The 246,268-nt window shown below is 38.4% G+C and overlaps 26 protein-coding genes, 2 long non-coding RNA genes and 2 pseudogenes across 36 annotated transcripts; 15 read left to right on the top strand and 15 right to left on the bottom strand.

The window, feature by feature from the left end:
* Positions 1 to 5,251: 5,251 nt before the first annotated feature.
* On the bottom strand, positions 5,252 to 8,489 carry LOC147855041 (receptor-like protein kinase THESEUS 1 pseudogene; annotated as a pseudogene).
* Positions 8,490 to 13,352: 4,863 nt separating this feature from the next.
* On the bottom strand, positions 13,353 to 15,602 carry LOC147855040 (uncharacterized). The gene is made up of 4 exons (XM_087331038.1): positions 15,521 to 15,602; positions 14,047 to 14,162; positions 13,864 to 13,951; positions 13,353 to 13,765 (listed from the first exon to the last, which is right to left on the bottom strand). The coding sequence occupies exons 2-4, from the start codon at positions 14,158 to 14,160 to the stop codon at positions 13,635 to 13,637; spliced, it is 333 nt and encodes a 110-aa protein (XP_087187164.1). The 5' UTR covers positions 14,161 to 14,162; positions 15,521 to 15,602; the 3' UTR covers positions 13,353 to 13,634.
* Positions 15,603 to 17,258: 1,656 nt separating this feature from the next.
* LOC147855039 (ATP phosphoribosyltransferase 2, chloroplastic-like) lies at positions 17,259 to 22,827 on the top strand. The gene is made up of 12 exons (XM_087331442.1): positions 17,259 to 17,507; positions 18,284 to 18,402; positions 19,305 to 19,364; positions 19,468 to 19,581; positions 19,692 to 19,757; positions 19,851 to 19,958; positions 20,082 to 20,165; positions 20,632 to 20,733; positions 20,865 to 20,978; positions 21,487 to 21,567; positions 21,858 to 21,977; positions 22,487 to 22,827. The coding sequence occupies exons 1-12, from the start codon at positions 17,291 to 17,293 to the stop codon at positions 22,580 to 22,582; spliced, it is 1,281 nt and encodes a 426-aa protein (XP_087187568.1). The 5' UTR covers positions 17,259 to 17,290; the 3' UTR covers positions 22,583 to 22,827.
* Positions 22,828 to 26,777: 3,950 nt separating this feature from the next.
* On the bottom strand, positions 26,778 to 30,125 carry LOC147855038 (pentatricopeptide repeat-containing protein At3g16610-like). Its single transcript, XM_087331760.1, has one exon. The coding sequence runs from the start codon at positions 29,830 to 29,832 to the stop codon at positions 27,244 to 27,246; it is 2,589 nt and encodes an 862-aa protein (XP_087187886.1). The 5' UTR covers positions 29,833 to 30,125; the 3' UTR covers positions 26,778 to 27,243.
* A 2,325-nt stretch (positions 30,126 to 32,450) lies between these two features.
* On the bottom strand, positions 32,451 to 34,469 carry LOC147855037 (pentatricopeptide repeat-containing protein At3g09040, mitochondrial-like). Its single transcript, XM_087331005.1, has one exon. The coding sequence runs from the start codon at positions 34,467 to 34,469 to the stop codon at positions 32,451 to 32,453; it is 2,019 nt and encodes a 672-aa protein (XP_087187131.1).
* Positions 34,470 to 35,889: 1,420 nt separating this feature from the next.
* On the top strand, positions 35,890 to 40,301 carry LOC147855036 (pentatricopeptide repeat-containing protein At5g27110-like). The gene has a single exon (XM_087331021.1). It carries the CDS (start codon positions 36,005 to 36,007, stop codon positions 39,536 to 39,538), a length of 3,534 nt encoding a protein of 1,177 aa, XP_087187147.1. The 5' UTR covers positions 35,890 to 36,004; the 3' UTR covers positions 39,539 to 40,301.
* Positions 40,302 to 40,941: 640 nt separating this feature from the next.
* LOC147855035 (uncharacterized) lies at positions 40,942 to 44,764 on the bottom strand. Its single transcript, XM_087331023.1, has 5 exons — positions 44,496 to 44,764; positions 43,870 to 43,920; positions 43,608 to 43,718; positions 41,505 to 41,579; positions 40,942 to 41,395 (listed from the first exon to the last, which is right to left on the bottom strand). The coding sequence occupies exons 1-5, from the start codon at positions 44,727 to 44,729 to the stop codon at positions 41,327 to 41,329; spliced, it is 540 nt and encodes a 179-aa protein (XP_087187149.1). The 5' UTR covers positions 44,730 to 44,764; the 3' UTR covers positions 40,942 to 41,326.
* A 2,735-nt stretch (positions 44,765 to 47,499) lies between these two features.
* LOC147855034 (coiled-coil domain-containing protein 39-like) lies at positions 47,500 to 59,143 on the bottom strand. Of its 3 annotated transcripts, XM_087331017.1 has the most exons (16): positions 58,940 to 59,143; positions 56,911 to 57,078; positions 56,692 to 56,817; positions 56,338 to 56,558; positions 55,494 to 55,680; positions 55,329 to 55,408; positions 54,904 to 55,006; positions 54,548 to 54,782; positions 54,113 to 54,378; positions 53,786 to 53,917; positions 53,216 to 53,309; positions 52,009 to 52,181; positions 51,764 to 51,910; positions 49,684 to 49,875; positions 48,220 to 48,407; positions 47,500 to 48,119 (listed from the first exon to the last, which is right to left on the bottom strand). In XM_087331017.1, exons 1-16 carry the CDS (start codon positions 59,087 to 59,089, stop codon positions 47,792 to 47,794), a joined length of 2,790 nt encoding a protein of 929 aa, XP_087187143.1. In that variant the 5' UTR covers positions 59,090 to 59,143; the 3' UTR covers positions 47,500 to 47,791. The 3 variants fall into 3 exon arrangements, with proteins under 3 accessions (XP_087187143.1, XP_087187144.1, XP_087187145.1); XM_087331018.1 differs by lacking the exons at positions 56,911 to 57,078; positions 58,940 to 59,143 and having other exon boundaries at positions 56,338 to 56,563; positions 56,692 to 56,820; XM_087331019.1 differs by lacking the exons at positions 47,500 to 48,119; positions 48,220 to 48,407; positions 49,684 to 49,875 and adding an exon at positions 50,841 to 51,685.
* Positions 59,144 to 60,503: 1,360 nt separating this feature from the next.
* On the bottom strand, positions 60,504 to 64,739 carry LOC147855033 (pentatricopeptide repeat-containing protein At5g27110-like). The gene has a single exon (XM_087331228.1). It carries the CDS (start codon positions 64,496 to 64,498, stop codon positions 61,049 to 61,051), a length of 3,450 nt encoding a protein of 1,149 aa, XP_087187354.1. The 5' UTR covers positions 64,499 to 64,739; the 3' UTR covers positions 60,504 to 61,048.
* A 5,771-nt stretch (positions 64,740 to 70,510) lies between these two features.
* LOC147855032 (phospholipase D beta 2-like) lies at positions 70,511 to 80,954 on the top strand. Its single transcript, XM_087330947.1, has 11 exons — positions 70,511 to 71,957; positions 72,649 to 72,765; positions 72,909 to 73,103; positions 73,223 to 73,471; positions 73,975 to 74,043; positions 77,854 to 77,922; positions 78,008 to 78,155; positions 78,365 to 78,513; positions 78,624 to 78,791; positions 79,459 to 79,656; positions 80,304 to 80,954. The coding sequence occupies exons 1-11, from the start codon at positions 71,079 to 71,081 to the stop codon at positions 80,598 to 80,600; spliced, it is 2,538 nt and encodes an 845-aa protein (XP_087187073.1). The 5' UTR covers positions 70,511 to 71,078; the 3' UTR covers positions 80,601 to 80,954.
* A 2,203-nt stretch (positions 80,955 to 83,157) lies between these two features.
* Positions 83,158 to 85,100, top strand: LOC147855031 (uncharacterized). Its single transcript, XM_087331547.1, has one exon. It carries the CDS (start codon positions 83,178 to 83,180, stop codon positions 83,958 to 83,960), a length of 783 nt encoding a protein of 260 aa, XP_087187673.1. The 5' UTR covers positions 83,158 to 83,177; the 3' UTR covers positions 83,961 to 85,100.
* Positions 85,101 to 89,364: 4,264 nt separating this feature from the next.
* LOC147855030 (uncharacterized) lies at positions 89,365 to 93,005 on the top strand. The gene is made up of 2 exons (XM_087331681.1): positions 89,365 to 89,524; positions 92,140 to 93,005. The coding sequence occupies exons 1-2, from the start codon at positions 89,449 to 89,451 to the stop codon at positions 92,754 to 92,756; spliced, it is 693 nt and encodes a 230-aa protein (XP_087187807.1). The 5' UTR covers positions 89,365 to 89,448; the 3' UTR covers positions 92,757 to 93,005.
* Positions 93,006 to 100,864: 7,859 nt separating this feature from the next.
* KAI2 (alpha/beta-Hydrolases superfamily protein) lies at positions 100,865 to 103,977 on the top strand. Its single transcript, XM_087331136.1, has 2 exons — positions 100,865 to 101,782; positions 103,268 to 103,977. The coding sequence occupies exons 1-2, from the start codon at positions 101,418 to 101,420 to the stop codon at positions 103,704 to 103,706; spliced, it is 804 nt and encodes a 267-aa protein (XP_087187262.1). The 5' UTR covers positions 100,865 to 101,417; the 3' UTR covers positions 103,707 to 103,977.
* A 1,194-nt stretch (positions 103,978 to 105,171) lies between these two features.
* Positions 105,172 to 105,397, top strand: LOC147855028 (uncharacterized). The gene is made up of 2 exons (XR_015531068.1): positions 105,172 to 105,267; positions 105,302 to 105,397. It is a non-coding gene; the product is annotated as an uncharacterized LOC147855028 (long non-coding RNA).
* Positions 105,236 to 109,025, bottom strand: LOC147855027 (uncharacterized). The gene is made up of 10 exons (XM_087331645.1): positions 108,593 to 109,025; positions 108,154 to 108,256; positions 107,872 to 108,023; positions 107,276 to 107,371; positions 107,109 to 107,171; positions 106,954 to 107,022; positions 106,735 to 106,837; positions 106,098 to 106,169; positions 105,925 to 106,013; positions 105,236 to 105,744 (listed from the first exon to the last, which is right to left on the bottom strand). Exons 1-10 carry the CDS (start codon positions 108,824 to 108,826, stop codon positions 105,574 to 105,576), a joined length of 1,152 nt encoding a protein of 383 aa, XP_087187771.1. The 5' UTR covers positions 108,827 to 109,025; the 3' UTR covers positions 105,236 to 105,573.
* A 4,836-nt stretch (positions 109,026 to 113,861) lies between these two features.
* Positions 113,862 to 123,905, bottom strand: LOC147855025 (uncharacterized). The gene is made up of 18 exons (XM_087330939.1): positions 123,585 to 123,905; positions 122,803 to 122,968; positions 122,037 to 122,197; positions 121,782 to 121,941; positions 121,550 to 121,659; positions 121,240 to 121,312; positions 121,043 to 121,089; positions 120,772 to 120,907; positions 119,459 to 119,504; positions 119,023 to 119,120; positions 118,783 to 118,854; positions 118,196 to 118,543; positions 117,892 to 118,080; positions 117,467 to 117,754; positions 117,110 to 117,358; positions 116,331 to 116,464; positions 115,834 to 115,993; positions 113,862 to 114,136 (listed from the first exon to the last, which is right to left on the bottom strand). The coding sequence occupies exons 1-18, from the start codon at positions 123,857 to 123,859 to the stop codon at positions 113,906 to 113,908; spliced, it is 2,943 nt and encodes a 980-aa protein (XP_087187065.1). The 5' UTR covers positions 123,860 to 123,905; the 3' UTR covers positions 113,862 to 113,905.
* Positions 114,065 to 115,741, top strand: LOC147855026 (uncharacterized). The gene is made up of 3 exons (XR_015531004.1): positions 114,065 to 114,209; positions 114,731 to 114,968; positions 115,257 to 115,741. It is a non-coding gene; the product is annotated as an uncharacterized LOC147855026 (long non-coding RNA).
* A 2,123-nt stretch (positions 123,906 to 126,028) lies between the features above and the next one.
* Positions 126,029 to 130,305, top strand: LOC147855024 (serine/arginine-rich splicing factor RS2Z32-like). 2 transcript variants are annotated; one of them, XM_087330941.1, is made up of 7 exons: positions 126,029 to 126,077; positions 127,561 to 127,674; positions 128,186 to 128,225; positions 128,383 to 128,478; positions 128,662 to 128,867; positions 128,993 to 129,073; positions 129,791 to 130,305. In XM_087330941.1, the coding sequence occupies exons 2-7, from the start codon at positions 127,568 to 127,570 to the stop codon at positions 130,071 to 130,073; spliced, it is 813 nt and encodes a 270-aa protein (XP_087187067.1). In that variant the 5' UTR covers positions 126,029 to 126,077; positions 127,561 to 127,567; the 3' UTR covers positions 130,074 to 130,305. The 2 variants fall into 2 exon arrangements, with proteins under 2 accessions (XP_087187067.1, XP_087187066.1); XM_087330940.1 differs by lacking the exon at positions 126,029 to 126,077 and having other exon boundaries at positions 127,558 to 127,674; positions 127,922 to 128,225.
* A 1,313-nt stretch (positions 130,306 to 131,618) lies between these two features.
* On the top strand, positions 131,619 to 134,325 carry LOC147855023 (Tetratricopeptide repeat (TPR)-like superfamily protein). Its single transcript, XM_087331735.1, has 7 exons — positions 131,619 to 131,949; positions 132,526 to 132,621; positions 133,063 to 133,135; positions 133,246 to 133,307; positions 133,392 to 133,473; positions 133,567 to 133,627; positions 134,088 to 134,325. Exons 1-7 carry the CDS (start codon positions 131,698 to 131,700, stop codon positions 134,137 to 134,139), a joined length of 678 nt encoding a protein of 225 aa, XP_087187861.1. The 5' UTR covers positions 131,619 to 131,697; the 3' UTR covers positions 134,140 to 134,325.
* Positions 134,326 to 135,797: 1,472 nt separating this feature from the next.
* Positions 135,798 to 138,653, bottom strand: LOC147855022 (ribosome biogenesis protein). 2 transcript variants are annotated; one of them, XM_087331762.1, is made up of 7 exons: positions 138,521 to 138,653; positions 138,368 to 138,430; positions 137,952 to 137,971; positions 137,107 to 137,195; positions 136,980 to 137,029; positions 136,392 to 136,534; positions 135,798 to 136,302 (listed from the first exon to the last, which is right to left on the bottom strand). In XM_087331762.1, exons 1-7 carry the CDS (start codon positions 138,521 to 138,523, stop codon positions 136,107 to 136,109), a joined length of 564 nt encoding a protein of 187 aa, XP_087187888.1. In that variant the 5' UTR covers positions 138,524 to 138,653; the 3' UTR covers positions 135,798 to 136,106. The 2 variants fall into 2 exon arrangements, with proteins under 2 accessions (XP_087187888.1, XP_087187887.1); XM_087331761.1 differs by lacking the exon at positions 137,952 to 137,971 and having other exon boundaries at positions 138,348 to 138,430.
* A 2,123-nt stretch (positions 138,654 to 140,776) lies between these two features.
* LOC147855021 (uncharacterized) lies at positions 140,777 to 145,333 on the bottom strand. 2 transcript variants are annotated; one of them, XM_087331240.1, is made up of 3 exons: positions 144,426 to 145,333; positions 141,968 to 144,311; positions 140,777 to 141,109 (listed from the first exon to the last, which is right to left on the bottom strand). In XM_087331240.1, exons 1-3 carry the CDS (start codon positions 145,192 to 145,194, stop codon positions 140,926 to 140,928), a joined length of 3,297 nt encoding a protein of 1,098 aa, XP_087187366.1. In that variant the 5' UTR covers positions 145,195 to 145,333; the 3' UTR covers positions 140,777 to 140,925. The 2 variants fall into 2 exon arrangements, with proteins under 2 accessions (XP_087187366.1, XP_087187365.1); XM_087331239.1 differs by having other exon boundaries at positions 141,968 to 145,333.
* A 5,188-nt stretch (positions 145,334 to 150,521) lies between these two features.
* On the top strand, positions 150,522 to 163,025 carry SS3 (starch synthase 3). Its single transcript, XM_087330936.1, has 16 exons — positions 150,522 to 150,688; positions 151,741 to 151,789; positions 154,819 to 156,156; positions 157,271 to 157,485; positions 157,621 to 157,891; positions 158,017 to 158,198; positions 158,550 to 158,657; positions 158,749 to 158,858; positions 159,545 to 159,650; positions 159,766 to 159,936; positions 160,006 to 160,134; positions 160,243 to 160,425; positions 161,536 to 161,667; positions 161,857 to 161,968; positions 162,384 to 162,507; positions 162,806 to 163,025. Exons 1-16 carry the CDS (start codon positions 150,626 to 150,628, stop codon positions 162,933 to 162,935), a joined length of 3,423 nt encoding a protein of 1,140 aa, XP_087187062.1. The 5' UTR covers positions 150,522 to 150,625; the 3' UTR covers positions 162,936 to 163,025.
* A 1,337-nt stretch (positions 163,026 to 164,362) lies between these two features.
* On the bottom strand, positions 164,363 to 168,057 carry LOC147855019 (pentatricopeptide repeat-containing protein At2g33680-like; annotated as a pseudogene).
* A 5,328-nt stretch (positions 168,058 to 173,385) lies between these two features.
* Positions 173,386 to 184,023, top strand: LOC147855018 (RNA polymerase II C-terminal domain phosphatase-like 1). Of its 2 annotated transcripts, XM_087330970.1 has the most exons (17): positions 173,386 to 174,848; positions 176,958 to 177,437; positions 177,523 to 177,733; positions 177,826 to 177,983; positions 178,083 to 178,153; positions 180,326 to 180,431; positions 180,508 to 180,600; positions 180,676 to 181,173; positions 181,324 to 181,452; positions 181,529 to 181,582; positions 181,763 to 181,862; positions 181,940 to 182,187; positions 182,388 to 182,477; positions 182,563 to 182,628; positions 182,967 to 183,043; positions 183,313 to 183,402; positions 183,648 to 184,023. In XM_087330970.1, exons 1-17 carry the CDS (start codon positions 174,573 to 174,575, stop codon positions 183,661 to 183,663), a joined length of 2,763 nt encoding a protein of 920 aa, XP_087187096.1. In that variant the 5' UTR covers positions 173,386 to 174,572; the 3' UTR covers positions 183,664 to 184,023. The 2 variants fall into 2 exon arrangements, with proteins under 2 accessions (XP_087187096.1, XP_087187097.1); XM_087330971.1 differs by lacking the exon at positions 173,386 to 174,848 and having other exon boundaries at positions 177,134 to 177,437; positions 177,513 to 177,733.
* Positions 184,024 to 185,145: 1,122 nt separating this feature from the next.
* LOC147855017 (putative indole-3-pyruvate monooxygenase YUCCA11) lies at positions 185,146 to 187,340 on the top strand. The gene has a single exon (XM_087331335.1). It carries the CDS (start codon positions 185,216 to 185,218, stop codon positions 187,043 to 187,045), a length of 1,830 nt encoding a protein of 609 aa, XP_087187461.1. The 5' UTR covers positions 185,146 to 185,215; the 3' UTR covers positions 187,046 to 187,340.
* A 9,653-nt stretch (positions 187,341 to 196,993) lies between these two features.
* On the top strand, positions 196,994 to 199,104 carry LOC147855016 (indole-3-pyruvate monooxygenase YUCCA1-like). The gene has a single exon (XM_087331642.1). The coding sequence runs from the start codon at positions 197,026 to 197,028 to the stop codon at positions 198,856 to 198,858; it is 1,833 nt and encodes a 610-aa protein (XP_087187768.1). The 5' UTR covers positions 196,994 to 197,025; the 3' UTR covers positions 198,859 to 199,104.
* Positions 199,105 to 203,692: 4,588 nt separating this feature from the next.
* LOC147855015 (DExH-box ATP-dependent RNA helicase DExH15 chloroplastic-like) lies at positions 203,693 to 214,365 on the top strand. Of its 2 annotated transcripts, XM_087330854.1 has the most exons (18): positions 203,693 to 204,099; positions 205,329 to 205,631; positions 206,341 to 206,516; positions 206,593 to 206,706; positions 206,905 to 207,013; positions 207,094 to 207,180; positions 207,285 to 207,403; positions 207,895 to 208,102; positions 208,914 to 209,513; positions 210,776 to 211,018; positions 211,102 to 211,314; positions 211,572 to 211,946; positions 212,057 to 212,284; positions 212,606 to 212,826; positions 213,165 to 213,264; positions 213,363 to 213,509; positions 213,989 to 214,165; positions 214,250 to 214,365. In XM_087330854.1, the coding sequence occupies exons 1-17, from the start codon at positions 203,791 to 203,793 to the stop codon at positions 214,085 to 214,087; spliced, it is 3,651 nt and encodes a 1,216-aa protein (XP_087186980.1). In that variant the 5' UTR covers positions 203,693 to 203,790; the 3' UTR covers positions 214,088 to 214,165; positions 214,250 to 214,365. The 2 variants fall into 2 exon arrangements, with proteins under 2 accessions (XP_087186980.1, XP_087186981.1); XM_087330855.1 differs by lacking the exons at positions 203,693 to 204,099; positions 206,341 to 206,516; positions 206,593 to 206,706 and having other exon boundaries at positions 205,465 to 205,631.
* Positions 214,366 to 220,259: 5,894 nt separating this feature from the next.
* Positions 220,260 to 223,159, bottom strand: LOC147855014 (indole-3-pyruvate monooxygenase YUCCA1-like). Its single transcript, XM_087331124.1, has 2 exons — positions 222,905 to 223,159; positions 220,260 to 222,749 (listed from the first exon to the last, which is right to left on the bottom strand). The coding sequence occupies exon 2, from the start codon at positions 222,376 to 222,378 to the stop codon at positions 220,555 to 220,557; it is 1,824 nt and encodes a 607-aa protein (XP_087187250.1). The 5' UTR covers positions 222,379 to 222,749; positions 222,905 to 223,159; the 3' UTR covers positions 220,260 to 220,554.
* A 175-nt stretch (positions 223,160 to 223,334) lies between these two features.
* Positions 223,335 to 227,176, bottom strand: LOC147855013 (RNA polymerase II C-terminal domain phosphatase-like 1). Of its 2 annotated transcripts, XR_015531018.1 has the most exons (5): positions 226,529 to 227,176; positions 226,265 to 226,436; positions 226,109 to 226,179; positions 223,844 to 223,949; positions 223,335 to 223,766 (listed from the first exon to the last, which is right to left on the bottom strand). XR_015531018.1 is itself a non-coding variant. In XM_087331125.1 (4 exons), the coding sequence occupies exons 2-4, from the start codon at positions 226,165 to 226,167 to the stop codon at positions 223,701 to 223,703; spliced, it is 231 nt and encodes a 76-aa protein (XP_087187251.1). In that variant the 5' UTR covers positions 226,168 to 226,179; positions 226,265 to 226,436; the 3' UTR covers positions 223,335 to 223,700. The 2 variants fall into 2 exon arrangements, 1 of the variants encoding a protein (XP_087187251.1); XM_087331125.1 differs by lacking the exon at positions 226,529 to 227,176.
* A 2,079-nt stretch (positions 227,177 to 229,255) lies between these two features.
* Positions 229,256 to 231,460, bottom strand: LOC147855012 (indole-3-pyruvate monooxygenase YUCCA1-like). Its single transcript, XM_087331726.1, has one exon. The coding sequence runs from the start codon at positions 231,453 to 231,455 to the stop codon at positions 229,575 to 229,577; it is 1,881 nt and encodes a 626-aa protein (XP_087187852.1). The 5' UTR covers positions 231,456 to 231,460; the 3' UTR covers positions 229,256 to 229,574.
* Between the last annotated feature and the right edge of the window lie 14,808 nt (positions 231,461 to 246,268).

Below are 246,268 nucleotides of genomic sequence, written 5' to 3'. Positions count from 1 at the left end.
TGAAGGACAACGTTAGTTTATTAAAATGTCTCAATGTTGTTTCTAATAGATACATCATACTAGCATTGTGTCTGTTTATTCTCTTGTGAAATCATGAGTAGGACTATCTAGACATACAACGTTCACATAAGGGATGATTCAAATTTGATTGATACGCCATAGTTTGTCTAAGGTCATTCTTAATTGTATCATGCAAGCACTTGAGGAGGCCATGCTATGAGGAAAAACTTGTGAGCAAAACAAGAGAATAGTGAAGTGTATAATGTATAATTGGTTATATGACATGATTTTATTGGTGATAAATTAAACGCAAGTAATAAAAGAAAACATTTATCCTTTCCTACTCCTTTTTTCTCGGAAGGCTCTTGATAGATCATTTAAGTCATTAAAGAAATTATATGCTCATTCAAAATTTGAGCCTTTGTGTCTTGTGGTACTAGTTGAGGCATCTAGCTAGTTGCAAAGCGTGTTAGAATTAAGTAGTTAATTCGTAATCCCATGTATGTATACAAGTGTAAGTTTATCAACCATTCTTCCCATTGTCTTTAAATATATTTTCTTTTTCTTTGGTTCTCCATTGACATTAGTTTTGTATGTGGATGCATGCGTACATTGTATCATTTTCTAATGGCTTAAAAACTTTGTTGATGATGAGATGGTGACAGGAACCCACTTTTCTACACATGCATATCTTGTTCATGTTTTTAGCTTTTTTTTCTTTTCTTTTTCCCAAGAAAGATACTACATTAGTATTAAGAAAAATTCCTTAATAGTTTGCACACATTTAGGTAACGACCCTCGTGCTAAGTTCTAATTGTCAACTTAAATAAATACTTTGTTGTAGAGTAGAACCACTCCACCTTATCAGAAATCCGTGTATAAAGAATCCTTTGTCTCATATGACATGGAACTCCGATCTTTGTTATTCTACTCATTGTGTATTACCTTTTATGTTGTCCAAAGATACTACATTAGTATTAAGAAAAATTCCCTAATAGTTTGCACACATTTAGGTAACGGCCCTCGTGCTAAGTTCTAATTGTCAACTTAAATAAATACTTTGTTGTAGAGTAGAACCACTCCACCTTATCAGAAATCCGTGTATAAAGAATCCTTTGTCTCATATGACGTGGAACTCCGATCTTTGTAATTCTGCTCATTGTCCAAAGAACCTTTGAGGTTATGTACTATCTCTGTCCAAATCCTTGAAATTATTTGGGCATGTCTTTCTTATCAAAAAGAGGTAAAGTGTAGCAAACAATAGTTCAATTTGATCTCATTGTGGAACTTCATCAAATTCACTAATTATTGCAAAAGAAGTGTTTCTTGATTGAAGTCGGCTCAACTTTCGTTTTTTCGATATAATTACGAGTACTGAGGAACGGGTGGGGAAAATTGACTAATCCATTGTAATGCCCGACCAAGGGTAGCGAGCTATAAATTTTGCATAACTTGCCCTAAATTGTTATGAGCTTTCCGAAATCAATATTAGCTATCTTGCATTGGGTCGTTATTTATCAAGCTCGTTTCTTGATTGAAATGTGAATAAATTCTAATAAAATTGATTGTGTGAATAATTGGTTTTCTATGGACGAAGTGTTACATGTGTACAAACTCCAATGGAATAGTTATGGTAGAATATAAAGTTGACGATGGTAGTGAGGTGTGATGCGACAAAATCTAGTTTATGGACAAGGATGGGTTGTGTTCGACTTTGAATAAGTATTTGTTATCACTTGTTAGAAGGTTGTATAACGTATAAATACTTGTGGCAACCGTACTTTATGTCTCTAGTTCCAATTTGATATATGGTGCATACATAGGCTAGGCTATATTTTTGTAGAGCTTATCTTGTCTAACACACAGTAATCGGTGAAATTATATTAAATACACAAGGGAAACAACTTAACTCAAACAAAATATATAGTTGCCTTTGCTCCATGCATCTTATTCTTATAATTCTCTCAAGGATCGACAACTTCTATGGTCGGTCCATAGCGTTAATGATATATTTGTCACAAATTTCATGTTTTCTCTCTTTGTACATTATGCAATGTGTATGGGAGTGATATTTACAAGGACATTTCAAGATGAGTATTAGGATGATTATCATAAGTGTGGCTAAGGATATCATGGTTTTCTCTTTGGGCACCATGTGTATATGTACCTTGTATATAATGAAATTGCACACTTATTTTCAGTTGCTTCTAAATGTGTATGTGTGGGACACGTTCCATCTTTGTGCATTATGACAGATGAATCAATGAATCAAAGGAGATTACTCAATGGCTAGAAGAATTGTTTCTCATACTTGTATGAAGATTCTTGGAACCAATTGACGAGAAGAAACATAGACAACAAAAAATGAAATGTCATTGTGATTCTTTGCCAACAAATATTAGTCTTATTCATGATGAAACACAATCATCCTATGTAAACGTAAATGCTCTCTTTGTGCAAAAGTATGTGTAAAAGCTAGTTAAAATGAACATTTGGAATGAAACAAACACAAGTTAAAGGTAGTATAAATGACTCATTGCATCTAAAAGATAAACACAAAGAAGTAACAAGAAAAATCGAAGATAAACATAACCTAATTATTTCATTTTCTCTTCAAAAGAAAACAGGAAAGTAAAATGATATAATTGAAGCGAAAATATTACACTCAGAAAAAGACTTTTGGTAAAGAGTTATACTAAGACTCCCTAAAGGCAGAACTATTGAACTGCTATAAAAAATGTTATTAGTTAAGACGTTGATGCTAACTCCATTATCATCCAAACGTTATTACTTTCGCACACATTTTATTATAAAAAGGTCTGACGCCAACTTAGGAGAGCTTTTCCCATATTTGCCATAAGCTACCTTCAATCAAACTCCATTTAGGCTTAATGCTAAACCAAGCATAGGTTGCTCACAAGAAGCCAAAATATGACCACAGTTTAGTCAAGATGAAATAAATGAAACACTTATTAAGCATTGTGCGAGCATTTTTAACCTTAGGAATTAGAAAATGGTATTAGAACAAACCGAAATAAATCCATTATTGGTTGTAATGTTTCAATCATGCATTGTTCATTCTTTCCAATTTGATTGTTTCTCAGTAAGATATGACTATTTATACAAATTCCACAACTCATAATTCGAAATGAGTGTGTTGCCGTCCTTAGCGAGTACTAATTCAAAGACTCATATTAATGTCAGTTTGTAGGTTATTAATATAGAGATTGTGTGCTCAACCCTAACACTCCCCAATGCCATCTAGAAAATAAGGCAACTAGTATGTTTTGAACCCATGAGCAACGGTTTATGGTTTACTAATTATGATGTATTATCATTCCTTAAGGAATCCAATTATATGGCCCACAGATCCCAAAAAAACATTATAAGAAAGGCTCAAAGAAGAGGCTAGAGTGAATGTGGTTCTTAAATTCTTCTTAAGACTTGTCATGTACTTAAGTAGTTCAAATGCTGCAATTGCTACAATTTGAAAACTTTATTGACAAATATTGGATAAGCCATGTGGCCACCAGCTTAGTTACAATGTAATCAATAATTTTTAGGTGAGTAGTGTGGTTGGAATACAAGCTGGCATAGCTTTAAAATGTGTTCATTGGATTTATATGTTGTCCACTCTCCTAACCAACTGGCATCCCACTTTATCTTTGATCAATTGGTCATGGCAACCTCATAAGCAAGCCACTTTCCTTTGACATCTCACTTTATTTACTTTACATACAAGTAATCAATCTCTACCACCACACACCAACACCTAGATTAATGAAATTTAGCATTGACGAAGAAGCTTGAGATTTGCACATCCAAAAATTCCTAGACTATACATTTGCAACTCCGTCGTAGTTTATTAATTGCAACTTATTCATATAAAAATTGCTAGCCTTACAAATTAAGTGCATGTATGTGAGCAAATGAGTAATATATAGTAGGCACACTCGAAAAAAGACATTTTGCAAACAAAAACATCATTAGGACCAGTACCAAAGCACGAGATATTATATAAACAAGGTCCAATGAGCTTTTTTATGATTGACTACATCTTTTGTAGATAAAGGGGGATTATTAAACGTATTGATAATTATAATCTTTACCGAAACCTTTTATAAAATGAAAATAAAATAATAAATCCAAATGGTAAGAACGTCTTGAACTACTAAAGATTCTTAACCGGCAAAATTAGACCCATTTCCTTATCAAGTACTAAGTATACATGAATCCGAAGATGAATATAGAGTAAATTTTGTTACCTACGTGTCAATATCATTGGAACATTCACACAAATAATCATAGAAAATGAAGGTTTGATACATTAACAAGGTTTCTGGTGTCACCCACATTCAAAATGCATGTGTGACCTCCAACTCCTTAATGAGCCGTTAAGGCACAAGGCCAAAATAACAAACTAACCCCCAAGGAAAGAAATCTATATGTTGAATTGGACCATATGATTTATCAAAGGAAAAGCAACTAGCAAATAGTTCCTTACTAGCAATGAGCAAAGAAGAAATGGCCCAACTTGCAAATAGTTGGGAAAATGTATTCTTTTCAGAAACACATCTAGCTCAGGTTCCCTAGAGAGGGGCATACACAGAGAGAGAGAGAGAGAGAGAGAGAGAGAGAGTGTGTGTGTGTGTGTGTGTGAGAGAGAGAGAGAGAACCTTATTGAATTAAAATCCTACCGCTCTACCAGGCTTCATCGACAAGTTGGGTTCTTAGCAGAATTTAAATTTCAAGCTTACCTTATCTGAAAATGGCCAATTACACATAATAATTCAAATTCTGAGGGTTTTTAATGTACATATATGGAAGACCAACACAAAGTATTTAGACATGGAAAAGGGAATCAATAACCAGCTTTAATTATGTGAATGTTATAAGATTTGGGGACATTCATGTCTAGATTTTACCAAAACAGATATCTCTAAAGCATGCATGGTTAATATACAATATCCCATTAGAACTTCGAAGTTAAAGAGTGACATTGGCACCTTTGGTGGTGAGGTTCCCTTTATGCATCATCCTTTTCAAAGATTGTTTACACAAAATGAGCTATTCACTTATCCTTCAGCTTACTCTTCACAAGAAAATGAACCAAGTCTCATGAGTTTATAAATACTTTATATATTAACCATCTAATATAATCTCAACAAGGAGAAATGTTAGATCGGAAGAACTAGACTACTTTCCACGTACCATCAAGGATCCGAAGAACCCCAACTATCGACACTAGATGGATCAAAACAAAACAAACTTTGATGATAGAAAAATATGCCATCGCTAAGTACTCGGTCGAGAGAGGTCCATCTCAACATGTCTATAAAGATTTACAAGAAGACTTCTGAGGTTATGGAGACATATACAAGAAGGATTACTTACATTTAGTACTTCTATCTTGTGTAGCATGTAGCAATTATTGATCCAATGGCATGGATGGGTAAAAATGGTTCTCTCCCTCTTTAAAAATGTGTCCTACCTTTCTCGTTGCAAATAAGAGTTTCCTCCTTGGGAGGGTCGCGAAGTCCCATGGCTCATGTGTCTAGCCTTTCATTCGTAGGTCAACGGCCCTGCGGCTTCACTATCTGTGAGAATAGCGCGCTATCACTATCGATCACATCCGCGGACATGTCTTGGCTACGAGACATACTAATGGAACTAAACCGGGCTCTTTCCGGTAAAACCAGCATGCTTGTATCGTCCCACACCTCTTGCTCGGGAAGCCGGCCCGGAATGTCGACGATATTGTTCCGCCTAGGAACTTCTTCGGCCACGGGCACCTCATTGGCCATCATGGCCGTCTCTTGGAGTTGCAACGCGTACTCTAGGTTCCATAGGACATCGCCCATCGTGGGGCGGTCCACACCTTGCTCAGCCAAGCACTTGTGTGCCGTGTCCCCGTACTTCTTCAAAGAGTTAGGGCTGATGGTGTTGGCGAGGAGCGGGTCGATGATCTCCCGGAGGAGGCCCATCTTGTGCCAATGCATGGCCCACTCAGCGATATTGACTTGTTCCCGCGGGAGGGCGGGGTTAATGGCGGGCCTGGCACAAAGCACTTCCATGAGCACGACCCCGAACGAGTACACGTCCGACTTCTCGGTGAGCTGGCGTCTCCGGAAGTATTCCGGGTCGAGGTAGCCGAAGCTGCCCTTCACAGCGGTGCTGACGTGGGTCTGGTCGAGGGTGGGGCCGGCCTTGGACAGCCCGAAGTCGGACACCTTGGCCACGAGGCTCTCGTCCAGGAGAATGTTGGTCGTCTTCACGTCCCGGTGGATGATGCCTTGGGCGGTGCCCGTGTGGAGGTAGTGGAGCCCACGGGCGGCACCAATGCAGATCTCTAGCCTCTGTCTCCAAGACAGTGGCGGGAGGTCGGTCCCGTAGAGGTGGATCCGGAGGGGCCCATTGGCCATGTACTCGTAGACAAGGATCATCTCGCAATTCTCATCGCAATACCCGATCAGGGACACGAGGTGCCGGTGGCGGAGCTTGGACAGCATTTCAATCTCCGTCCGGAACTCGGACATGCCTTGCTCCGATCTAGGGTTTCCTCTCTTCACGGCCACGAGCTTCGCCTCGTCTTCATCTTCGAGGACCACGTTCCCTCGGTATACCTTGCCGAACCCTCCCACCCCGAGCACTAGGGTTTCGTCGAAGTTCTGCGTGGCCTGCTGGATCTCGAGGAAGGTGAATTTCCGGCCGAGACGGTTCGAACTTCCCGCCATGGATGAGACATGGCTGTGGCCGGAGCCGGAGCTCTTGTAGGAAGCTGTGGATTCTACCCTAGAATTCGCCATGCTTGCAGACAGGCCATGGCGATGGGGTAGAGACACCCAGTTCACCACAGGGGATTGCTTGTACACCTTCGATTTCTTCCTGGCGAAGAAGCAGAAGAAGCAGACGAAGATGCCGAGCATCAGGATTCCTGCAGAGATGATGCAGCCTAGTATGATGGGGGACTCGATCCTGTTGGCTGGGCCTCTCTGCCTGTGGAAAGGGGGGCGTGCCCTAAACCAGAGCCCATCCAATCTTCCTGCGGTGTTGTTGAGCTTCCATATCTCGATCCCATTCAGAATGGCGTTGTTGTCAGGGGACCTGTTAGGAGTGGGTCCAATCTGGATCCAAATCGATGTGATTCCACTGCCTGAATCCGGCTCTGATGAATCCGCCTGCAGAGATGGAGATGAAGATGGAGATGGAGATGGAGATGGAGATGGAGATGTATCCACAGTGAAATCTCGATAATATGCATTAGCCGCACCTTTGAGGGCCACCAGATCGACCTCCCGATATGCAGTCTCGTTCTGCAAGAACACATCGAAGACACGAGCGCCTACACTGCTCTCCACAATCTCGCAGAAATGGAGGCGCACCATGTAGGAGAATCCGGCTTCCACAGGGATCTCCCAGGAGATGTTGAACGAGGCATCAGAGCTCGAATGGAGGGAGCTCGGGTCGTGCTGGATGCCTGTGCTATATACAGCCTGAGGAGCAATGTAAGACTGCAATGGCGGCGGGTAGAGTATAGAAGCTCTGGTCGTGGAGACAGTTTCCATTCCTGTGGCTACTGCGAGGAAGCTTTCGTTGGCTAGCCATGTTCGGTACAGGCCGAGGGAGTCGTTGGAAGGAGCTATGGCAGGACCTCCCACATTCACCCTGTGCACGCACTCAAAAGCTGTGGAGGACGAGTCCATGTTGGCGATGGCGATGGCGAGGTTCGGTGATGCAGGGAGCTCGGCCTGTATGATGTCGTCTGGCATAGACACCACTTCTATGGCATTCACGAATGCGAACGACCCTGGGCTTGGCTCGAAAGCTATGGTTAAACCTCCTGCGTGAGACACATTGATGGAAAACTCCTTGAACAGGTATTGAGGGGGACTGCTAGGGTTTTGGCCATGGCGATTGTCGTGATACGACAGTAGGGTGAAGCCATTGGAAGAGACGGTGAAGAGAGAAGATCGGAGATCGTATGGAGAAGATGAGGTAGCGGGGAAGGGGAAGAAGTAGAGGCGGAGCCAGTAGCGAGCGTAGGGTTGAAGCTCAGAAAACGTGTATGTTGAGGCGTCAGGGAAAACTCGAGCAGTGAGTAGAATCGGAGATATGGAGGGAGAAGAAGCAGAAGAGTCAGAATTAGAAGGGGAATCAGCTGTGGAAATAGGTATGGTCCTCGTCGATGAAGAGATAAGGGAGGAGAATAATGTGGGAGAGGTATCAGAGATCCACGCTCTTCCATCAATGGTAGTGTTGGAAGAAGAAGAGGAGCCGCAATCTAGGAGAATGGATATGGCAGGAGAGAAAGCTATGGCGGAACTGAAGAAGCAGAAGAAGAAAGAGAAGAAGAAGAAGGTATGATTAGTTTTATTCATGGTGTTTAGGGTTTAGGGGTTTAGGGTTTGCTTCTTCTTTTGTCTGTAAATGCACCGCAGGCTATGGTGGGTTATATCATTATAGCTTTGACAGTAGATCTCTGCACAGTTAATGAGAAGGGCATGGCGATCACGGTAGAAAATGGAAGAGAAAGGAGAAGAAGGAAAAAGGAGTCCTCTGCGGCAACAGAGCATGAGCTGTTCTCTCTCTGCTCTCTGCTTCGTTTTCCTGTCTCTGAGACACAGACAAAAAAAAACTGAAAAAGGAAGAAGACGACACAGGGGCGTCCGCCCACGTGGCCGTGTCCCACCACTCGGTGCTCCCGCCACGTCACGCCCAAACCAAAGGGCCTAAGAGCTTACGTGGACGCCCCGGCGACAGCTAGCCCTCCACGTCGGCACGCTGGTAGAAGCGCTATAACGTCAGAGTGGTGAGCCGCGTGGAGGCACAGCATGATGACCTGACGATGCCAGCGTGGAACCTGCCACGTCAAGGCACCTGGAGGGAGGGGGTGGAATGCCACATCAGCCGTGGCGGGTTGGTCAGAATGCCACGTCAGCCGGGACACGTGCCCTGCTGGAAGTCTCGAGCACTTTTCCACTTTTTGGTCGGGTGATAGTATGACAACGGAGCCACGTGGCCGGGGCAGCTTTATGACGTCATGGAGATTTATTATTACATATCCTAAAAAAAACAAATTCCCTTCATATCTATAGACTATAGTCTATTATGTTGGTATTAATGTGATTGATCTATCTCAATTTTTATTTCATTTCTAACCACTTTTACACTTACACCCTCTCTACACTACACTATATACTATATAGACTACACACTAAAGTGCTTTCACGACACGTTACTCGGAAGCCTCTTTGATCTAGGGTCTGTCTGGTGTTGCTTTCGTTGTCTGCTTGGTACCTTTCACTTGCCATTGCGGGGTTCTATTTTTCTTGTACAGGGGAACGGCGCATTATCCGACCGCAAACCCAAAGCATTCGATGCGTCAATAGAGCACCTTCTGAGGATCAATTGAAACAGTGTTATCCGAACCCCGCTACATATGTGGGCCATCGATGTATATGCTTGCGTTCATTTAAGCATTGCATGTTTGAACTCAATTGCTTGTCCTATTTGTTTGCATATATTGCCTTGAAACTGTCTTGCACATTTCAACTTAATATTCCTTCATTCCCCTCACACCACAAAAGAAAAAGGTTCATGGAGATGGGACTGTGTCCTTTCTAGTTGTCTCCTAAGGGATTCTAATGTGAGTTGTTTTGTCATCTCCTCGAAGAGAGCTATCCACTCGCCTCTATATTTTTATAGTGTCTCTACCTAGTTTGGTCGAAATAAATGGTGCTTGCATGAAGGGATCGTGACAAGTGGTCACGTATGAGCCACTTGACTTTGTCAATTACACCCATCCCTCTACGTACTAAGTTACTAACATATAAGAAGATTACCTTATGCAAATCAAAACATTTCATAAAATTTCCCATACTTGCTTATGTGAACACCTACAATATACCATTGATGCATGCACACCTAAAAGTGTCTAGGGGTTGAGGCTCCCCTTGCATAAAGTTGGCCAAGTGTTCAAAGCTGATTTTTTGCAATTCAAGGAAGAATGATCTGTAGGAGTAATATCATGAGCACAATATATCTATGTGTCTAAGGATGAACAAATAGTGCTAGAACATGGGGCATTACTTGTATAAGGCAAGTTGCGAATGTACTTAGCTCAAAACAAGTGGCCTCGAGTTCAACAAATGAAGAATCTTTTGTAAGAGAGTGTTGTGTGTGGAAATACAGATGTCAAAAGCAACAAATTCTAGGTGCACCCATTGAAGCATGCCTCATTAAGGGCTCCAAGTATATTAATTATATTATATATATATATGTGACAATTGTGTGCCCAAGGGAAAAGAGATGGAATGCATGTTTTATCGTCCATGAGGAGGCCAATTTTGACATACGGGACCAAATCAATGTATAATCTTGCATGTGATTCCCCCCTAAGAAGGGGGGATAATACTCTGTGTGTGAAAATAATGCATGCACATATGTGCTCACCCATCTCGGTGGACATTAATATGACACTTACATTATCATGTCAGTCTAACAAGTCATCCATTTGTTGCAAATTACCTTATACATTAAGCATGTGATGAGTATTTGACATTCATACTCTACTAAGTTTTCATTGTATATATGTATTTCATATCTTCTTATTTGGTGATGATCACATGATGCTACCTCAACACTTAACTCGTGTGAGAGAGTTGGAAGAAATGATAAAGCTCTCCACAAGCCAAGGCTCGTGAGAGTAGTGAGATGTGATTGGATACGTTTAAGCATTTTTACCTTGTATCAAATGGATGAGGAAAGATGAAATACGATCTCAATCTCAACTCTCATTATGGGTTACCTGGAGGGTGGCAACCAAATCACATGCATTTACTAGCACGTTCCCCTTAGTGATGAACTATTCTCTATAGTTTCTCCTAACTACAAAAGCAAGTTTTTTTAAGTAATAGGATATATCTAGGGAAGTTGAGCATACCAAAGGAATCGTATCCCATGGATTGTTATTTCATAGTGATGGGAGGCCATCATATGGAAAAGTATATAGAGACTAGCAATGCAAGAGATAGAGGGTTATATGGTGAATTAGGGTGCATTGCAGATACAACGGAACAAGGGAGAATTTTAATTGAAGCATACAACATGGTGTAAGTGCAGAGCTTTCCACTGTGTATAATATAAATGTATTCACCACTATGTAAACTTAATATAGGTATTACACCTAATGTTTGTAGTACATGAAGAGAGAGAGGTATACACTATATATTATTAACCTTGAGACGAAACCAAATACGAATTTATCAAACTTGGGTTCTCTAAAAAATGATGGCATCAACACTATGTAAGAAACCACACCAAAACCCTTCTTCAGACTAGCAACCTATTATTGCAAGTTCCATCACTTTACTAAAAAACCAGACAATGCTAACGAATTAAAGATAATCGAGTAAAGTAGTAGATTAAAGATCTTGGAATGTTAACATGCATATAGTCATTACACAAATTAAAGATGTTTGAATTCTTTAGTAGACCATGTTTCAAATTACTTGTGTGTTTTAATCGAATTGATCAGTGAATGGGATAAAATGAGATTAGGCACAATAGACATAAAGGTGAGTTTTTGTGGTTGGTACATTTTCCCTTGAGCACCTCGATACTATCTCAATGCCTAAATATAAATCATCATCTAAACATTGGATAATTCGTAGAGTTCATTTTGATGGATCATGGCCCCTCGTGCTTCCACGTACAAAACTAAAACATTCCTAGTTTGTATTGTGTTTACCACCATAATATGCCTAACTTTTTAGATGTTTACCATAAAACCTCCCTAAGTTTTAGAAATTTGCCATAAAACCTTAATATCGAACATTACACAATGGTACTCTTGGTGGGTTTTCAAAACATTGGGGTTCATAACTTTTCAAAAGTTAGGTTTTTTGGGTGTTTCATCCAATCTAAAATGACAAGTTGGAGGGAGGATTTTCCTATGAAACTCATGCAATAGGACAACATGTCGTCAAACATCATTGTTACAAATTATTTATAGAATATTTCTATTCAAGTGCGATAATTGATGAAACTATCTGATAATGTAAGATTGAATACGATCACGAGTCTAAAATACAAGCACAAGATCCATAATATCTATTGTAAGTACGCCACAAAATCATAACATCCTCCAAAAACTTAGTTAATCAGAGAAAGACAATGTTTTGCCTTACACGACTATTTTTGGTGTGCACGCAAGTCCACGGGCCAAACTAAATAATGTTTGAAATACTAAATTTGAGTCTATAAGGAAATGATTTTTCATTTTAATAATCTTTATGATCGTATTCATTCACTTACATAGACAAAAGTTTTAATAACCATGGTACATGAAAAGGTAGACAATCGTAAGCACAATGAATAGGCACCCGACACATTCTTAAATGATAAAACAAAAAAAATCTATCTAGCTTGTTCAATTTATGAATTTCTTCTAAATTAATGTACAATAGAATTTCTTTTGGTGAAGAAAAGGTTTAGTTAAAAAAAAAAAGCATGTAATTGGCAAGTACGAGTGGGCCTTGCATGAGCACATTCTTCGCGGAATATAGATGTCCCGGATTAGTAGTAAAGACCCACACCACATTAGGTTCATAATTGCAATCGAATGCATTCGAGAAACGATAACCTTCGAAAGCTTAGATTCTAATGGAGACTACCCTCCTTTCTTTAATACAAGCAACAAGCAAAGTCAAGTTACAAGAAACCAAATGAGCTCCAACAAGACCAATTTTTGGTATAATCATGATTTAACCATAATATTTAAGCACACCATTGATGTTTGTTTTATCAAAGTTGGCGACGATTAGATGTTGCAACACTTTTTTGGTTCATTCTTGTGATCAACGCGGAATATATAAGAAAAATCTTTGTAGAATGTAGGAAATTGAAACTGACATAAAGGTATGCTCTTGCGCAATCACCATTTCATGCATTTAAGAACTTCCTTTGTTGGTTGCAGCCATTAATGATCACCAAATTTAATAATCTTGCCATTCCTTTGTAATCTTGTTATTCTACCAGTGTTAAAGATCATTATGACATCGGTTGCGTGGTGATGTATAGGTTGCATGATGGTATCCATGATTGATGGTATTAAATATCATATACATTGATATTGCATACGAAAGTAGCGTGATTTTTGTGTGTGTAGCCATCTTTTTTGCAATCATGTGTCAATAATATTTGGCATATTGAAAGATCTCCTTTGAATCCAACTTATAAATTGATCCCTAGCAAATATCCTAAAGACTTGAAAGCAATATGCAATTTTTGCTCTTCAACAAGGCTTTATTATACAAATGTAATTACGTAATTTCTTTTTATGATCTTATAAATCCTATCACACAATCTAATGGAAAATCTAATCATAAGACATGCTTCTCAATTCGAACAAATCATATGAATTGAAGACCAAAAGGTATAAGTATGCACAAGTTTGTTTTATGTCCATTGTCTATGGGTTGTGCTTGTGAAACGACATCACATGTCTATGCAAGAATTGATGTGGTTGGATGAAATATCCCTATAAAGTCTAGCTTATTATATATCCAACACAAGCAACCACGGAAGCTGCACTTTCTAGTTGAAGAAATAGCAAGAAATATACCCATTAAGTTTTAACCCTCTCGCCATTGGAATTGACAATTATGATTGCAACATTTATAAAATGTGGACATTGGCTCGTCAGCTGATCTTATTTGAATTTGCATGAAATATGCTTTGCGGCAAGTACATTTCGGGCAAACAGCTTCAGCACCAGAAGAACCACACACTCATTAACTCAAAGTCATAGAAATTTGATTAGAAAACAAGATAGTAAGAAATGGCAACATATTAGTGCCTTACCTTCTGTACGATCAACATTCTTCCATGCTTCCTCTCCACCAAGAACATCATCAACCTCTTTTTTCGAGAGTTGAAGTTTGTTTGTTATCTGTTTTGTTCATTGACAAAAGCAAATTCAATTTTTTAGTAAATCACATTCGTAAATGTACTTCCAAGTTCCATTCATTTCAGACCAAAATGCACCTTTCTTTCAATAGGAAAAACATATGGACATGTTGGACAAAAGAAACGAAGGCTTCTTCCAAGTGCTGCATGTTCCACGAGTAACAAATTACCACAGGATGGGCAAAAGTCCATAACTGCATGTATTACAATTCACACACATTGTTAGAAAAGCAACACTTATGTCAAACTTTACCTTCTACACAGTAAGGTGATTGGTACAAGAGAAAAAACCCAACCAAGTTGAAAGAAAATTTTGAAGAGCACAAAATTAATACCCACAAAAGGAGAACCAAATTTTTTATTGTAGCTGGCACAAAATTTTAAGGAAAAAACAAGTTCATCATCATGAAACCAATGACATTCTTACATGCCAAAAGCATCATAACACGGTCATGTAATGCACAAACAATAATCAAACCTTGTACTTTGACGACAACATAACTCAAACATTGACCTTGAGAAATTTGAGCTTTAAAATTTTACAATACAAGGATTAATGAAATGCTATTCACCTACACCTGTAGGATATTGTACATATATGCATGTACATTTTTTAAGCAATATTATATCTTTACGGCTTTGGCCAAGGCGCAATCAACCCATTAGATGCACTACATAGAGGAGCCCTAGGTCACGTGTCCAAACCATAACTTTTTAGTTGATCATTTGCAATACTTGTGGTATTAAATTGATCCCAAGTGCATAACTAATGCATATTGATGCATGTTACACATACATTCCAAAACGTAGTTGTCCATGGATACTACAAGTGGCCAAATTAGACCACTCCATTCGGCAATTTTAGTCTATTTTAGCCAAAACTCAACTCTTAAAGTGTACTTAGTGCATAGTTATGTGCATATATTCAAAGCCTTAATTCCTTAAAACCATCCTCGGATGCATGTCACCCAATGTATAACTATGTGCATCTCATCTCTAGGCTTAACATGACTTGCAATGCATAACTAAAGCTTGATATTAAGGGACAAGTCAGATGCTTGTAGCACTGCATACTGATCCTTTTCAAACTTACAACCTCGTCAATATCTCCATTCCATATCTTGATTTATAACTCAACTCGACTCGACATAGAAGGGCACTAAGAGAGTTTCTCGTAGTTATATCACCGATTTTTGTTTCATTCATTTGAACTACCTACAACATCTCATATCTACTACTTGCTCTGCACAACTAGGTTTCCTCTTCCCTTCTCTTGTTTTTTGTGATTTTGCCTTTCTTTTGATGCCTCTGATATATGCATACATACATATATTAATTTTAATCTCTCAAACACAACTTAATAAAATCTAATCAATTCGTGATTAATTACACACCACGTTTTGAGGATACATAAATAAATATAACATCATTTTCTATTATTAACTAGTTTATTAATATAATCCCATCTTCCCAAAACGATCATGAAATAAGGGCGTGCGGAAATCAATAAACAAATAAATGTGAAAAACAATATAGATGGTGTTTCTTTTACCTGATGAGAGATGGAGGCGAGGAAAAGCTAACACCAACAATTCACACAAAGAAGAAGAAGAGTCTCACATGAAGTCACAAAGACATCTAGGTTCTTATTATTAGAACTGTGTGTGTGTTATATTATCATGGTGTGTGTTCAATTTAGCCATGTCGGGTTCACACTTGGTTCCTTGTGCCGAGGTCCGATAGAAAACAAGCAAAGGCGAAAAAACCTCTTGCTTTGCCCATCTGGCCAATTACCCTCCTTTTTTTGTCTCTACTTTCAATCTCATCTTCTGAATTGATCCTTATAACCCCAACTCCCTTATAAGATATTGCCACTAGAGGCGTAATTATTTGCCGACTCCTCAACAAATATTGCCATCCATGAGTGTAGTCGGGTTGTGTATATGATGTTCCACTTTTTATCTCATCGTCTAAATTTGGATCTTCTAACCCCATAATTTGTCAACAACATGCAACGTAATTATATCCCTCTCATGGATTTACTTTTAAAATATTTATGTACTACTTTCAAGGTGCTTTGCCTTTCTCTCGCATAGAAGTGTTTGCTTCCTTCTCCAATGACTATTGTCGTTGAGCAATATTGTTGCCTTTCTCTCCTTGAGCTCTCTTGAACTAATTTTTTATGGGATTTCTATGGGGCATATGGTTGATTAGGACTTAATCGAGACAAGGATACATGTGCAATTGCTAAGGTACTCAATAATACAAGAAGAGGTCTTTAGGTGCCCATATAGTTGTAGAGCATTTGGTAAAGTTGCATAGTGAAGAACACGTGGTCAAACCTTGCACTTTGCAATGGCATACAAAAAAGTAGTGCACATAATAAGATTTGAACTTGGATGACATATAATAAGGGAAGAAGATTTCTATTGAAGGGGCAATGGCGCAAGGAGCTTCCAAAATGAAGATAGGTGACAATGGAAAGGTGAGACCATGAAGCAACCCTAGCGGCATGCAAAGGTGGCTCATGCGCTAATGTCCTTGAAGACAACTCACGGGGTTGTGGCGAGTTTTAAAACTCACACTTACGTCAACACACTTACCTTACCACCAAAAGTATACACCCATCTTTATTCTAGTAGTTATGAGGTAAGAATCGATCCCACTTATCGATGGGTTCAAACCAAAATGAATAGACGAAAATGCAGTGCAAAAATATCACTGGCCACATAATAAGGTGCGATGGAAAGCTTCTTGTTTTGACATGTCAAGGGTTGAGACAAAGTTATCGACAAACAAGCAAGAAAGTGGGAAGAAGTAGGACCCAAAACCCACCTTCTTGCTCACAACCTATATTAGTTAGGGCGGACAAACAAAGTGTTCACAAAATTAGATAAGGAAGGCAAAGTGTATGAAACTAGGGCAAGAACCTAGCTTCTCATGTGTCCTGGCACATACAATGTAACATGTTTAAGGCTCTCGTCAAGGACTTATGGAGCACGTGAGCAAATGGGAAGTGCAGTGAGCGAGATCCCAATAGAGCCTCGGGCCGATGAAGACCAAAACATAGACAGAAAGAACTCTTTTTCCAGAGCGAAAGCAAGTCAAGAAATCGACGGGATACAAGTTATGGCGAGAGATTCGTTCCTTAGGCCGGCTAGTGAGACGAGGAGTCTCGATCTCTGGGCTCCGCCCAACGAGCGGCCCAACCGAAATCCCTAACCCTCAGGAATTGGAGCTTTTTTTTGTTTGTTGTTGTGAGGGCCACATACATACATAGACACAAACAGATATCCTTTTGACACACACCCAAAAAAAAGAAATGGCTCTGCTACGCCCTCACGTGATCCCCTTGCCCCACGTGGCCCTGCCTGACGTCAGGCCACGTGACGTGACGTCATCCCACCCCCGGTCACCCCGACTAGGACTAGGACGGCATCCCCCCCGGATCTTTGTCATGTGCTCATCGTCATCGTCGTCTTCTTCTTCTTCATCGCCATCGACATTCAGAATATCCCAATCTCTCTCGCACATCGGAGGTAGGTGTGTTCAATCATTTCTTTCCTTTGTGTGTGTGTGTGTCTCATTCTTGGGTATGAGTGCAGAATTAGATGTTAGATGATGTTTTCCTTCTTCTTAGGAGCTTTGTTGCGATAGTTGCAATGATATGAAATCGCACAATACGGTGCATCATGTAATTTGATATATTCTGAAGATGTCTCCTGGATATGATAAGACATCCCCATGATAGAATCATGCATACTGGAATTCAATGTAGTGAAATGCAGTAGGGTTATGATAAGGAAAGCGAAACACATTATGGAATCAAATGTGATGAAATGCGTTATTGGATTAAATATAGTGAAACGAAGGAAGATAGGAGATTATGGATATGATAGAGAAGTTGCTGCTATAGAATGGTGTATCATGGAATTAAATATACTGGGAAATGTATTATGAAATTAAATATGATGCAAAATGACCATTTTAGAATGGTGCAATTTGGAATGAATATCGTATAATGCATTATGGAATTAAATATGGTGAAGTGAAGGAACATTAGAAAATCTCCACTTCTGAATGGTGCCCTATGGAATAAAGTATAGTGAAATTGCATTTATGGACTCAAATATGGGTAAAATGTATCATTGAATGAGTTATGAGTGAACTGGAGGAGGATCAGAAATACATCGAATTTGATGGAGAATCATAATAATAGTAAAGAATGAGATCACGCTTATTCTTAACGATCACGAGTGGTTGAAAATTGAGAGTGGTCACACTCATGGAGATCATCATGGATCACCTTAAGCAGGTCAATTGTTGGAGAATAAGTTGTCTCCCGAGAAGGAGATTTGGATGGGTCGATCAGCCATCCGACTTGCTCTTCCTAGCAAAGGAAGAATGGCAGAAGATACCCTCCAATTGCTCAAGGTATCCCTGCATGCTTGTTATCCCTCTTTACTTGTGTTTGGAAGTCATAAAAAATCCTCAAGTTAGAATGGCATTCTATCCATGCACATCATGCATGTATGTGTTGTTAGACATGATATATAATGTACCACATAAAAGGAAGTGTGTTTTAGACATGATAAGCAATCCATGTGGATCACGATAAATGATACATTATGGGCAACTAGAACTCTTTTGCTCTATTTTTTCTATGATCAAGGACAGGAAAATATTTAGTGACTCCTTGAGTCATTTGAGCTCTATGTGTGCCATGGGCATAGCCCATAGACACACACACACACACACACACACACTTAATTAGTCCTACATCATGGGATCCCATTACATATTTTTTTCTTGGATATTACAATGATCCAACTTCAATAGCTGGATGACATTCATTTACATATTTCCAACTTTATTTCAATGATTATGTAGTGTAATGTGCTTGGAATTTGCATAATTTCTAGACCCTCTTGATATGCCATTAACATATTATTAGGATCTTGTATTAAATTTAAGCAATTAAGGAATGCTTTACCACCAAATATAGCCTTTTGTTTTCCATGGAAGTCAGTCAATCAATGGATCCAAGTTACGAGAGCTTTGCATTAGTCACAGAGTTTCAACAGCATCCTTTCAATGCCATGTTGAAGGGGTTAGTAAGTCCCCTTTATATAGTTAACTCCTTAGGCTCCCAATCGCCTCGTGTTTTCACATGTCCCAGGGCCTTATTAATATAGGTTTGTCCGACATCCTAGAATGACTGGTTTCCCACTTATCCTTTTCTTAGAACTATAAGAATTAGCTTTTAGAATTGGTTTACATACAACTAAGTGTATTCTATGTGGTGAATGCTTATCCCACGGATGTTAATGTTTCAGGATTGTGAGCTCTTTGTCCATAAGCCTAACCCCCGCCAATACATTGCAGACATCCCAGCTGTAAGTTCTTTGTGCCCCCCCCCCCCCCCCCCCCCCTTTATTTGACTATTCTTTTTGGGTGTGCACAACCATATAATTGTGTTTTTGTGCTGAAAATGTACAGCTTCCAGGTTTGGAGGTTTGGTTCCAGCGTGCCTCTGATGTAGTCAGGAAAATTAGGGCAGGTGATGTAGATCTGGGAATTGTTGGCTATGATATGGTGTGTGAGTATGGCCAGGTATGTTGTTAAAAAAATAAATCTACTTTCTATGCAAATTATTTTACATTCGTTTTTTTCTTCTTTTACATTTACTAAAACATTTAATTCCTTTATCCCCAATTGATCAGGGAGATGATGATCTAATTGTCGTACATGATGCCCTTGAATTCGGAAGATGCCATCTGGCTATCGCTGTTAAGTATTGACTTTTGAGTTCCAATAGAAAAGAAATTCATCAAAAACATTGAAGAAAGGTCATTTTTATGTTCTCGTGAGAAAACATGCAGGTTCCAACATATGGAATATTTGAAAACATTTCATCTATGGAGGAACTTGGCGCAATGCCACAATGGTCTGCTGATAGGCCATTGAGAATTGTCACAGGCTACAATCATGTTAGTTTTGTTTTAATAAAATGTTTTCGCTTTTCATTTTTATTATGTTTTCTCTCACAGAAATATGGATTTTGGTTATTGAATGGGTAAGAAAATGTTTGAATAATGTCTTTGCATACACAGCTAGGACAAAAATTTCTTGAAAATTCTGGTCTCAAACATTGGAAATTGCTGACAGCTGATGGAGCTCTGGAAGCTTCACCTGCGGTGAGGATTTCTTGCTTTGATTTCTACTTGTTTTGTTTGTGGTATATAATTCTTCCATTGTTGCATGTGTATTTCTTTCTAATTTTTGATACTTGTATTGTGTATTGGGATGGTATGGCCTAAGCTCCCCATATCCCTTTCACTTTAAATTTAAGAGGAGAAGAATCCTGTACACCATTAGCATTAATTATGTCATTTTTTAATCGCTATCTAAAATGTGAATATATTGGCGTCTGGTTTTGTGGTCATATATTTTTCTCTTAATTCATTGTGTAAGATGAAAGCTATTTGCACAGGTTTGTTTTATATTGGTGATGTATTCTATCGTCTTCTTTGGTACTATCGAATAATCTATATGTCTAGCCCATGCAAATTCTCACACCAAATTATAATCTAATTGAAATATGTAGGAATATGAGCATTTATGGAGTTTTATCATTGATGGTAATAGCTTAACAAATTGTAGATGGGCACAGCTGATGCGATTCTGGACCTTGTGAGTAGTGGCACAACATTGCGTGAAAATAATTTGAAGCAAATAGAGGGAGGTTTAGTTTTAAAATCTCAGGTATTTTTTTTCTTCTCATTGCACACCTATAAAGGATTATCATTTCTTAGTATTTGATAGTCATATAGTATCATGATGATGTGATTTTGTTTTTTGAAAAGAGTTTTTATATATATGAAGGATTTTTACAGGGTGTTCTAGTTGCCAGCAAGTGTGCATTGCTTAATAGGCCAACTGCATTAGAGACCACTCGCGAGATATTGGAGAGACTGGAAGCTCACCTTCGTGCAAATAGTCAATTTACAGTAAAATGCCGAATGTTTTCATACCACACACAGACATACACACAGACACACACAACACATGTCATTGAGACATACACACATGCATACACACATATACACATACACACATACACACATACATAGATACATACACACACACACGCACACACACACGTACACATACAGACACATACACATACACACACAGCACACAGCACACACACATCTATATATATACACATATATACACACACATATCTATATATACACATTTGCATATATACATAGATAGATATACACTTTGTGTTGAGAATATCATTTTATATCTTTTATGTGGAAATTGAGTGTATTGTAGGAGATAGCTACTACACTCCATTTACGAAAGAGAGATAAAATGATATTTAGTACACATAATATAATGCTAACACACAGATATATACATTTTGTTTTAAAGATAATTATGTGTACAAAATATTGCATGTAAAAAAAAATCATTTTTACATCTTATGTAAAAATTGAGTGTGTGTAGGTGATAGCTAATATGCGTGGTAAGTCGAGCAAAGAGGTGGCAAACTTCCTTCTGAATAACACAGATTTTCATGGATTACAGGTCCTTATCTCATGTCTTTTTTCTTGTTGCCTTTTCTTTGGTCTAAAATGCATTAGCCAACGCTTAATTAAATGACATTCCAAAAAATACTTCTAAGTATTAAAAGATTAACAGCAATATCCCTATGTAATAGTAAATGTTTCTTGCTGGATATTCTGGTGATTGTTTGAGGAGTTGTTGTGAGATATTTTGGCACCCCACTAGGTAGAGATTGTTTTTGTGTGTTTGTCTTTGTATTACCATAAAAGATCCTCCATTTTGTGTTTTTGGTTTTGTGTGTGTGATTACAGGGACCGACAGTCAGTCCAGTTTACAGTAAAAAAAATGGGGTCGTGGAAGAGGATTATTATGCTATCACTGTTTGCGTGCCAAAGACAAGTCTTTATGATGCTGTAAAACAGTTGCGAAAGGTTAGCATAATTATATACAAGAGTCAATTCTCTTGTTTGTGTATTATAATTAAAATTTTGATGATAGATCAATCTTCCTTCATGTGCTGCTTTGTATTTTCTTTAACCATTTACAACTCAAGTAATGTTCTTCCGTAGCCTCTATATTCTCTGTCACTTATAGTTTAGCATTTTAATACTCATGTCAAACTTTAGTCTTGGGAGTTTTGTAAACGAGTGGCATTTTGGGAATTATGGTAAATTTAGAGGGGCATTATATTTAATTATTTTACTTCTCTCTCTATCTCTCTCTCACATACACATGCACACACAGACAACACACTTATTTTTGTAAGCCAGGACTATTTTTGTCTTATAAATATGTGATTTACACCAATAAACATCTGATCGCTCTTTTCTGGATGGTACATTTGAAGATGTTTTATTTTGGAAGTATGAATTTCTTAATAATTTTAAAATATTTTGGTAAATTTCCTTTAAATCTATATGGATGTTTGGCTTAAACACAGGTTGGAGGAAGTGGAGTTCTTGTATTGCCATTAACTTACATTTTCGACGAAGAACCTCCTCGGTGGCTTGAATTACTCAAGAAACTCAACAACTGAATGTTGTGTAGTAATGGATTCGCGCTCTGTTGTCTCTTCTTTTGGTTAATGTATAATATCTGAATTTGTTATGGGTAATGCTCAAGAAAAAAACCACTAGAAGACTAACCAACATTATGTGGTAGTGTTATAACTTCTCTAGATAATGGTGGCATAACATATTAAACTAAGACAATTGTATACCAAAAAAGAATCTTGTTAAGAAAATGATTCCAATAATGATCAAATCAAGTATCTTTAGGCCATTTGCAATATGCCTTACCATTGTTAGGTCCACTAATCCACGGGCTGTTGAATCATGATTCTCTCTTCTCTCTCTAATTCATTTGGTGTGGGAATATAATGAATGAATATAATTGGGGTTTCTTTTTCATGCTGTAATATCTTCTTATTGGAGGAACCGTTCTTGCTTGCTGATAAGAGGCTTCTTCTTCCCCCAATTCCATGTCTAGATCATGTGGGTTAATGACCTGTAAATCAACATTATTATCAACAATGTTTGGTTGCTCATTTTCAACCACATTGGGCTGTTGCAAGAGATCAATTTGGGCATTGCTTGGCTACTCTACATCTCTGTTTGGAGCACGTTGTTGCTGATGCAAAACCTGCACATTACATCCATGAGGTTGGGTTAGTCGATCACCTTCAAACACAACATTTTGGAGCAATGGTAACAAAGTATCAAATGCATCTAGTTGATCTAGAACTGGTTCTTTGGAGCAATCCACAAGTGGTTGAGTTGCATTTTCAGCAAATATCACATCTCGACTGATGATGTTCTTACTAGTAGTGGGCTGAAACAACCAATAACCTTTGCTTTCTATAGCCAACAAAGATGCATTTTGTTGCTTTGTCTTGAAGCTTATGGTGCTGTTGTGGTGGCACAAATGCATAAGCCAACAACATTTGGCTTGTGACCAATCCAAGCCTCATTGTGGGGCATCTATTTAAAACATAGTTTGCACACATTACAACTTCCAACCAAAACTTATGAGGTAGCTTCTTACTGTTGAGCATGCATCTTGCCATCTCCATGAGAGATATATTCTTTCTCTTAGCCAAACCATTTTGTTGTGGTGAGTATGGAGTGGTGCATTGATGGATAATACCTCTGTCCTTCAAGAAAGCATTGAACTCTTGAGACATGTACTGACCCCCTCTATCAGTGCGAAGAGTAATGAATTTGTGACCACTAAGATTTTTAGCAAGGTGTAATAATTCTTTGAAGCATGAAAATACATTGGATTTCTCCTTCAAAGGATATACCCAAGTGTGTTGGGTAGCATCATCAATGAAAGTAAGAAAATAAAGATAACCTCCAATTGATGTTCTCATTGAGCTGCGTACATCACTATGTACAAGTTGAAGCTTGTGTGTTGACAAAACATTTGCATCTTTTGGAAATGGAAACATGTGCATCTTTCCTAGAATACAACCCTCACAAACATGATTAGATGGTACATGAATGAAAGGAAGATTGCATACCATATCATGCTTGCTAAGCCGTGCAAGGCTGCTGAAATTTAAATGACCGAACCGGTGATGTCATAGTTTAGAATTGCTGTCTTTGGGCATCCATTGCTAATGCATTTTGGTCATCAAATTTTTGATATATGTCAAGCTTGTAAAGGTTTTTGAACAAACTACCTGTTATGACAATGATATCACACTTTGTACGATCATGTATTGTGCATTTGTTATAGAGAAAATGGACAGGGTATCCATGCATAGCAATGGCAGAAACAGAAAGAAGGTTTTCCTTTATGCTAGGGACATAGAGAACATTATTCAAGGTGACCAATGCCTTTTAGGATGTAAGAAGCATTATTGGCACTGGTAACGATGCTTGCCTTATGACAAGCATCTTCAAGTGTGGCAAAGAGTTTTTGCAAGAAGTTATGTGTTTAGAAGCGCCGCTATCAAATACCAAGCATCTGTAGACTCACTGATAAACATACATCATCCTTTGAGGGAGCATACATTGATTGTATCGAGAATGCCCACTAATGTTGAGCAATGTGTGCTTCTACCTTTGCACTAGTAGAGGTGGTAACATTAAGACCAGATTGTTTTTTCTTCTCTTCACTAGCTTTCCTTTTTCGACATTTGCTAATGTCGTGGTCTGGTTTACAACAATAATTGCACCTTTTCTTCTTCTTCTCATAATGGAAAGTCGAGGCATCATTGCATTTTGAAGGAAGGTTATTTTGTTTTCGTCCTTGTTGGCCTTTGAACTTGGAAGAGGTAACAAAAGCTTGATCACCACTATTAAGAACATCTCGGTTTGTTCGAGATTGAGATTCTTGTAAGAGAAGGGAGATTAGCTCATCAAAGTTGAAGCGCTCTTTGCCTCTTGTAAGAAGCCTTATGGTTGTGGCAAAGCCTTGATATGAATCCGGAAGCATGGCAAGAACTTTAGAAACTAACTGCTTACCTGAAATCACTTCATCAATGTTGAGTAGTTCCTTGGAAGTCCTTGATTTTTGTTAAGAATGCGTCCATGGATTCACCTTCTTGCATCCTTGTCTCTTCAAGTTGCTAGTTAAGCATAACAACTCTTGCTTCATTCCTTTGAGCATATAGGTTCTTTAACACATCCCAAACACTTTTTGAGGATGTGCAAGATCGGATATGTGGAACAATGTGTCCTTTGACCGATAATGCAATGAGAGCATAGGATTGAGCATCCTTACCATTCCACTTAAGTTGTGAAGAAGTGGACTGTTGAGTGGAGCTTGAAGCATTGTTTGCGTCAATTGTTCCTGAAGGGGAGGGAGAGTTTGGAGAAGAACTTGAAGCTGGACATTCATTGGATTTGATTACAATGTCCCATAGTTGCTTTGCTACCAGTATATGTCTCATCATGTACGCCCACATATGATAGTACCATCCAACTTGTCTTCAACATTAAGCATACAAAAAATATTAGTTTGCTCAACCATTGCAAAAGTAAGAAATATGGATGAGATATTGCAGTACTTCGTAGTTATATTCACCAAAATGTACTAAAACAATATAATATTGAAGAAATAGATGAGAAATAAGAGTTACTCTACTGTGTTAAAAAGTTATTTTGTTGTGGTAAAAACGAGTTGTTGTAGTTGTTGTGGAGTCATGGTTTGAGACTGCTACAAAACTTGTTTTGACTGTACCTCCAAAACTAAAAATCCATTTGGGTGTGCAAGTAGTCAAAAGAATCAACTTGTAATCTACTTTTTGAAAATGTGAAAATACGGAGAGATCACCTTTGCTGCAATTTTTTGTTCGAACTTTCGTTGCTGTAGATGGAGAGGTTTGATATCTTCTTAGATGGGAATAGATAAATAAGAAGCTCTTTGTATGCTTATTTGGATGAATAGGATAGAGAAAGTAACCTAAACTTGCTCTGATACCATTTGTAGAAAATGCAGTGATCTTAGACTAACTCTCACACAACGAGATCACTTAGAAGACTTAAGGAAATATCAGTAGATTATGAAAAACGAGCACTAATTACAAAGATGTAGAATGGTTTATATAACCAGTATCTACAGGTAGATGAAAACCTAAGAGTCACTTAATTGGGTTCACACTATTCTAACTATATTCACACCTAACAATTACTTAACTAGGTTCATACTATTCTAAGTATGTTCACACCCAACAGCTACTTAACTAGGTTCACACTATTATAACTATGTTCACACCAAAGTTTTCATAGGAAACACATGAAGTGTAACAATCTTCCAATGAAGTGAAAAGTTCCCATGATTGGCATGTAGGGGTATGACAAATTGGCAACAAGCTCTAGAATGGAAGAATGGTTAAACGTAGAAGTTATTCAAATAACCGGGAAAAAATGGCAACAAGCTATGGAATGGAAGAATGGTTCAACGTAGAAGTTATTCAAATAACTATCTAGTTAGATAGAAACAATTTTTTTGAATTAGGATCAAGAAAAAAAATGTAAAAAAATGGCTGACAATGATTTGGCATCCATGAATGGACAAGTGTTGTGCATATGGTAATGGCAGGATGAGAAGTTGGTTGCATTCAGGCAGGATGAGATTTCATTTTGGGATATGGAACATTCTAACTCAGCAGAATATTATCCTTTGCAATTGAAGTGCATCACCAGATTGTAATAAGTTTTAGACGTATTATAAGTGACTTTGTCTCATCAGAATGTTTATAACTTTTGATTGTTTCATTCACAACCCTTTTCCCATAATTTTGTGCACCTTCATTGTTGAATCTTCTTGCCCTATCTTTTAGTGACTTGTGTTTTAAGTAATGGGTTGTAATCTCTCGCTAGGTATTTGATTTCACTTATGTGCTCACACCACAAGAAACTTCATAGAGGCAGGAATTAAGAATCACCACAATCTCAGTCCACTTCCTAGAGTAGCTGCTGACAGGCAATGTGCCCCAACTGCAGAGAAATTTACAAGAAGCAATACACACACTAACATGTAAGTGGGAGTATTCTCTGCCACTTATAGAGTTTGCTTGCTTTGAAGAAGTTTAGTGCACTCATGTTGACATATGGAGATTGACCATTCTGTTCGTCACATGGAGAACTATACTATCATCAACAAAACCTCAAAAATCATATCCATTGCATCACATTGTTGCTATGACAATAATTACAAACTCAAGAGCACAAACCTTGTTGTGAGTTCTCAACCTACACACAAAATCCTCAGGCATTCAACTTTCCTTGCCTCCTCCCACATGTGAGCATGGGCATATATGTTAAACATGGAGATGTATGGCACGTGATGTCTAGGGTCTAGTGCGGTTGCACATTGAAAAGCAATAGTGCCAAGCTCCATAAAACTACCCTTTTGGCAAGTACCAAGTATAGTGTTCCATGTGACCACATTGGGTTGGAAAGGCATCTTCTCCAGTATATTCATGGCTTCCTCTACTTGTCCCGCACGAGTCAACATATCAATTAGGCAATTGTGGAGTTCGATAGTTTGAACAGACCCAAATAGCTCATTCACAGCCATAAGGACCCGAGTGCCATACTCCACAAAACCTGCGTGACTAAATACAGTGGCAATATTCAATAAGGTTATGACATCTGGCTTTATACCACGCTTCATCATTCTCTCAAATATCCACAACACAGTTTCAGTAATTCCTTGGCAGGCATATCCTGTCATTAGTGTGGTCCATAAAACTACATTCTGGAGTGCATTCTCATCAAGCAATTCCCAAGCGTCTTCAAGTGAACCACATTTAGAATACATATCGACCAAACTGCTTGTGATAGAAACATCTACATCCATACCTCTTTTCGCAATGTTAACATGCATCTCTTGCCCCTTGCATAATGCTCCAACATTTCCACATGCTTTTAAGACCCTAACTACAGATACAGAATCCATAATGAGGCTTTTTGGTATTTTTTCGAAGGAATCAAGTACATTTTCATCGAGACCTACGTCCATATACCCATTCATTAGCGCAGTCCATGGAGCTAAGTTCTCCAGTGATGCGCCATTGAACACTACCAATCCCTCTTCAAATAAACCGCATTTCATATACATGTGTATAAGTGTGGTATCAATTGTGTAGTCTTTCTCATACCCTTGTTTCACAATATTCGAATGCATGTTGTACCCCATCCCTTTTGCACCCAAACTACTACAAGCTTTCAAGCCACAAGTGAATGACACAACATCCAGTGTCATGCCATCAAATTCCATTGCTTCCAAACAGTTCAATGCTTCCCTACAAAGCCCGTTTTCAATATACCCGGAAATAAGTGCAGTCCATGTGATGCTGTTTCGCTCTGACAGTTTTTCAAATATTACCCACGATTCAGGAAAAAGGGCACATTTAGCATACATATCAACCAATAGATTTCCGATGAAAGAATCATTATCAAATCCTCTTTTGACAACGTGTGAATGTACTCTCCGACCATCTTCTATGAATCTTCCAGTGCCACATGCTTTTAAGCTGTATACACATGTAATAGAATCTACACTTATGCCCTCTATATGCATCTTTTCAATACAATGGAGTGCATCCTCTACAAACCCCAGCTCTATGTAGGATGAAATTAAAGAGTTCCAAGCAACAATATCTTGCATAGCCATTTCATCGAATACTTCTTGTGCTTCCATGACTGATGCACATTTGCTGTATGCATCAACCAACATGCTGCCAACATAAGGATCATTTTCAAATTCTTCCTTCACAATCTCACCATGGATTTCTCGAACTTTATCTATAACTCTATTACAGGAACATGCTTTCAATCCACAACCATATGTGATGGCATTCGGCATTTGCCCATCTCGTCGCATCTGATCCAAACAGCTCAAAGCTTCCTCCCCGAGGCCAATTTCGGAATAACCTGAAATTAATGCAGTCCAGGCAATTGGATCTCGAAAAGGAAGCTGATGAAATACTTTCTCTGCCTCTGATAGAGACTGACATTTACTATACATACAAACCAATGCACTATCTGTATAACAATCTCTTTCAAAACCTTGCTTAACAACATCATTGTGTGCTTTGTGACCCCTTTCAAGGTCTTCTATACTACCACATCCCTTCAATATGGAAAGAAAAGTGATGGCATTGGGAGAGACACCCTCGATTCGCATCTTTTCTATACAGTCAAATGCATCATCTAGAAGTCTATACTGAACATATGCTGTGATAACAGCAGTCCAAACAACAACATCTCTACCTTCCAACTTGCCAAGCAATTCCTTCACCACGAAGAATGAACCACTTGTTGCATACATGTCTATTAACACACTGCCAACAAAAGGGTCTTTCTCTACTCCCATGCTCACAATCTCTTGATACAATTCTTGACCTCTTACCACATCTTTCAATATCACACATGCTTTTAATAGGCTTTGAAGCATATACTTACTAGGGCATACTACATTGTCTTCTTGCATTTTCTTATATAGTTCAAAGGCATTTTCAGGATCATCAATCTCAATGAATTTGTACATAAGAGAAGCCCATGATTGCTCATTCCGATAACCAAGTTTTAGAAAGACTCTTTGAGCATCGAGTAAACAACCACAATGTACCAACATTGAAACAAGATAGTTACCAAGGATTTCATGGCACTCTAGACCATGTATGCATAACAAAGTATGTACATGTTTTGCAAAGGATAGATGTCCTTCTTTTCGGGTTACTTGCAAAGTGGAAATCAAACTCTCTACAGAAGGAAACAAGGAATGTGCTCCGTTCAATCTTGACAAAATGAAACCCTTTTCTCTTTTCATTCAATGCTGTTCAAGACATGGTCTAATTCTAAAAAAGGAATGGTACCTCATGGCGATGATTCCGGTCAGAAAATTAACCTCGTGTTGGATGGAAGATAGTCATAATCTATATATGTACAGTCTTGGTAGCTTTCCATTTTTGTTGTCATGGGAATAGTTAGTTATAGTTGTATGCGAGGAGACTAGGGTTTTACTCTGTTTCCATTCCATCCAACATATTTGTACCAAAAAGAGCTGGTCTCATTTCCGTACATTTGGTATCACTGAAGAATAAATGGGAAATTTACCAAAATACCCTCAAGCTTTCATAGAAAAAAATATAAGGTTGTCTTTCTTGAGATAACCCTTACCTGAGTTTTCTATTAAGCATTCTGTAGTGCCCTTTTGTATTTGCTTCAATTCCCAGTTGTAGGTATTGGACAGACACAAATTACGATGATTGCCCAAAAGATATTGAAGATTTTAAGAATATGGAGGGAGAGCAAATAAATCTTCTTCAGTCATCGGAACCCGAAGGATATATAGTAGTCTTTATGGTGTTACTCGAAAAAACTAATGTTTCTATTAACAAGGATGCATTCCAACTTGCATAACTAATGTTTGTGCACGCATGGAAGCATTTTGACTTGCATATGTTCTACCTAATGAAGTTTAAAGTGTGTGCCCACAATGAGGAAAGATGGTCGCAAGGAAAGTGTTCGGAAAAAATTTCATGTCATGAGTGTACACATGACTATATTTATTAGAATCTAATCTTGCATATTCATATATATATATATGAATATGAAGCTTTAGACATAACCCCCCTACTTTTCCTAGTGTTCCCTTATATTTTCCTACTCTCTAAAATAATATTGGAAATAAATCCTTAATACTTGTTCTTATCAAAGAGAGTGAGGTGATGATATATTGATGTCTACTAGGAGGCAACATGACTCATGGTACCAAAATCCTGTACAAAACAATCGATACTAAATTGAAAATTGAAATGAAAAACTAAGCTTGTTTGAGGAACAGAAAGTATTAACTTCTTCTAAGACCAAATTTGGCCCATGAGACAATTGGCTACAACAAAATGGGATGTGTACTCAATCATCAAAAAATACAAATAAATGCTAGTAGTTTAGTTGGTGAGGTTGAATAGTGGAATTAGAAGGTTGTAGATTAAACCGCTATGTATATTCAAAAGTGGTATATAGTTAAATAGTGCATACGTGAGATTTGAAACTGAATGCATGGGTTAGTAACATACTAACTTCCAACTAAAGTATAACCCTAAGATGAAGAAATGATGGAGAGAGATGTGTGTGTATCTTAAGACGGAAGTATGATGGGAGGAATCATCACCATAACCATAAGGTATAAAGTTTAATAAAAACCTAAAATGAATGGGTACAGAATATCATAATTTATTCCAATAAGTTCTCATGTGGTAACTCGTGAAATAGTTGATTCCACAAGTAGTTATGTGTAGGCACTCAAGTTGATTACATCAGACAGCTAAAATTAACTACGGAAATCCTAGTCACAGTTAAATTCTAATGGGATCAATTTAGCACATAAAATAGTGGTTCCACCATATTTAGCATGCTTAATTAGGAACCGAATTTCACAATAAATTTATGTGTATCATATCATCATCAGCATCATTGTTGTGAAAGTGTCTTCGCACATTCAAGATTCAACAGCAGAGCCTTCACTAAAGGCAAGCCTAGGCAACACAAGCAACCTCACTGCATTGTTTTATGATGTTATGAGTAAATCTTGATAGCTTGCTTACCATGCAATCAAATGGTCACTCATCCATGGCTAGAGATGAAGGCCCATGTGGCTCACGTGCATATTGGAGACACATTGGACACATTTCGGGTATGGGACAAAATGCCGATTCTGTGTCTTCTGTTTCTTTGTGGGGGTTTATGGTTGCTCTTTGTAAACAGTAGGCAAGGGGTCATAGTTGAAATCCAGACCTGTTGTTTACAGTTCTAGCCCAATTGATGTGGTCATACCTCAATGGTACTACACCATATCGTCTCAGAACTCCAATGTTAATGGCCATCCCATGTTGAGTTTAAAGTGATCTCAACTGGGAAGGAAAATTTATGCAACTCACCGACAATATTAGCCCAACATGATTATCCAGCATCATCCTCTTCAAAACATGTTAACCAATATGCACCCAGAATTCCTTCACGATACTTAATTATGAGAACTTTCCATATTAATAATGACACTCAACAAAATGCATTATGCAACATATTTGACCTCAACCTTCCTCATTTCCGTGCTTTTCCACATTCAATATGAGCAATATCTCAACGTTTCAATTACTATGGACACATTGTGTTTATGGTAATATATACTGGTGTGCCATAGTATTTGCCAAAGTAAGTATAGTGGTCCTCATCTTCAAATTCATCATCTGCCATGACAATGTACAAATATTCGGTGGTTATTGTACTATTCTTGAAATAGGTTATTCCACATGTCGTCCCACTTATTGTTAATACATTGACTTTGGGACAGTTATTACTGATTGGTATAAATAAATATTTCTTACTGCTTACATTGATCCAGAATCAATATCCAGGTGCCTTGAGAGTTATTTGCTTCATTTTCTACTTTCCAAGCTTTAGACCAGCAGCTGCATATATGTTTGCCATACATAGATATGCTGCTGGACACTTCCTGTCCAACTCTGATGACTGCTCAAAGACCCATAGCCCAAATTCCACATTTGCCCATTTGCAACAAGCACCCAAGAGAGCCAACCAAAGTGGAAGACGATCTAAATATGGCAACTTCTCGACAACAATTAGAGCTTTGTCAAAGTGTCCGGCTCGACCTAAAAGATCCACCATGCAAATGTGATGTTCTAATGTTGGCATGGATTTATGGATAGCGTCCATTTTCTCAAAAACCATTTGTCCTTGCTCTACAAGGCCAGAGTGGCTACAAGCATTGAGAACAACAAGTATGGAAACCACATCTGGAATAACATTTTGATCCATCATTTTGTTAAGTAAACTCAATACTTTTTCGGCCTCACCCATCTGGGCATGGCCTGCCATCAATGCAGTCCATGATGTGGCATTTTGTATTGGAAGTTCATTAAACACCTCTTGGGCTTTTTTAAGGTTACCACATTTTCCATACATATCCACCAACGCCGTTCCGAGCACAATATCTTTTTCCAATAAAGATTGCTTCCTCACCTCCTCATGTATCTCATCTCCCAGCTTAAGAGATCCTATGCTTCCACAAGCTTTCAAAATACATATAAATGTGATGACATCCGGACAGAAACCTTCATTCTGCATTTGATTAAAGCAAAAAATAGCTTTCTCAGACAACCCATGCTGATTATACCCAGCCATCAACGCAGTCCAAATCTCAACACTTTTTATTGGAAGTTCATCGAATACTTTTTGTGCTTTTTCGAGTGCGCCACATTTAGCATACATATCCACCAATGCTATTTGAAGCACATCATCTTTTTTCAACAAGCCTTCCTTCTTGGCTTGCAAATATATATTTTCTCCTAACTCCAAAGTTCCTATATTTCCACAAGCTTTTAAAATGGAAATTAAGGCAACTACACTTGGTGAGATGCCCTCTTTTAACATCTTTTGGAAGCAGAGTACAGCTTTATGACCAAAGCCATGTTGAGAATATCCTGAAATCAATGCAGTCCAAGATTCCGCATTCCGTATTGGGAGCTTGTCACATATCTCTTGTGCCTCTTCAAGCATGCCACATTTTGCATACATGTCTACGAGTGTAGTGCCAAGAACGATGTTTTTCTCCACTAACCCCTGCCTATCAGCCTCTTCATGTATCTTTTTCCCAATCTTGAGACACCCAATATTTCCACATGCTCTCAAAATACAAATAAACGTGATGGCATCTGGTGAGAGACCCTCAAGTTGCATCCTCCTAAAGCAATCTATAGCCTCATCGCCAAGTCCATATTTGATATATCCAGAGATCAGTGTATTCCAAGATGCAACGTTTCTTACTGGGAGATTATCAAATACCTCCCGAGCAGTTTCCAACGAGCCACACTTAGCATACATGTCAACCAAAGCATTTCCAAGCTCGATATTTTGTCCCAGAAAAACTCTCTCAATTTGAGCATGTATTTCTTCTCCCATATTCACACATTCTATACCATTTCTACGACTAATGCCATGATCATTATTACTACCACCACCACAAGCCTTTAGGAGGCACATATAGGTTATTGCATTTGGGGACACACCTTCATTTTGCATCCTTCTAAAGCATACAATAGCTTTATCAATAAGTTTATGTTCAGTATATCCTGAAATGAGACAATTCCAAGATACAACATTCCGTAGAGGAATCCCATCAAATATTTTGAGTGCTTCACTAAGATCACCACACTTGGCATACAAACTAAGAAGGGCATTATTGATACATATGTCCTCTGAGAGGCAGGAATTTTGAAGTATATCATTATGCAATATTCTAGCTTTGTGAAGATCCTTCTCTTTGGAACAAGACTTTATGGAGTCGAGAAGGGTATGCCGATCTTCGAGTCGCTGTTTGAGATGTATTTCTTCATGAATCTTGCCTCCTCCAAAGGTAGATGGAGACAATAAAGATCCATCCATAACACTATCGACCCAATTGTCTCTGAAAAACAATGAAAAGGCATCTTCCAAGAACAGAATTAGGGTTTCTGCTTATCACTCTGTTTCTCCTCTGTTCCCATCAGAGTAGCTCTTGTTTATTAATCTGCTTTTGCTCCTCTATTTCAGCAATCTACACTATTTCAACGTATGTACATTATTGAGGGTTCATATGAATGAATGATGATAGTAATATTCTATATTCATGTAGACCATGGATACCCCAAGTGTGTGCAAACAATGTGCTGATGTGGCACAATCTCATTGGTGATGCAAAATACGCGCCTGATCGTGTGCCTATTATTGGCGCCAGAATTATAATCAAGTCATTAGATGCTAAAGCATGTTATGCCTTTTTTTTATACATTGCTCAAGCACATTGCGCCTTTTATACATCGGTCACACACCATGCAACATGGATCAATTGCGAGTTAAAAAGTTTTGTTTCTTGTTGGAGTTTGGAGACACATTTGCTTATGAAGATTCAAAAAGAGTAAACCAAATTTATGATGGATCCATAGGCTATCTATCAACGATATCGACTATTGGTAAGCTTGACTTAGTTTTAAGTGATGTTGTTCTCAAACGTGCTCCTTCTTCTCAAACCAAATTTGCGATTGTGTAGGAAATTATCGATCTAGCATGAGATATTGTTACTTTCACTACTACCACTATGTTATAACTATGATGAATTTGATACAAGTCTTGTTACCTCCCCCCCCCCCCCCCCCCCCCCCCACTTTAGGACATCAAATGATAGACACAAAGGGTTGTTCTACATTTGTCATGATTTAACCTTATGACTCCTCTCAGGATCCACAATTGTGAAAAACGTTCCTCCTACTTATATATTTTGCATATATTGGGTGCTTCTTATTGGCACTATATCGGGAGGCAACCAAACTAATGAACCATCTATATAATTCATGTAAAGTTTGAGCATTCTCGTGAACACGATAACTTGGGAACTTTGTGCAGTTGTTACAAGCACTAGTAGGGTTATTGGCAAAAGTTTGTATTGTCATGAATATAAATAACGAAACATTTGTACATATTGTCCACATCCTTTTACTACAATCATAGTACGTAAAATTCGTGTTCGTCTAGCATAACATTCGTTTTCCTACGTTGGAAAACGAACGAGAATGTTATTCAAACATTCTTGTGTTGTTTTTTTTGTTTTTTTCTAATTTTTAGGCTTATTTACCTCATAATAAATAGTTAATCCAAAAGTATGGTATTTATCATTCTTTGAGGGTGTTTTTCTTACGTGAATGTTTTAAACATTCGCGAATGCGAATGAACGTATGCTTCATACCATGACTATAATTAACTCTAGGAAATCTTCATGGAGACATTGGGAGCTCTTTGCGTATTTTTCTCTCAAGTCTCTAGGTGACCTCTGCTTTTCTCATCTTCCTTTTGCTCTCCATCTCCACGGAAGCCAAGAAAGAAAAAAAGATCGCTTATTACATGTTTTGGGCTCCGCAGAAAGTGATGAAATTTAGAGCTAGAAGATGCAGTCTTCTGTGTCTCCTCTTCCTCCTCTCAATACTGAAGAGCTTCCCTTTCCACGGAAAAGTCTCGAGAATCCTAAGGCTATGGTAGAGTTGATGAAATCTTGTGGGAGAAGTAAGGACTTGACCAAAGCCAGAAAAATTCACACTTATATTCATGAAAAGAAATTGCATAACAATGATATCCATGTTAATAATGCCCTTATTACTATGTATGCCAAATGCGGTGCCATTCGAGAAGCCAAAAAAGCATTTGATGAAGTTTTGAACCGAAATGTTGTATCATGGAATGCATTGATTTCAGGATATGCCCAAAATGGTATGGTTGCGGAAGCTTTAAATTTTCTTAAAACTATGCAAAATGAGAATATATCCCCGAATTCAGTTACCTTCATTTGCATTTTGAGGTGTTGTAAGTCTCTTCCAATCGGAGAATTTATACATTTTGAGGCGAGAAAACATGGTTTGTTGGATAACGACATCATACTTTGCACAACTTTAGTGGATATGTATGCGAAATTTGGTCTGATGAGGAAAGCACAATATGTATTTGATGGGATTCAAGTGGCAGATGTGGTGGCTTGGAATACACTAATAAATGGATATGCTCAAAATGGCCTGGGCCATGAAGCTTTGAATTGCTTTAGGAAAATGGAAAGCAAGAGTATCTCCCCGAACATAGTTACCTTCATTTGCACTTTGAAAGCTTGTTCAGTCATAGGATCTCTCGACATTGGGGAAGAGATATGTGCCAAAGTTTGTAATCTAGGGCTTCTGGGAAAAGACATTATACTTGATACCACATTGGTAGATATGTATGCTAAATGTGGGGAATTAGCAAGAGCTCAGGAAGTATTTGATGAGCTTCCGAAAAGGAATGTTGTGACCTGGAATGCTTTGATATCTGGATTTATACACCATGGACTTGGTGATAAAGCTCTGAAATGCTACAAGTTAATGCAAGATGAGGGGTGTTCCCCAAATGCGGTCACTTTTATTTGCATTTTGAAAGCTATCAGTAGGATGGGATTACTCGAGATGGGAGAGGAGATACATGCTCATGTTAGTGAGAGGGGTTTATTGCAAAAAGACATTGGGCTCGGCACGACGTTGGTGGACATGTATGTTAAGTGTGGCCTTCTTGGTAAAGCACAAAATGTGTTTAATGAGCTTCCAAAAAGGAATATAGTAACTTGGACTGCCCTGATAACTGGATATGTCCAGCATGGGCTTGTGAATGATGCTCTGGACTGCTTCAGGAAAATGCTTCTTGAAGGCATATTCCCAGATTCAATTACTTTTACTTGCATTTTGAAGGCTTGCAGCACCATTGGATCTCTCCAGATGGGAGAAGAGATACATGCAGAGATTAGCAAGCACGACTCATTGGGAAAAGACATTTTGATTGGCACAGCTTTGGTTGACATGTATTGTAGGTGTTGTGCTATTGAAAAGGCAGAAGAAGTTTTTGATAAACTTTTGGGACGGAATATTGTGACTTGGAACACTCTTATTGGTGGCTATGCTCAGCAAGGACCCGCTGAGAAAGCTCTTCACTGCTTCAGGAAGATGCTTGAGGGGGGCATTTCACCTGATGTGATTACTTTTGTCTGCGTTTTGAAAGCTTGTGGGAACATTGGGTCTATTCAGGTAGGCCAAGAGATACATTCCAAACTCAGCAGGATGGGGTTAATAGAAAAAGATGTTGTGCTTGGAACATCGTTGGTGGACATGTATGCCAAATGCGGTGTCCTAAAAAGTGCACTGGAAGTCTTTGAAGATCTTCAAGTACGGAATGTTGTAACTTGGAATGCATTGATTGCTGGATACACTCAATATGGGGCTGGTGAAGAAGCTCTTAAGTGTTTCAATAAGATGCAAGATGAGGGTATATCCCCAGATGTGGGTACTTTCCTTTGCACCTTAAAAGCTTGTCAAATCATAGGAAAAATTGAGGTGGGAGAAGAGATATATGGTCAGATTCGAAAACATGGATTACTAGAAAAAGATATTGCAGTTGGCACGGCATTGGTGGATATGTATGCTAAACTTGGTGCGTTGGAAAAAGCACAAGAAGTATTCCATGAGCTTCCACTTAGGGATGTTTCATCGTGGACTGCTCTAATCTCTGGGTATGTAGAGCATGGTTTTGATGATTTAGCCCTCAGTTGTTTCAAGCTTATGCGAAATGAAGGCTTATCTCCAGATGCAGTAACCTTTACCTGTGTTTTAAAAGCGTGTGGCAACAAAGGATCCCTTGAGATTGGAGAAGAGATATATGCTGAAGTCCAGAAGCAAGGCTTATTAGCAAAGAACATGGTTCTCAGCAATGCATTACTAGATATGTATGTCAAGTGTGGCTCATTAGCAAGAGCACAAGAAACATTTGAAGCACTACCAGTAAAGAATGTTATTTCTTGGACTGTGTTGATAATGGGTTATGCTCAACAAGGGTTTGGTGACAAGGCCATGACGTTTTTCCAACAGATGGTAAATGATGGTCTTTCCCCAGATGGAGTCACATTTATTTGCATTTTGAAAGCCTGTGGAAGTCACGGATTGGTAGATATGGGGAGAGAGATACATGCATCTGCCAATAGACTGGGTTTATTAGAGAAGGATGTTGTTCTAAGCACCGCATTGTTGGACATGTATGCCAAATGTGGTAGATTCGAGGAAGCACAAGACATACTCAACAAGCTTCTGATACGAAACACCACAACATGGAATACATTGATTGCAGGATATGCTCAACATGGGCTTGATGATGAAGTTGTGAAATTATTCCATGTAATGTGTGGAGAGGGGTTCTCTCCTGATGCAATTACCTTTATTTTAGTTTTAAAATCTTGTGCCAACATGGGGCTTCTAGATATTGGTGAAGAAATCCATAAGGAGGTGTGCCGAAGGGGGGGTTTAGTACAAGAAAAGGATATAGATATTGCACTTGGCACTGCATTGGTGGATATGTATGCCAAGTGTGGACTGCTTAGGAAAGCACAAGGAGTGTTTAATGAGATTCCTCTGCCAAATCTTGCTTGTTGGACTGCACTTATGGCCGGTTATGCACAGTTCGGTGAGGCCCAGATGGTTTCAGTCTTGTTCAGACAACTAACTGTCCAAGGTGTCTTACCAGATTCAGTAACTTTCCTCGTCCTTTTGAGTGCATGTAGTCATAGAGGCCTCCTAGACGAGGGCCAAATGATCTTCAATGACATGTGTTCAATATACTCTATCACTCCAACTTATGAACACTACAATTGTATGGTCGATCTCTTTGGGCGTGCTGGATGCTTTGTCGAAGCCGTGCTTATGATTGAATCAGTACCTTGTTCTGATCAGCTACCTTTGTGGTCAACTCTTTTGGGCGCCTGTTGCAAGTGGGTAAACGTGGATCTTGGGAGATGGGCATTCAACCGATCAATACAATTGGACGAGAAGTGTGCTGCCACGTATGTGTGTCTCAGAAATATCCTTGCATTTGCTGCTTTTCAAGTGGAAGTGGAAACTAGAGGAAAATTACTAAGAGAGTGAGGTGCAAATGCCAGTAGAGATTAACAAACAGAGGTGTTAATAGAGAAGACCATACTTCTTGGAAATGCACTCGTGGCTTTGTATGAAGTGTAGGGTGTTTGGTAAAGTACAAGAGATACTGGATAAAATTCCTGTTCATGATGTTATATCATGGAGTGCACAGATTGCTGTGCGTATGGCTTGGTTATGAGGCCATAAAATGTATTCAGCTAATGTATTTCACCAAACACAAAGTATCTCTCTTTCTGATTTAAAAACTTGTTGGGCCATATAAATATGAGAGAAGAGGGTCATGCTTGAGTCAGCAAAAAGAAACTTTGAAATGTTTCACATAATTGGGAAATGAGGGATGCAGTTCTCTTTGTTTGCATCTTGGAATATTGTGGAAGCATAAGTTCCCTCGACCTTGGAAAGTGAACCATGCCAGAGTTCTGCATGAATGCGAATGGGTTCTTGAAAAAAGAGCTTGTTCCAGATTTGTTAGACATGTATACAAAATGTGGTATGATGGAAAAAGAATAATGACTAGTTGATAAGCTTCCATTATGGAGTGTTGTATCCTGGAATGCATTGATTACAAGTTATTCACAGCATGTGCTGCAGTAGTTTGACATTGAGCTGTTTCAAAAAAATGAGGGATCAGGGGATGTGCTCTGGATCCAGTGAATACATTGAATATGCTTGTGGTAGTGTAAAATAGCTTGATCAGATGATGCACATGCCGAGTTTAAATGGTAAAACTTGGGAACATGTGTTTGGACAATCAATACAATTGGATGAATGTGCATTTGTCGTTTCTTTTCAATGTGAAGGGCAATTTTCAAAGTAAGATATACAAAGTAAGATATTTGTCGAAAATTAGCACAAGGAGCATATATATCCCCTAGATATTGATAAGAAACAGAGGGATTATAGCTATCACAATCTGATTTGTTTTACAACTCCACTGCCATTTGTGCAACAGACATGAATCAACGTGCTTTCAAAAGTTATCATCAATAAATAACTACTCATGTTCTCATTCACCTTTGTAGGTTTCTAGCTTTTGGTTACTTAGCATGCACAAAGACAATTCTTATAGTTGATCATGTGATTTCATGTTCACAGAAAGATGGTTTCGTTTATTTATATTAAATTTATGAAGTAAAGACAAGAAGCTTCAATTTATGATACACTATAGATGGGCATCGCTTAATACAATACCCTTGGAAGAGGTGTTACTTGAAAGAGAATATCCATATGGATGTTCAAAACAATACCCTCTAGGGGCTAGTAACACAAATCAAATGGTAGTCAAGTGTAACGAATTCTTGGGGTTATAACAGAGAAAAGTTTGAGAATTGTAAATTGTGAAGGATAAATGCACATGAAAGATCAATAGTTATTATGCTCGAGCACATATAGAATATAAAGGTAAGGACAAGAGAATTACATTATTTCTAGATTAAAATGTGCAATGGCCCTATGCCACTTCAAATACACATGTGGAGGTGATCTATAAATAGAAACCTCTTTGTCATACACAGATAATTATGTAAATTATCATATTTGATTGATGATCATTATTTTGTAGCTTATTGGTATAAAATAAATAATACTTTATAAGTTGGAGGTACATCGTTCAAATCACATTTTGTACATCATATCAGTTTTATGATTTTGTGTCAACATTCATTTTAAATCATGATTTAGCGAAGGAACAAAGGCTAGAGAATCAACCTAGTACTAGTTAGAAATGTATGGTGATTAAAAATGTATGATGTACACCATTCCATTCATTCCCATGTCCTACACAGCTGATAGATCCGTTTTATCAACCTTCCTAAAGATTGCACACAGTCTGGAAGGGTTGAAAATCTGCACCCATGGGAAAGCCAAGCAATTACTTCCAAAGAATCAATGATTACCACTTGATAACAGCCCGCAAATAATGTATAGAAACCAATTGTTATAACAATAAACTTACTTTAGCTCGAAACATAAAATTTGGAGGCACATTTACAATGGCATAATCTGGGTTGCCGAAGTACTTTTCGAATTCCTGACATGTAAGAATACAAATATATACACACTAAATATTTGAAACAATCATGTGTATTGAATTCAAATGCCACAAAGTAGAAATAAAAGTCTGTACATTTTCAAATTTGATGACATGAAAATAATAGAATTAATTAAACTACACATTCCATGTAAAACTTCTTTCTAATAAGTAAAGTGTGCAAGGCACCAACCATGACATACAGTCTCTTATTTGCCTACTTATTGATGAATCAAGAATTGAAAGATAGGACAGAATTAAACTGGATAGTCTATTAATTTCAATTGGAGTTAAGGCATCTCCATTGGACTCATTCTACCAGCAGGTTTAATTGCACTTCCTGCAACTTTGGCAGCTTTGATGGTAAAATAGAGTTTTGAAGGAAGGAATTATCCATAAAAAGAAAAAGGACTTAATAACTGTGCACTCCACCTATTTCTAGAAAAGGTCAAGTGACAAATCTCAGAAACAAGCATTACTTCTAGACTACGCAAACTCCCTGTCTTCATATAGTTGATTTTGGGTGATCAAAATACGAAATGAGGTTCAATCAATGCCTTGAGATAATTATCAGCGTACAATACTTGTAAACATTTTCTGTTGAAGGCAAGATGGTGAATTACATAAGCACTCTATCAATCTTCTTTATTTCAGATGATAAGAAGCAATATTGTTTTAAGCTTCATCATCAATACTTATCATCTTGAGGACTGGGTTTTCAACAGGGTTGGATCCTGACTGATGGGGAAGCCTTCTGGTGTCAGTACTCCAATGAATACTCTATTACTATATTATGTTTGCAATTGAAATACTAAAACACGTTAGTACTATTGTGAAAATGTATTAATTCGTTACTACCACATTAGTATCGGTACTCTATTAGTATTATGCTGGTAGAATTGTCTATTTAAAATAATAGAGAGGCAGTGCTAATTCAAAGGAGAGACAAAGACTTAATTATCTTAGAATGCGTTTGCAATTCCCTGAACACAACTGGCATCTGAACATAGTGATACAGCACTTTCATGTGTCAAGTGAGAGCATGAAACACCAGGTTTTGGGCCATGGCAATGGAACTTTGATTCTCACAATAGAACATGTCATGATTCATAACAGCCAAATATCTTAACAAGAAACATAACAAATATCCATGAGCCTTAGCACAAAGAAACTAAGCATAGTGATGATAAAACACAAAACCAGAAATGCCTATGTGCAAGGCGAGGCTTGGGCCACAGAAGACATCCATCCAGTGACATAATGGTATACCCTGGGGCCTGACAGATATGTGGAGACATTCCCAACGTTGTTACATCAAGAAGGAAGAAATATGACATCACTCTAGAACATGCTGTATATTTACTACCTCAAAAAAACGTACTTGGATAATGTTTCAAAAATATTCCCGTACTCAAACTACCTCTGCAAGGTTCATATACGCAGTGTTAGTCAGGGCCTAGGATCAGGCCAAAAGGCATAGATCAAAGATGGGTTAATAGTCCTGTACTCGTGATAAATAGAGAGTCTCTTGTTACATAGAAATAAAATGGAAAGATCTACTTCTAGTTTCAATTTCAAAAAAGTAAACACTTCGAGAAAGGTTTGTCACTCATTTCTCCATAAGATTCTTGTATTCCTTGTGAGAGAAATTGGAGCATTTGGACCATGTTTCAGATGAAAAAGAAATAAGATGATAAGTTTAAACATGCCAGAAACAAAACATCTTAATATGGCAGTTCTAAAACGTAGAATACATGTTGAACACTTCAGTATATTATAAACACGAAATGCGCATGATCCACAGCCCTCTCCTCAAATTTAGATCATATCAGATGAACGTTTGGAACTTCAATGTTAAAGGTGACATTGTCCTTTAGAAGACATTATATTACATTTCATTCAGTGGCATTGTATTCCAAGGCTGTATATGATTCAGGGCATAAGCAAAAAAACATAAATTTCTTCATAACACAGCTTGTCACTGACATAAGAAGAAGTATAGTGTTGGAAAACAGCAATTAAATCTACCTGAGGCATGCCATGTGGGGTAGTAACACTCCAAGGAACAGGTTGGAAGAGCTCTCCCGTGAATTCATATCCTGTGGAATCCTCTGTTTTTTGAGCAAATTGCTCTCCTACCTGAATAGAAGAATTCTAGAAGTTTAGGTAAAAGCTGAGAAAAATGCCAATATATTCCAAACGGAGGCAAGAAAAAGTTTCCATACATTAGGCAAAAAAGTTGGAAAAAAACTTCAATATTACAAACAGAGACAAAAAGAAGCATCCAAACCTGGGCACAAAATGTGGATGAATTGAGTAGGCTATGGAGCTGATCTCGACACTGCAAATACAAAAGAGAAATTGGGTAATTGTTTTAAAATCGCCATTAGAAAGAAGCCATGTGAGAAAGAGAATGAAACCTTTAACATTAACCAAAGGCAAAGTGAGCAGAAAAGAAAAGGGATGGGATAATTAAGACCAGAGGTGATGTGAGAACCCAAATGGAAAGGCATCTAATATTAGCATCAGAAGCTATGAGAGAATATGGTAATAAGATCAGAAGCAATGTGAGAAAAAGAAAGAGAAATTATATAGTTTGAAAATGAAGTGATATTAACACCAGCAGGGATCTGAAATGAAATTAGATGCAATGGGATGAAATGAGATAAGATGCAAAGGAACAAAATGGCATGCAATGCAATGCATTGAAATCAGATGACCAAAATGGCCAAATGAATGAGATATTATGGTCTGTACAGAAATGAATAACGACATGAAACTTGAATGTAGCAAGAGAGAGTGAAATCAAATGACAAAAATGGGCAAATGAATGAGATGTTATGGTCTGTAAAGAAATGCATAACGACATGAAACTTGAATGTAGCAAGAGAGAGAGAGAGAGAGAGAGAGACTTACCTCAGGCTTGAGCTCGAAGGAAGAGTCATAAGTATGGACGATTTTGAGGCCCATCCGTGTAGGTGAAGGGGCAGAGCATCTCTTCTGAAGACGAAGTGGAGAGAAAGACATAGGAAACAGGGCATTCTGAGAGGAAGAAACAGATGAAATGGAAGAAGAAGAGGAGGGGATTGTGGTGAGTCCTGCACCCAAGACTACATGAGGGGCCATCATCATGCTCATGCTCATGCTCATCTCCTATTGCTATTGCTATGTATACAGTATTATTACTGATGAATCATGACACTACTCAAATATAGCAAGCAAACTTGTGTTATAAGTTATAACTAATATACATATAACACTCTTTTCCACACAAGACAACAAAGATATATCTAGTAAAATTATGAGATATCTATGGTAGTAAAGTAAGAGATATCGATGGAGTTAATCGAGAGGTCAGAAATTTGGGTTTCGAACCCAAGACATAGTGCTAGTAGACAATAAGGATGACTCTAGGAGAATTCAATCCGAGGACATCAAGCGAGAGCTTAAGCGCTTGCATATATGCGTGTTCATTCATGGCCACATGCATGTGTATGAGGTGTGTCTGTAAATTTGCACATTACGCTTTGTGTTGTGTGTGCACGCTACTCCAAAAACCCAACATGCTTGTTATTCTAGCTAGGAACAAGTTCTTTCCCACACCCAATTGTCAAGTGGAAAAGGGGCCAATAACATTGCTAGTGCAAGTATGTGCTATTGGAAAAAGCATAAAATTGTAGCAAATTTCGTAGAATATTTGCTAGGAACCTCCACTATTGTGTGCCACTCTTGCAGAATTTTATGGCTGGATTTGAGTATGTAATGCTCCTAATCCCTGTGGAAGTTACATTTTTAATTCCATTCATCAAGCCCAACTTTGAGTTTCCCACCTACAACATTGTGACTTCACCTATGCATCAATTCAACCCAACATTGAGCATCACACAAATATGTAAGCTATTGCCAATCACTTTATCCTCCTATGAGTTGAGCTAACAAATTATGACCAGTGCCCTAGTCTCAAGGTCATTCAAAATTTCCCCCCTAAGAAATGTTTAAGGCTAAAGACATTAAACTTCATTGCAATCCTTGACAACCATCTATACACATACTCCTTTTTGAAGCACTCCAAATATAGAAGTATTTTAAGCACATGTTATACAATACTTGGTACTCCAATTTCCAATCATAATTGCAAGTGTTATACATCGTTGTCCTTTGCATGCTTGATCTTAACTTAAATGTGATCAAGAACCAATCATTTGAAAAAGAGATTCAAGTATTTTTTCTTATTTGTTTATACTACTTTAGTATTTTTTTATCTTTGGCTCGCCCGAAGGCTACAACTCACACGAAGTCATGTTTTATTAGCAGTACATAGTCCATCATGGGGTGTACCGAATGGTACGAGTGAGATACATGCACAGGATGACCTCTAGGATATGATGAGACTCACACCACATTCCATCATGCAACTTGTAGACAGGCTACATTTTTACCTTCTTCATCGTCGAAACCGTCACTATCTTCGTTGTCGTCACTTACGAGCACAAACCGCCCTTCACTGTCACCATTTTTGCATCGTCACCACTATCTTCGTCGTCGTCACTTACGGGCACAAACCGCCCTTCACTGTCACCATTTGCATCGTTGCCACTATCTTCGTCGTCGTCACTTACGAGCACGAACCGCCCTTCACTGTCACCATTTTTGCGTCGTCACCACTATCTTCGTCGTCGTCACTTACGGGCACAAACCGCCCTTCACTGTCACCATTTGCATCGTTGCCACTATCTTCGTCGTCGTCACTTACGAGCACAAACCGCCCTTCACTGTCACCATTTGCATCGTTGCCACTATCTTCGTCGTCATCACTTACGAGCACAAACCGCCCTTTTTAGGTACCACATGTATGTTGGTGCAGGGAGACTCGAACCTCCAACCTAGCAGTTGGAGTGTCCCCCCGTTACCATTACACCAACACATCACGGGTAAAAGAGATTCAAGTATTGACATGTGAGAAAACAAGTCCTATGCTAAAACCTCCTTTTAAAATGCCCTCTTACCACAATTTTGGAAACATTGATGATATCAATCAAGCAAGGTTTATAAATAAGGCCTTCATTGGCAAGTCATGAGTCATTTTATTAAATTATTAATATAAGCATATGCGTGCTATGATCAATCAATACTAATTAAATATAAGGCTCAATGATATTGATTGAGATTTTGATGATATTCATCAAGCAAGATTCATAAATAATGCATTCATTGCAAGTCTTTGGAAAGTTCTCTTGATTTCTGGTAAAATATAAGTATATATGCATGCAATGATCAATCAATGCTAGTTCAATATACGGCTTAACGATATTTTCAATTCTTAAAATCTTGAAATTGGATTGCCGATGTCTTCGGTGGGGCTCCAAATCCTACTATGACACATAAATCAAGGTTTGAGACTTGTCCAATGCTAGCATTCCAATTAGATCATATATGAATGAGAAGTCATGGACTTCTTTGCAGCAATCAGCCCTTAAATCAATCAAGCAAGGTTTATAAATAAGGCCTTCATTGGCAAGTCATGAGTCATTTTATTAAATTATTAATATAAGCATATGCGTGCTATGATCAATCAATACTAATTAAATATAAGGCTCAATGATATTGATTGAGATTTTGATGATATTCATCAAGCAAGATTCATAAATAATGCATTCATTGCAAGTCTTTGGAAAGTTCTCTTGATTTCTGGTAAAATATAAGTATATATGCATGCAATGATCAATCAATGCTAGTTCAATATACGGCTTAACGATATTTTCAATTCTTAAAATCTTGAAATTGGATTGCCGATGTCTTCGGTGGGGCTCCAAATCCTACTATGACACATAAATCAAGGTTTGAGACTTGTCCAATGCTAGCATTCCAATTAGATCATATATGAATGAGAAGTCATGGACTTCTTTGCAGCAATCAGCCCTTAAATCAACCCTCCTTTTTGTCACAAAACTTGGTGAGTGGTAAATTACAAAGATTTTTCTTAAAAAACCAACAATTCTATTTTATTTTGTGACTTAACACGCATGACTCTTCCATAGAAATTCTCCTCCATCAAATAATGACAAAAAATCTCAATCTTTTGCTTGGGTCAAAGATTTTAAACTCTCACCATCAACATGGACGTAAACTACTCAAGTAATGTCTCCAATCACCATCAGCATAATCATTAACTGATTTGAAAGAGCAAAATAGTACATTTACTTTGTGATGACTCACGAATTATCTTCGCCGAGTTCCAGGTTAATGACAGCCCCACTTTTCGAGCTTCTTGTTGAGGCCGCAATGGATGATGATGACCGCCTTGAAGAGAAGCTTCTTGGTGAAGCCCGACTAGACATGCTTGTTACACTAGAACGACTAGATCGAACACTTGAGGCAGCATGGGGTATTGAGAATCCAGCCTCAATGATCTTGTATTCTATCATCTTCCCGTAATCTGGATAATCATTAGTAAGTGCTTTCAGCTTATACAAAGCTTCATTTGTTGTCAAACTTAGCTCAACCAGATGCATTTCCTTGTTAAATTTGTCCGCTTCATCTCTGTTTTAAAAAATCTAGGCACAACACATTAGATACATAAAAATGAAAACAAAACACTTGAAAGGAGCTGTAAAATTCAAAACAAATTTAAATTACATACCCGTGAGTGGTTTTCATCTCTTTTTCGAGCTTAGTTAGTTGGGCCTTCGCTCGTTTGTATTTCTCATTTTGCTCTTCCACTTCCTTACATGTTACTTCTACTTCTTGTTCCAGGGATTTCAAGTAATCTAGCATGGTAGCATGCTCACTTTGCAAGTTCTGCAGGGTCTCTTCTAGTTTTGTTACATCCTTCATAAACCATAGAATTAATCAATATGTTAGGCCAGCAATCTTCATGAATAAAATTAATTATCTGTAAAGGTAGTATATCATCTTGGTCATAATTTGAATACTTGCCACTCTATGCAATGCTGGAAATAGTCAAGTGCATAACATTTTCCCTCAATTCTGCTATGGTGAAACTTGACAGCAGTATTAGCATGTGTACTTGGACCATTCAGTTTCTACAAACATGTCAATGACATCATGAAAGGATACTCATAAAACTTTAGCATACAAGTGATGCACTTGTATCCTCTACCAAGATGATGCTAATATGAAAGATGAAACATACTATTAGAATGAATGTCTTTTCTCATTGTCATGTGCCAATTAGTATGCCTTCTGGATTTCAAACATTTCACCATCCATTGGCTAGAGGGCCTAGAACATATACTATTATGATTGGGCGGTTCTCACATTCTCATGTCCAGATTCCTGATTCACATTATAAGGAGAAACATTGTGTATATATATGCTTCAATGATTGTCCCTTCAACTAAACCCAAGGCTAAAGACAAGGCTCTGGTTAAGCATTGATATATCTACTATAAATGCAAAGCCCTTATGAAAGCTGCTATTCTTTGTCATTGGAATGGAAAGCAAACAACACTTTTGTTACAAATACCCAAATCATATGTCAACAATATTTCTTGTACTGGTAATGCAAGAACCTCAGCAAGTTTATTGGCCCACACCATGGGCATCAATGTAGTGTTGTATGTGAAGAATGATGCTAGATATCCAAAGCTATAAAATACGGCATAGGAGAATAGCACCAGATTGATGTTGCAGCTGGAGTACCCATTCTTTCATACCCAAGAGGTTTGTGAGAGATGTATTTGATAATCAAATCAGGCTAAATAAACTTCTTCAATTTTTCCTAAAGAGTGATGAATCCAAGTATGTTCTCCTTCTATGAGAGCTTCCGGATCTTTGGATGCTTTACCAACATGTCTGGCTGCCTTTATACTTTCCATAATGAGCACTCTAGGGTCCAACATATCCATAATCTACATTTAATCAAGCCTTCATCAACACATTTCCTTCATGCCAATCTTCGACAATCTGTTTAATGACTGTCAGAATTTGGAGGTTCTGACTGGCAATCAAATAAAGTTTTTTCCTTCATGCATTATTTTGTTTTGATGGCTTCATGAAGGCAATCAAATCATGGTATGCCAAAATGCATGTATAGACATCATGATTCTTCATGGATTCCAAATGAAATAGAACTATCTCATACATTGACTAGGTTATTCTCAAGCTTTTCTCTTTCTTGCAGTGCTTCTTGGGCCTGTTCCAATTCTTCTTTCAGTTTAATTTCTTCATTTGCTAATTTCATCATTTTTGGTGTCCGGTGGCTGTGACGCAAAACCTCATTTGCTTCTTTAACATCTTCCATAGCTGCTTCCAAAATTTGGATCTCCTGTTCTACCTGAAAGAAGAACGTGCCATAACAATATACATTTGATAGATGGAATGAGCAGATATTCATAGAAAGGACATAAATTTAAAGAAAACCGTTTAGATATTCTATAAATATTATTAAACATATTTGATGAGACAACAGCCCCTTGAAATCTGTGAAATCAAACAAGAATTCTGTATGCTGTAGCAATACAGATTCAGCACGTGAGCCAGACCTTATGGTTTGTCTTTGAAATAAGTTCATGACCTCATGAAAAACTCCTTTCCAGAAGACAGGATTGCTACAATTTTGAAATTCTTAATTTGCTTCTGAAATTAAGAGAGCGAAACTTATCTTCAAATTCATGCCATCAAGAATTTCATGAATGAACTTATTTTAGAGGCAGGCCATCTATGTTTAGCCATCTTAATTTCCTCCTTTATATCTTTGTTGCAATGAGGCTCCATCAAAAGAGATCTTGCCAATAACATGTTTCGACAAAAAAAACAAGAATAATTAAAGCATAGTTTCTCTCTTTTTTTAGCAAACATATATTGCTGGTGGGAAACCTCATGTGATGTTCAAACCCACAAAAAATCTACAAATCTTCAGTGGTCAAAAACACTCAAATATAAAATTGAAATATACATGGCAGAATTTCTACAACTTAGAGTCAATATAAAAAGATTATTGCAAAAAAGGACTTGAAGGAACAAAACTCAGAAATAGCCAGCTGGAAAAAAAAACATGATTCTGGATCATCCAAATGCTCCAAAATGCCCAAAAGCTGATCCAATGGAAAGAAAGGCATTGCCCTGTAACTGATTAGGAAAGGAGCCAAACAACCAAAAGGATTTTCTAATATATATCTTCAGAAAACTGAGTCAAAGATTGCCTTTGAGTTTATACATAAAAGTTCCTTGTTGATGAATAAACCCAGCGCAGGTGAATCGTTGTTTCTGGTCCTCTATAACATCTCACATAGACAGAGAAAGAAAAAAGGAAGATATATTCATGTCTTTCCAGAGATTACATCTTAAGATGGTCTCATCTTTGAAGCAACAACCAAAAAAGGGTAACTATGTGAAAAATTAATAGAAAGGATAAGACGTGACTAAAGAATCTTGTCATCTATATAAGATTCTCAAGTCAGATATTTGTTATTTTTGCCTTCAGAAGATCTCTAGCATAGGACAATCTAGAATGGAGAGATCTCCAAAACAATGACAGAAGATTATCGCCTTTATATGTTGATGATAAGGGTCGTGAGATCTTGGTCCATGCAGCTGGGGTCTACATGCATGACAAATTGCTATTGCCCTTTGCAAAATCCTGGTTGGGAAACCATTTGTGTAACCCTTGATTGACTTGTAGCCTGAGCGTGTGTGGCTATATTGTTCTTTGTTGATGAGCTTGTGTGGCTATATTGTTGTCCAACAACTTGTCCCTGTGTCTCTTGAGCTCTAGCAAGAAAAGCCCCCATGCACTGTTGGTCCTCCAAAGCCTTGCTTAAAGAGGCAATGGTATCTCCCTCTTATTTCATAAAAAAATAGTACAATGACAAACATAGCAATATTGTTGTCCAACAACTTCTCCCTGTGTCTCTTAGCTCTAGCAAGAAAAGCCCCATGCACTGTTGGTACTCCAAAGCCTTCCTTAAAGAGGCAATAGTATCTCCCTCTTATTACATAAAAAAACTTTACAATGACAAACATATCGTTCTTCAGATTCCATTCCCTGATGACACAATTGGCAAATTCCTTCTTCTATAGATATTCATGCATATCCTTCAACTAATGGGAAGAAGTTTGCTGGATGCATGTCCATATAAGAGGGCCTGATGATGAATCCAGGTTTCAAAATTCATTTGCTCTAATCTTAAGCTCTGTATTTAAGCTCTGTATAGAATGTATACCTGATTAACTTGCTGCTCAAGTTTATACCCTTGTTCTTGCATAAGATTTCTTTCTTTCTCTGCTTTTTCTAAAAAATGCTGAGGTGAACGTATCTGACCATCTTCAAATTTTGTTCTCTTGAGTACAGCTTCATACTTTGCTTGCAACTGTATTTATTTAATGTTAAATGAAGAACTTTGGGTTTAGGCAGGCCACTACCAGTAATATATTCTTAATTAATATGGAAAATGAAGAACAAATCCACCTTCTCACAATAAATGTAAAGTTTTCTTTTTTGAAGCCCAAGGCAATGAATTTGTTGCTGAAGCATCTTCAATTCTTTACACTGATTTTTCAATCGGGATTCTACTTCCTGTTTTTTCTCTTCCATTCCCATCTTAAGCCTTTTTCTCATATCCTCCATTCCATAAACAGTATCTGCATTATCATGTAAAAACAGTAGGATGTAAAAATGATTTGATAAAAAGATGCCCTACAGTAATTGTAGACGGGTAGGGTTATTGGAATTTTTCATGCAGAAATGGATCAACATATTATCACAAATAGAAGATGTGGCAGTATAACTTTTGAAAGAGGAAAACATAATTTTTACAATTGGATTGCAGATGTTGATCGTCTTCAAACCAGCATTTGGAAGAGCTAAATGTTAAAACCTCATCACAGACATAAAAAAAAGACAAAAACAGTAAGAAGATGTCACTCCCATGGAGTGTCACTTCGGATAAGTTGTAAAGCTCATTCCTACAGAGTGTCACATTAGCGCCCTTGATTATAGGACATGTGAGATTTCCTGACAATGTTATAGTGTAATGCATCCCGAAACCCAGATGGAAGATGGCTATTAAGTAAAGATATGCCCCTATCTCTAAATTTTTGGCTACATTTAGGACTGTTACGGGTTACGGGCATGACTATATAATATCCCGTGGTGAGAATTTACCGTAGTATTCTATACACATGGATAAGTGTGAGGGTTAAATGAGAGTGTAAAGAAGGGGAGGATTACTTTTAATCCTCGGGATTGAGACAACTCATTAGGCCAAGCGTGAACTTGCCTGGGGGCCTTGGGTATCGTTATAAATAAGAGGCCTAGCTACCCTCATTTGATGATCTTGTTGACTACGTCGAGACTCTGCCTTGTGGTGGGTCAACTCTTGTAGCTAGCGCACTAGCATCAGGTACGACTCGACACCACGGCGGTGGTATGGGACGCCGATCGAGGCTCGAGTCCGTCTTGATCCCTTCGCTCGGGGGTGGTCGGGTGGATCGGCACCCTTCTTTCTCTCTCTCCTTTCTATCTATTTATCTATTTTCTATCCTTATCTCATGCTTACATTAGTCTATGTCTCTAACAAGGACTATAGTATTTCAAAAGCAAATATATATTTAATCTGGGAAATAGTATGCATACGATTTATTAACTTACAAAAATTGAGTTGATGATTTGAAACCTGTTTTTATATTCAAGATGCCATGCAATCTATTGACTTCCATTTGCAGCAAATCACGAGCCAGCATTTTCTCTTCTTTTTCTTTCACCATTGACTGTGATAAGGTGTGGAATAAAATTTTAATGAATTCAGAAAGGCTAACCACACAACTAATAGTCTGTTCCATTTAGGTAACACTAGATCTCATGTATAAGATCTTAGATTGTCAGCAATACTTTTACTGTAGTACTGGGCACAATCAATGTGCTGATAACATGAATCATGACATGCATTGCACAGAATATATGTGCCAGGCACTGAAATGAATATTGTCTTGGGTGGAATACAATTATCATTGTGCCATTAGAAATTGAATATTACGCATTCATATTACTTTAATCTTATAGAAGTTAATTTGAGAAATCATAAGAATAAGTGTCCAAAAGACAACCATCCAGAAATTGGTGTGATTCAAACATCTTACCACAGGCATCACCTCTCCTAGTGGCTACTAGTGGCAAAATCAGTTTACAGAAGCCTAAGCAATTCTTTTCTTAGAAAAAATTAAATTCTAGATATATGGAAGAGTACCTTTACTGCAAGGAGACCAGTCTCTGATGCAAGTGTTAGCTCAGAAGTTTTATCTTCAAAATCAGACAACTTCTTCAGTAAGTCTTCGTTTTTCCTCTTTGCTGCCCTGCCATCATCTTCTGCTTTCTTAATCTACAACACCGAGCAGATCATACAACGTTGAAATCATATTTTGAATTTGCTATGAACAAATCTTATCCTTGTTCTTAGTTCTGGTTTCTCATCTAGGATTACAATATGAAATATTTTAAACACTGAAAGACTTATGAGAGTTAGCAAAATCACACTGGAAAAATAAGCAAAGAAGAGAAAGAAAGTATAATAAACCTGTGAAATCACCAAAGTTTCCTCTGATTTTCTATCCGCATGTTCCTTTTCAAGGTCAATCATTTTCTCTTTCAATTCTTTTGACTCTAAATTGCTTCTCTCTCCACTAGCTCTTGCAACCTTTCTTTCAAGACATTGAATCTCAAAATCCGCTGAATAGAGCATTTCATCAAGTTTTAGCACATTTTCTTCCATATGATGTATTTTATGAGTCAAAGCTGTTGACTGAGTGTTTGATCCTTTGATTTCGTAGATGGTATCTTTTTCTGCAGATGACATTGACACATCAATCATTTGTGAAACTGAATATTTAATCAGTAGAAGTCATAAGAAAATTTATTGGAAAGAAGTTTGTAAAGTGATCAACTTAACTAAATATTTTATTGTCATTAAAAAATTCCCATGAATTACATGTAAACATTATTGAAATCAGACCTTTTTCACACAGAATACCCAGCTTCGCAGAAGCCTCATAGTGCTTTTCTTTCACCAAATGCACCTCTTTTTTTGCTGAACTGAGATTAGCTTCTTCTTCAGTTAAAATTCTCTCAAGTTCTTGCCTTTTCTTGTCCAATGTGTCTAGCAGTGCATATTCATCTTCAACTTTGTGTCTTGTTTGTTGCAGCTTTTTGGACAACTCATCAAGCTTTGCTTTCTTCTTCTCAAGTTCCTGCAGAGACAAATATAAACACAGAGTCATTTCATACAGAGGTGATTGCCCAAGTATACGCTTACATCCTTTTAAAGATAGGTTTGCATCCTCAATGAAAGTCAAAACAGGTTATTTGCACCTCATCAGCTTGCCGTTTCTGAGACTTAGATGTAGATAACTGTGCAGTTGCAAGTTCTAGATTTTTTTTCATCAAAAGCAGCTCGTGCTCAGCTTCCTTCATACTGTCACATAGCACAAAACCCAACATGATGTCATTTGTATGCATTATCAGGTTTAGTACATAGATGCTTCTTAACATGTGATGTGAGACAAGTTTTCCTGTCTTCCTCACAGGCATAGAAATGCCAATTCATCCTTTCCATGACATTGGACAAACTAGAAAATTGCATAAGTAGTGTTTGCATGAAAGTAAACCCTAAACCCTATAAACAGAATGTCAAAAATTTATGTTTGCTTGTTAGAAAGAAAATTCAAGCTTATTGAACTTGTAATTAATTCCAAAGTCATGTTTTTTCTCAACTTGAAGACATAGAGCATGATTACCTTGCTGACTCCTTTTGAAAATATTCCTGAGCTTTGACCGATTCTTCTTCTTTGCTAATCAGCTGCTTTTCAAGTTCATTCTGCAAACATACAAACAATTTCGAAAATGTTGGATGTCAAATTCTGCTGCAAATCACTATCTGCCTCAAGAGAAGACTCACATACATTCATGAGGATCTCTTTAGCAAGCTTTTCAGCTAACTCATCCAACTGATGCTTCTCTTGTCTAAGTTGAGATTTCTTTCTTGCAAAATCTTCGGCAGTTTTATGGATGGCCTCATCTCTCTTATGTATTGTGTCAACAGCATCCTCCCACAGCTGTATCAGATCTTTCCTTTCATTGTGCAATGTTCTACAAGGTAGATCATTTTAAGATTATCAAACAATACATTAGTTAGCTGAATTTTTCATTTTCATGTGCATCTTTAACGTTCACGAAGGCAACTCTAGATATTTACATTTTGTTGTGCATGTTTCAAGAATAGAAGTACGATGTTCAATAACAACCACAGTTTACCACAGCATTAAATTTATGAGTAAATAATCCAGATACATGAGGTATAATAAGATGTCTTTCCAGGAAATCGTATCAAACTATCATGGAATCTAGATATGTGCCATAATACAAAATTTGTATTATGTTAGAGCACAAAGCCCACACATGGGAGTGTGATAACTTAATGTCAAATTGTAATAGTGATTGAAGCGTATATAATGTCAACATAACAGAAAATCACTAAAAATGGGGTATTAGCATCATAGGACCAACTTAAGACACTGTAATCAGATTGGGTACCTACATAGTCATGTCTCCTTAGACAGAATTCTGAATATGAATATCAACGTGAGCCAAGAATGCACATTTGGATTACCTCCAGGGTAAGAATATAAAAACCTCTAATTGCATACAAGTTTCAACAATATTTAAACATATTTTTACAACATTCTGGTGTATTTCTCATTCATTTAATACATTAAAAAAGATATCAATGAAAAAATTGAAGACTACTTGAATACTTCAGCAGTTTTGTCAAGCTCTATCTGTGCACTTTGAGTGGATGTAACCTCCGTATCCAATATTTGTTGCAGTGTGCACACATCTGTCGAAGCCTTCTCAGCTTCAAGATATAATTCTTTAAGTTTTGCATTATCAGTTTTGGTATACATTTGAATAGCAAAATTGTCTTCATCTTTTTGTTCTGCCGCTTTGCTCCACTGATCTAACTCTTCCTGCTCTGTCACAAACCAGTGAATGAGAAAATGGTTTCTTGGAATCAAGAGCAAAACAAATAGCTCCGGACGGGTAATATATCTTCATCACGAACCATATGATCATAGCTCATTCATGAATAACGTATCTAACCTTGTTCCATTGCATGAGATACTGAAATTGCTCCATTTTCTCATTGGCCTTGAACATGGAAGCAGTGAGAGCATGTACAGAGCTTATAGTTTCCTCATTTTCTTTCTGTATTCGAAGAATATCACGCTGTTGCAGACAACATCATTCTTCTCACAATAAGAAACTCTCCATTTGCATTAAATAATATCCCACTCTGTTTACTTTCCAGTTCCTATTTACCTGAACCCTTGCAACTTCCATTTCAGAGAGCTTTTTCAAATGTTCTTCGGTTGCAATCTCCCTCCTCTTAGCATCAGAACAGCATTGTGTTCGACATATTTCTTGTTCTAATCTCCACATGTGTTGTTCCATGGCGGTGGTCCTATCATCTTGTTCTTGAATAGATTCCTGATAGATGTGCAGAAACTCACTCTCTCTTGTTTTCATTTTTCTTGTAAAACAATGTGTTGTAATAATATACAGAACTAACAGCAACACAAACACTAACAGAACATCAACATAAAACATCAGGCGGCATAGGGGTTTATGTCATAGGTGATATGTATGTGACAAATTTGTTTCACAAAGTGACAAAGAGCTACACCTTCTGCTGCTCAAATCCACTAAGAGTGCAATGGGGGGAGACCTGCCCTAATAAGAGGTCCCTCAATCAGCAGTCATGAAAAAATACCATGTTGAGCATCAAAAAGAGAAACATTTAGGGAAAAGTTGTTGAAGGACAATAGTACAGTCACATAAGCTCATCCACAAAGAACAATCACAACTTTCTTTAGCCCCATCACTCCTACTAATGCTACAAGTCAATCACGGGATACACAAATAGGCTCCCAACCAGGACATAACAAGGGGTTACAATAGATCACTCAATAGGCCTTGGCCCCACTGACAACGACCTCTGCACCCTTGTCATCGACAGATAAAGACCATTATCTCCTATCACTGCAAGTGCTTCCCTCACTTCGTAGACCTCTCCATTCTGGATCAACCTATGCTAGAGATCTTTCGAAGAAAAAAGTTATAATATATTTAACTTGAGAATCTCACATGTGCTGAAAACCAGATTCTTTAGTCTCTTTTTATCTTATTTATTTTTATATTTACTTAGTAATATTTATTTTATTTTGATTTCTTGTTCTCAAAGACGAGACAACACTAAAGATGTAATCTCCATTTTGGTCTTATCGGCCATTTTGGCCTCTTAAAAGATGTTAATCACATCAGCGAGAAGTATGCACAACACTCTTCGCAGAGATCACCACAGTGTGAAAGATGATGGAGAAGGCTGATCCAGGGGCTCTGCACAAGGCTGTTGGAGCTTCAATGGCATAGGGAATCAACCTTATCTCAGCACAAGATGAAGCAGCTATCGCATATCACTGATTTCTGTTGCAGTATGGATACCTTGAATTCGCCAATATCCGTAATAATTATTTGTCTCATAAGTCAAATCTGCCTCTTAACAGATGGTTAATTTCCCATAGACTGATTCTTATAGACGGGTATCTCTCTCCCTCTCATGAAAACACACAATTATACTAATATTTATTTTATTTTGATTTCTTGTTCTCAAAGACGAGACAACACTAAAGATGTAATCTCCATTTTGGTCTTATCGGCCATTTTGGCCTCTTAAAATATGTTAATCACATCAGCGAGAAGTATGCACAACACTCTTCGCAGAGATCACCACAGTGTGAAAGATGATGGAGAAGGCTGATCCAGGGGCTCTGCACAAGGCTGTTGGAGCTTCAATGGCATAGGGAATCAACCTTATCTCAGCACAAGATGAAGCAGCTATCGCATATCACTGATTTCTGTTGCAGTATGGATACCTTGAATTCGCCAATATCCGTAATAATTATTTGTCTCATAAGTCAAATCTGCCTCTTAACAGATGGTTAATTTCCCATAGACTGATTCTTATAGACGGGTATCTCTCTCCCTCTCATGAAAACACACAATTATACTAATTGCATGTGAAAAACACAAACATTGATACTACACCCAATTTAGTGTTGCGCCTCAATGGATAGAGAGGGCATGCTGAATTTCGAATAAATCAGAAGAACACCCCTCCAAGGGAAGAGAATCTCTCTCTCTCTCTCTCTCTCTCTCTCTCTCTCTCTCTCTCTCTCTCTCTCTCTCTCAAAGAGGAGACAACATTCTAAGACGTAATTTCCCGTCTCATAGAACAATTTTGGCCTCTAGTAGACGTTTTAAGGTTTCTCATCTGTTTCTCTGCACTCACCTCGACATGGAGAAGGGCCTTTTGGGATTGGATGACGAGGTCGTTGAGCGCTCGGACCTCTTCATCTGCGAAATGAGGGAGGTAGACAGGGACATCTCCATCGCTGTCTCCGTCGCCATCGCCATCGCCATCGCCATGGGCCATGACCATCGCCCGCTCGCGTGGGCGGTGTGATCCAAGGAGACAGAGCACAACAGACAGCGAGAAGGCAAACAAAACAGAACAAAACAAAAAGAAAACACCAAATTTCTTCATATACATATGTTGTACATATAATGTAGAGAAATAGCTAATTCCCAGAATACCCCTCATGTTTTCGAGAAATCCATGCCATACCCCTACTACCCCTACCCTCTCTATGTCCAAATATGTAGTTAAAACATTAATTTGCCATCTCCACAATAGCTCGATTCTCCCTTCCTTCCTTTAACTCTGAACGTTAAGGTTTTAGATTTCAAAACTTTACTTCCGCACTTCCATTGCGTTATTCATTTCTCCATATTTTATTGCGAGGAGAAGGCGACAATGAGTTCTCAAAACGAAAATATAGGTTGGGTTATTGGTGACGTGGTAAAATCATTAGTCGCAAATAGAAGAATGAGTTATTGAAAGAATCTCTGTGAACGAGGCACCATAACATCTTCGATTGCAAAGATGATGAGATCTCACATAATAAAAAATATTCTCATGTCCATGTTAACAAGGCACCATGTTTATGTTTATGTTTATTTGGTGACCAAGTCCTTCAACGAAAATCAATGTTTATGTTGCACAAAAGAACAGGCTCACCAAAGTTGATGAAGCTCCTAAACTAAGATCCATGTTGCTTAAGTTGAGTAAGCAAAATCATCAATTCAAAAAACGAGTTCCCTGGCAATAGGCCATATCAATGTGATAGGCCATATAAATTGTGATGCAACCTCCACACTGCTCCAAAAGAGCTTCCTGGAGCTTGAAGCGGCCAAAATCCCGCCTCATCTCTGCAACCCCATGCATATTGCATGAAATGTTTCCCCTTTTGGTTCCACATGAAATATCTAGCCTTCATGGATGATAATAAAATCTAGGGAAAAGTACAGGATACCCCTGGAAGTTCCTCTATTTACCAGAATGGCCCTGGAAGTTCCAAATTTACCAAACTACCCCAATGTCCAAAAAATTACACTTTATAAAGCCCTATTTAACAAAGATGGAAGAAATGGACCTAAACTAGCCCTATTTACCAAAGATTTGAGTGTATAATTACTTTATAAAGTGTAATTTTTTGGACATAGGGGTAGTTTGGTAAAATTGGAACTTCCAGGCGCATTCTGGTAAATAGACGAACTTCCAAGGGTATCCTGGTACTTTTCCCTAAAATCTATGGGGATCTTAAAAAATGGGGATTATTTGAGGAAGTTCAACACGTATCGCCTTGTTCAAACACACTGCACAATGAGCAAATCACTCATCTAAATACTCATAAAGCTATGATGTGTGGACCAATATAGGCTTTAGCATTGACCAAAGAGAGGAGGTGCCAGCTATTGATCAATATCATCATCATCACAACATGTTTAAAATATGTTTCATAGCATTTTCTTGTTTTAGTGGTGTTTTCTTTTCTCATTTAAATCTTCCAAGAATCCATATGTTCCTCTTCCAAATAATTTCCTTTGATTTGGACGGTAAGACTCCAAAAAAGGCCATAGTATGGATATTTGATTCATTGCTTCTAAAAAAATACAACATGTGCAATGTGCACATGCTATGTTGGCATACTCGATTACCTTATTGAAGTTTTTAATACAGTATACCAAGGGATTGCAAATTCCTACTTAGTATTTTTTACAATTGAGGTTGGTGCACAAATACCAAGATCGCCATGCTCAGTCACAAAATCATAGTTGCATCTTTCTATCACTGCAATTCCAAATCATTCCATTTGCCAACCATGTTCTCTCTGATAGATCAATCTGATAGAGCAACAGTCAGTTCTACGATGTCTATCTTAATGCTAAGGTAACTTGGTCACATGACATTAGTTATTCATTGGAACATTTCTTGAACAACATCATGGGCCAAGTTTGCACATTTCATGCATAAAAACTGCAATTCTCAGCTCAACTTTTACAACCAGCTCCTGTCGTATTCTGTGTCATCTGTGTATATGTTGTACATTAAATAAAATGCATCAGAGTCTTGACTAATTGATTTTGATGCAAGTTCAAAAACCCTTTGGCCGAGTTCCCTATTGCTCCATTTTTGGCAAGCACCTAAAATGCTACTCCATGTCACACAATTAGGCTGAAAAGGCATCACAGACAACCAACACATAGCTTTACCAAGCTGCCCTGCTCGGCCTAGAAGATCAATCATACAGTTGTGATGTTCAATATCTAGACTGATACAATACTCTTCAATCATAACCCCAAAAATTCGTTGCCCTATATCCACAAAGCCTCCATGATTACATGCACTAAGAATGCTCAATAATATTACTCCATCTGGATCTACTCCATCCACCTTCATTTGCTCAAAAAGCTGAAAAACCACTCTGGTCTCACCTTGGCGGGCATAACCCGTGATTATCGCACTCCACACAATTAAATCTCGGCTGTCCAATCTCAGAAACAAGTAATGTGCATCTATGAGAGAGGCACATTTGGCATACATGTCTATCAACACCTTAAACACATAAGGATTATCTTCAAATCCCTCTTTCACAGCCAAAAGGTGCACTTCCCTACCCCTATTGATGCTGCCGGTAAGGCCACATGTTTTCACTACTGAAATAAAAGTAGTAGCATCCGGAGGGGTACCCTCAGCTTGCATAAGATCATAAGAAGAGAGTGCTTCATTAACAAACCCATTATCTGCATACCCAGAAATAAGGGGATTCCAAGCTGTATCCCTATATAGAAGTCTATCAAACACGTTTTTTGCTTCCATGAGCATACCACATTTAGCATACATTTCAATCAAGGCACCACCAAGGAGATCATCCACTTCACATCCATGACGTACAATCTTGGTATATAGAATGTGGCCTTCATCCAAAGATGGTATGCTTCCACAACATTTCAAACCATAGACAAAGGTCCCAACATTTGGTGTCACTTTATCTTCCTCCATCTCCTGCAGACAGTATAGGCCTTTCTCATAATGCTTGCGCTCAACAAATTCTGACAACAAAATATTCCAGGAGACAACATCTCGGGAAGGTGTCTTGTTGAAAAGTTCATTTACTTCAGCACAGTATCCACACTTTGCATACATATCAACCAACGTATTCCAAACAAAGGGATACTTTTCCAATCCAAGCTTAGTGATAACCATGTGAGTTTCTCGACCAATTTCTATGGCTCCAAGTGAGCCACAAGCTTTCAAGCAGCAAAGAACTGTGATATCATTAGGATAAATCCCTTCAAATTGCATTTCTTCTAACAATTTCAAGGCTTCATTATTCAGCTCCTGTTCAGCCAAGCATGTGATTAAAGTATTCCATGATACCACATCCTTAACTGCCATATCATCAAAAACTTTCCACACTTCTGCGATCAAAGCACATTTAGCATATAAAGCAAGCAAAGCATTTGCAACAAAGGGGTCCCTTTCAAATCCTCTCTTGACAATATCTATGTGTACTTTACAGCCTTCATCAATGAATCCAAAGTTCCCATAAGCTTGTAAACTACAAGCAAGTGTGACATCACTCGGCAATATGCCCTCTTGTTGCATCTCTTCCAAGCTTTCCCGCACTTTATCAGGTAGCTCATACTCAACATAACCTGTAATCAATGTGGTCCATGAGATAACATCACGTTCGGGAAGTTCATGAAAGATTTCTAGAGCTTCCAAAAGCAACCCATTCTTAGCATACATGTCCATCAGTGTACTGCCAACAAATGAATTAAGTTCAAATCCTTCTTTCACAACTTCAGCATGGATTTTTTGACCCCTTCTAATTGCTCCCACACTTCCACAAGCTTTTAAACTATGAACGAACATGATTGCATCCATAGAAACCCCCTCTGCTTGCACCTTCTCTAAACACTTCAACACCTCCTCATCAAGTCCTTGTTCGGCATATCCTGCAATCAATGTGGTCCACAAGACAACATCTCGAACCGGTAACTCTTCAAATACTGCTTGTGCTTCAGCAAGTGAGCCCCATTTAACATACATGTCAACCAAAGCACTACCTATAACAGGATCCTTCTCAAACTCCTCTTTCACAGCCTCCAGATGTACTTCTTGGCCTCTTGCTATTGTCGTTATGTTTGTGCATCCTCTCAAAATACATAGAAATGTTACAGAATTTGGGAACACACCTTCAGTTTTCATCTTTTCAAGACAATGCAAAGCTGAAGTTATATGTCCATTGTCTGCATAGCCAGCAATCAATGCAGTCCATGAGATCACATCTCTGGACAAAATCCCATCAAAAACATGGTGTGCTTCTGCAAGGAGGCCACATTTGGCATACATATCTAGTAAAGCACTTCCAATGAAAGTGTTGGATTCAAGGCCCCATTTAGATATCTGAATATGTAATTCTCTGCCCTTACCCACAGATCTGGTCTTCTTACATGCTTTTAAGCTACATAATAGCATGCCAACATTAGGGACTACATCCTCCATTCGTATTTGTTCTAAGAAATATGATGCATCTCGGTCGAATCCATGATCAGCATACGCTGAACTCAATATTGTCAATGTGACCACATCTCGAATGGGTATTTCATCAAATACATCTCGAGCTTCAGAAAGTGCACCACAATTTGCATACATCTCAACAATGCTGCTACCTATTAAACCATCTTCTTCCATACCTTCGCTAACAATATGAGCATGTATGGATCGACCTTGTCGTATATATCGGCGTTTAGCACAAGATTTTAGCAAGGATTGAATCGCATTCGTGTCCATAAGGACATAATCATGTTCCATTTCAGGAACTAGCTCAAAGGCAAGATCATATTCTCCAAGAGTAAGACAGACTTCCAGAAGGGAGCACCAAAAACTAGAGTTTCCTTCCATGTGTCTGTAAAAGACTCTCTCTGCATCTTTAGTCCTTCCACATTCCACAAATGTTAACATTATCATGCCTCTTAGAGCTTTGTGACAATCCAGCCCATGGAAACACAAGTGAAAGTAAATAAGTTGGGCATATGTAGAATTCCTCTTCACTCTACATTTGCATAAGATGCCTACGAATGTCTCTATTGATAGAAGCTTCGAAAAATATATCACATCGTTTTCGTGCATATAGAATCCTGGAGTTTTGGAAGGAGAATCAAAGCTCAAAGCTTCAGCATTGCGTTTTACATCACTTTGAGCATTTCTTTCTACGGTCTTTGGGGCATTGCGTTTTACATCTTTCCGGCCATTGCTTTTCACATCGCTCAGGGAATTACTTTTTACATCATTGATTTTTACATAAATTTGAGCATTGTTTTCTACATCATATTGAACAGGGCTTTTTCTTCCATTTTGGAAAGGGGTGGTACTTGTCCAAACTGACGATGGATGTGTAACAGTCACTTCCATTATTGCAAGTTTAGTTGGCACTTCCATGAAACTGAGGAAAACCCAAAGGTGATCCTGCAGAGATCATAGGGAGCCTGTGGCAGCAACATATCCATGTGAGGACGCATGAATCTATCCATCCCATCAGGATGTGTATGAAACAGAGGATGAACCATCATCATCTCTATCTAGCAAAAGTTGCAAGTTTTAGTTAACACTTCCATGAAACAGATGATCCTGCAGAGATCATAAACAGCCTGTGGCAGCAACATAGCCATGTGAGGATGAACCATTCATCATCAGTTCTATCTTTCTTTCTAGCAAAAGATACCTCTTTAAGTTAAGAGGTTAAAGCTAAATATATATGTCAATTGTAATGTTTTCTAGGATCACCCAAAAACATAATGCAGAAAATAGTGTTATATGGGGCTAATGTATTCCAGATATTTTGTGTGTGATTTTGGGCACTAGTTTCCGATACAACTAGACATACAAATCGTTACTTGGTGTGGTACAAAGACGAAAGAAGGAATTGTCATATGGGCATCATGGGATTTGCCTTCTATCACAAACCACGAGATTACGTGTTTGATGGGAAAAGTGGTTATAGACTTTCGCAGTTGCAAATGGCTTCTAGTATTGACAGGATTTTCCGTACGTCAAAACTTGAAATATGATAAGAAGAGAGATAAATGCAAAAGGGAACAAGAACGGATTAAATCAGCGAGTCTGTGTAGTGAGTCTACGATCAATGTTTTTGTGCCTTCGTTGTTGTGGACCTCTTCGCGTGCCATCGTGAAGTACTTCTCCTTTTATTATTCTTTGGATCAATCGAGAAATCGGTGTGGGCAGTCTACAATCGATGGTTCGATGCCTTAGTTGTTATAAGCCTCTCACGTGTATTTGCGAGTACTTCCCATGTGATTTTTCTTTAGTGTCAAAGCATGGGCTTACAATCTCCAAATAATGTTGAATCTCACAATTAGCATTCACAAAGTCACTATATATTTATAATCCTTTAAGTGCATGATATTTTATCTCAAAATTTCTTAAATAATGACTTTCAATAGAAACGAAAAAAACACGAATAGAACTTACAACAAAGTATAGAACCCTTCTATGGATCTAAATACAATGACTTCGACCACGAACTTAATCCCACCTTAAACACCATTTCAAATGGCAAATATGATGATATGTGACCTTTGCTCTCTCTCTCTTGTAATTAGCTTACCCTAGTGGTAAGTTGTTAAGACTACAAGCACTGCGTCTTGGGTTGAAAACCCAATTTTCCCCCTTCTCTATATTATATACTTCATATATATCTCTGAATTCACTAGATGCCATTATGGAATGTAGGGGTTGAACCCATGACCACCTAGTCTCCATTGGGCAACCTTACCACCTGAGCTACATCCATTGTGATTTTTCTTTGGTGTCAAAGCATGGGCATCCAATCTCCAAATAATGTTGAATCTCACAATTAGCGTTCACAAACTCACTATATATTTATAATCCTTTAAGCGCATGATATTTTATCTCAAAATTTCTTAAATAATGACTTTCAATAGAAAATAAAAAACACCAACATAACTAGCTTACACAAAGTATAGAACCCTTCTATGGATCTAAATACGATGACTTCCAAATAATGTTGAATCCCACAATTAGCGTTCACAAACTCACTATATATTTATAATCCTTTAAGTGCATGATATTTTATCTCAAAAATTCTTAAATAATGACTTTCAATAGAAAAGAAAAAAACACCAACATAACTAGCTTACACAAAGTATAGAACCCTTCTATGGATCTAAATACGATGACTTCGACCACGAACTTAATCCCACCTTAAACACCAATTCAAATGGCAAATATGATGATATGTGACCTTGGAGAGTTCTCTCTCTTCATAGTTGATATGTGACCTTTGCTCTCTCTCTTTCTCTCTTGTAATTAGCTTACCCTAATGGTAAGTTGTTAACACTACAAGCACTGTGTCTTGGGTTCAAAACCCAATTTTCTCACTTCTTTCTATTATATACTTCATATATATATATATATCTTAATTCACTAGATGCCACTGTGGAATGTAGGGGTTGAACCCATGACCACCTAGTCTCCATTGGGCAACCTTACCAATTGAGTTACATCCATATCTCTCTCTTTCTTTCTCTTGTGAAAACACACAATTCTATTAATAACTATGTGTAAAAAACACTACTTACAATGGGTGTGACAATGGAGTATGGTTACCCACTATCTACAATACATGGGTAGTGGAACATGTTGAATTGCCAATAGGCAATACAAACACTACACTGAGGAAAGAATTTACACTTGCTCTAATAAAGAAAATTGTCACATTATTACTCCCTTCAACTTTCGTAGATATGCTTTCCCTTCGTGTCTACCATCAAATACAAAAGCATTGCGCATGTTCCAATTATGATGCAATCTCCAATATCTCAGAAATAGAAAAATGATCTCCATCACTCATTTTGGGTCAACCTGTGTAAATTGTGCAAACACCCACTGTCGAGGTGTCAAATAACACCATGATAAAGCTTGTCAAATTTGAGAAATGTAACTCCAAATCAGACAAACAATCGGACATTGTATAAATTGATGAGTATTATCTTCCATTTGAACAGTGCAAAAAAAGCAATTACCCGTTGCTAGTCCACGACGCTTTAGAGCTAATCCCAAAGGCAATCCTCCAACCAAAACTCTCCAAATGAAGACCTCTGCTACAAGTGGCAATTTAGAATGCCAACTACATTGTAAGATCTGTCACGACCCATAATCATATTTGTGTATTTTCCATTCTTCTTCAACCTTAGATGATAGCCATCCAAGAGACTAAACAAAGCAATGATACAAAAGATTAGTTGGCACTTGTAACAATGACGTTTGACCCCGTAAACACCAATCAATCCACAATTGTTCTCCTATTTGTAGAGGTAAGGTACCTTGCATCAATGCAATATTTTGTAGTTGTTGCCAAATAAACCCATAATTATGCGGGATGTGTAATAATTGTTGCTCTTCAACAAACTCCAAAATTCTTTGAGATGGAGCCTAAACTATATCTCCCACCTCTTTGACCCCTAAATGAAACAAACAATTAAATTGAGAGTGCAATCTCTCATTTCCTGGCCAACATAATAATCGAGAAGACACAAGTAACTCTTTTTGTAAAGAATTACAATGCTCTCTACTAGATGATGGTTTCCATACACATAACAAGAGCGCTTCTTGCCATGAGGTAACCAAGTGTTGAACACATGAAGAGCCCAGAAATCATAAGTGAAATACATCCATTCAGTAATTGCCACCATGAAGCCTTAATTGTTGTCCTCTCGTGTGTTAAACCCCTGTTCTCAATGAAATATTAAACAATAGATATCCATGGTTGTGAGTTTGAGCACATGTCTTGTAATAATGAAAATCTACGAGCCATCATATGCATAGATAAGTTCAATATTCCAGCTCCCCCCAAGCGCTTAGGGATTGCTAGATGATTCCACGCAACCCAAGTGATTCCCATCTTATCCCTCTTTTTCCACAACAAATATCGAAGAGGTTGCAAAACATAATGCAAAGCCTTGTTTGTCCATGGCAAAAATGGCAAGTAATGTAATATCATGGGTTCCATAATACATTGTACAACCTTCAACGGTACATGAAATGTCCAAGATTGTGACTTCCAATACATGAACTTATCCCTCAACTTACTAGACATCCATTTAATCAATTGACCATTTGTAACATTCATTCCTAATGGATAGCCCAAGTGTTGAAAAATAGAGCCTCTCTCTCTCTCTCTCCCGTCCCTCCCTCTCTCTCTAAAACTAACTCTCTTTATCTCCCAAGTACCTTTTTACAAAGCCAAATGCTTCAAACATATCGAGTATGTTGCATTAACTTTTTCTAAGGTATTTTCCCTCATTGCTTTCTAGAAAAGTTAGAACGTCAAAGTGAAAAGCATTGCGAAAATATGATGATGTCTGTGTTCGAAATGTGCAATGTGCATGAACTTGGAGTAAATTTGTAAAGTAATTTATGATATACATAATATCTATGCTTAAATACGAGAAATTCATTGAAGACAACAAATGATGCGACATAACTCATAAAAGAGAGGGATTCTGAGTGAAACAATTATCGACGAGAATATCAATGGGAAATAGGTTATGTTCAAATTTGTGTGAAAATGAGTGGCAAACATATAATTTTACATAACAAAATTGTAATATTTTTCATGTTAAAAATTTATTTGCATAAAGCTACCTCAACCTTTGGAAAATGAGCACCCTTTTTACTGGATCATCATCATCGTTAATTTCAATAACTAAAGACCACAAAAAAGTCATCATTAGGATGTAATGTCAACCTAGGAAGTGTCTTCAAATTAGATATTGTTATACAATATTTGTCTCCTTCCATCGACCATTATTTGGTTGCACTAAAGGTCTTTATGGAAGAAAGTTGACTTCAAGGGAGATTAAGAAAGTATTTGACACTGTACACGAAATATGCATTGAAAAAGAAAGGTAGAGATCGAAATGTTATTAGAGTATTGAGTAGGTGCAAGCTGGACTATGTCAGCAATTTTGGTGCTAATTGAAAACACACATGGTTTCTTGAGCAACATGGGGGGTCAAGGGAGGGTGTCCACCCTCTCCCACAGTCCCACACTCTTTGGTCCTTGCATTGACAAAGTAGAAGAAATAGTAAACAAGGTTGCAATAGGAGGATTAGATGGCCCACGACACATGCAAGAAATAACTTATTTTTATCATCCTACATGTCGATCAATGATGTATTACTCTCAGATACTTTGAATGGTATACAACACTTAGTCGTTGTGTTTGGAAACATTGTATATAATCAATGGGCCAACTATTAACACGGAGAAAAAAAAAAGAACAATGATGGCAATACAACCAAAGCACTAGTCCCTTTTTGACATGCAAGGGAGAACCAATCCATACAAGTGGTACAAGTGTGGTGTCCTCAATCTGTAGCAACTATTATAGTGTCTCAAAATTGATAGGGACTCATCGGAGAGCCGAATCCCAATCCCAAAGGGGCGCCACTACAGGTTATCCCAACCCAGAGTCCCAACAGGCTACCCAACAACTAGTCACTGACGACCATATTTGGCTTTATATAAGGAAAGGGCATGGATGATCATACTCATTCTTTGATTCACTCATTTGCACAGGGGGGTGTGTGGTGCTCTCTCTCTCTCTCCCTCCCTCTTGGATAATTTTAGATTTGTTCCGAATCGTCCCAACTCATGCATTGGTTTTGATTGTTTTGTAACCTTCTTAAATTATATATCATATAAAAGCATTTTGCCCCCCGAGTTTTGGTCTCCATCGTGTGCTCTTGTGTGTAACAAGGCTAACCATAAATTTGGCACATAACTCTAAAATAAAAAAATAAAAAAAAAATAAAAAAAATAAAGGTTCATAAACTCTCCCCTTTTTTATTTCACACTAGTGATAAAGGGGAATTAAATACTAATCATATTTTTTATAATCTATTAATGAGTTATAATCTATTAATGAATGATTGTTCTTTTTTTAGTGAATTAAATTGATTTATTTTTAAAATAAATAAATAAATAAATAAATAAATAATTGTTTGTATATTTATTTTGCAAAACGAATGGTTTTATAATATTCGCAGGGCCATTTCTTATGCTCGAATATTGCGAATATCAGGCATGGAGAATGTCACGAATGTCACGCATTTGTTAATCTATGACTCTAATCATATTCTTGGGACATAACAAAAAGGGGTGGAAGACCAGGAAAAAAAGCAAATGCTACCTTTTCCAGCTTCCTCTACTTCTTGGTGGATAGAAAGTCAAGCTTGACTTGGTCTCTGCCTGCACAGAAATTTATGGAGCTTCGTCTTCTTCTCTCCAGGTATGCATTCTCCTCCATTGACCATACATTCATGCTCAAATTGTGTTTCCCCCCCCCCTTTCTGTTTTAAGGCACAGCTTGCAATTCTTCGCCATTGCTTGACATCTGTATCCACCTTCCTTCCACTGTTTTCTTTTGCTTAGCTAGTTTAGTAGCATCATGAATTTACTCATTTAATGGAGATATCTCATCAATGGGACATTCCTACACGTGTATTCTAGGGTTTCCCCTTTTCTGCATATACAAGTGTTAGTTCCTCCACAGAGACTTAAGCAACTTGTTCATCTCCATACTTTGGATATTGCAAGTGACAGATTAGTAGCCTTCCTCCTACATTCCATCGAGATTCTATTCACTGTGTTAGAGACTGTGAATCAGTATGTTTTCATGCCAAGTTGCAATGTGGCCTTGTTACTTCTATCCACTGAGATTCACCTCATAAATCCTTCCAACATGACTATCGGTATTGCAAGTGGCACACTACACTTGGTTGATTTAAGATTGATATAAGATTTGGCTGGTTGCCAGATGAGATTGTAGATTCAACTTTTAATGCTTCTGGCATTGCAAGTGCTAGAGGAGTGTTGCATCTTTGATCGACTGCCATTCAGTTGGCTGGTGTGGAAGACTGTTTTGCACAACTTTATTGCATAAAGGATCCTCCCTCATCCATTGCCAATTCTGAAATGGGTGAAGAAGTGTCGGTCTTGCTTCATGGGACGCTGCTTGTGTGCATCCATTCCGCAACTAATCTCCCAAACATGGATAGGTTTTCTGAGACCATAAGACAATGTCTAACAGTGTTTGCTCCATGCAAGAAAGTTGTTCAAGGCTCCAACTGCATCAATCATAAAATCACCAGTGACCCTTATGTTTGTATGTCGCTAGGAGATGTGAAGGTAGCAAGAACTAATGTCATTTCAAATGAAACAAACCCCTGCTGGGAGCAACATTTTGAAATTCCGGTAGCTCATTCAGTTCGAGAGATAGAATTTCAAGTCAAAGACAATGATGTGATTGGAGCAGATTTTATTGCATCCGTGAAAATTGAAGCTTCATGTTTGTCTTCTAAAATTGAGAAGCGCTCTTATGCTTTGACGGATAAAGATGGAAAACCTATTAGAGGTGGTGCTAGACTGGAAATTTCTTTGGAATACCTTCCGGTTGAACATGATCCTCAATATAAATCTTGTGTTAGTGAAAACCCTAAATACGCTGGCATACCAAACACTTATTTTCCCCTTAGAAAAAGTGGATTATTGACACTTTATCAAGATGCTGATGTACCTGACGGATGTCTACCAGAAATTGATCTGGATGAAGGTATAAAGTTTGAGCATTCCAAATGCTGGGCAGATATCTCCAAGGCTATCATAGATGCCAATCATTTGGTCTATATTGCAGGATGGTCTATATATACACCAGTAAAACTGGTGCGAAATAATGATCCCTCGGCACCTTCTAAAACCTTGGGAAATCTGTTGAAGGAAAAGGCTGCTCAAGATGGTGTGCAAGTCTTATTGTTTGTCTGGGATGATTATACATCACATCCTATTTTTCAAAATGTAAGGAACTCTCTTGTTTTTCAAAATGCCAAACTGCCTCGTTGAATACATTCCAGGAGTGTTAGACCCTTGGAAACTTAATGAATATTGGCCTCCTAGGCTGATCTAACTCCAAATATAATCAGTTTGCTAAATTATCAAGTTTGGCCAAATCAACCTACCTCCTAGAAACTAACTTCTTTAATAATTCATTCAAGTCCCGAGAAACTGCTCCTCCGTTTCAATCCATTTGGGTTCTCATTATTGTGGTCTTACTAACTTGTATGCTTTTGGGCATAGCTCCCAATCAGGGACAACGAGACTTATTAAAGATGAAGGCACTAGATTTAGGATATATAAATATTTTTCCAATGGGTAGAATGCGTTACAATGATCATGCTATGGTCTAGATTGCTATAGACCATATGTTATGCATGTGTAGGACACATCCCCCAAAAGCCAAACTTGTTAAAACCATAGAATATGATGGAGCTGGGAAGATAAAAAGTAATGCATCACATAATACTGAATTAAATGCATGTATTTAAATAACGTGAAGATAAGTAACACGTACCAGTGCTTTATGTAAAAGCTCTAAACCGTCATTTATTATTTTCTTGATTGTGCATTATTATATTTCTTACCAATGAAAAGAAGGCCATGTTACAGATACTCTCTGCAGAATCTAAGGTTATTATCATGTTTTTTGCAGGATGGTGTCATGAATACATATGATGAGCAAACTAGAAGATTTTTTGATAAGTCAAAAGTTACATGCTTACTTGCTCGCCGCCGTGGTCACAATAAGATCAGTTGGTTTAAGAAAAAGGTTAGCTAAGCGGCATATATCTTTAATATGGGTTTACACTTAAGTAGACACTCTACTATCAAAGTGTACACGAAATCTACAGTGAAGGCTTACATGGTATCAAAAACGATTTACCCATGCCAATCATTTTGTAAATGCCGCAGGTTGTTGAAACTCTTTATTCTCATCATAAAAAATTAGTACTCGTGGATGTAAAAGGCGACGGAGATACTAGACACATAGTAGCTTTCTTAGGTGGCCTAGATCTTTGTAAGGGACGCTATGATACTCCTCAACATTCCTTGTTCACTAATTTGGATACTACGTTTAATGGAGATTTCTACAACCGCACATTTCATGTAAGTATTTTATGGTTGAATCATACCATTTTTTTTTTAAAGTGATCACAAATTTAACAATGCTATAGGAAAACTTGCACATATTAACACACGATGATAATTGACTGAAAATTGATCAGGTATCTGAAAGTGAAGGCCCAAGGCAACCGTGGCATGACTTGCATTGCAAGATTGAAGGGCCTGCTGCATATGATGTTTTGAAAAGTTTTGAGCAATGCTGGCAGAAAACGTTGAAGAGACAGAAAATCTTATCCAAGTTGAAAAGGACCATTCGTGGTTATAGAAATTTCCACTTTAATGTTGAAGATAAGGATTGGCATAGTGTTTCTTATCATGATGAGAACTGTCCGAAAAATTGGCATATTCAGGTGGGTTTTGTTTATTTCATTTCTGTTTTGACTCATAACAGGAAACTTTTATTCAAATTTCAGTATTGATTTCCCCTATTCTTTAGCAATGATTAATCATGTTGTATGATTGAAAATTAGTGGATAATGTGAAGATTTGAATTAGTCCATACCAGAAATGGTTAGCAAATCAACAGAAAATCTAGTATTGGACTTATCAAATCCCTAGTTAATGCTAATTGAAAGGCTAATTCAATCAATTATACTAATAAAACCCTAATTCCATTAAATTTATTAATCAAAATTTTACATTAACATCTTCACAAGGCCAAAGGGACCTATGAGGCCAAAAATTACATCCATGTAAATATTATAGAAGTTTCATAAACTGAAGCAAAAATAAAGTAAAATGAAAAGAGAAAGCTCTACTACGAATCAGATGTCTGTTATTAAAAAAATGAAAGAAGGAGAGCGTGTGAAAAAGAGAGAGAAATAAAGACCAAAAAGAGCTTTGCCATTGTCAGGTCCTCAGATCCATTGATTCTGGCTCCGTCCATGGATTTCCAAACTTTACCAAAGCAAAAGATGGCAAGGTAAGCGACTGCATGCAATCCTCCAATATATAATTGGGTTCTAGACAGAGAAATGAAATATTATATTGACGACTTCAAAATGCCAAACAGACATATAAAATCAAAAGTTAACATTCAGATGATCGTCAACATTGTCTGGTAAGAGTAAGCAAAAAATAAATTATGCCTAACTGTGTAGCTTCCCTGTGTGAGTAGGCCGTGATCAAAGTATAATGATATAGGAGCCATGGGTACAAGTCTTCAAAAGGTCAAACTTTATGATTCTTATAGAAGTCTTATGAAAGGAAACAAAGATAAATTGTACCCAAACTATGTTGCTTCCCATTATAAGTAGGCTGTGATGAAAGTATAATGATATAGGAGCCATGCATACAAGTAATGCTGAAAGTACAACTTTACCAAATAAATATAAGCGTATCTAGGAGATGAGAATCTTAGCAGATTAGCTCATGAATACGCATCAGATGATGCCATATGACATCAATATCATCCTGTGTGATGCCATATTACATCAATCTCGGAAATGATAATGTGTATTCTCGGATGCAAGCTGTAGCTTCTAAGTGATGATCTGCAGATCCTGGGATGGCTAGAGCACGACATAATAACTGCTCATTCAAGCAATATCCCAATACGAGGTGCTGGTTTTGCTTTCTCCAAAGTCTCATGGCATGACCATCTTATGTGCCCATCATCTGCCTTTGTATAGGCTCTGCTTGCCAGCTACTCTTCATAATTTCTCGAAATATACAGATCTCTAATAGAAACTTAGGTCACGTATTCTCTGTATCTGCTCAACAATTTCTATTTTCAATGTGTGTGAGTGTCAGCACATAAATGTGATGCCATACTCTGCTCTCTTGGGCATGAGTGTAAGCTTTGGGCCTCAGCCATTTGCCTTCATACTTTTCCTAATATTGAATATGATAAAACTCAAACTTAGATTTATGTCGGGCCCTTCTCCATTTCTTATCGAGGGCTTCCAATGTGGATGAGTAATGTTGAGGAAATAAATCATACAAGACTTTGATTGGTGAAATTTGGAAGTTAGGCAATGGTTATGCACCTCTATTGACAGTTGCTTAAGTTAAGCAATCCTTATTTTAAAAACAAAAAATTGGGGCTTATTTCCTTCACAATCGTCCACTTGAAGACTGATTTAAATCTGTCTTCAGGCCTCGATCTACCCAACAGATCTTTCTGGTCTTGCTACTCTTGCAAGCCAATTGAAGTTGAACAAAACTTCAGTTTGTCAATAGCCACTGCCTTTATCAACTTATCCGCTGGATTCTTGCTTCCTTGGATTTTCTCCTGTGTTAACACCTCATCTTCAGATAAAGATACGATGAAGTGGTAACGGAGTTCAATATGCTTTGGTTCTAGATTGAAATGCTGAATCTTTTGCCAAATTTATTGCACTCTGAGTATCACTATGCAGAACATTCTTCTCTTGTTTGAATCCTAACTCAATTAACAAACCTTGAAGCCATATCATCCCTGTTACGGGCATGGCCATAATTTATCCTGTGGAAGTTTGTGCTGTAGTATTCTACACATGAGGATAAAGTGTGAGGGTTAACTGAGAGAACAGAAGGGAGGATTACTTTTTATATTAGGAATTGAGACAACCCATAAGGGCCAAGTGTGAAGTTGCTTGGGGGCCTTAGGTCTGGTTATAAATATGAGGCCTAGCTACTCTCATTGGACACATTATTCCCAGGTACGACGCGATGTCATGGCAGTGGTATGGGACGCCGATCAAAGCTTGAGCCCATCTTGATCCCTTCACTCGGGGGTGGTTGGGTGGGTCAGAACCCTTCTTTCTCTCTCTTTCTCTTATTTATCTATCATTTATTTCCTCATTTCATGCTTACATTAGGAATAATCGCAAGAATAATCTCTAACATATGGTATTAGAGTGATTCTCGAAGTATAAGACAAATTTTTTTTTTACTACAGAGAATATTATATTAAGAACAAATGCTTAGCCTGCAACTATAATGAGAAACCCCTCTTTCATAGGGTAGAAACAAGTGTGGATTAAAAAGAAAGTGAAAACAATCTAGGAGGAAGGTCTTCGAGTTTCAGTGGCCTAGAATCATGAACGATGGTCGTCTTGATTTCGTCGTCATGGCTTTTCACTCCCTCATTTTGATCCTCCTATCCTACTTTGAGTATACCTCTTTTCTCTTCCTCTTGCACCTTTCTCTTGAGTAAGAAGAACCCCTAAATATCCTCTCTCACCACCCAAAAGAATAAACCCTCGAAACCCTAAAACACAACCCTCACTATAGAAGAAGTTGGAGAGGTATGGCCCAAAATCCATACTCCCACTCAACACCAAGAAAGCTTAAATAACCCTCCAAATGATGAAAGAGAAGAAAACCCAAGAGAAAGTAACGAAAAATACCCAAACCTCCTAAATCCCAAGAAGATAAAGAAGAAGTTTCTCTCTAAAACTAGAAAAATTAGAGACTCCCAAAACTGATGAACCCCAAAATAAGCCCTCACATCCCCTCTTTTATATCGAGAGAAGAGAATCACCCACCTAAATGTATATACATGGGAGGGTTCGAACTTTTCACCTTTCCCCACAAAATCAATAGCCTACAATTAGACCATCAGCTTTTTCTTATTTGATGTTTCTTTTCATGTTTACATATTTATTTTGGTTTCTGTGGCTGTCCCCTTTCACCTTTTTCTCCCCTTTCTACCCTCAGATCTGCCACATCACAACACCATGGTCTTTTCCAAGGGATAGCGTCAATTGGATAACTCCAAGGGCATATTTGTGAATAAGAGTGTTCGGTCTTCATCTTTCATACCCTTTTGGCTTCTTTTCTGAGAGAGGTTGATAAATCTTTTTTTATATAGATAATCTTTGATTTGCATCTTCCCGTTCTCGCGTTTCACCTTTCCTACGTCTCCAGCCATAGCTCCCACTTGAATCCTGACTTCCTCCCTCTTATTCTAGTTGTTTGAGAAAATTAGGCAATTTTTTTTACAAACCAGATTTGTGAGAACACAAAATAGTAAGGGAATACACACACGCACGCACACAACTTTGATAATGGAGTTCGGCCAATTGTGCCCACATCTCCATACCTGCTGCAGATCCTTTTACTAAAGGGGGAAAATGTACACTGTATACAACACTTACAACTCACAACTCACAACTCACAACCCTCACAAGATTTTATCTCAAACTCTCTCTAAATCTGGAATTTTCGGGGATCCTACAAATGAGAACTAAAGTGTATACATAGGCTTCAAAGTTGCATGGGCTGATGAAATCGAGGCAAGAATTAGGCAATGGTTATGCACCTCCATTGATAATTGCCTAAGTTATGAACCCCTTATTTTTAATAAAAGATGGTTGGTGAAATTAAGGCTAGAAATTAAGCAATGGTTATGCACCTCCACTGACAATTGGCTAAGTCAGGCACTCCTTATTTATAAATGAAAATGTTTGGGGCTCATTTCCTCGACAAAATATGTGATCCAAAGTACAAAATCTCCTGTTGAATTATGCCTGTCCCTTGCCAACGAGACAGTTGTAGCTTAGCTGGTAAGGTTGTCCGGCGGAGACGACAAAGGTCGCATTTTCAACCACCAGATTCGGCCATGGCTTCTGGTGAAGTAATGCATGTAATCAGGTTTAAGGTGCATGGGTTTGTAAAAACCTGGCTTGCCATTAGGGTACAGCAACAATTCCAAAACACAGAGAGAGAGAGAGAGAGAGAGAGAGAGAGAGAGAGAGAGAGAGAGAGAGAGAGAGAGAGAGAGAGAGAGAGATTTTGCAATTGCCAGGTTTTAAACTCTATAAATTCTTTCTCCGTTGAGTGTTCTCAAATGTTTCCCAAAGGCATAAATCACAAGGTGAGTGCATGCAATCCAACAATTTGTTATTGAATTCTACAGTTTCAGATTAGCCCTTCAATTTAACAAGACGCTTAATATTTAGTGCCTTACTGCGGGTAAGAACATTGCCATAGACATGGGCATTCATACAGCTTACATCAAGGCTATTCGATCAGCTCAACATTTCATATACATAGAGAATCAATATTTCATTGGGTCTTCCTTCAGTTGGCCATCATACAAAACGGCAGGTATTTCCAACTCAAAAATATACACCCTGCTTTCTACAGAAACATAAATATTCATTAAGGTGGGAAATAGTGTATGCACAGGTGCTAGAGTCTTCATGTAGCACCTAGGTACTTCTTTTCTCTCCAAAAAAGAAGCTTCCTATTAGTTAAGCTAAAGCACATAACTCATTGCAATCCATTTTTCAAGCTCTTTCTTAATTCTTTTAAAGGTTCAAATCATTTGGTTCCAATTGAGATTGCCTTAAAGATTGCCAAGAAGATAAAATCTCGGCAGCCATTTGCTGTTTATATTGTGATACCAATGTGGCCGGAGGGTACTCCTAACAATAACGCGATTCAAAAAATGCTTTTCTTCCAGGTGACTTATCTCATACAATAACCTTTCATGCTTTCCAACTTCAATTCATTGAAGGTGATTACGGTGTACAATTTAATGCTTGTAATGTTTCTTTGTTGTCTATTTATCAGAGCCAAACAATGGAGATGATGTATACTATCATTACAAATGCATTGAATGAGATGAACCTTGATAAACAATACAAATCAACTGATTTTTTGAACTTCTTTTGCTTGGGGAATCGAGAACTGAAAAAACCAGAGACATTGAGGGAAAGCCAATCTTCAGGACGTATTCAGGTATACCTTAAGTATGAAAAATGCATGTATCTTAATTCTACTTACGTTTATAGGGAACCTTAGTTAGGTATAGAGGGTGCGCAGTACATCGAGTGAGATTATATATTAAACTATTCCGCATCATAGGACTTTTAAAAAAGTATTACAGTGGCAGAGCACAGTCAAGCGGCATTTTCGACAGAAAATAGATATTTGGACTAGCCAATGTTTATTACCTCCTTTTGAGTAGTCAAACCACTTCCGAAAAGAATGTTGTGACTTCCTTTCAATTGCATATAATTTGTTGTTCTTGATCCTCAGCATTGATCTAGGTTCATACCCAAAATTCCTACTCTGTTACAATGTTAGAAACCACTGATATTGGACTAGAATTGGTCATGATCCTTATTCTTGTTTGTCAAATATATTTCCCCAACTCAAGGTTGAGGTGGATGCATATAAGATGGGAGAACTGGCTGTAAAGAGATGGAACACCCTTTTAGCATATGATTGTAGTGTTGTAATTGTTCACATACTCTTTTGTACATATTCACAGCTCTTTGTAGAAATCCTAAAGATGGGCACCCTCTGTTGCTTTTGTGTGCATGTCTTTTTCACTAATTATGGAGATAGAGATATTGTTCTTCCAAAGAGAGTATTCAGAAATAACATGTTTTTATAATTTCAGCTGTCTGCCCAAAAAACTCGACGATTCATGATATATGTTCATTCGAAGGGAATGATTGTCGATGATGAGTATTTGGTTATGGGATCAGCTAACATAAACCAGCGATCTATGGATGGTTGTCGAGATACAGAGATAGCCATTGGTGCTTATCAGCCTTGTTACTCGTGGGAGAAAAAAGAGGAGCCTCCCAAGGGTCAGGTAAGTAACAACTGATGCCACTGGATAAAAAGCAATTTTAATCGTTCAAAATTTCCATATGGTTATGTTTTACAATTTTCGGGACTCAGGGTTTTAGGTTTCTAACTAAGGGTCAATGGAAACACACCAATATTGGACAGGTACCCTGAGGAAAAGGTGAAAATGGGGGTTTGAAAAGAGAATAAAAAATATTTCAATGAGGAAACACAAAACGGATTTCACTGTGACAAACTTTGCCACAAAGTAAATAGAGTAGGGTTTTAGGGTTTTGGCATCCTTAAACAGAGGTCCTCTTAAGGGTCAGGTTAGTGGGAAATTATGTGTATGGAACACAATTTTTCTTCAATTGGACAACTTTCCGGCAAACTAATGTTTAGGGTCTAGGTATCTTTGAGGCAATTATGTGTTCATAGAGTCACAACAACAAAACAAACATCTCAGTGGGACACAATTCCATCAAACTAGAGTTCAAGGTTTTGGTATATTTGAACCACATAACTATGTTTATACATTTTAAGACAACCTTTTGCTACACTCTTGGATACATGGGTATGTTTAAACCACATCACATTGTTTACATACTTAGCCACCCTAAAAAGTTAAACTGCATTAACACATTTTCTGACCACCTGTTTCTATACTCTTAGATACATGGGTATCGAAGATCTCTTTGGGCGGAACATTTGGGAGTTGATGAAGATTGTTTTCAACAACCATGGACATTGGAATGTGTGCATAGAGTCCAAGAACTTGCAAACGAGAATTGGAAGAAATACATTGCTGAAGAGGCAAGTGATATGAAGGGTCATCTTATGCCTTATCCCATAAAGGTGGATCCACTTGGAAAAATAGTACCGCTTCCAGGTCATGAAACTTTCCCAGATGTTGGGGGGCAAATTGTGGGTACAAATAGAGTAAAGGTACCCGACACGGCCATTGCATAGTCCAACTTGGTGATGATTATGTGCATGTTCATTATTAGAAATGGCAAGAATGGACTCTTATATGTTGCTTGCGAGAACTAGGGATGATTATCTGCATACAAATGCACATGCAATCATGTACCTCATGGCATGGATGGTGCACATTGGATGATATATATCCCATGGCTTACATCACATGTCAATGTATGCATTATGGTCTCATTGGCTCCACCTTTTCTTAGCCATACATGAACCTCAACTTTGTGACATATACTAATTCTTTGTTTGGGCAACAAAAATATTGTGAAGGGCTTGGAAAACAAGCACTATTGCCAACACTTGTATGCCAATGAAGATTCTTGGGTGGATTGAAAACTCCATTGTAAACTGCATAGTACTATTCATTCGTTCATTCATTTGATTGTTTGATGACAAATGGAATCTTAACCAATTGTTCCAATAATGGTATATCTCAAGATTAAGATTATTAATTATACAAATTTGTTGTTTAGGTACCAAAAACTTAGTAAAGGCTTTGGAAAACAAGCATATGATGATGTCGTATTGAAGTTTAGTCTTGAGCAGATAGGAAAGAGTGTTGGCCTAGCAACCTATATATACGTATTTGTTGGTAAGATATCATAGTTTTTGTAGAGATCTTTGTCAATGAGCTTATGATCATAGCATATTTATGGCTGCCTAAGTACGAGAACTGGTTTGTATCACTCGCCTCATTTTCCCAACCAGATTGTTGTTCAATAGATGTAACAAAAATAGTTGTTCATTAGATGTGACAAACAAATATATTTGTTTATGATGTATGTAGCTTAGTGAGTTCCTTCTCTTTCCCCTTCAAAAAGTTCACAAATATAAGCCTATATATGTCCCATATGCTTCCAATAGTAGGGGAGACGTTATGTTATATTTCCTCCTAACCAAATAACTTACCTAGTAAACATCATGAATAATACAAATTCATGCACAAAGCTAGAATTTAACTTATGTTAACCATTTCCATATATTGAGACATTGTATATTACTTGGTAGTCAAATAATTCTTTGAGTAGCAAGAATTCATGTACAGATCTAGAAATTAACTTATGTCAACCATTTTCGTACACTTGGACGTTGTATATCACCTCCTAATCAAATAATTCACTGAGCAACACAATTTCATGTACAAGTCTAGAAATTAACTTATGGTCGATTGTAAACTTGTTAAGCATCCTTTTAATACCATTGACCATACTCATTTCGCTACATTTTTGTCTCTTTCCTTAGTCATAGATACTACGTGATGAACTAAGTTTGACTCATTCATGTGGATTTGATATTGAACATAGAATTTGTGCAATTTGTTCATTAGTATGGTTAGGGATGGATTGACACCCACTCCTATTTGTCTCACCAACAATAGAGAATTGTGTGATGTTGTTAAAATAGGATGTGTAAAAATTGCAAAAAGTAAGGGACTCACATTTCCTTAATTATCCTAGGCAAGGAAATGTTGTCTTTTTGTCAATTGCTCATGAGGTGGCCCGGTGGTTTACACCATAGCATTCAAGTCACAACTTTTGAGAGAACCCAAGTTCGATCCTTGCCATGGGCTCACAGATTCATGGACATTTGTAAATTTGTCTTTTGTGGACGACTATATGTAGAAGACATTTATCCTTTTCCATCTCCCTCACGAGCTGTCTTCTATGGATGACTGTATGTAGAAGACATTTATCCTTTTCCATCTCCCTCATGAGTTGTCTTCTATGGACGACTGTATATAGAAGACATTTATCCTTTCTCCCTCACATGCTGACGATGAACACAATTCCATCAGAAGACCAAGATCAAGAACAATCGGGGGGTCACAAAAGTGGATATAGGTTTGTTGGATATCTTACCAAGGCCATGACCATGACCGTGAACATGACCAAGATCAGGGGGATCATGAAAGTGGATAGGTTTGTTGGATATCTTATCAAGGCCATGGCCATGACCATGACCATGATCAAGACCAAGAACAGTGGGGGTGTCACAAAAGCAGATAGGTCCGTTGGATATCTTACTAAGGCCATGACCAAGACCAAGACCAAGACCAAGAATGGGTCACGAAAGCAAATAGGTCTGCTGGAGATCTACCAAGGCGAAGACCAAGACCAAGGATGGACGGGGTGTCACGAAAGCAAATAGTCCGCTAGAGATCTACCAAGGCGAAGACCAAGACCAAGGATGGACGGGGTGTCACGAAAGCAAATAGTCCGCTGGATATCTTACCGAGGCGAAGACCAAGACCAAGAATGGACGGGGTGTCACGAAAGCAAATAGGTCCGATGGATATCTTACCGAGGCGAAGACCAAGACCAAGACCAAGACCAAGAATGAAACGGGTGTCACGAAAGTGAATAGGTCTGATGGATATCTTACCAAGACCATGACCAAGACCAAGACCAAGGCCAAGGCCAATACCAAGTAACAATCGGCAACGGTTCGGTTCGGTTCGGTTCGAACCGAACCATGGACGGACACACAGGGAACCCCCTAAAACCCTAAAAACCATTTTCGTCGCCACAGAATCTCTGTGCTCCTGCCGCGTTCCCAGCTATGGCTTTCGCCATTCGCCGCCTCTGCAGCAGCCGCCGCCCCCTCACCCCCCTTCTGCAGCCGAAGAAGAACCAGACCGACCTCCTCCTCCTCCAGCCTAGCTTCCTCTCCACTCAGAAAGCTCAGTTCGCTCGCGCCTCCGAAGATGATGGCGTCAAGAAGAAGAAGAAGAAGAAAGAAGAGAAGAAGAAGAAGAAGAAAGGTGGGCCCGATTCTTCGGCTCCCACCGACAAAGACCGAGTTCGTTTCGATGATCTGATTGTCAAAGCCCTGGAAGCTCCATCGCCCGTTCGTTACGTCAAGGAGAAAGAAAGGCTGAGAGAACAGGAAATGGAGAAATATGGTCTTATGACAAAAGCTCGTCAGATCGAGATAGAGCAAGAGAAAGCAAAAGAGAAATCGTTGAAGAAGAATAAGAAAGTTCCATCAGACGAGAAACAAGAAGGAGATAAAGAAGAAATTAGAGCAGGCCCTGCTGTTGAAGAAGAGATGACGAAAACGGAGCCAGTCCCTCTGACTAAAGAGGAAGGAATGAGGCTAGCCAAAGCATATAGCAGATTGTTGATGCATGAAGACAGAAAATTTCAAGCGGGAGCAACGATCAGGCTTAGATTGAAGAGAGAAGCCATAGCTGCATTGCCTCTTGGTTTGCAAGAAGCTGCTAGAGTTCCGGATATGGCACCATTTCCTGGTCTGTCTCCTGCTACTCTCACCCCTCCTATTCCTGGTTTTGCTTATGAATATGACAGAAGAGGCGATAAACGAGCTACGGAGCAGGCATGACCCTCTTATTTCTTTCTTATTTATTTTTTAATATGCTTTGAAGTTAGCTATCATTAGGCATGCTTGTCTTCTTCCTCCTCCTCCTCTTCTTCTTCTAGATGATTTCAAATTAACTTTCTTGTAATTCATGGTTGATGGTCTGATCTTCTTCCATAGTGCTAGAATCTTGCTTACTTTTGCTAATACTTTGATCAGGTACAAACTTTTTCCCAGAATATTTGTATCTGAATGGTTTGAAGTTAACTCACTTGTATTTTGTCTTGTGCGAGTGTTTCCTTTTGGATGATTTTAAGTTCACTTTCTTGTCCCTCATTAGGCATTCCCATCAATAACTTCATCCAAAATGCTAGATTTTGATGAGCCAACTTTTATATTGTTAGCATTTAGGTGGCTTAAAGTTAACTTCTGTATACTTTAGCATTCATGATGTTTTCCTTTTCTTGTATGCTAAACCTTTCAGATGTTTTGAAATGAACTTTTTTATATTTGATCAGGCATGATCTTCTTCTTCCATAATATTGACTATTTTGAAGTTGACCTACTCGGACAATCTTGCTGAAAAGTCCATTACCTTACACATCAAGCCCAAGCATAGAAGAATAGAATATGAGTAAGTGACACCCTCTTTGAGAAGCAATTTCTGTCTTTTGAATGAAAAAACTTCTTCAAATGTTTAGGATGCAAGCCTCTTGTGAAAGTACCATGATGTCAGAAGTTGAGATCATTGGTCATAGAGGATTAATGATGAACAACAGCCACTCTTTCGTTGGAAACCCAGTGAAGGATGAGTTAATGTAGGCAACAATGTAATGGGAAGCTTGTGCGTTTGGGAGAATGTTTGAAATAATAATTGGAGGAGTTAATCATCCTTTTTTGAGAAACGATTTTCTTCCAATTGGCTTACGTGATAGCAGGAAAGTATTTGACCTTATAAGAAAATCCAGTTTATATAGTGGACTCAACATTATCCATTATGTGTTTCAATCAGGTTAATAAAGATGCAAATATTTGTGACCTTTTAAGAAAAGGTTTTATAGTTGGGAGGATTATTGATCAATATGGGTGCCATTGTATCATGCTATGTAAAGCTGTTATGATTTGATGCATGTCATATGATGAAAGTCACTAGCCATTATGTTTCGTTGCATATTTTATGCTGAAGGTCACTAGCCATTATGTTCTGTTGCATATCATATGCTGAAGGTCCTATGTAAAGCTGTTATGATTTGATGCATGCCATATGATGAAAGTCACTAGCCATTATGTTTTGTTGCATATTTTATGCTGAAGGTCACGAGCCATTGTGTTTTGTTGCATATCATATGCTGAAGGTCACTAGCAGGTAGAGGGATTCTGTGTCATCTTGTTGATATTACCATGCTGACACACATTGATTGTGAATAGTGAGACCTTGAGTTTGCTTATTATGTTTTGTCTTATTTTCCATGACATAATGTAGAAGTTAATGCAAACTCTTGATGGCTTGACCATCTTCTCAAAAGGATTTGGAGGAGTCACTGATAGTTTCAGCTTTCAAGTGATTGTCTGACTACACGATATAGCTACAATACATGCATTTCATGTTGAACTGTTTTGGCTATTTTAAATGAGTTCCTTAACTGATTGGTTATTTAGTGGCAATGTGCTATCCATAAAAGCTCCTTTGGCAGGCTGCCTGAACAATCCACATTAACATATGTGGAATTAAGGGTATTTGCACCATTATTTTCCATGTTCTCTTCATCAGCCTTTCTCTTACAGTTCTTGCTTAGATCTGGATCAGTTGGAGTGTTAACCTTTGGGTGGACGAATTTGCAGCATATTTTATACTAATGCAGAGGAAAGGGTCTCTAGGATTTAGCTCATGGTGCAAATTTCGAATACGATGTTCTTTTATGGTTGTAAAGATGCATTCTGCAACTTGTTTTTGTATAGAGACTTTGGGGAGGAGGATTTTATGCTAATGCAGGAGGAAAGGATCTCCTGGATTTAGTTCACGATGCAAAGTGCTCATATGATGTTTCTTTATCTTTGTAAAGATGCATCCTGCAATTTATTTTTGTATAGAGACCTTATCAATGCACATAATCTTGCATTATAATAGCAAGAAGTTTAAACTAATACTCTGTTTGGCCTTGGCTTTAAACATGATTGAATGGTTTTCAACTCATAGGCAAGATGCACTTTTTAGCCTTCTAGGTCTTATAAACGTGCTAGATACTGTTGGTTGTAAAGATTTGCTTCGTGGTGGAAGCCAAATCCTTAAGAACATACATAAATTATTACTGGTGTCATGAAGCTCACTCTATATGAAAACAATAACCAAAAGAACCTTCTCTTGAACATGATTTGCCACATTGTCTCTACTGTTTCAGTAGATCTTTGGTTCTATGTTTGTTATTTGCCAATGATTGGGCATAGTGCTATAAAAACACTAGTAGTTGGTTATGATGCTTCAGTTTTGAGTTTTCCTTTTGGCTGTTTGCCAGACTCCGCATACTGTAATAGAAGCTTTTTTAGCTGGTTGAAATCGTGTTTTTCAGGGTGTGAGGTTATAATCAACTTCTACTCTGAACTTGATCTCTAGGCTTGGGAGTTTTTGGTTGTTTCATTTCTCCTTTAACAATGATTGCATTAAATGGGTGAACCTTCAACACAGTTCTCTGTTTGTTGGTCATCAATGATTGAGCATTCTGCAGTAGAAACACTAGTTGGTTACGATGCTTCAGTTGTTGGTTCTCCTCTTGGTGGTTTGCCAAAGATCAAGCATATTCTAATAGAAGTACTACTAGCTGGTTACCATTGTGTTTTTCAAGGTGCGAGGTTATCAATTCCTATTTTGCACTTTTAACTTGATCTATAGTCTCAGGACTTTTGGGTTGTTTCGTTTATCCTTTCAAGCAATGTGCACATTGTATGTGTGCAACCTTTTGAACATGGTTCTCTGTTCACCAATGATTGGGGGCATCCTGCAATAGAAACATTAATTGTTGGGTACTTTGCTTCAGTTTTTGGTTCTCCTTTCAGTGGTTAGCCAAAGATGCTGGGCATACTGCAATAGAACACTTGTATCTGGTTTACCTTGTGTTTTTCAGGATGTGCGGTTATAATCAACTTCTACTTTGCTGCTGTTTTAATTTGATCTAGAGTCTTGGGAGTTCTGGTTGTTTGTGTCACCTTTCAACCAATTTGTGCATTGAATGTATGAACCTTCAACACAGTTCTCTGTTTGTTGGTCATCAACTATTGGGCATACTGTGATAGTGACACTAGTTGTTGGTAACTGTGCTTCAGTTTCTGGTTCTTCTTTCAGTGGTTGGTGAAAGACTCTGGGCATCTTGCAATAGAAACATTTTCCTTGTTTGCTAACAAATAGAGGGATGGATCTTTTCAACTGGTTACAATTTAACGTCTCATAAAATACAGGCATTGTGTGGAAATGTAACTGAATTCTGAAGCCATATTATATTTCCACCATCTGCCAGTAAAGATATGTGGTGCAGTTTATAACTATATAATGTCTCATTTTGTGGAATGACTAGTCACCTGGAATTTGATTTGGTCTTCCTGATTTTCTAACCCCTTGCAAGATATGTTCACAACAGTTATATTGCATGATGTGTAGTAGGATTATGTAAAATGCTGCACCATGCTTTTATGTTGGCTCCAGTTATCATTTCAGGCATTGCATATTTGCTTATTGTGACTTCAAAATACAAAGACAATTCCAAGGAAAATTTCTGTTGAGTGATAGTGATGAAGCTAACAAGAGACTTTTTGGGGAATTTGTTGAGATAGTACATGCTATTTTTTGCAATTGATAACTTTTGTGCCATCTATGTGACACCTTATGTAATGTCTAGTGTTTGATAGTGTGGATTACATGTGAAATGAGACTTTGGGTAGTAGGACACAGAAGTTTGTAGAATCAAAAGAAAGAAAGTTGCAAATATTGCACCAAGCATAATATTCAAAGCAAGTTTTCTAGCTCAAGAATGGTATTAGAGAAAATGAGGTGGAGGTCCTTTGAAAGGAAAGGGTGTGGTATCATTTTTTTTCCAAACTTTTGTCAAGTATTCACCAAGATAAATATTGATGATGAAGTAGTTGATTGTGGATTTTAGAGGAGTGTAATCTTGGTAGCTGTTGTATATTGTCTTGTTGCAAGAATGAAGTGTTTTGTCATGAATTAATTTAGAGATCCTTGAATCAATGTTTTAAATTGCTTAAATGTCAGAATACCATATAATGTGCATGAATGTATTGGATTGGAATCAGGTTCAAAAACCTCTTATTATTTGCACTATATGTAGCTATAACAATTATAGATCCATACATATCCCAAAGTATTTGCAAAAAGCACCACGTTGTTTGCATACAACAGAAGTGTGATGTTTGCATTCTCATTGACAACTCCTTCAATGCCTTCTTCCTTTACAAATTTACACTAGACGTACACAACACCTACTTTCTTGTAGATTTAGGAAATGCGAGTGTATATTATGTGGCACCCCCATTACATCCATTTGTGTCTTAATTTTATATTGATTAAGTACAATGCATTTCCAACGTATATCATGCCATTATGATCTTATTTTGTTAGGCTTGTTTTTGCTGTAGTAAATCAATTGTTTGCTACAATGCTCAACCCAAAGTGTTTGGGATTTGAAATGGAACCTCGTTATAATGGCCGTGTTAGTAGATAGGCCACCATATTGACATGTAGTTACATTCATTGCTTTGCATTAATCTTTCAAGCATCCAATGTATAGCCCAGTTTCATGATTTGTGACTACATATGCACAAGAAGGCACTCCATTCACATGTAGCACTTCATGACTAATACATTGACCCACACACATGGGCAAACAACAGCAAGTTGTAGGTCTAGAGGAATGAAGTGAGAGGTGTTTGGGCATAAAGGTGGCCATCAAACTCATCATCCCATGTAGTTACATTCACTGCTTTGTGTTAATCTTTCAAGCATCCAATGTATAGCCTAGTTTCATGCTTTGTGACACTACATATGCACAAGAAGGCACTCCATTCACATGTAGCACTTCATGACTAATACATTGACCCACACACATGGGCAAACAGTAGCAAGCCGTAGGTCTCGAGGAATGAAGTGAGAGGCATTTGGGCATAAAGGTGGTCATCAAACTCATCATCCATTGTGCTCTTGTCTTTTCTCTTCTCTTCTCTTCTGTTCCTTCCTCAATGGGATGGATATGCTTCCCCATTTGGAGGAGAACTTGGGAGAGTTTCATGAGCCCCTCATTCAAGGAGAGCAAGGGCATCCCAGGAAATTAAGGAAACCGTTTGGGCCCATCTTCAGGAAATAATGGAAAACTCCGGAGAAAGAAGAAGTGAAGAAGAAGAAGAAGAAGAAGAAGAAGAAGAAGGAAAGCTTCCTTCAGCTTTTTGATTTCCTCTGTCTGAACAGAGCAGAACAGAGCATACATAGGTGAGCAGAGCAGAGCAGAGAATGTTGACGGCCCTCACAAAGAAGACACGGGCGCTCTTCTTCTGCCTCGTAGCGTTCCTTCTCCTCGCCACTGCAGGTAAAAGGACTCTGCCCTTCTTCGACCCTCGCTTATATATATCTATGAATCCTAACGTTCGCAGCTACATCTTCGTGAGATCTGATACATTTTTTCTCATGTTGGGGAGATTGGTCTGTTCGACTGAAAATTATGATTGCAAATATGGGTGAATGTATGTTACCCTGAAACAGAAATAAATGCTCCAGGTCTCCTGGAGATCGAATCTAATGATCCATGGGACTACACCTAGAGAGAGAAAAAGAGAGTGGTGAACTTTGAAGTACCACCACAATGGCCTAGGAGACCCAAAATTTGCATTCTAATGCGATCTCATACCATGTTATATTAAGAGAGATGAAACGAAATGAAACGTCAGAGAGAGAGAGAGAGAGAAACTGACAGAATCAGAAACAGAGATGAAGCTATACAATACTTTATATTACTATCATTGAAATGCCAGAATTATTGTAATTAGATCTGATACCGTTTTGTGTTGACGAGTTCAAATGGAGTGATACCATCTCTTCGAAAGGCTGACGTGAATTTGGAGAACAAAGGAATTGCATGCCTCTGAGATCCAATTTTATGATATATTAACATCTTGACATGTGGTTTCAGAGCAAGGGCTGGAACCACATGGTCAACTTTGTTGAGGATTTTCACGGGTGACAGCATTTTATGGCTGGAGGTCCTTATCTTTTTTATTCATGGCATTGCGAAAGAGGACAGACATTCACGAATCATTTTGGAACTGATCTGTGGACTTGGTATAAAGCAGGGCCTTACCCAGCTTTATCACTGTGACAACATTCTTGTTCTTGTTCACATGATGATGATGATTGTTGTGTAAATAAGGTTCTGCAATGGGAGAACCTAATTGGTCGGAGTAGATAATGTCAAGAATGATCTGAATCGTGGCTTTACCACAAAAAATATCACTGTTGAAATGCCCCCTGTTTCATCCTGGAAAATTTCAGTCCTTTGAGGGGTTGACATGAAATGGTCGACTTGAAATTTGCATATTATAAACATAGACAAGCATGCATTTGGACACAAGCAAGGGGAGGAGAATTAAGAAGGCTAAGGAACTCTAGTGGAAGGATGCAGGATTCTTGGAGAAACAAATAGAGATGTAGCAATTGGTGCAAGCAGATCACGTGGGAAGAAGAGGCTTTTGAGATTGAAAGACATATATCACTTCCATGTCCGTGTCAGGCAAGTCACATATTCAAGCAGCTGGTCACACACTCATATGATCTAATTTTTTTAGTTCAACAATTAAATTGGTTTATCCCTATAACCAAAGTCTGGAATAAAATCTGCTAGATAAATCTCCATCTATTTCAGTCATAAGCTGTGGGAGCATTGGAAAAGTAGCCAGTAATGAATTAGAAATGAACTGAGGTGTTTATATATTTACTATACTTTATATATCCTGTAGTTCTAAATTAACATATGATATACCATGTATTGTGTTTTGGGGTGTTCAAAGCTCATCTATTCACTTTCTCTTTATTAGCAGAAAACACAAAACCTTCCCATCAAACAGCTTGACAGTGTTCTTGCTAATCTGTTGCACTGAGTAGATGTTTCAGAGTGAGAATACTAGAACCTAGAAACTGGTAGTAAATGACCTTCAGCAGGCACCAAATATCGACTCTTATGGTCAGTAAGCAAATATAACGTTAAAATAACTGTTCTAAACACTCGGTGTTATTTTGGAAATTGAAGTGTGATTATGCACTCTCTACACTATTTTGACTCTTCTCTCTCTCTCTCTCTCTCTCTCTCTCTCTCTCTCTCTCTCTCTCTCTCTCTCTCTCTCTGGGAATATTTGTTAGATATAATCAATGATCAGCCCCAAGTTGTAAATCTATCCCCATATGTGCTCTTAGAGTGCACATTTTGTGATAGCGCCCCAAATGAGGAGCGGCTAGTGTGCAACTCGACCATATGGGTCGATAAGGTGTTAATCTAGGAAACCGTAGATGCGTAGGACACAATATATTTAGGAAAGAGAGAAATAGATAAAAGGATTGTCTAATCAAGTCAGCTAGAATATTTTGTGGGCAAGTTACGATGTACTTAGTCTTGAAGTATGCGTCATTGACTTCAAGATAAGTATTATCTAGCACTAGCCTGTACCTAGGGAGTTGGGTCATATTAAATGACAAGTCAGTTGACAGAAAAGGAATATCTCCACTACTGTCAACTGACTTGCACATTTATACTAAGACCAAACATAGATTATAAGTCACTTTTCTCACACAGTGGTCAGATGGATCATTAGTCCCCACTAATTTTGTAGTGAGCCGGTCCATATCCTATCTAAGCTCTAAGGTGTGAGCGCATGGGAAAACTACCATTTTGAACTACTCTCATATGTAATAGAAATTCTGTTTTCATATATCCATCTCTGCAGTTGTAACTCTATATACCTATCTACTCGATTCTCAATATTTCTAATAATATTGCTGTCGGGATCTTATTGTGTTCGCTACCATTGTGAAAATGACTTATTCACTTATTTTATTAATTAGTATCTGAAATTGATGTCCCTTTGCTTTGTGTTGAAATACGCAAGCAAAGTTGAAAGCTTCCTTACGATACTAAACAAATGTCTGTTTCGCCAGCTGAAAAGGCAAGGCAATTTGTCGGTGAAGATGAGTCATCTCAAAGTGGTAAATTTACATGGATCGACTGCTTCGACATGGGCTATGGCTCAATGGCATGTCTTGCCAAGGAAGGGACAAAGTCATTTGTGTACAACATTAGAGGAGGTCATATTGCAAGGGTGAGGCAAAGATCATATGAGATAGCATATGCAAATGCATTGGCCCAAGGAAGAACACTGCAAGATGCATCAAAAGAAGCTAACATTGCTGGAGGAAAAGCCGAAAAGTTAGCATCGAGGCACACTCAACGGATATTAGGGCCCCTTTCATCAGCAGCATGGGATACATTTGAAGGTCTGTACTATGGTGGTACCTTGGTGGAGGCTATTACGAGAGGTATAGGAACCATTGGTGGTGCTTATTGGGGAGGTTTCCAAGGAGAAGAGAACCTTGGGCGCATAGGCTACTTTGTTGGTAGTCATGTTGGAAGTTGGATAGGAGGAAGGGTTGGACTAATGGTTTATGATATATCAAATGCAGCACACTTCCTTATAAACGGATACCTCAATGAAGAAAATTATGTGGATGGAGATATTGGGTCTACTGCTGAAGAAGTCATCAACAATGAGTTCTAGGTTCTAGCTTGTATAGATGTCTAAATTGTTGCCTATAAACAACAAATGTCATAAAAGGAAAGATAAATTTTAAATTATGGAAGTCATCTTTCTTGGTGTATATCTGCACCCTTAAGCCAAAGATCTTACTTCTTGTCTTGTCATTACCCAATTTAGCCCATCAAATTGTGGATGCCAATTTGTATATTCTTGACATGGTTATAACTTATACCTTGTAATCATTCCAAATGTACCATAGACTTCTTTTCAGATTCTTGCTTTGGGTTGACAATAAGGATCTCTCCGAACATGAATGACTATATTAATCAGGTGGAAAGAAAAAAGAAGAGGCGCATGGCTCATGAAAAATCTGTTTGAATGCTTGTCGGTCAAGACTTTTTCATGGTTTGGTGTGAATGGGTGTACATTTCCATGGATATGTATAGTTACATAAAATTTTATAGGATAAGATAAGGGTGCAGATGTTGGGAGATTTCATATGGCAGTATACTTGAAGAGAGAGGGTCATGAAGAAATCAGGAACTTGGAGGTAAAAAAATGACATTTATGATCAAGATCAATAGAGCTACTCATGCTATTGTCAAGTTATCTCCCCAAACTAACAAGCATTAGTAAACCAACTAATCTAGACTAGCCTTTGCACATCTTGAGTTCTGAAAACATATTTCAAATCGCCTATCATCTTCTACATTTTTCTCGTCGATTGTTCTTGGTACTAGGATTGCACTTCTTTCCTCTAAATGGTTGTCAAAAAGCCATTGCCCCTTAAGTCATCTTTACTTGGTTAAATTTTTTGTGTTCTCCAACATAAGATCATGTATGCATAGGTAATTTCTTTCTCAATCCCATTACCAATTATAGACTCTTTAGACAATTAATATCTCTCTTCGCTTAATACAATTTAAAACACATTAATATATCTTCCTTTCTTATCATTGTTCACACCCATAAGAGGTCAATATTAATGTTTCTCTTCCTCGTCCTAATGTTTTTTGAGGAAACGTGAATGCTTGTCAACACTTAGGTATATAGCTCTTAGTGCTTTTAAAGCACATTCATGAAAGGGATTAATAGAAAACTACCATTACTATTAATGTAAGCCTTTTTTCTTTAAAAAACGGGCTTGCTTAAAGTGCCATATCTGAAACAAATAAAACTTTGAACATATCATAAAGGGATTAATAGAAAACTACCATTACTATTAATGTACGCCTTTTTTCTTTAAAAAACGGGCTTGCTTAAAGTGCCATATCTGAAAAAACAAAGCTTTGAACATATGAGAAAGGCTTATGGACGAGTTATAGAAAATGTTACTTTATGTCTCGAGATTTAGCCATTCATCATTAGAGAAGGTTTAACGGGTGCGAGATAAAAACTTGTTGATTAAGAAACCATGAAAACCTACAACCAACTACAAATAAAATGAATGACACGTAAAACCATTGGTCCATTTGTTAAGATTGAAATCCTTATGGTAGTGTAACAGTGTGACTTGCTCATTCATAGGTTAAGATGTTGAGTCATGCTTCTGCACTCACTTTGAATTCATTCGCACTAAACTAAAAGTGAATACACTTCTCCCTCGGGAAGAGATCAACACATCAATAAAAGGTAACAATCAACAACGGTTCGGTTCGGTTTGAGAGTGTCAAAACCGAACTGTTTAAAAATTTTGAAATTTAAGCCAAACTAAACCAAACCGTTTAAACATTTTCATACCGTAAAACGCTGGTTTCGTGGTTCGGTTTCGGTTTCAGTCAAATTTCAAATTTTAAAATATTTCATTGTTTTAAATTTTAATTTTTCAAAATTTTAAAGATTTTCCTAAAATGTGAGAATAAGGCTTGAAAATGAAAAGATTGTTTTTTTTTTAATTGTGATTTTGATTTCCAAATTTTTTAATTTTTTTAATTTAAAAAAAAAACCACTAAACCGTTTAAACTGTTGAAACCCATTGCCGACTGTTAATCAAAGGTATGAAGTTGGGCTTGAAAGGAAGAAATCCACGATTCCATGTTCCCAAGCATAGTATTACTATGAACTATACGTACCGTATGTGCATTCACATTTGAGTATAGTAACACCCTTGAAGTATGGTAAATACCATACTTTTGTATTCATTATTTATTATAAGGTAAAACTTATTTTTAAGGTAAGAAAGTCAAGGTACAAAAACGTAAAAAAACATAAGAATGTTTTGATAACATATGCATTCATTTGAAAACGTATGAAAAAGAACGTTTGCAAATGCATCCGAGTATGTTACGTTTTATGTTACATTCTATCTCCATGTGGCAATTGACAAAATCATTGATACATATTCTTGTCTTCACATTTGGGATGCATGGACTAACATATAAATGCCCAAGTGGGAGATCCTTAATCAATTATCCTCCTTTGACGTGGTTTGTTATAAAGCAAATTTGTTATTTTCAAGCATTAGAATGTGGAAATTTACTTGTAAACACTTTTAAATTACATGATCCTAAACTAACACAAACAAATATTGAATGTCACATTAGAGCCATCACTTTAGACTTCGCTCCACAACATTAAAGTGATATAAAACATTGACTTTGCCACTACATAATGTTTGTATATATAATTTGCATTATCCTTATCATCTATACATTTACTTTTTATGCACATTATAGGCCCACATTTCATTCACCAAATCGTTAAATGTTGGATAAACTTCATTTGTGTTTGTAAGAGTGGTTGGGCATTATTTCATATGAGCCTCCACATGTTTGATGCCAATAATTACTATCATCAATATTATTAATAGTTTTCTTTTCTTTTAATGGGCACGTTTTAGAAATCAACAATAAAATACCGTGTTAATGAGCAAGTATTGTGATATCATATTTGTGGTACAACATGCGTTCAAGTATTTGAAAAGACAATGTGACTGAAAGACCTGCCCAAATCAATTCTAGGATTTGGACAAAGATTGTGCAAAATCTTAGAGGTTCTTTGGATACCATTAAAGGTAATACACCATGGGCAAAGTTACAACGATGGATGTTTCATGCAATATGTGATAAGGGAATATTTTATAGGTGGATTTCTAATAAGATGGAGTAGTTCTACTCCACATAGAAGTATTTATTTAAGCCGACAATTAGAACTTAGCATGGGAGTCATTACCCAAATGTATAGCCTTAGGGCATTTTCTCAGTACTAATGTAGTGATGAGGGAATATTTTATAGGTGGATTTCTAATAAGATGGAGTAGTTCTACTCCACATAGAAGTATTTATTTAAGCCGACAATTAGAACTTAGCATGGGAGTCATTACCCAAATGTATAGCCTTAGGGCATTTTCTCAGTACTAATGTAGTGATGAGGGAATATTTTATAGGTGGATTTCTAATAAGATGGAGTAGTTCTACTCCACATAGAAGTATTTATTTAAGCCAACAATTAGAACTTAGCATGGGAGTCATTACCCAAATGTATAGCCTTAGGGCATTTTCTTAGTACTAACGTAGTATCTTTCTTGAAAAAGAAGAAGAAAAAGAGGCCATGTTACGGGAATGGGGTATAGTTAAAAAGAAATAGCATATACCAATGTATTGCCTCGAGGAAGAGCATTACCCTATGCATAAAGAGACATTAATAATGTTGTAGGAAAAAGCGGAAATGTTAGGTTCTTGGCACATTCTCATTGGTACCTTGGAATACATTTGAAGCTCTTTACTATGGTGCTTAATTATAGATGTCATTAAATAAATATGCTTCAACTACTAATGAAAGTTTTTTTTCGTTAAAATTTGAACTTACTCATGTGATCATATCCCAAACAAATTAAACTTCGGGGACATGAAAAGGGCTTATGGAAGGTTCATGAAAAAGATTGTGTGTTGAGATTTAATCATACGTCATTAAAGAAGGTTACATGGGTGTCTAATAAGATTATAATGAGGTACAAAACAAAGAGATATTGTGACAATATATCAATTAAAACAAGTCCCCTATAAAGTCATTTGTTGAGATGGAAATTTTGGTCGAATAGTATGGTCCAGAGTCCAAAATCATGAAGACAACTTTTGCACAAAGACATCAAATTCGTAAAATCCCATATACAAAGAATAGGTGTGGTCCCAAATAATGATTTAATACCAATGTTTTCATCCCATACTCCCAACTTTTTTGAAGTATTGCAATCTCTACACAAAATGGTTGAAAGTTTCAACTTGAAACCTTAAAGACTCTGGATGATTAAAAACAAGTACTTTCCACAAGTGTTCTCTAGGTGAGATAAGTCCCGCACGAGTGCCTAAAGCTAGACTTGTTTATTTTTATTTTTATTTTTTATAAAAAGATTTTCCTCGATAGTATTAAGAAAAAAATTCTCAAAGGCTACAACTGGAACCTATCTGCCCAGAAGATTACAACTTTTTATGTACAATGCTGTAAAATAATCCTAAGACCAAATATCGAACTTTGTAGAAGGTGTTGGAATTTGTTGATATTCAAGAAAGAGTCCATGGAAGTTGATAGTGCCATTGAGGCTCTTGAGTTGACATTGAAAACAGGGGCAACCTTTTCCATAAGTGAAGAAGCTTTTTCCTTCTCTTGTTCACGGTCCTTGAGGAGCCATGCATATTATCATACTGGCCACGGACTACTGTCAACAAGTTCTCCCATATCTCAAGCAACACATCTGAGAGATCAATGTCCCGCATCATAAAGTTGGTTACATCAACATTTCCATAATGCCCATAACGTTAATGTGGTCACTGTTTTCCAAATCTAGACAGATCGCACTTGCTTTCGAGGTTGCTGAAAGGGGCTAACTAATATCAATCTTCTATTATATATTGGCATTGCCTCATGAACATCGTTTGCCTCATACAACATCAAGCTGGAATGTAACACTTCCCACATCGTTGATTCCCATGAGAATAGGCAACCGACATTGATTGTTAGGAATAAAGACAGGATTTTATTCCATACTTGTTGAGCGAAGGGACAAGACCATAGGACATGCTTGGTAGTCTCCTGAGCTTCATGGCAAAAGCCACATTGCCGCAAATTAAGTGCTACATTCCCTTTCAATGAATGACCAACTGGTAGTGCCATATGCACTAATAGCCATCGAAAGAGAAACAATTTAGTTGGCCCTGTAAATGACCAGATCCATCTCAAGTAGGTTCTCAAATGCAAAGTTCAGACACCCCAGTTGGACCAATGTTTCTGAGCTACTGGTATTGTTACATTCCGCGAGAGTAGTAATGATCTTCCAAGTTTTACTGAGTACTGAAAGAAGGGAACCTTTACGATCTTTTCCCCCAAGGAGTGTGACCAAAGCCAACCCCCCCAGATCCCTTGTTAAACTTGCAACAAGGTCTTTTGCCTATAACCATAGTATATCACACATATGAGCAATTGAAGGATAAGGATCAAGCATCCATTTCTTTCCAATTTTAGAAACCACTCTAACCGGTGCACTTCGCAAGTCCTATAGATAATTGTAATTAAATGTATAAGATTGCAGTCTATTGTTGTCTTAAGACCTCAAAATAACGAGTGTTCATGAATTATATTATAATCGGTACACAAAATTGTTGAAACATTAGAGCTTTTGGGATTATTAAAAAAGTAGTTTCCATACATGTTCTCTAGGGAAGATTACTCTTGGTCTAGACAATCAATACTTTCTTTATCAACACAAGGAATCAATCACATTTCCATGCCCCTATGCCCCCTCTAACTATTGGTTACTAAATCATCATCGATGTTGTTATGAACCCCCCCGTAACAAATAGACCACCATTGAGGCTAAATATAATGGTAATCTAATTGAGGCCTACGGCAATGACAATATTAGGCTGAAGGTGGTGGTAGTGTAGTATAAATTTCGGCTTCATTCATTTCCCAAGCTGGCAATTTCCAAGTTATTATCTCATTATCCATTGGGGTTCAAGTACTTATTATTACCGTTGCACGCATGCAAGACAATGGCATATTAATTAAAAGTACATAAGTGGGCAGATAAGCAACAACCACACATGGAGATGCACACGCCAGACCTAATGATACTAAGGCGTGCCAACAAGCTTCTTATGGTATTAGAAATGTAGACATAATGTCTTTCTTTCAAACCGAACTTTAATACATCTTCCTTTGCCTCTCTATAAATGTGGACACGCTAATCTTGATGTTGGACTTAAGGATAAACATGGAGGTGGGGTATCCATATTTTCCCCCTTGTCATTTTGCTTCAATTTTCTTTATTAAATCTCATGTTTCTACCTAAGAAGGAGACAAATCAATGTCCTTTTCCCTACCTCCTCTCATTCTACTTAAAAGTGGACATCACCGATAGTTTATTTTTGGTTTCTTTAACATGAAGTTCGAAGAATTCGATGTATGACACCTTTATCTAATTTTAAAAAATCAAAGATTCCATTGTGATGGCAATTTTGCAAGGGGGACTTATTAGAAACCTAGTGGCAAGTTGCAGATGCAAGCACAACACAAAACCAATTGAAGGCCCACACAACTTTACTTTGGGGAATGCTACCATACCATATGTACCACAACTTGGTTACAATTATCACACTCTCTGTTGCAAGGGCATGGGTCATCTAAAACTATTGTTTCTCTTGCAAACGTCAAACCGTTCTCGTTATCACTATTGCTTGATGTGCAAGTGTTTGGATTATTTGCACGAAAAGCACAAATTCTCTTTCATGAAGGTTGTACAGTCACATGGCACCAAAGTTTGGAGACAAGTGCCAAAATGGACATTCCTATTGTATGATGAGTAATAGTTTTAAACAAGGGTATGGCAAAAGGTGAGAGTATAAGGGATAGATAGTTGAACAATGTGACCTTTGCTTAAAGCACGATGCACGGGACCATGGTCATAAAGTTGAACAACATCAATTTGCATAAAGTGTCACTTTTTTGTAAAATTTCTTTAAGAAGGGATAGTGGCAATAATGTAGCTCATATAATCAAAGTTTGAAGTTGTTCGATATAGTTTTTTGGATATTACTGGGATAAATAAAGATAAGGTAATGGAACAAAGTATCTAGTTTTTTAAGTGATTCGGTTATGGTAATAAAGAAAGAGGTATCAGGTATCTAGTTTTTTAGGTAATTCAAGTGACCCTACAATAAGGAAATAGGAAAGAACATGGTTGTCCACATTGTGTGAGTGCCCAATTGAACAGTTGAAAACATTTTGGCTATCGGTTGGGCCTCTATACATTCAATCCTCCCCAACGAAGTCTATCGAGAGGAAATTTGATAGATCATAGAGGGACTTATTGACTACATTTTTCATGCAAGCTATGAAAACAAACCACGTCATTATGTATCTCTATCCCCGAGCATTCCCAACAAGAAGTTGTTCGCCCCACTTTTCTTGCTACTAGTAGGAATCGGGCATAGCATCATGGATTTCCCTTGAGGCCGTCCCGAACAAGCAACTACTGTTCAGCCCACTTTTCTTGCGGCTAGGTGGGAAATGACGAGAGAAACATGGATTTAGCCTTAAGCGTGTTCGATGCAAGCAAGTATCTACCCCGAACTTTCTCTTGCGAACCGATACTCCATATCAGCACGTGTTTCAACCCAAGTTCTTTTGGAACAAGAATGTCTATCCCAAACGTATGATACAACCTAAATGGGGACATGCCACATCGGAAATGTAGTCCCGGTCTGGAAATTCTTGACCAAGAAGTTGATTTCCTGGCCTGGCCTCATTGTTTTCGTTCCGACCACGAATAAGAGCCTACCAAGTAGTGAGTGATCACAACAGATGGCCGATAATAATGCATCGGCTTTTCATCATCATTATACTTCACGATCGTCAATGGATGTCGGGCCTCGGATCGACGAATGAGAACATGACACAACATCATCATGAATGATTCTAGGGCAAGCATGTGCGGAGGAAGGGTCCTTCTTCCCTAAGAAATGAGTTGGGCCAAATGGTCTTCTTTGATAGTGATGGGCTTCTCATCTTATAAGACAGGAGAGATGTATGTATGTATGTATGTATGTATGTATGTATGTATGTATGTATGTATGTATGTATGTATGTGTTTAGGGCTTATAATAGACCCAAAAAAACAGAGCTTCCACTCTCTCTCTCTCTCTCTCTCTCTCGCTCTCTCTCTTTGTGATTTGTGTTTGATTTCCTGCCTTTCTCCTAGGCATCGGATCAATTGATGCGGTGGCTTCGAGTCCACTAATTCATGTCACGGATTTGAACTTATCCTGACACAGACAGACAGACAGACAGACAGACAGAATTGAGGACAGTTGGGGGGTGGGGGGGGTATCAAATCCAGTAATTCAGCAATTCAAACTACTGATCTAAACTTCGGTTTGATGTTATGTTGAGTGAAGGAAAGAGATAATGATGATGTGTTAAGAGAGGTTAGGACCAGCACAACACAGTGAGAGGTGGGAGAGAAAGAGAGAAGTCATAGCAAAAAGAGTATGTGTATGAGAGAGAGAGAGATATAGAAAACCCTAGTGTTTTGAAGAGATAAGCATCGAAACACAAAGACAGAATTACAGAGAGCCCCATTGTTTGTGTGACTGAGAAATAGAGAGAGCGTGTGTGTGAGTGGGTGAACATATTCTGACCTCAAGTTCTCAGATCATTCATATATACATATATATAAATTTTATAACCATGTCATTGTTGGATGCACACAATGTTCGGGTGATAGGATCGGGAGTAGAGGTTGTGGTATTAGGTCATGGGTTCGGAACTGATCAATCATTATGGAAGCAAGTCGTTCCTCACCTCTTCGATGATTATCGGCTCATCCTCTTTGACAGCATGGGCGCAGGATCAACAAATCCAGATTATTTTAGCTTCGATCGATACTCTAGTCTTCATGGCTATGCATATGACCTTTTGGCAATTCTCGAGGAGCTTCAAGTCTCGTCATGTATGTACATAGGTCATTCAGTTATGGGTATGGTCGGTTGCTTGGCTTCCATTGAACGGCCCGATCTATTTTCCAAACTCATCTTGGTGTCTGCTTCTCCCAGGTAATAATAGTGTTTCTAAGCAATTATTGTGGTTTTACCTTTGACATGAAATGTTTTGAAATTCTTACGAAATATGCAGTTGTATGTTTTCAATAACTTTTGGTAGCCATAAAAGAGCTTATTTGTATGTGGTTATATTGTTGAGAACAAATACATTTATAGCTAAAAGAGTAATCATATGTTTTTATATGTCAGGAACAATACATCTGATGAAGACTTTTTTTTATGTGGTTATCTGTTAGGATCTTTACATTTGATAGCTAAAAGAGTGTATTCATTTGTGGCTAGTTGTTGGCATCAGTACAACTTGAATGAAAACAGAAGTATATTCATATGTACCTACCAATACATCTGATGTATGGCGATATGTAGAGATTCATACATTTTATCAGAAAAATAGCATATATGTGTGTGTGGGTATTTGTTAGGATCAATGTAGATTATTAACCAATGAAAGTTAAGAGAGCAAGTGCTTTGCATCTGGTAGACAAAAAGTATCTCCGTGTGTGGTTATAAGCCAATGTCTATTCATCGAACCATATACTTAAACTTCCGAGTGCATGTGTAAGTTCTTTTGCTTATCAAAAAAAGAGTATTCATATGTGTTTATATGTTAGGGTCAGTACATCTACTCATATAACAAAAATTCGGAGTATTCATGTCTGATTGAAATAAGACTGACTTCATGTGGTTATACGTTAATGACTGATTTATGTTATTATATAATTGAACTTAAAGAGCATGAGTGCTTTGCGTTCAGTTAGAAAAAAAGAGTGTATTCATTTATGCTTACCATCTAATGATCAGATAGATAATTAAACTAAAAAGTGTCATTCTAGGATCAAATTCGTCTGATTAATTAATTAACTTGATTAACAAATGATCAAGAAAATATTAGAAAAGTAGAGACTAGAGGTTAGTTCTTGACTTGATTGACTATCTGCATCAGAAGGCATGGGGTCCTCCCATATTGCTATGCCTGATATGCAAAAAGGCTTAAGACATCTTTCCCTTAGAATTGTGGAAGAGAGGAGCATACCTTACTAGTCGGTATAAGAAATGTGCACGCGATAGGCTATAATTCTATGTCTAGACTATATCAGTCATTCAATATATGGGGATACATACAATCTCTGGTCTAATTGACTCAATTAATGGAAGGGTAATTGTATGCTTGTAACATTATAGAAACCTTTTGGTTTTAGACTGCCAATATTTTTCGAAAGATAATAATGCCATGGTAATTTTGATTGCCATTTTGTCAAACTGCTTGTTCTTGTAAGCCTTTGGACGTGCAGTGCAATATTACCCTCATTTGACAATTGTGGGCTTTCAATTATCGAGATGAATATGTTTTTTCGTGGAAAACATGGCTCCTTATTTCTTTCGATTTTGAAAGTTTCCCCTAAAATAAACTGAGGGTTTACTTTGCTATCGACTTATATCTTCCTTCAAATCAAACTTATATCTTCTCTCTTTTTACAGGTATTTGAATGATGTGGATTACTTTGGAGGGTTTGAACAAGAGGATCTTGATCAACTCTTTGAGGCAATGCAGTCTAACTTCAAGGCATGGGTTTCTGGTTTTGCACCACTTGCGGTGGGTGATGACATGGACTCTTTTGCAGTACAAGAGTTCAGCCGGACCCTTTTCAATGTAAGACCCGACATAGCATATACAGTTGCTAAAGTCATTTTTGAGAGTGATTTCAGGGGCATTTTATCATATGTAACAGTACCATGCCATATTCTACAAAGCACAAAGGACCTTGCAGTGCCAGTGGTGGTTTCAGACTACTTGCATCAACACCTTGGGTCTAAGAGCATCGTAGAGATTCTTCAAACTGATGGACACTTGCCTCAACTTAGTTCTCCCAATATTGTTATCCCAGCATTGAAGCGACACTTGTCGCTTCATTTATGAAGATTTCGCAGAAGAGACGAATTACCAAGAAGTGTTGTCTTGGATCTTTTCTCTTAAAGGTTGCCTTCTTAGCTTCTTTCATGGATATGTTACAACAGGATGATGAGTGGAGTGATGACATGTCTCAACAGTTCTGTAGGTTCTTCATGAAGCATGTAAATATTAATAAACTAGCCATCCTTACAGAGGACATATCTTTGTTTTATTGCAGATTTTATTTGAGAATGAAAAGCATATTTTCTTTTTTTAAATGGGGATAATATTTTTTCAATTGCCCCCCTAAACTTATGACGATATTTAAAGGCACTAATCGAGTATCCTTGAATTCGACAAAGAGGGAAGGAAACTTGTAGGAAATAAAGGCATGTAAAAACATTGTTACTGCATTGCAAGACATTGTAAATGTATTAAAGCTTCACCAACTCTATGATTCGAGTTTCCTGTGTAAAGAAGACAAATGAATGTGTTAAAGAGCAGGATTCCAAATAGGGTGAAGGAACTTAGTTTATGAACATACATTTGTCAGAGAAAGTGTATGCACACATGTCTGCAATATGCACAGGAATTGTTCCCACACTTTTCATTGTTGGTCATATCAATAGAACAGGGTATTTGCATGGTACAGAAGGTATACGTTATGGGGGGAGCAGCTCCATCCGTAACTTCAACATATGGGGTGCCTTCTGACAAGGAGATTCTCAGTGATCTGGTCTAGACAACTGCTTATTGAAAACACAGGTCTTTGATATGGGTGTTTTTTTATTACTTTCCATGACTATTAGATCAGATATTCTAATACTGATTTCAGGGTGCCTCTGTCCACATAGTATACACCATTCCAGCAACCTTGAGAGGTGGACAAGCCATGCTCATAGTGGCACCATTTCTAAAACCGAACTTCTCTAAGGATCTTCAATGGAGCCTTGAAATGTTGCATAAACTATAGGTGCCAACTCCAAGAGCTTTCCCTTTTTATTCAGGACTAAAACAAGTGTGCCTATTATTTTCAACTTCCACATACATTACGCCAAGATCCATGTCCGCCTACATTGCTGTGGGTATGGCATTGCAGGACACCTAAATGAGTGAAAAGATGATGTGTTTTTTCTCCATATATTATTCATGTTTCTCCTTTTCATACTAGTGGTAATATCTAGTTCTATCACAATTGCTTGTAGACAAGCAACATTTGACACTCCATGTGGTGCAACCAAATGTAGAAGAGACTTAAACTCTTAGTTGTTTCTTAGAATTTATGAAAATTTTCACTGAGGTATTTTGAGAAGTTTTGATTCAAAATTGCACGTGTAAAAATCCAGTTTTATTAGGATTATAGGTCTCAGAAGTCTGCATTTGCTTAGGTCGGCACAAAGGTCTACATTTGGGTCTGAACAAAACTATAGAGCCTTAATTTCATAGTTGTTCCTTAGAATGTCTGAAAATGTTCGCTGAGATATTTTGAAACTTTTGCTTAGAAATTACACCAATTTTTTTTATTTAATCGGGTTTTGTGCAGTTGGCATTACGGGTTGTCATCTAAACTTTCCTTACAGAATGTTCAGTTTTACGGTTTGGCATTTCGATTTGTCAATTAGATTACAGAATGTTCAGTTTTACAATGCCAAACGAATGTACATTTACTCAAGAATCTTACATATGTACATGGCATGGCCATAAGCAAACACCCAGAAGTTAGGGAAAAATCACCCACAACCAAAACATTTCTGAGGTGCTCAGTTCCTTGAACACAAGAAGACTCCTGCATTCCATAAGAGTGTACCAAATCATTGTAACTCCTCATGTTTCCATCGGCAACATCACTGCACCAGCTAGGTCTATATATCATTGTTTATACAGCTACATTATTCTACTTTTCCATGTTTGACCTGAATTCTGACACCACCATTTCCTTTTGCCAGAACTTCTTTGTCCGTAGCCTCAACTTGTCCCTTTGCTCATGGATTCTTCTTAAGCCATTGCCCACAATCACAGTAGAATAGATTATGTGAGTGACTATTGGTGCCAGAATATTGCCAGTCTGTACATGGAAGCAGCATATGGATTATAACTAATCAAGTCCATTTAAGGATTGATATATACACATATTTGCAACATCAGAGCATTTAAACATCCCATGTAAATCGATGTAGTTGTGAAAAAGCATGATTGTCCAAAACTTCGATATTAATCTCTGAATTCTAGATTTAATCACAATTACCTGTAACCATTCAAATCCAAGATACAGAGCCAGCAGCGAATCAAGAAGCGGAGAGTATATTCTTCTCAACTGCCGTCGTTCATACCAAGCTGTTCACAGAATGCCCCCAATGAAGGTGCATGCAATAAATGTTGTGTAAAACAAGGGATGTTAATGATGTCTCAAAGTCATACCTGAAAAACTTCTCTTCAACTCGAGGCTGGAAGAGCAGTTCCTTTGAACCCTTGTGATAACATAGGCTGGATCTGCGCAAAGAAATTTTAGAGCCTTAGATGACTATCTTGAACCAAACACCACTTCATCCTTGAACATTTCCTGACTCATAGTAAGATGAGTATGGCTTGATATGCCAAACATGAGATATTTGGATATGCCAAACAAGCGATACTCAGTATGTAAACATGACATAATCGATGCTCAATAAATCATGGTTGTACATCATGCTCAATATTTGGACATAAGTGCATACATCAAAGACAACGAATGAAGAGATAAAAGAACATGCAAAACATGCCATATTTGATATTCGATGTCACATGGTTGTAATAAGTACCTATGTCAGAGTAGATAATCAATCAATCAAATCCATTTTCTGCTTGGAGTACTAGTATCGATTGATATGCCATTGTTACATGTTTGTGATTAACAGAAAGACTATGTTTGTGATAGGTGCATAGATCAGGATAGCCGAATGATGCGAAAAAATTGCATTTTCTACTTAATATATGAAAATCCATTTATAACCAAACATTACATATATTTGTGACCAGTTTAGGGTTTGTGCTTGAATGAAGTGATAAAAATGCATACCTTGAGGAAATGAAGTGATGAAAAGAATAGAGCCTGTCAAGGCAGCAGTCAGTACAGCTGCAACAGCATGAGCAAATGGAGCAATGAAGGGGAAAACACCTGTCTGCAATTCCAATGAAAACAGATAAAAATATGTGTTTTCACGGCCATACAAAATAGTTTTTACTGTTTAAGGGCAATCAAATTTGGTATCATTTATAGAAAGGAAATGAGAATTACCAGGGCTGCCACACCAGGGCAAGGTCCACTGATTGTATCATCGCTGAGAAAAACATGTGCCAAACCCCCCTGTAAAAGCATCAAGCAGCCTTTTAGATTGATATATCCAAATATAAAATCATACTTTCCAGGACTGAAAGGGGAGAAATGCTTACTTGGATTGCAATCCTAAAGAACAGCTCTTCTGCTACAGCATCCATTATCAGCATAAACATAAGCTAATAGTAAAATGAGACAAAAACTTTCTCAGGAACCAAGCACTTTACTTCCTCAGCTATTAATCTCTTTGCGAAATTTAATTTGATTACTCATATTGGCTTACCTGCCAGGGTGACATGCCAACAAAAAAGCTTAACAATTCTTCATCCTCAACATCTCTGATAGCCCTAGCAGCAGGGGATTTTTTTACCACTTCATCCTAAAAATATTCAACAATCTGAAAAATGAATAATCTCATATTCATCCTGCAATTATTCAGCAATCCAATGAACAAATGACATCACATCATTAATCTCATATCAAACAGGACTTTTCTGTAGACCGACCAATTCACCCTTCAATCAAGCAATCCATCCACTACTCTGTTAATCAGTTGATTGATCAATCCAATCCATCAATAATCGATATCAAGTAATAGGTCAATCCATCTATCCGCCGGCAGATTGAAGAATCCAATAATTGATCAATCAATCTACCCACTAATAGATTTAAGAATCATGAAACTGATTAATCAATCAACCCATCAACCAAAAGTAGATCAACTAGTCCATTAATTATCCATCCACACTGATCAATCCACCAATCAAGCAATCTAATTTCATTCACCAATCAATCAAGCAGTTTAATTTTATTCACAAATCAAACGGTCTACTGATGCCAAGAGAAATATTTGTGCCTATAGCACAGAGTGTAGCTTACATCAAGAATTAACAGCAGAATCATCATAGGGGGCACAGCAAATCCCAATCCTTCCATAGCAACTTGAGGGCACAGCTCAAACCCCCCTGCACTATCAAGCCCAGTAAAATGGCAAATGCCCTGCCCAGCAAAGGCCATTGCAGCATATACACCTACATTAAAACATCACAGAAAATACATGAAATGGTATCAGTAACGAGGTGAGGAAATGGTGCCATTCTAGTGCAATGAGAAAATGACATCCAGAGTAATGTGAATGAGTAAAATAGCTTCTATAATAACCTGCGGCGTAAGTGATACGAAAACCCACTCCTATTTGCTCGAGAACAGAGTCTGTTTCTTCGTACTCTCTCACAGATCTTCCTCCTCCCCAGCTGGAGCTATTCTGTGTGTTCAAAAACAAAAACCCTAATTATCAGATGTTCCAGGCATAGAGATCAACAGAAGCCATATCCAGATCATGAAACAGAGAACTACCGAGTTAATTGTGTTGAAAACAAAAACCAAAGCAGATAAAATAAAACACAGAACTACAGAGCTCATTTTGTTCAAATATAAAACACCAAACCCGCAAAAGACAACTCATTTTGTTCAAATATAAAACCCCAAACCCGAACAGATGAAGAAACCAGTGCTCATCGTATTCAAGCAAAACCATAACCCCAACCCTAATCAGCTAAGAACATATAGAAACTATTTATTACGTGCTCAGGATTCTAACCTTGAAAGAGGAGGCAGAGGAAGGAAGGTCTGATGAAAGCTCGGAATTCCCATGGTGACCAGAAGAAGAAGAAGAAGAAGAAGTTCTCCTTTGCAGACCTTTAATGGTGAGACGCTTTGCTCTTCGGTATGGTGATGAAGAAAAAACCCTAGAAATGTACAGCAATCGATGCTTCGAGAAATCTTTTTGGAAAACTGAAAATGAGCCCGGATGCTGAAAGATTGCCATGGCCATATTTTAAATAATTCAAAGGCTTATTAATTAAATTCAATGGCCATGGTGGAGCTCTCTGTGATCAGAGGTCTATTCCACTACCAGAGGTAGAATGAGAAGAAGAAGAATAAGAAGAAGAAGTAGCTTATTATTACTGCTGCACGAATTAGGACTTGATCAAATGATGGAAAATTTTTAAGGCTTAAATCAATTTCGGCGTTTTGAGAAGGAGATGGAAAATCCTGTCTGCGTTTTGAGAAGTTGGAATGCTTAGTGTTTTTGGGTGGATGAAATTTTAGGGTTAGGGATTGGTATGGGTTAGCGAGGTAAGTCTAGGGTTTCTTGAGAAGGATGGTGAGATTTATGTAGGGTTGGGGCTGGGCAAATATTAGGGTTTCGTGAGAAGGTAGGATTGGAGATTGCGTTTTAGGGTATAAGGGATTGGGACATGGTTTTCTGTAGGACACACAAAACACAGAGAGAAACAAAACAAAAAAAAAGTGTATGGTTTTAAGGAAACCATGGATATAAATAAAAGCTCTGTGGCAGGCACAATCCATGAATGGAGCCAATGAAATTGCAGAAAATGTCATCTCTTTCTTTGACTCTGCCTTCCTTCCTGCTGCATCTTTGCCTCTGTGGAGGAGCCCACAACCCTATCCATCTCTCTCTCTCTCTCTCTCTCTCTCCATTCTCTCTCTCTATTCTCTCTCTCTCTCTCTCTCTCTCTCTCTCTCTCTCTCCATTCTCTCTCTCTATTCTCTCTCTCTCTCTCTCCATTCCCTCTCAATTCTCTGTCTCAAGTCCCTCCCAATTCCCTCTCTCTCTCAATCTCTCTCTCTCTCTCTCTCAATTCTCTGTCTCAATTCCCTCTCTCTCAGAGTCTCAATTCTCTCAATTCTCTCTCAATTTCCCTCTCTCTCTCTCTCTCTCTCTCAGAGTTCTCTCTCAGAGTTCTCTCTCAATTCCCTCTCCCCAACATGAACATGTTTTGTAGAAGTAGGCTATCCAAGTCTCAACCACATGAAAAACAAGTGTTCAAGCACATCAAGCATGTTGCCTTGATAATATGATATCATTCATTATATATTGGATGGATAATCGAACATAATTGTGCCGCAAAGTTTGAATGATGAATCCCTAATGATATGATGCTGTTATCTTCGATAATTGAACGTAATTGTGCTGTGAAGTTCGAATCCTAGTTAGAAACTTACGTTACTTATATAGTTAGTCCGTTGCTAAAACTAACCATATATATACATGATTGTTGTTAGCGGTGAAGCTTGTGACCTATGGGAGCATTAGAAGGTGACAACGTGAGAATGGAATTAAGCAATCGAGAGAATGCACAACGTGACAACGTGAAATGGAATGTGTGTTAGGGGTGAAACCAAATCAATAACGTGTGGGAAGCAAACTTGAATGTGATCAACGGTAAGAAGTATTGAAATAGTGTGATACGTTTAATCTACCTGACTTGTTTAGGACAAAACATGAATAGTCGAAGGGTCTCCTTGTTTGTGCCCACGCCCTACCTCAAACTGTAAGAGAACGTGAGCTACGTCGTATGAAAGGAATGGTGCAAAGGACGGGATTTTGGCTTGTATAGGTGAGTGTGATTTCTCCTCCGCATAAAAAGAGAAGAAGAAGACGAATGTTAATTTGTACTGTGTAGTTTGGTGTAGCATATGTAATATAAATTTATAATGTGTGAAACACAAGTCTCCATTTCCGTCCTAACCAATTCAAAAATGCCTCATTGATAAAGAAATCAAATGATGCATCATGGTAAGTACTTCTCATATGTGTCACTTCCCATTCCTTTACGACGATGTCACAATGGCATCGGTGCCGCCACAAGGACAAGTTCAGAGGCAAGGGAAAAGGGGCAAAAGACAAAAAGGAAGAGACGACAACATTGTGGTCATGATAATGTGAAAGTGTGTATAAATTATCACTTTTGGTGCTTCTATTGAGTTTTTTTCTTCACTTTTCCATCTTGAGTTGGAGGAATAGTTCTATCTCATTTTTGTTTTTTTCCATAGATAAAACAGCACCATGAGTTTTTTGCTATAATGGAATTTGGATCCATACTACCAAGACTAACTTATAATGATGTTTTTGGATTTGTATGGTATCAAAATGTGAAGAACTCACTCCCACCCTAAAGAGGAAATCACATGATTGAACACAATGACTCTTCATTTTATGTAATTATCCTTTTCATGCAATGGATTCCTCAACTTTTCCAACAATGAAAATTGTTGTAGAAGAATTTATTTTAGCCTCGCAACAATTTCTTCAACCCAACTGTTGAATCAAAAGTAAATATATTTCTCATACTCCAATTAACCCATAAATTAAGTAATATCATAAGTACTCTAACATAATTTGGAGGTGGGGTATCTTTCTAGTAAGAGACATGGGCACCCACCTTGATTATTTTCCAAACTATTATTGCTACTTCACAAGAAACAAATGGATGTCTATTATTCTCGAATCTCTGCTTTGACCGGGCAAAAGGAACACATTCCATTCATAATTCTTCTTTGGCTTTAAGGTGTCTTCCAAGGGTACAATCCTCCAAATGGCTACCTTAACTCTCTATGTTAATGATGTTGGCCAACTCATCGCAATCACGTGATGCCATAGGCTTTTAGAATCCCCACTATGTTATCACTTTTTCCTCCATCCACACATGCCTCTCTCAATAATATTATGATAAATATCATTCATAGATATTTGGGCAAGACTCCTATCTCCAACATTTGTCCAATCAAAATCTTGTGATCCTTCATCTAGATATTGGATTAGAATTTGCAATGTTGACAAACCTTGTAACTTTTCCCAACAATGCCCAACACCCCCTAGGAGCACCAAATGATGACCTTGCTATCCTAAACATTTGTTAATCATTTTCGTGAGATTAACGTGGCATTTGCACCATAACCAATCCTAATTGAGGCACTTGATTATATGTACATACATCTACATCAGCTTGAGATGAAGAACTTCCTTTTCATTATCATGTTATTGTCAATACATAATGTGCGCCAGTACTAAAATGGTGTGGTTTACGATCATGGACAAATGAACATTTGTCGACTTAACACACGCACATTACAAACATTGTAAATGTTAATGTGGATAAGAACTAGTTGAAGCAAATACATTGAACATAGTCTATGATCTTAGGTAAAGAAATGAGTGCCAAGTGGTCCCATGTGCTAACCCATCCCGATTCCCAACATGACTAGACCTATTTAAACCCCCCATTGAGAATTACTATTTGGCTTTAATGAGTGATCCTACAACTGCTCTTTCTAATCAAGATTCTTAATCCTAATTACAATCTATCTTTTCTTCAGTTGTCTACTTTCTCCTTGACAAATATTATCTAAAATTATTGTGTCTAATCTTACATATTACCTTGATTTGACAATTTCTTGGACAAGACAAGAACCTCGATGGTTCCACACACACATGCACGAGTGGAAGGTAACCTTCATGACATCGTCCCATCCCAATAACCTTAATGTCATCAAATCCACCATTCGTACAAAGTTAGCTCACGTTGTCTCGAGAGAAGGATGCCATTGAATAAAATCCCACTAACATTGCCAAGTTCACTACTAAATGATTAAATATTAGAGACCCTGCACACATTGCGAGTTTTTTTAGAATTCACCACATTCCACCAATTTATTCAATGCCAATGTACTTAAACTTTCCATCCTTCAAGTAGCCTCTTATGATACACATTTCACAATCATATCAAGTCTTCACAAGTATAAACTTTGATTTGGACCTATTGGAGCTCCAAATTCCTATGCATGCAAAAGTAGTATTCCAATGTACGCAAAACTTTGATAGAAGTGTGATAACTACATTCTGAATGGTTAGTCTCGTCAATGTCTTTCTTGTTGTACAAAGTAATAAACTTTTTGTTTCAAGTCATCGATGCGTAAATAGATGACAGTTGAGGAGTGTAGGCATCAATAGGTCTATAATGGAAAAGCATGAAATTCCCACACACATACATAACGTATCACTTTCTCATATGTTAGAAAACACACACACACCAAAAGTATTAATGAAAATATGTACAATTCCCCTCCAACATACGCATAGAAAAACAAATCATCTGCTCATAGTTTCAAGACCAAATATGCATGCAACATATGTATATCTCATTCTCATATATTTGAGACAAATATACGCATGACATATGTTGTGTCCACATACATTCAATACCAATTATGCACGCAACATATATTTCATTCTCATGAATTTGTTGAGACCAAATATGCAATATTCGACAAATATTGCATTCTCATAGATTCAAGACCATATACCGCAATAACCCTAGTGAAGGAAAATGTGAAATTCCCTTCGTCATATGCACATTAAAATCTCATGTTCTCAAAGATTTGTGAGTGCGTGCGCGCACACACACACACACACACATGCACACACACACACACACACACACACATATGAGCATATGAGGAGTCACCTTTGTGTAGATTCAAGACCATGTATGCATACGACAATATCACATTCTTGTTGTAGGTCAAAACATATATTATTACCGGTTTTCTTACAAGTTCAGAGATCAGGTGCACACAATGATATCGTCTTTATGGTAGGTCCTAAACACACACACACACACCATTGCCTCATAGATATGAGGCGCAATACACGTACAGACGCACACACATAGTCGCTTTATTGACACGAGGCAATACATGAACAAACAAAGACAAACAGACACAAAAAGGCGACATAATACCAGCAATATGGTTGGATTACATCCGAGGCCGATGTAAGTGCGCGCGTGGCAATAATCACGTTCTCACGGGATGACAGATCCTGCGATTGTCCGATGGCAATTCGAGCCCCCGAGGAGAGTTGGACACCTTCCACCTTTAGGCTTCCACCATGTCCATATGTCCATATGTCCACATGTCCACATGTCCATATGTCCATGAAGACAAGAGACAAAGAGACAAAGAGAATGGACAAGTTCTGTTCTGCAGGAACTGACTGACTGACTGTGTAGGGGGCCATTCCTTCATTCCTTGGCCTCTCTCTCTCTCAGCAAGACACGGACGTCTTCATCAGGTCCACGTCGCCATCGCTCAGCTCCCTCACGTTCTGCAGCGACAGGCGTATGCCCAGCCCCGCCTTCTGCATCAGAGACCTCGTGTTCTCTAGCTCCTCCTTCAGGGATCTGTGGTCCCTCTCCAGCTGCTCGTGTTTCTTCACCACCGACATCGCACGGTCTTCCCAGGCTTTTCGCTCCTCTTGAACCATGTCTTCCAGGACCTGCGTGTCAATCAAATCCATATCCATCAATGTTAACGCGCACATGTTGTTGCATGTATGCTGATCAGAAGAGGTTAATCTCACATCTTTGAATTCCTTCCTTGGTTTTTTTTTTTTTTTGCTTGCTTTCTTTTATTTTAGGCTTGTTCAGGGAAGATGTGAAATATTCTGTTTCATGTTTGATCAGAAAGGTATGCATTCACAATAGGCCTTTCTTCTTGCTTTTCTTCTTTATGTTAGATGTATCACTCGTACACACAAAGAGAATGTGAAGGAAATACGTTAGAAATGTTGTCACAACTATTGTAGTCCTATGTTTGTTCGAAAAGATATGATATGCCAACAATTGCTTCTTGTTTGATCACAAAAGGTAGAGAATGTGAAGGAGAGATCAAAGATTTGTTGTCGCATATCAATCACAAAGGTTATTATGTTGCTACAGATCTTTGATCTTTCAAGTTTCATTTTTTGCTTTTCTTTTATGTTATAGATGTGTCTGCACATAGAGAGTGGTAACAAGAGATTATTTTTCATCCCCTTAATTTATATCCATTGATGAGATAGCCAATGATTTGGGGACTGCCATGAATGCAGGAGACTCCCCTGGGTATAAAGTGAAGAGGAAAAGTTTTCGATAGAAAACATCATAGTCCCTTTCCAGCTGGCACAAGCAACAGATATGGCACCATCAATTTATGTATACTAACCTAAATTGTAGGCCATCATATCCTCACCGCACTTGAACTCTTAAGAGCATATCAAATGTTGGTCTTTCACTTGGCACTTGTCTACCGAAGCATTTCCATCATATTGTTCCATATTGATGTGAATGGTATGTTGTCACGGCTATGTGATTGCTTGTTTTTGTCAGTTTTTATGTATGATGTTTTGGCACAGAGAATTTTAAGGAAAAGATACGAAAATATTTGTCATAACTGTTTCATATCCAATCAGAATGGTCTGTCTTCACAACAGACTGTTGATGTTTATTCCCTTCTGTTATTTGTGTTGCACACACATAGTGCGAACAAAATTTGTGAAAATTGTTTCATATTTGATCAGAGGGCTCTGTCTTTGCAGATCTTTGACCTTTCATGTTTTCCCTCTTTCCTTTATGCAGAAGGTGTGACAATGGTACATATTTCTGAGAGAAACAGTCTAGAAGGGATGCTGTTTCGCCTGGTCACACATACACATACAAAAAAGACATAACATCAAATAAGCATACAAAAAGGCATAGAAAAGTTTTGCATTTTTCTAAGAGGAGCTGAGAGATGATGATGTTTCCACAGAAGGGCAAGATAGCATATAAAAGGTTGTCACAGCCGTACATTTTTCTTACCGGTCACAGAAATGAATGGGAGAGAAATATTAACAAAAAGTCTGAAACTTCTTACCTGTCGTATTGAGACATGGTTCCATTAATCTAATGGTACAGTCCAAGAGCAAACATCTAAGGACATGTCCAGAAATGAATTGTCAAAAGAATATATGTATGCCAAACATCCTTGGATCATTGGCATGTTGTGAGGGAGGCAATTTTTATTTTTATTTTTAGATTCTTTGATTATTGGACATAATCTTAAGCTTTGATTGCCTTGCAAATTGGCTCCATGTTAATAAGAATATTATGTATCGATTGATGTATGCAGATAATTCTATTGCACATGTATTATATGCCTTGGGATTGAACCAACCTGCTTTTCTTCATGCCAAGCAAGTGCTACTTCTCTCAGCTTCTTCTCTAAGTATACATCTTTATGTTCATCATGCATTCCAAATTCAGGAAGGAGCTGCATGCATTTATGATCTCTGTAATCAGCCTCTTGAGTCAGCATCATAGTATTGTCGCCCAACCTAAGATTTTGAACATTCGAGTTGTGGTCAATAAACCACTTAAAAAACGGTTATAATTACTGAATCATGGGTGATGTCTCATGCTCTAGGTAGAGAAATTTTGGATCTATGCATCTCAAAGACATCTAATATAGGTTTATATTAACCCCATTATCCTTTCTAATCATAATCTTATAGATTCTATCACATTTCTTCTTCCATTCACCTCTCTCTCTGTCTCTCTCTCTGTCTCTGTCTCTCTCTCTTTGTTATGTACATTTTGGATAGATTAATACAATAAGACTAAACAAGGAGAATTGCAAACTTTTAAATTCTAATTTCTCAAATAGAACCTTACATGTTTATTTGGTCATCATTTGTTGACATATTTGAAGTAGGAGCTCGACCACCCCTTAAATTGTTAGTCTCCCATTGAGAGTCTGTACATAATGATGCGCCATTATTCCTTTTCACGTCCCGAGGAGAAACATCCTAAAAGATTTGTACATATTCAGAGCACATTCATGAAATAAATTCTCATGTGGTCTGGTTCAAGTGTAGATTTGCAATGCTGAAAGCTCAAAAAGGATGTTTGAGAAGATGCTTGGTATTTATAGAACAAGATGACTCTAATAGAAAGCATATGTTGGACAATGATGCGATGGAACACTTCTAAACATCTTCCCTCTAATTGAACCAAATGGAGATGGGAGTAATTGGTAGTAATTGCGGTCATGTGAATCTAGAAGAATTGTTGAAGGAGAAATACCTGAAGAATAAATCTCTCACTAAGCCTGCATCTATTTAAAAAGTGAAGCTTGCTAATTAGGGAGGTTGTAGCTACGCAATAAATTAGATATTGGGGGTGTTATTTTTCCAAGATAAGAGTGATGAAATTGTGATCGATGAAGGGCCATGAGAGGGGGGAGAGGATATTTGAAGTCTGGAATGGAAGTAGGGATAGATAGTGACTGTGATCTTATTGATGATTTTATCTTATCTCACTTTCTACTATGATGGTCACCTCACAACAACATTCCCTTCATATATGTCATAAATATTAAGGATCAGCGGTAAGTTTCTACTACATATATCAGAGAAGAGTGTAATCAAGGTGAATCAGAGGAAAGTGAATACTTCATCTTCATCTCCAAACATCAAATTTGGATTTGTTTGAATTTTGTTCGCGATGGTGTTATCTGTAAGTACCTCTTGCATGAGAGGTTCTCCCTTAAAAACAAGAGACGCCAAATCTTGGAACCTTTTATCAAAATTGTTATGGAATTTTCGTCTTGTTGATTTAACTTTGTCTTTATTCTCCCCATCATTTGAAACCAATTTGTTCGATTCTCTTTCAAACTCAGAATAATCCTTGATATCTTCTTTCTATAAAGAACTTCATCAGTATTTCATGTCTCAAATAAACAGGGGTCTAGATCAACATACGAAAAACTAGTACAGCAACTTAAAAAAAACATTTCTATTCCAGAATACCTTATTTGCTAGATGCAAGGTCCAACCATCAATGAACTCTCTTTGTGGTTCCCTTTTATCCAAGTCTTTAAATTGCTTTTCACAATTAAAAGCTAGAAATGGTTCTCGTGATTGCATTTTGAGGGATTCATTTGAGGCCTTCAACTTTGAAATTTCATCTTCGTTGGCTAACGCATTATGTGACAAATTTGAGATGATGGTTGCATCCATTCGAACCTTTTGGAGTAAACACTCTTTTTCATGGTTCAGTTCCTTAATCAATTGTTTGAGTGCCTTAATCTCATGCATCTGACCATTCCATGAAAAAAGGAGAATTAATTTGAGAAACTCTAAAATTAGTCTTGGGTTTCTCTTTATCTTTTGAATTAGTTGAAACTGGAATCCATTTATGCAAAAAAAAGTCAGGTGCATAGAAACTAGGGAACCTTTTCAGAGAATATCTTCTGGTCTCTAGCAAGTTCATTGGTTATCTCCTGGAGGGATTCATTTCTAGTCTTCAATTCCTGCTCTCTTCTGTTAAGCTTCCTTTGTAGAACCTGTATGGTCTTTAGATAATGTTTCATGATGCTTGGGGTGTCTGGTGATGAGTGCATTGGGGCACCAACATCATTTTCCTGAACAATCAGAATTTGTTTTTCTTCAAGAATGTGAAATGAACTCTTTAGAATCCCCTTTAAATCCAAGTACATGAATTCGGTTCACTTAATGCAACCAATTCACATATACTACCTTGTTGAGATCAATTGGGCAATTTTCTTGATGGAGATTGGATTGTTTTTCTTCTCCCCGGGATGAATGGATAGTTGGCAAAGCTAATCGCAGTTGCATGTCTTTCACGACATCCATTCCAGTATCTGTGTGGGAGTTCATGTCTTTCAAGACATTGATTTCAGAATCTGTTTGAGAGTTCATGTCTTTATTTCTGTCAAGCACTTCGTCATTGTCATCGGTCAAAATACGGTTGGCCATTTGAAGCAAAAACATCATAGGAGGTTCTGATATGTCCCTAGAACTCTCCCATGAGGGTATCATTTGTAAGAGAATGTTCATTTCTTGGGCGATTCGATCAATTTTGGACTGAAATGTAGACAAAAACAACAATGCTAAGATTTTTTAGGTGCATCAACCATATGGTGTTTATGATAATTTTATGATAGTTCTGTTAGATGAGCATTGCAAGAAACTTTTGAGGGCATAAAATGGTATACAATACATATCTACGATAACAATAACGTAATCCTTATGAAGTCATTCTGACCTTTTTAACTATCAAAACGGATGCTGCAAGAAGACCAGCTAATCATATAAGGATTTACCTGACGTTGCTTTTTTTGCATCTCTAATTCAACCACCTTATCCTTCAATTTCTTGATGGTTACTTGGGAATCCTGAGATTTTAAGAAATCATTAATCTATTTAGACTTAGTTTTGGAGACCAAAAAATACAATATGTATTTTGTGGTCATCTTTCTCAAAGGGAAATCTTCTTCTTTGAGAAAGTTTCAGAAAACAAACAGTCAGGATAATCATATTGGATCATGGGGATTTTTCCTTACCTGTAAATCATGAGTAAGTTTAACAATCTCTTGTTGATCCATATTTTCAATTTTTGGCAGTGCATCCGCAGATTGATCTCGTTTTAACCTGTGACAATCTACCATAACATTTGCATGTTTGTATTCAAGTGTACAAGAAAAAGGTAACAAAGAATGTGAAGGGTTAACGTTACAGAAATCTAAAAGAAAATAAACCAAACATGCCAATGGGATACCTAGGAGCATTATATTCTATTGCATGGCAAGCTGATCAACACAACTTGGCAAAACTTCTCATATACTTGCATATTAATTAGATATTATTACCTTATAATGTAAGAATCACAAAGCTTGATATTTGAAATCATCACATATTCCATACAATATAATGCATTGACACAATATTTAAGTAAAGTAGTTACTGTGATATATAAACATGAAGGATTGGTAGTTTCACCTATTGCAGTTTCGTTATCTCGTGACCGCAACTCCTCTTGTAATATCTGCACAATTTCATGTTGATAATATCACAATTGAATCTTCCCATATTGATAAAATGAATTCCTATCCAGATCAACTATTGAGAGTGTGAAATTGTTGGATGGTATCAAGGAACAATGATCTAGTTTTGGTTCTCTTTCATCAATGCAACGGAAAAGGAAAACTCTTCTTAGCTGAAATTAGTTTTTTTGAGCCTCTTCATTAATGCAATAAAAAACACTTGCTCTTATCAGCTGAAGATTCAAATTGATATGAGGAGGCTGTTTTACATATACGTGAAAAGAGGAGACTGATCCTATAATAATCATCATGAGATTGTTATAAGGAAGTTGTTCCTAAGTTGTCGATTTGAAAATCACCAGAATCCATCTGATTCCAGTATAATTTCCAGATGTAGAAGATAGTGCTGAGATCCAGACTTCCATCAAGAGGAGTTAAAACAAGTGAAAATTTCTTTGAAAAGACAAAAAAGCACTTCAAAAATGTAGTAAAGAATGTGAGCCTCTCAAACACAGGATAATTGATTGAAGAACCAATAAAAACATCAAGGCTGAACAAAAAAAAATGGAACTCAGTGATTGACATATCAATTAAACAGACACCAATTCTCCCCTCTTTACCCTGCGATTAGACCGTCAGTTTGGCACCAACTTGTAATATAAGGCCACCAATTAGGAAGAGATTTACACATTTATTTCATCAAAGGTTTGGGCAATCCTTCACTCATCATGAATAACACAGAAAGGTGTGGTAATTTTCTACCCATAGGTCATCCCATCCTGACAATATTCATTTGTGTAAAGCATGAAGATTGGCATCTAATTGCGACATAGTTAAAGAGATTATCAATCAAGTGCACAAATTTTGTTCAAAAGACAGACAGAATAGCAAATTGCATCATCCTGGGCTGAATGGCGGTCATGCACACAGATGCATAGGTGTGTGTTTTATTTAGTGAGGATAAAATACAGACTGATTGAGATTTGGTGTCATGTGGACAAATCCTGAACAGGAGGTCATTATCTCGATTGCAATATTTGAAACAAATTGGAAAGTTATGCAACATTTGTCAAGGTAAGTTCTGAAATATTTGATGGTCTAGACAGATCCAAACAGAATGCTAAATATGTCATGAAATGTAGAAAACATCTGGCTTGAAAAATTGATGGAGAGAATGATGATCAACCTTGAAGCTAATTTGGTCAGTAAGAGCAATATCACCATCATACACAAGATGAACAAAATTGAATGTAATGCTTAGCAACTCACCTTTAGCTCTTGTCTTAATTGATTCATTTGTGATGCTCGTGAATCTCTATTGATAATAGGCTTATTGTGAATGTTGCGTGCACGATTGGCATACTTCAGAGTGTTGAGAGTTTCTTCGTGATTGATATCTGCAGTGCTGAAATTGTTTTGCTACTTGATTTATATTTTGCATGACCATCAATCAGTAATGAGTTACTTCTTCTTTATGTCACGATTTTATCTTAGAAAAAACAAGACAAAGAAGAAAAAGAATTTATTCCAAAAATAGTACCTTATGCACGCAATCATGCAAGTCCTACTGTTTCCACCAAGAGAATCCTGTTTTTCAAAAACAAACACAAAAAGTATTAATTCAAAACTGCTGCATTATTGACAATTTTTTTAATGTAAATGAGTGAAAGTGTAGAGCATATTCATTCTACCAAATTGCTTTTAAAAAAGGATACAGTTATTAAAAATATATATTGCCTGTAAAATTCTCGTGAGTTTTGATTGCCTATAGGGTACATGTTGTCCACGTTTGCGTTCATCACCCAACGCACTACATAGAGAGGACATGAAGAACAACCAAAAAGGTGTTCCATTAATGTATATGAGTCTAAGATGCACAAAGGTATTTGTGTATAAGCAAACTTAGCATGAAGACAATATACAGAAAATGTTTTCACATATAAGAAAACATAAGATTCTGAACTAAGCAACATAAAGGTATTTTTTTCACATGTATAAAAACAATTACAATAACATGTAGAAATGGTAAGGTTGGACGAGTACCAACCTTATCACATTACCCAAGGCTAACAATCCTGAATTTATGGTGATGGACTCCTTAAAACGAACCCCTACTGCACCGGTTCTCTTGGCCCTTTCTGAGCCTGCCAAATCTACCTGCAAAAAATAACAAAACATCTAATGATGATGATCCATTTTATAACATGCTATCAGCTTTTAAGCTTAAAGGGGAATAATATAAAATACTCGTCAACCAACTTTTGGATCAATTCACATACAAGATGAAATTTTGCTGTGATAATGTCACTATCAGATGTGCAATCTGTGGAGATTGCTCTTTGCTCAACAATGATGGTGAAAATGGCATGGGATCTGCTCGAGTGTTGATTCATTAAGGTACTTCCAGTTGTTCGGAAAGCTGATCCATGTTCCAAGAACCTTCAAAACAAATGAAGTTTCTTTGTGGGATCGTTGGATTTAATCGTTTGTGTTTTCAAAACCTTTTTCAAATGATGGTGGAGGAAAATATATACTTCATCATGTTGTCAAAGTTTGTCACGACTTCTTCCCGTACTCCAGCAAGTATTATGTCTCCGTTTGCATCTTCTCGAATGAAAATTGATTTGGAAGCAATCTCTGGATGAAGAAGATCTTTAATCTCCTCATTGTAAATCTCGACAAATGAACATTTTACCTGAATGCACAAAATGTGAAGACAGCGTTATATTTGTGAAGTACCAATTTGTTTTAGGTTGCATGTATCGTACTGGGGCATCATTGTATATGAATTGTGTAAACTGAGAGTACTATCTAAGAATTGACTCTCATTCCACTGAAATTTCTCCTTTAGCCACGAACCACTACCCCAATCACCACACACAAAATTAGTCGAACGTTCAAGAAAATTTGCATACATGAAAATTCTCACTAATCTTAATATAAGATTTTGGCAATACCTATCCTCAAGTTCAAAGTAAATTTCGTATTAAAAATAGACCTAAAACGCATTTTCATAAGAAATTTTCAAACAAACTCAAGCATAAGCCATGCATAAAGTGGTTGTATTAATGAACAACCTCATCAATTTCTGGAATCATATTTTACACTATTGAATCAAATACATGGATGACAACTGACAAATCAGGCATTTTTCCTAATCCTATTTAAATCACCATGCAGCATGACAACAAGGATGAGAAAATGACACTGAGTGGTGAAGTCTGCCATAAAATCTAATGTCTTGTGCACAAATAATATGTAATCTTTTCTAGTGACAAAGAAAGTTGCATCTCAAGATACCAGAAATTCAGATTGCTTCTGTTCTTCAATGCTTTTGTACAGTTGATGGATGACACGAGGAAGAATGCCCAGCTCACTTTCTTCCAAACCATTGCTATTGGCACTGCCCATTGTGTGTGTTTTCCCTGATCCTGTTTGTCCATATGCAAGAACAGTTGCATTGTATCTGAAAAAATCATTTGTAGGAATAAATTTCTATGGTTGAATTTTACAAGTATAGCATGAAGCATGCAATTAGCTCTAAATTAGATATTCTCTTAATTTCTTCAAAAGCTCAAGCGGATTGGTAGTCCCTTGAAGCTGCAAATCTTGAAAAATGACTTTGGGTTCAACTTATACAAAGCTGAGCTGAGGTCCTAAATCATTAATTCATGTCCTTTTAGTGGTAGTTTCTTATATGAATGAAAACTATATTTCATCACTATGGAGGAGGTTTTTGTGCAATACTTTCATCAATATGGATTACTACCAGTTCATCCCTGTCATCACTATTGCGTGTGGAACTATTTATAAATCATTATAAATGAATAATGCAGACTTTATATGTACTACATTGTTACAGACGACATCCCAATATTTAACCTTATTCTTCCTTGTATTAGAATGCAATCTGTTCATCACTACTATAGCCAAAATTCATTTCATCACATTGGATAGATTGAATTAAGCAATTTGGAAACATAGAATAACCATACAAGCATATAGTTAAAAACAAAACATTATGATATCTTGAATAGATTTTAAAAATAAGAATTTCCGTTGTCATGGTTGGGGTAGTTTACCCTGAAATGCAGCTATCCACAAGAGGTTTGACACAATCGAGGTAGATTTCAGCCTGACTGGAGGCCGGGCGGAAGACATGGTCGAAGGTGAACCTTTTCTCTTTCACATGACTGAGGGTGATCTCCCGTCCATCGAGGGAGAAAGAGATGCACTCATGGCAATTCTCGAGGATCTCTTTGTCCAACAGAGGGCGGGCTCGCACTGCCACGCGGACAACTGCATGATCGTCCGCCAATGCCGGGGGCGGCGGAAACACATTACAAGACATGGTCATTCTCTTCTAGTTCTATTGAGTTCTTTCTTTCTTCTTTCTTCTTCCTTCTTCCGAGACCTTTGCTCTTTCTTCTTTCTTCGTTCTCCTTTATGGTTCGAGTACAGAGAGCTTCTCTGATGTTTCAATCTCGTTCCTGTTGGAAAACGTAAAACCCTAATTTCTTCTGTATCCAGAGATGAAAGACAGTAAGCAACGAACTTAACGTCCTGTCGCTTTCCTCTGACTTATGACATCATTTCTGGTTTTTTCACACCCTAAAAAAAGCAAAAACGCAGAAAAAGCAGCCTTTACATTATTTACAAGATCTAGCCTCCTTGCAATAAATAAAATAAATAAATAAATACTAATAATGAATTAATTATACTTATTAGCAATGGGCCCGGCTCGGTTCGGTTTCTTTGCCTTGAAACCAAACCATTTATATAAAACAAAAACCAGACCAAACCGTTTATGAACTTTCAAGCCATTCAACCAAACCATTTAAAAAAAGGTAAACCAAACTATTTAAACAAAAAACATTTAGGGAAAATTTGAAACCAAACCGAGCCATTTAATAAAAGTTTAAACCTAACCACATTTAAGCCAAACTAATTAAAAAATTAAATTACACTAAATTAAATAAGCATTAATTAAGCCATTAGATTAAATAAACATTTGAATTAAATCAATAAAAACATTAATTAAATCATTAAATTACATAAACATTTCAGGGATAAAAAAAGTTAGCCCAAAAACCTATAAACCAATCAACCCCAATTTCAAAACCAAACCAAACTAAAACCGAACCGTTTATTAATAATTAAAACCGAACCAAACCATTTAATTATTTTGGAACTTATAAACCTTTAAACCATGGCTTAACGGATTGGTTCGAGCCGAAACTGGGCCCAGTGCTAATTATATTATGCATTGCATCCCAACACCAACCACACAAATCCAAGGAAAAGCATGAATTATTAGGTGGGTAGCCCCTATAGTAAGAGATTTCTTCTCACAACAACAATAGAGTAACCGAGAAGAATTCCTGTCCTGTCCACCGTCTGATACTTACCCTATAACCCAAGGAAGTCCAAGCAATACAGAACACAAATAAAATCTAGAATGACAAAATATCTCTCCCAAGAATGCCAAATCTTTCTTTGTCCTTATGTTGGAGCTTCCCTACAAAATGTATGCATGTGTACGTACACACAGGCACACAAATAGAGTCTTGTGCATTCACCGCTTGACACACACACACATACACACACAACTATGAGCCGTACCATGTTTTTGTGTTGTCTTAGTCTTAGTCTTAATGTTATATGAAGGGAGGAGTGAGTAATGAAGGTCATTTGCCAAGGATTGAGTAGTTGGCTTGAGCCCATTTTTGTAAATAAGATGGACATTTTGGGTTACTTTTGTTAGAATGTTTTTCCATTGCCAAGGACTAAGTAGTTGGCTTGAGCCCATTTTTGTAAATAAGATGGACATTTTGGGTTACTTTTGTTAGAATGTTTTTCCATTGCCAAGGACTAAGTAGTTGGCTGCCCATTTTTGTAAATAAGATGGACATTTTGGGCTACTTTTGTTAGAATGTTTTTCCATTGCCAAGGACTAAGTAGTTGGCTTGAGCCCATTTTTGTAAATAAGATGGACATTTTGGGCTACTTTTGTTAGAATGTTTTTCCATTGCCAAGGACTAAGTAGTTGGCTTGAGCCCATTTTTGTAAATAAGATGGACATTTTGGGCTACTTTTGTTAGAATGTTTTTCCATTGCCAAGGACTAAGTAGTTGGCTTGAGCCCATTTTTGTAAATAAGATGGACATTTTGGGCTACTTTTGTTAGAATGTTTTTCCATTGCCAAGGACTAAGTAGTTGGCTTGAGCCCATTTTTGTAAATAAGATGGACATTTTGGGTTACTTTTGTTAGAATGTTTTTCCATTGCCAAGGACTAAGTAGTTGGCTTGAGCCCATTTTTGTAAATAAGATGGATATTTTGGGCTACTTTTGTTAGAATGGTTTTCCTTGAGCCCATTTTTGTAAATAAGATGGACATTTTGGGCTACTTTTGTTAGAATGTTTTTCCTTGAGCCCATTTGTGTAAATAAGATGGACATTTGGGCTACTTTTGTTAGAATGCTTTTCCATTGCCTTTGTCAAGACACAGAGAGGAACAGAGTCTTCCTCTTCCTCTTCCTCTGCTCCTGGAGATCGTATCTCTGTCACTCTCTCTCTGCAGGTAAATCCTCCATCTGAAACCCTCTCTGCTCTGCTTTTGAATTTCACCCTCCTTTTCTTTTCTTCCTTGCTCATTTCTTCGGTCGGTGCCTTTAAACGTTTCCTTTTGGAGGTGAGCTCTCCTTAAAACAGAAGATGAGCATAAATGTCTCGTGTTTCATCAGTCGACCTTTCTTTTTTTTCCTATTTTGTTTTGTCAGATTTCTTACCTTCTGTTTTTTTTTTTCCTCCTTTTCTGAAATAGTTTATGAGCTCTGTTTGTATTTCATCAATTTATCTTTCTTTTTTTCTTTTTCTTTTTGTTAGATTTCTTACCTTTTGTTTTTTCTTCTCCTTTTCTGAAATAGTTTATGTATTGACCTTGATTTGATATAGATCTGGTTGCTTTGTTTTCTCAAACTCCAGAAAAAATTCTCTGTGCGGTGTTTATCAGTCTTATGAGATCTATCAATACGTTTGAAAACTCTAATTCTTTATTTGAGATTGTTTTTTCCACTTGATCGCATATGTACAGTTTTTACTTTACGATATTTAGCAGAAATCTTCTTGTTTGATTCATGAATTGAATAGGAAAACATGAGAAAAACCACGAATTGATCCAAAAATGTAAAAAATATATAGAGAATATAATCTGTATAAAAATAATAAAATAATAATCATAATAATAACTTCCTGTATACCTGCTGTTGGAAACAATAGAAAGAAAAAAATTAGATTTTATTTCCTGATTCTCATGTATACAATTGAAGTCTGGAATGTTGAATTTGTACATGTATGAGCAGTAAAAGAAAATCACCATCGATCTACTCAGGCTCCTTTTCAATCATGAACTCAATAGGAAATCTTAGAAAATACCACTAGAGATTTGTATATTTATGAAATGGTTTGCTCCCTTTGTAAAAATTTCCAAGTACCAAGATAAAAATGAGTAAAGCAACGAGACCTTTTTCATTAATGCTATCTCAAACCCTAGAAACAAATTCTTGAGTGTAATATAGATGTTGATACATGTAGTAGCGTGTTGTAGAATTCTTCATCTTCATTTTACCATTTTGACAGAAACAAAGGCATGGTAAATTTTACAATCTTCTAGTGTTCCTCGATGATATGGTAAATTTGCATATCAATACGTATGCCTTCCAGCAATTTAGCGAAACGATATCAAACAGTAGATTTTACAAATACATAAATACTAAATGCACATGCTAATGCCTTCTAGGGAGATTGTTACAGACATCCAATTATTACATATGTAAAGAATGTTCCTATGGCTGTTTGGGTTTCTGTTCTGATTTCACCACATCCAAGAATCAATGACTCGGTAAATTTTGCGTTGATCAAATACATCTGCTCTATTTTTCTTGGGTTGCTTGTTTCAATTTCTCCATATCACAACAATAATATTGGGGTTACTTTTACATATATCAATGTATATGCTGATGTCTTCTAGGTTGTTTTGTTTAATTTCATGATATAACAGAAACAATGCCAAGGTACGATGAAAGATCTGGTTCAACACGCCTCTATGTTGGCCATATTTCAAGCCGAACTCGAACACGTGATCTTGAGGATCTATTCAGGAAATATGGAAGGTTAGAAGCACATACAAGCAAAGTTTTATGTGTATCATTCATCTAATTGTTTAATCATTTCTAGCTGAACAGATTCATAAATTCAGGGTCTTAAATAGAGTACTTTAGAACTTGAGAAAGGATGGTTTGGAGGGGATTCTAATCACGTTATGTACACAAGGGAGTCCAACTGCTTGAAAGATGAGAAGAAAAATATGCCTTACAGCTGGAAAGAGATTATTTTTTAATTTTCATAATGTTGTTGAAGGTCTTGCTGGGTCGTGAGTATAGCATGGAGTTTAAATTTTGGGAGGGTGGTGGTGGAGGTGGCCAAACTTGATGAACTCTGGTAGCGAGTCGTCTGGGTGCATCTGTAGGGATAAAAGAACATTGAATCTGTGTGTTACAAGAGGATGTTGGAGAAAATGGTGTTTCTTTCAGCTTTCACCCCTGATGATGATGAGAGCACAATCTGGTGTAACCTGCTTGACATGATGCCCTTCTCTTTTTTTCTGATCCCACTTTGTGACAGAATTCGCGAGGTAGATATGAAGCAGGATTTCGCATTTGTGGTGCGTATGTTTTTATTGTCTACCCTTTTAGTAGATGGTATCTCTTGGTACAATAGTATATGGTTTATTGTACAATATATAGTATAATCATATATGGATATGGTATCTGAAGGTATGCAAAGGTTCGCCGAATTTTGATGTTTTGCTATGAGTTCAGAATTTTAGTGATTCCCGTGATGCTGATGAAGCTCGCCACTATCTGAATGGCCGCACGTTTGATGGAAACCGGATCGTGGTGGAATTTGCGAGAAGGGTATGTTCAACATTGTATTAAATGGCTGTCAGTAGAAGAAAAAATGGTTTAGGAAAGCAACTACAGCTGTTATTAGACAAAAGATTAGCATCTAGAGGGAAAAGGGCTATCATTAGTGAGAAGGTGCATGGGTTTTTCTGCTGCTATTAGCTTCCTGGACTCAGCATTTCAGAATCATTTCAGGGGCCATCTCGCGGGGGAGTAGGCAGCAGCATTGCCTCTCGTGATAATTATGGTGGTAGGGGTCCTCCCCCTGGCACTGGAAGATGCTATAATTGTGGACATGATGGACACTGGGCTAGAGACTGCAAGGCTGGGGATTGGAAGAACAAGTGCTATCGATGTGGAGAAGGAGGCCATATTGAGCGGGATTGTCGTAATAGCCCAAGGTCATGCACCCATTCTTTTATATGCTCTTAATCTGGTTGTTTTGAAGCTTCACTTTGACGCATTCAGTAATGTATCATATCACTCAATCATTTCCTGGTGTTATTATGGACATGATACATTATAGGCATCAATCAAGGTCCCGATCCAGATCACCTGTGGCTAAGAGGCGAAAAAGCCGGAGCCGGAGCGACGATCAGAGTCGAAGGTATGGTCAGCATTTTGTTTATTTCTGGTTATTTTAGCAAAGACACAATTATTTACTTTAGAAGTCAAATGAAGGCTAGAGTATGCCCATTAGGTATTTAATGGCTGTTGGTCGGTTATAATCTGGATGCCTATGGTTTGCTCATAGCCCAAAGCTTTTCTGTTTTCAATAGGTCTAGACTACCTATGTGCACTTTCTTTAATCTATGGATTATCCCATATGAGTAGCCATCTATGCCTTGCTCATCAGTATTGTGCACATGAGAAACTCGGTGCACGAGCAATAGACAAGGTAAGGATGCTCCAAAGGTACAAGCTGTAGACCTCTGGTTATTTGATGGGGGTGTAAGCTCTGATACCAATTTAGTCTTACATATGCTGATAAATGTACGCTGTTGCAGTACCACACAATTTCAAGTCAAAACATGCTAAAATTGTAGGCCAATTATGTAAAATAACCAGCATGATTCAATTATATATGTGTATACTGATGTATACATAACTTTCAAGAAGTTTTCAATATATCATGAAGTAATAAAATATCTTACAGAGAACACTTCTCTTCTTGAACAGGTTGGGTGGAGAGTAAGATCCAGACTTGCACATGTTTTATCTGGTTAATTAAACTTATTAGGATAAACTTGTAATTAGGAGTGTGAACCTTACCCTAACCAAGGTCTAGCGCTTCCATCTAATATAATAACTCATTTATTTGCAGTCGATCACCTCTGAAAGGGAGATCCAGTCCTGTAGGAAAGGAGAAGAAACAGCAGCATAGTGTGAGTCGAAGTTCATCCAGAAGCCCTCGTGATATAGAACAAAGTCGCTCAGTTAGTCCTATTGTGGAAAGGCATCATGGAAGTAGTAGCCGGAGTGTGAGTCAGAGTCCTCTGCATCATAAAGGTAACAATACATCTCCCATTGGGGATGGTCCACTTGATAAAGATGATAAGAACACGTCTCCAATCCAGGATGAAAATGATAACAGGTCCCCGATCTAAGATTATCTAGTTGATAAATATGATTATAACATGTATCCCATCCAAGATGGTTGATGCTGCATTCAGGCAGCTGGGAGTCCATGTTAGATTCATTCAGGGGAGTTTGATGTTAGACTCACTCAGACAGGACCTTATTTTCTTGTAATTCTACAATTATGGGCTTATGGGCTCTGGACATGAAAAGTGTACACTTTCATTCTCTTAATTGTTATATTCCTATGAACTTTTTGAAGGTTGGTAGTAGTTCAATAGAACTTTCTTGCTGAGCAGCAATATTAATAGTCAATGTAGGAATGTTAAACCTGGAAGGGTCATGCCATATCCCACTTAAGCAGATCATTGACGTTCAGTATTTGCCCACAATCTGCATAGAAATTTATTATCTGTAACCCCATTTTTGTTTGTGAGAATGATATATTTGGTGGTAGATACGCATGCTTGTATGTGTATATTTAACTGCACTTGTCAGGTGTGAAAAAGGTGGAGGCTACAACCTTAATACTAAATGGGATACTACAAATAGCTAAGATGTATGGATGTGACTACTTGTATGCATTTGGGGTGATGATGATGATCATGTTATGTAAGTTAGTAACTAGTCTGAAGGGTTTTAAAACAAAGTTAATAATCCATGGAAATAATGTGACTACTTGTATGCATTTGGGGTGATGATGATGATCATGTTATGTAAGTTAGTAACTAGTCTGAAGGGTTTTAAAACAAAGTTAATAATCCATTGGAAATAATGTATGCATGCAGTCTCTACTTGTTGATTAATGTCTGAATGTCTAACAAGCATCAATGTGTACATACCTCTTTCATCTTCTAAACGTTACTCTACACAAATCCATTTTGAAAGCAAAGTTGTAGATATGTCATTATTAATCCATAGAAAGACACGGTCAAAAATTTGCCAAATCAACATTGAGAAGCTTTTGTTATTCTCAATTGAAATATTGACATTTCAACACTATCAAAAAATACAATATCAGCACTCAAAATGTAAGTTTTTATCAATGCCATGACTTCTCATGGTAGATTTATAGCTGCAAAACGATCATTATTGAGCCTTGATCTTGAGCCTTGATCTTCAGTTTCTAAACATGTGATACACGATTCCCATGTACACTCAAATGATACAAGGAGACAAAGACTCGTCTCTAAATTCCCTTGAGACGATTTGCCAACAAAGAAACTTTCTTATGTATATATCTATACGTAGTTTACGTATGTATATATGTATGTACAGACATTAGGGTATAAACTTCAGAATACCTTTCATTGTTTTGCATCACATGATTTGACAAGAGGCACGCTCACTTGATATGAGAAAATCACAGCTCATCTCTATATTGTGTAAGGGCATGTCCAATGAGCAAACTCTCATAAATACATATTCCTCGGTTCAATATGTATTTCGCATGTATGCCCTTAATGTTTACATTATGGTTGTTGCCAAATGCCCTTGGGTGTGATGGTCATGGCCTTTTTTGTTCTTACTGTTTGATTTTGTTTGATTTATCTTGTTTGCATTGCTGAATGAGCACATAGAAGATAATGTACCCCATCTGAATCCTCTTCTCTGTGTTTAGTTTTTTTGGGATCTCTTTCTCTTCTTCAAACCATGGAGTCTTCCTTGGCTTCTTCTTTCTGCCCATCATTCTCTTCCTGTCTAAGGAAAAACTCGAAATTGTCCTGTCCTAGAAATTCTAATTCTTTTGAGCCTACTCTGCAGACGCACGGATCAGAAACCCTTATTTTATGTAGTTCTAGCTTGGAGGAGGGATCGTTTAGCATCCGAAGGTTTGGGAACATTGCTTTGGCAGCTTCAGTTGCTGCCGTGCTCTTCTGCACAGACCCTGCTCTTGCTTTCAAGGTAAAACCAGATCTCCGTTTTTAGTTTTCATTTGCTGTTTCTCAGAATTTTGCTACGAAGGCTCTTTATGATACTTGTTTGGGTCCATATATATGTGCATAGTACATTCATACATTCATACAGCAGACGATGTACATTCATTCATACATACATACATGTGTGTATGCATATATGTATATGCATACAGGGCATTCATGGAGTCCGAACATTTATTTCTCTAGAGATTAACATTTTGAAGTTAACCTATTTGTTTAGGGTTTATATAAATCTGTAGAAGCAAAGAGATTAACATCACCTTGACCTTTAGAGACATAGATTTTGTGAAATGGCCCTCTTTATTGTTTGCAAAGATCATAATTTCGTGAGCATTGGAATTCTTGAAATTAACCTTTTCTTATATCAGTGTCCATGTCTTTGCCTATACATAAATTAGCATAAAGACATACATCTTGATTTCTCTAGAGAAGTGATAATTAGAGTAGTTAATATTTCATGAGTGTGTCCCAATATATGTATTTCATGAATTCTCTAGAAATGGTCTTTTGAAATCAACCTCTTATTTTTAATTATGTGAAGGGTGGTGGACCTTATGGTCAGGAGGTGACCAGGGGACTTGATCTCTCAGGGCGAGATTTCAGTGGCAAAACTCTTATTAAACAGGACTTCAAAGCGGTATCTACATGTGTGTTGGGGAGAGAGAGAGAGAGAGAGAGAGAGAGAGAGAGAGAGAGAGAACGAAATGTTATATTAACATCTTCAAAAGCCAAAATTACATTCATATGAATCTTTTGGAGTATCCATAAAGGAATATGAGATGGTGAGAAGGTAGAGTATGATATGTGGCATGTAGTTTACGAAAAAGATTGTAGTCCATAGAGATGAAATAATGACAAGGTTGAGCCTGGGACTAGGGATGTAGTACAGTGAAACAATTATGGCAAAGGTATCCATAAAATGCACGTAAATTGATATGATACTGTGGGAAGTGTGAAACCTAGGATGATAAATGGATGACCCACACAAAAAAGAGCTTCCTTTTAGTATTGTGTGTATGTATTGAATAAGACAAAATGATGGACTTTTGCTTAACCTGGTTATTTATATGAATAATAGTCGAATCTCAGGCAAGTGAATTTCAGAGGAGCAAAATTGCTTGGAGCTTCTTTCTTTGATGCAAATCTTACAGGTACATTAGCTAAAAAATCGGATTGTATATGGAGAGAGTAAGCTTAAATTGTAAAATTACAGTTGAGGTAGTAGAAATCCAATGAGGAGGAAATCGATGTGAATTTGTAGGGGCTGACCTTACTGATGCTGACCTCCGAGGTGCCGATCTTTCATTAACAAATGCTGCAAAGGCAAGATTTATATTGTTGGAAATGTAATAAAACATTTTTACGTGTTTGCTTGAAAATTCAAACGGATGATCTACACTGCTGTAGGCTAATTTTACTAATGCCAATTTGGAGGGCGCTCTAGTGACTGGCAACACCACATTCAAGGGAGCCATAATTACCGGAGCAGGTACGTCTTGGCATTGTGGGATTCTAGTTTCAGATTTGTTTGTCCAAGAAGCTCTCTGGTTTTCTGAACATTTTGATTTCCATATTTTGGCAGATTTTACTGATGTTCTATTCCGGGAGGACCAACGTGCATATCTTTGCCAAATTGCAGATGGGTATTAATTCATTTCCTTATACTACATATTCTTTTCTGCCACTTCCAATAGTTGAAGCAAGGATACTCTTTACCATAGTAATAGCAATACTGTAGATCCACTTTAGTAGAAGCACGGGTACCCAGTCACTTGCAGGAGGTAGAAGCACGGCTACTCAGCCCTCACCCATAGTAGCAGCGAGATGTCAATATAGCTGCAATGCTGCAATGCTCTACTCTTTCATCAGCTATATGTAGTAGCAATAAGCCTACTTTTATTAGTATATAGTAGTGATAAGGCTACTTCATTATTACTATATAGTAGCAACAAGGCTATTCTACCACTATCATCAGCAATCATGTAGATATAGTTTGGATAGCAGCAATGTTCTACCCTTTCATCAGGTATAGTAACAATAAATAAGTATAATAATTAATCAGGCTATTCTACCACTAACAATAGTATAAATTTTGTGTTGTAGTGTTAATTCTGTAACAGGCAATGCTACACGAGATACCATTGGATGCAATTGAAGAAGGCCCTGGCATGAACCCAACTTCGCATTCTATATTCATGGCATTGCTTTCCAGCTTGAGTCAGTGTTAATCCATGCTGCGAGAATTATTAGTAGCATCATTTTGGCTGTACAGACGATTGTTATAATGGTTCTTCTGTATCACCTAATATAAATAATTGTGTACTTGCACAGTCTTTGTTAACATCCTATCTCCCATACAGCATTGTGATCTTCCAATGTAAGTTACAAAAAAAATCAAATAGGCAACAATATTTTTGGAAAGAATCCTTAATCTCTGAAGACCTAAGCATTAACCATAGGCTTTATTAAGAGCATTAAATAAGACACTATACAATGTCAAATATAACATAAATGAATGTGCTTTAATCGTCATTATATATCAATAAAAGATGAACACGACATGCAGTAACTTTTACCAGTATTGATTACTATCAACTGGTGTCATCTTTGAAAAAACCAATTCAGTTTGGAAAAGTTTCTGGTTATTTGGATTGACTTGTCAAAATTATTATGAGATGAACAAAGTATCTTCATTCTCTACTACTATTGTTGCAACCTAATAGACTATTGATTCAGGGATTGTGTACCATATCAAATAATTGCATGAAAACTATTATGACATGAGCAAAGTTTTGCCATTGTCTACTACTATTGTTGCAACCTAGTAGACTATTGATTTGGGGATTGTGACCATGTCAAATAATAGCATGAAAATTATCATGACATGAACAAAATTTATTCATTGTCTACTATTGTTGCAACCTAGTATACTATTGATTTGGGGGTTGTGAACCATATCAAATAATAGCATGAAAACTATCATGATAGGAACAAAGTTTCTTCATTGTCTAGTAGACTATTGAGTAGGGAATTGTGAACAATATAATATCATGAAAGCAAAGTTACTTCGTTGTCCAGTAGACTATTGAGAACAGCATTTTGATTAGGGGATTGTGAGCCATATGAAGTGATAGCATGAAAATTATTATGAAATGAACAAAGTTTCTCATTGTAATTTGTCTACTACTGTTGTTGATACCTAGTAGACCATAGATTTTGGGATTATGAACCATACCAAATAATAGCATGCAATGTAGGTTGATGAGTTATGACTTAGATATCCTGCAATCTGGTCTTAATGAGTTCATTTTCTTTAACAACCCACGTGCTAGACAAGTTTCAATTATTTTTCAAACGCTTTTAAGCAAAAGAATGTCATCATATTCCCTCATTCTAGACAAGTTCCAATTATTTTTCAAATGCTTTTAAGCAGAAAATTGCAGACATCATATTCTCAAAATTAATGGTTTGTTTGTCCAGTAGTAGATACTATAAGAGATATAAGAAATGTTTGATTATCTGTGGATTTCTATATGATTCTAGTACTACAAATTGTTGCTACAACAATGAAAATAATGCTCACAAATCCAATACATCTGAGAATGATTTGACTACAAACGATTTTGCTAATTGGAAATACCTACCATATATGAAATTAGTATTGTGATTACTGGTTTGTTTGTCCAGTAGTAGACACTATAAGAGATATAAGAAATGTTTGATTATCCGTGGATTTGTATATGATTCTAGTACTACAAATTGTTGCTACAACAATGAAAACAAGGCTCACAAATCCGATACATCTGAGACTGATTTGACTACAAACGATTTTGCTTATTGGAAATACCTACCATATATGAAATTAGTATTGTGATTACCAGATAAAAAGTCCTCATCAATCCTGCATTTTCACAAGCCTTTGAAAGTATTGATACAAGATAGCTCCAATTACATACTATTTGTTTGTTAATATTGATAAAATCTCAAAATTGTTCCAAGTTTTTATTTTTTTGAACACATCAATTCATAGATAGGAAAAGATTGCTTGAATGTTCTGTATTGTTATGTCCCTAGACTACAGTAGTCTCCCGTGAATGTATAGAGACAGAATATTTAAAACCATTATAGTTCAAGAACCTTCTTTTTTTGTTTGTGACGCCTTTTCTTAGAATGTGCCTTGGTAGCCGATTTCATCATGGTATCCTCAACTTGTGGACTTCTTAATGTTTTAGCAAGATGTTGCTGAATTGCTGAGAACGGATCTGATTTGAATTCTGGATGTTCCAAAACCTTTGATAATTGCTTCGTTTCATGAACCCTATAAACATAAATATTTAAGTGTCACCATTTCCAGATCTGGAAAACTAAGAAAATGCATTCAAATATCATTAAAACAAAACTCTTTACACGAGCTTCCGGCGAGCATTTCCTTGTTTCTTTTTGGGCAATTTTGTTGCATTTCCTTCTTTGGTTGTATCTTGTAATGTAGGTAATACATCGGCAAGAGAAGACAGGGAATTTAGAGCTGATTTCTTCTGGCTACGCCTTCTCTGATGAGAGAGTAACACAAATTATAATGGCACACCACTACAAGCATTAACTCTTTTGAATGTGTTCATTTTCTTTCTTTTTCTAACATGAAAACATTTAGCTCAATATTCTCAAACTATGAAGTTCTATGAAAATATTGGTTCCCTAATCTAGCATGATTTCTTTTTATTGTTTTAAACATACACTTCCTACAAAGTTTTAATCCATGTTTGTCTTGTAATGAAAAGGGGGATTTAGTAATTGTTTCTTTACATACATACATTAAACAGATAAATTCTTATCACACATTTCTTGGGTCAGACAGAACTGATAAATCATTAAAACCTTGACTTCAAGAAAGTTTAAAAATCACCTTTATGAAGAGAGAAGGCTAACTAACATTAGCAAGTGGGCTGTCGACAGCCTATTAAATCAAATATTGAAATGAACTTCGATGAAAGTTACCTTTGAGATAACCGGTTTTACACTCAATATTTGTTGAGTCTCTTGAAGCTCTGAGATAGAAGTTACCAGCCAATGTTATGCATCTATTTAAGACTGGTTGGTCTACAGCAAAGTCTTGTGTACTTACTTGAGAGGAACTTCATCTTTTTCCTTACTTTACGCTTTAGCCGAAGGCTTGAAACATTTTCCACTTGCATCTGAGAGCTCAATCCATCACTAAAGAGAACCAGGGTATACAACAATTAGAGTCAAACGCTATTTAAAACAAGGATGGATGATCATCGGAATGCCTCTCGCAAATGTTGATATCCCTTAAGAAGGACAAAATGAATACAGGAGAAAAAAACCTCAATTATGTATTGGGCCAAATGGCAAAGACCTAAATAAGAAAAAGCATATAAGTTCAAACTAGAATGTTAAAATCAATGGCAATCAAGCCCTCTATACTCCAGTCATTTTGTCCTTTTTGGCTTCTAGTTTTTTCATACATATGAGATATCTTGCATTTATGCAACACCAAACATGAACGCATACAAGCTGCACACAAATCTTTCCTCAACAGCCACAAGTTTATCTTTGAAATCATGTGATTTTCCCTTCTACATATGCACAAACCAAAGGCTCTACAGGTGCACTCAATCTCAGCTGAAACGAATAGGGTCTTCAAATAAATTTTTCCTTGAAATCATGCGATTTTCCCTTCTTATGTGATACTACATATTCACAAACCAAAGGCTCTACCAGGTGCACTCAATCTCAGCTGAAACAAATTGGGTCTTCAAATAAATTTTCTTTGAAATCATGTGATTTTCCCTTCTTATGTGATACTACATATGCACAAACCAAAGGCTCTACCGAGTTCACTCAATCTCAGCTGAAACAAATTGGGTCTTCAAATAAACTTTTCTTTAAGAAAAGGTAGTCACTCATATCTGACAGAGTCAGGAAATTATGGAAAACAAAGCACTTTACCTAGGGGATGAAGAACCGTCCTGCAAAAACCGGAAAACACCAGTCACAAAACCATGAATTACTTTCAGCATTACGCAATCTATAGACAGATGATACGTCTATATCTCTATCCATTCTACATATATCGCATACATTTGTAAACAAAAACACTCACATACACATATATAAATGTATATACACCTACGTACATCCATACATACATGTACCCTAAATGTATATATGTTACTATACACATACAACACACACACACACACACACACACACACACACACACATACATACACAGATACAAAAATGATACAAACACGTATATATTCACACACGCATATGTGTGTGCATACATAGAGACGTGCATATACACACACACACGCGCACACATACATGCATACTACTTACATACATATATAAATACATACCTTTTCAGTTGATTTCTTTCCTTCCTTCTTACTCACCCTTTGGCGTATTGTTGTTCTCTTGACCTGTAAGATAGAATTACCAGGAATGATCAGACAAACGCATAAAAAAAGTGAACTAAAGAAATATATATATATATATATATATTAACAAACCATTGTTATGGCTGTGGGATGAAGCTGAGTGGAAGCTGAATGGGGGAAGAGAGAGTTGTGAGGAAAGATGGAGAGAGAACACGGAGGAAACAGAGCAGCAGCTGTGACCCCTCAACTCTTGAAGTAATATTACAGGAATCTACAAAAGTGGCCTTTGATATTGATATCTAAGCTATTAGAGCAAGTATGTACATATTTTAATTTCATTGCCAATTAAACGGTTTCGTGGTTCCATTCTGTTCGGTTTAAGTTTCAATTTTTTTTAACAGTTCGGTTTTAAACGGTTTGAGTTTGACATTCCTGAACCGAACCGAACCAATGCCGGGTGCTACTCATCCCCCTATGTTTTCTAGCACCACCATCATGGCAACAATGTCATAGGTTCGGATCTTGTCCTCACTATCTACAACTAATAACAATGGTGTTATTGGCTAGTAATCAATCTCACAATAGGGCAAAGAATAAGTCTATGATCGTCATCGGTAGTTAGTAACTCCGCAATTGGGTGAACATTATCTACGTGACCCAAAACCTCGTTGCTCTCAATGCAATTATTTTCCAATGGCTTTGATGCAACACATGCTAAATTGTCATTCTCTGCGCCATGTTTCTTAACACCTTTGACCATGATTGTAACATCGGAACTTTATATGACCTCTAATTGTTGAACATCTTGTTCAATTGCCATCTTTAAATATGAACATACGCACAACTTCAAGAGTTAATGGACCACAATTTTGACTAATACCACATAACCGTATAGGACTAATTGCTATCTGACTCTTAACTATACATCATAATCATGAAATAAACCATAAACTAACCCATTAGATTGTGAATGATCTCACATGAAAAGACATAATTTAGATAATTATACATGAAATAGATCATAAATGACCCATCAAATTGTGAATGGTCTCACATGACAAGACACGATATAGATATTGAGGTCGAGAGAAAAAGGTATGGATTCATAGTGTATGAAGTACTAGCTAACGTAATGTGAGCCTCTCAATCATCTTTAGGTTCTCAACTCCAAACATAAATGCCAAGAGAAATGCTCCAACTTGTGACAGGCTCACTCTCATGTCCAAAGTAATTGGACATTACATTTGTTATTCACGTCAACTCGTGGACAAAGCATGGGAGTAATTTCTTGGGTTGAGATCCTTACTTTTGTAAACTCAAGGTTCAATGTTCATAGACCATAGTATTACTAATCATACCAACCTATTTCTCACCATATCAATCAAGGTTACCAATGTGCACAATTAATGATACCAATTGTTTAGCAATTTGTGTGCTAAAGACAGTAAGTATTATCACATTATAGGAATTTTAAATGGTCAAGAAAGTGAAAAACTCAAGGTTACCAATGTGCACAATTAATGATACCAATTGTTTAGCAATTTGTGTGCTAAAGACAGTAAGTATTATCACATTATAGGAATTTTAAATGGTCAAGAAAGTGAAAAACTTGTGGGAAATGCATGCATTAAGTTATCAAGCTCTAAATATAGTTATAAAACTTCGGAAAAAGCAATATTTCACTTGGGCAACTCATAAACATCCTAATACTTTTGAGAGACAGCATTAGCATGTCCTCTTCATTCATCACCTTCACATCCACATACCACAATGAAGCATGTCAAAAAATCATAAATGTCTGAACAACAAAAGCACATCAATACAATGGTAATCCGTTGGTCAGAAGATCATCCATAATATAAAGGATGATTTATTTAGATCGGAGCTGCCCATTGACTTTAAATTTTTTTATCAGAAAGATACTGTTTTACACCTACAAGTCTGTAGGTAAATGTATATCACAAAATAAGAACCCCTGAAAGCTGTACATAATAATCCTTCCACTAGCAAGGAAAATAAGGATCATCATCCATAATATAAAGGATGATTTATTTAGATCGGAGCTGCCCATTGACTTTAAATTTTTTTATCAGAAAGATACTGTTTTACACCTACAAGTCTGTAGATAAATGTATATCACAAAATAAGAAACCCTGAAAGCTGTACATAATAATCCTTCCACTAGCAAGGAAAATAAGGATGATCTTCCATAATATAAAGGATGATTTATTTAGATCGGGGCTGCCCATTGACTTTAAAATTTTTTATCAGAAAGATACTGTTTTACACCTACAAGTCTGTAGATAAATGTATATCACAAAATAAGAACCCCTGAAAGCTGTACATAATAATCCTTCCACTAGCAAGGAAAATAAGGATCATCATCCATAATATAAAGGATGATTTATTTAGATCGGAGCTGCCCATTGACTTTAAATTTTTTTATCAGAAAGATACTGTTCTACACCTACAAGTCTGTAGATAAATGTATATCACAAAATAAGAAACCCTGAAAGCTGTACATAATAATCCTTCCACTAGCAAGGAAAATAAGGATCATCATCATGTACATACATATCAAACAATTGCTTTGAGTATATAAAAGTAAGCATCCTGCAATATTTTAATGCAGACGGATCATATTTCTCCAAGTTTTTGACTGACTTCTTCACAGGTCCAGATGGATTGCCATCTGTTAAGAACTCGGAATAACGAGAAGCCCTGAAATAACAAAAATAATGGACAAAGATCTCTCGACTTTCTCGCACACAACAATGAAATCTGTGTAAGATATAAGAACAATTAAAACTATAAAAGTCACAAATCTTCACACCTACAATAATAGATTACAATGAAATCTATATAAGATATAAGAACAATGAAAACTAAAAAAGTCTCAAATCCTCACGCATACAGTAATAGATTAGAAATAGTGGCTATAACTTATTCCTTTGTCTGCAAAAATAAAGTTCAACAAAGCCTTACATCATAAAATTAATAAAAATGTGCAAAAAATACAAAAATAAGCCTCTAGGTCTAGCCAAAATCTCCTCATGCATACAGCAACAAAGCAATATTTAAGCATTTAATACTCTTCATTTTTCGCAAAAATCAGTAATTGAAAACTTTTTTAATGGGTAATAGCCATGGTTGGTCTTGGTCTCCTAGTAAACCAGGGGTATGGTAAAGAAGATTTACATAAGTAATCATTTCAAATGTGCCTAACTAAACTAGCACATCATTTTCATAATTGTAGCTGTTTTTCTATTTTGACCTTCTTTCGTTGATTCATTTCTTCTTTTTCCCATTTGTACATGAGTGCATGGGGATGTGTGCTGTTGTGGTGCATGTCGTGGGAGTGCGTCACGAGAGCATATTGCACGGGATGTGTTATTAGGTGGGAGGGAATGTGTATGTGTGTGCCAGTGTGCAGGCGCATGCATGTGTGTATGAGAGGGACATACATTCAATGTTTCCATTATATCTTTCAACGATGCAATATATTTATTTGTCACATGCATTCAAATAAATGGACATAGAAAAAAGGTGCTAAAATTTTGCATTCAATTAAAGCTTTACCTTGCAGCATGTGAAGAGTTGAAACCACGTTTATTCAAATATTTGGAAATTTTCTCATGTCGTTCATCCTCGGTTTGCCTTCGGTTGAGGGCACAAACAGCCCTTAAACAGAGTTCATCATCCGTATCCAAGACTGACAGCATTTCGGCTTCATAATCCCAAGCATAATTCCTCGTCTTGAGATCTTGCATCCTTTTTATATTATGAGTCTGATCATTGTTTTCTGATAACCATGTTCTACTCGTTGAGTCACTTCCATCGGAACTCTTCGAACCTTCTTCATCAGAGCTTACAATAAAACCATCCAGACTAGAAGAGGTGACACTCTCGTTTGTACCTTCGTTTCTGCATTTGTCTTCAAATAGACGTTTTCTTGTCCTCGAAGAAGTTGCCAAAGCATTTATGAATGCCTTACCATGCCTCAAGCTGCTCTCTTCATCTTTATTCAACACTAAAGAAGCTTCAGTTTTCAAATCTTTTTGTCTGCTGAGGATAGATAAGGTCCTTAGTCTCTTCCTTCTTTGAGCACTCGAAAGTTCATATCCATCAATTTCACTGTTGTGTTGACTAGCATTACCTGACCAGTTTGGACTACAATTATCCTTTAAAGCTCTGTCTCGCAAAGCTTCTATCTTATTACTTCTATGTAAAGCACAAAGATATGAACTCTCTTCAGATTCAGAATCAATGTCCAGAGCTCTTTTAAAGTCAGTTAAAACTGTGCCAGTCTTACTGGTTTGGGTTCCAATATCGGGTAATTCATTTGCTTTACTAGTAAACTCTCTTATAGGTGTCTCTATACCAGAAGGATTTTGATGTATAGATTCATTTTCACTCTCAGATTCCCTTATGAACATTACTCGGCGACGAGAATGTGTTTTTGCTTTGTTGGCACATAGGCTTGACATAGAGCTTTCACTTAATGAAGGGAAAATAACTTCGCTTTCAGGGGTTTTTCCACTCTGCATACGAGTATCAGTAGCACCAGCCTTCAGAGGAGAATCGTGTCCAAAAAGCGCACTTTCATGATTCTCAGGCAGGAGAGGAGTGTCCACTACATCTCCTTGCTTCCCAGATTTGACTCGGGCATCAACCTCTACAAGAAAGTCATGCAAATAGGCTTCTTCCCCACAAGCTAGACTAACAATTCGATCCAAATCCATTTCTTCTTTTCTCTCTACATTATCATCTTTTTGAAAATCGACCTTTTCTTCCTGGCTTTGATCAACTAGTTTCTCCTGTTCACCATTCAGAACTATTTCCTGTTGATGAGAATACTCTTGCAAATTAACCAGATCCTGCGATTGACTACATTGAGTCCTTTCTATTCCATATTGCAATATAATCCTACTGTCGTCCTTTTCTTCCTGACTTTGAACAACCAGCTTCTCCATTTCTCCCTTTAAGACTCTCTCTTCTTTATTAGAATACTCATGCATGGTAACAAGATCACATAACTGACCAAATTGAGGCTTTTCCACTCCATGTTGTGATGGCCTAGCACTATTAACTGCACGATCATCCTTTACTTCTTGACCTTGATTAACTAACTTGCCCTTTTCATCATTTAAGACTCTTTCTTCTTGATTTAGACACATTTGTACATTATGTGATTGACTACATGGAGGCTTTTCCTTTCCACGTTGCAATGCACCCACATTACTAATTGCATGATCACACTCATGAAAATCATCATCTTCTGCATGATCATCCTTTTGAAAAACACTATTTTCTAAAATATCATTTTCTGCATCATCATCCCTTTGAAGATTAGCTATTGAGCCCTGACTTCGAGAAAGTAACTCTTTCCTTTCATCACTCAGAATAATTTCATCTTGATGATAACACTCCTGCAAATGCATTATAGTCTTTTCTTTGTGATTTTCATCAACTAATTCATCCTTTTCATCATTCATAGTTCTTTCTTCTTGATGAAAACTCTCTTGCACATTAACTAGATCGCTACATGGAGGATTCTCCATTCCATGTTGCATTGCACTCAAACTACTTTCAATCCGATCAAAATGTGGATAAGGTTCAATATCTAAACACTTCAGTGAAACCCCTAAAATTCCTTGGTAAAGAACTTTTTTCTCTTTTACTTGAGCCCTCTGAAACTCAATCAAAGAGAGCCCATTCCTCTCACTTTCTTTTGAAAGCCGGAGTTGAAGCAAGAGTTCTTCTTTTACACCTTCCAAATCCTTCACTTTCTGAAATAATGCATCGTTTTCTGCTTTTAAAGCAGAAATGGTAGATTTCAAACCTGCATTTTCTTCTGAGTATTTCATTTTCTGAGATAATTGATCATTTTCAACTCCAAATTCAGAAATGTTGGATTTCAAACCTTGTATATGCAAGTAGCTTTCTGAATGGTCATGTGGGTTCTCTTCCAAACTCTTCATTTTGTGAAACACGGTATCATTTTCAGCTCTCACGTCAGAAATGGCGTCTCTCAAACCTTGTTTATGCAAAACATTTTCTAAATCACTGTGTGGGTTCTTTTCCAGACTCTTTACTTTCTGAGATAATGCCTCATTTTCCACTGAAATGGTGGATTTCAAACCGTGTACAAATGAAAAGCTTTCTGAATGGCCATGTAAGTTCTCTTCCATACTCTTCACTTTCTGAGACAGTGCATCATTTTCTTCTTTCAATGCAGAAATGGTGGATATCAAGTGTTGAACATACAAAAAGCTTCCCAAATCATTACGTAGTTTCTCTTCCAAATCTTTCATTTCCTGTGAAAATGCGCCATTTTCTGTGGATTTTAATCCTTTGACACACAAAATGCTTTCTGGTTGATTCTCTTCCATCTTTTCCTTCAATTTCTGGGACAATGCATGTTCATTTTCTGCTTTCATGTACAAAGACCTTTCTGAATCCATTATTTCCTCTTCATAATTGGCCACGGATTGTGAAGCCATAGCTGGTTTCATATGCGAAATGCTATCTGGCTGTGGCTGTTTTTCTTCCGTGGTTTCCTCTTCATTATCTACTGACAAGAATAATTCAGGTTTTTCTTCATGGGTCTTCTTCTTATTATCATCACCAGAAGAAGAAGAGTAAAAAGAACATTTTTTTATATGCCATCCATAGCAGATGGGGTCAAGCATGCAAAAACATGAAGGGCAAGTGCGGTTTCTCTTACCTTTTGTTGTTATGGGAGATGGTGTCTTCTTCTTCATCACGTTTTCCATCTGCGTCTTCGTCATCATCTCCATTTCCATCTGTACTTTTCAACTACATTTTTCATCTTCTTTCTTCTTCTTTATTCTTCTTCTCCATTTCCATCTTCATCTTCACCTTCATCTTTGTCTACTTTTCTTTATTTCTGTCTGTCTGTCTGTCTTTCTTTCTTTCTTCTTCTTCTTCTCCTCCTCCTTCTTCTGTAGGTTTTGCCATGGGAAACAGAGCAAATCAATACATGCTACTAAAGAAAGCTCAGTAGAAAAGGGAAGGAAGAAAACAAGCAAATTTCGATGGGAAAAACAAATTACTGGAATACCCTTTCCCCTGCATTTTCACTATTTACCAAAAATACCCCTGCATTTCCCCAAATTACCAAAAAATATCCTTGGGCTTTCAAAACCTTACTAAACTACCCTCCTCTCTTCTATGTTATGGCATCTAGTGTTGTCGATAGAGGTGGTGTGCCATCAGTTAGGGTACCTGTGACATTTCTCCCAAAAGATAGAAGCGAGAATTTGGTATGAACAATCAAATGCTTATGAGGGATTCAAACTCTAGTCACCAATATGTATCGACAACAGTTCGGTTTTGGCTTAACCCATTTAGCCTTGTCAGAACCAAACCGGTTAAGCCTTAACTAGTTTGGGAGTTTCCAAACTTGAACCAGTTTAGCTAGGCCGGTAAAGCCTTAACTAGTTTGTTCCAAATCGGTTCGGCTCAGCTTGAGCCATCCCAAACCAAGCTCAAACCAATTAAGGAAGCTCAAGCCTTAACCAAACCAAATCGCCAAATTGTTTGGTTCATGCTTAAGCCAAGCCGTTGCCGATTCCTAATGACCAACTCTACCCAAATTCATGTTTAAGGCACGTGATGGTTTGTGGGGACCTTTTAATCAATCAATCAGGTATTAAGCAGATGTAAATGAGTAAAGTTTCAAATGATATGGATATAAGAGTTGCATTGGCATTCATGAAAAAATGAAGGAAAATAGAATTTGTTAGAAGTATTTGTATGAGAGAGCACGACAAATCAATGATGGATAAGTGTCATACAAATAATCGAGTATGAGTCTACAAATAATTTCGAATTGAGGGAATTCATCTCTCGACTACAAAAGTAGAGTGAGATGGAGAAATGTAGCATCATTAACTAATAAGAATCAAAACATATATATTCGAACTAGATGAGAAATAAGTAAAATGGAGATTCTCTATTTTTCAGTAAGATAAACACCACCATCCTAATCCATGTCTACCAGAAAAGATGAGCAGATGTAGTCCTTGAACCTCTTTTGGATGTACATTTCCTTGTTTATGTTTTGCCTTTATTACATGCTTTCGTATGAAAAGATAAAGGGGAACTAGTAGAGGATGAACCCAAATGTTATGCTTTTGGCAACAAAAAGTAATTGGCCATTTCACACATAGTTATATCCCCCTCATCTAATCCGACACAAATCCACAATCTAAGATATCTTTATAAGTCTATGCATAACACTGGACGGGTTCACAAGCAAAGGTCCATTAGAACACAATTCTCCTCACACCATTTTGAACCAATGGTCGATGAACTTTAGGTTAGCTTGTCATCTTAGGCTTGTCATAAAATGGAAATTGGATGTGCAACATGCATTCGCAACAATTATATATAAATTCCTTGTATATTCTTATGAGATAATTTGATGCTACATATAGAAAATGTTTCCTAAGTTTTCATTAACTAGGGATGCTTTTGAGAGGCTGAATTTTACAAGAATCTCGCAAAAACTCATGGAATATCACGAGTAGAAGACACTTTAGTGGTCTATAATTGAGAGAGAGAGAGAGAGAGAGAGAGAGAGAGAGAGAGAGAGAGTTGTTGATGATATATTATTGTCACTTGGGGTCAAAGTGGCCATGGGATCGAAAAGAAGTTGGATAAGGACATCTCCCTTTTTTATTAAAAAACATGAGCATAACACGAGAATCACAATCCCTCCTCCCCCACCTCAAAATGTGTGTTCTATGTAGTTTTCCAAAACTAGGAATTCGAATAAAAAGCTTTATAACTAGCTCACCACAAATGAAGCCTTGCTTTACAACCAAAAATTGAATAATGCAACACATTCTAATCAAGTATATGATATATCTAAATATCTCCAAGGTCTCTCGCAATCGAGGAATCAATATGAAAGGCCTTTAATGAGTCATTCGACATCCAACACATGAATGCAATATGAAAACCTTATAATAGGAGATTACACATCCAACATATATAAAGCTCCATGAAAGGTTTGTAACAAGAGATTAGACATCCAACACAAATGCAAACCATTGTTGGATTATCCTTGGTTTTTTGTATGCATTTTTTTCCATGTACAATACTTGGCCGTAGAACCGTTACGTCATGGGTCAACGTCTACTTGGGATTTATTACTAGCTCCTTGCTTGAGACAACCAACTGTTATGTGTAGGTTAGGGAAGATCATTAACACAAGCAACACGTTAATAAGAAATCATCGGCGCACGAAGAAAATGTTACCTCGTGTATTCTTGGATATTGATTGAGAATGAGCATGATTAGCCATAGTTTCAAAGGGTGAGGTTACATTTGTAATCAATGGGTTGTGATGGAATACACCAACCATGGGAGTCCGCTCTGCCATTTACGAGGGCCTAACTCAAGGGCAACCATATTTCGTCTTGGGAAGATTGGGGTTGACTAATAGTCATTGTACTCTCATGACTATATGTATGGTTGCAAATCCCAATCTTACTTTCATTTTTTAAATTTGTTTCTCAAGGTATCCATGTGTAGAATCACATTCATTTGCTCAGATTCCACATGACACCATGTTTGTTCTCTACCATTTATAGAAATCAAATCACAATGGTTGACCCAAGTCTATTTCACACTAGAACAAGGCTGAATGTTCATAGACTCGTATTATACCTTATTGGCATTAATAGCATATTCTAAATACCCAAGGTCACATGCGAAAAGTGAACCCCATGTGCAAATTAGATGCCACTTACCATGAGTTTGGATCTATTCATGTCTTCCTCAACTTGAACCTATTTCACACCGAAAGAATTTTGAGTGACCCCATAAACTCTAACAAACATTATATATTAGTAACAAAGGTTGCATGTAAAAGTGAACCAAACGCTCACAACTTACAAGGGGTCATTATGTGTGTAGGTGGAACCATTGAGGTTCTTGAGCTAGAGATGGGTGCAAAAATATTCAAATGAGTAAGATTATAAGAATTGATTCTTTTACAAAAATAAGATAATATTCGATAAGGACTAGTAGACAATAGATGTGCAAGGGAATCGGTACTAATATTCATAGTGTCATAATAAGAGTCTTCCCTTATTATCGAAGGGGAAATGCCCATGGTATGACAGATAGCCAATTTGAACAAAGAGAACAAAGTACAATTCATAGGAGATCCCAATTTTAGCATATATCTTCCTCCACTTAAATTAGCTCCACTCTAAATTTTGTTTTGCCCAACTTTATCTCCGGTCTCCACCATTACAAGGAGGTGATAGTTAACAATGCCACGAGGCACCGCTAAAGTAAATGTGTGCACAAGCTTGTTCCTATCTAATTCGTTAGCAGAGTATGAATGCATTTATCGATACATGCATTGTTACATCATATCGTGTGTAGGTGCACACACGTAAGATTGGTCTCCCCTATCCAATCATGACCGCAAACGATGCAAGTTTTAGGAGGTAGTTTTTATATAGTGGGCGAGAGGCAACAACCACAATAGGCAAATGCAATGCTTAACCACCATCCACATAATTTCATCGCCTCAAGTCTAACCAGCACCATAACAGGAACAAGAGTAGGATAGGATAGATAGATACTTTTAGCGTCCATAGAGAGAGGCCAATAATGCTGACCCAATGGGACCTTAAGTACAAAAAAGTTTTCTTGATGTGTGTTTGCTTCCTAAGAAAGAATATGTGTGCACCAATTCTTATACACACATAACAATGGGCCCGGTTCGGTTTCTTTGCCTTGAAACCAAACCATTTATATAAAACCAACCCAACCCAAACCGTTTATGAACTTTCAAGACATTAAACCAAATCATTCAAGAAAAAGTAAACCAAACTATTTAAACCGAAACCGTTTAGAGAAAAGTTAAAACCAAACTGAGCCATTTAATAAAAAGTTTACACCCAAGCACATTTAAGCCAAACTAATTAAAAAATTAAATAAATAGAAATACACTAAATTAAATAAGCATTTATGTTAAATTAATTAATTAAATAAATAAGCATTAATTAAGCCATTAGATTAAATAAACATTTAAGTTAAGTGAATTAAATCAATAAAAACCATTAAATTACATAAACATTTAAGGGATAAAAAAAGTTAGCCCAAAAGCCTATAAACCTTTAAACCAAACCCCTTAAACCTATAAACCGATAAACCCCAAATTTAGAACCACATCGAACCATTTATTAATATTTAAAGGGAAAAGTACTAGGATACCCTTGAAAGTTCGTCTATTTACCAGAATGCCCCCGGAAGTTCCAAATTTACCAAACTACCCCTATGTCCAAAAAATTACACTTTATAAAGTAATTATACATCAAATCTACAAGCCATATTACCAAGATGGAAGAAATGGACCCAAACTAATCCTATTTACCAAAGATTTGAGTGTATAAATTACTTTATAAAGTGTAATTTTTTGGACATAGGGGTAATTTGGTAAATTTGGAACTTCCAAGGGTGTCCTGGTACTTTTCCTATATTTTAAACCAAACCAAAACCATTTAATTATTTTTGGAACTCATAAACCTTTAAACCATGGCTTAATGGTTCGGTTTGGAGCCCAAACCAGGCCCATTGCTATACACACACAAGAGCTCAACCTTCTACAATGTTCTCTTTAGTACGAGACTCAAGTCATCATGTCCCCCTGTTAATATATCATCATAGCTTTCACGAAAAAGCAAGTGATACTCATCCTCTACTAAGTCATGTCTTCATCCATTAGGAAATGGATAGAGTATTGGAATGTAATCATTGTCTAGAATGACAACCTTCTAAATTGAAGGTCACAGGTTCAAGTCCTGTAGGATAATATGCGGAAAGTGCACATTAGATTATATACCTACAGAATGCTTTGCCGATTTAATTAAGGCTTTTGTTCCGAAGAAAGGGAACCCAATAGGTCATGAGTTCGAAACCCGCCAATGCACAAAGAAGGGGCTAAACCCCCCCTTCCTTCCTTCCTTCTTCTTTTGGGTGAAGTGGGCCCTCTCTCAATCTCTCTCACTCAAAATCATCTCTTTCTCTCTCTGTCTCACAGTCTCTCTCTCTCTCTCTCTCTCTGTGTCTCACAGTCCCTTCCTATGCCTATGCACTTGCTCTGTTCTTCAATGAAGAGGAAGACTCCATCTTAGATTATTCAGCCAGAAAAAAAAAAAAAAAAAACAAAAACAGAGCTTCTTCTTCCCAATGGCCACCTCTTCATCCCTTTCCTTCTTCCCTGCCTACACTTCTTCTCCTTATCACAACGCGGTGAGTAGTCTTTTTTTTTATAAATTGCCCACTGTCAAGCTTCTTTACTGATTACTCTTTTTTGATCTCTAATATTTAATTGTAGATTTTGCATTGGAAAAAAGAGAGCATGATCACTGTGTAAAGAACTACCATTAAAAAACGTTAAGATTTGGTGATAGATAACTACTTCAAAAGCCATAGATAGACAATTGAAAGCATTATCTATAGAGAGAAATACCATTTAAAAGCATTATCAGTCGATGATAAATGCCACCTCAAAAAGCATCCTAATTAGAAATAAATCTATAATTGAAAGAATTGCCAATTTTGATGCATGGTAGATAGCTCTTACAAAAACGTTCTAACTAGAGAGATAGGTACAATTGAAAACATTTTCATTAGAGAGTTAGATATCACTTAAACAAGCATTGTCACTGTAGAGAAATATCATTCAAAAGCACCATCGTTGGGGATGGATAGTGGATACCACTTAAAAAAACACATTATCATTAGAGAGATAGATATAACTGAATGCACTATAATCTTTGATGGTAGATAACACTTAGAAAGGCATTCTCATGAGAGAGTACCATTTTAATAGTGCTATCATTGGTGCCACTTAAAAAATCATCCTCGAGAGCTTTAAGAGCGTTACCACTTTAAAGCACTATCATTGGAGATAGTTACCACTCAAAAACATTATCATTGATGGATGTTGATGATGTATTAGATCCATGGGGGTCAACATGACCCATGGGAGCTGGCATTGTATGTGTGAGAGGGAGTGAGAGCTAGCATTTGAGAGCATTATCATTGGAATACGTGGTTTGATTCCTTCGAAAAATCTTGAAGATTCTCATTAAAAAACAATATATGTGTGATATTATACATTGTAAAAAAAAAAGTATATGCAAAACATCCGGGACTCTATTTTTTTATGAAACCCAATTTCACATACGCCATCTCAAAACTAGGATATGGAACAATATAGAGTTACTTCCACATTCTCAAACAAATCAATTTTGTAAAATGTGGTATGATGATTTTAATTTAGTGGGCTTTTTATGCAGTTTTCATGGAGAAAATGTGAGATGACATGCCATTGCCCGTGTATACCAGGTAATATAATATCTTTATATTGGCTTATCCAAAATGTTTAACAGGGTGGAAGTTCATAACGATAAGAATTATACTTCTCTCAATCAGTGAGATAATATCATGATGTGTAATATAAATGTTGTTTTTGGCACAATACTGGTTTCTTTCAGATCTATGGATGTATCTATAGGGTCGTTTGTGTTGACATATTCTCCCTGTAATAATAATAATCATGTTAAATATTTATGGTTTCTGCAGGATCTATCTCCTGATTGTTATTGCTCATATTTCCATATACATATTTTAGAATTCTATTTTAGCAAGAGCATTCGAATCTATCTCAGAATCAACATTTATTAGGGCATACTAGTGTTGTTTTGTCTGGTAGTAAACATTTAATTCACTTTGAAGAGAATGCAGAAGTTGCAACAAAAGTATGAGCTAAATATGGTGAATTGATGCCAATAAAGGTTGTGGAGAGTGGTTCATTTGTGGAATCATGTAATGATATGGGGATATATGCTATGCATCCTACAATAGTTATTGCTTTACCCACAACAATGCTAGATTGGACTCCTTACCAATTTTTTTTGTACATAGTTTAACTTATATTATTATCACCAAAAGATGATTTTAGTGGCATGGTGTTGTGTTATAGGCATAACCTTATAGGCCGATTCTACAACTAATTTTAATTTGTTAAGGGTATGATAGTCAGGAAATTGGTTATCCTAGGAATTGGGACAAACCCATAATGACCTATGACACGTGGGAACACATGGTGATCTAGGAGCCTTAGATGTTGAGCTATATAATGGAACTATCTACCCCCTTCATTACCACAACTTGAGACACTGTTGAGACTCTATTGGTGGGGCTAAGATCTCTTCTTTGGATCTGTTATTTAAACAACCAAGGTATAACATAATGTAATATTCGGTTGTATAGGACACTGATGGTATTTTATGTTTGTCTCATGTCTTTTGCTCTGGGTGGTCAGTGTGGTTAAGCACCCTTAATCCATTTTTCTCTTTATTATTCTATTGTTTTACTCATCATTAGTGTAATATGTAATATTTGGCATCAAAGCTGAATCTCGTACAGCTGCCATTAAAATCACCATACCCTTGAAGTCGATCTTTCACATTTCTAAAGGTTTGCATTTACTGTAACGGGAAGGTGTGTTCCAAATCGCCGTTAGGCAATGTTTTTTTCTGAGTGTCATGGTACTGAATACTTCAAATACTTGTTCTAATCTCTACCAATCTATTGCCATGACGTGTAAAATTATGTGATCAAATGGTTGTAATGTCAAGTGAATGAGGCTGACTGGCGTAAAGTTACAAGTCTTCTACATCCCCTAGATATTCCTAATAATAAATGGGAAAGTAAATTTATGGATTTAGTTGTTAGCTTGCCTCAAACACAAAGAAGTCACAATTCTATGTGGGTTGTGGTGGATGGACTAACAAAGTTAACCAATTTTACACCAACCAAACCCATGGTAATAGCTTATGAATTGGCTTACTAATTTGTTGACGAGTTATTCTGATTTTTATAGATTACCAATGGATCTAGTCAATGATAGAGATTCTAAGTTTGCTAGCTATTTTTGGACTCAGGTCTTTTAAACATTGAAAACTACCAATTTATTGATGTGTTATTTTGATTTTACGGGTAGCCAATAGATGCTATCAGTGTTAGAGATTCTAAGTTTACTTGTGATTTTTGGACTCGGATCTTTAAAAAGTTGGAAAACGACTTTGAGCTGGAGTTCCAATGGTCAAACTGAATGAGTCAATCAAATTATTGAAAATATGCTTCGAGCCTATGTGGCCAATAAGCCTACCAAATGGGAACAATACCTCCCCTTATTAAGGTTTGCTTATAACAACTCTAAACATAAAACTGGACATAGTCCTTTTATGTTGATATATGGTTTTAGCCATGAGCCGCTATTGATGTGAATGTTCCTCAAGATGAATTGGAGAGTACACAGAAACTTTCTTAGGGATATGCATGAAATGTTGCATATTGCACAAGATAACATTAAGTCTACTCAAGGTAGAGCACATTTTTATGTCGATCATAATAGACATCCTCATGCTCTTATCCATGGCAAAAAGTCTTCTTGCATGTACCTCCTAATCCTAAAACTTTATCTATGGGTAAGTGTGAACCTTTCACAGTCCTATAGCGTATATGTTGATCTACCTATTGTCTTGATCTTCTTGATGGTGTTGATGTTCATCTTGTTTTACCGATTAGTCGCCTCAAAGAACTTATGGGTTTTGACAACATCATAGTAACCCTAAAAGATCTGGTAACTCATGATGTTGTATGTTCTAAACCTCATTTGCTAGAATAAATTCTCAATTCTTGAACGAAACATTTGAATCCGAGAATTCAAAATTAAATGGTTGGATCGAATTGTATGTGATGCAACTTGGGAGAAAGAGCACATTCTTAAATATAAATTCCCTGATTTTGATTTGTCACTGCGAGAGTGCAATGTTTTGGAAATAGGGAGTATGTTGTAGGCATAACCTTACAGAAAAATTCCTTAGCTAGCTTTAATGGCTCAAGGGTAAGATAGTCGGGAACCGTTATCCCTAGGAGTTGGGACAAACACATAAGGACCCATGACAGGTGAGAACATGTGGTGATCTCGGAGTGTTAGATGTGAAGCTATATAAATGGGACTAACTACCCCCTTCATTATGGCAACTGAAATGCTATCGAGACTCTATCAGTGAAGCTAAGCTCTCTTCAGATCTGTTATTTAAACAACCAAGGTATAACATAAGGTAATATTTGGTGGTATGGGACACCGATGCTATTTTATGTTTGTCTCATGTCCTTCGCTCGGGGGTGGTCGTTGTGGTTAAACACCCTTAATCTCTTATTCTTTTGGTCATCATTAGTGTGATCTATAATATGTAGCATGCTGACAATCATTACATTTTGAAATGTATTAAAGGTATGAAATGTAAGGAGGGATCAATAGAACTGTCATTACATTGAAAAATAAACGAGTTTATATGTTGCAGTTGTAGGTATGAATTCCAGAGGGAGGAAAGCAGGTGAGAAAAAAGCAAAGGTGGGGGGCTCAAAAGGATTCGGAAAGTCACGGCCAAGGGATGGTATAACGGCAGATATTCAGGAACACAACAAAGAACCAGTTTCCAAAGATATTAGCTCTACAACTATAGTAGGTCAAGAGGACTCAGAACAACATGTGGTTCATACATCAGTAGATAAGACATCCTTGGAAGGTAAAGAATATCATAACGATGAAAATTTTGCAGATGATGTATATCTGAAGAAAGCACCTTTTGTTGGTCGAGATTTTGATGATGGTGGTGGCAACCGGAAAGAAGGAAGTGTATACACAGGACTTCCTGATTTGGAATCAACCTCCGTATATGCAGATGCATTGGAAGTTGTGCTTAAAGAGCCTAAAAGCATGCAAATTGTCGAAGAAAGTATTAACGTAATTGGAGATGTGATTATCTCTGATATGACCGAGGAGCAACAAGACTCTCTTCCAGAGACTGTAACAGAAACTGAAAAGCTCTCCAGGATAGAAGTTGGTCTGCACGTTGATGCTGAAAAATATAGGCTGCAGGTTAAGGCATTGGCAGAGAAAACGCAAAATGATGGTGGAAAAATATTTTGTTTCCCAGAGATCCTGAAGGCAGGAAGTGGAGTTGAAGTATTTCTGAATCGTTCAGCAAGTACTCTGGCAGAACAACCAAGTGTAATAATTTCAGGAGCTTATAATGATTGGAGATGGAAACATTTTCAGGTGGAATTGGAGAAAATAGCACTGTCTGAGGATTGGTGGTCTTGTAAACTAGACATTCCTAGAGAGGCATTTAAGATTGACTTTGTTTTCCACAATGGAAGTGACATATATGAAAATAACTCTAACAAAGATTTCAGTCTCTCAGTGGAGGATGGTATGAACAAAGATGAATTCGAAGATTTTTTGATAGAGGAAAAATGCAAGGAAATAGAAAGAATTGCTGCCGAAAGGGCACAAGAAGAGCAGCGAGCAGTAGAGCAACAGAGATTGATGGCAAAAAAGGCCACAGAGGAGGCTGACAGAGATGAAGCAAGAAAGCAGGTTAATGAGCGGCGTGAGAAAATGAGTCTTATTCTGCAGAAGGCAGTTAGAAATGTGGATGGATTGTGGCACTTTCAGCCCTCAGAGTTCCAAGGAGGAGACAAAGTGAAGCTATTCTATAACCGCTCAAATCGAGCTCTAGCATCTAGTACAGAAATATGGATACATGGTGGATATAATAACTGGCAAGACATGGTATCAACTGTAGGACAGCTTAATTTGCATAGTGAAGATAATGGTGACTGGTGGACAATAGATGGTATATTTCATGTTCAAAACTTTCTTTTCATTTAAAGTCATTCACTATTTGTTGACTTTTGTATAGTTTAAATTGTCTATGCATATTGTCCATGCTTACAGAAATGGAATTTTGGTTACGATTTACATTCTTATTTTATTCAAGGAAGACACAATCATGCTTAAACTTTATGAAACATCTTCTGATCCTTTGAACCACAATAGTATCTAGTAAAAATGATACATTCATGCTAGTGATGGGCCCGGTTTGGTTTGGTTTCTTAGCCTTGAAACCAAACCAAACCATTTATTCATAATAAAAACTGAACCAAATTGTTTAAAATTTATGAAGCCATTTAAACCGAACCGTTTAAAAAATAGGAGAAACCAAACCATTTAAACCAAACCATTTACGGAAAATTTAGAACCAAGCCAAAACCAGTTTATCATAAAATAAAACCAAACCAAAACAAACCATTTTTGACAAATATTGATCATCAACTTATTATAAATTTGTGTGAGAAAATCATCATAAATTTGGTCATCATACTTATCATAAATTTGGTCATCATACTTATCATAAATCTGGTCATCATACTTATCATAAATCTGGTCATCATGCTTATCCTAAATCTGGTCATCATACTTATCATAAATTTGGTCATCATACTTATCATAAATCTGGTCATCATACTTATCCTAAATTTGGTCATCATACTTATCATAAATCTGATCATCATAAATGAAAAGGGGACTCTGCATATAATTCATGTACAATTTAATAGGTTAAAACTAGAGCCTATACAGAAAATTTAGGAGTATTTTTTAACCTATAAACCTTTAAACCGAAACACATAAACAGAAACCGCTAAACTGCTAAGTCATGAAATTCAAAACCGAACCAAACCGAATAGTAACATTTGAAACCAAACCAAACTGTTTATTTATCTTTGAACCAATAGACCATTAATGCACGGTTTAACAGTTCAGTTCGGTTTGAGCCGAAACCGGGCCCATTGCTAATTCATGCTGTAGTTAGTTCTTTGTTTTTATTGGCCTTCAGTAGGGGAACATTATTTTGTTCACATATAGGCTCATCTTACGTAGCTAACACTGTAGAATTCTTTGTGATGAAGTTCAAGTACCCGAACATGCATACCTTCTCAACTGGGTGCTTGCTGATGGGCCGCCTGAGCGAGCAACATTGTATGACAATAATGCATATCAAGACTTCCATGCCGTGGTACCAAAGAATGTTCCCAATGATTTTTACTGGAAAGAATTGGAGGAACAAATATATAAAAAACTTCACGATGAGAGAGAAATGAAGGAAGAGGCTGCTCGAAAGAAGGTGAGTTAATGTTTTGAAGAGATCCAAGTTGATATACAATTATATAGATAACCAGGGCATTGAACATTTCCTAGAAGACATTATGTATTTGACATGTAAAAAAGAGTCCAAGAATTGAACTTTTTTATTGTGTAGGCAAAACGTACTGCAGAAATCAAAGCAGCTTTTAAGACTAAGACAACGAACAATATACTGAAATCACAAGCACATATATTTTACACGGACCCAGTGGACGTAGAAGCTGGAAAAAATGTAACAATCTATTACAACCCATCCAACACAGTTTTGAATGGGAAACCTGAAATATGGTTACGTGCGTCGTTCAATCGCTGGACACACAAGTTGGGGTGCCTTCCGCCAGTTAAAATGTTGAGTTCTGAAGGTGCAAATTTCCTCAAGTGTACAGGTAAGATTTCTTTGGAGATTTGATTTGTTGCTAATTCTAGACTTCTAAGAAAGCCTTTATGAGCTACTAATACAAACACCGGTAAATAAATCGACAATGAAAGTAAACTCTGCATGTTTTCGTAGTCAGGGTTCCATTGGATGCATATATGATGGATTTTGTGGTTTCTGAAAGAGGCGATGATTCTGGGGGTGCCTTTGATAACAACCATGGTATGGATTACCATGTCCCTGTTGTTGGTGGGTTTGTTAAAGAGCCTCCCATGAAGATTGTGCATATTTCAGTAGAGATGGCACCAATTGCTAAGGTATTGTATTGTTTCCTTCAAATTACCATCTCTCAAGTGTGCCAGGGAATGCTTTAGGTAAGTGCTGTGTAGACTGATACTTCATCATTTTCAATACTTGTGAACTACTGGAATGGTTTAGCTGGTAGAATGTAATCATGTAGGCATGTATGGGAAGGCAGCATAGCAAAAAATCAAGGTTAACTTTGGAATTGCTCCTAATTCTATTGATTATCATTTGTTTCTGAAATGAGAACATGCCTATTTTCTCTATGGTTCTAAATATGTTTGTGGCTGGTGAAATTTTCATTCTTGCAATCTTAGTTTCTGAAAGTATATTGATATTTCACACTTTCTAAACCTGAAATGCAGGTAGGAGGCCTTGGAGATGTAGTGACAAGTCTCTCACGAGCTATTCAAGAACTAGGGCATAACGTGGAAGTAGTCTTACCAAAGTACGACTGTCTTAAATATGACTATGTAAGTCATGCATATTAAGGTTGGTTATTGGGAAACTAAAATGAAATTCTATTAAACATTTTATGTGTGGATTTCTTTTTGCAAAGATCAGATCAAAGATCTTCAAGAGAAGTCAGATTTTGTTTCGGGAGGTACTAGAGTTAAAGTATGGAGTGGGACTGTTGAAGGTTTACTAGTTCACTTTCTTGAACCAGATAATGGGTTAGTTAGCTTTTTAAAGTATTGCAAGTAAAATTGTCATAATGATACTCATCACCTTTGGTTTCTAATCAGGAGACAACATTTAAACTGCTTTAGGATCCATTTGCCATCTTATGTCATAGACATCATCTACTGCAAGTTACTATATTGCTCTGGCACAATCTGGCGATATTGCACGTGCTTAGAATGTTCTAAGTTTGGGGTTTTATTGAAGCACAAATTTCCTGAAGCTTCTATTTTGCTATTATAGTTATCAAATTGGGAAAACACTAAAACACCCCATATCTTTGGATATTTTCCAGAATTTCCCATTGTCTTTAATTCTTTACTATGACAGAGGGGTAGTCTGGTCACAATACCCAAAATTTCTTTAGGGATACTTTTGGTTTTTTCCTCATGTTCTATAATATTAGATAAACAAATCCTTTTACATATACTATATAGTAATTATAGTCACATATATTATATCAATATAACTTACTATATAACTTTGTATGTTCATTTATGGGACTATGTTAAAAAGACTGAAGGATTGCAACCTCTGGTCTTGGGTTGTTAATCTATCATTAAAGGGATAGCGATCATTTTCCATGTTGTTGCGAACAGGTCATGATGATGATCAAATATGGTTTCATGATGCATATGCATACTGTAACTATAACTTCTCGTGTTGATATTGGATGCAGAATGTTTTGGGCTGGTTGTGTTTATGGTCGCCGCGATGATGGCCAACGATTTGATTTTTTCTGCCGTGCTGCCCTGGAATTCTTGATGCACTCTGGACAGACGCCTGTATGTGGTTATGAAATTCTAATCCAAAATATATCTACATAAATGGGTCTGTCTAGGTTATTTTCAGTTTTATTTGTTTGACATGTTTCATCAGATGATAAAAATTTCTTTGCAGGACATTATTCATTGTCATGATTGGTCTAGTGCGCCTGTGGCATGGTTATTCCATGAAAATTATAAGCAAACATGTTTAGCAAATGCCCGCATCATCTTTACAATTCATAATCTTGAATTTGGAACAGCTTTAATTGGCAAAGCCATGGCTTTCGCTAACAAAGCGACCACTGTGAGTGTTATCTTTAATTCTATCTATGTGCCAGCTTAAATATTAGCTCAATCAATGTACAATGATTAGGTTTCTGAGACATATGCACGCGAAGTTTCTGGAACTCCTGCAATTTCTGCGCACCTCCACAAGTTTCATGGCATCAGGAATGGCATAGATCTTGACATTTGGGACCCATATAATGATCCATTTATCCCAGTAATTACATTCTTCTTGTATTTTATCTCATAAAAGAAGGATTGTGGTGTGAAAAGAATAAAATGTAGGCGATCATTTGTATATTAACACTTAAATATTGTATGGCAGTTCTTGTACACTTCAGAAAATGTGTCAGAAGGCAAAAGGGCAGCAAAGGAAGAGCTGCAATCAAGACTAGGATTAGCAAAGATTGATCGACCTCTTGTGGGAATTGTCACTCGTTTAACTGCGCAAAAGGGAATTCATCTCATTAAGCATGCAATATGGAAAACCCTGGAACGAGGTGGGCAGGTGTGTATACTAGTGAATCGTCTCTTGAAATCACTTATAATCTGCCCAGGAAACTCAATGGCAATTTTTAGCATTATAGTTTCCCTCTAGAAAATCGCAAAAGTCTGTCTGATGTATGAGGAATATTAACAATGTCTGTGTGACTTTTGAACGTGAGTTCTATTAGCTGATATCCAGTTTCTTATTCCAATTTGACATTTAGCTTCTTATCAACAACGCTAAGCACTCTATCTTCATAGGATATCTAGGATAAACCTTAAATTTCCTACCAAAATAAGTAGTGAGCTAATTGTTGGGGCGGTCATTTTAGCCTTTTCTGCATGAACTAAATTTGTTGAATACTGATGCTACTTTTTGAACCCTTTATTGAAGAATACTGATGATACTTCTCTTCTTTTGCACCTCCGTTGCTGTTCCTGTGCCACTTTTGGGTTATGTCCTCTGTATTGAGGTTGCGATACATAATTATTATATATACCCATGTTGTTCACCCTATGTTTCCAAAAATAATTTAAGATACCAGATAGAAAACACAAATATCCCCTGAAATTGTCTCATGCTGGCTATACTCAATCATAGATTAATCAGCAGAATCATATGTGAATGTCAAGAGTCAAGACTCAATACATGTGTTTGATACTAAACTCAAGATTGGTTCAGTATATTGTGCTAAGAAGTTATCCAAGATTGAAATAATCTTGGGACGACTGTAATAGTAATATATCAGAGGCATTACTTCAGGGTTTGAAATAATCATTGACATTATGCAGATATTCTCCTCTTGTATGTTTTGTTGAACCCACTAGAAGTTTTACTTCAGTAGTCAATTATTTCTCAATTAAAAGCAAATGCTTTAGAATTATTGCATAAAGCCTCTGAGTTCTCTTCTATAGAAAAGATTAGCATAGTCTATTGTGTCTAGATAACCTTATGAGGATATATGTATGCATACAAAAAGGTCAAGTTTTGTAGACTATTTATTTTTGGGCTCTGCAAAGTTTGTTTTGGCTATCTATTACAATATAGATGCTTTTAATAAATGCTTACTTTATTAATATCTTGATAATTTCGTATATATGGTTACTTATTGGTATCTCCCACATATTTTAGGTGGTTTTACTTGGTTCTGCCCCAGATCCACGAATACAGAATGATTTCAACAACTTAGCTACAGAACTTCATAATTCTAAAGGCGAAATGGCTAGCTTGTGCTTGCACTATGATGAACCTTTGTCTCACTTGGTACAAGGAATTTTATATAAGAAATTCATCAAAAGTTGCAATCATCCGATCCCACTGATGGCACTATTTTTTTAAAAGAGTCGCATCTTTAACTTAATAGTATACTGATAATCTGATTAAGTCAGAAGATTAGTTAGGTTTCTGGTAGAAAATGCATTATTGACTTTCAAGCTTGGGCCTTGTGAATAGATATACGCTGGTGCTGATTTCATATTAATACCGTCGATGTTCGAACCATGTGGACTTACACAGTTGACTGCAATGCGCTACGGAACCATACCAATTGTGCGCAGAACAGGAGGTAATACTTGAATTCTTCTTTTCAAAGTTTCCATAGTATATAGACATGATAAACTTGCTTGCTTCGGCATTAGTCTTGATTATCTTAGTTTTCTTTGGCATTAATGTTGAAACTTTTAAGACTGTGTATGGCCTACATTCCTCATTATAGTTGTTGTACATAAGCCATAAAAAATATTTCTAAATGTGATGAGGTTTTTAATTTAAATTTGGAGGCTATTATGTATAGCAAAGTAAATTCATCGACTTTGTGATTTAGAACACAAAGGCAGTGGAAGATGATTATACCATAATGAATCCTGTATGCATGTCCTTACCAGGCCGCTTTTACAATTTCATCTTTACAAGTTTCTTTTCGCAAGCAGCGCTTCTTTCCTTGTGAGTGACGTGAATCTCAACATCTTGTTATTGTTTAGGTCTCAACGACACAGTATTTGATGTTGACCATGATAGAGACCGAGCTTTTTACAATGGTTTGGAGCCGAACGGCTTTAGTTTTGATGGTACCGATGCTCCTGGAGTGGATTATGCATTGAATAGGTAATGCTACATTTTCTCCTTGATTGGTATTATTGTTGTATACCAACAATATGTGTTAAATGCTGTTGTGATTTTCCTTAGTTGGTGTAAATAGTGGATTAACAATGGTTTCTTTCAACTAATGTTATTATTGTATACTGACAATGTGTATTATCTACTGTCATGATTTTGTAAAGAGTGGATCACCAATCTTTTCTTCAATTGCTGTGTGTTGTATAGTGGAAATGGGTATTATATACTATTGTGATATTACTTGGTGGTGTAAAGAGTGGATATAACAATTGCATGTTGGACACAGGGCACTGTCAGCGTGGTACGAAGCCCGGGATTGGTTCAATGGTTTGTGCAAACAAGTTATGGAGCAAGATTGGTCTTGGAACAAGCCAGCATTGGACTATATAGAGCTCTACTATAGTGCGAGAAAGTAGAGATCTTGTGATTGTTTTTTAGTGTACATACTTTTCTTTTTGTAAAATAAGTGATGTGCTACCAATAGAGAAGTGAAGCATTTCATTTTCCATTTTTACATTATTTTTTTGAAATGCCAATTAAGATGTTCTATGGGCTATGTAATTTCACGTTATAGCTTATGGCTTCACTTGTCTCATGCAAGCATGAATAGGTGGTGTACCGATATCATCTCTGATGCTACTTTTTGGCCCTACTATTACAGTGAGAAATATATTGATCAAATTTTTACACTTGAAAAAGAAAAAGAATTTTGTTATTACCTTCATTTTCAGAAGCATTCGTCTATTGTGCAACAGAGCTCTTGTATTAAGACATTTGTTCTAACAAAGACCTCAAAATATTAGGTTTTGCATGCATCCTCTTCTAATATGATGGTCACACCTCCCACAATATTGATCCCAATCAATGGGTGTCAACTTGAGGTGTAAACAAACCAACCAATGTAAGGCATAATCCCTCACCATCCTCTCTTGTAGTTGCGTTTGGATTTCTTTCACTTTGGTAGATATGTAGTAAATTTGTGCTTCTTGCAGTCCATGGCTTTGAATTTTCATAGTGTAGGTATTCCATGGTAGGAAAATTCGTTTAGGCATTCATGCACTTTAGTATTGATTAATATTGTCTCCCTAGTTGGTTATAATAGTAATGTAATTTTAGAGTTTTTTAAGGAGAAATCACCCCTCAGCTTTTGGGGACAATTATTTTTTTGCATTCATTTTCTCACCATTTTCACCATGTTTAAACTTATTTATGTGCATTTAATGATTGTATGCTTCACCATCTTGTAAGTTTATTAAGGTTTGTGTTTTTTAAGGCAACACTACTTGAGGTTTCAAGACAAATATGTTACGTGACACGTGCCAAGTCTCATGTGATGTGATTCATGTGTCATGTGTGATATATGATAGATGACCATATAAAAATACAAATGGGAACATGCCAAGTCTCATGTCATGTGATTCATGTGTCATGTGTGATATATGATAGATGACCATATAAAAATACAAATGGGAATACTGTCATGGAAATATATTAGTGAGCTCAATTTTGTTCCCCCTTCAACTTTGCACAGGGAACAAAGCTTCGTTGTCCCAATATTCATGTGACTAAATTTTGGATAAGATTGTTTGATGTTCAACTACCTACATTCCACAATGGCATCTAGTGAAGGAGTACATTAATGTGATTTGAACCAAGGTCCCGGTTAGTAAAAACTTTGCTTACAACTAGAGTACAACCCTAATACAAGAAAATCATATAGACAAGGTACAACTATACAATATATGAACATGTCCGTTTGGGCTTTGAGATTGAAAATATAAATACATGCATTCTTCTTTGAATGTTCTAGCGTACCGGCTGTCACAATGAGGTCCGCCATTTTAATATCCCTTTCTCCCAAGTTGGAGGTTATTATGACATTATTTTAAAATCCTTCCAATTTTCTAACCTCCTCAAATGCCTTAGTTACAATCTCTACATTCCCCCACTTTTGACAAGCCTCTATTATAGTGCTCCACATGGCAAAATCAGAAACAAATGGCATCTTCTTCATCATGTTTATGGCTTCATCCACAAGGCCCGCTCGACCCAAAAGGTCTATCATACATGTGTAATGTTGAATACTTGAGTCAATATCGTCGTAGTCTTTAGTCATAGCTTTAAAGTAATACTGACCTTTCTCTAGTAAACCCACATGACAACATGTTGTGAGAAGACTAAGAAAGGTGATATCATTTGGTCGTGTTCCTTCATATTTCATCCTCTCAAACAGTAAGAAAACAACATCACTCTGTCCTATGCGAGCATTTCCTGCAATGAATGCATTCCATGCAACGAGAGACTTTCTTGGCATCACATCGAACATATATTGAGCATCAACCATGCTTCCATATTTACTATAGATGTCAAGAAGGGCCATTGCAAAACCAGCCTCAAAATCACCAACAGTGTATGCCTGAGCATGAATCCTTTTAGCATTTTCGCATGCTAGTGGGCTGCTACAAGCTTTCAAAAGGCTGGCCATGATGACGGTACTTGGCAGAAAACCTTGTTCCAATAAACACCCGAGAACTTCAAAAGCTTTATCCGTGTCTTCTTGTTTCGCAAATCCCCATATCACTCCATTCCATGATGCATTGTCTGGAGTAATATCATGATACTGCATCTCTCGAAAACATCGCAGTGCTTCTTGACCGATCCCATTAGCGGCATATCCCAAAATCAATGCATTCCAAGAGGCACAGTCCTGGACTAACAGCTTATCAAACATCATGTTTACCTCGTCATAAAAGCCAAAATTTCCATACATGCCAACTAATGTGTTGCTGACATAGTGATCTGTCTCATATCCCTTCTCTACGACCTCGATATGTAGTTCTTGACCAGTGGTTATGAAGCCTACAGTTGTACATGCTTCCAGACATCTGGTAAGTGCAATAACATCAGGTGATATACCTTCCAATGACATAAGTTCCAAACCTCTCAGTGATCTCTCACTAATCCCATTTTCTGAATATCCAGACATAAGTGTTGTCCATGAGATTGCATCTCGGCTTTGCAGCTTATCAAAGACAGTTTGAGCTTCGATGAGAGAACCACATTTCACATACATGTCCATAAGAGTGTTTCCAATTTGAACTTCTTGCTCAACGCCATGCTTAACAATCTCAATGTATAATTTCTGGCCATCATGAAGAGAAGTAATATTTCCACAAGCTTTCAAGCCACAAACAAAAACTACCTCATCTGATGGTATTTTTTCTTATAGCATGAGTTGGTAACAGTCCAAAGCTTTGTCACCTAAACCTTGTTCAACATATCCTCCAATCAAGGCTGTCCAGGCTACAATGTCTCAGACTTGCATTCTAATAAGCAAACACTCTGCATCCGAAAAACAGCCACATTTGGCATACGTGTCAACTAATATATTTTTAATGTGACTCTCATTTTCAAACCCCTTTACGATAATTTCATCGTGGATATTATGACTACTATATGATGACTTTATTGTAACACAAGCTTTCAAAGAACAAAGCATTGTGATAGGATCTGAAGATATGCCTTCTACTTGCATCTCTAACAGGCAGTTGAGAGCTTCTTCACCACGGCCATCTTCAACATATCCAGCAATCAGTGAATTCCATGTAACAATGTCTCGAGCAGTTAGAGTGTCTAGTATATCTGACGCATCTACAACCATGCCATACTTTGAATATATATCCACTAGAACGTTTCCAATGAAAACATTTGAGTCAAAACCTTCCTTCACAATCTCAGCATGTATTTGTTGCCCTTTGTCAATCGCTCCAATACTAATACAAGCTTTTAGACTGCATACCAGGGTTACAGCATTGGGAATAAAGCCTTCAAGTTGCATCTGTTTCAAGTGCTCCAAAACTTTCTCACCAAGGCCCTCTTCAGCATATCCAGCAATCAAAGTTGTCCACAAAACTTCGTCTCGCACGGACATATTACCAAACACAGCTTGTGCTTCACCAAGATATCCACATTGCGCATACATATCAATGAGACTGTTTGCCACTGGGAGGTCTGTTGCAAGGGCCAATAGAGACACCTCATTGTGCAAATGTAGACCTTGGAAATATCTCCTAGAGCACTACAAGATTTCAAAGCACAAACAACTGTAATTGTGTTAGGGTGCACTCCGTCTAGCTGCATTTCATGGAAATAATTGAGTGCTTCTTTCCCAAGACCACACTGAATGTATCCATTAATCAAAGTATTCCAAGACACGACATCCCGGAGAGGATGTCCTCTTAGTACCTCATGTGCTTCCTGAAGTGAACCACATTTCGCATATAAATCCACCAACGTATTTCTTAAATAAGGATGTTTCTTAAGCACTTCTTCAGGAATCATTGAATGCAATTCTCTCCCCTTTTCAAGATTTTTGATAGCACCACATGCCCTCAAGCAGTAGAGGTATGTGACACCGTCAGGCAAAATATGTTCGGATTGCATTTGTTCAAAGCAAACTAAAGCTTCTTGCATGAACCCACTTTCCACATAGCCTGAAATGAGGGCAATCCATAGCTCAATGTTTTGGATGGGTGAGCTATTAAATACCTTATATGCAACCGTTCCAACAATCCACACCTAATATACATATCCACCAATGAGCTTCAAAGGGAGAGATTTACCTCTAGACCATTCTTTATTATCTTTATGTGCATTTTCCATCTGCATTCTATATCTCTACTTATGCTGAGACCTTTTAGGATGCAATTGTATGTGATCACATCGGGTACTGCATTGGATACTTCCATTTTCTCAAAACAATTCAATGCTTCAATAAAGAAGCCATGGAAGCTGATCAAAAGATTCTAGAGCTTTCTCAAAACACCCACATTTTGCATACATATCGATGAGAGTATTGCCAAAGAAAATGTCTAGAGATAGCCCATTATCACTCATTTCAGCATGCAATTCTCGACCGTTATCAATGCATTTCGAACGACTGCAAGTTTTTAACAAAGTCATGTAGGTGAACCTACTCGGAGAAACAGAGTAGTCTTGCATAGTTTCATGTAAAAACAAGGCATGATCAAGCTTTCCATTATCAATATATGCTTCAATAAGGGAGGTCCAACAAAACTCATTTCGAACCGAAATCCGATCAAAAGCTTGTTGGGCATCAAGAATGCTACCACATTCAGCAAACATAGAAACTACACAATTTCCTATTACGATATGTGTTTTGATACCATATTCACATAACTTCACATGGACATACCTTGTATAAGATAGATCTTTCTTTCTTCTGCTCTGTTGAATGATTTCTATCGAGCTATTTATAGAGGGGACTTGCTCACACAAAGAAGATGAAAGCACTGTCTCCTCTGGTTTCAGCATTTCCCAATAAATAGGCCTTCTATACAGAACAACCCCATGCAGATTATGACTCCGTTTTCTTATACATGAAGGAAAACGGAGCTATAAGTTAGGTGTTCTCAAAATGAATGGGCATTGGATGGGGCAAGTCAAATCCCTCTTTCTGTTTAGTTCATCAGAAGTTCATCAGAAGTGGGTGGATTGTACACCATGGATTTGGTTGAGAATTACATAAACTTGCTTGGTCTGAATGAGAGGCGAGAGGATCAATCAACCAAAATTATAAAATCAAGGGAAAAGTACCAGGATACCCCTGGAAGTTCGTCTATTTACCAGAATGCCCCTGGAAGTTCTAAATTTACCAAACCACCCCTATGTCCAAAAAATTACACTGTATAAAGTAATTATACACTCAAATCTACAAGCCCTATTTACCAAAGATGGAAGAAATGGACCCAAACTAGCCCTATTTACCAAAGATTTGAGTGTATTAATTACTTTATAATAATTTTTTGGACATAGGGGTAGTTTGGTAAATTTGGAACTTCCAGGGGCATTCTGGTAAATAGACGAACTTCCAGGGGTATCCTGGTACTTTTCCCGAAAATCAATTGCGTATGTATTATATGTGTCTACATATCTAAAAAACAATGCATGTGTTGGGCATGGGGATGGGGTGGGGGGAGGACACCCTCTCCATATTGGTGCCTTTTCTGGCAAATACATATGCTTGGTCTTTTTAAGTGGTCACATGGTTGTGTTCGAAGTTTTGGAAGAAATCGTCATCAAGACTCCTATTTCTCATACAAGGCGAGAAGAGCAAAAACTTTACCGATTCTCATCGACCTTGAGATTAGGGTTTAGAGTGAGCATGAGATTGCAACAATGGTTGAAGAATAGTTGATGGTTGATGGGGAAAGAGGAAGCATAGTTGTTGACTTTACAGCCATGAATGTGGAAAGTGGTTCTCTTGAAAAACCAAAGAACATAGTTCATCGCCTTCAAATCCGAGATGTACATGTTGAAGAAGTATTGAATGGTTCATAACTATGGCCTGAGAGGGTTTGTTTCCGAATAGAGCTACTTTCGTTGTTACCTATGGATATGGATACCTTGCAATGTGTCTAGGGAGTACATAGATTTGTTTCCTCAACCATCGTCTACACAAGACGGGCTTGGGAAAAAATACTTTGTATGATGTAACCGTTACGACCTTTCTTAGTAATGGAGGGATAATTTGGTTTGAAAAAAAAAACAATGGTTGAAGAATATGATGCTAAACACAGTTGATGTTGCGATCGAGATTGCTCAAAGATGGTTGAATGGGTTTAGCTTCTCAAAGTAAAGAGTGTGTAATGAATGTCCTTTAAACAAGTATGCATTCCAATGCTCTAGAGTCTAACCCATCAAAAGCCACAAGCTTCATCATGGTTCCCTACAATGATGGCCTTTATGGCTTGTTATTGGCATATAAGTTTATAACTAGCAAGACACAACAAGGGCAAAGTCTCTATTTACTCACATTTCTATACAACACCCCCCCCCTTGACATGTGAAGCTCCACATACGTGACTTTGGTGTAGGTTCAATTGGGGTAGGGGGTGAACCCATGAGGGCCATTGCACCACCACAACTCATTATGTGCATACTAAAGTTCATATGTAGAGCCAATTTGAAATGTGGATATCATATTGCAGAAAAGTCTTCAAATATTTTCCATAATATAAATCAACATTGTTTTTGCTAGAGCAAGTAATGCAAGAAGAAGTTGTTTATTGCCCTCACATGCATGAATAGTGAAGCCACCCTATTTGTTCATATCAGGAAACATTTATAGCCTAAACCATAGTACGTAAAATTCATGTTCGTCTAGCATAACATTTGTTTTCCTACGTTGGAAAACGAATGCGAATGTTATTCAAACATTATTGTGTTTTTTTTTTGTTTTTCCCATTTTTTAAATGTTTTTTTCCACTTTTAGGCTTAGTTACCTTATAATAAATAGTTAATCCAAAAGTATGGTATTTATCACTCTTTGACGATGTTTTTCTTACTCGAATGATTGAAACATTCACGAATGCGAATGCACGTATGGTTCACACTATGGCCTAAACCCTAATGTTATCCAACTATCATTGTGGTCGTTGTGATTTAGACATATTTACCCAATCTACCAATTTGTTGGTTTTCATTTTAACACACTATTGCTAGGGGGAGTGGTTCATGTAAAGTGAGTGATTGTCATGGGACTACGTATTACATTAGTTGATATTTTACATCATCATTATGGAGATCACGCAACAATGTCGGAAATTGTGTTCGGTTACTTGTTTGGTCTGGGTGGATCATATTGTAACCACAAGAAGAGCTAATTTTGGAGAGTTGCCCCTTCCTCGACTTCTGTTAGAGAGTGATGGACGAGGGCCCCTACCTCGACTTCTATCAAAGAGTGACAGATGAGTGAAAATATAAGAAGAACAATAATAGATTGGGAATAGGAATGGAGATGGACACCCATCCATATGGCAATGCAAAATGAAATGACCACCCAAACCTATTCTACATACGTACATACATCTGTGCATATATACACACATACATACATGCTCGTCTCTATTTGCACCCAAATCATAAAGAGGGCTAGCGAGGGAATCGTGGCCACAAATGGTGCATGGCACTTAGCTAAGGCGTGTGCGATCTACACTATCTGATCTGTATTAAAAAGTGCCCTATTCTAACCACCACCTTTGTCACGAAGCACCTGACTCTGTCACCAAATAAAAGTAATAAAGTGATAAAGCAACATAATAATGATTAAAAAATAATAACCTAGTGAAGCATGCCAACCAAAAAAACACTTGACTTTGATCGCTTTTGTCACTAGTTACCCTACTATCTGTCTACATGCGCCCTACTCCAATAAGATACTTGACCCACTTAGAGACAACCACCCAACTCAAGCAAGGCGTACAACTAAAATTCAGACATGAAAAACTTCAAAAAAGTCTAAGTGTACCAAAAAATTTGACATCAAAATCTTACACCAAAATTCCACTCAATCTTCCAATTACACAAAACTTAAAACTTAAGATTGCACATATATCATCACAAAATGTCCAAAATCTAACACACACAATGTCCACAATCCAAGTACAAAAACCTAAGGATGAAAATTGAATTCAACGTAAGCAAAGATTATGGCTCATGTGGGGATAATGGCAACATGCAGCCACAATTTTTGCAGCAATTAACATTTGAATCCCATGAGGTCAAGGTCAAACCATTGCAATGCAAACATCGAACCTTCTCAATCTCACAATGTATTGGCAACCGTCTCCTAGCCCGAATTACATCTCTATATAGTTTTTTCGGCATGGGATTGAAAGTGTTTGGGGAGGTGCCAATAAGTTCTTGTGAGTTGTTGACCGTCGCTCCTCTCTTTCGCACCAATTTGTTGCTTCCGACTTATGGATCCTACACCTTCTTCGTAGGTTGATTTCGGTGGACCCAAACCATACACCCTTTTTGATAGGTCTTCCAATGTTTATATACAATCCTCAATAACATCATGGTTGAAGGATCCGAACCCTTGCTTGAGCCATTGAATAGCTTCCTCGGTCGTTTGTATTCTAGATTTCCATAATTCCATGCCAAATATTTTAGGATTTGTCTCCATGTCTCGTTATGCTTCTATCTCCACTTCTGGCTATCAAAAATCCCTCCAAAAAGCACAATCTCTGATTTGAAAAATGTCAAGCGCTTGATTTTATACCCTTGCAAGTCGGGTAGCCTAATAATTATAAGTAAGGGCATCTTTTGCGAAGCAGGGTGTTTGCAAGGTGTGAGTAGGGTGTCTTCCTAGTATGAGCAGGGTGACTTCTATGGAGCAAGGTGTTAAAAGAGATGTGAGCATGGCAAATTCCGAATGTGAGTAGGGTGTCTTCCTATTAGTAGGGCATTTGGATTAATGAAGAGTCATGTGCCGGGTGATAGAGTGTGTTGGCTTTTTCACTAGCGTGCATTTTTCATTAGCTTTATCCATATCTGACGGTGCAAATCGCATGTGCCCTTAGCTAAACATCATGCACTGTCTGTTGCTACGAGTCCCCCACTATGCCTCTTTATGTTTTGGGTGCAAATAGACACGTTGTACATACATACATAGATACATTACATAACACACACTTGTGTCTATCCGCTACCAATTCATAAATAGGGTTGATGAGGGAATCACAGCCACAAATGGTGCAGGTCGCTCAGCTAATGGTGTGTGTGATCTGCACAGTTCGAAAAAAAAGTTGTTAGAGGTCGCCCAACTTTGATCGTTGCAAGTTGGATGACCTAATTAAAATAGATTGGGCCAAGTGAGTAATAGGTTGGGCGACCTGATTTTAAAATGTGAGATAAACAACAAAAACTTGAGATGAACAGCAATACCACTTAATGGGTTGGGTGACCACACGTCAGTTGGGCAACCACAATCAAACTTGGTTGGTAGGTTGGGTGACCGAGAACTCAGAGTTGGGCGACCTCTGACAACTTTTTTTTTATCGTGCGTTTTTTATTATGCAAATCGGACGTGCAAATCGCATGCGCCATCAGTTGAGCGACTTGCACCGTCTGTGGCCGCGATTCCCTCGCTGACCCTATTTATGATTTGGTAGCTAATAGACACATCGCATACATACGTACATATATACTCGAATGCATTGGCAAACATTCTTTTTCATACGATTACGTATGTTACCAAAACATTCTTAGGTTTTTTTTTACACTTTTTACCTTGAAAAAATTACCTTACAATAAATAATGAATACAAAAGTATGGTATTTACCATACTCGAATGATTGAAACATTTTCTCGAATGCGAATGAGCATATGGTACGCAAAAATGCATTCACAGTCGAGAAATGTTTCAATCATTCGAGTATGGTAAACACCCTCGAAGTGTGGTGATTCAATACCATACTTTTGTATTCATTATTTATTCTAAGGTAATTTTTTTTAAGGTAAGAAAGTTAAGGCAAAAAGTGCAAAAAAAAGAAGAAGCTATAAGAATGTTTTGATAAACATACGGTTGCGTTTACATACGTATGAAAAATAATGTTTGCCAATGCATTCGAGTATATTACATATGTACTATGCATACATACATTATACATACATACATACATTAAAATACATACATACATACATTATACATACATACATACATACATACATTAAAATACATACATACATACATACATTAAAATACATACATTATACATACATACATACATTAAAATACATATATTATACATACATACATACATTAAAATACATACATACATACATAAAAATACATACATACATACATAAACAAAGCCAAACAAATACATGTACATACAGACTTTGTACTCAGTCTGTGTTGTGTGTCTGTCTCTTTGTGTATCGAAACAAAACCACAGAAAAACAGTTCAAAGCTCCGCCATTGATCCTTCCTTCTCCTTCGCTTCCTTCCGTTTCTTCTGGAATCCCCCCCCCCCCCCCCCTGCTCCCCCGCCATTCCGCTCTCTGCTCCATGTCCCCTCCCCTCGCATCCAGTCACGCAGACGAGCGGATGTTAAAAAAACCCTAGATCCGCACCTTTGTCGCTGTCCAATCGCAGAGGGAAGCACCGCAGAACGCATGGATTCCGTGAAGGTCCTGATCGTTCTGTAGTTTTCCTTTTGATCCTTCTTTTGTCATTTTATTTTTTCGCTCTCAAATTAGAACACAGTTTCGATCTGAAGAACAATACGGAACAAGCCACAGCTCGATCATCTCGAAATGGTCACTTTGAGAATTCCATAGCTTTTCTGTATTAAGAAGGCGTACAAAAAGGTTGTACTGAAGGCTCGAGGGAAGAATAGAATAGAAGGAGAGTAGATTCAGGGTGATTCAGGAACCTTGTTTGAAAAATCATTCTTCTTTCCGAGGGAAAGTTTCTACTGTGAAACTCTATGGTGTTTGTCTATCTCTCAGGCATACAAGATAGTCATAGATAATGAGTTGATTCTGAAAGTTTCTCGCGCCTCAGACGTGTTCCACTATGAAATTATATGACGTTTTGGTCTATTGAAGACATATAAGAAATAATTTCCGAGGATTGAGCTGATTTTCAAAGGATCCCTTTTCAGAAGGTAACTATGAGGAAAGGGTCTCCACTTTGAAAGTCGGGAATCATACAAATGAATAATATTTTGCAGACTTGCGCACTCTGTTGAGTTGATTCTGGAAGTCTTTTGTTTGAGAAGTTTTCTGTGTTTCCACCGGAAAACGTTTTCTACTGTTTGTCATTTTGCTCTCTTAAGACATACCAGAAACTACAAATCAATGACGTTTTACTTCAGACATGCAAGAAAGTAGAAGTCTGACATTTTTGAAAGTGCACATGTATGGTGTTTTATTACTCTTTAAGAGTTACAAGCAACTATTAGTTTCTGTCTGAGATATATCTCTCGTCCAAATTCAGATGCACCAAAAGTAGAAGACTTCGGCATTGTTATCTCTTAAGACATACAGTAATTGAATTCTGCAGCAAGAAGATGAACTTGTTCTGAAAGTTTTCTTGAGAAGCTTCTGCGAAATGTTTCCACCATGAAAGTCTGTGGCATGTTGCTCCTTAAGACCAACAGGAATTGAAATTTGCAGAGTTTCAGAGAGGATGAGAAGATTCTGGAAGCGCTATTGAGAAGTTTCCTGGAACCATTTCCACAATGAAAGTCTATGGTAGCTTCCTCATTGGTTTATATCACAAAGAAGAATTTCTTGACAATGTACTCATCAATCCGAGCTTGGATCATCTTCCCTTTGAACCTGGTAAAGAACTTAGAATATCAAACTTTTCAGTCAGTAGCGATCGTTGCCCTCCACTGGTAGTCCTTCACATGATTGCAAAAGAGGGTGTGTTGTTCAAGCTGGAGCCTGCAAATCGTGCAATACAGACACAGAAACTGGAATTAATGCACAACATGTGTCTCACAGAATCCAAGGTATGGTTTTTTTCTCGTGTTGTTCAGAGAGTGAGAAAGAAAGAAAATTATACTAACATCTACCAGAGTCTGAAATAGGCGTATGAGACAATTCATGATTATGGATATCGGTGAATTCAAGTTACCAGAAACAAAAGTAAAAGCTTTTGGTTTCTTGAAGTTCCATGATAATGATCTTAACCTATAAGGTGACAATTGAAGATAGAGATAGAGATAGAGAGACAGATTTCATTATCATCTCCATGGGCCAAGCATTGCCTATCGGACCAACGTGAAACATTTTTCATGCAGTGTGTGGAGTTGTCTGACTCCTTATGTTCATGAATCTCACCGATGAATGTTGGAATTGGGATTGTACACTGTTGACTATGAGAAAACGTGTGTAGGGATAGGTCGGGGTTGAAAATATGGGGAAAGCAAACATGATTGTGATCAAAGCTGGAACCATTGCAGTAGAGCATGATATTTATTTAGACGACTGAACTTGTTTGGGGCAAAACCTGCATAGTCGATGAGTCTCATTGCCATGCTACAACACAACGTCCCACATTGAAGAGAATGTTAGCTAAGTTGTATCGAAGCAATGGCAGCAGATGCGGGACAAGTAGAGGTTCTCTAGCATGCATGGGTGAAAGAATGAAACAAAGATACATTAACATGTCCTAGGAGGCCAAAATGGCATACCAAACTGAATAAGACATTATGTCCAATTTATTTGTCCAAACTAAAATAAAAATTAATAAATTAGTAAACATTTCAAAGGTTCCTGTATTTCCAAGCATTTGGATTAGAATGTGCAACAAAGTAGGTTCTATGCTCTTTGAGAAAAAGTGCGGATATTCTCGTTAGCTAAGAGAATACCGTTGCGGAGATTGAATCTTTTCTGTTGCTAGTGATCATTGTCTTGTCTTTTTGAAAAAAAGGTGAAAAGTAAATAATAGAGAGGCTGAAGTTGTAGAGCTAGCTAGGGAGCCTAAGCATATATCCATCTGCTATTTGAAATGATACAAAGGCAGTACACAAATGATATGATTGGAATGAATGATCCTATAATCTCGTAGTACAAAAATGATGATGTCAGATATTTATGCAGCTGGGATTAACGAGACTAACAAAGATTAGGGCATTGGAGAGAAAGAAGAAGAAAGAAATCTACATTAACATCCTCGGGCTTCTAAATCTGACCTTTGGTACAAAACTATATACCTAGTATCTGTCACATTCAACTTGGGGGTGCCAAATGATGTAATAAGAGTGAGTTCTAATAGTTGAGTTTGAATAGCTGTGTTGAAGTAGGATCAGTGGGCACCAATGGTGTTGCCATGAGGTGAGGAAGCTGTAAGTAACCTGTAAGTAGGCGCTATTTTGTGTCTAGTTGTCAATCCCTGCTGTCACAAATATGTACGACTTGGTCTGTGAAGCTCCAGTAAAAGTCATAGCTATATCTAGTTGCAAAACAAGTGTGTTTCTTGGTAATGAGTCCTGTGTCCTGGTCAGGTGGGGATCTTACATGCTAGTGCACTTTTGTCTCTGTTTAAGACCCTCAATCCACATCAAGTTGCCAAGTGGCACATAAATACTTCGAAGTATAGGATTTGCAACTAATATAAAAACATCACAACAAAGCTAATTTATTGTTGGACTTTAATCCCTTTGAACTTTTAAAGTAGAAATATCGATTGCCTCCCTTTACACTGGCCAAAATATTTTCTATTGAGCAAACCAAAGAAGATGCTCTCCAATATTCATGCATTTTTCATATTCTTCAAGAGTTGGGAATGCCATAACTCAGAATCTCAGAACAGAAAGAGAACTCATCTCCGATTTAAGGGCTTTTAATGCAGTTTTATAGCTTTCATGTATATATTTTCCATAATCACTATGCACGAGTAGATAACTTTTTAAGCAGACAATTGCCTGTACTGTGGAATAGCTAAATTGCACAAGTCCTGCTAGACATTTTCCAGATGTTTTTAAGTAGTTGGTAGGATAGATGGTATGTAACATCTGAAAATATCTCAGTAGTATTGCTATGAATTTAGGTGTATCACATCTGCGTTTCAGTCTATTAATAATTTACATTTCTATGTGATTGGCCTTTTTTTCCAGAGTGCTGTAATTCCATTATCTGGAGGGTCAGAGATCCACTTGGTTGCTATGAGCAGTAGAAGAAAGTTTTTCCCATGTTTCTGGGGTTTCGTGTTATCTCCTCGATTGTATAGATCCTGTTTGACCATGTTTAATCTGAGATGCCTTGCTCTAGTACTGGATCTAGATGAAACATTGATTGTTGCAAACACATTGAAGTCTTTTGAAGATCGTATAGAGGCACTTGGTTCCAAATTGAAGGGTGAAACAGATGCACAGAAATTGTCTGTAATGTCTGCGGAACTAAGACGGTATATCCAAGACAGGGCTTTGTTGAGGCAGTATGCTGATAATGACCGCGTTTGGGATAATGCAACAGACAAATACATCAGTGCGGAAATTGAGATTGTGCCCTCGTCTACAGAAGGTGCTTCTCCCCTCATGCGTCCTATTGTCAGACTCCAGGATACTAACATGGTTTTCACTCGAATCAATCCAAATGTGAGTATTTGAGGACTAGGTGAAGATAATGTTTGGTGATGAAGGCACTGCAAATTGCAATGACTCCGCTGATAGTTTTACGCAGGTACGGGATACAAGTGTTTTGGTACGGTTACGTCCAGCTTGGGAGGAGCTGAGAGAATATTTGATTGCAAAAGGTCGGAAACGTTTTGAGGTCTTTGTTTGTACAATGGCTGAAAGAGAATATGCCTTGGAAGTTTGGAGATTGCTTGATCCTCAAAGTCAACTAATTAAAGAAAGTGACGTCTTACAGCGGGTTGTCTGTGTAAAGTCAGGTAGAAAATAGAAAATATCAACCCTACTGTAAATCATTTTTTTACAGTCCTATGGGAGAAGATGTTTAAGTTCATGATTAAATGTGAATCAGCCTCAAAGAAGTCACTCGCAAATGTATTTGTGAGCGGTAATTGTCATCCAAGTATGGCGATGGTGATTGATGATCGACTCAAAGTTTGGGAGGATAGGGATCAATCTCATGTTCATGTTGTGCCTGCGTTTGCACCTTACTATGATCCACAGGCTGAGGTGCACAAATTTTGGTATTAGAAGCTCTCATCAGGTGTATTGTATATATAAACATAGTGTTGTCCACAAGATCTCTGATATGCTCTCCTTTATTCACAGGTAAACATCCCGATGCCAATTCTCTGTGTTGCAAGAAATGTGGCATCTGATGTGCGTGCTGGCTTTTTCAGGTACCACAGAAATCTCATATAACTTTGTTTGGTAGCTTCTCATTTGCTTAATAGTTTTGAAACCAGCTCGAACAATCTTTCAGGGTGGTAATAAACATCTGTAACCATAATCAGCTTTCTTCCAAGTAATAATCATTGGAAGCATTCATAAGATGAGAGTAAGAGTTCTAGCTTGGGGAGGCCTCTACAACATATGTCAAATTATTGCTGCTTTTCTCAGACCTTATAACTATTAAAATGAACAACCTCGTTTTTAATATCAATGTTAAAATTTATCATTGGGGTTCATGCCATTCCATTTCAAAATTTGAAACCATGTCATCACTTGCATAGTTTTTCCTTGTATACATTCATGTTGTGCCCAGCCCCTAGGTCCAATGTTCTTAAGTGACAAACTATTCGAGTGAATGAACCCTTTTCACAGGTTAGAATATAGGTTTGGTTTCCTAAAATTCCAAAGACGTACAATTAGCTTAATCCTAGGATCACCTAACTAATATATCCCAAGAAATAATAGTCATGTGACAAGTTAACTTTATAGTTCCAATTGAAGCGCACTAACATATTTTCTCATATGCAATTGTTTGGCCTCTTTGGAGGTATGGGGTGGAAATATACCCCCGTCTAGATTGAATGACATTGATAAGGTATAAATGATGTTTCTATTGCACCACCTTGGGTTCCAGGCGACCATGCCATACTTTATCTCGTCTTGAAATGGGTTGAGACCCATCAAACTAAAATGCTTGATGAGAGTCCACAAGTATGTGGCTAAAGTAGAGGATACAGAGGCACACAGCCTTACCAATCCGAGCTTGGGACTCAGTAGCAAAACTCAGAAGTAAGATAGAAGGAAACTTCTCTTTCTGGCTAGGCATATGACACAAAAATGGTTGTGATAAACCACTTGGGCTGCACGCTGATGGTATTTTCATGGAAGAAATCAAATCATGCCTTGTTGATGTGCTCACAGACAGAAGGAACTAGTATGCCAAGACAAGTGAATTGCAACTTAGACTCGCATAAACCCAACATGGTGGGATACCTACAAGGAATGATGGGACATACACAACACATGTCTTCCCATCCCCATGCAATTAGCCTCCTCTGCAGTTGCATTTATGGTCTTGAAATGGAGAACGGAGCTTTGGGAGGACGCACATACCTAATTTGGAGATCAAACATGAGGAATAACTCAAACTAAGATGCTAATTGTTCCTCAAACCACCCGACAATGCTCCCCACGAATGATTACTACATGCACCAACCTTGCACAACTTCCTTAAGTTAGATGCACCAATCTGTGTTTCTTAGGAAAAAATGTTCTCTCTACTTAAGCATTGTAGTCATCCTAATAAAATTCATGACCAATGTGTGGCTACACCTTACACCCTCTGCACTACCAGAGGAGAGTGTCTTGTAATGCGTTTTTGGGTTCCAATGACAATGTTTCTGATCTTTCAGGGTTGCTCCCTACCAATGATTACCGCATGCATGAACCTTGCACAACTTCAAGTTAGAAGCACCAAGGTGTGTTTCTTAGGCAGAAATGTTTTCTCTCTACTCAAGCACAGTAGTCATCTTAAAAAAATACACAACCAATGTGTGGCCACACCTTACACCCTCTGCATCACCAGAGGAGACAGTCTTGAAACGCTATTTTTGGGTCCCAATGAGAATGTTTCTGACCTTTCCGGGATGCTAAATAATAGATATGTGTTGCCTAGATATGGAACAAAAGATTGACGTCATGAAACAAACAAAGTCACTTATGTGCACATCTGTTTGGATAGTGGATTAAATCACTCCCCAGCTGCTCATGAATAAGAAGAAAGAAATAGACAGTCAAAGAAGCAAGAAGAAAGGAATTTGGGCAGTTTATAAAGTGTAGAAATCTTCAAAGTATTCTAAAAAATATAAGGAAGCATCACATTTCCCCCCTTGAATTTAGTCATATTGTATTCATGTTTGAGGATTTTTTTTACTGACCACTTTTGTTTTCTGTTCATGTCATTTGGCACTCTGAGTGGAATGTAATGGATACTGGATTTACCACCAGTCTTGTGCTGTTTGTCAAGTTCACCTCCACAGGATGCTAATATAACTTTCTTTCTTTCTCTCTCTCTCTCTCTCTCTCTCTCTATTGAGGCTATGTCTGTTGCATATATATAGGGACTTTGATGAGGGCTTATTGAAGGAGATGGCAGGGGTTGATTATGATGCAGATATTCCAACCTTGCCCCATCCACCTACGCTTAGTAAATATCTAATTGGAGAGGTTGCAACAAGCAAAACCCTTTTTCTTTGTACTGTCTTTCTCGGACGTTTGTGATTAAACTGTCCTTTATGTGCAGGAAGAATCAAATGTTCAAACTGATTTTATCAATGGTAATAAACAGGATAGTGGTAGCAAGCTTGAATTAGGAAACAAGAAGAGATTAGAAGAGGTAACTCTTATAAGTTTTCTTATAACTTATGGACAATGCTCTCTACATATTGATGAAGAAACGGATATTTAACAGGTTTCCCAAAGGGAAGGACAAGGGTTTAGTCAACAGATGCAAATGGTTTCAGCAGCCATAATGAAAGAACCCCAACCCTACATGAATAAAGCTTTGAACAACGAGAAACTTGGTGCTCACTCTTCAGTAAATGACTCAGGAAAAGCTTCCATTATGCTACCCCAACCATACCTATCTAATGATCCATTTCGAAGGCCAGTATTTCCAAACCACAGGGAGTTTCCTGAGTCTGAATTGAATAAAGACATTCACAATAGGCAGCTCATTATGTTACATGGACAAGATATTGAACATCAACATAAATCCCAGGGAAAAGTTTCAGCATTGCCAGTTACTGAGGCATTAGGATTCTCAAAATCTTCCCTTCCAGAGACTACTGATGATTGGATGGCAGCATTTCCTGCGATCTCTCGTCAAAGTGAAAGCTCATTTTATAGCAATCAAGATAATCCTGCCCTTATGGCTGCAAAGCTTTCAAGCAAGGATGTTTCGAGAGAGGTAACAATAGCATGTCGAAAGTTGTTCAAGGGTGATTATGATTGAAGTATTCTTATAAACTATTAATTAACAGAAATAATTGAATGTCCTTTCTTCTTCTACTTCCCTCTCTCTCTCATATATATATATATATATATGTATGTATACCAGGCATATCCTGTAGATCAGCGACAAAGATGTGAAGATATCTTCTCTGGTCATATGAAAACAAGCCCAGAAATTCACAGGGAAAATCCTATGATTATCCTTCAGGATCTTGCAGATAAATATAACACACATGTAAAGTTTCAGACCTGCTTTCATTTTTCTCAGCTATTTATTATAATTGAAAATCATGATATGCTTTGTGTTTCAGGTAGAGTTCAAAGCTTTACTGAATACAACAAAGGATTTGCAGTTTTCTGTTGAGGTATTGGACTGGAATTTTTGGAATTTAGATCAGAATTTTTAGCTATTTCAAGTGACTCATATATATATGCACACAGACACACAGACACACACACACACACACACATATATATATATATATATGCTTCTAGGCAAGGTTTTGATTCTTTGTGGTTATTTGTTAATAAACGATTTTGCACAGGTGTTCTTTGATAGGGAAAAGGTTGGGGAGGGCATTGGTGGTAGTAGAAAAGAAGCCCAGTACAGAGCAGCTGATTGTGCATTGCAGTTTATGGCAAGAAGTGAGAATCTACATATGCATTGCGATATGCATGTGTTTTTATTTGTGAAGTGAGTTACACTGACTGCTTTCTGGTAGGTAATTTCTTCGCTCGGTATATGCAAAATACTCACACACATGGACAAGGACGATTCACGAATGTTCATGACGACTCTTTTACAAGTTTGAGGACTAGAGCTCCTCGGTATTTTGCTGCCTTATCATCAACACCAATTGCTGAAAATGGACCCTTTCTTAGGACCTCAGGTCGATCAAACCTTATGGAAACCCAACATCTTCAGGAGTCCAACAGAGAATATAATTCTGTCACTGCTTTGAGAGAATATGTAAGTCTTGTTCTTTGGGCTCTGTTATTTAGTTATTCAAGGTTATTCTGTGTGTGTATGTAATCATTTGTTGGTCAGTTTATCTTTGAGTTTGTGTGAGGCTAGATCAAACAACAAGGGCACTAGCCTATTAAAATATGAGAAGAATTGTGGTTTACATTCATATTTAAGTCAAATTTATTCTATATTTAATTTGCCAGTGCAACATGGAAGGGATTAGTGTCTGTTTCAATGATTTATCGCCAGTCCTTGCTTCTTTGGAACATCATCTTCAAGGATTTGTGTGTCAGGTATCATAATAAATAAAAATGGTTCATTCAATTCTCAAGTTTGTGGAGTTTCTGATTGTTTTTCATGTTTTCATCTCAATAATAGGTCGAGGTTGCTGGCCGACCAATGGGAAATGGCAATGGCTGGACATGGGAGGAGGCCAAGCAACAGGTTCTTATTACCACTACTTACAACTGGAAGCCTTTAATGGCAACCATGTCTTCATGATTTTACCTGTTAACTTATTCCAAAAGTTTCCTTCATGGCCATGGGATTTGTAAGTCCAGATGACTAGTCTAAACACTTCTAAGCAAGTTCATTGCTTGTTCAAGATCCAAAAGTTAGTCTTCTAAATCAGTTAAATGCACTTTTCACTCAGATACCAAAAGCTAGTCTTCCAAAGAAGTTCATATTCTTATTATTCAGATGCCAAAAGTTCTTATTTTCTTAACTTCTCAGGGAGGTCATGTTCATTTTATCCAGATGTTAATAATTCTTGTCTTATGCAGGCAGCAGATGAGGCACTAAGACGTGTGAGGATAGATGGCCACCATCGTATCCCTACTCGACAATTCCCTTCCCACAGGCAAGCTCAGTTTAATATGTTGGGGAAAACACCAAAATATTCGTAACTTATTTGGCTGATAGGACTAAAAGTTACCAGAATACCCTTTTGTAATTAAAAAATTTACTAGTACTGGAATATTTTTGTAAAATATTTGAAGGCGTGGAGGGTGTTCTGGGAAATATAAAAAAAGCCAGAAGTGGTTTGTCCTTTGCATATAAAAACAGATCTCCATAAGATTATGAAAGCTAGGTCATAAGTCATGATATTGATGCTCTTATTATTTATAGATCTCCTCCTCAGGCAAGTAAGAGATCGAGAACAGGTGAGCTTCCGCTGAGGCAATCTCCGAATATTTCACCTAGGCGATTCTTTAATAGGTGAGGTGATGTGGAATTTAGTCCCAAATATTTTCATGGTTGTTCCCTTGATCTTGATCCCAATGTTGTGTAAAGTCATGGAATTGTGGAGATATTTTCAGCTGGATAGAAGACAAGCGGAGGTAAATCAACACTTGTCTTCTATTCTGCTGAAAATCTGAGCTGAATTCTAGCTCTTCATTCTAGCATAGTTTCTGTTGTCTCCGCTCAAAATAGGAGCTGAAATTTTGGCTCTTCATCTTCAGGCATGTAAGAGATTGAGAACAGGAAAGCTTCCGCTGAGGCAATCTCCAAATCTTTCATCTAGGCAATTCTTTAATTGATGAGTTGATTTTCATGGCTGTTCCCTTGATCTTGATCCGGAGGTTTTGTAAATTCATGGAATTGTGGAGATATTTTAGCTACTTCGAGGTAAATCAATGCTTGCCCACTACTCTGCTCAAAATATGAGCTGAATTTTGGCTCTTCATCCTAGTATAGTGTATATTGATGTAACATTTTTACGCATGCAAGTATGGATGCATGTGTGTGCACCATTGCTTGTGTTGCGAAAGGCAATTGAAATGATAACAGAAGATGTGTTGAAGGTTTATCTAGTACAAGAGAAATCTTCAGCGCCAATATTAAATTATCTTTTGCTATTTTGAGTTTGGTGAATTATAAAGAAAATCCACCCTCAACTCTTTCACAATTTATTTTTATGTGCACAAATCCTGTTGTGTAGGGTTTCCAAGAAAATGGTAATTTTCCATGCTTATTTGCACAATCAATGAAAGCCTAATTAATACTCAATTATTAGAACAATACATTGTCCTTTGGACAATTTCTTTGTCGACTTTGATTTGACGTATGCAAGTGGTGTCTCAACAACTAGTTGGCATTGTGATTTGTATTTCTTAGTGAGCTAGAATGCGTTAAGTTTCTGATACAATTCTGGTAGTTTTTGTTTGGCATAACTATCCTCCCATGTAACTCTTTCATGTTGGGTTTACAAAAGATGTGTAAATAGCTTGTGACTTGAGTTGGACTGTTAGTCTTAGATGGGTAGATGTGATGGTCGTGTTTTGTCTCTCCGCATTTGAGCTCATTCTGTCTTTCGTTTGAGCCTTTTTATGTTCAGAGGAGCTTTCATGTGTCATGTTATGGGCATCATGCAATCGTTTCAGTCAGTGGTTGAAAACTGCAGTTACATAATTGGAAGACATTTGCCATTGTTATTGGGAGGTTAATTTTTTGCAAAACGAATGCCTCTCCACTTAATTAATCAAATGTATGTAGTTGCAAAGTTGATTCACACTTGTGGTAAATTCATGACATCTTATGGCATATAATTATTCATCCCTTTTTAATGGGCATCTTTGAGGAAATTAAGAGTAGATGATGTGGCCCTAGAAAAAACTTCTAATGAAGTGAATGTCACAATATTCTCTCATTAAGCAGTTGACAGCTTGTCATGACTTTACTGATGCTCCTTTGCTATCGCCCAACAGTAAAGACCTGATGTACATATTATCAATGATTGTTTCACAAACTTACCACTACCATGTCCTAAAAGTGAGCATATCCCCACACAAGCCTTCTCATTTCCTTATGACAAAAGGTGTAATTCTCGAAAAGGGAAAAATACACACATAAAAAAAGTGTCCACGAAAGAAGAAAATGAAGAAAGAGATAAGAGAATACATACTTTTACCCAAAAAAAAGAGATAAGAGAGTACTGTGCACATAGATGGCATGTAAGAAATATGCCCATCTAGGCTGAGAGAGAGAGAGAGAGAGAGAGAGAGAGAGAGAGAGAGATTGTAGAGTGGCTATGGCTATGGCTATGGCCCTGGCTGAAGAGGAGGTGAATGCTTGGCTGAGTAGCTTTGAAGCTGCCCTGCTCCAAAGAGACGTGGAGGCTGCAACCCAACTCTTCCTCCCTGAGGAATGCTTCTGGAGAGACCTCCTGACCTTCACATGGAACATCTACACGGCCGAATCCCAACAAGAGATCCGAGACATGCTCCAATCCACTCTCATCGATTGTGACAACATCCACCCTCCCTCCTCTTGCAGGCTCCAAGGTGAAGTGGAAGACCTCACCTCCCATCCCCATGGCCTCATCCAAGCCTTCTTCACCTTTGAGACTCCCATCGCGCGCGGCCGCGGACACCTCAAGTTACGAGATGGAAAATGCTGGTGCCTCCTCACCTCCATGCTAGAGCTCAAAGGCCACGAAGAGCTGGCCGGACCCCGGCGCGAACTCGGCGTAGTCCATGGTGCCTGCCGTGGGGGCCGCCAGACATGGCTCGACAAGAGGCATGATGAATTGTCGCACCTCGGCCGCACCCCCTCTACCCAACCATACTGTCTTGTGGTTGGGGGCGGACAAGCTGGGATTGCCCTCGGTGCTAGGCTTCGCCGCCTCCGTGTCCCGACCATCATCGTTGAGAAGAACAAGCGTCCTGGTGATTCGTGGCGCAACCGATACAGATCCTTATGCCTCCATGACTCTGTGTGGTATGACCACATGCCTTACATCCCTTTTCCTGACCATTGGCCAGTGTTCTCTCCGAAAGACAAGCTCGGCGATTGGCTCGAAGCATATACCCTCATCATGGAGCTTGTGTATTGGGGCTCCACGGAGTGCATATCTGCCCGGTTCGACCCCATCGAAGAAAACTGGGAAGTATTGGTCAACAAAGAAGGCCTGGAGATTTTGCTCTACCCTAAGCACCTGGTGCTGGCAACTGGCTTGTCTGGTTTCCCCAATGTGCCCGTCCTCCCGGGCTCCGAAAACTTCCAAGGTGTACAATGTCATTCTAGCCAACACATAGGTGGCCAAGGATGGAATGGGAAGCAATGCGTTGTCGTGGGATCAAATAATTCCGCACACGATATATGTGCTGATCTGTGGGAGTGTGGGGCTGCTCGAGTGACCATGCTTCAAAGGTCTTCTACCCATGTGTTGCGCACACAAACTATGCCCATCGCGGAGGGTTCGTTCTACCATGAAGGTTCGAAATACACTACCGAAGATGCTGATCTTCTTTTTGCTTCAGTGCCATATAAAATCATGCATAGATCCGCCATAGAACGCTACAAAAGAACTGCCGAAATCGACGCAAAGTTCTATGATGACCTTAAGAGAGTGGGGTTCATGCTGGACTTTGGGGATGATGGGTCAGGGTTGTTTATGAAGTACCTCCGACGGGGGTCAGGGTATTACATTGATGTGGGTGCATCGGATCTCGTGATAAAAGGTGAGATCAACCTAAAGAGTGGGATAACATTGAAGGAAATGAAAGAGAGGAGTGTGGTGTTGAGCGACAACACTGAAGTTGAGGCCGATTTAGTTGTGTATGCGACTGGGTATGGTTGCATGAATGAATGGGCAGCCAAGCTTATTTCTCGAGAAGTGGCGGACAAGGTTGGCAAGTGTTGGGGCTTAGGATCAGATACTAACAAGGATCCTGGTCCATGGGAACGCGAGCTTCGAAACATGTGGAAACCGACTCAACAACAAGCCCTATGGTTCCATGGGGGTAACCTCCATCAGTCTCGTCACTATTCTCTAGTTCTAGCATTGCAACTTAAAGCACGCATGGAGGGCATTCCGATCCATGTCTATGGCATGGACAAGGTTCACCACACTAGCTAACAAGCATTTGGCAATGTTGCATTACGTTTGGACATTGTAAGACTTATTAAATCAAACCCAAATAAAAACCAATGTAATGACTATACATTGATGAAAATTTATGATAAGATGCTTAAATGGACACCTTTCCTCTCTAATGAGGGAGTAAGGGTATTCGCCTTAGTTATTTGTACATTGTTTGTAATAGAAATGAATATTTGTTTCTCTTCTAGTCTTTATCATATATATTGATACTTTATACCTTATCAATCTATTCTACTATGTATTTATAGATTGGAAATTGTCCTATTTTGTATTTACATTGTAAATCTTGACATCTCGTACCAAGTAAGCATGATTTGTAGTTGAAGTTTGATTTATGTAACTAATTAAAGCTTTGCATGCATGTCATGGAGACATCTCATTGATTGAATTTAGAGGCTTATACCAAATTCTATTATTACATTTTTTCCACCTACAAAAGTTGTGAAGCTTGTTGTGGTAAATCTTATTCCATATATCTAATGAAGTTAAGCATGAACTATCATCAATTGTGATGGCATCAATGGTATCAATACTATTTGAGTGACCACAATGAGAGTCAATGAATTAGCTTGTGTCGAGAAAACCAAAGGGAATTGAAGTAGGCACCGATATATTATGTTTCATCATTAATGAAGCCAGAATAATTCCATCATAGTAACACATATTCCTTTCCTATACAACTAGTGATGTTACGTGGCTAATCTAATCCTCATCCTCCAATTTGTAAAAGACGTGCTATTGTCATGGAGCCTAATGTGGATACTAAGGTTGTTTGAAGAAAAATTAGCTAGAATTTTGACTTGAATAGTGCGAGCGGCTTAACACAAAAGTTTAGATGATGTAAGAGGAGGAGGGAAAGAGGTGAAGAGATTAGGAGTACTAAGGTGAGAGTTAGAAAGAGAGAGAGAGAGAGAGAGAGAGAGAGAGAGAGAGAGAAATTTAAGAAATTTTCACTAAAAGGAAAAACCTTATGCAAACTAGTGTCACTCTAGAGTGAGCTCATCGGTGCAAAGGTCCTTTAGAACATGGGAGAGAGGGGGAGGAGAGAGATGGAATAATAAGTTAGTGAGGGGAGAGAGAAGAGGGGGATAGTGATAGGCATTGGAGTGATAAGTAATAATTGAAGGTGGGCTATAAAAAGAGGGGGGTTATAAGTATTAAATAGGAGGATTTAGGGAGGACTTAGTCCAAAATATACAGGGTCTAGGCATTTTGGATAGTTTGGGGTCCTTGAGTGTTATGTACACATAACGTTGGTGAGGGTAGGTCACTAATATTTACATTAGTGAAGGGTATGTTCACTATTATTAAAAAGGGGACTAATGATTGGATAGAATGAATGATATGTGCATGCACTATCATGATTTAGACAACCAATGAATAGAGAGCCTTTTAGAAAGGCACATCTATTCAAGGGGCCTAGGAAAAGGTATAAATATGAGGCTTAGCTACCCTCATAGAGATCATCACGTCGGAAGGCTGCTGTCGTAGACACCGGTGGTGCGGGCTAGGCTTTCGTCTCGACGATCGTGTTTATCTCTTCCAAGGTATTAGTCATCCTAATATCCGGCGGTATGGGACGTCGGTGGTAGGTTGGCTATGTCTAGATCATAGCTCGGGGGTGGTCGAGTGGAACGGGTTCTTCTATCCAATCTATTTTCTTCCTTTTTACTTGATTTGGTCTATTGATTAGTAATAGACTCTTAACAGTGGTATCAGAGCTTTTACTAACAATTTTTTTGTTGTTTTGATGTTTTTGCGTGTGAGCGAGGGGGATCTAACAAGGCTCGTCATGCTCTTCTCAGGATCAAAACAACACTCTAAACCCGGTATTCTTCTTTTTTGATCTCTTCTTTTTTTCTATTATGCGTTCTTTATGGTCGAATCAAATTGGTATTACGTTTTATTCTCTTTCTTTCTACCTCCTACTACGCTACGATTTTACTTATTATTATGCATCGGGCCGAGCGTGTTTGCACTAATCGCACACGCTCAACTCATGGCCTTTTGCATATTGCGATATATATCCCACTCTCTCCTCTCTTGAACTCTTACGATAATAATTATTCTTGTGCATTGGGTCGAGCGTGTTTGCTCTAATCGCACACGCTTATCTCATGGCCGTTTTGCATATGATGTTGAGTATACCACTCTTCCCCTCTATTGAGCCATCACTTGGCCGATTCTAAGGGATGATGTGGCCTTGACGAGGTGTATGTTGCCTACCTATGCCACTCTACTCTCTATTAAGCCATCAATTGGCCGATTCTATGGGATGTTGTGGCCTTGACAAGGTATATGTAGCTTACATATGCCACTTTCCTTTTTAATTAGCCATCAATTGGCCGATTCTAAGGGATGATGTGGCCTTGACGAGGTATATGTCACTTACCTATGCCACTTTCCTCTTTAATTAGCCATTACTTGGCCGATTCTAGGGATATGTGGTGGTCTTGAGGAGGTGCATGTCAACTACCCTAGGGTTTCGTATCTTAGGGCATGTTTGATTCCATACACCTAATTGTTGATTATTCTAATTAAATTTTAATTTCATAAGTATTGTTTCACTTATATGATTTTCTAGTAATTATTATTTACCCGCCCACAATTAACTCTCCTTTTTCCACTTCCTTTTCATGTATAAAGTATTTACATCGTTTATTTTTAATGTAACCTTTACGTGTAGACTATTTTTTTCGTATGGAGTGGCTTGTTGAACGATTTTTTTTTCAACGGGTCATCTAGGTTTAACTCTTATCATCAAGCCTTAGAAAACGAGTAAAACCATATGAGTTCCCTTATTGATGTTTTACTCATGGATTTGAGTATTACATCTTTGCGCACAACACCGTCATCACTTGTATCAATTTGTGGCTTATGTCACAATTGTGCAAGTTATAACAATCATATTGGGATGTATATGTGCATACCTTGCACTTCCCATTTATTTGTGACATTGTTTTTTTCGTAGGTAACACATGGGTTCTCTTTTTTTTTTTTTTTTTTTTTTTTTTTTTACCCTTGTTTTCGACACTACTTAACTCTTATGAGTAGTGCCTTATTTTATCATTTTATCATCATGTTTGCTTATTGCTCGCAAGACTAGAATATTACTTGTGAGTGCACTTGTTTTTTCACGTAATACACTTTCTCGACCATATAATACATGATGGGTTGGCATTAATATAAGGCTATCTAGGAAATTTCATTGATGTAAGAACCATGGTTGAGCCTCGGGGAGCCGCCATGATTACTCAAGATAGAGATCCGAGAAATACATCTTAGCTATGTTTTCCCCCATGGTTTTTAAAACACCATAGTGTTACCATAGTTATCGGATCTCGAATCACATCTCATATGTCTAGAGGGGTAAAGACATGAGATACTTTCTTGGATAAAGTTCTTTCAATCAAAATTTCAAGCATTCATTTTGCTTGTGTATTTTCTGAACCTCCTTATTTTATTGCATACCCATAGCGTGCATCATGGAACAAGTTTTCAACACAGTTGGAACGATCTCTCCAAATGAGACCTCTCAACCCCAATCCGCATCTCGCACACAAGCTGAGATCACTATTGAGCAATTGCTCACTACTACCTTGAATCAATTGGCCGAAATGAGACAGGCCAATATGGCATTGGAAAAGAAATTCCAAGAATTAACTATTGAGTCCAAGAAAGAAGGTGAACCTTCCTTCGTAGTCACGCCTTTCAAGGGAGATAAGAAAGAAAGAACCGAGGAGGCCATTAGCACTTGGCTTGGTCGTTGGGAGTCTCACTTTGAGCTTCATCCCAAGCCCGATGCAGTAAAAATTGGTTATGTCGGTCGTGAGTTAGGTGGCCGAGCTGCTGCTTGGTGGCGTGGCCTAAGGACCGCAAAAAACTTACCCACAACTTGGGAAGGTTTCGTTGATGTTTTTAAGAAACAATTCTTGTAGCCACCTTCTCAAACCGAACAAGCGCAACACTTGCTCACATTGTCTAGTAAGCCATTTACCTCTCTCGAGGATTATGTGCATCACGCTCGGACCCAGATCCAAAAATCGGGACTTACGGGTGAGAAATGGTTTGTCGCTTGTTTTTTGAATGGTATTCCCAATGGGGATTATCATTGGATTGTCCATGACAAGGACCCCACAACTTTCGAGGAAGCCGTCAACATTGTGCTGCGATACCATAGGACTTCCAAGAAAGACCACAATAAACCTGAGTTCGCCAAAACTCCGAATGTCAAGTTCATTGGGAAACGTAAGCAATCCAGTGACACTCTTGACCGCGACTCAAAGAAACCGAACCTCTTCTGTGCATATTGCAAGAAGCGGGGCCACACAAAGGATACATGTCGTCGTCTTGAGAGGAAGTCAATGAACACCCCTCCTCAAGACAAATCTACGAGTCACACAGGTGAGTCTTTTGATATTGTTGAAGTTCATACCAATCACTTAAGTTTATGTGAATGCACTTTTCCTTCACATTTACTTGGACCTAATGATTTACTCCGAGCAGTCGGATATATCAATGGAACACAAGCACATTTCTTGTTTGATTCCGGTAGTTCTCACAATTTTCTTAATGATCACTTTGTGCAGCAAATGGAGCTCCACATAAACGCAAGTGATCATATCTATCAAGTTCACATGGCAAATGGAAACGTTCAATACATCAGTGGCATTGTTTGTCAACTGCCAATTCAAATAGATACTTATTTGGAGAAGCTTGACTTTCATGTTATGAAATTACAATCCGCAGATGTCATTTTAGGATATCCTTGGTTTTTTAATAAAAACCCTTCTTTGTCCATTGATTGGGTTAATCACTCAATCACATTTGAACTTAATAATTGTAAACATTTTATTCAATGTTCCAAACTTCCTTCTCATTCACTTGTGTCTTCTAAATCTTTAAGTGAGTATTCTAGTTCATTAATTTATTCGTGTGTAATTGATCCTGCGGTTCAATTTTATTATTTTAATATTGACGCCACACAATTACCACATTTTGAGCAACGATTACTCGACTCTATTTTAGAGGATTTTCAAGATGTGTTTCCTACTGAATTACCGCTTACTTTACCACCTAAACGTAATGTGGACCATCAAATTGAACTCATCCCTGGGGCTGCTCCTGTGAGCATTCCACCTTACCGACTTAGTCGATTAGAAGAGGATGAGATCGCTAAACAACTTAAGGAATACTTGAGTATGGGCCACATTAGGTATAGTAAATCACCTTGGGGTGCGCCAGTTCTATTAGTCAAGAAGAAGGAAGGTTCGTGGTGAATGTGTATCAATTATCGCCGTTTGAATAAAATGACAATTAAGAATGCATATCCATTACCTCGTGCCGATGATTTGATTGATCGTTTGCACGGGGCTCGATATTTTACGAAAATTGACTTCCGAACTAGTTATCATCAGATTCGCATCGCCGAGGATGATATTCCTAAAACCGCTTTTCGTACGCGCTATGGCCATTATGAGTTTTTAGTCATGCCGTTTGGGTTGACTAATGCTCTAGCCACATTCCAACAAGCGATGAATGATGTTTTCCGAGATCAACTCGGTGATTTTGTTGTCGTCTTCTTGGATGATATTTTGATATATAGCCGTACCTTGCAATATCATGTTCAACATGTTCGATTTGTTTTGCGAAAGTTGCGTGACAACTCTTTCTATGCAAAACATTCAAAATGTGACTTCTTCCAAAAATCTATTGTGTACCTAGGTCATTTAATTACAGAAAATGGCGTTGAAATTGAACCTTCTCGTATTGAAAAGGTTAAACTTTGGCCCATTCCTCGTAATATTCGTGAACTTAGATCATTCTTAGGGTTTGTTGGATTTTTACGAAAATCAATTCGTAACTATTCCAAATTGACTACGCCATTAACTGACCTTTTAAAAGGTCATCCACGTAAGTCTGTCAAACCAATTTCATGGAATGAACAACTTGACAAATCATTTGAGACACTCAAGGAGCATGTGTGTCAGGCTCCCACTCTTCTATTACCAGACCCTTCTAAGCCTTTCTCAATTGAAACTGATGCTAGTGATTATGCTATTGGTGCAGTTCTTTATCAAGGTGGTCACCCTATTGCTTTTGAAAGTAAGAAGCTTGATGCTGCTCAATCTCGGTATTCGGTTCAAGAGAAAGAGTTGTTTGCGGTGATACACGCACTTAAAACATGGAGGCACTATCTCTATGGAAATAAATTTGTGGTTACAACAGACCATCAATCATTAAAGTATTTTTGTGACCAGCCCGATCTTGTTGGTCGTAAAGGCCGTTGGGCTGACCTTATGCAAGATTTTGATTTTTCCATACGATATCGCAAGGGTTCTATGAACACCGTTGCTGATGCTCTTAGTCGCATTAAAGAAGTTAACATGCTTAGCTTCACGGAAATAAAATCTGATCTTTTAGATCACCTTCGAGGGAAATACCTTGATGACAGTTATTTCTCAAAATACTGGACGAAAGCCGAATCTGGTTTAGATGCCGATACTAGCACCCTACCCTCGAAGGCGACCTTTCACATTACAAACGGTTTGCTCTACCGTAGTGGAAAGGTCTGTGTTCCAGATTTACCAAATGTTAAACAGAAAATTTTTCATGAATGTCATGATGCACCATCTGCTGGTCATCCTGGAATACAACACACACTCGTTCTCATCTCGTGTACTTTTTTCTGGCCTAAGATGCGCTCTGACGTGCATAAATACGTAACTCAATGCTTACAATGTCAGATTAATAAGTCGGAACGACTTAAAGCTGCTGGTCTTTTACATCCCTTAGATATTCCCAACAATAAATGGGAAAGTATCTCGATGGATTTTATTGTTAGTTTACCTCGTACACAGAGGGGTCATGATGCCATATGGGTTGTCGTTGACAGGCTAACAAAATTAGCTAGATTTATTCCTACAAAAACCACGGTAACCGCTCAACAGTTGGCTTATCAATTTGTTGATGAGTTATTTCGTTTTTATGGATTACCGATGGATATTGTTAGTGATCGAGATTCCAAGTTTACTAGTGACTTTTGGACTCAGGTCTTTAAGAAACTAGAAACTACGTTGAGCATGAGTTCCGCAGATCATCCTCAGTCTGATGGACAAACTGAACGAGTTAATCAAATTATTGAGGACATGCTTCGAGCTTATGTAGCAAAAACCCCTTCTAAGTGGGAGCAATACCTTCCTATCTTAGAATTTGCCTATAATAGCTCTAAACATACATCCACTGGATATAGTCCTTTTATGTTGATGTATGGTTTTCAGCCACGTGCCCCAGTTGATGTCACGATCGTTATACATTAGATAGTACACGCAATTTTTTGCAAGACATGAACCAAATGTTGCATATTGCCAAAGAAAATGTCAAGACAGCTCAAGATCGTGCTCGATTTTATGCTGATCAGGATAGACGTCCTCGTGCATTTACTATTGGTCAAAAAGTTTTTTTGCGTGTCCCGACTGATTCTACGTCATTATCTACGGGCAAGTGCGCTAAGTTAGCCCCACGATATTGTGGCCCATTTGAAATCCTTAAGCGAGTTGGGTCATCTGCTTATCACCTTGCCTTACCTCGTAACGTTGGTATTCATCCTGTTTTTCACGTCAGTCGTCTAAAACCATTTTTAGGCTCTGGTGATAACACCATCACAATCCAAGATCTTGTAACATTAGAGGATTTTTCTTACAAACCTCATGTTCCTGAACGAATTCTTGATTCTCGTACTAAACGTTTACGTTCTAAAGAGATTCGGCTATTCAAGATCAAATGGATGGATAAACCTATTGATGATGCCACATGGGAACGCGAGCATTCGCTTAAGGCACAATTTCCTCACTTTATATTGCAAGAGTGCAATCTTTTGAAGTAGGGGAGTATGTTATGTACACATAACGTTGGTGAGGGTAGGTCACTAATATTTACATTAGTGAAGGGTATGTTCACTATTATTAAAAAGGGGACTAATGATTGGATAGAATGAATGATATGTGCATGCACTATCATGATTTAGACAACCAATGAATAGAGAGCCTTTTAGAAAGGCACATCTATTCAAGGGGCCTAGGAAAAGGTATAAATATGAGGCTTAGCTACCCTCATAGAGATCATCACGTCGGAAGGCTGCTGTCGTAGACACCGGTGGTGCGGGCTAGGCTTTCGTCTCGACGATCGTGTTTATCTCTTCCAAGGTATTAGTCATCCTAATATCCGGCGGTATGGGACGTCGGTGGTAGGTTGGCTATGTCTAGATCATAGCTCGGGGGTGGTCGAGTGGAACGGGTTCTTCTATCCAATCTATTTTCTTCCTTTTTACTTGATTTGGTCTATTGATTAGTAATAGACTCTTAACAGTGAGTAAGTTAGCTTGAAGGTTTTTTAGTATACGGTGAATTCATATCCTATGGGTATCCCTTGTATATCCAAGTTTGAAGATGGTGGGTAGAAGGGTATTTTTAGGTTTTCTATTATATATTAGTGATCTCCTAGTGTTAAACATGACATTCTTGTAATTTTCTAGTATAAATGATAGGGGATATCCTCTTTTAACTAATCTACTAAAAAATAGTCTTTTCATTTTTAGGAACCCTAAAGGGATGCTTTCTTCAATTAGGTATCGTTTTAGTTCATTAGTGATAAAATGTCATTTTAAGTGAAAGGGGTTGATCTGACGAGGATGAGAGATATCGATAGGCATTATGGGGCTTTTGGTATTAATTAAAAGATAAATGTGAGTTTTCTAGGTTGATCCATAACTCTTAAGAACGGTAATCTAGAGGGGGAATTAGCAATGGTGAGTTGGATACAATTATTAGTGGAGGTGTTATAGACTTGGAGGAGTCTTCTAATTGGGGTTTAGTACCAGTCCATACCTCGAAATCATCATCTATGTGAGCTACAAAAAAGATTAGGGTGTGGTGGTTGGGAATTCTCTAAGTGAGCTAATAAATAGGCATGCATAAACTACGAAATTTTTTACTACATATGGTTGTACCTTTGACTTGTTGATAGATGGTGTGGTACTCTAACGCAAGTACACTAAGTGTGTAGATAAGGTTAGTTTTGGAAGTTAAAAAATGGGGGGTAATGATTTTTTGTAAGGCTTTGGGCCCTAGCTTAGGAGGGATGCTGGGATATAAGGCTTCAACATCAAAGGTGAAGATAAAGCTATTAGGGATTGGGTTGAGATGTTTTAAAGTCTGGACAAGGGATGAGGAATAGGGTTTAGGGTGTCGAGGGCTTTTTTTGTACAGGGAGAAGAGGGGGAAGGTGAGGATGGGGGAGGCGTCAATAACACCACGAACTCAAGAACAACACCCACCGCTTGTGGATTTATCCCATATTCCATTCCGTTCTTGTGTGGTAGTTGTACTTGTCGTCGTGTTATTGCTGGTAGTGTTGGGCCGACAAGAGAATCTTGCAGGTGCGACATTCATAGGCATGTGGGCAAGCTGGTGTGCAGTGGTTTATGTTACCACTATCGTCGAATAGTGATGATGGAGATCCTGAGCAACTGGTACATTTGTGGCAAGATGATCGAGTGTTCACTTGTGGTGGAGGCTTCCGGTTTATTGTTCAAGGCCTAGGGTTAGGGTTAGGGTTTGCTTGAGTCTTAGGTTTAGCGTTTGTAACACGGACTTGTGAATGCCATGCCTTGAACATTAGCATGTCCCGAACCCCGACACAAGACTTTTTATTTCCTTGTCTGAAAAGGTCAACTGAAAAGTGTAGTGGTCGAAAGAGGAAAACTTTACACACAGAAAAAAGTCTACCAAAAGTGTAGTGGTCGAAATGGGAAAACTATATGTATACAAACAAACAAAAAAAGATGAAGAAAGAGATAAGAGGAGAGTGTGCAAAAAGATAAAGATGGAATGTAAGAAATATGCGCATCTACACTTTGGCTGAGAAAGAGAGAGAGAGAGAGAGATTGTGGAGTGGCTATGGCTATGGCTATAGCCTTGGCTGAAGAGGAGGTGAATGCTTGGCTGAGTAGCTTTGAAGCTGCCCTGCTCCAAAGAGATGTGGAGGCTGCAACCCAACTCTTCCTCCCTGAAGAATGCTTCTGGAGGGACCTCCTCACCTTCACCTGGAACATCTACACGGCCGAATCCCGACAAGAGATCCGAGACATGCTCCAATCCACTCTCATTCATGGTGACCACATTCACCCCCCCTCCTCCTGCAAGCTCCAAGGTGAAGTGGAAGACCTCACCTCCCATCCCCATGGCCTCATCCAAGCCTTCTTCACCTTCGAGACTCCCATCGCGCGTGGCCGCGGACACCTCAAGCTCCGAGATGGAAAATGCTGGTGCCTCCTCACCTCCATGCTAGAACTCAAAGGCCACGAAGAGCTGGCCGGACCCCGGCGCGAGCTGGGCGTAGTCCACGGTGCCTTCCGTGGCACGGTCCAACCGACATGGCTCGACATGAGGCATGATGATTTGTCGCGCCTCGGCCGCACCCCCTCTACCCAACCCTACTGTCTTGTTGTCGGGGGCGGACAAGCCGGAATCGCCCTCGGTGCTAGGCTTCGCCGCTTGCGTGTCCCCACCATCATCGTCGAGAAGAACAAGCGTCCCGGCGATTCGTGGCGCAACCGATACAGATCCTTATGCCTCCATAACTCGGTGTGGTACGATCACATGCCTTACATCCCTTTTCCTGACCATTGGCCAGTGTTCTCTCCCAAAGACAAGCTGGGCGATTGGCTCGAAGCGTATACGCTCATCATGGAGCTTGTGTATTGGGGCTCCACGGAGTGCATATCTGCCCGGTTCGACCCCATCGAGGAAAAATGGGAAGTATTGGTAAACAAAGAAGGCGATGAGATTTTGCTCTACCCTAAGCACCTGGTGCTGGCAACTGGCATGTCAGGTTTCCCCAATGTCCCTGTTTTCCCGGGCGCCGAAAACTTCCAAGGCATACAATGTCATTCTAGCCAGCACATGGGTGGCCAAGGATGGGATGGGAAGCAATGCGTTGTAGTGGGATCAAATAATTCCGCACACGATATATGTGCTGATCTGTGGGAGAGTGGGGCTGCTCGAGTGACTATGCTTCAAAGGTCTTCTAGCCATGTGTTGCGCACTAAACTTATGCCCATCGCCGAGCCTTCCTCGTACCATGAAGGTTCGAAATACACTACCGAAGATGCTGACCTTCTTTTTGCTTCGGTGCCTTATAAAATCATGCATAGATCCGCCATAGAACGCTACAAAAGAACTGCCGAAATCGATGCAAAGTTCTATGATGACCTTAAGCGAGTGGGGTTCATGCACGACTTTGGGGATGATGGGTCAGGGTTGTTTATGAAGTACCTCCGATTCGGGTCGGGGTTTTACATTGATGTGGGTGCATCGGATCTCGTGATAAAAGGTGAGATCAACCTAAAGAGTGGGATAACATTGAAGGAAATGAAAGAGAGGAGTGTGGTGTTGAGCGACAACACTGAAGTTGAGGCCGATCTAGTTGTGTATGCGACCGGGTATGGTTCCATGAATGAATGGGCAGCCAAGCTTATCTCTCGAGAAGTGGCGGACAAGGTTGGCAAGTGTTGGGGCTTAGGATCAGATACTAACAAGGATCCTGGTCCATGGGAACGCGAGCTTCGGAACATGTGGAAACCAACTCAACAACAAGCCCTATGGTTCCATGGGGGTAACCTCCATCAGTCTCGTCACTATTCTCTAGTCCTAGCGTTGCAAATTAAAGCACGCTTGGAGGGCATTCCGATCCATGTTTATGGCATGGCCAAGGTGCACCACACTAGCTAGCTAACAAGCATTTGGCAATGTTGCATTAAGTTGGACATTGTAAGGATTATTAAATTATACCCAAATAAAACCAATCTATTGACTATACATCGATGAAAATTTAGGATAATATGCTTAAATTTATACCCTTTGTCTCTAATGAGAGAGTAACTATATTCAACTTAGTTATTAGTTTAAAAATCAGTCATTGGAAACAACTTTGTATGTAAGGTTTGTAGTAGAAATGAATATTTGTTTCTCTTCTAGCCTTTATCGTATGTATTGATATTGAGAGTTTTCTTCTTGGCACGAGGTACTAAGAGACACCACCAGGTTCTCCCAGCTGTTCCGCAGGGTACATAGCAGTAACAAGACCTGCATAACATCATCTAATGGAAACTTTGTTGCTGCAAGTTGATTCACCAACCCCATGAAGGTGTTAATGTGTACCACAATGCTTTCTCCATCTCTGTACTTCAGTCTCACGATCCTTCTCATCTGAGAGGTTTTGTTGAGGGCATTCTTCCTCTGGTATAACCCTGATAGTTTGTGCCACATTTCGTAGGCGTTTGTGTCGTTAGCCACATGTTGTAGAACACTCACGTCCACACGTTGTTTGATGGAGGCCACCACCTTCATGTTTAGGAGTTTCCACTCAGACTACAATACCCATGTAGGTTTTTCACTTCTGTCTATGGGTTCGTACAGATCTTTGAATATTAGAAGATCCTCCATCTTGATCTTCCAGTTAGAGTAGTTGTGTGAGTTCAAACTATCATACCTAGAAAGTCGCTCACATCTCCTCCATTCTTGCACCTCTCGCTTTGATACCAGTTTGTTGAGGATGGACCGTACATCTATGAGAAAGATAGACTGAAAATGCACAATGCGGAAAATAGAAAAACAACAAATCGACAAAGATAAACAGTACACGGGTTTTACGTGGAAATCCTAAACAGGGGAAAACCACGAGCAATAGATCTGCAATATACAGTAGATGTACAGGAAGGGAAAACAGATTACAAGAACTCTGTTATCTCAGAGTATACCCACTTAGGGTTTAGGTAAGTTCCTCTAAACTCCGCCTCTCTCTCGCGCACTCGTGTCTCTTCCTACTCTCTTCTACACTCACTTCTGTACGCCACTACAAAAGCATTATTCACCTCTTCATCATAATGGTTGCCCTAAGTGTATTTATACTCATACACAGTATGGCCTATTTACAAATGTAGTTATTATTATTATTATATATAATATATATAATAATTAATCAACTCAACTTGTCGACCTTGTCTTCGATTTGGGGTTGACTATCATAGTCGACTCTCTATCTCCTTCAAAAACCCAGTCGATGACCCAAACGACTCGCTGGTCGATCCGACTGACCATCCTGTGTTTGGATGGTCAATTCGACTACCGACTTCTTCCTTGACTTCGACTGTTGATTTCTCCTATAGGAGGGACAAATTCCTAACAAAAGATTGATTTATGTAATTAATTGAAGCTTTGCATGCATGTCATGTAGTCATCCCATGGATTGAATTTAGAGGGTTATACCAAATTCTATTATTACATTTTTTTTCTACCTACAAAAGTTATGATGCTTGTTGTGCTAAATCTTATTCTTTAACTCCAACTAAGTTGAGTATGAGTTGTCATTAATTGAGGTAGCAACAATGATATCAATACTACTTGGGTGACCACAATGAGAGTCGATGAACGAGCTTGTGTCGAAAAAACCAAAGTGAATTGAAGCAGGCACCGGTACATGATGTTTGACTCATTAATGAAGCTAGAACAATTGCATCATAATAACACGTATTCTTGCCTATACACCTACTGATGTTACATGGCTAATCTAATCGTCAACCTCTAATTTGTAGAAGACATGCTACAACCAGGGAGCTTAAGGTGGATAATTAGGTTCTTTAGAGAAAAATGAGCTAGAAGTTTGACTTGCAAGGTCTAGAAGGGGTGAAGCATATATGCAATGCATAGATAGCTTGAGAGAGAAAGAATAAGAGGATTCATGTATGTGAATGTGAATATATCACTAAGGTGCTCGGGTATATTCCATTTGGATGGAGACAAGCCCCTTAGTACCCCATTGTTAGCCTACATGAGTTTGAGCAAAGTCTATTGAGAACCCAAATTTGCTAATGAATAAATACTAAATTAGAAATCAAGGTATGTTATGGAAGTGTCTCATCACTTTATTCAAGATTGTGTTGAAAAGAAAAACATCAAATTGCTAAAAGTGCAAACATTTGAAAACTTGCAAATGCACTTAGAAAGAGTGTTTTTGCAACCTGCTTCCACCACAATTATGGATTGATAAAGATAATGGATCTAATGACATGACATGCATGTAATTTGGGAGATGGTTTCCTTCATAAATTGTTTGTAGGATCTATGTATAAGTATATGTAGGTAGTTTCCTAAATACATTGTATATTGATGGTTCCTAAAAGTGTACATTGATGAACATAGTTAACTCCCAAGTTCTATGTGTTGGCTATTGGTGAGAGATAGTTGTAAACTGGATGCACTAAGCCTGAAATTTAGCTGCCCCAACTTGTGTGTGAACCATCCAACCTTAATTATATAAGGAGGTAATCTATGGCTTGGAGATAAAACACTTTCTAGTTTTGTTGCCACCCTCAATAGTTGTCTTAATCATTGTCTCTCTATCTTGTAGCGAGTTGTATCTTCGTTGTGTTTGTGGTCTTATTGTTTATCTAGTTTCAACATGTCAACCCAAATTGATTATCCATTTTGTAGGTATTCTTGTAGTGTTGTTGCATTAGGGCACACATATTGTGGTAGTGCATATTAGTTTACTTTAATAACCTTGGATCAACAAGATAAGGAATGGCTACTAGACCAAAGAAAAACGAAAAAGCAAGGAATTGCTCAAGCAAGCCAAAACTCACCACCATTGCATGAGACACAATGGAAGCAAGAAAGGTAATGTTGAACAAATCCCAAGATAAACTAAGCAAAGGAATGAGAAATAAACCTCAAAGGTGGCAAGATTAGAAACCATAACATAGATGGAGATCGTGATCAACGCTCTGCATTCGATGAGTCGCTCACAGCACGCGGCGATCGAGCTTCACATGGAGCTTGTGTGCAAGGTTGCGACAAAAGGAGTCAATTAATTTGGACACATAAGAAGTTGGGGAATACTCCAAGACCCGATCATAGAACTCTCCACACTAGCAAATGAAGTGTTTTATGCTTCAGGAGAGATGCAAGAGCTACTATTTAAGATCTGGTTAATGGGTTCGGTCATAGTATGTACTATTCACATTCGTTAGCCCAAACATTCGTTTTCATACGTTTGCAAACGAATGCATATGTTATTAAAACATTCTTGTGTTTTTCTTTTTAACACTTTTTACCTTAACTTACCTTAACTTTCTTACCCTAAAAAAGAAGAAGAAGTTACCTTATAATAAATAATGAGTGCAAAGAGTGTGGTATTTACCATACTTCGAGGGTGTTTTTTCATACTCGAGTGGTAAGAATGTTCACGAATGCGAATGGCACATATGCTTCGTACTATGGCCGTTTAGTCATGACCATCCATGTATGTATGTTAATGTATGTATGTATTATAATGAATGAATGAATGAATGAATGAATGAATGAATGAATGAATGAATGAATGTATTTTAATGAATATATCATGTATGTATGTATGTATGTATTTTAATGAATGTATCATGTATGTATGTATGTAATGTATCATGCATAGAATGAACCATACGTATCATACGTGCATTCACATTCGAGAATGATTCAATCATACGTGTATGGTAAATCATCTCAAAGTTGGATTGGGTTGACAAGTTTGATTGGATTGACCAGGGTCTATATTATATATTGATTCACTCTCAATTCCAATAAGTGGACTCTAATCCATTGTGAACCACCAACATAAGTATGGTTGCAATATTTGCATTGTATCACATGCATACCTTTGGGATGTCTTGTCTTGATCCTCACTTTAGAACTTTACAAAAAAAGGAGTATGAACTAAAGAGATTGAATCAAATATGACATTATAAATTATAATCAAACATTCAAAAACTCATAACACGTACATTCAAGAATATGAAGCAAACATGACATAGGCAATAGTAGCATAACAACTTACTACGAGGGTGAGTTAATTTCTAATAACAAAGAAAGATCGAAAAAGAAGAAAAGAAGAAACGATAAAAAACTCATAAAACGTATATTCGAGAATATGAAGAAAACATGACATAGGCAATAGTAGCATAAGAACTTGCCATTAAGATGAGCTAATTTCTAATAACAAAAAATGAAAGTAAAAGAAAAAAAAGGGACATGACACTAACATAAAATTTTGCCATGACACTAACAAGAGGATATGAGAAAGTTGGGAATTGAACACAAAAAACAAACATTAGTAGCATGGCAACTTACCATTTGCAACAACAAAATTAGTAAACAAAAAGAAAAATCTAAAATAACACTAACATAAAATTTTGATATGACATGGTACTAAGTAAGGAAAGATGTGGAAATTGGGAATTGAACCCAACACATAAGACAATAACAACACGTCTTGTCACCACTAAGGCGAGATAAATTTATAATATTTATATATATAGAAAAAAGAAAATAAGAAAAGGAGCATATACTTTTCCCTTTTCAAACGTGCTCGTTTTCAAACGTTTTCAAACGTTTGAATTCTTGCACGAACACGAATATTACGTTCTATGAATGGTATGTATGTATGTATTATTTTCTTATCCTTTTTGACAGAGGATGAATGTTTATCCTCCTCTCATCTTTTGAAAGAAGAAGAGAGAGAGAGAGAGAGAGAGAGAGAGAGAGAGGTACAGAGTTCGATTCCTGCCTGTGCACAGATTAAAACTTAGGGAGCAGCAGGAAGACGCTCTCGCCGCCTCCTGCTCGGCGATGGCGTCGCTCTGCACTTCTTCCTTCACTTCTCCTTCTCCTCCTTTCTCTCCTTCTTCTTATTCCTATTACCAGAAGTATCCGCCGCCGCTGGCCTTCTTCCCCCCCTGCAGAAACCATCGACTCTTCTTGCTCTCCAGCTCCCCTCGTCTCTTTGCTCACTTAATCGCATCTAGAGAAGCAGCAGAAGAAGACAAAGGAAGGAACGCCTTTCTTGCGCAGAGCACATTGTTTTCCAGCTCTAGCACATTATCTACAAATGACAAAGCTTCGTTATCAGGCTCGGATCAGGCAGTATTAGGAAAAAAGGTGCAATCTCATTCAGTGCCAAAATACAGATAGAGAATTATTATTATTGTTTGTTTCTTACGACGAGAATATAATGCCCCTAGAAAGTTGTAAATTTGCGGCTCAGTATCCATAAATATGCGGTGTCTGCTCATAAAATGACAGCTTGAAAATGCTTACAAAGAGAACAAAATCAGGTAGAAGTATGCAAATTCTCTGCAGAATTGCCACATAATTGCGGTAATTTTGTCATGGTTTTTGATAATTCAATAAAAAGCTTACAATGCACTTGGTGAAGATTGAAATTGCTAACTTTCTGCTAGAAATTTTTTATAGAGCAACGAAATCAGGCAGAAGCATCTGCATTCTCCGCTGAATTCTTGTGAATTTGTTGTATTTTATACTTTCTATTATTTGTAAATTTTCCAATACATCCCAAAATCCCTATTGAAAATATTTTCAAGAATGAAATCAAGTCGAAATATGTAAATTCGCTTCTAAATTCATGTATTGTTTTATTTTTTCCTCAGTATCTTTAGAATTTCTCAATCATATTAAAATGAAAATCGAAAATTAAATTATCTGGATTATTTTTATAAAGGAACAAAATCAGGTAGAAACATCTAGATTCACTCCTAAATTTGCATAAGTTCTAAATCGGCGTGTTATAGTTTCCCATTATTTCATGCATGAAAAGGAAGCTGAAAAAACACATTTTATGCAGATTGGATATTTGAACTTTTGCTCAATTCCTTTAATTCATGTTGGTTTTTAGTACTATTTCATGCAAGATAAAAAATTTCATATCTGGTTGAAAATGTTTATAGCAGAATGAGATAGAACTATGCATTGTATAAATTACGTATTATATTCTTGCGGATAAATGTTTCCTGGGCAATAGTCTCAATTTTGGGATTTCTGGTTAAAACATTGAGTAAGTGAACAAATGCTAATTTCCCGCAAAACTGTAAAGAATTCAGAGTGTTTCATGCAAAGATCATTGTTTGAATTTCTGGTCTTCAAATAAAATACGATGATGTTCTTAGACATTTGGCTATTTAAAAACAAACATTGTGGTATTTTCTTAATAATCTCCTATCATATCATGCATGAAATGGGAGCCAAAAATCAGGCCAAAATGCAGGTCAGATTACGCTAAAAGGGAGAACAAAATCTTGTTGAAATATATAAAGCTTTTGCTGAATTTCTTAATTGTTTCGGTATTTTCCCATAATTTCTTATTATATCAGGAACACTATGACGAGGAGGACGAAGATGCCAGCGATGATGATGAAAGTGACGAAATTGCCGATGATGTCATGCTTGAAGATTTTCTCAATTTGGAAGAATCCGAGGAAGAGGATGAAATAGAAGAGGAAGAAGAAGGAGATGGAGAAGAACCTGTCAGCATTGATGACTTTGTCCTTGATCGAAAAGCAGAAATGCGGCAAAAAGTACAGGAACTGTCTCGCAGAAAAAGAGAGGATTTGGAATATCGCATAACTTCTCGGGATCTTTCTGCACTTTATGACTTTCGCATCGACAAATTTCAGGTGATTTTTTTTGTTTAAAGTCGATGGCATACAGTTCTTTGTAAGGTACTTCTACTAGAACATACCAGTCTGTGAAACCCATAGCAGCTGTATAAAACGTGAGTGAGAACTAGTTGAATTGTGGTGACCTTCCTGTGCTTTATGACTTCCTCATTGATATATTTCAGGGACTTGTTCTAGAAAATAACATCATCAGGGAACTTCTTTTATATGGAATGGTAAACAGCATGAATGACTGGTAGTGCTAATTGCAAATAATTAATGTTCTGTTTTCCTATTGCTATTCCCCCAAGATCAAGCAAAGAGAACTTGAACTATAGGCAGCAGTCTGTTCCTTTTCTTTCCAAATACTGTTACATGCTGAGAATTTTGTTTTCATTGGCAGTTGAGTATTTCTACTAAGAAGAGTAAAAAATCATATGACCTACTTTGAAAGATCGAAACAAACGTTGACACACAATAGAGATTGTAAATTGGTCTCCATTTTTTTATCATGAAACTTGAGTTGTACTTACTTTTCCAAGGGATCATGCATTGGAATGAACTATAAGGTTCTTTTAAGGAAGCCATCTCAGCGATGGTACACTTGCCCTTCGAGAATTGGCAGTATTTAGAATGAGATTCCCATATTGTGATTTTTCCAGATGTGCATCTTGAACTTAATCCCGAATGTTTATATGACTCTAATTTGATTACATGCAACCTGCAGAGATTGGCTGTAGAAGGGTTTTTGAAGGGTTCCTCTGTAGTTGTATGTGCTCCTACCAGTAGTGGGAAAACTCTGATTGCCGAATGTGCTGCAGCAGCATCTTTTGCAATGCAGAAAAGGGTGTTTTATACTACACCTCTAAAGGCACTGTCAAATCAAAAATTCCGTGAATTCAGGTATCTTTTTGTTCAATAAGCTATCATGAGAATTTATTTAGTGGGTCTCCATAGGTTTACTGTATAAACATTTCAGGGACATTTTTGGAGAAGAAAATGTTGGTATCCTTACCGGCGATGCAGCATTAAATAGAGATGCCCCAATTCTGATTATGACCACAGAAATTTTGCGCAATATGCTTTATCAAATGTCTGTGAGTTGCTTTTTGTCTCAAATAATGCATGTTTCTTTATGCTAACAAAGTGATATTTGTATATCCATTCAACTTAGCATTTAAGCGTCACACATGATCTTAGAAAATAATTTATTACTGTTTAGTGGCCTTTGTTTCCAATATCCTTAAGAATTATACTAACTATCATTGAGATTGTTGTTTTTTAATTGCAGCATAGGGACACCTAAAGAAGGAGATCAATTGCACAATGTCTCTGCAATTGTGCTCGATGAAGTTCATTACCTTAGCGACATTTCACGGGGCACTGTTTGGGAGGAAACTGTATGCTTGCGGAAGCTTCAATTTCATGATGGGACCCCCTTTTTATCTGCGTTTATAATCAAATGCATGCTTCTCTGCAGGTCATCTATTGCCCGAAGGATGTCCAGCTTATTTGTCTTTCTGCAACAGTTGCAAATGCCGAAGAGCTTGCTGGTTGGATTGGCCAGGTTAATTTCAGTATGAACATTATCTAAAAGCATGCAACTTTTTGAGATGCATCAAAGCTTATCGGGATTGACTTAATTTCTCTATCTCTAGTTGTTCTTTATAGGTGCATGGTCCTACTGAATTAGTTACTTCAAGACGAAGACCTGTGCCTTTGACTTGGCATTTCTCTACTCGCTATTCATTGTCACCTTTGCTGAATGAAGACGCCACAGAGATGAATAGGTGAAGTCCTAATTCTTCTTGATTGACTCCCCTCCCACACATCCAACCATCCCTTGCATGTCGAATGCACATATATGGTACTGCATCAGATTTACCTCTTAAGAATGCGAAACAGAAAGGCTGCATGGAAGTGTTAGAGCCTTAAAATAGCATCCATACTCATTTCCATAGGATATGACTTACTTCGACCATAAATTCAGTATCTTTGATTGGTACTTGCAGTAGGATCTGGATGCTGTTAAATCTGTTCTAGTTAATTTCTGCCTTTAACTAGGATGGGTCTTGAAATAATGTATTTATTTTATTTTTATACATCTTCCGATTATAATATACACATAATTAAGTAGAACAAAAGTTATGGATCAAATTCTTCAGCTGATGCCAACTTATGACCAGTCAGAACTTAACATAAACCTTAAATGAACTGATATATCTGGTGAAGAATGTCATGCAAGTGATGGTCTAAGGGCATGCTGATTTTGTTTTTGTAGGAGATTGTCATTGGCCAGGTATCTACCTGATGAAAGTGGTGGAAGAAGTGCCAATGTATATAACCCAGATGTTAATAACTTTACAGATCCAAAGAGTGGCAAAGGACAAAAGAGTAGGGAAAATAAAACTCGCCAGCGTAAGAAAGGAGAGATTGTGAAACCTGCTACCTTATCTGATGATGAAATACAATTCCTACGGCGTAGGCAGGTTAGAAAACCTCGCACACTTCAGTTTGTTATTTGTTTTGTCTCAGTCAATTATCCTTCTCATATGTTGGTATGTAGATCCTTGTGTAATGCTTTCAGATCCTTTTTAATATGATATGACATTCAAAGCCCAACAATTTGTGGATTTTCACATTTCATTATGTCATTAACTTGGAGAACTTACCAGGAATAGTTCTATGAGCCGCTGTAGGAGACTAGTAATAGGATGTCTGTGAAAGTGGTTTGAAGGAACTGGCAAAGTGCACAGACTGATCATGTTGTGTTAAGTTTATAGTTATTTTTAGCTCTACTTGTGGGTTTCTTTCATTCACATCTTCAGGTCTATATGTCAGGGCACAGTTTTTTTGAATGTGTTAAACATTCTCAGCCTGTTGGTACTCTGTAATGTTGTGCTTGTTTGTTGGTTAAGGTAGCGAAAGAATACCAAGAAACAGGTTTTCAGTACTCTCAATCAAACTGTTCAAAATCATAATGTTTCCTTAACCTTCGCAAGTTATGTTTACAAGTGCGTGTGCCCCAAATTAGATTGTAAATCCTGTGCATGCATTACTTTTTATGGATGTAAGTATCATTTTTGTTCTTTTTTTTCTTTATTCCCATTGCACACACACTTGGTCACACACACAATACTAAATTTGAAAGCCTAGTCTTATAAGCATATGTACAATACATACCATGGAAAATGGGGCAAAACTTTATAACACACGGATTTACAGCAACAGTTTGTCAAGTTCAAGTAGTTTAATCGTCTTACATTGATCAAATCGTGTATTTGATGTGATGTTATGAAGGTTCCTCGAGTGGAAGAAACATTGAAGCAACTGAAATATAAAAGAATGCTGCCAGCCATTTGGTTTATTTTCAGCCGTAAAGGTTGTGATACAGCCACTCACTACGTGCAAGATATCCAATTATTATCAGAGGATGAACAGCAACAGGTTTCTGAAGCCTTGACATCTTTTAGAAAAGAGCATCCTGATGCTGTAAGAGATTCATCGGTATCATCACTGCTACGTGGGTTTGCTTCTCATCATGCTGGTTGCCTACCTCTATGGAAAGCATTCATTGAGGAGCTTTTCCAGAAAGGATTGGTTAAAGTTGTTTTTGCAACAGAGACATTGGCTGCAGGTATCAATATGCCAGCTCGAACAACTGTTCTCTCATCACTAAGCAAAAGAGGTGATACGGGTCATACACTTCTCAGCTCAAATTCAATGCTTCAAATGGCTGGTAGAGCAGGACGGAGGGGATTAGATGAGCGTGGTAATGTTGTATTAGTTCAAACACCATTTGAAGGAGCAGAAGAAGCATGCAAATTGCTCTTTGCTGGTCCAGATCCTCTTATTTCTCAGTTCACAGCATCATATGGCATGGTTCTTAATCTTTTGTCGGTATGTACTTTCCTTTGAGTTTCAATAAATGAATTAGAAGCCTTGACAATTTTAGATGATCCTTTCTTTCTCTTAGCATTTTCGTGCAATTAATAGAGGGCATTGCATCATATTACCTTATTACTCAAAGACGTTGAGTGTTGGTAAGATTAATAATTTTTTATTTTTGTACCCATTTCCCTTGGTTAGGTAGCACAATTTTGGCATTTGATATGTTTTGGTAGTTTGTTTACCTTTTTTGGACCACTTTCATCAATAAGATCTTCTTGTTACTGGCAAAAACGTATATGAGCTATAAGTTGGCTGTAAGAAGATATATGTATAATTATGTGTACTCTCAGTTTCTAAGATGACTTAATGTTCTATTTGTAATATATATTACTAAAATTGTGTGTAATGGATGATATAATTGTGATAGACCTTCATGGAGTTCTAATGAAAAAATAAACATTTATTCAGTTGCAATTTCCTGTTAGTTTGATTGATCACATTTTGGGAAATTCCCAAAATATTATCCAACAAATAAACACTATCCCTTAAATTGGGATCTTTATTATTTACTAAGAGTTCTATTCAGGAGATTCCAATGAGTGCTATATTTTATTGTCCTCTACAGAAATAACTTGCCCTACCTTATATATGAGGCACAACTAATGAAAAGTGATAAGTGATAAACTTTTTCTGGAACCAGAACAATTAGCGACTAATATATAAACCTGTAAGTGATATGTCCATCCTTTGGACGTTGTTAGGCTAAGTAGAACACCATCAATCTTAAACGTGACCTATTATGAACGTCATTTCTTGCACAGTACATGTGATAGTGAAGCTGTATGACCGCATGGATATCCATCTCATTTGGGCGGGTGTGTTCATGACTCCATTTATCATTTGAGTAAATTTGAGGTATAGAAATTATGTTCTTATTAACATATATTTCTTCTTCCTTTTTCTCTTGGATAATCATGCAAACCTATTCAGATCAGTTTCATTTGCATTATTTATTCCATATCAACCATCTCAGAAACTTGAAAATTTTAAGAAGTGCTATTGATTATTTTCCATAAAATTCATTTCAATATTTATGTAAAATATGTACAATCTGTCTCAGACTATGTAACTCAGCACTTTCCAAGTGATAGAGAAATTTTCCTAGTCAGGTTCATGTCACTTTCTTTCTTATTGATGTGTTTTATGTAAATGAAATATAGCAGAGTGATTCACACTTATATTTTTTATGAATATTCTGTTTTATCTGACAGAGCATGAAATCACCTGATGGTAAAGTGTTGAGGAAAGGGAGAACATTAGAAGAGGCCCGTGCTTTGATTGAACAAAGTTTTGGGAATTATGTGGGTAGTGAAGTAAAAGTGGAGGCAATGCAGGAAATCGAAAGGCTTGATGACAGAATTGCGCAGTTGCAAAATGTTGAGATTGCAGATGTTAGAAGTGTGGTATCAGAGGAAGAAATAAAAGAATACATGGCGTTAAAAGAAAAGATGAAGGTTTCTCCTTGTCCGTCTTAAAAGATTACTGATATGCTATATGTGGCAGGTTAAATAAAATACTGTGCTTTATCTATCTCTAGGTAGAGAAGGATCTCATGAAAGTACTGCAAAAACAATCTGAGCAGAAGAAGTTATCATTACTTCAGCCAATTCTTCAGGAGGCTATTGGAAAACAAGAGTATCTGCCTCTCAGTATATCATACATTGATGCCCATACTGGAAATGAGACACTAGTACCTGTTATGTGCTTTGGCCTGCTTACAGATCCATCCTTCTTGATCCAAGAGGCATCGGTATTCTCTTTTCTAAATCTTTTCTATTTAGCCATGAGAGGGAGCAGACAAATAATTTCCAGGATAAATGTTGAACGTAGAAGACTAATTACTACAAGATATAATCCACACTTACTGTTGTATCCAGAATTTTGTTTTTTCCTAACTGAAAGATACATGAATTGTGTCATCTAGTTGCAATTCTATATCCACATAGAGTTTCACCATACATTTCAATTGATGGATGAGTGATTATTCCTTAATTCATTTGATCCCAGGTGGATACTGAATTACATGAAGATGTAAATAATGTATTTGATTCATCCTCAGCGGTACCTGCAATTGCAAGTGTTGATGGGATACAAGCACACGAGAAGCTTCTTTTTTTTCTCGGACTTGGATCAGATAATTTCTGGTATGCATTCAGTGCCACAGCTGTGCACAACATTTTCCAATCTGTGATAAGTGATGCTTTCAAAGAGAGTGTCAGAGATATCCTAACACACAAACTTCCAAACCAAACGGAACGATGGGAGATGGTGGGGAAGTCTGGGAAAGGCTATATAACTCATGTATGGTCATTGAATGGATCCTTGGACACATGGTCTTGGAGTATGAATGTCCCTACTGAGAGTGGAACTGAAAACTCACTGGTAATATATATGTTTCCCTGCAAACTAATGACTATCATTTTCATTGTAAATTACCTCCTTAATGATTCAAATGTTTCTCATTTCCTCTTTTCTTTGTTGGTGGTATCTAGATGCCTGAAGAGGTAGTTACTGCAGTACAAGCTCATAGGGAACAACGTAGGAAAGTAGTTCGGATCAAGAAGGAGATGAAGGCAACAAGGGCAAGCAAAGAGTATTGGCATATGGTAGGGCAAACAAAATTACGCGATGCAAAGATAGCTCAACTAAAGGTGAAGAGGTCAAAATTAGCTGCCAGAATTAATGAAATGCAGCCAAGTGGATGGCAAGAGTTTCTCCAGGTACCGTATTTCATTATTATTGTTTCTGCTGTTTTCCATGCCCTAGCACAAATTTCATTATTAACACCTAAAGCTCCTCTTTAACCAATATTCATCTTCTCTTAAAGATGATGTCTACATTGTCTACACTATATACTTGTATACACTTTTTCCCTTATAACAATGTTATCAATTTTACACAAGATCAACAGTTCCCCACTTTGTAGTTGTACATTCAAATCAAAACATATTTATTGATCTGATATCTTCACTTTTCTAATATTTTATGATTCTAAGCCTTGCGTCTTTGGTTATATCTTGCGTCTCTGGTATATTCTTCAGGTTGTTAAGGTTCTTGAGGAAGTAGAAGCAATTATGCCTCAGACCCATGAGATGTTGCCACTTGGTAAAGCTGCTGCTTCTGTGAGGGGAGTGAATGAACTATGGTTGGCTGTGGCTTTCTCAGAATCTTATTTGAATAAACTTAATCCTGCTCAACTTGCATCTGTATGCTCAAGTTTCGTTTCTGAGGGTGTCAAGATTCGTCCTCAAATAGGAATGAGGTATCATTTGACAAAATAAGTAGGGAAAGACTTCCAAATTTCCCCAAGTTTTTCTTTGTTTCCCCAAATGCCTCTTAAGCTTTCGTTATTTCCTGGAATCCCTTCATTGATCAACAAGTATGATTCAGTCGAATCATCCTGTTTATCTCACTTATATTGTAAATTCATCCCCGTCTCTCTTTCAGTGGTTGAGCAGGGTCATTTTTGTAACTAATAGCAGCTTAGGGGCATTTGGGGAAATAAAGAAAAAGTTGGTGGTATTTGACAGTTTCTCTGAAATAAATATCACCTTCCTTAATCAATATATAAAGCATGTAATAACAATTTTAATGATACAGTGATATATACCGACCTTCTGCTGATGTTGAAAAGGTGATTGATTCACTGAGGGAGAGAAGGAAGTGGCTATATGATGTGCAAAATAAACATAAAGTTACGGTGCGTATCTCATGTGGATTTTATTTTCTCCTTCCAAGTGTGACGATTCAATCAAAGCAAAAGAGCAAAATCTTAATGTGATATGCAATGCCTTGCAGATACCTTGTGAGTTGGAAGATCAATTGGTAGGTTTGGTAGAGGCTTGGGCTTCTGGTGTAACATGGAAAGAGTTGATGATGGGCTGCAATATGGATGAAGGTGATCTTGCGCGACTGTTGCGACGCACAATTGACCTCCTTGCACAAGTAATGTTTTTCATTATGATCTATTCTTGTAGTAAGATTTGTTATTTTTGGAAAAAATTCTGAAATACCTTTTTTTTTATTTCCCCAAATGTGCTTTAGTGTTTATTATTCCCAGAATGCCCCGAGTGTTTGTTATCTTCAAAACACTACCCTGATAGAGCTATTATATGCGCTCTATGAGCAGTAATATGATAAATGCAACTCCCCTTTTTCTCAATTGTATGACCTACTTGGGCAATTATATGGTTGATTCATCCCCTTTTTCCTGTCTTTTGAGGGTTGAGCTAGGGCGAATAAAAAGTCCTGGGATATGCAGAAATTTAAAAAAAAACTTCGGAGCATTTGGTGAAGTAAATAAAACACTCTGGAACATTCCAGGAGTTTAGGCCTTGTTAGTTGATACCTCAGTTTTTTTGTTTGAAATCTACTACACAATTTATCAAGCAAACAAATTGGATAAGAGTTTATTTTTTGCTTAGGTGCCATCAATACCAAATGCTGATCCGATGCTGTGTAAGACAGCTACTTCAGCTGCAGATGTGATGGATAGGAGCCCGATAAGTGAACTCATAACATGAAATTGAGTAAAATCCACTTTTATTGCTATATTGTTCCTTATCCATCATTAGCTGTCTACTACACCTCTCAAATATCAGGTTTGTCGTAATTATTTTTACATCCCATCTTGTTTTAGATCATCATTCCTTAGTGCTGATCCTATCCTTTGTATAATGAATCAGAGATGGAGAAACGCAAGGAACATGAACCTTATCATTTTGTGGATTCTTGATCCATAATTATATATTGAAGGATTTTTACATGTACAACCTACATAAATCATAACATTCCCTTCTTTTGGATGATTGGTCTCCCAATATTGAGAATCGTTAATGAAAAACATGGAATGAACGAGTGAAAAATCCATTGATGCTTCAAATGAGACTTTAATTCCAAAGATTGATGCACTATCTTTATCATTGGTTATTGAATCGATAGATTCTAGATACATAAAAAGAAGCAAGACATTTTGCTCCAGAATAATTAACCGAGATATACATGATTCAGCGAGTGTTAACTTAAGAAACCATTGAGGTTTCCATGGTTCAATGGAGGGGAGAGATAAGTGTATGTCAGTTTAACATAAGAATCCCTTGAGGTTTCCACAATTGCATGGAGGGGAGAGATAAGTGTATGTCAGTTTAACTTAAGAATCCCTTTAGGTTTCCACAATTGCATGGAGGGTAAAGATAAGTGTTTTTATGTGTTGGAAGTATAACATGGTTTTTGCCATTGCGGATTGACACCCCTAGTCCTTGGTTTTAGCTGACTTTGGAGAAAGATCAAATCAAATAAGAGAGTAAGAAGAGGAAAATATATGAAGAATAAAAATGTGTTAACAAGGAGCACAAGATATACATGAGTACGGTTTGTCAATATTGAAACACATGCGTATATAGCATGGTTTGGACATGCATGTTCATCACCTCACAACTTTGCAAGATCATCCCTTGGTATTCACATTCAAGCATGACATTTGGTAGCTTACAAACATAGTATGAACCATACGTACCATACGTGCATTCTCATTCGCAAAAGAAAAATACCCTCAAAGAATGATAAATATCATACTTTTGGATTAACTATTTATTATGAGGTAGATAAGCCTAAAAATGAAAAAAAACATTAAAAAAATGGGAAAAAAACAAAAAAAAAACACACAAGAATGTTTGGATAACATTCGCATTCGTTTTTCAACGTAGGACAACGAATGTTATACTAGACGAACACGAATTTTACGTACTATGCTTACAAATACATTAGTCAGTTGTGTGAAGTGGTTGCATTTTATAATATTACGTTTAATCTATAGAAATTCAAAATAAGTAAATATGATACATCTTAATGGTGAAGGTTAAAGATATTTTTCTAAGAAGTCATGGGTTTAAATCTTTATCATGATTATGGGATTACATACAGTCACACATACATCGATCTATATATATATATCTGTTCATGAGACCCTTTTCCTTGTCATTGGCCTTAGGCTTATTACCTCATTACTAAGAGAATTTTTCTACATCACTCTTTAATTGCCTCTTGCCCTTTCTAGCATAAAATTGTTGAATATAGGATGCATTGAGTAATGAAGAACTATCCCCAACTTGGACATCTAAGTGATTTGTATGTTGACCATTGACTTCTCTTTACCTATCCCCCCATTAAGCTACCACACCCCCACAAATATTGAAACCTTAGTTGAAGCTACCACTAGGTGTGAAATTGTTGGTCTTTGGACATGTGTGTCCATCTTGTTGTCATCCTATTAACAAGACTTTGAGATTATGATCTATAAATGGTTTGTCTTAGCCTACTCCAACTATGAACATAACCCACCCATTATGTTTATTCATCATGTCATTTAGTAGTGGGACGCAGGCAACACAAAAGAAATTTTACAATTACCACACTCATGTAGGACATCTTGATGAAGATCGGCCATCCACAACTGGTGATCATGTGTGCAAATGCAGGTGCAAAGATCGAAATGACAGGAAATGAAAGTATAGACAAGTATTTTTAACGTGGAAACCCTGATAGGGAAAAACCACGGGAGTCCACAAACTCCAAGAACTATATAACTATGGGAGAAAGGAATACAACAAGAAACTGCAAGGCAACAACTTTAAGTTCTTCTTCGTCAGATCAATGGTTATAGAGGAGACAGTCTCCTCTCTATTCATCACTAGTTACACAAATGATTCATCACACCTTCATTATAATGATTTGCCCTAAGTGTATTTATACTCATACACGATATAGACTATTTACAAATATAGCCCTGAGTCGGCTTCGACCGATTTGACTATTAGCTAAATCAACTATTATTCGATTTTTGGCCTTGACCGAATTGGAAATTTGTCGATTTTTCTACCTCGACCGAGTTGATGTCGACCAATTCAGCTTACTTTTCTCTCCAACTCAAGCTCTCCTTCCCATCCGGAGGACCCTGTTTCTTAACACATCTCACTATCCCCCCTCAATATAAGAGATGGTATTGATGCTTAGGATGAAAGTGTGGGTTAACGCCTTATGGCCACTCTGGTGTGAAAAGGGCCAATACTCTCGTAAAGAGCTGTAATGTCCACATTTGTGCCTTTTTCATTCTTCTTCTCCCCAAGATTTTTAATTCTTCTTCTTCTTCTTCTCTCTCTCTCTCTCTCTCTCTCTCAACCCAATCATATGATTTCAACAAGGAGAGAGAACTTTGGCCGAATGAAGACATGCACTCAATGCAAAGCACCTAGAGACAACACAGAAACTATGTGCACAAATTTCAAGTTTCCTATTTTAGTGTGTTTTTATATAAAAAAATGTGGGTGTGTGTGTGATGATTGTGACTAGTGTTTAACTCCTCATTTATAGGATAGAGGAATAGCACCACAAGTTGTAGCAATGCCCCATGTGTGTGTGTGATTGTGTCTAGTAGATCATTGTGCATGGAGTAGGATAGAGGAATAGCACAAGTTGTAGTGGTGCTCACCACATTCTTATGTAAGAGTTGTGCATAGACTCTAGATGAAGGAGTTCTATTCTATACGAGAACTTTGAGCGTTGGAACTCCTTTAGAACTTGATGTATTCTATCATGAAGGAACCCCTTTAGTGTTTTGTCATAGGCATAAGCTAAGGATGAATTCTAAAGCTAATTGTAATGGGTTATGGGTACAATAATTGAGAAACAAGTTACCCTAGGAATTGGAACAAACCCCATTTACCTTAGTGTGCACAAAAGAATGTGTGGTGGTTAGTGTTTTGTCATAGGCATAAGCTAAGGATGAATTCTAAAGCTAATTGTAATGGGTTATGGGTACAATAATTGAGAAACAAGTTACCCTAGGAATTGGAACAAACCCCATTTACCTTAGTGTGCACAAAAGAATGTGTGGTGGTTAGTGTTTTGTCATAGGCATAAGCTAAGGATGAATTCTAAAGCTAATTGTAATGGGTTATGGGTACAATAATTGAGAAACAAGTTACCCTAGGAATTGGAACAAACCCCATTTACCTTAGTGTGCACAAAAGAATGTGTGGTGGTTTGTGAGCTTTCAATGTTGGACTATGTAAAGGGAATTAGTTACCCCCTTCATAATGGCATCTTGAGACATTGTCAAGACTCTATTCATGAGGCTAACCTCTCTTATTTAGATAAATTATTGAACTATCAAGGTTTAACATAAGGTAATATTCATTGGTATAGGACACCAATGGTATTTCTTGTTTGTCTCATGCCGTTTGCTCAAGGGGTGTTCAATGTGGTTAGGCAACCTTAATCCATTCGCTTCCTTAATCTCGTATTATATCCACTCATCATTATTTTATCCATAAAATGCTCAATGTGGCATCACAATAAAACTCAATGAGTTCTATTGTGAGGCCCCCCATGAAGGCACCCTTCAGGGTTCTAACATTACCACGGTGAAACTACTTGAGTTCTCTTTGTGGTGACTACCCAAAAAAGAAATTGATGAGTTTCAACAATGGGGAAAAATCTAGTCAAATGAGTGTAGCTCAAATGGAAGAGCAGTGAACCAAGAGGTCCAAATCCTATTGCTCACAAAATTTTATAACAAAATCTTGATTTCTTATCTAATTTTTTCGAAATTTAGCACCTTTCATTTGTTTGAAGGGAAATAGGAAATTTGATCCAATTTTGTAGTGGTGATATGAGTTGTAATTTTTTGGGGGGGGGGGTTCACATGAAAGACCATATGCATATGTTCCACAAGGACACAAATGTGCTCTGTCATGGAGAGTTGTACCGAGCACTTCATTTGTGTTGAGTAATTGTGGATGAGGATTGGCTCACTCAACCTACAAGAAAGAATGTCTTTGCAAGTTCCATGGAACACTTGAGAAAAGCCTTGCAGAGAATGTCTTAATTCACGTCTAGATTACAAATTCCCTCTTCAAGAGTTGTTTTTGTTGCTGATCAAAGTTTATAGATATGTATTAAAAATAAATTTGGTAAAGATTACACTACTAGAACCCTTTTACATTGTGCAATCAATTTTTCCATAACAATAATAGGCAAGTTTATAAGTTTGATCAAGCATGTGATTTTACTCCATGCACAATATGGCATCTTCTTTATTTACTTTTCTAAAAAAGGAGCTACTGTCCTATTAATTAGGAGAGATTTTTACAAAAAGACTATACAAGTATTTAAACTGGGGAATCACCCCCCGATCAAGTTCAAGAATATCAAACTCCATACATGTCCTCTATTACTTTCTACTTAATGTAAGTAGGTATCTAGAGCTATAAACAATCATCACTGGCCAGCACATGCCCGATCCTCTGGCCTTCAACAGAGGGAGGGTGGGAGGTGAGCAGGAAACAACCAACGTGGGGGCTAGTAGTTCCACCTCAAGCCATTTCCTACTTGTGTCACCATCGACGTGTTCCTCCATTTTTGCCAAAAGTGTAAGTGGGCAATAACCATGTAGTCAAAGTGGCCGCAAACCTAATCCAATTGCCCTCATAAGCAACTGATAATCACGAACCAAATATCCATGATCAATTCCTCTAGGGGGGGGGGGGGGCGCATTCCAAATTTGGAAGACCTTTATGCAACATGCTTTCCACACATACCAAAGGGTGAAGCTTACGATCAACATCCAAATCTCTCAAAAATGAGGGGATGCGGTCTTCAAGCCTCTCTCAAAACAAGTTTGGATGTGTTTACCTCTTGAGCATTCATAACACCATGAGGCGTCCATCCAACTTTTCATCCGAAGGATAGGGTAACGAATTCCATCTTGTGGGCATGGGGTCACGTGCAACATTTGGTCAAGCATATCCCAAAGACACAAATCAAATGGACTAGACAACCATTATTTTGGAATCCACCACTGCAACCTAGTGACGACATGATGATAGGGCAGCTCAAGGGCCTCGCATGGGGAAAGCTAGGGCAAACAAGGTTCCATTCTATAGGTGATTGCAGACGCATGATGGCTCCAAGAGGGGCGAGGGAGGACCCAATCCCTCACCTCAAGGGAATTAAGAAAATGAACAGACTAATAGTAGAGGTGGTTGACAAGGTTCAAGTGGGGGATGCGAGAGGAGATATATGGCTCAATCTCTTTGATGAGACTAGAACGGTTAATCCGTTGAAGGGCATCAACAAATACAAGGGCTACAGTAGTGGCACCTGGCACTCGATCCACGTGGCAGACAATGCAACGAGAAGGTTCCTATGCAATGGTTGGCAGATATTGGGCATCCCTGATGAAGTGCTCGGTACCTTTTGGAAGGGTCTGTAACATGGTAGATCACCCATAACATGGTCCCTATTGGCAAATGGCTAGGCAAACGAGGATGCCCAATAGCTTGCCCACTATGTTTTGCACCTATCAAGACTCTAAGACAATATTTATGGGATTGCCCCAAGTTCAAAAGATCTAGGACAAGTTCATTGTAGAGCACAACAGCCTAGATCAATCCCTCAACAGATAGTTAGCATCTTCTTTATTAGGTTCCTCCAACCATTGATATAATCTTCAAACCAAAACAAGTTTATTTTTTGTAAAATTTTAGTCGTTAGGGTTTTAAGTGTTTTTCCTCACAAATATATACTTTTGCTTACTTTATAGATATTAGATACACAAATGTTTACATCACAGTGTAACGCATCCCCAATTATTTGTTAATGTATTAATGAATTATCAATTACCTACCATGTATATGATATAGACCAAAAGAGGAAACAATCACTCGTACATAGCAAAGCATTACAATAAACAAAGCCCTTTTCCAGATACAATATATAATAGCATGGAAGATAACTTTCAAACTCATATGTGAATTGCAAAACAACACTCACTCCCTCATCAAAGACAAAGCACATTAATACAAACATGCTTTCCTAAATTTTCCTCTCATTGTTTTGGCCAGGAGATCGGTTTTATTCGATGACATGCCTTAATCTTAGGATATCCTAACAAATGCCCAAACCTAAAAAACATTATCAAATGCCACACTTATTAAGCAATATGGTGGACCTTTCCCATGCCATAGACATGGATGGGGATGCCCTCCATGCGTGCTTTGATTTGCAATGCTAAGTATAGGGAATATTGTCTACAATGAATGAAGCCACCCCCATGCAACCATAGCCCTTCTTGTTGGGTTGGTTTCCACATGTTACGAATCTCACGTTCCCACGGGCCCGGGTCCTTCTTGGTATCTGACCCTAACCCCCAACACTTGCCAACCTTGTCCGCCACTTCTCGAGAGATAAGCTTGGCCACCCATTCATTCATGGACCCATAGCCAGTCGCGTACACCACTAGATCGGCCTCCACATCAGTGTTGTCGCTCAACACCACACTCCTCTCTTTCATTTCCTTCAATGTTACCCCACTCTTTAGGTTGACCTCACCTTTTATCACGAGATCGGATGCACCCACATCAATGTAAAATCCTGACCCTTGTCGGAGGTACTTCATAAACAACCCTGACCCATCATCCCCAAAGTCGAAAATGAACCCCACTCTCTTAAGGTCATCATAGAACTTTGCGTCAATTTCAGCAGTTCTTTTGTAGCGTTCTATGGCGGATCTATGCATGATTTTATATGGCACCGAAGCAAAAAGAAGGTCAGCATCTTCAGTAGTGTATTTCGAGCCTTCATGGTAGGGCGAAGCCTCCGCAATGGGCATAGTTTCTGTGCGCAACACATGGGTAGAAGACCTTTGAAGCATGGTCACTCGAGCAGCCCCACTCTCCCACAGATCGGCACATATATCGTGTGCAGAGTTATTGGACCCCACGACAACACACCGTTTCCCCGTCCATTCTCGGCCATCCTGATATTGGCTGGAATGGCATTGTACACCTTGGAAGTTTTCGGCACCCGGGAATAAGGGAACGTTAGGGAAACCAGACATGCCAGTTGCTAGCACCAGGTGCTTAGGGTAGAGCAAAATCTCTTCACCTTCTTTGTTTACCAATACTTCCCATTTTTCCTCGACAGGGTTGAACCAGGCAGATTTGCATTCTGTGGAGCCCCAATACACAAGCTCCATGATGAGGGTATACGCCTCGAGCCAATCAGCCAGCTTGTCTTTGGGGCAGAACACTGGCCAATGGTCAGGGAAAGGGATGTAAGGAAAGTGGTCAAACCAGACAGGAAAATGGAGGCATAAGGATCTGTATCGGTTGCGCCATGTATCGCCGGGACGCTTGTTCTTCTCAATGATGATGGTCGGGACACAGAGGCGGCGAAGCCTAGCACCGAGGGCGATCCCAGCTTGTCCGCCGCCGACAACAAGACAGTATGGTTGGGTAGAGGGGGTGTGGCCGAGGCGTGACAATTCATCATGCCTCATGTCGAGCCATGTCTGGCGGCCGCCACGGAAGGCACCATGGACTACGCCCAGTTCACGTCGGGTTCCGGCCAGCTCTTCATGGCCTTTGAGCTCTAGCATGGAGGTGAGGAGGCACCAGCATTTCCCGCCTCGTAGCTTGAGGTGTCCGCGGCCCCGTGCGATGGGAGTCTCAAAGGTGAAGAAGGCTTGGATGATGCCATGGGGATGGGGGGTGAGGTCTTCCACTTCACCTTGGAGCTTGCAAGAGGAGGGAGGGTGGATGTGGTCACCTTCAATGAAAATGGATCGGAGCATGTCTCCGATCTCTTGTCGGGATTCGGCCGTGTAGATGTTCCATGTGAAGGTGAGGAGGTCTCTCCAGAAGCATTCGTCCGGGAGGAAGAGTTGGGTTGCAGCTTCCACATCTCTTTGGAGAAGGGCAGCTTCAAAGCTACCCAGCCAACCATTCACCTCCTCTTCAGCCAGGGCCATAACCATAGCCACTCTACGATCTCCCTCTCTCTCTCTCTCTCTCTCTCTCTCTCTCTCTCTCTCTCTCTCTCTCTCTCTCTCTCTCTCTCTGAACCTAAGTGTAGATGGGCATATTTCTTACATCCCATCTTTTTGCACACTACTCTCTTATCTCTTTCATCATCTTCTTCTTTCGTGGACACAGTTTTTTTCTGTGTATATTTTTCCCCTTGCGACCACCATACTTTTCTTAGACATTGTCGCAAGGAAATGAAAAGTGTTGTGTGGGGATAAGTTTAACACCAAGTGTGAATAAGATGCAATAAGTTTAACACCAATCAGCTGCTCTGTACTGGGCTTCTTTTCTACTTCCACCAATGCCCTCCCCAACCTTTTTCCTATCAAAGAACACCTGTGCATAATTGTTTATTAACAAATAACCATAAAGAATCAAAACCTTACGTAGAAGCATATATATGTGTGTGTGCATATATATATGAGCCACTTTAAATAGTTAAAAGATTAAATTTAATTGCCAAAAATTTTAATCTACCTCAACAGAAAACTGCAAATCCTTTGTTGTATTCAGTAAAGCTTTGAACTCTACCTGAAAAACAAAGCAGATCATGATTTTCAAGCATAATAAATAACTGAGAAAAATGAAAGCAGGGTCTGAAACTTTACATATGTGTTATATTTATCTGGAAGATCCTGAAGGATAATCATAGGATTTTCCCTATGAATTTCTGGGTTTGTTTTCATATGACCAGAGAAGATATCTTCACATCATTGCCGCTGATCTACAGGATACGCCTGACATACATATATATATATATATATATATATATATATATATATATATATGAGAGAGAGAGAGAATAAGAAAAAAGGACAATCACTTATTTCTGTTAATTAACAGTTTATAAGAATACTTCAAGTATAATCACTCTTGAACAATTTTCTACGTGCTATTGTTACCTTCTCGAAACATCCTTCCTTGAAAGCTTTGCAGCCGTAAGGGCAGGATTGTCTTGATTGCTATAGAATGAACTTTCACTTTGACGAGCGATCCCAGGAAATGCTGCCATCCAATCATCAGTAGCCTCTGGAAGGGAAGATTTTAAGAATCCTAATGCCTAACCAACTGGCAACACTGAAACTTTTCCCTCGGATTTATGTTGATGTTCAATATCTTGTCCATGTAACATAATGAGCTGCCTATAGTTGAATATCTTTCTTCAATTCAGACTCAGGAAACTCCCTGTGTTTCGGAAATACTGGCCTTCGAAATCCATAAATTTTAAGAAAACTTGTAAAGTTGCCTCTTCTAATCTCTTCTTGTTTCCTAATTAAAGCTTGCTACCAGTATCCTGTTTATTACCATTGATAAAATCAGTTTGAACATTCGATTCTTCCTGCGCATAAAGGACAGTTTAATCACAAACATCAGAGAAAGCCGGTACCAAGAAAAAAAGGTTTTGCTTGTTGCAACCTCTCCTACTAGATATTTACTAAGCGTAGGCGGATGGGACAAGGTTGGAATATCTGCATCATAATCAAACCCTGCCATCTCTTTCAATAAGCCGTCATCAAAGTTCCTACATAAATGCAACAGACATACCTTAATAGAGAGAGAGAGAGAGAGAGAGAAAGTTATATTAACATCCTCTGGAGGTGAACTTCACGAACAGCACAAGACTGGTGGTACATCCAGTATCCATTACATTCCACTCAGAATGCCAAATGATATGAACAGAAAATAAAAGTGGTCAGTAACAAATATCCTCAAGCATTAATACAATGTGACTAAATTCAAGTGAGGAAATGTGATGTTTCCTTATGTTTTTTAGAATACTTTGAAGATTTCTACACCTTTATAAACTGCCCAAATTCCTTTCTTCTTGATTCTTTGACTTTGTCTATTTCTTTCTTCTTATTCCTGCCCAAACTTCATCCACTATCCAAACAGATGTGCACACACGTGACTTTGTTTGGTTCATGAGGTCAATCTTTTGTTCCATATCTAAGCAACGCATATCTTTTATTTAAAATCCCGGAAAGGTCAGAAACATTCTCGTTGGGACCCAAAAAAAGCGTTTCAAGGCAGTCTCCTCTGCTGGTGCAGAGGGTGTAAGGTGTGGCCAGTCATACATTGGTCGTGTATTTTCTTAAGATGACTACTGTGCTTGAGTAGAGAGAAAACGTTTCTTCCTAAGAAACACACCTTGGTGCATCTAACTTGAAGTTGTGCAAGGTTCATGCATGCAGTAATCATTGGTAGGGAGCAACCCTGAAAGATCAGAAACATTGTCATTGGAACCCAAAAATGGTGTTCCAAGACACTCTCCTCTGGTGGTGCAGAGGGTATAAGGTGTAGCCACACATTGGTCATGAATTTTATTAAGATGACTACAATGCTTAAATAGAGAGGACATTTTTCCTAAGAAACACACCTTGGTGCATCTAACTTGAGGAAGTTGTGCAAGGTTGGTGCATGTAGTAATCATTCGTGGGGAGCATTGTCAGACGGTTTGAGGAACAATTAACATCTTAGTTTGAGTTGCTCCTCATGCTTGATCTCCTAATTAGTAATGTGAGTGCTCACAAAGCTCCGTTCTCCATTTCAAGACCATAAATGCAACTGCAGAGGAGGTTAATTGCATGGGGATGAGAGGACATGCGTTGTGTATGTTCCGTCATTCCTTGCAAGTATCCCACCATGTTGGGTTTATGTGAGTCTAATGTTGCAATTCACTTGTCTTGGCATACTAGTTCCATTTGTCTGTGAGCACATCAACACGGCATGATTTGATTTCTTCCATGAACATACCATCAGCGTGCAGCCCATGTCGTTTATCACAACCATTTGTGTGTGTCATATGCCTAGCTAGAAAGAGAAGTTTCCTTCTATCTTACTTCTGAGTTTTGCTACTGATTCCGAAGTTTGGATTGGTAGACTGTGTGCCTCTGTATCCTCTACTTTAGCCACATACTTGTGGATTCTCATCAGGAATTTTGGTTTGATGGATATCAACCCATTTCAAGACGAGACAAAGTATAGCATGGTCGCCTGGAACCCAAGGTCGTGCTATAGAAACGTCATTTATACCTTCTCAATGTCATTCAATCTAGACGGGGTTATATTTCCACCCCATACCTCCAAAGAGGCCAAACAATTGCATATGAGAAAATATGTTAGTGCGCTTCAATTGGAACTATAAAGTTAACTTGTCACATGGCTATTATTTCTTGGGATATATTAGTTAGGTGATCCTAGGATTAAGGTAAGTGTACGTCTTTCAAATTTTAGGAATTGTACCTCTATTCTAACGTGTGAACAGGGTTCATTCACTCTCACAGTTTGTCACTTACGAAGTAATTGGACCTAGTGGCTGGGAACATCATGAATGTATACTAGGAAAAACATTGCAAGTGATGACATGGTATCAAATTTTGAAATGGAATGGTATGAACCCCAATGATAAATTTTACTGTTGACATTCAAAACAAGGTTGTTCATATTAATAGTTATAAGTTCTGTGAAAAGTATCAATAATTTGACATATGTTATAGAGGCCTCCCCAATCTAGAACTCTTACTCTCATCTAATGAATACTTCCAATAATTATTACTTGGGTGAAAGCTGATTATGTTTACAGATGTTTATTACCAACCTGAGAGATTATTTGAGCTAGTTCCAAAACTATTAAGCAAATGAGAAGCTACCAAACAAAGTTAGATGAGATTTCTGGGGTACCTGAAAAATCCAGCATGTACATCAGATGCTACATTTCTTGCAGCACATAGAATTGGCATGGCGATGTTTCCCTGTGAATAAAGGAGAGCATATCAGAGATCTTGTGGACAACTCTATGTTTATATATACAATACACCTGATGAGAGCTTCTTATACCAAAATTTGTGCATCTCAGCCAGTGGATCATAATAAGGTGCAAACGCAGGCACAACATGAACATGAGACTGATTCCTATCCTCCCAAACTTTGAGTCGATCGTCAATCATCATCGCCATACTTGGATGACAATTACAGCTCACCAATACATTTGCGAGTGACTTCTTTGTGGCTCATTCACATTTAGTCATAAACTAAACATCTTCTCCCGTAGGACTGTGAACAAAATGATTTACAATAGGGTTGATAGTTTCTATTTTCTACCTGACTTTACACAGACAACCCACTGTAAGACATCACTTACTTTAATTAGTTGACTTTGAGGATCAAGCAATCTCCAAACTTCCAAGGCATATTCTCTTTCAGCCATTGTACAAACAAAGACCTCAAAATGTTTCCGACCTTTTGCAATCAAATATTCTCTCAGCTCCTCCCAAGCTGGTCATAACCTTACCAAAACACTAGTATCCTGTACCTACGTAAAACTATCAGCGGAGTCATTGCAATCTGCAGTGCCTTCATCACCAAACTTTATCTTCACCTAGTTTTCAAATACTCAAATTTGGATTGATTTGAGTGAAAACAATGTTAGTATCCCAGAGTCTTACAATAGGACGCATGAGGGGAGAAGCACCGTCTGTAAACGAGGGCACAATCTCAATTTCCGCAGTGATGTATTTGTCTGTTGCATTATCCCAAACGCAGTCATTATCAGCATACTGCCTCAACAAAGCCCTATCTTGGATATACTGTTTTAGTTCCGCAGGCATTACAGACAATTTCTGTGCATCTGTTTCACCCTTCAATTTGGAACCAAGTGCCTCTATACAATCTTCAAAAGACTTCAATGTGTTTGCAACTATCAACGTTTCATCTAAATCCAGTACTAGAGCAAAAGAAAACAATTTGGCCAGTGTAAAGGGAGGCAATCGATATGTCTACTTTAAAAGTTCAAAAGGATTGAAATCCAACAACAAATTAGCTTTGTTGTGATGTATTTATATTTTGTCGCAAATCCTATACTTCAAAGCATTTATGTGCCACTTGGCAACCTGATGTGGATTGAGAGACTTAAACAGAGACAAAAGAGCACTAACATGTAAGATCCAAGAAACACATGACTCATTACCAAGAAAGAAACACACTTGTTTTGCAACTAGATATAGCTCTGACTTTTACTGGAGCTTCACAGACTAACTGGTACATATTTGTGACAGCAGGGATTGGCAACTGGACACAAAATAGCGCCTACTTACAGATTACTTACAGCTTCCTCGCCTCATGGCAATACCATTGGTGCCCACTGATCCTACTTCAACCAGTCACCTCCTCTTCAGCCAGGGCCATAGCCATAGCTATTTGAACAATCTCTTCTCTCTCTCACACACAATCAGCCTAAGTGTAGATGGACATATTTCTTACATTCCATCTTTTTGCAGATTACTGTCTTATCTCTTTCTTCATCTTCTTCCCGTTTCGACCACTACACTTTTGGTAGACTTTTTTCTGTGTGTATATTTTTCCTCTTTCGACCACTACGCTTTTGGTACATTCTTTTCTGTGTGTATATTTTTCCCCTTCGAACACTACACTTTTCGCCGACATTTTGTGACAAGGAAATGAAAAGGCTTGTGTGGGGCATGCTCATTCAAAAGTTCGTGATACAAACCCTAACCCTAAACCTAAAACAAACCCTAACCCTAAAACTAAAACTAACCCTAACCCTAAAACTAAAACTAACCCTAACCCAAAACTAACCAAAACCCTAACCCTAGGCCTGCGACAGTGAACCCGAAGCCTCACTCCAAAGTCACCACACATGCTTCAGGAATCGGCAACGGCTTGGCTCAATCCTAAAACGAACCGCCAAACCGTTGTTTGGTGGTTCGGTTCTGTTGGGTTCAGTTTAGACTCGAGCTTCCTTAACCGGTTTGAGCTCTGTTTGGAATTACTCAAACCAGTTTAGGAACCGTTTCTGTTTAGGTTTGGAAACCCCCAAACCGGTTTAGGCTTGACCGTTTTGGACTGGACAAGGCCAAACCGGTCAAGCCAAAACCGAACCGATGTATGCCGGAAAGGGCCACCACCCATAATACAGGTTCTTGGCATCATCATCCACCACATGTAAGACTTCCAATTTCGGGCTTCAGTTTTGCGAATGTAGAAGAAGAAAGGCCGAGAAATTTCAAAAGAAGGGACGTAGTCAACGCAAGTTGATGACTCGCGCTTACTAGGAATTCCTCGTTGAAGATCAATAATTGCAATGATCTATCCCCATCACGATATTTCCACATCTCCCATACGCCCCCGCAAACGACCACGCTAATATCTACTACTACTATGGTTGTGTGTACCTCTTGCTGCTTAGAATCTCCATGAGCCACCATCATCACTATTCGGCAACACACCCACACTCCTTTCACAATCAAAACCCCTCCCCCTTACACTTTCTTCGAAATTGTTGTATACCCCCCTTTACTTTCCCAAATCTCCCAATTTACCCCTCCCCCCATACGAGAAAGAATATCTTCACAAATTCCATGGAACACTTGAGAAAAGCCTTGCCAAGAATGTCTTAATTTACGTCTAAATTACAGGTTCAATTCACGAACAGTTTCACAAGGAGGGGCAGTTCATTGTCTTCTTTTCTCTTGCTTCTCTCTCCAAGAGTTGTTTGCTTGCTAATCAAAATTTATAGATATGTATTACAAATCAATTTGGTAAAGATTACACTATTGGAACCCTTTTACATTGCGTGATCAATTTTAATTGGCAACTTTATAAGTTTGATCAACCTTTGCAATTTTACTGTATGCACAAAATGGTGTCTTCTTTATTAGGTTCCTCCAACCATTGATATAATCTTCAACACACTAAACACAAGTTTATTTATTATAAAATTTTAGGCATGAGGGTTTTAAGTGTATATTTTTCTTCGCAACTACATAATTTGGCTTACTTTATAAATACACGAATGTGTACATCACAATGTAACTCATCCACAATTATTTGTGAATGGATTAATGAATCATCAATTACATTATATATGATATAGACCAAACGACGAACAAAGCCCTTTTCCAGATACAATATATAATAGCGTGGAAGATTAACTTTCAAACTCATATGTGAATTGCAAAACAACACTCACTCCCTCATCAAAGACAAAGCACATTAATACAAACATGCTTTCCTAAATTTTCCTCTCATTGTTTGGCCGGGAGATCGGTTTTATTCGATGACATTCCTTAATCTTAGGATATCCTAACAAATGCCCAAACCTAAAAAACATTATCAAATGCCACACTTATTAAGCAATATGGTGGACCTTTCCCATGCCATAGACATGGATGGGGATGCCCTCCATGCGTGCTTTGATTTGCAATGCTAAGTATAGGGAATATTGTCTACAATGAAAGAAGCCACCCCCATGGAACCATAGCCCTAGTTGTTGGGTCGGTTTCCACATGTTACGAATCTCACATTCCCACGGGCCCGGATCCTTCTTGGTATCTGACCCTAACCCCCAACACTTACCAACCTTGTCTGCCACTTCTCGAGAGATAAGCTTGGCCACCCATTCATTCATGGACCCATAGCCAGTTGCATACACAACTAGGTCGGCCTCAACTTCAGTATTGTCACTCAACACAACACTCCTCTCTTTCATTTCCTTCAATGTTACCCCACTCTTTAGGTTGATCTCACCTTTTATCAAAAGATCCGATGCACCCACATCAATGTAATACCCCGACCCTTGTCGGAGGTACTTGAGAAGCAACCCTGACCCATCATCCCCAAAGTCGAACATGAACCCCACTCTCTTCAAACCGTCATAGAGCTTGGAATCGATTTCGGCAAGCCTTTTGTAGCTATCTATGGTGAATCTATGCATGATTTTAAAGGGCATCGAAGCAAAGAGAAGGTCGGCATCTTTGATGGAGTATTTCGATCCTTCGCGGTGGTAGGGGGAGGGATCGACAGAGGCCATGCTTTCTGAGCGCACGACAACACTCGAAGACCTTTGGACCATGGTCACTTGGGCAGCCTCACATTCCCACAGGTCATGACATATATCGTGGGCGGAGTTATTGGACCCCACGACAACACACCGTTTTCCCCTCCATTCTCGGCTGTCCTGATATTGGCTGGAATGGCATTGTGTACCTCGGAAGTTTTGGGCGCCCGGAAAGACGGGCACATCGGGGAAGCCGGAGACTCCAGTAGCTAGCACCAGGTGCTTAGGGTATAGCAAAATGTCCTGGCCTTCTTTGTTTACCAATACTTCCCACTTCTCCTCCACGGGGTTGAACTGTGCCGATTTGCACTCGGCCGATCCCCAATACACAAGCTCCATGATGAGGGTATATGCCTCTAGCCAATCAGCCAGCTTGTCTTTGGGGCAGAACATGGGCCAATGGTCAGGGAAAGGGATGTAAGGAAAGTGGTCAATCCAGACAGGAAAGTGGAGGCATAAGGATCTGTATCGGTTGCGCCATGAATCGCCGGGACGCTTGTTCTTGTCGATGATGATGGTCGGGACACGGAGGCGGCGGAGCCGAGCCCCGAGGGAGATCCCGGCTTGTCCGCCCCCGACAACAAGACAGTAGGGCTGGGAAGAGGGGGTGTGGCCGAGGTGCGACAATTCATCATGCCTCATGTCGAGCCATGTCCGGCGGCCACCGCCACGAAAAGCACCGTGGACAACGCCGAGCTCTCGCCGGGGTCCGGCCAGCTCTTCGTGGCCTTTGAGCTCTAGCATGGAGGTGAGGAGGCACCAGCATTTTCCGTCTCGGAGCTTGAGGTGTCCGCGGCCCCGCGCGATGGGAGTTTCGAAGGTGAAGAAGGCTTGGATGAGGCCATGGGGATGGGAGGTAAGGTTTTCCACCTCACCTTGGAGCTTGCAGGAGGAGGGAGGGTGGATGTGGTCACCATGAATGAGAGTGGATTGGAGCATGTCTCGGATCTCTTGTTGGGACTCGGCCGTGTAGATGTTCCATGTGAAGGTGAGGAGGTCCCTCCAGAAGCATTCTTCAGGGAGGAAGAGTTGGGTTGCAGCCTCCACATCTCTTTGGAGCAGGGCAGCTTCAAAGCTACTCAGCCAAGCATTCACCTCCTCTTCAGCCAAGGCCATAGCAATAGCCATAGCCACTCTACAATCTCTCTCTCTCTCAATGCATATACGTTTCATTTTATGGAATCTTGTACGAACTCAAATGTGGGGCCAACTTGTACTTGGCCAATGTTGAATAAGTTCAGCAGTGTATTTATGTATGTATATGCATGTATGGATTGATTGATGGATGTGTGTGTGTGTATGTACGTACGTACGTATATAGTTATGTATATACGAGATTCGTAAAGCTAGAATTGTCGTTGTACACACATTCCACCACTCATTCACAAGCAAATCATCTCGTGTGTGTCTACACGCTTTGTTATGTGTGTGATTTCTACATAAACTATTTATGTAAAGGCATGGCGAGTTGTTGGTGTATGATGAACATTCACACCTATATGCACCCAATCAACCATTTGACCAGGTTTGTTTTGGTTGAGTGCATTTTAGGACATATGTAATCGTGTCGCTAGTTGTTAACTTGGCGGTGTATTGTGAACAATATTTTGATCATGAGACTATGATAAAGAATATGTATGTATCTATCTTTGTGCCAATAAACCATTGTAGTAATAGGATGTGTGTAGGAATCCATCTTCCTAGTTTCTACCATTGGATATTTTTCTTTTGCGTTTTTCTAGACACCTTGTTTTGGTTGAGTGTATTTTAGGACATATGTAATTGTGTCGCTAGTTGTTAACTTGGCGGTGTATTCTGAACAATATTTTGATCATGAGATTATTGTAAAGAATATGTATGTATCTATCTTTGTGCCAATAAACCATTGTAGTAATAGGATGTGTGTAGGAATCCATCTTCCTAGTTTCTACCATTGGATATTTTTCTTTTGCGTTTTTCTAGACACCCATTCAACTTTCTTGTTTTTTTATTGTGATGTAGTATGTAAAGTTGTAACTAGTTGTTGGTATATGGCGAACAATATATTCCAACCAAACAAGTCTACGACTATCATGAATGATATGTATGTATATATCTAATGTGCTAATAAACCAATTATAATAATGTCATGTATGCAGGAACCTATCTTCTCAATAAATTAATCATTCTGACAAAATTTAGTGTGTAATGTAGTGCATATGTAAGCATGTGGTTGGCTAGTTGTGGGTGTGTGATGAACAATACTTTGATCTTCAAACTATGATGAATTATGTGTATCTATCTATCTATGTAGAACAGATCATTCCAATGACGTGTGTTGAAATCTATCTACTCAATCATCAAATTGTTCTACTAGCATACATTATCGTTTGTGTTTCTTTATACACCTATATGACTACCTTTTTTGTAGCATTGTTAAGCACTTGCCAATATGAATATCAAGGATATAGGAATACGACACATTGGTACCAATGATACGAGTGTAGAGACAAGACAAAGGGGACACAAGAGAGGTTATAATAAAGTTAAAGCTTGGTAATCTCCGCTAGTGTGGAAGGGCCAATACTAATGGAAAAGTCTACAAAGGTCACTTTTATGCCTTTTTAGTGTTCTTCTTCTCCACTATATGCTAGAGTTCGTGTGTGTGTGTGTGTTGTGTTTGTTAAATAATCTATGTTGTTTATATAGGTACAACATTTGCATTAATAACATCTTATCCAATTCTACATCAACCATGCAACCCATAATTATGATAGTGAATGAATGACCATGGGTCAAGCCAACTAAATCTCCCCCCAACAAGTCATGCTCATGTCAAATACCACATGTGTACAAGTATCTAATGTGTGTTTCTCTAATGTGATAATCCAATTTATAATAATGAACGACCATGCAAGATCAAGCCAATCCTAGTTTGTTTGTCTTTATTTATGGATGCGAGGATGCATGGAACTCTCTAGCGTAAATGTAGCAAGCAATTATTGCAAAGAAAATATTAAAATTAAGCAATGAAGTAGTTCTAGCGTGGATTATTATTATTTTGGATATACAAATACCAAAAGGGAAGCAAAAAGCAAGTTGGGATGGATATAAAGGTCGCAACAATAGACATAGTGTAACATCATTCTATTCCTAAGAAAGAAGAGAAGAAATAGGATGGTTTCACATTAGGGCCCTGCATAAGAGACTTCTAAAACGAGTCTCCAAGAAAGATAAGAACAAAGTTTCTATTACTCATTCCTCACATACTCACAATTGATCAACTTTTTACTCAATATAATCTTTGAAACCTTGTTCTTCTCAACCTCTTGAGTTTAATTTGCTTTGGTGACATACCCAGCTCTCTCCTCCAATTTTCATTGAAAGGATCAAGATATATCTTTGTTGAGTATAACTTTTGCAACCAATCCTTTCTTTTTGACATCATCTAGCCAAGGCAGTTGGAGTCGTCACACTACTATTGCCCCCAATACCCCTTCAACGCCTACATATATATAATATGACACCCACGTCTTTGTTGTTTGTCCACTACCACCAGCAATATCATTCGCCTACATTAATCTTGGCACCTCAACTATGTGAGCAATTAATGAAAGCATCGATGTTGATCATGAATATATCTACATGAACATTTTAGATAATCCCTTTGTGTCTAATTCTTAGACGCATCCCTTTGTTGCACAATTGGATTAGTGTGACGAAACCTCAGATGCCTCAATAATATATATTTCGGTATAAATGATATTGATAGACCCTTCAAGATTCCTTAACACATGAAAATCACTAGACTTATCACCAAAGTGAACATCTATAATAATAATATCATGGTTGGAGAAGATGAGATAGAGGAGAAATCACTAGATGAGGAGGTATGGGTAATTGACTCAATTTGGCAAGCTCTAGATGTATACTCGAGCGATGAGTTTGGTTTGTTTGAATACAAAGTTAAGAAATGTATCCTAGGGAGGAATCACGATTGGACCAAATGTGCATTTTCTCATTCATGCGAGAAAGCACAAAGAAGAGGTTCTTGATGATACCACCACTTTAGCAATGCATGCTTGGAGTTTCCTAACCCAAGTTATAGTTACGATAAAGTGAAAATATCCCAACCCAAAGCTCTAGAGGAGCATGCAGTTACTAAACCTTTTTCACATGTTTAAGGATGCCCATCATGTTGTCGAAGACAAGGATCGGGAATCCACCAATGCAATGTAACGGGGAATGAGAACATTCGGTCTATACTTGCGGCATTATAATTTAACGAACAAGAAAGTGGGCAATATATGGATTGGGCGAGGACGCTCTAGCAATGAGTGACAAGGAGCAAGTGAGGTTGATGTTGCACATTGTTAGAATTTGGGTGAGAAAACGTAATTAAAATCTCATATATTCTTTATGGCTTCTTTGTGATGTTTTCCTACAAAGGTTGATATTGTGGATATGTAATATTTTGAAGAAGGCTTAATTAGTGTCTTTCATTTTTCTTGTAATGGATTCATTTGAATGTGGGACTTTACAACCAAATTTGGTATGCCACCAAGTATAGTGTTTCTCCTTTCTATGTGCAAATTTTACATGGTTAGCACAATGATGTTATCAGCGTTGACCGCCGAAACGACACCCTAGAGTTCGCGTTTAACCCGAATGTATCCTCGTTGCCGATCGCTCAGCATCTTTGCACCAAACCGGATGGGGAACCGTGAGCCGTCCTCGTCTTCCTGATTAACCACCCACCTGATTCTGGTCGGACTCGTATCCACCATCACGTAAACCGAAGTGTTCTTCTTGTACACTGCTTTCTAGAGCGCCGATGCTGCCGTTAGCTTTTCCTTCAGTCTCCGGACCGCCTCCGTGTGCTCGTTGCCCCATTCGAATTTCTGGCCTTTCTTCAACAAGTCATAGAGCGGCTTGACAATATGCACGTAGTGCAAGATCCAAATGTGGTAGAAGGCGCTCACCCCCAGGAACCGTCGGGTTTCTATGCCCAACCGACACTCTTCCTTCATTGCCGAGATGGCCTCTACCTTCGCCGGAGACAATTTCCGGCCGTATGGCCCGCACAGGTGACCAACTATTAAGATCTCCGATTTTCCGAAAGCCGACTACTTCCTAGAGAAGGTAAGTCGAGCGCCTTCAAGCCTTTGCAGTATCTTCTCGCAATTGGAGATGTGGTCCACGACAAATCTCCGGCATTTGTCCGCTCCGATCGAATTGTCCTTAGTGTCCTCTGGACATCCCTTGATTGAGATGTCGTCCAAAAACGACATGGTGATGTTCGGGATGCAGTCCCTCAACACCTTGTTCATCTCATTCACCATGTGTGCCACTGAGTTGATTCCCCCTTGTGGTAGGGTACACATTCGAACTAGACCGAGAGGGGTTTGCATCGTCGTGATGTCTCTACTTTCCACGGCTGGCTGGAATTGGTCATACTGTTACCTCTTAGGTGACAGGAACACACGCTCCGGATGAACAATGCTCGGCCACAACAGAGCCTAGGATAAAACACACAAACCGGGTAATGAATGTACGACACAATAAAGAGAAGAGTACACAGGATGTTAATGTGGAAAACCCAAACTAGGGAAAAACCACGGCAGCCCACAGACTGCAATCTATCACTATATCAGAATGTACAATAGTAAGCACCAAGACAACGACCTCGAGCTCGCAATATTCGCCACAAGCGGCGGTTACAACAGAGGCAACGACCTCTTCCTCTCTCTCTCTCTCTCTCTCTCTCTCTCTCTCTCTCTATACACAGTTACGCTCTCCAATCTTGCACCAACAAGAATGACAACAACAGTACTAAGTTTTCCCTAAGTCATATTTATACTAATATGACTTTTCGACCATTTACAAATATAGCCCCGATGGACTCTCAGAAACATATTTATGAATATGTCCCTTCATCCGGTGAGCACTCCTCACCGGGCCTGCATCATCCGGCGCTTGCCGGGCACACGTCATCCGGTTCTCACCGGGTCTTCCGTAGCCGGGTACTCCACATCCATTTTCACTTCCCATCATCACTGTTCTTTTCACTTCCCATCCGGAGGGACCTGTTTCCTAACAAACTCCCCCTTCACTCCGGCATGGGATATCTTACTAGTCCGATCCGCTTCCAACATGCATCCAGCTTGTCAGGTATCAGTACTTTAGTCAACATATCTGACCCGTTCTCGGCAATGTGGATCTTCATCAGCGCGAACTCTCGATCTTCTACTCGCTCCCGGATCTAGTGATACCTACGCTGGATGTGCTTTGTCCTGGAGTGGTACGCTACGTTCTTAGCAAGGTGGATGGCACTTTGACTGTCGCAATAGAGCCGATATTCATCTTGCCAGATACCGAGTTCTCCGATGAAGTCCTTCATCCATAGTATTTCCTTGCTGGCTTCCACAACCGCCATGTACTCCACTTCCGTGGTTGACAACACAACCGTCTTCTGCAGCCTCGACTACCACGAAACAACTCCCCCTGCATATGTCATTACATACCCGGATGTAGACCGGCTGGTATCCACATCAGCCGACATGTCCGAATCGGTAAAACTGTCAAGTTGAGGTTTACCGGGGCCGAATCGGAGACACATGTTCGAAGTGCCCTTCAAGTACCGGAGTATCCATTTGACCGCGTTCGAGCACTCCTTGCTGGGATTGCTCATAAACCGGCTCACCACTTCGACTGCGTATCCTATATCCGGTCGGGTACACACCATTGCGTACACTAAGCTCCCGATGGCAGAGGCATATGGAACCTTCATCATATCAGCCTTCTCTGCTTTCTTCTTCGGGCTTTGCTTACCGGATAATCTGCAGTTTGCCGGGAGTGTCGATCCGACCGGTTTCGCTTCTAACATGTTGAACCGTTGAAGCACCTTTGTCATGTACTTCTCCTATGACAGCCACAATTGCTTCGTTGGCCGGTTCTGGATGATATGCATCCCTAACATCTATCTTGCCGGACCCAAGTCTTTCATTGCGAAAGTTCGGTTGAGAGCCTTCTTCAACATCCGTATTCTGGCTTGGTTTCGTCCGACGATCAACATGTCATCCACGTACAGAAGGAGTATCAGGAAGTCGCCTCCTTCGAACTTCTTCACAAACACGTTGTGATCGGCCTGCGTCTTGTGGTACCCTTGATCGGTCATGAAGGAGTCGAACTTCCGGTACCATTGTCGGGGAGCCTGCTTCAGTCTATACAGGCTCTTCTTCAACCGGCAAGCCAGATGCTCCTTCCCTTTCTCCACGAATCCTTCCGGTTGCTGCATGTAGATCTCCTCTTTGAGGTCACCGTGAAGGAATGCCGTCTTCACGTCTAGCTGCTCTACCTCAAGGTCCATGCTTGCCGTTATACTCATCACCATCCGGATGAAGGTCATCTTTACTACCGGGGCAAATATCTCGTCGAAGTCCATGCCCTTCTTCTGCTGGAACCCCTTCACCACAATCCTGGCTTTGTATCTCAGGGGGTTACCGGCATCTCCCGGTTTCAACTTGTACACCCACTTGTTTCGGAGTGCCCGCTTTCCTTTCAGCAACTCCACCAATTTGTACGTATGGTTCTCATGCAGGGAATCCATCTCATCCTGCATGGCACTTAACTCTTAGCTTCCTCGAAGCTTTCTGGCTCCCCCTCATCGGTCAGCAGCACATGCTCTGCATCCAGAAATCTCTAGGGGGCCCTTCTCTCTCTAAGAGGATATCTCCGTCTTTGGGCTTCGGTAACCGGCTCCTCCATTTGATCTTCGTCCGAATCCGATTCGGGGTCTTGGCCGGTTCCGGTTTCAACTTCCTCTTCTTCTTCAGCCTGTTCGGTATCCTCACCGTAACCGGCTAGTTCCTCGAGTGCTAACCGGTCTCTTGCCGGCTAGGTCTGCTCATCGTAGAGTCGATCCTTACCGGTCGACTCAGAGTTCATTATCTTCTTCTCTGACTCCCAGTCGGCGAGCGTCTTGTCCTCCATGAAGATAATATCTCGACTCCGGAATAACTTCTTATCGACCGGGTCCCACACTTGGTAGCTGAACTCGTCGTCGTCGTAACCGAGGAATATGCATGGCCGGGTCTTTGGATCTAACTTTCCTCTCCGGTCCTTAGCTACATGCACGTACGCGAGACACCCGAACACCTTCAGATGCCGGTAGGACACTTCCTTACCGGTCCAGACTCTCTATGGCGTGTCTCCGTCCAAGGGTACTGAGGGTGATCTGTTTATCACATACGTCACTGTCGACAACGCCTCAACCCAAAACGTCTTGGGTAATTTTGCATGCGCCAACATACTCCAGACCCTCTCCATTATGGTTCGGTTCATCCTCCGGACGTGAAGACAACATTCCTTCACGACGACCTCGTAGAGGAGATCTACATGTAGCAACCGGAAGGATTCGTGGAGAAAGGGAAGGAGCACCTGGCTTGCCGGTTGAAGAAGAGCTTGTACAGACTAATGCAAGCTCCCCGACAATGGTACCGGAAGTTCGACTCCTTCATGACAGATCAAGGGTACCACAAAACGCAAGCCGATCATTGTGTGTTTGTGAAGAAGTTCGAAGGAGGCGACTTCCTGATACTCCTTTTGTACGTGGACGACATGTTGATCGTCGGACGGGACCAAGCCAAAATACAAATGCTGAAGAAGGCTCTCAACCAAACCTTCACAATGAAAGACTTGGGTTCGGCAAGACAGATGTTGGGGATGCATATCATCCGAAACCGGCCAACGAAGCAATTGTGGCTATCACAGGAGAAATACGTGACAAAGGTGCTTCAGCAGTTCAACATGTTAGAAGCGAAACCGGTCGGATCGACACTCCCGACACCTTCTTCCAGACATTCTTATTTTTAATGGCCATCTCCTTGGCGCCTGTGCTGACCTTTGCCAGTTCCCTATGGACTTCGACTAGGGCCGTGTTTAATGGGGGTAGCTCCATCCCTACTCGGCGTACCCCGGCGTTCCTCTGTCTGCCAACCCTAGCTAGCTGGTCCTCATTGTCGCTCTCCACCGTTTGTGTTAGGGCACACTCAATCATCTCGCGCTTTGCGTGCTCCTCGGCCATTCGTTGGGAGGCTTTTATCTATTGTGTTGCCAGGAATTCCATGATCTCAAAAGAGGTTCTGAATTGTAAGAGGGCGCTGAACTCATGGGCCGTATCCGGGATATTTGGATATGCCAACACCACGCTTTCCGCCATCAATACGTCTTTTCCTCGTTGGGACTGGGTCGTAATGATCGACCGTGGCTCTCGTATGATTTCGAAGGTGGTATTGTGCTCCGTAGCTACGGAGCCATCGTCGTCAATTGTTGTTTCTGTCGCCGTGGGGACGTCTTTGACCAATCCCCGCCCATCTTTCCTGTCCAATCTACGCCGTTTTGGTATGGGGCTATCCTGCCGTGTTTCGGTGTCGGGCTCTAGGGCTGCTGCCACGGAACGTGTCAGCTGTTCCTCCTGCGTTGTTTGTGTGTCTGGCTGGGCGGGTTGGGGTTCCTCTTGTCGAATACATGTGTATAATGGACGTATTCACACCATCCCGTTTTGGCCATTTATGTAATTAGCATAAAGGGTAGTTGCCCTAAGTCGGTCACTATATATAGTGACCTTGTAACCTCTTTGTGAGGTTGGTTGTTGTATTATTGCTTTGTGAAATAAAGAGTCTTTTGTGTGTCTCTCTCTCTCTCTCTGTGCAACGACCTACATTCTGTCATACACAGGGAATAAACAGGAATCGAGTGCTTCAAGATCTTCCGCACTGACGACATTGCTTCCAACATCTGGTATCAGAGCCTGCACAGTAGTCGGTCCTTCAATCCGCTGTCGGCCGTCGTCTCTGCATTCGGTTTCCTGCGTCATTCGAAGAAAGAGAGAAGAAGAACAAAAACGAGGTTTGCACCTCATCGCGTTAGATCCCCTTGCTTGGAGTAAGCCAGCAGGTTGTACTCTGTCCCTTGTGATCGTAACCGCTCGAGGTGAAATCCCCTTGTGCAACTTTGACAACAACCCAAATTCGTGCTTCATCTGGCTGATCGACATTCGGGAGGATCAGTCGGATCCGTCTCTCTCGTCGCTGCAGTCACCCGAAGCCGAATCGGTCCAGATAATCGGTTTCAATAATCGGTATTCGGCATATATATCCGAAGCGAACCGGGCTCACTCCGACTCGGCGACATTCGGGAAGACCAGTCGGTTCTGTCCCTCAGGTTACCGTAGTCAATTCGAGCAAGTTCAACAATACATATATCCGAAGCCGAACCGACTCGGGTTCAAATCCGACTAGAACGATATCGGGTGAGCCAACAGGCTGCACTCCAACAAGATTCGTAGTCAACTCCGAACCGAGCTTCGTCAACCGAAACCAAATTTGATGGCATCAACATCCGGCTCGTCAGAAATGAGTCTACGAAAGTTCGATGGATCGAACTTTAACTTCTGGAAGGAGCAAATGCAGGACTATCTCATAGTCAAGGGGCAAATCGATCCCATCGAAAATGAAGAACCTCCAGAAGGATACAAACCAATTGAGTGGCAGAAGCTGGACAGAATCGTCCGCGCCACGATTCGGATGCACCTATCGGAATCGGTATACTTCACGGTGCAATCGTGTACGACAACATTCGAACTGTGGAAAACACTGTCGGACACTTACGAAAAGAAGGTCGCCGCAACGAAGATGTTTCTGATCCGGCGCCTCTACAACTTGCGGATGAAAGAATCCGACTCGGTCCAAGCACACCTCAATGAGTACGAAAGCATAAGCTCCCAAATCTCGTCACAGGGGACGGCAATCGAGGATGAACTCAGAGCAATGATACTCATGAGCAGCCTTCCCCCATCATGGGAAACTTTCGTCACAACCGTGTGCAACGCGTCAACCACGGCTGTTAAATACTCCGAAGTCACGAGCGCAATCCTGACCGAAGCAGCTCGGAGAAAGTCTTTCGCCAAAGACTCAACAGACGACGCCTACGTAGTACAAGGTTCGACAGACCGATCGAACATACGAGGACGAGATTCCTCACGGCCGCCGAACAATCAGCGAAGACGGAGCCAGTCACGGGATAACCGAATCTGCAACTATTGCAAGAAACCCGGACACATCAAAGCCGACTGCCGCGCACTCAAGAACAAGAACAACAAGAAGAGTGGCCGGCATGAGGAGATCAATTACGTCAGCTTCTCAGCTGATGTACTACCGGACGACCCGAATATACTATCAATAGAAAATCCAGTCGGATCAGAAGTTCTACTCACGACTGAAGAATCGAGCACATGGCTCTTGACTCCTCATTTCACGTGACTCCTCATCGATCCCAATTTCAGCAATATACGATCCGTCACTCCGACTCAGTTCGAGTCGGCAACTCACAACACTGTGACATCGTCGGAATCGGCACAGTAGAGCTCAACCTTGCAGGGGGCTCTACACTTGTACTCCACAATGTCCGACATGTACCCGAGCTCACAAGGCCATTGATCTCAGTCGGACAACTAGATGAAGACGGCATTCGTGCCGGTTTTTCTTCGGGAGGGTGGACACTCCACAGGGGGAACCTCCTGCTTGCTAGAGGACCCAAGATACACTCACTGTATCCGTTACATGTTACGCTCAGAGAGGGTAACCTGTTTTTGGTGGACATTCCTGTGTCATCATTATGGCACCGAAGATTAGGACACCTCAGCAAGGCCGGCATCACGCACCTATCTAGCGCCGGATACATCCCCAAACTCTCCTTCTCGGACCATCAATTCTGCGAGCATTGCCAGTATGGCAAACAAGTAGCCGCATCACACCCGACATCAGCACCAAGAGAAACGAGACCTCTCGATTTAGTCCATTCGGACGTCTGTGGCCCAATGCCGCATCAGTCTCTAGGCGGTGCCTCTTACTTCGTCAGTTTTATTGACGATTCGACTCGAAAGGTGTGGGCTTATCCAATTCGCACCAAAGATCGTGTCTTCTCGATCTTCACCGATTGGCTCGCTATGGTAGAAAATCAAACCGACCGAAAGCTGAAATGCCTTCGGACAGACAATGGGGGAGAGTTCAAATCCGATGAATTCGTCAAATTCTGCCGACAACGCGGCATCCGACGTGAATTTACGGCACCACACAGTCCGGAGCAAAACGGGATTGCCGAACGAATGAATCGGACAATCCAAGAAAGGATAGTTTCCATGCTCCAACACTCCGAACTATCGGATGGCTTCTGGGCAGAGGCTCTACTCACGGCAGTACACATAATCAATATGTCGCCAAGTAGACCTCTAGGACTTCAAATTCCTCAGGAACTATGGATTGGCAGTAAGCCGAATTACGACAAGCTGAGGATCTTCGGATGCGAGGCGTACGCCCTCATTCCGAAAGATGATCGCCGAAAACTTGCACCTCGGTCCAGGAAATGCATTTTCCTTGGATATGGATCAGACGGCGAAATGGGATACCGACTCTGGGACCCCGAACGCAGACAAATCGTTCGAAGTTCGGACGTTGTGTTCAACGAGTCGGCTATGAATCCATCAGTCGAAAAACCGATCGAAGTCCGAAGGGTAACATTCTCCGATGTGCCGACCCTTCAAGAAGGCCCCGCTCTCAACACACGGTCAGCTTCACGGGTAGCTGAACCTTATACTACCGACTCGGACAACTCTGACTCGGCACAGCCGAATGATTCGGTTTCGGACCATCCGACCTCGATACCCGATGCGACCAGTCCAATCATACCTCGACGATCCGAGAGACTGTCGCAACCTCCGGAGAGGTATTCTCCTGGAATTTTCTTCACCGACGCCGGCGAACCGACGTCTTACGAAGAAGCATTGACATCTGTCGATTCGGCCACCTGGCATCTGGCGATGGAGTCGGAAATGCACTCCATCCGGGCAAACAAGACTTGGGATCTGGTCGAATTACCTAGGAACCGACGTGCTCTTCCTTGCAAGTGGGTTTATCGACTAAAAGAGACGTCTGATTCGACCACCCCAAAGTACAAGGCCAGATTAGTTGCGAAGGGCTTCCGACAAGAATATGGCGTCGACTTCGACGAGATTTTTTCACCAGTGGTGAAAATGACAACCCTTCGTCTTCTGCTCGGCGTCGTGGCAGCCGACAACTTGGAGCTGATTCAGCTAGATGTCAAAACAGCCTTCCTCCATGGTGATCTCGAGGAGGAAATTTATATGGAGCAGCCAAAAGGCTTCGTGGCAACTGGTCAAGAACATCTAGTCTGCCGACTCAGGAAGAGTCTATACGGCCTCAAACAGGCACCGCGACAATGGTACAAGAAGTTCGACGACTTCATCCAATCAATCGGCTTCTCCAAAAGCGATGAGGACCATTGTCTCTTCACCAACACAGCTCGAGATGGATCACCCATCTTCCTCATCATTTACGTGGACGACATGCTAATTTCTGGACGCCACGCGGGCGAACTTGCCGATCTCGTTCGGCAACTGCGGTTGAAGTTTGCCATGAAGGACCTCGGTCCGGCACGACACATCCTTGGCATGAAGATTAGTCGGCATCGCGATAAACGACATCTTTTTTTGTCTCAGACCGACTATATCGGACGTGTCTTGGAACGCTTCAACATGCAATCAGCCAAATCTGCTTCAACCCCACTCCCTATGAATCTTCGGCTCTCTCAGCGAGACTGCCCGACATCCGGTTCGGAGGGGGAAGATATGAAGTCGGTACCGTATGCACCGACAGTCGGCTCCCTTATGTACCTGATGGTCGCGACACGGCCTGACATCTCTCATGCCGTAGGAGTCGTTAGCAGATTTATGCACAATCTTGGCCGATCGCATTGGAACGCAGTCAAGCATGTGTTCAGATATCTGGCTGGCACAAAAGACCATGGCATTCTTTTCGGACCGAACCGAACCTCAGGCGTAGTCGGTTACACCGACTCGGACTTCGCCGGCTGTATAGACAGTCGGAAATCAACAACCGGATACTGCTTCAAATTCGGCAATGGAGCAATCTCGTGGAAGTCGAAACTTCAGGAGTGCACAGTGACCTCAACGACCGAAGCAGAATATGTAGCTGCGTCCGACGCAACAAAAGAAGCTTTGTGGCTCGGTCGGCTGGCGCACACGTTTCGACAAGTCGAACATGACTCGGCTCCAGTTGTCTACAGCGACAGTCAAGGTGCTGTTGCCTTGTCGAAAAATCCGGTTCACCACAACGCCTCCAAACATATCGACGTTCGATATCACTTCGTTCGGGACTGCGTCATTTCAGGGAAAATCGGTCTAGAGAAAATATCCACAACCGATAATGTCGCAGATGGAATGACCAAATGTCTCTCGGCAGACCGTTTTCGGTCTCTTCGGCATCAGATGGGCGTAACGACAAACCAGTCCGGTTAGAGCCGGACACAGAGCAGGATGGTTCCCGACAACCGACATCAGCTCCTTAATGATCGGCTTCAACTGTTCCGACCCGACCAGTTCGGTCTTCTGTCTTCGGATCCTGCCGACTCGAACAAAGCTGATATGTCCGAGAACCTAAGTCTATACCTGTAATCTTAGATAACCCATGTATACGCCCATTACGGGGGAGTGTCTAATACATGTGTATAATGGACGTATTCACACCATCCCGTTTTGGCCATTTATGTAATTAGCATAAAGGGTAGTTGCCCTAAGTCGGTCACTATATATAGTGACCTTGTAACCTCTTTGTGAGGTTGGTTGTTGTATTATTGCTTTGTGAAATAAAGAGTCTTTTGTGTCTCTCTCTCTCTCTCTCTGTGCAACGACCTACATTCTGTCATACACAGGGAATAAACAGGAATCGAGTGCTTCAAGATCTTCCGCACTGACGACATTGCTTCCAACACCTCTTCCCACTCTATGGCCGCTAACTCCGCTAACCTGCGTTTCGCGGATCGGGGCGGGGGCGTGGGTTGGCTGGGCTATGGTGCCGGCAGGCCTCAGGGTGGGAATAGTACCGTAAGGTACTGTTGTATGATCGGCCTGAGCTTTTTTCCTGCCTGATACGCATGCAGGCCTTCCCGTAACGTCGGCCCTGTGATGACCCCCCAGTCGACCGCACGTCCTTCAAAGGTATCAATAATGATGCCCGCCTTCTGCTTGGGTATCCCATATGCGTTGACATGTACGCAACTGACCTCTAACAGGAACTTGGCAACTTCATGGAAGAAGGGATCTGGGATCTGCTTCGTTCTATAGGCCTTGGCGGAGGAGGAGTATGGGCCGAAATATCGCTGCAGTGCCTCTGCAGGAGGGATTTCGAAATGCCTTTCGCCTAGCGATGACAGGTCCAACTTTTTCCGGATGGAAGAGTTGGTGACCGTGTCGATGTTCAGTTTCCTGGCAATGTCCATGGCATCTGGGTGTGGGGGTGCGTCTGCGACCCGGATGTACCCATCCAGGCGTTTCTCCATGAGCCATCGGCGTAAGGCAGTAGAGATGAAGATCGGCATCGCCAGAGTAGGTTCATGGGAAGGAGACTGGTGGTTGCGGTGGGCTGGAGCTTTGTGATAGGATGGAGGAGAAGGTGAGGGGGAGGAGTGATGGGAGCGCTGATAGTTAGAAGGTGGGTTTCTTTTTTGTGCAGAAGATCTTCTATTTCCTTCTTTTTGTGGCTTAGGGTTCATTGGGTGGTGAGCCATCGTGGTGTCGCGTGTTCTTGAACTAGGAGTTTGTGCATGCATTTAGTCCTTTTAATAGTCGCTATCTTTTTCTTTTTTTTTTCTTTCCGTAATGGTTATATGCAGCCTATTTTTACATTATGGTACAAGTGGGGCTGCCCATTTACGCCGCGGGTTCTTCGGCTTTGTCCTGTTTGGCGGTGAATGGGTTAGGTGGCGTAGAGGCCAAGTAAGGTTTAAGACGAAACCCATTCACCTTTTGCCGTACTACTTCCCCGGCCAGTGTACCTAGTTGGAATGTGCCTTGTTCTGCTCCAATTATCCAGTATGGGCTGGTCCAGCGGAAGCGTAACTTCCTTGGCATA

The sequence above is a fragment of the Azolla caroliniana genome, unplaced genomic scaffold (genome assembly GCF_043228905.1).
Source record: "Azolla caroliniana isolate FFs.n. ecotype wild unplaced genomic scaffold, voAzoCaro1.0.p SCAF_15, whole genome shotgun sequence".
NCBI lineage: Eukaryota > Viridiplantae > Streptophyta > Polypodiopsida > Salviniales > Salviniaceae > Azolla > Azolla caroliniana.
Note: the sequence above shows the minus strand (reverse complement) of the source record. Positions and strands in the feature narration are given on the sequence as shown.

Excerpts from the sequence above, each read along its gene's own strand:
- LOC147855035 (XM_087331023.1), bottom strand. The coding sequence starts at position 44,729 with ATGAGCATGAGCATGAGCATGATGATGGCCCCTCATGTAGTCTTGGGT. Across the intron at positions 43,719-43,869 it reads CATCCACATTTTGTGCCCAG|GTAGGAGAGCAATTTGCTCA; the intron begins GTTTGGATGCTT and ends TCTTCTATTCAG. Across the intron at positions 41,580-43,607 it reads CCCCACATGGCATGCCTCAG|GAATTCGAAAAGTACTTCGG; the intron begins GTAGATTTAATT and ends CTTACATGTCAG.
- LOC147855034 (XM_087331017.1), bottom strand. The coding sequence starts at position 59,089 with ATGGTCATGGCCCATGGCGATGGCGATGGCGATGGCGACGGAGACAGC. Across the intron at positions 54,379-54,547 it reads GGGTATTCTGTGTGAAAAAG|AAAAAGATACCATCTACGAA; the intron begins GTCTGATTTCAA and ends TGTCATCTGCAG. Across the intron at positions 51,911-52,008 it reads TTTACATTTATTGTGAGAAG|TTGCAAGCAAAGTATGAAGC; the intron begins GTGGATTTGTTC and ends AAATAAATACAG.
- LOC147855017 (XM_087331335.1), top strand. The coding sequence starts at position 185,216 with ATGGCTATGGCTATGGCCCTGGCTGAAGAGGAGGTGAATGCTTGGCTG.
- LOC147855023 (XM_087331735.1), top strand. The coding sequence starts at position 131,698 with ATGGAGTCTTCCTTGGCTTCTTCTTTCTGCCCATCATTCTCTTCCTGT. Across the intron at positions 131,950-132,525 it reads ACCCTGCTCTTGCTTTCAAG|GGTGGTGGACCTTATGGTCA; the intron begins GTAAAACCAGAT and ends AATTATGTGAAG. Across the intron at positions 133,628-134,087 it reads CTTTGCCAAATTGCAGATGG|TGTTAATTCTGTAACAGGCA; the intron begins GTATTAATTCAT and ends TTTGTGTTGTAG.
- LOC147855014 (XM_087331124.1), bottom strand. The coding sequence starts at position 222,378 with ATGGTTATGGCCCTGGCTGAAGAGGAGGTGAATGGTTGGCTGGGTAGC.
- LOC147855018 (XM_087330970.1), top strand. The coding sequence starts at position 174,573 with ATGAAAGTCTATGGTAGCTTCCTCATTGGTTTATATCACAAAGAAGAA. Across the intron at positions 177,734-177,825 it reads GGTTGTCTGTGTAAAGTCAG|CCTCAAAGAAGTCACTCGCA; the intron begins GTAGAAAATAGA and ends AATGTGAATCAG. Across the intron at positions 178,154-180,325 it reads GTGCGTGCTGGCTTTTTCAG|GGACTTTGATGAGGGCTTAT; the intron begins GTACCACAGAAA and ends GCATATATATAG.
- LOC147855015 (XM_087330854.1), top strand. The coding sequence starts at position 203,791 with ATGGCGTCGCTCTGCACTTCTTCCTTCACTTCTCCTTCTCCTCCTTTC. Across the intron at positions 205,632-206,340 it reads TTCGCATCGACAAATTTCAG|AGATTGGCTGTAGAAGGGTT; the intron begins GTGATTTTTTTT and ends TGCAACCTGCAG. Across the intron at positions 206,517-206,592 it reads CAAAAATTCCGTGAATTCAG|GGACATTTTTGGAGAAGAAA; the intron begins GTATCTTTTTGT and ends TAAACATTTCAG.
- LOC147855039 (XM_087331442.1), top strand. The coding sequence starts at position 17,291 with ATGGCTCTGCTACGCCCTCACGTGATCCCCTTGCCCCACGTGGCCCTG. Across the intron at positions 19,582-19,691 it reads TGGTGTGTGAGTATGGCCAG|GGAGATGATGATCTAATTGT; the intron begins GTATGTTGTTAA and ends CCAATTGATCAG. Across the intron at positions 20,166-20,631 it reads CTCTGGAAGCTTCACCTGCG|ATGGGCACAGCTGATGCGAT; the intron begins GTGAGGATTTCT and ends AACAAATTGTAG.
- LOC147855025 (XM_087330939.1), bottom strand. The coding sequence starts at position 123,859 with ATGACCATGTCTTGTAATGTGTTTCCGCCGCCCCCGGCATTGGCGGAC. Across the intron at positions 118,855-119,022 it reads AACTTACTCATGATTTACAG|GATTCCCAAGTAACCATCAA; the intron begins GTAAGGAAAAAT and ends TTAAAATCTCAG. Across the intron at positions 116,465-117,109 it reads TGTTTGGAGATGAAGATGAA|GATGTTTCTCCTCGGGACGT; the intron begins GTATTCACTTTC and ends CAAATCTTTTAG.
- LOC147855022 (XM_087331761.1), bottom strand. Across the intron at positions 136,535-136,979 it reads TAAAACCGGTTATCTCAAAG|AGAAGGCGTAGCCAGAAGAA; the intron begins GTAACTTTCATC and ends CTCTCTCATCAG. Across the intron at positions 136,303-136,391 it reads AATGCTCGCCGGAAGCTCGT|GGTTCATGAAACGAAGCAAT; the intron begins GTAAAGAGTTTT and ends TTATGTTTATAG.
- LOC147855024 (XM_087330940.1), top strand. The coding sequence starts at position 128,067 with ATGTTGGAGAAAATGGTGTTTCTTTCAGCTTTCACCCCTGATGATGAT. Across the intron at positions 128,868-128,992 it reads GATTGTCGTAATAGCCCAAG|GCATCAATCAAGGTCCCGAT; the intron begins GTCATGCACCCA and ends GATACATTATAG. Across the intron at positions 129,074-129,790 it reads AGCGACGATCAGAGTCGAAG|TCGATCACCTCTGAAAGGGA; the intron begins GTATGGTCAGCA and ends ATTTATTTGCAG.
- LOC147855037 (XM_087331005.1), bottom strand. The coding sequence starts at position 34,469 with ATGGATGGATCTTTATTGTCTCCATCTACCTTTGGAGGAGGCAAGATT.
- LOC147855036 (XM_087331021.1), top strand. The coding sequence starts at position 36,005 with ATGCAGTCTTCTGTGTCTCCTCTTCCTCCTCTCAATACTGAAGAGCTT.
- LOC147855030 (XM_087331681.1), top strand. The coding sequence starts at position 89,449 with ATGTTGACGGCCCTCACAAAGAAGACACGGGCGCTCTTCTTCTGCCTC. Across the intron at positions 89,525-92,139 it reads CCTTCTCCTCGCCACTGCAG|CTGAAAAGGCAAGGCAATTT; the intron begins GTAAAAGGACTC and ends CTGTTTCGCCAG.
- KAI2 (XM_087331136.1), top strand. The coding sequence starts at position 101,418 with ATGTCATTGTTGGATGCACACAATGTTCGGGTGATAGGATCGGGAGTA. Across the intron at positions 101,783-103,267 it reads TTGGTGTCTGCTTCTCCCAG|GTATTTGAATGATGTGGATT; the intron begins GTAATAATAGTG and ends CTCTTTTTACAG.
- LOC147855040 (XM_087331038.1), bottom strand. The coding sequence starts at position 14,160 with ATGGACTTTTGCCCATCCTGTGGTAATTTGTTACTCGTGGAACATGCA. Across the intron at positions 13,952-14,046 it reads TTTTTCCTATTGAAAGAAAG|ATAACAAACAAACTTCAACT; the intron begins GTGCATTTTGGT and ends TGAACAAAACAG. Across the intron at positions 13,766-13,863 it reads GAATGTTGATCGTACAGAAG|CTGTTTGCCCGAAATGTACT; the intron begins GTAAGGCACTAA and ends CTGGTGCTGAAG.
- LOC147855013 (XM_087331125.1), bottom strand. The coding sequence starts at position 226,167 with ATGCCAATTCTATGTGCTGCAAGAAATGTAGCATCTGATGTACATGCT. Across the intron at positions 223,950-226,108 it reads GTACATGCTGGATTTTTCAG|GAACTTTGATGACGGCTTAT; the intron begins GTACCCCAGAAA and ends GCATTTATGTAG. Across the intron at positions 223,767-223,843 it reads GTAAATATCTAGTAGGAGAG|GAAGAATCGAATGTTCAAAC; the intron begins GTTGCAACAAGC and ends CTTTATGCGCAG.
- LOC147855027 (XM_087331645.1), bottom strand. The coding sequence starts at position 108,826 with ATGGCCATGGCAATCTTTCAGCATCCGGGCTCATTTTCAGTTTTCCAA. Across the intron at positions 106,838-106,953 it reads GCCCTGGTGTGGCAGCCCTG|ACAGGTGTTTTCCCCTTCAT; the intron begins GTAATTCTCATT and ends TTGGAATTGCAG. Across the intron at positions 106,170-106,734 it reads CATCACTTCATTTCCTCAAG|ATCCAGCCTATGTTATCACA; the intron begins GTATGCATTTTT and ends TTCTTTGCGCAG.
- LOC147855038 (XM_087331760.1), bottom strand. The coding sequence starts at position 29,832 with ATGAAAAGAGAAAAGGGTTTCATTTTGTCAAGATTGAACGGAGCACAT.
- LOC147855012 (XM_087331726.1), bottom strand. The coding sequence starts at position 231,455 with ATGAAACGTATATGCATTGAGAGAGAGAGAGATTGTAGAGTGGCTATG.
- LOC147855021 (XM_087331239.1), bottom strand. The coding sequence starts at position 145,194 with ATGGAAATGGAGATGATGACGAAGACGCAGATGGAAAACGTGATGAAG. Across the intron at positions 141,110-141,967 it reads AACTCTTCACATGCTGCAAG|GGCTTCTCGTTATTCCGAGT; the intron begins GTAAAGCTTTAA and ends TTGTTATTTCAG.
- LOC147855032 (XM_087330947.1), top strand. The coding sequence starts at position 71,079 with ATGGGTGAAGAAGTGTCGGTCTTGCTTCATGGGACGCTGCTTGTGTGC. Across the intron at positions 71,958-72,648 it reads CACATCCTATTTTTCAAAAT|GATGGTGTCATGAATACATA; the intron begins GTAAGGAACTCT and ends TGTTTTTTGCAG. Across the intron at positions 78,156-78,364 it reads GCCATCATACAAAACGGCAG|GTTCAAATCATTTGGTTCCA; the intron begins GTATTTCCAACT and ends ATTCTTTTAAAG.
- LOC147855016 (XM_087331642.1), top strand. The coding sequence starts at position 197,026 with ATGGCTATGGCTATAGCCTTGGCTGAAGAGGAGGTGAATGCTTGGCTG.
- LOC147855031 (XM_087331547.1), top strand. The coding sequence starts at position 83,178 with ATGGCTTTCGCCATTCGCCGCCTCTGCAGCAGCCGCCGCCCCCTCACC.
- LOC147855033 (XM_087331228.1), bottom strand. The coding sequence starts at position 64,498 with ATGGAAGTGCCAACTAAACTTGCAATAATGGAAGTGACTGTTACACAT.
- SS3 (XM_087330936.1), top strand. The coding sequence starts at position 150,626 with ATGGCCACCTCTTCATCCCTTTCCTTCTTCCCTGCCTACACTTCTTCT. Across the intron at positions 158,199-158,549 it reads AGATGGCACCAATTGCTAAG|GTAGGAGGCCTTGGAGATGT; the intron begins GTATTGTATTGT and ends CCTGAAATGCAG. Across the intron at positions 161,969-162,383 it reads AATTGTGCGCAGAACAGGAG|GTCTCAACGACACAGTATTT; the intron begins GTAATACTTGAA and ends GTTATTGTTTAG.